Below are 248,359 nucleotides of genomic sequence, written 5' to 3' on the forward strand. Positions count from 1 at the left end.
CATTGTGGTCTATGAATGTCATACAGAGGGCAGTGCTGCCTCTTCACAGGCTGTCCTGCCTCCAACGTTACATGGCTCCTAATGATATATTTTAGCAGGATTTGTTACTTTTTAAGCCAAAGAGGGATCCACTGCAGGAATGAATTTACACTGGCCTTGTGCCACCTAGTCTTGAGAACTGAGACACTGAGTTTAACATTTCTGAGACAAACTGTAATGTGTTATAGGAAACATGTAACTCAACTTCTAAGGAGTGAGAGAAGGTGTTTGAATGAGGATGGTTTAATAGAAGCAGTATTTTCAAAAAAGATCCAGGCCAACTGAAACAAAACCACCCCCTCCTAGAAAGCAGTGGCATAGATTTGCTTTTTACCTTTCAGAAAAGGTTTTTTTCAAATGACTAACTGTGCCAAATTCTGCTTCTCACTCACAAAGCCCATGATTTGTACCATGATTTGGTGCTCAGTGCATAAATATCTGTGAAGTAATGACTGAGCAGGCACAGCACTAAGTTCCCATACTTCTCTTAATGTCATATAGTGGAGTTTCTCCAAGGGAAATAAGAATTTACACTATAAGAGATCCCCCAGCCACTTAAAGTACAGGTCTCTGGAGACCCCAATAAATTGCCATTATGATGAACCTTGGGCTGTGCTGCTTTTTCTCCCAGTTTTCATGTGTTTTATGGCTCCTCAGCAGGCTCCCTCATTATTTTGGAGGGAAATCCAGTCAACAGATAGAAGATCAAAAAGAGTTGAAAGCAAGATGTGAAATATCAACCTGGTCAGAACTGAACAAATGCCATTTGATTTTCTCTGCTGAGGAAGCAGTCTAGTGACAAACAGACAGCTGTGCCTACTGTTTGGCACATATCGGGAGGTGTTTGATCACTTCGGTCACCTACTTGACCATCAGCTGTTAGATTTGTTTTCAGGGCAGTGGCAGGGGAGGGTGAGGGGGCAGTCAGCATCACCCTGAGCTGTTCCAGAGAAAGTGCAATAGATGGACCGAGAGAATTCCCTGTCTGCTGACTGTAATTGGTTTCCTCTCTTCAAAGTTAGAGTCACTACTCTCCTTCCTTGTATTTCTAATTGCTATGACATTATGTTCTTGTGTGCCATTCTTTCAGTGGAGTGTAAAATAGATGTTCTGGCCTGAAATTGGGCAAACAAGAGAAGTGCAGCGTGCCCCACAGTTTCAGACACAGCAAAACTGGCTCTGAACAAGTCTTCAAGGGCTGTGCAGTGATGGTAAGCAAGCCCTGTCCCCAAGCTTTTGGTCCAAGTGACACCACTGGTAAGGCTGTACAGGAAACCCTTATCTGCACTGACAGGATTTTCTGATAGATAGACATGACCCCACTACAGAGCTGCAGTGACAGGACAAGATGATCTCCAGAGGTGCCTTCCAGCCTCTGCCGTTCTGTCAGTCTGTATCCCACAAGAAAAGCCAGACTTCGTGGGATTTACTGTTCTCAACACCCCTGAACAGACACCCAGTTTTGATAAGAGGAGCTAGCAACATTTTTATAGGAACAAGTAAACAAAAACTAACTGCAGAAATAACAGCTCAGGAGTTTTAAATGCTTAAATTACTAAATGGGAAAGCCTGTTAATTTTTCTGCTTGGCAGCTTTGTGTAAACAGGTGGAGCGGAAAGCTCTGGGCTGGCTTAACTTGTGTTTTTTGACACAGCCAAATGTTGTATTCAGAAGTGTGTTGTGCAAATCAAAGCCTCAGATGTGAATGGCTCCAGTCTCGAGGAAGTTTGCACAGACATCCGTATTTTACAGATGGCTTCTATCTTTACAATGATCTGGCAAAGGCCTTGGGGCTGAACTTCATCATACTCTAGAGCTGCACACTGCAGACTGAACTCATCTGAAAAATTATGTACCAGCAAAGTAAACAGTTGTTGCTCTCAAATATAAAAATAGCCTTTCCTTGCACTGAAAGCTGGTGTTGTCCTAGTAGCCAACTGTTCACACAACAAAGTATGTATTAAAATGGCTGGCAGAGCAGAAGAAAGCCATTCAGGTGTGCCTAGGACGACGTACAATAAAGAAAAGAGAAGATTCCATTCCAACTTCAAGCTAGTAAAGGTTCATTGAACACTACTGATGCATTTTGAGACATTTGGATAGGGTCACGAGCAGTCCAAGTGAAAAACAATCATGGCAATAACAAAAGAAAGTTCTCCCTGAACAGTCTTGTAAGCAACACTGAAAGCAAAAGCAAGAATATGAACTACATCAGAGGCAACTCAGAAGTTGAAACAAAAAGCTTGTAACCAGAATCTACTACAGTTTCCTGTGAAACACTTCCCATTCATCTACACGAACCTTTTACACAGCAGTCAAATGTGAATAAACCTTTGAGGAGCTCCTAGTGCCCTAAGGCCAAGCACATTAACAGCAGGCTTTGGATATGCCAAAGGAAAAAAAAAAAAAAAAGGTTTTATCTGCATTACTAAGGTATGCTTCTGCACTAAAGACTCATTCAAACACAAGGTTAGTTTCATTCCAGTTCATAGGTTTTGAAATGGATAGAGGTAAAGTAACACAAGTGCATACTAGGACACATATGCCTATAAACAAATGATAAGGCTGCAGTTACAAGCCTAGGTTAATAACAGCTTTTCATAAATTCTCTCAGGCTAGGTGGTGCACTGACTTTACAGTCGGTAAATAAACTCATCTCCTCTACTAACATGAAACACGTGTTCCCCTCTAAGGAGGTTAATACTAAGATGCTGGAAATAATCAACTAGGGAGAAAGGCTGGATCTCCAGTTAGAGCACATAATTGGGTCCAGTTCTCCTGATTCCATAAGCTCCTGTGGTACCCCTAGACAAACTGTTTTAACAAAATCTTTGGGGATATAAAGGTGTCTGTGTCCTACTGATTTATTTTTTTTCAGATGGGGTTAGTTGGAATTAAGTATCTAAATTTGTAGACTTTAGCCGCCTACTACATAATTTCTCCCCTAATAAATAAGAGTAGTGGCATTTCATGTCCTCACAGCACAGCTAGTGAGTAATTGCATTAAAGCTTATGAGGTTCTGAGGTGGAGGTAGTAGGCACTGCACAGATATCCCACACTGAAAAGGTAATGGTGTATATTGCAACCACTTCCTATCCACACCCTGAGGGGACTTTGCACAGAGGCAGCATGGAAATTATGTCCAATCAATTGTAAACGTCTGGCCAGGCAAATTAATCTATTTCCTCTTGGTGTCCAAGGAGATAGGTACAGGAATTGTTATTCTTTAATTTTGTGCGTTGAAAATCACAACAGTGAAGAGACGATTCTTTGGCAAAATCTGGTCCCTGATGCCCATCGTCACTATCCTTGGTGTCTGGGAGGAGCATGGGGGAGCAATCCTCCCCCGTTTTTCCAGCTGTGGAAGTCTGTGTGGCTACAGTCACACCAAGAGTTCTCTTTCCCATCTTTCCTGCAAGTTATTTTAGCATCTTAGAAAACATCTTGGCTGTGTCCATTCCTGCTCAGTAATGCCCATTTAATTATTGCATTGCCCTGCCTCCAGGCCATCCTGCTTCTATGATGAGAAAGCCAGAACGTGAACACTCCCTTGGTGTCTTGGCAGAGTTTCCAGTGTTTCATCATTTGGGATCCTGTGTCATTGACCTATTCATGCACACAGATTTTAAATAAATCCAAATTGAACATTTTAGAAGAGCATACATTAGCTTTTAGTCATCCTGGCTACACTGTGTACAATCAATGTCAGAGGGAAAAAAAATCTAGTGGTTATAAACTGTGAGGTGTGACAAGCTCTTGTATGTGTCAACGACTAAAAAAATTATTTCTGTAATGAGCAAATACAGAAAGTTAAAGAAACAGGGAGATTATCCTTCTGAACAGTTTCTAATACTAATTTCATTTTAGTCAGCATATCTGACCTCTCTATTTTCCATCAATCTCATTCATTCATTTGATCATTTCTCATAGATTGAGTTCATGAAAGGAAAATCCTCAGTACAGTTAATGGGGGCAGAGAGCATTTAAAAGCGAGGGCAATGGTATAGAAAGCCTGAGAAACCTTTGTTCCTAGCTTTGATACTGTTGTGTATCTTCCCTCACTCTCTATTGCTACATTATATTTACAAATAAAGTAAACTGATTCTTGCTATGATGAATAGATGCATTTTCTTTGTAACTAACCTACTTCCTTATTCTATAATGAAAATGGATCAGTATATATATGTTAATGGCCTTACCTGAGGCAGGCATTTCAAGAAAAGATAACTGATGTACAGTTTGAGTTCAGAGCTTCCTATTTCAAAGCATGCATAGATTTATATTTTTGTATAACAAAGAAAAAACTAATGAGCTTTAGACATAAAACGTTTGGTACTGTCAGGCAGCTGCTGTACGCCAGAAATGCTGACAAACCTGTTTGTAAATCTGCAAGAACCGTATGACACAGTATGATTCACATTCATATTGACCTTTGTCTTGTTTGTTATTAAAAACAATTAAAATTACCAGAGTCAACAGAGTGCAAACTATGTAGAGTAATTGGGTTTGGTTATCTATGCCTTTAACTGTATTTCTGTGTTTCATCATTCTGGCTTTCATGTGCACAGAAGCTACTGAACCATTCATGCATGCTCATGTGGAGATGTAGATTCAGTGTGTTTGACAGCTCAGGAAAGTCATAAAGCAATGTTGTCAAACAATTGCACAGAAGATGCAAAAGACATTAGCTAATCCGTCAATAAGCAACAACATTAATGTAAATTTTCAAATCAAATTTGTCAAGCTAAACCTTGTGTAAACATGCATTTGGATATTTAATGGAACAGCATTTGCATATTTGACGATTAAGTTCTCTTCCAAGACAACAGGCTAGAAGTGCAAATTGTATTACTATTTCCCTTATTAACACAGTGTCTTTAAGTATTTATTTAGGAATTATTTGTCTAGGATACCTTATGTTTAAGGAACACTGGGATCACACAGTTATTTCTTCCTTGTTCACATGATTTCCTTCCATTGGGTGTCTAACAGAAATACACTCTGAGGACTCCCAGTGCTGGTGGAAGGTGATGACAGCCCCTAAGTGGGATTCAAACACTGATATTTTTGCTAATGCATAATGAGAATGTCTAGGTAAACATCAATGTGCATGAAATAGAAGAAGTTGTTTGAAGAAGGCATTCTGGTGACCCTAGTCATTCTTGGTGCATCCTTTCCTTCCCTGTTTGCAAGATACTAAGAAGATCCAGAGACCTATTTCATAACTAGGGAATCACAAGCTATCATAGTGCGGTATATTAATAAGAATAATCATATTCCTTCAAGTGGGAGTTTATATTTTTTCTATCAGCAATGCTTTCAGGATTCAGAGTCTCTGTTCAGGTAGTGTTTCTTTAAAGGAGAGCTCAAAGACCTTTTCTTAATTGTGGCTATTACATAATATGAAAAAATGCAAGAAACAACATGTCTGAAGTCTTGTATTTCCCTGAGCGGGGACACTGCATTTTCCTGAGGTGAGTTCAGTGCTAGAGCTTGCTGCTGTGAGTAAGCAGACAGGCAGCCTGGAGTCTTCAGATATTGTACCTCAGAATGTCATCTTACAGTGTCAGGAATCCCAAAAGCAAAATGAGATGCTATTGTAATTATCTAGAAAACAAATAACACTGGCAGCACTAATTTATTTCATAGAATCCTATAATAGTTTGGATTGGAAGGGACCTTGGAAAGGTCACCTAGTTCAACCCCCTTGCCATGAGCAGGGACATCTTCAACTAGATCAGGTTGCTCAGAGTCTCATCCAGCCTAGCATCAAATGTTTCCAAGGATGGGGCATCTACCACTTCTTCTGGCAACCTGTGCCAGTACTTTACCACCCTCATTGTAAAAAATTTCTTCCTCATGCCTAACCTGAATCTCCTCTCTTCTAGTTTAAAACCATTAGTCCTTGTCCTGTTGTAACACTCCCTTCTAAAAACTCTGTCCCTATCTTATAGGCTCCTTTTAAGTACTGAAAGGCTGCAATAAGGTCTCCTCAGAGTCTTCTCCAGGCTGAAGGGGTTTTATTACCACTTCTTCACAGCAGATTATCAGATTGTATGGCATCGTCAAATATAAGACCTCTAGCTCAGAAAGTCCCTAAGCTTTTCTTTTCTTAATGGTGTAACCCTCCCAACAACATCATACATGGCTAGGTTACACACGTGTTCATCAAACAAGGTTAGAAACTTCATGTTAGGAAAACCTATAATAAAATATGTCTGAGGAAGATTATTGACAAGAGAAATCTCAAGAGCCCTCAGCACTTCTGAAAGTACTGTTAAGGAAAGTAGCCTTACAGATATTCAATTATTTGCTACTGCTTTGTTTTCATTGTTCTATGCAAAGATATTTCTTCATGCTTGAGCACTTTTTAAAAGGGAGTAAATTTGCACTTACTGTTTTATATCTCTCTAGTTTCTATTAGTTGATACTACAGTGAGTGGATTAAGAGATATAATTACATTCTTCTCATAAAAATGTTTTTAAATAGATGTTTTTAGCTTTAACTTAGAATACTTTTTCATAGAAAACCTGCCTTTTATCATTTTGTTATGTCCTTTTCTTTCAAGAATGTCTCCACATATGCTAACATTTTTCATTTGCCATCTCTTAAGCCCTCCTAATTTGCTTCCTAGTGCCACAGAGTTCATTCATACAACCATTTCTTTTTATTGCTGTATACTCTCAGGCTTCTCTATCACACTTCTCCCTGTAGCATTCCATTCATTTACAAAAAAAAAAAAGGTAAAATCTTTGTTTTTACGAGAGTGTCTGAGCCATCATTGCCTTGGGTACTTTTCTCATTTTCTGCAGGGACTAGCAAAGACTATTCATGTTACGAGTATAGTTTTACTGAGCTTATCCAGGTTAATATCACTGTCTTTTTGCCATTACTCCTACTACTTTGTTGGTAACTGATGTCCATTTTATTTCCTAATCACTGTTCCAAAGTCACTGACTGTTTCTGTTCTTTGCTTTTTCCTAATGACAGGGGATAGAGAAAAACAATGAAATGTATAACAAAGAGTATTTTTCTGCTTTTTTTTCTTTAGTTATCCCTCACTCTAATATCTCCAAAGCCAGAATTATAGCCATACATACAGTAATTTACAGGAAGGATTGTTTTTCTTTTGAGAAAATGACTACTTTTAGACCTTCATGCTTCAGGATATAAGTCTGTGATGAACTGATAGGATTAAACAATCTTTCTATCATATTTTTTACATAATTTTCATCTACAGAGTTTTTTCTAATCTTCCCCTGAAGCAACTGGCAGTTTTTATAGAGCACGACAAACTGAAGTCTGATGTGGAGAAGGGTTTCCTTGGGCGTATAAAATAGAAATGTTCAATGGGAAGCCCCAGCACAAAATTCAATCCTGCTACTTCCTTATGGCTTTATCATGAAAATGCCCTTAAACATATTCTTTCCCAATTCAAGTTTCTAAAATCCTGTTTATCTATCTGATTCAAGGGTAGAGACCTACTCACAGGGAATATGTGTTACTATTCAGAATATTGTAGCACATAGCTGCTTTATACATGGATGAAAACCCATTGTCCTTGGCACTGTGGAAATAGGGACCACAAGACATCCTCTGCCTCTTGGAGTGCTTAGGCTAAGTGAGAAGACTGATAAAAGAGTAAAGAAATAGTATTTATTGATCAACATATGTTCTGAGCATGCAGTTGTCAACAGTTTATAGGCATCAGGCAAAAGAAAATTGTAAGAAAGACAGGGAAGAAAAATAATGAGGTAGCTTTGGGAGTAGTCATGGATCTTTCTTTCAGGATATGAAGACTGCCTGAGAGAAACATGAAGACAATGTGCTTGAAGGTTAACAAGAGAAGAGGAGACTGGCGTTACAGCTGGCCAGAGATCAGGATTTTTGTAAGAAATTAGAATAAGTGCACATGGCCAGGGTGGGCATCAGCAGTCTTACAGAAGGAAATCAAGCAACTTGGTCAGTGAAACAGAGAATGGAAGCCCAGGGATGGGTTGCATAGGGAAATCTTGACAGTCAACGTGGCACAGTAGAAAAAAGGCCTTTGCAACAGGCAGGGTAGGTGGGAGTAAGGTTGAGACTGCATTTCACAAAGAAAGAGAAAAAGATGCTGTGGTAACTGACATGTGAGATAAAGGTGCTACTATAGGGAGGATGAGAAAGGCATTGTCTTAGAAGTATAGTGTAGGAAGAACTTCTAACATTTTTATGCAGATGAGTGTGAATATTTTGAGAGAGCCAAGTTGAAGATGACATATTCTTCATAGGTCTAGAAGACAGGATTTTAGCCATATTGAAAAAATTAAGCAAGAAGTGGCAATTTTATATCATGACCTGTTATAATAACATGGACTTTTGTTGCCTGCTTTGGCTTATTTTATCTTCTATAATGTAAATTATTTCAGCATAGTGCAAGCTGAAGACAAAGAATTGATAATCTATTCTTTAAGGATCATACTTAGGAAGAATTGTTCCAGAGATTATTATCTATGCATAGATTTAATTGTTTTGGTGCCTCATAGCTGATGTTAGGCATATCTTCACATCAATGCTGTTACTTTACTTCTATTAACATCATAGATTTTTTCATTGTAAGAGTTTTATATTAAAGAGCTGTCTTCTTATGAATAGGCATTAATCAGCACCTCTGCCTAAAATGGGAATATATCATGCCAGTATGTACTTTAGCTGCACATCACTAATGCTATAAGAACATACATGAGAATATAAATATATATATTACATATTTTTAAATATATTTAAATTGTTAATCGTTTCCAAGCCAAAGTACATGAACAAATACTTGTTAGAGATTCCCACTACCTAGAGTACATCTGTACTGTCATCCAGCTGCAATTCTCTTACCAGGTCTTAAGAGTTATCAGGTTATCTTTGTTTGAGTCCAGATTTATAACAAAAGGCTATCTTGAGTTTTCCCATTTGTGCAAATGCAAGGATCAATGAATGACAGATTCTGGTGACTGTGCAGATACAGGAAAAAGACCAGGAAAAAATTTGATAAAAAGCAGATATCTCTTGGAAATGGTCTCATTAACAGATAACAGATTTTCTTATTCTCCCTGCTTAATTCTTTTTTATATAAGAAAAACAAAGGGGCATTTAGGAGCTTGCAGGGTTAAAAAAGGGTGAGTTTTTTTGTAAGTCTTTTAAGGTACATCTGTTCAAAGGACAAATAACAAATCGAAATACTTCATATCCAGTGTTCTGTACAAAATTATAATACAAATGAAATATGTAGTATTTCTTCTTAGGCATTAATAGAAGCCATCAAAAAATAATAAGAGGGGAAAAAAAGACTCCTTGGGCAGCATTTACTGGCATGGCATTTTTGTTTATAGAAAGGTATGAAAAACCATAAACTAGTACCAGTTTTCAGGAGTGATGATTTGCTGAATGTATCAGCATCTGAATCTAGTTTTTCAGTTCAGAAAGGAGGTCTTGTTTTTTACAATATTTTGTAAATGGAGCAACAGATAGGACTTATTTTCATAGTCAAAGAAAAAAATCCTTTTCATGTTTTATTAACTAAAACTTGGCAAGGAATACTGAGGTCTAGAAGTCCACAGAGACAAATTTAGAGGAAGATAATTTTCAGCTTTGATTATGCATTATTCTAAGCTTAACAAAGTCTCTGAAATATGATACTTAAGAAAACATAGCCCTCAAACTGCAAAATATTATTTCATTTCTAGACTTGCAAAAATTGCCAGATCTTGCAAGGGACTAGAAGAACTCTGTTAAACTTAGAAAATATTTATCTGTACTTTAAGACTGGAAGGGTAAATTACACTCCAGATCCTGCAAGCTCTTATCTTCATTGTTAACTCTAAAATTATGATCAGTTTTAGAGAACTTGAGGAGACTATTCAGAGGAGTGAAGTTAAATATAAGCACAAACACTGACAGCACAGAAGTGAAGGAGATACAGCATTCCCTAGAGCAAAATTGCATGAATGCAAGAAAATTGGAATTTGCCATTTTCAGTGGTGTTTCCCATCAGCTTTATTTTTTGCCTTGCTTTCAGAACATCCCAGGGAAATGCAGGCTTAAGAAACTCTGGTATAATCTCTTCGTTTTACAATGCTAGTATGACTGTTAAGACATATGTTTAGACATATTTTGACAAATTCAGAACTGTCTTTTTGAAGGATTAATCTTTGGCTGTCATTTAAAATAACAATTTTATTTAGCCTGAATCTCTGATCCAGCTGCTTACCAAAAGTTTGTGTGCTTTTATTGCTGCCTCTATTTTGTATCAGTTTATTGTAGAATACTAAGCAGTTTAATCTTTCAAAAAGTATAACACACTCAAAGCTTTTACTATAAAGTACTAATAAAATAAAAAGAACGTACCAATAAAATACAATGAATAATGGTAATGCAATAAACCACAAAGTACTTTTTTACTTGCTTGCATTAAGATGCAAGAACCTTAGCTAATCTTTAAATATTCACATATACACAAAATTATTTTCTGAAATACTGAGCCACGTGACAAAGAATTAATGATGTCTTCTAAACAGGAGTTATCAGGATGAAGTATTTTTGTTCTGACATGGCTCATTTTCTTTACAGTCTTCATAAAAAGTTATTAGCCCTTTTCATTTCTCAGAGTGCGTATACAAATACATATTTCCTACATCTGTTCAATAATTTTGTTCTGAAATCTTTAAGAGGCAAAACACTAACCACTTTTGTCTTTCTCATGCTGTTTCTCTGGTGGCATACATATTGTTCTCAGAAAATATGAAGTCATCAATTGCTACGTGAAGTGTCCATAAAAGCTGGAGAAATTCTGCAAAAAGATCCTCACAGACACTCTTTCTGCAGCACTGTATTTCCTGGAAATAAAAGTTGTTAGCCTCAACATGAGTGAGGTATGTATAACAGCGTGCCCTTGCTGACTTCAGTGGGGACACTGAGCCTTGCCCTGGGTAATGAACTGACCAATTCTAGCCCTGTTTAGCTGGGAAAAAAATAATGGAAAGAATGGAGAAGAAATACATTTTTTTAAGTGTGGTTGTGGATGGGAAGAGGAGTATTGCCACAAGGAATAGGTACTAAGTCAAACCTTAATGGTATCCGTTCAGTTTTCTTCTATGTAAGCCCAGCAAACCAGTTTCCTCAGCTCTACGTCTTTGTTATGGTAACACTTTCCCTCCATCCATCCATCCTTCTTGCCTGTTTTAACCGTATGTCCTTCAGTGCAGAGGCTCTCTTAGGCGTTCAAGCAGCTTCCAGCTCAATGGGGGCTGGTGCTTCCCCAGGTACTGTCTAATGAGCTGTTTACATACAACTTGCCATGTAAATTGAGCTTTGTCCACCCCTGCTCTGAAATAGGCAGTGAATTGGAGATTATAGTTTTAAGAAAACTGTAACTGAAAATTACAGTTGACAAAACAAAGATGATCAGCCAGGTCTCTTCTTTGCCACTGGAGGATGTCAGGAGTAACTCAATTAAGCATAACTGAATTACACCAAAGCAGAGGAATGGAAAATCTGAACTGATGCACAAAAAAAGTAATGTTTGGCAAAGAAGCATGGACCCAGACTGTATCTGAACTTAAGTTTTCTGGTGAGGTTGCAGTAAAGTTGGTTGAGAGCAGATGTTAAGTGTGAGATGAAGGTCAAGCTGAATCAGCATATTTGTAGGGAGAACATTAAATACCAGTGAAGTGGTAAGATAAAGACAATGCAGATTAGCCTGTGGATACAGAAATGGTTATGCTGTTTTATCTGACTTGAAATTATGGTACTGGGAGATTATAACATTGGATGGTTTCTTCACACTACCAAAAAAATCTAACGCATCAATGCCAAGTAACACACAGGTGCTCGTAGTATATTTGCTTTATAGCCTCACATTATAGAGTTCATTTTCATGGCATTACCTCTAGCTTATAGGCTTTTTTTTTTTAACAGAATATGCTTCTGGTATAGATGTGCATATGCTTTCCCCTTTCAAAAGGTTTTTGAAAGGCAAGCTTTCACCTAGCTCTGAGTTCATGCATTGTCATAAAAAGCTTAGTTTTAAAATATATTTCCAAAGCCATCAATGCTTCATAGGTATGTGAAAAGCAGCCACTTCAGAAGCATTATGTATCTTGTATCAGCCTGTCTCTGCTCAGAGGGTGATGCATCAATGTCCTTTGGCAGTGGTACCCAGGGTGAGCTGTGCCCACATGACAAAATGCAGTATCTCAGACACCCAAATGCAGCTTCTTATGCAGACGCATTTCTTCTTGTATGAGAGCCCAAGGAAAGGAGAAGGGAGTTTGCTGAGGGACCTCAGTCATGGGTTGTCAAGGTCAAGAGCAAGCAAAGCTGCTGAGAGGCATAACCTTCCCTGCTTCTTCCCTCTCAGCCCAGGAGATATTGGGCTTGCTCTGGGCACCGTTAGGGATGGACTGATGCTCTTACAGGTCTCACTACATTGTGGAAGAAAGGCTGTCTTTTCATTTATGAAACAGGTTTATTTGAAAAGCAACCATCTGCCGTGTAAAGTTTGTTCATTTGCTTTTCTCCTTCCCTTTCCACCTAGAAGCACTCCTTAATGCAGAGCTGTTGTCTCAAGGGTATCTATACAACCTGCAATCTCTCATCCCATCCCAAACACACACAGTATGTAACGCTACATGTGTCAAACACCATGAAGTACTGCTTCATCAATAGCTTCCTTCTGACTCTCTCCATTAGGGCTGCCCTTCATATCTATGTTTGAAGTATGTTTTAAAATAAAACAGGAATTTATTTGGTGTCAGCTATTTTTATGCAAATGATGACGGCTGTCAAAGGTGACAAGTAGACTGGCAAACCTATAGGTGCAGGTCTCACTCTCTACAACTGAGGTAGTAACATATTATTTCCTTTATTGTATTGAGACAGCTGGCAGAAACTAATCCAACATGTGGACCTCATCCTACAAGATAGAGTACATACCTTATTCAGGAATTTAAAACCTAAGTGTAAGTAATGAAAAATGTCTGCTGAAGAAACAGGGGGATCAGAGAGATAATGATGACTCAATACTAGGTAGCCTGCTATGAAGTAACCCCAGCTTTTCTGCTGAGTTTTAACAAGCATATGCTTTCTGTCAGCATTAAGAAAGAGTTTTGCAGGAGGGGAACCATTGGAGACCTCTTCTTACATGAGAGGAAAACACAAGATGACTTGTATTATTGGCAAAGCCAAGGAAGAGGTCAACAGCAGAATCAAGGGGATAGTCTAGGCAGGTATTTCACAGCAGAGAAAGGGAGAAAAGTTTTGTAGACTATCATAGCTGAAGTGACAAGTAGTGGGGTGATTTTTTTTTTTTTTTTAGATTAATAGCTCATTCTACTAGTGAATGCAACCTTTCTGCCCTCCTCAAGACAGTACTGACAAGCCAAGAAAAGCATTGTTGCAGCAGTCTTCTGGTTATGGCAGGGGAATAAGAAATCTGTGAAGGCAGACAAGAGAGGTAGCCAATTTTTGGAAGGTTATGGAGGGAATAAGGGAAAAGCTTTAGCTCTGAGACAGCTTTAGGATCAAGGTGAGAACTGTTGTGAAGAACAAACTGGCAAGGAAGATGGAATGGTTTTTGCCAAAGAAAAAATAGGCTTGTCAGGGGAAGATTGGAAGCTTTGTTTTGTGCCTGTGCTGGCAGGATATCCATGAAGAAACTCAGAAACTCTGGCCAACATTAAGACATAATGAAAGAAGGAGTAACTTAAGTTAATCAAGGTAAGCAGAAGAAATTACACGACCTAGCTATGTGTCCAGTTTCAAGGCTGCAAGTGAGTTGAAGTAACATAAACAAGAATATTGCTGTGGTTAGCCTGTTCCATGCCTAATTTGTCAACTACAGTCATTACTCTCCATGGCATCATCACAACTTCCACAAGAAATGACTGCAGTATTACAGACTGAGGTGTATATGAGGAATAAGCATCAGAAAAAGATTAAGCTGTTGTCAGCAACTTTTTCCTCTTAGAGTGCGTATGCTGTGAGAGGAAAAAAGTTCTACCCAGTGAATACATATAACAAATGGACTTGTCTTTATATGCTGTATATTTTATATTTTCAGGAAGGTTTTATTAATTTTTTTCCAGATGTTAGTGAAGTTTTTCCAGATGTTAGTGAAGTTTTTAACTTTTCAGTCTCTCAGAGACTTCTGTTTGACTGTATTCTGTCAGCCCACCAAACCTAAGCTCTAGAGCAAAATAAGCTGCATACCCCGCAGTAGCAAGGACCGTCAGTAGAAGTGTAACTCTTATACATGAATCACAGTATAGCTCAGCTCACTTTCACATTGTTGCGGTGGTTTTACAAATGAGAATGTTAGTAAGAGCTTTTTAGGCAGAAAAAATATGCTAATGGGGACAACTCCTTTGGCAAGAATTACATACAAATTGTATCAATTGCTTTTGGGACAATAAACAGACTCTGCTGTACACATGATCAGTGCAAACACACAAAAAAAGAAAGTGCAAACTATATGGAGACTTCTGCCATAAAGGACTTCAAATGCCACACTAATTCCACCATCTGAGCAGGCAGTGAAGGAAGTATGATATTTTTCAGGAGAAATTTCATAACTCTGAAAAGTAGCTTTTGATTTTCTGTAGGAAGTTAATTTCCTTAGAAATATTTTATGTTCGTGACTTTTTTTATGCATCTCAGTTTTCATCCAACTATCATGTTATGAAAGAGGAAATGAACCAAAATATCTTACAATTAGCAAATAAATTATTCTAAAAGACCTAAAAAGTGTTTTTTCTTCTGCATATTCTCTATTTAGTGAAGTAGACTACTTTCAAACTTAGGTATACATTTCTGCAGACGAGCTACTGATTAAGATGTGTGCAACTCTCCTACAGTAACTCAATGATTTCTACGTCCTTGAAACAAATCATTTGGCAGCTGTTTGCGATCTGGCAAATGTGTCAGCAAAAGTGATCCATATGTCAACCTTTCACTTTGCAACCCTCTGCTGATTGTGAAAGAAGCACGAAAAATTCTAAAATGTTCCAGTTCCCTCATTTTAAGTACTACCACATGTGGGTGTTTCCGATCTACAAGTTCTTGAGTTACTAAAAATAATTAAAAGGTGGAAATTTTCATAAGGACAAATATTTGCAAGATTTTGTATAGTTAGAAATGATCTCTCTGAGGAGATCATTTCACATCAGTAACCTTACCTAAGGTACAGTGGGCATCTGTTAAAGTGTATATCGCCTGTCGTCTTCATTACTTAAAAAGTTTTAGGATCCTTTCAACTAACAAATAACACTGACAATTGTGATTTGCAAAGGGACCCCTTGTACTTCAGTGCTCAGCTCCAGTTGAAACAGGATTTGAGTGCCTAATATCTTTTTGATGGTTGTGCTGGCATTTCTAATTCTATTTCCAAGTATCACCAAGTGAAAAGATACACAGGAGCTAAGGGGGAAAAGACAAAACAAACAGATTTTGTTTCTCAAAGTCCAGGACCAATTCACTTAGATTCTTTTACATACTTCTTCAAAAGTAGATGGTAAACTTTTTAAACCTTTTCTGCCCTTTGATAATAAACTATTTTGTGGTTGTAAGTAGGTAACATGGCTACTGTCACACTAAAGTCAACCTCTTGAAATAAAACTGCCAAAAGTTAACAGAGATCATGTAAGAGCTACTTTTCTGTCAAGTAAGACAGTTTTGCAGTGTTAGTTTTCTTGAGTAATTACTGTGTTATCTTTCATTTTGAAGGCTGCAATTCCGAAAGTTTTCAAAATCTTGCTCTGCCAATTTGAATGAAATTATTAAAGGCCTTGTTCTAAATCCTTAAAAACCCAGTGAAACTAATAGAATCCTCTCCATTTCTGTGTTTCTTTTTTGGTCTATGCAGGTTTTTCTTTGCAGACGGCATTGTAGACACTACATAATTTCTTTACAGAAAGCACATTCAGGGCACTGCATCCTGTCAGCAATGTTACACTGACTCACCAGGTTAGATGGTGACATGCTGGCTTCCACACATGCCCATATCGGACCAACATTGCAGGCAGGGCACCTCAAGACAGAAACCAGACCACTGACCTGAGTAATGAGAGGTCACTAAAATGATACAAAGAGGTATTCCAATCCACCTGATACACACAGCCAATTCAACATAATAATGTGCCCCCATGATAAGACACTGCCAGTGAAGTGGCACATCAAGGAGTCACAGTAACAGGATTAAGTATAACTAGCATTTTGGCAGTTTTGTCAAAGATATTACTAGGACGGCATGTACGTTCTGTTGCCTCACTTTATGCATGGCACTTTCAGGGACTGCATGTTATTTCTCACAGCATGAGAAAATGTGATCCTTACAAGCAAATGGAAGATTATTGTCTGCCAGCATGCTGATAAGCGTAACTTCTCCTCCATGAATTTTGGATTCTTTCTGTGAAGCTGTGTTCTTACTAAGGATAATCCTGGACATGGCAAGACTAACCACAAAGCTGCTGCCATAACGTATATAAAGCTGAAAAGTTACTCTGTCCCTTTTGGGTCTTTTCTACAGCAGATAGGAGAAGCTTGATTTTTTTCCAAGAGATTTTATCATTTTTTTATCCTTTTTTTTTTTTTTTTCCCTGGAGCGCCTTCTCCAGGAGCATTTATTTCCTCTGGCTGTATGATAGTAATCATTCTGCATGGATACATCTGTGACCCTATGAGAAAGGTGAATGCAAAATGGACAACCATAAATTCTATTTAAGGATCAGTGGCAATGAATAAAATGAAAGTAATGAAACTGGCCAGAAGGCACTGACATCAGAAGAAAGTCTTAATGTTCCTCCTTCCCCATCTCACTGAAGTTTTAAAGTCTTGGAAATTGCCCTTCAGGGTAAGTTTAATGCACAGCAAATAAAGACTTATCCACATGACCCTCATTAGCATTTATAGGGAGTTGTTTTGGCTCTCATTCTGGGAACCTTGGTGCTGGAGCCTGCAAAGCATAGCAGTGGAACACAATTTATGAGTTACAAGCACAAGTTATAAATGCAAGGATGGTAGAAGCTTCTTGTTGTCTTTCACAGGAGAGAATGCTGATGGACAGACCTGTAGGAGAAAGCTTTCCTGGAGTCACTACCAAAGGAGCCACCATTTAGGCATTGTACCTCTAGACTAAACTTTTTTTTAAGAGCAGATTACAAAGCACCTGCCATTCAGAAGGCAATAGGTATTTCCTACTAGCTACTCCTGCTGAAGGTGCAGCTGCAGATCATGTAAACTATATTTGAGGTAACTAAAACAAAAATGCTAACAATAATAATGAACAAAAAGTAGGATGCAGAGATCTGCTGGGTAAGTACTTGGGGGTGAGGCTTGCTCTGAGCCCCACTCCATCTGGGTAGCACTGCTACTTTCTAGACTGTCCAGTTTAGTCTGAGGGACAAGAGCAGGGAGAGAAAACTGCAAGGTCAGTTCAGGGCAAACCCTGGCAAGAGAAAGCAAAAAGAGCCAGCAGAAACAGTGTCTTCTAGTGGGAAGGTAGAGGTGTCTGGTCTCTGAGATGCGTAAAGAAAAAGTTGTCTGAATGCTGTCCCAATTCCCTTTCTCCCTGGCAGGTGCTGTGCAGATGCAAATTTCATCAACTAATGCCACTGCCACCAAGGTCTCACTGAGACAGCCTGCCCCAAAGCCCTGATGCCCATCCAGGAAGGTGATCCCTGTGCACCTGCATAACATGGAAGGGCACTCATTCAGCATCGCCACTCATTGCACCTTTTAACTTGATTCCTTTACTCTTAAGGATCATTTTTTACGAGCTGAGTACAGGATTAGGAATACAAGTGGACCTGAGGTTTGTAAGGGTCAGTACAGAGATACAGACTACCTACTTTATCTGCATTCTGCTGTAGCAACAGTGTCTCACTATGCACGTGATAAGAACAGAAGATCAAAAGTCTACTTTGAGGCTGGAATTCACTCTACATATGTTGCTTTTAACATACTGCTTTTAATATATGTTTGCTTTTTTTTTTTTTTTTTAAGTTTTACACCCATACTACCTCGCTTCTAGAGCTTGCAAGTCACGATTCCAGCTGAACAAAAGAAACAATGTTATATCTAGGAAAATAAACCTTGGTTAACTTACGTTTAAAAAAGTGGATCCTTTACAACAAACTCCTTACAGCCCAAATACCTCTATTTTTCTGTATAAACCCAGCTAACACACACACACGCTCACCTGGTGAGAATTTATTTTGCAAGCCACAACCAGGATAAAACTTCCCAGACTGGTTCCCTGAACTATATAGTTCCAAATTTTTTTGCGAGTCCCCATGAACATTCAAACCTTACCAACATTTTTATGCATGAAAACAAGTGACACTTTGAAATTTTTGTTTCTGATTGTTTGCTGGTTTGGGGTATATAGCTCTCAATGGATGTAAATTAATTTAAAATTTCATGGCATTTAGGGGATTTTTGTTTTTAAATTTGTCTATTAAAGCCAACAAATAGCCACCTGCTTTGTAGACTCTTCATTTTTAGTGTCCTGTGTGCTTGTGACTCCTCAAAACTCCAGCTTTTTTTACCCAGGTATTTAAATATTTGTTTATTTAATCTTGACTCATTCCACTTAACACACTGAAGAAAATATTGCAAAGTCACCTTCACATAAAATGCAAATAAAAAATATTCCAAGAGACTGGAAGTTGCCTCGCTAGTTGCCCCTTAGGACTTGAGCAGTTGAGTGGGATGCGAACCCCTTGGATGTCATATTTTGCCGTTCTGCCGGAGAAAAGGATTATTGGCAGTTTGGTATGTGACACTACAGGATATGTTACTTAGCTGCCAGGTGGCAGAGAAGGAGGAAAATTGAGGACTTTGTGAGCAGCCATGCGGTGGGAGCAGGTCCCAACACTGGGGCTGGCAGGGGGGGACTTGCCTGCACCCTCACATGGAAGCAGCAGCTCCTGTCAGGCAAAGGAGGTTGTTGGCTGGCTCACTGGCCAGGCTGCCCTGGGCGAGTGGGAGAGCCTTCAAAGGCAGTGCTGGCATTTTTACCAGTTGCTGCTGGGTATATAACTGGTTGGAAAATTTCTGACAGAATAATGTTTCCATTTAAGAGACAGTTCTATTAAAATTGACACATTTCAGAGAAAGATGACAGCACTGATTCCTTTGGACGCTTCCCATTTGAAAAATGAGCCTTTTCATTTCAATTCTACGCTATGAAAACAGTTCATCTCAACTTTTACCACTTTGATTTATGGTACATTTAAATACTAAATGAGCTGTTACATACACATAACACAGATAGTATTCTGACATTAAAGCAACCTAGTTGTTTAACTTTATGAAAAAGGTTTGACAGTATCAAACGCAAATATTTTGATAGCAGTTCCACACTGTAGTTTCCACAGTGTCCATTCACAGAAAGTGTGAAAGATGAGGCTTTACAGAACAAAAGAAATCAGATTTGCCTATGCGATGAAGCTAGTCAGGTTTCTGAACACTTCTGCATGGGAACCACTGACTGAAGCTGTCATGCTCTGCCAGGCAGATGCTTGGAGGAGGCTCCTGATTTGCACGGGCTTAATCATTGCCCACAGCTAAGCTAAGGAGCCAGCATGACTATTGCTTTTTTTCCTCTCCACTTGAATCTACTGTCAGTATACTCGGCTCTGCTAGAAACCCAGGGAGATGCAAGACTGACCACAGCTGCTCATCAACCAGCCCTCGTGTCTCTTCTCCCTCCATTGCCTTTCAAATTGGGATGCAGTCTTTTAGTTAGTGGCTGGCCAAACACAGCTGTTAGAAATGTGATGGCACAGCAAGGCTGCAGGACTCAGCGATGTGGGTGTAATTGAACAATAATGATTGAGGTGTAGGACATTTCACGGAGAACCGATAAGCAGCTAGGAGGAGTTAATGGCCCACATTGTGCTTTGGCTCATTAACCTTTAGCAGATATTAATCCCCAGAGAACATTCCGGATGGAAGCTGGTGTTGCTGTTTGGAAGCAGGTGAGGCTGTATTTTGTTTTCTTTGTGCCTACCTGTTTGTTGCCAACTGTGTTATGAGTTTGATGGTGATCTCTTTCTCTTTGTCAGAGAGAGCCGTAGGGGTCCTAAATCTCCTTCATATGCCCTAGAGTAAAGGTCTTGAAGTCACCAGGCGATAACTGGCTGTTCCTGCAGAGCAGTGCCTATTTGTGCTAACTCCTGGCCCATGGGCCAACCCCATATTCCCTTACAGTGGCTCAGTTCCACAGTTGTATGGGAGTTTTCTCCTTTTCCATAGGCGATGCAATACAAATATGAGAAAGGAAAATGAAGAGAGTATTACTTATGATGACTTTAACTTACTCAGGGAAACTTCTAGGTGTCTCATAATTTATAAGATAAAATTAATTATTCTTTAAAGGGAGCTGTCCCACAAACTGCTTCTGAGAAGAAAAAAATGTAAAGCAAATAAACAGCTATTTTTAGAGGACATAAAAATACAATAACAGAAGTTATTGATGGGTGTACCTTTGTCAGAGAAGCTCAATAACATTTATCAACTAAATCATATCCCAAGTCTTCTACAGCTTCCCAACAGTAATGGAAGCTAGCCTCTTATTTTTAGTTAGTCCAATAAAAGAGATTGCATACAGTTTTATATCACTTTTTGTACATTTTAAAGTTATTTTATTTTCTACTCAGAAGGGAAATGCTCACTGGAAACATCATACTGAAAAAAAAATCAAAACTTCTCTTTCTAGCCTCTCTCTAAAAAATATCAGGGACAGCTCTGGGAATTGGCATCAATGTAAAGATCTCCTGCTGGGCTATCCACTGGGAATTACCTGAAAGTCATTTATTGTGGAACTATGTTTTCCATGATAAAATGACACCAAAACTGTAACTGGTCCTGGTTACAAGGAAGAGGAACAGAATCACTGTAGATACTGTAGTACTTGCATCTGAATATTTGGCTTACTAGTGGGTTTGGAATTATTCTCTTTGTATCTGCACTGGGAATATGATGGAAAATCATTAATGGCAGGAGGAATTAAAAAGACAGAGGCTAAGGGCAGCAATCCGGTGAGATGCAGCCATTATCTACATGCCCAAGGCTCTTGCTGTGAACTCATTTTAAAGACTGCACTGTTTTATAGCTGGTGCTTGAAAGAAATGCTCATTTGAATTACTTTGAAGCAACAGTGCTTTTTTATGTTAAAGGTCAGATACACTTAGGCTCCTGTTGTAGAAATAATGGGACTGTCTCTGAAAGACAAAAGGTTTGAGAAGGGTTTTTTTTTGTTTAGTTTCCTTGTACTGGTAGCCTTGGCAAGAAAAGAGAAATTAAGCAGGGTCAGCCTTATTCAACAAGAGCAAGGTGGTTGTGGAAAGACTGAGTCAACTTCAGTCACCTGAGTTGCATCAGACTGGAGGGGTATGAGCACAGAGGACAACAAGAAGCCAATCTGAGTCCAACCGATTTCACGAGGGAAGCTCCAGGTGCACAAGGAATGTTTTATGGGTAGAGTTTTGACCCTCAATAAACCAAGCAGGTATTAAGACTGGGACTGTGGGCCACTCTACTGATGCAATGGGTTTTGTTCACTTTCATGTATATGACTATCTTGTATATTTTCCAAATAAAGTTGTTTGCCATTTTGTCTTCTAAAAGACCCTCCTGTCATCTTGAAAGGTTGAAGAATACCTGGAGAGCAACTAAGAGGGTCACAGCTTCAATAATTGAACTATGAGAATAGACACCTTTTTGGACAGTGAAGATTTAAAGCAAGGCCACTGAGAAAACTGAGTCTGACTGTGACAGTAAGCACTGACATCTGCTACAGACTCATAAAATAAAGACGGAGAGAGACTGAAACATATGACCTCAATGAAATAACTGTTCCTGTGGCTGGGTGGAATAGTATGAGATAAATGTAGTAAGAATCACAGAATGGTTAGGGTTGGAAGGGACCTCTGGAGATCATCTAGTCCAACCCATCTAGTCCAACTTGCATCTGAATATTTGGCTTACTAGTGGGTTTGGAATTATTCTCTTTGTATCTGCACTGGGAATATGATGGAAAATCATTAATGGCAGGAGGAATTAAAAAGACAGAGGCTAAGGGCAGCAATCCGGTGAGATGCAGCCATTATCTACATGCCCAAGGCTCTTGCTGTGAACTCATTTTAAAGACTGCACTGTTTTATAGCTGGTGCTTGAAAGAAATGCTCATTTGAATTACTTTGAAGCAACAGTGCTTTTTTATGTTAAAGGTCAGATACACTTAGGCTCCTGTTGTAGAAATAATGGGACTGTCTCTGAAAGACAAAAGGTTTGAGAAGGGTTTTTTTTTGTTTAGTTTCCTTGTACTGGTAGCCTTGGCAAGAAAAGAGAAATTAAGCAGGGTCAGCCTTATTCAACAAGAGTTTTGTGCTTAGCTCTTTGAGAAAGTTAAAAAAAAAAAGAAAAAAAAGATATTTTACTTTTTCACTAAGTTTCCCGAAGTTCTGCTTCTGCTTAACTCCAGAGCAAGTTCTCCATCTCACAGGCTCAGCAAATTCACTTAACTCCCAAAACTGGAAAGGCTCCTCAGTTCATATGTTTCTTGGCCATAGTGAACCAGATCTAGCAGCTATCCTCAACACACTCTTGAGAAAACATACGCATAAAGAGATCTGATCCCCAGTCAGAACACTGCTGTAAGCTGTATTCTTTCAAAACTACACAAAGAGAAAGAAGAGAATGACATTGAGTATCCCTTTCTTGTGTCTGAAGCATTTCTTATTTACAAGTTCAATGCTCAAGCTATTTGAAAGATCCCACCAAAGCGCCATCTTCCCTAGAGTAGAGGGAGGATCAAAGGTTATTACTACGTGAGCACTTGATTCAAGGCTGTGGGTTCAAATTGTGAACTGGAGTCACAGAAACCCGGAAGGTGAGTCCTTTTGCAGGTTTAGCCCTATACAACTTTTCAACTGTCCCAAGTGGGTATGGAACTGAATTACAAGCTATGTAAATGACTACTTTAAGATGGATCAGGGTCATTTACACTAAGGAAGAACCCCTAATTTGTGGTTAGCCATGTTAAAGTTAGATATCTGCTATTGGCATGTACATATCTCCTTAGCTGGTAGGAAGAGATAAAGGCTGAACAAATTATTCTTAAGAAGTGCCTGCATGGTTTATGGTAAGAGCCTAGGTGAATGACCTGGAATAGCTTTTCGATGGTTACAGCTAGAAAAGACAGATCCCATTTCATCACGATTAACATTATCAAGAGGAGATGCTAAAGCAATACTTTCAAACACCTGGTTTTCATCAAGAAGAAATTTACCATTGACACATCAGTCATACATATGCTTATTTAGGCCAACAGCCAAATGACGTGGCCATAAAATCAGAGATATCTCCCTAGTAAGAAAACAGTCTTAGTTTAGAGGTGGTGATAGGTTAGGTAATTGCACCTGCTCTAGTTGAAATCTCACTGTTTTTTTGTTTGGTTTTGTTGTTGTTGGGGTTGTTTTGTTTTGGTTTTTGTTTTGTTTTGGGTTTTTTGTTTGTTTGTGTTTGTTTGTTTGTTTTTAATTAGAGGACATAAAAGTGTTTCTTTGATAAAAATCAGAAACCTGCTTTATGGAGTTAAAGAAGATGTTAAAAAACCCCTTGTCTTGAAATATGTGCAATTCTTCCCATGAGCCTTCACCAGACAAAAGGAGAGGCAAGGGGGCTTATGTTATGCTTTCACACATGGTTTGCATATAATGTGAGGGTAACTGTCAATGACAGCATTTAGCTGGGTGAAAGAATATGTTTTTCCAGTGTCTTCTTGCAAATTTCTGTTTCCCAGCAAACTCCTTAGATACTAAGTGTCTCAGAATAGAGCAAATGGATTGCCAAAAAACCATGAAAACAAAATGACTGTCACCATTGATTAATGAAAATAATATGCATGCCGGTAGGCGCACACTCACTAATCACACTTTCCATATACAAGTCCTAATCTTATATTTACATTCAAAACCACTTATTTTGCATAAAAGGGAACAACAAATGAAGCTGAAAGTAAATACGCTGTGGGAGAACACAGTCTGCATCTCCTCTGCAACAGCCTGCGTCTGAACTGAAGATGTAACAGTAGCAGTCTCCAGCTGACACCAGATTCCTAGTGACTGAATGGGGTTATACGGAGAAAAGATCCTGATATCTCCTACACATCATCAGAGTCTTGAATTTTCCAGACTAGGAAAATATTGCTTTGATAAAAGTGACATATAACAAATTGATGAAAGTTAAGCATGAAGAAGTAGCTTTTTCTTTGATCTTTTCGCAACATTAAACCCTCCAACTCTCTAAAATAAACACAGTCTGAAAGACAGGACTAATGTAATTCACTGCATCATGCATGTTGAGACACTACAAGTTGTACCCTAGACAATTTTCAGCCACATGCTTCCAGGACCAGGTTCTCCACCTTTCTTATTTCCTAGCAGTCTCAGCAACTTCCAAATGCTGGGCATGTCCCATCTGTAGCTAGGAAAACAACAAAAGCAGCCAGCCATGCACACAGCAGAGTGGTCATCCTCTCCCCTTCTCCATCCTTTAGCCCTGGGCTCACTTGGCACCAGCCACCTCACTGTGCAGATGGTGGCCTGCGCGCTCCTCCTGCGGTCCCTTCTCTTTCTTGGCACTGTCTGCCAGCTTTCTGGTGAGAATCTAAATTAATTTATCTAGTGGAGTGATGTCACCCCTTTGCTCCTATCGTGAAGCCCTGGTGAATGGAAAACAAAAGGAAAAGAGTCAAGGCTTGAGGAACACGTTTTGGCTTTTTTGTTCATTCTCCAATTTCTGCTACAAGGCTGCAGGCGTAACAGCCTTAGCTAATTGGATTAGGTCTAATGAGAACCCAGCCTGCACCCAGACCTCTATTTGTATGGCACATAGCAAATAGCCTCTTTTGTCTCTTCAGTATTTGGCTAAAACTCAGAGCATATGGAAATGACAAGCACTAATAGCTAAGCAGCCAGCACTTCCATAGCTGGCTGGACCACTCTTACATTAAAAATCTTCTGACTTCCTTTCTCACAGCACATCTGAACCAAAATGTCAGATCTAAACTTCCTCTTGAACTTTAAAAAGTTAAAACCTGGTGCTGAACAGCGCAGTGACAGACCAATGTGAGCAAACACATTGGACAACCTTGTCCTGTCCTGAACAGCTAAAAAAAGAGCCTTATGCTGTTTACACACCTGCAACCAGGGAAGGCATTCAAAATACCTCTAGGTGAGGGCCCTGTTTTTCCTGTCTATTATAAAGTAACCTTATCTCTTGATTACATCTAGATAACCAGCTCTGTGAGTTCAAAAGGAATGCAAACAGCCCTCCTGCAAAGGAGGCACAACATCTTCCCTTCTGTGTCCTGCCGCACAAGCCGGGGGACACGGCTGATGGCTCAGCTGGCCATGGCCCCACTAGGGCACCCCCCCATGACTGCAGATGTAACATAGGAATATTGTCCTTTCCTCTGCCTTTGCAACACGAGCCAAGAAATGGCTAGCTAGCAAGCAGGTTATTCTCTATCCTTATAATAAACCTATTTTCACGTTTAGTGGGTTTTTTGCCATTTGAGGAAATTATTCTTTCTCTTTGGCCCCCAGACCAGTATGGTACAGACTGCAGGTTATACCCAATCATAAACTTGATCTAAAAGAAACTCTGAGAGTACATGACTCCTAGAAAGGTTGGTGTATTCATCCTCTGCTAGCAAGTACAGCAAACCCAAGGTTTTCAAAGGGAAAGTATCCAGTTTGGCATGGACACAATGGGAGTGCTATGTGGTAAATTCAGGTGTCTTTTAGCCATACAGCTGAGGAATGTACTCTCACTTCACATTATATACGTATACAGTCATTGACTTACCTTTCCCAGCACCCAGATTGTCTGAAATCAAACTACTGAGGAAAGACTTGCATTTTTGCTCTTGCTCAGCACCCGTCAGTCATTTATAGGTTCTCACTGCAAACAGAAAACAAGAGTCTGCTTTGTTGTAAATATCTCCCTGAGGTGTGAAGCATCAGAGTAACAGGCTCTGTTTACATTGTCAGCTATTCAGCCATACAAAATATCAGCTTTGTGAGAAATTATACAATTAAACCTATTTTAAAATTTTTACAGAAGAACTTCAAAGTCCTCTGGTTTTAGTTTTTCAAAAAAATATATATATTTTGCACAGTGGTACTTTAGGATGTATTTTCTGATTTCCTTTTTGTAGAGAGACACATTTTCTCCATTTCTTTGAGCTCTTCTAAGATAAATGTGCATGGATTTACATTTCAAGTGGCAATTTTTCTTTACAATGTTTTTGACCCAAACACAAAGAGCAGGACTATTAAAGGTCTAAAGTTATTGCTAGAATTTTCCATAGGTGAGTTTCTCAAGGAAAGCCAATATCAAGTAAAGATTCTTTATTTCTAATAAAGCACGATTTTGGAGCTGGACTCCTGATGGAAGTTGTACTGAAGAAATAGTAGGGATATTGGAAAGCACAGGCCGTAAGCAAAGGGAATAATTCACTTTTGAATAGGAAGGAGCTGGAACGACCAGATTCATCCAGTGAGATTAGGGTAGAAAACCCACGAAATACAGTGAAATGATCCATAACCTGTCATTTTCTCTTTTTGCAAAGAGTCAACCATTATCCGTTCATTAAAAAATCTCATCAAGTACAAGCCAGCATTTTAAGGGCTGTACATGTTTTACTTGACAGCCATTTTTGACACAAATACTGAAGTCCTATTTTCCTCTACCTTTTGGTAAGAACTATAATTTTCCCAGAACTTAAGGTTAATGCATTTAAATGAGAATCCAGGATCCTATATGTACACATACCATGAGAGAGCACAGGTGGGAAAGGAGTGTGAATAGGATATGGACGATAATTAATGGCCTGGACTACACGTGGTCATTACTGCTTCAAGGAAGGGTAACCAGGAGCAACCTTTACCCAGATTGGGAAGTGGGGTTTTTGGTTTATTTGTTTGGTTGCCCATATGGCAAAACAGAAAACATAATGTCAAAATTTGATTTGGTTACTATAAGTAAGAACCTCCTCTTCCTGCACAAGAAGCACAAGAAGCAGGGTGGGGTTTTTTGTTGTCGTTTTATTTTTTTTTATTCCCTGCCTTTTTTGTCAAGAATTATTCATTTTTTTAGCTTTAGATTACATAATCCTTTAATGTTTTGCTGCTCTTTTAATTAGTCTGTTATCACTATCTTTCAAGTAGCATTTCTGAGTAATCTTGCATGCCCTTTAATCCTGTCTGTTCAGTGTTGTCCCTGTGATTTCTTTTCTATACAAGTATTTTCCAAATGAAAACCTTTCACTATCCTTTGTGTCTTAAATCATCCCCTCTGCAGCAGAAAGGCGGCATCGGCCAGTAAGTATGGCAACTCTAACCTTCTCAGGTATTTGTAGTCCATGAAATATTGCAAAACATCAAAAGCACTCGAGCAGAAATTTTAAAAGCATGCAGAGAACACAAGCTAGTTTAAAAAGTTTGCAGTGATCAGTACATCTAACAAGTAATACCCTACCGTGACCTTTTAAAAGAATCAAACCCCTCCTGAAAAATACCAAGCAATAAGGATGCCAATTTTTTCATGTTTTGTGAAAAGGAAGGAAAAAGAGAAATTGTTACCTTAAAAGCACTCTGTTAAGAGGCACTCTGCAACTGCAGTTGTGCCGTGATGTCTCTGCCTAAATTAAACAGCAAATTTCTCTAATTGCCTAACATGGTAAATGCTGAATTTTAAACCTTAGGTGTTTTGTAAACTACTTCTTTTTCTCTGCTTTCAGGGAACTCTAGCTTCTCTGTAACCACAAGAGCATGGAAAGAAAAACATAGTATAAGGGTGAATTCATTAGTTTCAGCCCCAACAGCAAAGCAGTACTAGAGCTGCAACTTTTGGAGAATGGACACAGATACAAGACAAAGGGTGGGCTTAAGCCAGGGCTTTTTCCAGGAACCTGTTTCTAGCCTTTCCATTTGAGATGGAGCATTTTTTTAGTTGTGTTATTTTGGGCTCAGTTACAACTGTTCTAAAGATCCAGACTTTCAGAAACCATTTGCACCAGGCACAGACATCCTGAAAAAGAAAGTCCCTGCAGGAGGCACAAATGGTATAAAGATTGTCTGTTACACAGAGTTTGGCGCAACGCAGAATGATAACTCTCGCAGCAACTAATGTACACATATAACTTATCAAAGCTTGCATGTGACCCTGGGCTTATCTGTGGAAGTCTTCTGCCCCACTCTACACACACTCTGAGCCCCAGGGACCATGCTTGCTGCAGGGCATCCATAGATATGCAGGCTTTAGGGGCTGTCCTCCGGCTGTGGCTGCTACCCTGAGGCTGAGCTGTCCTTCTGCAAGAACAGGAGACCAGAGCCAGAAGTGGGCATGGCTGTGAGGCACAGGCCTCGCTTCTATGCAGGCTGGCAACTATCCTCATCAGTATAAGGATAGCTTCCACTTACTGGTTGCTGGCCCCTTCCCACATGCTACTCCAGTGCAGAAGAATCAAACTGGTTCCTTTGCAGCTACAGAAAAAAAAGCACTCTATTCCAGCAACAGTCATGGAGCTAGACTGTGCTTTTAGCGGCTTGCACTTTGTTTACACAGTTCTTTTGCTTGCATATATTTTTTAAACTTCAATACTCAATGATTTTTTTTTTTTTTTTTACTGTTTTATTGAAGTAGGTTCCTGGTCTACTACTTCTCTATCAGCTGTACAGTCAGCAGTCCTTCACCATGTGAGCCACATACACGGCTCACCATGAGTTTGTGGCCTGGGAACTAGTCTGCCTCTGATACTCTGTAAGACAACTCTAGTAAGACTTTGACGGTTCAAACTGGTGTAAAGCACTGTAGTCTGACTTGCTCCAGGTTAGTACATTCTTCCTGTTTTGAAGTCCATAGCTTCTTTGTCCTGTATTATGCATGACATGAGCACCACTGGCTTCCCCTCCAGGCAGTGCACCAGCTCAGCAGACTGCTGGCTTGGCTTATGTCCTACGTCACGTTTGATTTGCTGCCTCAGGTCTCATCTGATCTTAAAGTTCAGGTCCCATGGGTTTAAGGCATGTTATTATTGTTCGTCAAGTCTGAAATATTTTCCTTCCTGATACTCATGAACTGACTTCTTGTCAAAGAGTTCTCTATTTAATCCTTTGCTAAAGCCAGTGAGAACTGTTTTTAAACACTGCTAATTTTTTTTCAGACATATGCTGTATTTTAATCTAGATCTTAGTACATAGTGAAACTTCATGAAAGAAACCAATGATTTTGGATGCCTTCAATTCCACATTCATGACTTGTCACATTAAGGAAGCTTGCTTTTCCCCAGTGTAAACACTCAGAACTTTTTGAGAAGGTAGGCATCCAGAAATCTTCAAAATACATTTTGAAAATTTGAAACTAGTTTCGACTAAGATTGCAGTCCTGCAGTTCTTTATCATAGCTTCATTTAGTTTCAGCCAACATCTCATATCAAGCCCATTTTCACTCCCCTCCTTCTACTTTCTGCATCTATAACAATTCTAAGCGCTTTTGCACAGAACCTTTCTATACCGCCATGCTGTCTGTAACGCACTCTGAATGCTGTGGTTGAAAACAGGACACAGGAACAGAAGTGTTGGTCTTAAAGTTGTGTCCATGTCCAGCCTTCACTGTACCACTCCCAATACCAGCACCATGGTACAAGGTTCAGTGCTGAAGACACAGCTCTAATGTTGCAGGTGAACTAAGAGTTTGGTAGGAGAACTACCAGCTGGAGCAAATACAAACTCCAAAAAGGTGAATTATTCTCTCTCCAGACTCTTTTTCTCTGCCTACTCTACACAGATACGGTTGTGCAGCATAGTTCCTTCCCTGGTAAACCTGTCATGTGCTGTTGTGACTGACAGCAATATCAAGTGAGCAGCCAGCTTTTCCACAGTACTGCTCCTTTCTCTCCTGCTATGTGAATGTTCTATAGCTTCAATAGACATGCTGGCACTGACTACCTGCAATATTGCAGCAGTACAGCTCCCAAAACCCCACCCCAGCTGCAGAGACAAAACTTGCTGTAAGAGGTATCAAGTGGAAGAAGATATATTGCGTGCTTGTTTTACAGGATTACACACAAGTAGACTTTTTGACAGATTTTCTTTGGGGAATCAGTGACTCTTAAAACGGTATTCCTTTCTTAGGCGCTTCATTAACACTGACCTCCAGGCTTGTTAATTTGTCATCCTGTGCTGCCTATGCATTGAGACATGAAGCAGTTTTCCTCTTCAGCTGTTCCACCTCTACGTGTGGAAGAGCAGCAGGACCTGGAAGGTGTGATGTCCCTTGCTGACTGCCACAAACCAGCTCTCAGGTGCCACTGGTGCTGGGGCAGCATCACTGCCCAGAGAAATGCTTTTTTTCTGCAGAGTCAGCCCAACAGAGCAGGGCCCAGGGAGCCAGTCGTCCAGAAACAGTAGAAACAATTGTTGCAAAACCATTTTAAAAGTCATTTGAAACTTGTGAAGCTGGACGATGCCAAAATAAGACAGAATAGACTAGTACCTGGAGAAGACTACTTAGAGAAAGCCTGTACCTCTCCAGAGATTAATCCCCGATTCAGAACTCATTATTTCTCTTCTTTTCCCCTCAACACCTTCACAATCCCTCCCCTTTTGGCAAGGTTGTGGAGATAGAGCATGACCTGTGAACAAGAGACAGCAGAAATCCTGTCCCCTTGGTAATATTGTGAGACAAATAGCAGTAAGCCTTCGCTGGGTATTTGCCACCCACAAACCCTCCCGCAGGTTTCAGGCATGGGGGTGTGACAGACCCACAACATCTGGGAATTAAAGCAGCCAGAGCTGATGAGGCCACTCCTGTTCATGAGTGTCAGTTTGGGGACCAGAGGAAAAATCTGCACTATCCTTAGCCGTACAAACCTTTTTTCCCTGCTGTACCTTACAATTCACAGTGTCAGAGAAACCAAACTGTCGTTTACTCCCATCATCAGCCTGCTTGCGCAGAGCAGCTTTGCAGTGGCCGCTACATCCCCAGGAGGCTGAAAGAACAGGAGGTCATCTGTACTTGCTGAGGCACACACAAATCCCCAGGAACCAGTGAGAAGGAAGGTGTGGTGCCTGTTTAAGGAGAATCTCCTATTTGAGTAACTAATACTTTTTTGTAGAGAGCACTTAAAGACTTAAGCCAACCAAAAACTGAGTGGAATTTTCCCACTGAAGCTAGGAGAAATAGTCAATAGGAAATGAGTTAATTTTATGAAAACCACAGCTCCTTATGGGATAGGAGAGGATTATTTCAGTTTAGCTACTATTAAGAAACATCCCTTCTCTCATTTGTGTCAGATGCAGAGTGGAGACGTAGGAACTCTGAGACACAGCTGGTGGTCCTGCCTCTGAAAAGAAAAAGCCACCTGCTATGAAGCTCCTGGTGAAACAGTAGTTATCGAGAATGATCTGAACATAGCTTCTTTTCCAAGTTTTTTCGTTGTTCTTGTTATCTGGGAAGCGTGTCCTTCTAAGATAGCAAAAACTTATTCTTTTAAGCATTAAAGTGGAACTGAATGTGAGTCAGAGCAGGGATGTTACTGGTCTGAGACAATTCAAAAACAATAGTAGAGTTTTTGCTGAGAAAAGACTTTTTTTTTTTTTCTTACGGAATGCTCTTTTTTTCAAGGATGAGAAAAATCCTTGTTAGGAAATCCAGTCTTTTCACTAGATATCATGTTTGTGGTCTGTTACCGGTTATGTGCTGCTTTGACTGATTTATATCGACAACACCTTGCTAAATGGCACTTGAGGAGGAAGAACGGCCGCTTTCTTCCAGCTCGCCCGTGTGACACTGAGCCAACGCGAGGCAGGAGAAGCCCTCACCAGGGAGCAGCAGGCACTGACGCTCCCAGCACAGTGATGGGCACCCTGATCAGTTCTTAGCCCTCGAGCCCTGAAGGCAAAGCAGATTACATCTGTGACTAAGGGGCCTTTGGGCCACAGTTCAATGATCTTTTAAGTAATTCTGAATGACTCTCAATCATGCTGGATACTCATCTGTGGCCTTGAACATATTTAAATAAGCATTTACCTGTTCCCACAAAAATAATAATATTTTTCAAGTGTTTAACTATGCATATATGCATGGATCTACTTTATATTCCCAGCTTCTTTTTTTTTTTTTTTTTTCCTATTTTAGTGTCACCACACTGGATGTCTGTGGATGCATTCAGAAAGTTTGCTAGAGAACAGTCAATTACAGTCAATTCTGAATAAAAAAATGATTCTCCTTTTGTTTGAAATGGAAAATAACCTGAAAGCCTTTCCCTGATAATAAACCAAGCTCCATAAAACACATTTTTTAAAAGAAAAAAAAAAAGAAATTATGATTTGGAGTATTCACAAAGAAATGATATAAAAAATACTCCTAAGCACAGAGTATAACAGGATTCTCCTTGATAAAGAAGAATTGCTCTATTTTTAAGCAGAAAGCGCTAATGAGAGGACACAGGCTGGCAAAGCAAACTCTCAGAGTATTTGCATCCCAGCCTCAAGTTGCTAGCAGGTTTTACCCACAGTACGTCAATACACACTCATGACTAATAATTAGATCAAATTTCTCTCCTTGACGAGCATTTTCCCCTTGTTCTTCTGTATTTGTTGCCTTATGTAATTAATAGATCTTAGTTTTATTCTTAAGTTGCAGTACTTAGCAGGGGGAGGAGAATTTTGGTTTTGAGAAATCAAGTGTTTTCTAACAAATTATGGCATGTTAAGAATACCTGCCTGCAGCTTAATTATTTTCATCCATGCATCCTATCATCTCTTCCAGCTTGGGAATATTTCGTTTAAATTTAATCACAAAAAACCCCAAACGAAACAAAAACTAAACAAACAACCAACAACAAAAAACCAAACTAGAAAACATATTTTGTTAGAAAGCCACTAAAAAAAAAAGTGGCCATTTAGAAGAGACTTCACTTGTGTGTCAGGAATTCAGGACTCCACACAAGTGGAAGAGTCCAGAGGTGTCACACAACCTGCATCCTGCTAATTTCAGGATTACCTTTGCTTTAGAAAATTGTCTGTTCCCTTCATATAGCATCATCAAGTTGGCTTTGCTTTCATTACTTATTCTATGAACTGCTAGTCTCCCTTAAGTGACTGGCAGTAACATGATTACAGCAGTCCACGGGGCTTGAGATGGGGTAGGGGAAGAGAGCTTTAGAAAGCAAATCTAGACTAATTAAAAAGCTGAAACAAAAATATCTTTGCTAATTAAACATGTCTAATTTTACTTAGTTAATGAAACTGTCTGGGAAACCTTAACAAAACCAAACAAAAACTTACTTTGTCAGATGGCAAGGTTCTAATGAAAATGGGAAAACCAATTTTCAAATTACAAGACTTACATTTTCCATAAAACCTTTGTTAAAGGCAGAACTATTAAAAAATAAATGCAAAATTTTCTATAACAACAACGGCCCTTGGGGTGTTTCCCTTTTCACAGCATGAGCTCAAATTCATGGCACAGTACAATTACACTAGTTAGAAAACATTCAGAATGTCACTCCATCAGGCATGTTGTATCTATTATTCCTTACTTTTTACACTTTTCAAGTTCCCACCTGTATCTGTTTTTTAAGGCTGTAAAAGTCCTGATTCAATTTATGTGTCTGTAAAGACTTCACTGTCATACCTAATTGACACAGAGTCAGCTCACAGGCCTTTTACAGATTGTGACACCTTGAAAGGGAACTTGCCAGTAATAACACTGGAGGTCTGATTCATTCTTCAAAATGAGATTAATTTTTTTTTTTTCCTCTCCTGACCAGCTATACCAGGAGCCTGTTTCCTAACCCAGGCTGTTGTTTAGTGGACATGATTCTGCAGTTTGTCTTTTTCCCAGGCTATCAGGAAGCACCAACCTCGTGAGAGAGCCCACCCTCACATATGCTTGATTCAGTTGTGCAGCCAGACACACTATCTGGAGAGTGGAGACTTTGTTCTTGATGCAGATTATCTTCCTTACTCCACTATGCTTTAATTATACACTCAGTTCACCAATCCCAAGATGATAAGAACAGCTGACACCAATGGCATTTTCAAGTGAGTGTGATATTTGTAAGGGACGGAGACTATTAGTCTTTCAAAAAATAAGTTAGACAGAACTATAGATACAAAAGAGCAAGGTAAGAATGAAAAGCCTGGGCCTAAACTTCTGTTTGAGATAAGCCTGCAAGTATTTGTACACATATCCAAGATATTCTAAAGTTATGCTCATTTTTAACTCCCACTATAAACAGAGAGGGATGTAACTGTCTGACATTCTTTCATGGACTGGAATTACTAAAGCATTAGTGCAGCCTTAGGCCAGGTTAAAATATGAGCCCTGCAGGCCATGCAAGTAAATTAAATTCATTTCTGGATAATATTAAACTGGTTTTTTACAGAGTTCAACTTATTTTGATTCACTGGGAACTTCTGATGTTCTCTCTCTTTTTGTTGCCAACAGACCAGAAAACATGTTTTCCTTGTCATTATAGGTAGATGTCTTGGCTAAGGTAAAATGAAAGCAGTAGTCTTTTTGTTTACTTGTGAAGGTTAACTAGGACAGGATCCCATAACTTGCCAGTAATAAAGAATAGGATTTGTTCTTCTTCTCTAAGACTATCACTCATCGCCCTGCTTCAATGTACAGCAGTTTTTATCAGCGTCATTTGAGCTTCAAAACCTATGCAAAGACGACCACTACAAAAAGTTTATACCCAGTTCCAATACAGGCTCTTATCAGCTTCAAGAGCACATTGCCTTTGTCAACTTTTAGAAATAAAGGTGTGTGAAATATAGGTCAATTATTATCTGGCTTTAACAAAAAAGCTATGCTTCTATTTTGCACTGAATGAAAAAGAGGGCTTCTAAACTCTTTTGAAATCCTAATATTGTCAAGGAGAATATTTTATAAAACTTCATGTTTATGAAAATGTTTTATAATGCAGCCCCAGTGTCAGGCTTTTGGAAACAGCACCACATTAGGGTCAATGTGCTTTTTGCAGATACCAATACTCAGAGATAAAAGAGATGTCATTTTAATGCCAGGACTATAGACATCCCAATGACACTGAGCAACTTGCAGACAGCAGAGAAAAATGCCATGCTTCTTTTTAAGTGCATAGCCTCAAAAGTAACATGCAAATGTGAATAACAAACAGTATCTTCCCCCTCAAGCACTCATCAACTAATTTGCATTGTCAGATCCACATCTCCTACACATACACACACAAAGTGTTACAGGGGCCCTGTGCACACTCACCCACTTTGTAGATGTGGTCTGGGTTAGTGAAAAGTCAAGGAAACTGATCCAGTCGTAATTCCCCTGTGAATGTCAAGCCAGATGGTTTACGTCTCCACAGCTGTGAAAATCTGCCTTTAAGGGAGAAGCACCTACATGTACATTATTTTCCAGATAGTGCTCAAACAGGGCTCAGTGACTAAAGCAGCAGTAGATCGTGAATGACACCATGCTGCCATCTGTATCTGTTGAGGGCTTGCAAACCCCACTCCACATCTGTGCCCAAATGGGACTCCTTGGGACAAATCTTATCAGAAATTACCCCTGATCTTACTCATAGTAGCTTTTGAGGCAGCTTCCTTTAACCTATTTGACAAGAACATTTTTCTAATTAACTTTTAAAGTTAATTGCAGCACATGCTCAGTAACACTCAAATAAAACATTGCACCTCCAAATGTCCCTTGACTCTGCTTGACAGTCCCAGCACAGCTCCACAATTCAGCTATGATTCACCAGTAGCCACAGCTTGATAAGACTGGGCTAAATTTCAATGAACCTTGAGCAAATTGCCTGCAATATGCTTCCAGGAACTGCTATGGTTTATGACTGAGAAAAACCGGTGGTCATGGCTGAGTTTTGATGCAAGTTTGAGTTTTCATACTGGGCCCTGAAAACAAAATACAGACTAAAACGCTCAGTCCTTCCTGAAAGCCAAAATAGTAATGTTTCTACTAGAGCTGCTCTTTCTTGTGGCACGTGAAAGAGACCTCATGTCAGCAGGGTCACTTCTCAGGCACTGTGGATTAGAATTAACCAAGTGCCCATCTCATCATACAATGAAAACAACAACAAACCCCAAAAAACACCAAAGAAACAAAAAAAAAAAGCCAACCAAACAAACAAAAAAACCAAACCACAGACATTTTCTATACATATCCACAAAACGTTTCTACCTTACTTGATCGCCATTCAACAGAAACAGTGATGACAGCTTAAAATAAAGTTGTCTTTCTCCACCTAAGGCCTCAGAAAGAATGAACCACACAGAACATTAGGAGAAGAAATAGTAAGTAAACATATCAGACAGGGAAAAGTCAAGATGTTTAAGATTTTGAATGCTGCAATATTATGATTTAAAAGTAACAGTGAAGTAGCTTTATCTTATCAGGGGCAAACTTTCTTCTGGACAAGTCAGATTGTCAGCATGCATCTTGCTCACCTCTCCTGCTCTGTACTTGTGTAGCTGCTGTGGCACAAATCTTGCATTTACACCTAAAGTATTACCTCTTGGGGATTATTTTACTTTCACAGTCAAAGAGAAGATCAGATGGCTCACAGTGTGAGGTTTGTTGGCTTGTTAAGCACTGATATATTAAACCCTTACAGAAGAATAGCAAACCAATTTTTCTCTGTCACATCAGAGTTGAATTTGGCCTAGAATTTTCAAGTAATTTAAAGTCTACTGAACATGTTTCCTCCAAATTCAGAAAGCTCCTAACAATTTTATATCACTGATCACTCCTTTGTAAATTTGTTCTTAGGCACCTACTCAATGTAGGAATGCAGCCTTTAGCCAATTCCATTAAATTTTTCATTCCAATTTTCTACAGTGAAAGAGTATTCTGACTGTCCAGTCTGCTCAGTCAAGCAGAGTAAGCTCTCATAACTGCTGACAAAAAGGTCACTTTGCTAGCATTTTGTTATTCAGTGTCTATTCTAAGGCTTGATTTTTAACTCAACACTAAAATAAGTCATTTTGTGTTCTGCAAGCCTCGAAGGTTGCCAAACTGCTTTTGGAGTGATTAGAATAATTTATTTTGAAGGTGATGGCTGAGACGCTTTGCATGTCCTGAAAATACTGAACTGTTGCTATTCTGATGTCTGCCCATGGAAAAATGTGCTCTTCCTCTCAGGTTGTAGATACAGGTTAAGATAAAAATAAAATGTAAGGGGCTAGTTTTATTAAGTAAAATCAAAGCTCCCTATAGGAAACCAGAGTTAATTCAGAACTGTAGTCTTATAAAGCAACCTCACAGTATTTTTTCACAGAAGTAAGGTGCTACCCCTCCACCACTATGGCAAACTTCCTGGTATTGTTGCTAATGTTTTTTTCCAATCTGTTTCTTAAAGCACTTTCTATGATAAAGTCAGCCTTCACTGCCCATCTCAAACTACGTTATAGTATTGCAATTAGGCTGTTAAACACTTGCAACATTATCTCCTCAGGCAAGATGCACAGAAGATCAACAGTGCAATCTGTAGATTCAAGTAGATCACAGGGTAGGCTGGAAGCTCAATTTCTCTCAGATTATTCAAACTGAAGTAGGTTTTACAGTTTCTCAGTGTACTACACCAATACTCACATACGGCTTTTCACTGTGAAGCACTGCAGACTTCTGCCCAGAACTCTGCCTGCATGAGTGGGACTTCAGAGCACTAGGAAAGATACAGTCTCTACTGGTTCTATGCTGGAACAGATTCCAGCTTCTGCTTATGCAATTGTAGAAAGAGAGTGAACTGCAGACTTATTTTTAGTGGCACAGATGCACCAACTGCCTCTCATTGAGACCGGGACAAAGATACAATGGCACATTCCCAAACTGAGACAGCATCTGTCCTCAAGTGGTTTTTTCCTCTTCAAAAATAAGGGGAGTCTTTCCTTTTTTTTCACCCTCTGTCCTTCTTATTTTTAAGGCTGGGAAAGGTCAGCACATGGGCTCTTCCTGCCTGCCAATCTAAGCGACGTTTGCCACAGAGATTTCTCTAAAACTGGGTAAAAGCAGCAGCCAATGCCAGGTTTCAGGTTGGATACCTTTCTTCAGCTTGGAGTCGAGAAAGAGAACCTCCTCCAGCTCTAAAGGCTTTAGCTGCATTCAGTTTCCTCTGGGAATCTCCCCCAAGAGACATGCTATTTAAATCCACCAGCTGGGAGTCCTCCCTTCTGCTGACTCGGTGCCCGCAGGCAGTAGCTGCTTTCCTGAGCCCTGACAGGGCCCATGCACTCTGCCCCAGAGGGACATTTAGAGTAAAGGCATTTCAGCTATGATCCCAAAACACTAACATTTTGGTTTAGACCTGCATTAAGAAAAAGCAAGAATGGGACACTATTAGTCAGTATAGAGAAGCATCCACAAGCTAAGTACAGGCAAAATACTTAAAGTAACTGATGCATTTGAAATGAAGGTACAGGTCAATTTACTCCCCAGAGTTTCAGAGAAAGTAACCAGCAGTCTGCCAGGTTTAAAATGGGAGCTGGGGGTCAGCATTGCTATCTGACTGAAGAACAGCAAACACAGTGCCTTTATCTATGAAGGAGCCATAAATTATGTTGGCAGAAATGAAGACTTTTTTTAGCTTTGCTTTTACTATAACTTAAGGGAATTTTAAATGGAAGAACAGTTACAGACATGGAAGGAAAGAGAAAATAGCAAATGGGACAAGATACAATGTGAATTTGCCAGTGTTAGATCAGATTAGACTGATTTCTTTCTCTTGTGAGATAATTAGTATTCACACAGGGAATTACATGGCTGATCTAACCTATCTGAACATCAGAAAATTATTTGAATTGCTACCACATAGAAAATTATTAATTAAACTGGAGAACATGGGGGATGCTTGTGAGAATTGTAACCTGCAAGAAACAGGCTAAAAGAGGGTGCGTTGGAAAGGAGTATCAAGCGGGAAGGAAACAAGGCAGGCAGTTCCTCAGCTACTGGTCTTCTGGTCTCATCTTACATAACATTCTTGTTAGAATTTGGAGCATGCTGGTGACGTTTGCTGACCCTGTGAAGTTGGGTGGCATTACTGAGATGTAATAGGGTTAGACAATTGTATTGGAAGAAATAGATGACCTTGCAGACCAGAGTAATAGAAATCATGAGTGAATGTCATTCCATATAGAAAGCTTATTCATTTCAGGACAGACAGCAAAAACTTCTGCTTGAAGGGATGGATATCAACCAGAAATGACGGGAGAGAAGAAAGATCTGGCTGTTTCCCAGTTTGGGTAGTCACTGTCCTCTCTGATAATTAGGAAAAGCATTTCTGTAACACTGCCACAGTCAACCACCTTTGCAGTAGGACAGATTTTATCCTGCCAGGCCTTTTCTGTAGGCTCAGAGGAGCAGCACGTTAGGAGACTGGCTTTCAAAATATTGTGACAGGGCACTGTGATGAATGGAGCAGTTCATACCTTTGCAAAGCCATTCTCTCAGGTTCCTGAAGAGGCAAACAGAGGACCCCAGTACTGCCACTATACCAGCACCACCCAGCTTTTAGACTTTTCTCAGTGACCATGTTAGTAAATATTTAAAAATAAAAGAATCTTAGATGCTTGGGAACAAGATGTCAGTGAGAAAGAAATGCCAATATGCCATTCCATGTTAAATCAGCTGAAGGTGAGCCTGTAATGAAATCACATCCGAACATCTTATATGTCTGACTAATATGCTTACCTTGGAACTAGTTATTCCTGTGCTCCTAGTTTGGTTTTTTTTTTTCTTTTTAAATTTGTCCTGCTTAGACTCAGCTTAAATAATAGCACAGAATACCAAAGAAAGAAAAACTGCAAGATATTTTATAAATTTTTAAAAATAAGGGATGTAAGAGCTGAAATTCTGGCTCTGTACTTTATAAGACTGTCACATGAAACTTTATGAAGGGCCAGTCTGAAATTGGGGAACATATTTATTCTGAAATGAACCTAAAACCAAACAAACAACAAAAAGACAACCCCCCAAAATTGCTGCTTCCAAGCTAAATGGAAGACACGTCTCTTGAATTTGGTCTTCTGTAGCATAATCACATGGTAATGCAAGTATTAATTCAAGTATAATAAATCTGAAATATCCCCCTAAAATGGAGAACTTTTTCCTTCAAACCAGAGCAGGACCTGCCTTTCCAAAATAAAAAGCTTCCTAAACACATTTGTGTCTCAAGGGATGAGATGAAAAAAACTGGACACTAGATAGGTATGATCATATTGCTTAATACATTATTAAAAGGGTGCTCAAAGTGAAAACTATAGAATAAAACACATCCAGAGACTGTGTTGCCACCTAGCAGAATATGTAAAAACTGTTAAGATCGACTAAAATATCTGTTAAAGATTACTGAGTAAAAGCTCTTGATTTCTTAACAGAAGGAAAAACCTGAATTATTAAGGAAGTTGGGGTACTGACTGCTGTTGAAACTGAAAGGCAGCCTCCAAACTCGGACATCTGGCCCTGAGCATGGCTACGCTCCAAGTTTGGGAGAAGACAAGAAGCAGCAAGCTTTGGCAAACAGACAAACACACCTTTCATTGGAAAAACTTCCACCACAGCAGAGGATCAAAAGTTCCCCAGTTCCGTCTACCCCAGGGACACCCTATAATGAAAGTCCCATGAATTACTGTAGGTTTCAAAACACTTGAAGGGACAGAGTCTGGTGAACTGATCAAACTTCTGATCAGAATGAGGTTAAAACTAAACACAAAATTTGTGCATAAACTTCATGGAGTGTTGTTGAAAACTAAAAAGTACTGAAATGGCTCCTTTCCACCTATAACTGAAAATATTCTTTTCATATACAGACACGTAAATGATCATCAACATGCATGCAGGACAAAACATTGCAGTCAAGGTGAGCAAAAGCTGATTTTAGGAAACCAAGCTTCCCAGATGCTGCTGAAAATCCCAATTAGCACCTACCTTCCTGTCTACACAGCATCATGACTTTGAAAAACCTGACTCCAAGCCTCACTTGAGACTGAAGTACTTTGAATTTGATACATCCTGCTGAGAGGTAAAATTTTTCAAACTTTCCTTCTAATCCTATTGTTGCAATTTTCATAGAAATCCTAGTATCCCTGCCATTTATCATCACATTTGGCTTGAACTGAGCTTTTGAGCTTCACTGTGGCTTGGCAGCAGAGCTCTGGACTGCGAAGTTGATACCTGTGAAGAGAGGTTTTTAGAAAAGGGATAAGAATACTTTACGATTCAACAGCACACTCACCTGGATCTGGGGTTTTGATTATACGGAGATGCCAAGTGATGCAAAACATGATTTGTGTCTGTTCTTTCCCTTCGGAGACCTGAAGAGTATGAGTGAGATTATAGCAAAAGGCTTGGTATATGAATCATTTATTTGAAGGATATCATTAGTAACTTGCTGTATTCTCAGTCAACTGCCTGTTCCTATCCACCTCAGTATTTGTTAAGGATTGCATATTAGTTTCATTTTATAGTATTCCTTTATGTATTTGTCTGTAGGAGACAAATTTGCCATGCATATTAGGCAGATTCTTCAGCATTAATATACATTAGTTCCAAATTCTTTTTATAAGTGGACTTTGACAAGTCTTCTCCTCCATACTCTTTCTGGGAGGCTAGACATTTCTTCAGTTTAATTGTATGTAATCTGTTCTTTATGATAGTTCTAATGAACGAGAAAGAACTTATATTATGCACAGCAGGTGCAAGAGTGCTCAGCATTGTTATTGTTGTAGTAACACAGTAGAAATATCCAAGCTCTTTATGGGCAAGTTCAAACATAAACCAGTTCTTTTTAAAAACAGGTTTCCACACACCCCACACCACTTGCTGTTCTTGAGCAGATGCAAAGTCCTAACACCTTCACATTTTGGTTGCTGACACATAGAGAAGCCCCTTGGTAGTACATGCCTATATTACATAGAAAAAGAGGTAGAAATTCTTTGAACAGATTGCTATTCTTCTGCCTCGATTTTTTTTTTTTTTCCTTAAAAAGAAACCCCAGAAACTATAAAATCTGAGGTAAAAGCAGTGTATAGTGGTAGCAAGACCTTGCATATTTGCTCATGGTTCATTTCTAGGTGTTTTGCTACAGTGAGAACTGCAACAAAAACATCACCATAAACCCTAAAAAAAAGTATATGGCAATAGCATGATAGCACCCAGCTCCCTCAAAGCAACGTACCTTTCAGAATCAGAAAAAGATCATGATAAGGGAATATCTAAGTCCTGAATATACAACTGCTCTGAAGCCACACCAGCCATGTAGGCTCATATAACTGAGGGTGCTACCCAGCTCATACTTGGAGAGTTTACTACCAGCAGACCTTAGCAGTAGAGATGACAGGTGAGATGGCAACTGAGTTTAGCTAAGCAGGTTTGAAATTCTGATGTATCACCTCATCAGGATGTGTATTAGTACAACACAAATGTGCCTAGAAGTATTGCAAAAGTTTCTCTGCTGCTGGAGAAAGTCAAACTTGTATACAGGCACCTACGTAGCCATTTGAATACTTGCAATATACAAATAGAGCTCCAACTTTATTTCATACTAAGAGTTATTTAAACGTAGGACAGTTTAGCTGGCCTTGTACCAATACAAATGCACATAGTCTTATAAAGAATATGGTTTCTGCACACAGATCACAATGAACTTCATAGATGGTGAAGGAGTTTAGCAAGGGTGTGATAAATGTGATACCATTACAGTGCCATTCATATAGTATTGCCTCTATCAGTTACAATGCACATGTTTCTAAAACTACACAGATATTGCATGGTTATGTTTAACATTAAATTATCTGAGCATATTTTTCCTCTATTTATAAAGAAAGGTGGGAGGAGAACAGACTGCTTTAGAGGAAGAGAAATACAAATTTTCTGGAAATGCTTATGAAAGATTTTGTATCTTCATCTTCTTCATAAAGCAGTGAGATGAACAAAGGACACTGTTCACATGTTTCCTTAATGACTGCAGAGACAGTTGTTTAGCTTTAAACAAGTCTCTCCAAAAACAATAAATGGATTTCAGTTTATCCAATTGTAAACAACATTAGCTTTTAGAAACATGTTATTTTCCTGAATTATTATTGTATTGGATTGGAAAAAAAAGGAAACCAAATAGCTGTGTCATGCAGTACAGAAAGAAGGAAATAACACTCTAGAGCAGCAGTGTCCAACTCGTTTTCACCAGGGGCCACATCAGCCTCACAGTCGCCTTCAAAGGGCTGAATGTAATTTTAGGACTGGATAAATGTAACTACTCCTACGTTTATCCAGTTTTTCCAGAGGAAAATGCTGTTTGTCAATGTCAGTAGCAAAACAACCATTATATTCATCTGGAGCAGGATTTCACCAGCTGTCTGCATCTTGACGTTAACTAGCAAAGCCAAGGTCACCTCAAAATTTCAACTAGCCTTTGAATGAATAAATTTATCATATAGCGTTTTGTATAAAATGATGGTTACAAAGACACAATGCCTAAGAGAAGGGGGAACAGAAATTCAACTCAGGTAGACACCTTGCATGGAAAAGACACTCATCTCCACTGCGCTGGTGAATATGGAGTCTGAAGTTGTGTTGAACCTTAGCTCCAAATGTTAAGGTTTTTTGGCTTTGTGTGGCAGTGTTTAAGGTATTTCCAAGTCTAAGAGCAGCTTTCTCATCAAGTGTAAGTGCCAAAAGCCACACCAGCCTGAAGTGTGACCACTTGGAACAAATCCTGGTAGGAACCTCTGGGAATCCTAATTGGTCTTCTGACTGTTGATGCAAAAGAAATGAACAGCAAGTTTTGCAGAAAACTGCACAAGGTGTCTGCCCATGTGCACGCATATCTGCATGGATGTGTATATATGTAGTCCTTTAGAGTACAGTTTGCCTTATTGATGACATACCTGTTTAAAAGTGATACCTACATTTTTGTATTTCTTGATGATTGGGCTAATTTATCAGATATGTAAACAATCTGCAAAACAAGTCAACTTGGGGACTCACGGTCCTTGTGCTAATCCCAGCAAGCTCCCAGATTGCTCCCAATTAGGAAAAATGTTGTTAGTAAGGGAACACAGGATCTAAAAGGCTCAAATATGAGAGGAACTGAACACTGCCTCTCATTAAGTGATCAGAAGCAAGCGCTTGCCAACTGAAAGAAGTCTGACTCTGTATGTCCTGAGCCATCCGAGCAAAAAAAATCTTGAGCCATAAAAGCAGCTTTATCGAGTTCCACATTAAAACATTATAATTCCACCTCATTTTTCACTTTTTTTTTGGTAGTGAGATCAGTATATATATATATATATATATATCTGGTTTTAATTAATTTGAAAGAAATACCTGAAAGAAGCTTTTTAAAAATGACATTAAATTGTACATAATTTAATAAGCACAACAGATAACAGGGTGATTGCATTACCTGTTGACCAGAAGTGAGAATCAAAGAGATTCAGTTATTATTCTTACACAGTTCGCTAGTTATATATGCCATATTTGTGTTACACTAAGAAAGGAAGTTAAATCAAGAACAATTAGGAGCTTAATATGCTACCAAAAAATTCCCTTTTCCCTCAACAGTGAGGAAAGTAATATGTACACATTCTTGTATTATGTATATATTAATAATGTAAATAAGCAAACTTCAAAACATTACTGAAAAAACTAACTCGTTCATCAACTTGATTTTTTTCCCCATGAATCTCCTAATACCATTTGTTTTGTTTCAGTTCCTTGCCTCCCACAAACTGGGCACCAGCGCTGAGCTGTGGCAACCTGCAAAAGTTTTCAGTCACAAAAATCAAAGAAAGTTGTTCATTAGGCAATATAAAACCTGCTGTTTGAAATCAGTGATGTGCACTTCACCAGATCATATAGCCAGTAACAGCTAGAACATCTATGCCTCTCTCTGTACAGAGTTATTTTCAGCAGCTTTGAGGCCCTCTTGCCTTTGTCACAGAGCAGCTCTGCCAGGGTTTTCCAGGTCCATAAAGTTGTTATTTAGTAGGGACTCTAAGCTGGCCAAAGCATGAATGCAAGTGCTATAACTTACAGCAAGGTGAAGTTTCCAAGAAAGTCTTCCTAATAAGCAAAGAGCCTGGGAGCAAATGGATGCTCTGTACAACTAAATTATTAATACGTTGCCTTGGAGTGAATGGTTTTGTCCGGCCTGTCTCTCAGGCTATGCTGCGATGCCACATCAGTTTGCCAGGCAGTGCTGCTGCCCTGCGATGGAGCACACAGCAATGTATCGCTGGAGCAATCAGTCCCATGCTAAATGCAGCAATGTTTTACATTAACTGTGGGGCAAGCGATCCCCTAATGGAGGCAAACATGGGAAACAAACCTGTGTGCCAGGCTGTTTCAATAGGTAAATTCAGGCAGAAGGAGCAAAGATGCTATTTTAGTTACTAATTTAAAAGACATCTGGGGGGGGAAAAAAAGAAAAGAAAATAATCTGGCTGAGGGGGATATATTTCCCTTATACTTAGGCTGGAAATGTTTCCATTACACTCTAAATCCAGAAGACTGGTTATTTCTTGTTTTATTAGAGTGATCAAAAAGCAGCCCAAAACTCTAAAAGTGTATTTTTCCCCTCCCCCTTCATTATTCTCAGACTGCATATCTCCAGTACACATATTTAATACAAAATGCATTTAGATGCTGATATAAAAGCTATTTTGTGGGTGGTTGTTCTGTGAAGTTAATTAGCTGTATACTATGTCTGGACTCAGACCAGCCAAATCTTGTTCACCTTTTTCAAGCAAGACCCTCTGAATTTGACATGAATTAACTTGTGAAAAGTGACTAAATAAACCAGATGTTATTCACATCAAATATATCAAGCAGAGCGTGGAAAATTAAAGGACTATATTACAAACCTTCTTCTGCCTTCTCAACTGTCTTGCACTTGTGACACCAATTATTTAGTTAAAATTGAAATTTTGAAATGTAATTCAGAATTTTATTGTCAGTTCATAAAGTGCACTCTCTTTTCAGGTCTGACTCATTCTTCCCACTTAGCAATAATCTTGCAAGAGTGACTTGAGTCACAACCAAAATACAATTTAATTTACATATAAATTAAATTAAGTATAATTATGCTTCATAATTATCACTTGTAACTCAAAAATGTCTCCTTCAGAAACTCAATAGAAATAATTTCTCAGCAATTTCTTCATAATTAAGAGAGACTTGGTTAAAAAAATAATCCTACTAGCTAGACATGCCTTGCAGACAGTACTTGAGTATGGAATTATATCATCTGCTGCACAGCAATTTGATTCACACAATTTTACACTTGCCTTTCTGCTTTTGAGGTTTCTCACCAGTTAATTTGCCTCAATTTTGAGGTGGCTGCATACAGGAGGAGACTACAGACTCACTGGCATTGCACTCAAATGTACCAGCACCTACCCAACAGAACTACTTGGAAATTATCTTTTGTTCCATTGCTGGGATTACTAAAATGAAGAAGAGAAAGATTAAAAAAAAAAAAGGAAAAAAAAGGCATTTTCTACTAATGACTCCTCACTTCTGTTACCACTTCAGACCACAGCGAGCAATAATCCCCAGAGGTGGCAGGTGCTAGAAGCCATTAGATTTTTATTGCTGGAAAAGGAAGACTTCCTTCATCTTTCAGGTGTTCACAGTCCTTCCTAAAGGATGTATTAGTGCCACATCAAGGTGGGGAGCAAAAATTAGTTTGAGCACTGCAATCCCTGCTGGGCAGAGGTGAAAATGTTTTCAGCTTTCTGCACAACCAGGTGTAAGCGACAAGACAGATATATTCTGTCTCCTCCCTTTCCAACCTCCAAGCTTATTTACTCCATTTTAACTTTACAACACTCAAATTGATGGTTTCACCAATAAATAACGTGAGTACTACAGGAATCAGAGGCAAAGTATAATTGTAGAAGCAAACTATCAGGTGCTAACACTGCACTGTCATTCAATACAAAAATATGTTTGTTTGGGAAGCTTACGTGGCAGAGACAATCAAGGTGGGAGTGTAACTCCCTCAGATCCGTTTTGTGTTTTTTCCATCAGTATGTCTCCAAGATGACATAAAATGTCTTTGACCTCTTTTCCCAAGAAACAGCCTCTAGCCATATATTTAACTTACTGGTCCACACTGAGATATTGTTTCAGTTTATAAAAGGCTTGGGATGTCTCCCATGATTTTCCATTGCAACATCTGAACATTTACAGTCCCTTTGCTTTGGAAGAGAGAAGTTTTTCCTAGTAATTCTAGTAGATACATGCTCAAACCTTATGTCACCACCTCAGAAAGGCCACTCACTTGGAAAGCAAAACCTTTTTCCAGAAGAAATTTAGCATTTTATGAAGAGAAAAATGGTGCAGTCATACCTCAGGAAAGCTCAGACATGATGGGTTTAAAGAAGCCAGGCATATTAACACGCGTGGATATTTTATACTCAGCAAATAATAACTCTTTGCCTGTTGATAAGGCTGACACAACAAGATGCAGCTTGTATGGAAGTGTTTTGTGGATTATACATTGAGAGCAGTGAATAATACAGTTTTTGCACAGATCAAAAGCAAAATGATTGCATAGCGTTACCTCATGCCTCACCAAAGAACATGGGTTAGCTAACAAGTGAAAGAAGACTTAGTTGCATAGACTAATCCTATCAGAGGATTGCTGAAGTCCTAGTCCTTCAACTACACCCTTTATTTTATGGACCCAGCTAAAAGTCATTTATGAGCTGGACATGTAGCCAACAAAAAAAGAAAGCCTGCTCCACAGGACAATCTGTCACATCCAAATGGGAGACATCCTCAGTGCACGGGAGGAATCAAACACTGGAAGTACTTTCATCTCTACCTCAACTACAAATGTCCAAAACAACTTGCCTAGACTAGATTCAGAGAACAAAGTTTGGGCAAAATAAATCCTATTTCACCATATGTAGTACATCTTGTATACGAGCAGGCAAATTTCACTTCACTAAAGGTCATATTCAAGTGGCTGAAAATATAATCAGTTTCTCATTGTTCTATCAACAGCTGCAAGCCATTAAGACATAACAGAAAATTAAATAATCTCACTGAAAAACAAACTATTACTTGCAACAGCATTTATGCTGCTATTAGAATTAGAGCCCAGAAGAAATGTTAAGTTATGATCCTACCACCACTGAAGGAAATCAAAGTCCTTGTAAGTCAACATCTGATCAAGGAGAAGAAAATGAGAATAAGTCAGTGATTGCGAAGTTTTCTGTGAATGCCCACACACGGTATTATATAATACAGTGCATGCACATGGAAGTGCTGGTCATATTATGTCAAGACTTATTTACAGGGAACAATCATATTCCCTCTTCTCAGATGACAGCAGTAGCTGCAGGGACTCAGTCATATTTACTTTGGTTTGGCACTGCTCTCAGAGGGGTGCCCACTGTGGGTGTCCTCTGCATGACACCTCGCCTGCTATTCTGGTCACGGCACAACACAGCATTAAAAGCTGGTTCAAATACTCAGTGTTAGAAATTCTATTTTAGTGTAAAAGAAGAGCTCACTGGATAAAGTTGAAATAAAATGCCTCAACCTTATCACAACTAAATTGTGTTTTGACCTTCCCAAGATTAAGGTTTTCAACAGAATTCAAACAAATACATTGGTTTTGGCAAATGAACTTTTTTGGACTTGTTTTGTGACACATTCTGACCACTTTAAATGTGCAGGCAGGGCACAAAGCTTGCTGCTAATGGGCCAGTAGGATCAAACCATTACATGTACTCCCTGTCATCGGTAGGAAGATAACAGCATGTCTTCCTTTTCTCATCTCATTACAAGGCATTTTTTTCATCTTTCACAGAAAGACAAGAGGATGTATATGTAGCACACAAGATTGTGCCCACAAGTCAGCTGGACTAGTAGCATTAGGAAAGCAGATATAGAGTGAGGGGTTTTTAATTACTTTTAATAAATACATTTAAAACTCCAATGCAACTCTTCTGGTGTTTTAATCAGCCTTAAAGATATAACTTCACAGGACAGTTCTGGTTCAAGTAGATTGCAATATGTCAGGATACCCATATGCAGAGATCTGCTACCAGCAGATAATATTGCCTGTGTTTCTTAGTAATTGATAAAATTGTTAATTTATAAGCAGGATGCCTAACTGAGTAGCCTTAGCTTTATGTTAAGATTCCCATAAAGATATGCTCCCAGACATGCCATACATAACCAGACGAAGGAAAGCTCAGGTTAGACCACTGCTCTCCCTAATTACCTGCTTCAGAATGACAAAATGAAATAATTTCAAAGAAAATGATACAGTTAGGGATTTTTTTAATATATGACTTTTATTCTCCACTTTTCCTTTTTACTGAAGGCCTACTTGGTGCTTAGCAACTAATACAAGCTATCTGAACTGTTCATTGCAGTCACTGCCATCCAATTAAGGAGACTTATAGAAAAACAAAAACATCAAAAGGTTATCGAACAAGCTCATCAAGAACTCATTTATTATGTCAAGTCATAAAAATGATCCAGAATTACCCAGTTCATCCCATGTGGTGCTACTGGTTCAGAACACAACACAATTTCCCTTTTATTAATGTGTATGTGTATTTTATATATACATAAAATATATGTGTATATATGTTGGGGGTTTTTTTGTTTTGTTTTTTGTACTCACCTAAGAGAGTACATAACTGTCGTTATCTAGAACAAGTTTCAAGGTAAAAAAAAGCAAAGAATCTCTGACACTCAGAGCTGAAATAACTAACACTCATTCCTCACAGAAGAAAAATTACTCGCAAAAAGTCAGTACTCTATGTAAAATTAAATAAAAACTTGTTAAAGACAAGATATAGGTAAAAGAACTATAACCAGACACTCAAAGCTGTGTAAAGCCATCATATTCAAAGCACGGGGCCAATAAATATCATCTACTGAAAAATCTTTTAGAAAGGGAGCAAAAGGAGTTCAATATCGCTACATTGTACATTAACAGAGGCAGCCCTCAGAAAGCTAAAGAGCTGTGTCCAAATGAGCTGAATAAGAAGGATCATGAATTCCTGCAGATTAAAACCGAAATATACAGTGAAGCAGGCAAAAGTACTTTGAGGCACAATTGATAAAAGGTATCGGTAATAAATCTACTTTTAAGTATATGAAGAGCAGAAAATCTGTCAAAGATTACAGAGTCAATTGATCATAATATAAAAGTAAAAACATATGAAGACACATTTATTTTCTTGCATTGCTGTTCATTCTGGGAAAAGCTGAGAAGACTCCCATGTCAAAACAAACAAAAAAATGGTGGGGGTCTTTTTTGGGATTTTTTTTGTTGTTGTTTAAATTAGCAACTCAGAGGAGCTCTCTGAAATTGAAGTGAATGTAGGATAAGTTATGGAACAAATTGACAAAATGAACTTAAATTGCCAAGACCAGATGGTATTCACCCAGGAGCTCTAAACAAACTCAAGGATGAAATAACTGAATTACCAAGGATAGTGTGCAGCCTCTCATTGCATTCATACCTGGGGAACACTATAAATGTGACATCAATTTTTAATCAACAGTTTCAAGGGAATCCCATGCGTCTTGGTCTGGTGTTTGTAGTGGGCAAGTAAGTGGCAACTTCAATTAAAACAAACAAAACACACAAACCCAAACCAAACCAACACAAAACCCCCACCAAAAATATGAAAAAAATAATCCAAAGCAAAACAACACAACACAAAACCAAACAAAGAATTAATAAGCAGCTGAATGATCAACTTCAGGAGTCAACATGGCTCTGAAGCAAGTTATGTCTTGAAAAACTGTATTTTGAAAGGAGCAAGAAACTCTATGAGTAAGAGTAATAAAGCAGATATCTACTTAGATTTCCAAAAGGCTATCTCATCAAAGTGGTAGAAACAAGCAACTACCGCATAAAAGGTGTTAGCATAAACAATCAGTTGAAAGGAGTAGAAACAGTGGTTGGAAATAAATGGTCATTACTTGCTGAATACTGGTTCAACCTTCACTCATGCTGGTTCTCACCCTGGTGAAGGACCTGAAAGAGGCTGAACAATGCAGTGAGAAAGTTTTCTTATTTTGTAAATATTAAGTCTTATTAAGGATGAGGAACAACAAAAAAATAGCAGGGCCAGAGAGCTCAATGGACAATAACGAGCAGGGGAAATTCAGTGTAGGTGGTAATAAAGGACGCACAGAAGAAAAAGCACTATCCCAGCTTCACATAATGATGGCCCTTACCACTGAGCTGACCACTACGACTCAGAAGTGGTATCTTGAGACTCTAACAGAAATAGGTACATAATATATAATTGTATAAATGTAATAGGAGGCTCCATGAAAACACCAGCTCAATACTCTGCAATGCTTAAAAACTTAAAGCTTAGGCATTATTAGGTGATAAACAGAACAAAATGAGACCATCATTATGCCATGGTTCTTTTGGATCATGAATATTATATGCAGTCTCTTCATCTCTTGGGGGAGTCTGGAACAGATTCAGAGGTGGGAAGCAACAAAGAGTAAGCATACAGGATTGGACTGCTCAGTAAGAAAGAGAGGTGACCAAATGGGCATATGATAGCGGTCTACAAAATAATGAAGTTCATGAATAATTTAAGAAATTTACTGGCCCTCTTTGCCAGTAAAATAAATGAGGCATCAAAGAAAGCCATTTGGAGCCAGGTTCAGAGCAAACAAAATTATAAGGTTCATTATACAGCATGCCCTAAGACAATAATAGCTGTATCCAGGAGAATATTAGAGGTTACCGATGTTTGCACTGTTTTCACTTTTCCACACGCCCCTATTTGTGGCCACTGTAGTAACCAAGATAGTAAGCTAGATGGATCCTTAGTCTGACCTGTCTCTTCTTTATTATTGTATTAAGTTGACGAAGCATACCACCTCACTTCTAGATTAATTCAGACACATCTGAACTACAGATCCAGAACAGCAGCTTATCTGGATTTCAGGATAAATATGGACACTTTTTACCACAACCCACAGCTTTTCAAGAAGGAGTTATCACAAATCTTAATATCATTCTCTACAAAAGCATGCATATAACAGATGAAGAGATTTTTAAAAGGAGAGGGAAGTCTTGAAATCAAAGAGATAATTGTTTCACTGTGCTTTCCTCTTGGCAATTAACTATCAGATTTTCAGCAGCTAAATATCAGTAGAGCTTCTGTCACTTCACTGCAGCTCCCCAGGAACACCCAAAGAGTCTCAGAATGGGAATACTGGTGCTGTCTGTCCTCATCAATTAAATAATGCTTGACATTGTTCCTAAAAATGAGAATGTCATGATCTATACTGTTAAGTTGCTAGCATGGTCCTATGAAATAGCACCACACCAAAACCTCATAGGCACACTTAAAAACCTAAGATATTCCAGGGATCCTTCCAGGTCGGTTTGCAAATGGACATCCTTTGAGATCAAGGAAGAAGATGGGTCTTTTCCACTGAAGAAAAGAGCTGGGGCGGGGGGAGGAGAGGGAACAAGGTAAAGAGCTTCTTTATTCTTTCATAGCCATAAATCTGTACTCAAATTTCCTGCTACTGTTGCATTTCCCATTCCATACATTTTTTTCTTGCCTTCCTGCCTTAGTGTCCTGGCAAGTCCTGTTCCTCAAACCCTTTGGTCTTTCCCCTCAATTGGTCTAATGGCAGGAGCCCTTCACTCTTGTATTGCTCTGCTCGAAGCCCCAGAATCCCCCTTTTTTTCCCTTTGCCACATCATCTCCAGCCCCCCAGTGCAGGAGAAGCTATGGGTTTATGAAACAGGACCTACTTTGTTTCATTGGTGTTGCCTGTACAAAGGCTAGAAAAAACAGCAAATTTCAGGAATATTCCAGTATTTGTAGACATGAAGTGCCAGGAAGGCATGTTTCTAGGATCAACATCTGATGTTTTCAATTTCCTGCTGTCTCTTGCATTTGAGGCAGTACATATAGCAGAACTGTATAGTGACCTATAGATATTAATAGTATGCAGCCTACTCACCTTTTCAGCTGAGTAAATTTCTGAGTTGTCTTTTTCTGTCAACTCCCAAAATAGCCAGCGGCTTACCTGAGACTATGTGCTGCATAACACATGTTATGTGCCCAAAGCTCATGTGGGCAAGGAAAGGCTGGGTGCACAACCGTCACTCACTCCAGGAGACAGCTATGTGGCTATGAATGGTATGTCACTGGTATGTAGTAAAGACATGAGAGATCAGCAGTCTGAACAGCCTGAAGTACATTCCCTTTTGTCGCAGATGAGCATTACATGATCTGTTGATATAAAGGAGCTGTCTAGTATCCCCACCACCCTCCACAATCTTCTAGAAATCCCATTTATGAAACAAATGATTCCTCCAAAGCCAGTGAGAAGGTGTGGATGAGGGCAAGTGTGGTTGTCTCAGATTTACACTTTCCAGTGGTCTTGGCAACAGATTTGATCCTACTGAAATCCTGACTGTGATGGAGATTGAAGTCTTTATACTATTTAACATCACTTACTTTGCAATGAAACAAGAATACACTAACTTTTATAAATGGATCAAAGGGCAGCAAGGTGGGTTTAGTCCAAACCAGTCAAGTAAACTTCAGGGATAACATCATACACGACCACATTAAATAGCTTAAGTAAAGAAATACATTTTGTCTTCAGATATAAACTGTGACAAATATCATTAGAGGACACAAGAAATCTTTCCCTCATTTCAACCATATTTATCTCAGTGCCTATTTGAGCCTCTTGGACACTGACTAGCCCAGCTGAGCGTTCTTTCCAGCTCTCCTGTTCTCTGCTCTTTGGAAACTCAATCCAACTGATATAGCCCAGTTATAAGCATATGAGGCCATTAAGAGTATTAAGCTTTTTGTAGTTCTTATGCTACGTAGTCTGGCATTTACTTGTATATGATGAAAGGCCCTTTTACACACTACTTGAATACAAACATTCTAGCCAGGTGATGCAGAAAAAACATACTTTTTGAGGTAGTTCAGAAATAGTATCAATTACTGGTTCACTCCTAACTTGTAAGGCTCTAGGCACTTGTAGGAGTTGCACTAGCCTCAGCAAAAGTGATTTACCCTATTTCCACATATTCCAGTATATAAAAATAATATAATCCCACATGCACACAAGACCTCACTCCAGTCACTCCCTGCACTGCTTCCTGCATCAAACTGCTCTGAGCAAGTCTGTTCCCTCCCTTATTCCCAGCAGGACAGAATAGCACCTAGACTTTGAGAAGTCTGGAGGTCTACATCTAAAACAGAATTCAGGGACTCATGGCAAGGTAGCCACTCAAAGCCCAAGGGAATTGTCTTGCTGCCAGAGCTATTGCTTTGCAGATATGCAAGTATACACCCTGGATTATATTTTTTTTTTCCCTGGTCGAGAGGTGAAAAATCCACCTTATATCCACCTCTTCCCACCCCAGAGACAGCCTGGCTCATCTCAGGGCAGTCTTCACACTATCCTACATCTACTGTTCTTGAATAGAAAGGGGACCTCTTCATTGGTACAGCTCTCAGTCTATCAGTTTAATGGAAAAAAAAAACTCAAAACAACCAAAAAAACCACAACAAACCAGAAACTTATGCTTTACCTTCTCAACAATCAAATAAATATTTTTTCTGCCAGTTTGATTATATTAAGTAGAAACACTGAAACGGAATTGATTCAAATACAATTGACAGTATTATATTAGACCTCAAAATCTGTTAGCTCTGCTGTAAGCATAAGAACCTATATATTTACCTTCCAAAGTTTTATTTTTTGCAAAGTAAACAACACTTGGGTGATTTAATTTCAAGGGAAGTGACATTTGTTGTTAAGTTTCTTTATATAGATTCCTGCAACAAATCGAAATTTAAAGACAACATTTGCTTCTTGGCAAAATGGCCCTGGATAAAGATGAAGAAAATATGAGATAAGAATAAAATTGAGATCTACATGGAAAAGATAATACCATTCCCTCTTAAAGATTCCCAAATCAGAAGCAGCCTATATGTAAACAGAGATTTAGATAGGAGGGCCTAGTATCTACGCTATTCAGGGACAAGGTTGTAAATCTCTTGTTAACCAGAGACTTGATGCCGGAAAAATACATTGTCAGTGGTAGGACTGAGAAAGGAGAGAAAAAAATTGCTTTGAGTACAAGTAAAGACTAGGTCTTTCTAAAAATACTCCTACAGAAAAGCAACTCACCTCCACATCAGCTAGATGAGTCTTGAAATGATTGAGCATCCCTTTTCTTTTGAGAGAAAAATGTTTTGTTTTGTGGTTTTGACCATGTTTGGGGTTGTTTTTTTTTTTTCTTTTTAATAAAACATGTTGAGAGATTCTGGCACGAAGTCATTCCACCGTATTAACTTTACAGTAAAGTTAATGTGAAGGGACTATAAAACCACAGAACTATGCTGAACACTAAGACAGGTCAGGGAAACCATAATTTTGCAAAAAGCAGCTCCTTCAGTAAATAAAACAATTTAAGCATAGTCAGGGAAAAAAGCCATTCACTTAGCATCCTCTGTGGCAAATGAAGTTTAGCTAGATCCAAACCTTTCTGCCTGTGGAGGAAACGTCTTGGGGCAGCATAACTTAGCCCTCTGAATAATATAAAAAAATATAAAGAGCTTCCTCATTGCACCATAATTTTTGCAGCAGCGCACCACTTTGCTTCTTGTACATGTCAGAATTTCTCTCCTTATTACCTCTTCCTGGCACTTGCCAAGTGTTTAAAAACCAGAAACCTATTCCTGGCCTGTCTGCTCCCCATGGCTTGCATGGCTGCGTCCCCAATGGGGTAATCACTGCACCACCCACCTGAATCATGAGGGTTTTCACAGGGAGCCTAGGGTTTCCAGCTCATATTCATGGACACAGAGAAAAGCTTGAGAGAATTTTGGGAAGAAGTTTAAGAATTAACCCCACTGCAGTGCCTTCTTGGCAAGGTGATAATATCGGGTGTGATAATTGTTCACCATTTCAAAGAAAACAACCCCCACTCCCTGCCCCAAACCTACAATCATATCCAAGTTGCTTAGCTGTATTAGAGAGCCTGGGCTTTATCTTCCAAAAGCCTTCCGGGCACAGCAGCACACATTTAGGTGCCTTTTTATTAAAACACCAAAGGTCTCTTAGCATATCTGTCCCACTGAGATTTTCTTTTTGCCAGAGAACAATTATACCCCGTATCTCTGAACTGTCATCCAACCTTACAAAAACAGCCTGCCGCTTGTGTCTCGCTGAGTTTTCCAAGGGAATAATTCAGTGTGGGGAGGTCAAGTCATCACTCTAGTAGAGGATCAATTTACCAGAATAGTTATTTTCAGACAAAGCACAGAGTTCATATTCATGTCAGCAAAGATCATAGTCAATATTACAACAGCTCCTCCTAGGATTTGCAGTCCCACTGTGAGGGATGAGGTACAGAACAAGCAACCCAGGAAGAACACAATATAAATTGAGTAGCTGGAAGGTGCAAGAAGCAGGGGATGGAAAATAAACAGTGCATTTTTGTTTCTGCTGTCTAGGAACTAACTCTTAAGTTTCAGGTATTAATAAAGTATGTGATTTTGAAATGTCATACTATTTGGGTTATACTCACTGAAACAGAAAGCCAGAAGATATTAATGAGAGAGGTCACCTGCCTACACAAACAGGAATTCTGCCTGGTTTGGCCCAGTGTTATTAATGAAATCAAGACAGGAAAGACTGGAATGGCATATGGCTGGCAGATGCAAGCATATAATTTGATGGTGCAGTGGAAAGAATTACTCAGTACCTCATTATCAATTCAGTATTTTCCAATTTCTTAGGAGAAAAAGACCTCACTTCTGGTTCAGTCATTTAGAAGTTAACCTTTCCACGAAGGCAATACGTGTCTGTTGCTTTTCAAATGTAAGCTTTATGCAGAAGTTACAGCACTATACAAGATGCTTAGAAAGGACTTTATGCAGTCACATAGTGCGTGCCCAGGTCCAGCTTCAGTTTTGTCATTTCTGATTGATGTTTGTCCAACATCTTCTTAAAGACCTCCACAGCTTCCCAAGGCTAAGAAAATATTACCTTTACTTTCAGATTGTGGCTTTTTTTTTCCCTAACACCTGATCTCTACCTCTGCTGTTGCAATTAAAGCTCACTGAGCAAAATGCTCAATGAACTCAGAGGTCTTTGCTCTGCTTTTGAAAGATTGAGATCAGATTGTTCCTTCATGCTTCGTAAAAACAAAAAAACCCCTAAAACAGCCTTTCATGCAAAGAATCCAAATCGATATCTCCTATTTTGAAGCTGAAACATTGATAGCAACATCCAGAGAGCAGCTTATCTGGAGATAATCCATTTTTCACTCAATCCAGTTTCCTAAAGACCATATTTCCCTAGCTAATTCACAAGAATTTAATGTGAAATAATTCCAAAATATCTCTTTCCTTTTAGGTCATCATCATGCTATCCAGACAGAACTCTTAAGTTCACAGGTAAATACTTAATGCTCTAGCTAAGTTAACTGCATACTATGGAAGATGACCAACAGACCATTCAAAGTATTTTTCATTGTTAAAAATTGTAGGCAGTGATCCTGCATGTCTTCCCTTTCCTGCTCCATCATTGTTTTTTTGTTTGTGGGGGTTTTTTTGTTTGTTTGTTTGTTTTTACAGGATGCATCTCTTGGAGGAAAGCCCAGAAAGATTATGGGATGGTGGTATACAACTAAACAGGTCCACCTCACTTTTTGGCCAGTGTACTTCAGTCCAATTCAGTTTACTTTTTCACATGACTGAAGTTGGTACGTGACTTTCACTTGGCATTGTGTAGTGAGCAGCAGCTTGAATTCCAAGTCATGTGGCAGCGATACTCTCTCCAAAACACTAAGTTCAAAGTTCATTCTCTCCACCTTTTCTGTCTACTTTTTCATCCTTTTATCCTTTTAAACATAGGTGGTTATGAAAGAGTGAAAAAGGCATTCTGTTCAGAAGTGAATATATGGCATACATTTTGTTTTCAGAAGAGCATGAACTGTACCCTACATTAACAGCTTAGATATCAACCTCAAAAACAGGTATAGGTTTTCTTGCTTGGTAAATCACGCACACCATGGAACATTAAATTACAACAACCTGAAAGCACAGAGAAATGGGACTTGATACCTGGAGCCAAGGTGCAGTCTTACATTGCTTAAATTTAAATTACCTTAATCAATTGTTTTCCAGAGACATATTTATCATATTTAGCTGGTTTAGCTGCAAGTATTTGCCTCACTGGTAGCTAACATACACATTTAACAATTAGAAGAGCACTCTACTAGATGTTAACTATTTTTTTCTCTGCTCCAAAACATAGCTCTTAATCGGATATTTAGCTATGTTTAGACTGAGTGGTTGGTGCATCCATCTACAAGCTTACCTGTAAGCAGTTAAGAAGTGGTTCTGCAAGTTCTCTGCTTTTTTGTAATTTTGCAGCTCACATATCCTTCATAACCTGAGGGAACCAGCTGGCTCTTTACACATTTTTCTAGAGTGAAGTGAAATTCAAACAGAAGCAAAAGGCCACATCTCCTGAGAACTCTTTCTTCTTAGCTGAACCTTTTCTCATGCAAGCAACCCCCATACACGTGCACAGGCATTAGCTTGGACACTCCTATGTCTACGGTAACTTGCCCACCTTACGTTTCTACTGCATCCCACACCTGTTTTTTAATCTGATTTCAGAAACACAGCTTCTGTACCATGATCTCCTCTGCAGCTACACAATACCATGCTACTGTATGCCAAGTCCAGTGATGAGAGACTGTTTCAGCAGCAATGCATCCAGCCCTTTTCAAGTAGGGCATACAACTGTGTGACATGCAGTGAAGTTCCCCTGTATGACTCACAGGCTTAATTTCCACTCACCCCTTCTCCCCCTCCCCATTAGCAAACTGCCTCAGAGGGAAAAAAGTAGAGAGGGAGAAGTGGCAATGTTTGTCTCACTGAATTCTGCCCATGCCAGGGACACAAAAGCATTAATGGAGAAGGAGAGAGTCTGGAAAGTGCTCTAGCAAAGCTGCCTTTGCCCCCTGGTTTAGACTGCAGAGGGATGGGTCAGGTGTTGCTCTTGTTAGCTGTTACACTCCCACGCTGAAGCACAACATTTTCTGACCACTCCTCACATATTGGCAACTACAGAAAGAGCCTATGACTGGAGCTAATGTCTGAATCTAAGGAACAGCCTTGAAGGAATTTCCTTGTTTTGCCTTCCATAAAGCAAATCAGATTAACTCTAGCTTAAGCCTGATGATTTACATTAACATATGATTTGTCTATATACCATTAAAAAAAAAGTTCCTCAAGCTAGAAAAGGGCCATATTTGGGGTCATTAGTTTCAAAGTCTGGAAATGAATCAGCAGTTTCGAAATTACACAGACAGACCAGCCAAGTACTGCAGCAAAACATGGCGTGTGACCACTCTTCTGCTTGTCTCTACTGTAAAAACCACCATGAGCCAAGGCTCTCATCTAAAACCAATCTTTGGACATTTCAGTAGAAAAGAAGTGATTCAGGATCACATGCTCTTCGGCTGAGGTTTGCAAAAAATCTCATGTTACAAGGCTGTGCCAAACAGAACGGCTGTGAACAAACCTTCCTCAGGAAGGGAAGGGGCTGAATCACAAAACATGAACAGGAGGAAAGCCCCATGCCTTTACCCTAAATTTACAGAATACCTCTGTGAGAGATCTGGGATGTTATTCAGAAAGGCTCTTCCCGAGCCATCTACTTTGTCTGGTTCCAAATAATGACAACTTTTACATCCTGATCAGAGATGTTCACAGAAGGAGACAAATCCCATGCCAGCCCTGTAAAAGGGCTATTAGTGCTTAAACAGATGTCTGTGCCATCAAAGCTTTGATGAAGACAGTCTCTGGAGGCCCACAAGGCTTTTTATGCCCCTGGCTTTTACACACCCTAGACCTGGTCTCCACACTTCACAGAGGGAGCTCCCTCCTTCAGTTTTGCGGTGTCCCAGGGCCTCGCCAGAAAGGACCTCCTGGCTACTCCACTAGGAGACAAGTCCTGGCAGTGCGTGACACTTCAGCTCCAGCCAGCTACAGTGTGCTGTCCAGGGACACTGGTGGAGAACAGCAAAATCAAGTTCAAAAGCACCAGCCCTGTTCATCCTCCTAATCGGGACTGCTCAGGCAGGGAGGTGTTCCTCGGTGCGGAGATAACTCTTGCAGCTGAAGAACTGGATTCTAATTCATCTCATCCAAAAGCTTGGTCTTGAGCTCTTATATAATCATTTTAACATGTATTGTTTCTTACTCTCTTTAAATGTAAGGAGGGAGGAGAAGGCAGGATAATTTAAGGACTCCCTTTTAAATTGCAAGTTGGCTTTGGCCATGAACCATTCACATAAACCCAGAGATATCTGATACACATCCAGACAAAGCCTTGCTGATAATTTGTCCCAACTCTTTATTGCCCAGCAAATAACAATCCAGAAATGAGTACTTTCTCACTGAAGCAATGCAGCCATTCCTCTTGTTCTGCATGCAGATATTCCCCCCAAGGTATTGCTCCATAAGCTGGCAGCTATAATCAAAGACCAAATAACTAGTTGGGCTGGGTGCTACCAATGAAACCCTCTTAAGGCTTAAACAATCAAGGCCAAAACCAAAACACAATAAGAAGCGTGGTATACACTCTATTGTCTCCAAATTCATAAAACTCCAGGTGATATCAAATAGCTACTAGACAAAAGCTCATGCTTTTTTTATCTGTTCCAAAACATAGATTGAAAGGTTTAAGCATTATGACCTTGCAATTCTCATCCAAATGAATACAGAATAATCATTATCTATAACAGTCCTTCACTGTAAAAATGTGCGTTCCCCCACCCACCCCTCCATATTGTGGCTTCTTCCTTTATGCACAGGAAGACTGCATTTCTTTCAACAAAAATTAATGAAGCTACCAAAATCAGGAATACAAACCCAGAACTGGACAGGGATTTAATACGATTTTAAAAGGACGTTTTTAGCTCTTTGTTTACTGAAAGAGAAGATATTGATGCTGGGAGTTTAAATATGTAATTGCCTAAAGGCATATGAAGGAAGCCACGCAAGTGACTTGTTTCCAAATTATTTTAGCAGGTCTTCAACCTTGCAGCTCCTATTAAACATATGTACAGCAGCGCTCCTCATATAATTTAGTAGTCTGTAAACAGAGATCTCTCTAGCATTAAGTTCCCACTCCTTAATGCCTTGGTTATAGTTTTCTCTCATTAAATCAGCTAACAGTTAAACAAAACTTTACACAGGAGCTAATGTAAGAAGATACTAGTTTGGGTGCAGAAATCCATAAACAAATATAGAAATCTATTACACAGTTGTGTTTTTCTACCCTTTTCTGTATTGCAGCTCATTCCGTGTTACCAGTTTCCCTTATTGTCCACCCCTGCCCTAGATAGAACAAATATTGATTAGCACAGGCAAACCTAGGACAGATGACAAGCAAGCAACAGTTTTTTTACAAGCAGACTGAGAATATAGCCTGTGCTCCTCCTGTAATTTTAAAGGTCTTTTTTTACTCCTTTTGATTTAATAAATTTCATAGCTGATGAACAATTTGGCTGCAGAATCTAAGAAAACCAAGAGCCTAAAGCATAACATAACAATTACAGCAGTCCTTATTTACTTTTGACTTTTAAACACAAAAAATCTGCAACATATCTTGCAAACTAGAGAAAACTGTGACCACTACAGTAGCAACACAGTAGATTATAAACAGACTATAAATAGACTGTTATTTTTAGAGCTCTGTGTTTCTTAATTGCCAATAAACTTACCCAGTTGTGAGCACTTTGTGAGGACTCAGATGAAAGAATGCACTCTCCAAATTTCCACAGGGCATAAAGACTCTACATTATATCTTGTGGATGGGATGCTGACATTAACTGACAGAAGCAGAAACATAGCAAAACAGATATTTTTAAAAGAGAGGAGAGGAAGAAGGAGACCCATTAGCTCTGCCCCTGGCCCCAGCTCTGCTTTACCTTGCTCAGCTGTGGCTCACAGGTGTGACGAGCTGGGGATGACCATCAGACCTCAGCCCTGGATGGAGCTTAAATCACCTCTGGGGGGACGTGAATCTCTATGGATTTGTATGCACCAAAGATAATTGAAGCCAAATGGCAACATCCTAGTGAAAATTTGTAGAAACCAGCTTTTGTCCTCACCAGGCATAGACTGATGATTTATGCAGCATGTAGCCTCAGTCAAATAGTAAAATCCTTTTTACCTTAGGAACTGCCATTCTGAGACAAAAAGTGTCTGTGTGTCTGTATTGGTGTGCCTATTCATTTTTAACAGTCAGATTGAAGTGACTGATGTCACAATTTTAATAACCAAAGCCAGAAACACCAGCAAAACATTGACAAGTGGAATTTGTTCACAGAGGTTTTACAAGCTCCTTAGGAGAAAGATCTACCTTAACAAAGACACATGCAATTATTGAGAAAATTACTGGGTGTTATGTGCTGTTTCTTTCAGTCCATGGCACCAGCGAGGTAAATACTTCAGACCAGACCAGACCAGCAGTCTTCTGAGAGGTGCTGCTCCTTCCCAGGGAATGAATAACCACTGCTGAGCGCCTCATGGCCTTCCTTTGCTGGCCTCCTCTTGGCACACTTCCCTGCCACCCTGCTGTACCTGTCACATCCCTTGTCATTTTTCTCCAGTCTTGCTGTCCCCTCAATGCTCCACATGTGTTTCTACCTGGGTTTTTCAAGTCCTTCCACCATTTTTGTGCTGGTGAATCCCCTTTTGTTTCCAAGTCCTTCTCCCTATCTTCTGAAGTTCTTCTGCTTTACATCAGCTGCCTTCTTCACCCTGTTTTTGTGACCTGATAACCATGTATTTTCAAAAAGATTTTTTTTCTTTTTTGTACTAGAACTGCAGCACTCCCTTTATTTACATGGTTCTGGTTGCTCTGCACACATTTGGTCTTGAAGTGCTCATCTAGCCTTTCCATCAGCGTTCATGGGCTCTGACATGGACTCCATACGGCCCATGCATCAGTATCCTTGAAAGTATCAGCTTCCCAGCAGAGGACAAGTCACTGACAAAAAGTATGGCTATTTGCTTTAAAGTATTCAATTACTCCTTTTTGTTTGCACCAGAGGTACTCAGCCATCATGCAAACAACCCCCTTTCTCAGGAATTCGAACAGTTCTCTAAGGCCAAATCTGTCTCAAGTATTTTCTTTGGTTTGATAGGTGTGGCAGGGGAGCCAAAGCCTAGTTTTTGGCCAAGGACATTTCACTAGAAAATGAGCAGCAATGAAGAGTTTATTCAAAGACGTAGCAAGCTTTGCACAGCTGTAAAAAGAAGTTTTATCACTATGAGTAACAGTGCCATCTGCTGACTCCCGCTACAACCATATTGGGATGGTTCCATAATAGATAATTAAGCAATAAATTTTTCCAAAATCCAATATCTTTTCACAGAAAACAGCTGCTGTTAGGGGTTTTTTAAGTCATCTTATAGGGTTTTGGGGTAAAATTAATTTTCAGTATGACTTCTGAAGTCAAGAAATCCTCAGCTATTTTCCTACAGACCAGAGAGACAGCAGAGTCTTTTATTAAATATTGCTCTGACAGCTATAGGATATTTGAATTACTGTTCTTTATTACACAAAGCACAGGAAAGCTTTGCATAGCTCTCCCCAATTTGCTACCTAAGTGATTTTCTGGGCCTGAAGAAATGAGCACCTACCTCTCCAGATGGAAGCAGGACTCTTGAAGTTTACAGACAAACTCAAAGCAGCAGTGTCAGAGCTCAGCTACTTGGAAGAGAAGCTGCTGCTTTTCAGAAAATTAAAAAAAAAAAACAACAAACAACTTAGTTGTTATCTACAGTGAGCCTGCCAGTCTTGGAGGCTAAACCCCAACCATTTGTCCCAAGGGATCTGACACTATGGGGACTGATGCTCATGAGATCTCCGCAGTCCTGATCACAGCCTTCTTCACATTCAGGCACATTAGCGATTTTAATTACTATTTTTAAGCTAGCGATCAGTTATTTTTCAATTAAAATGTGCTTGATGGAGCATTCCTTTCTAAGTAAGGAAGATTACTTGTATCATCCTTGTTCTTGACAGAGGAAAGCTTCTTGTCTGCCATTCACTTTGTCACAATTAGTTTCATGCAAAAGATTTTAAAGCTGAACCCCTAAGAAAAACGGTAAAAATACCCAAAAAAGATCCTGGCGTGGGGAAGCAGAGTAACTGCAAGACCTGCTGAGTCAACACAAATCCTCATGCATATGATCCTTTATCACGTATTTCTTAGCAGTCTGGAAGAATTTGCCTTTCAGCCCGCTATTGCCAGGCTGATGTGGGCTGGCTGCAAACAGGAGATGCAATTTGCTGCTTCTTCAGATGTTCCTTTCCTGCCACCCCAGATGGCTGAGTAGCATCTACAGCTTACACACTATAGAAACCTTTGCTGTGGGGCTGGCATCGCTATATAATACTTTGACCAGTTCTAAAACATTATCATATCATCATACCAAGTTTCCTAGGCCCAAACTGGCAGAAAATGAAGCACGGCAGATTTACTTATCTAATCTTTATTCTGTGTTAATATGAAAAAGCCTGGATGGATTAAGCATATGTAAATTAAAAGGCAAAGACAAAAAGTGCAGAAAATAAAGAACAGAAACTGCATATACAGTCTACCTTAAAGACTAAGGGTAAGTTTTGGGCTTGTACAGTGTTGGACTTCGTGTGATACAGCCAAATTCTGAGATTATGAGGACCACAGCAGTAGCTAGGGGTGAGTGTAGGAAGGTAGATAGCAAATAAATTTCTGAGAGCTGTGGCTGCCAAGGAGGGATTTCACTGAAGGCTTTGGCAGAGGTTTTTGGAGCCTTGACTGAGAGGCTGTTAGAGAGTTTATATGAAATAATTAAATAAGAGAAGACTGAAATTAATAATCCTGTTGAAGAGGGGCCTTTGACTATGTAGCCATGCACACTAGCTTGCAAATACACTAAAATGTTTATGCAGTAACCTCCTCTTCTGGGTCTGCTCCACTTGAGTCAACGAGCGTTCTGCAATTCCTTCCAGCAGGTGTAGGGCAAAACTGACACTGAGCCAGTGTTCGTATGTGTATATTTTTGCTTCCATCTGGTAATGTGAAAGGAGGCTGTCTGCTTTTCCTTCCAAACTGCAAAAGGGAACTTGGGAAGTAGATTGAACTGTCATAATCAGTTTGATGGTAAATGAGGAAATAAGTCTATGCCTGGCTTCACTTTCTCCCTTTTCAGTACTATTCAGTGTGCACAGAATTCTTATCTATTTATCAGTTTTTCCTTTCATCTGGCTTGCTCTCTCAAACAGAAGAGGAGGGAGGGGTTTGATGCTTAAAGAGGCCCAGCTGAGTAAATTCTACTTGAATATGCACTGCCCATCCAGCCAAGGGTTGCTTCATATGTCTTCCAGGCTGTGCTCCGGCAAGTACACCCCAGCATGAAATACACTATTTTCTTTTCAGTGTGATGTTTCTGATTTCTGGTCAGCTTGCTGCCCTCTGAAATCACTAGCAGAATTCATCTCCGGAAAGCTGTTACTTATGCAATTCATATGTATTCCTGTATTTCTGCCTCAGCCCATCTTACTCTTCCGTATCTCATGTTGTTGTGAAGATGGTCTTCAATTCATCACATTTTTCAAACTAAGTTTGATTTCTAATTCTGCTCTCCAGCATATCCAGAGTCCTTCCCAGCCTGGTGCAACCTGCAAATTTAATGATGATATCACCTGTGACAAGCATGCTTTTCAGGACGTCATCCATACTGGCACTTCAGAGATCCAGGCTGGACTGCCAGCCCATGAAATCACTTACAGGGCTGGGAAAAAACACACTAATAATTCTGGAGTTTATACCCAGGCTTACTGGATAACAGGGTCAGTTCAAGCACGATGTATTAATAGTTCTGCCCACGCAACCACATGATAGATACTGGTCATGCTTGGAACTGTGGCAAGGCACCTCAGCTGGTCCATGAGAAATCCAGGAGAATGGTTCTGGAGTTCTTCCCAGGAACGCAGGAAATGCTACATACCTGGACTTTGAAAAAATCCAGCCTGGACTTAGGAACAAGACATATATACATCATTCTGCTGTGTATTATTCAGCAGTGAGCCTAGGACTATGTAGAAGTATGTGTGTACCAGGTGTGGGGTGGCTCTTCCAGCTATATTTGCACATGTAAGATCCAGCGCATGCCCCAGAGGTTGGCCAGGTACCCACAGAGGTTTCCAAGGACTCTCAGTGGCATGGGGACACCTGTCTCCTGCCCTACCTTAATGAGAAGGGATGGGGCATCATCCCTGGCAGGAGAACCCATAGTGTCTGTTCTACAGGGGTGCAGTGCTCCACAACCATGCCTCTAGATTTGGAGAGTACAGGTGATTGATCTGGATTCTCCCTAGTGGATTTTCTGTGTCATTACAAAAATCAGGAGCTCTTCTGTCTTCTTTTTACCTTCATTTTTTCTTGTCTCCCTATTTTCCTCTCTCTTAACACTTCTCTCTTTATTTTGACAATTTTGGATTTGATTTAGCTCCAGGTTAAAATACTTTAGTGTAGCTCCATGAACAGTATAGAAAGATATTTCAGCTCATCTTAAAATAGACAACTGCATTTGGTCAGCTGTGCATTTCTTCAGGATCCACTGCCTGAATTGACAAGCTTTCTATTGACTATATTTGGAAATTAGAGACCCAGTTTACATGTAGATGTCTACACTGAGGTATTTTATTCTGAAAATTAATCCTACCCCTTTTGTCATGAGTCTGTGCTGCAGCTCTCTGCCAGGTCACCGTGCAAACTGACAGCTTTGAAGTTCACCAATATCTTTTCCAGGTAAAATAAATCCATCTTATCCAGATTAGTCTGTTGGTGTCCAGCTGCCCAGACAATCTTGTCCAGGTGTGATCTTTTAATTATACCTTTGTTTTCTTCTCCCCCCATCATCACAAACAATTCTTTCCAGGGGATACCCATGCCAACAGGGACACGTTGCACAGTTTGTTTCTAATTGCCTTCCCAACTTTATTTCAGTTTTTATCAGGAGAGTTTATCTTAAAATCTTAATTTCTGTGATGGAGCATATGATGCTTCTCATTCGTAATTATCATTTTTTATGTATTTTAATAGGATGAAAGACAGGGTTAAATGCTAATTGAACTGCCCCCTTTTAACTCCTTACAGAAAAATCCTTCCTGCTAGAGGCACTTTCATACCGAGCAGCTTCAGTGCCATCTTAAACATGACAGAGCCATCCTCAACAACTCCTGAACCAAAGCATTTGAATCCTTTTCAGAACCTCGTGGTCTATGGTAACTGCCACAGATGCACCCCAAAAATCAGTTCAGGTGGGTGGTAAGCTCCGAACAGACTTTATTCTAATAAAACTGTTTTGCTGACAACCAACTGTAAAAAGGGTTTATAAAAAATGATTCAGCACTCCGACAAAGTTCAGATACCGGTTATGAGTTCAATTACTACAAAGCCAATTCAAACTCAAGGAATCACAAAACTCTAGAAAGATGGTTCCAAATGCACATCTTTCCACTCATAGAAAATGCAGACTCTAAAGGGTACCCAGAGGATCGCTTACCAATAAGACATGGTGTCTCAAACCTCGAGGAACTTTCCTTAGATAGCCACTCTAAGAAGGAGAGTCTTTGACTCCAAACCCACTGCTCCAAGGAAGACCAAAACAATAGGGGTCTCTAGCAGGGTCCATTTATACCATAATTGAATCTGGGTGGTTGTCATTTATGGTAGTGGTCCAGAAACTTCTCTCAGCTGAGCTGCTTCATTGGTCAAGGGCACTGTCTGTTGACCAAGGGGTGTGTGCATGACCACTGTGGTCCATTGGCCTAGAAGTTTCTGGTGCTTTCAGTGGAGGGGAGGAAAGGGGAAGAAAGAAGAGGGGTGGGGAAAGTGCATCTGCCACAGTAACATTTATAGTGGTCCGCCTACCTGGTTGTAGTGGTAAGATGTGTTCATGTCTCCTGCCTTACCAATATTCACTTCCGTCAATCCAGTCTGTTTAAAGTTGGCTTGCAGAACATCATTGCATGCTGATTTACATTAACAAGAAACTGGTGAGCAATCACAATGGTTTAGGTACTGGGAAAGATTTTTACTCATTGAAAGAGTTCCTTTTTATTGAATGAATTATAGCTGGGATTTTAGCATGATCATTATCACTTGAAAACTAATAATCCTTTTTAACCAGAAACAGAACTCCCTGTGGACCTCCTGCTAATCTGATGACGGGACTGCTACTGACTGCTTTGCATGAGGAGTGAAATCAGTGTAGTCATGGTACAGTGAGTTCTACTACTGTAATACAAAATAGGCTCTTGTGCAGATACGTATCTGCAACGTGTGGCAATATTCCATATTGTCTGTACACAGTGGGATTTTTTTCTGTGGAACCCATATAGCAGAATTACTTCTCTAATTTCTATGCCAATACATTTCTCTGTATAGAGGTGAAAAGGTGCTCGGTGAACAGGTCAGTCCTAATATCTATTGCCTAACAAAATATCCATACGATGGCTTTTGATCTTCAAAGCAGACAAAGCCTATTAAACATACAACACATCCTCACCTGAAAGTCTCACCTGTACCCAGGAGTGGGTCATGGAATTTCCTTCCACAGTTATGGTCACAGTAGAATAACAGTATATAGAAAAGCTAAGGCCTGGGGGGCTGAAGAGGTTCAGATGTGGGGTTCCAGTGACATCACACATTAGTACTTTGATACCGGATCATAATTTTGCCCTCCATGGAGATAAAGGAATTTGGAGCTTGACCTACAGTTTTTGTTTATGATATCTATTTTGATGACTGACTATGAAGTTTATCAGCCTGAAGGACCATAGATTCTGATTTATGCCCCTGTACTATTAACTGGAATTGCCTAGTTTTTTAACAGAATATTGCAGTGGAGAGAATACAAAAGACAAGGCAGCAGTCAGTATGCTGCAGAGGTGATACTGTTCTGGCACAAGTTTTTGTTTTATTTTTGGATGTTCACTGAATTAATCCTTTTGCACTTCAGATTACACAACACAGAAAGAATCAGCAAACTGACATTCTTCTCCTCTAATACCTGTGTGTGATTTTAATCCCCAAATTTCTATTTATAAAACTGAACACAATTTAATCAAAAAGAAGAGGCTGCATCTACAAAGATTAATAAATCATGAAAAGCTATTTCAGCTACTTTGACTAAGAAACTACTCAATCTAGGAACTACTCAACACTTAAAACTGAATCCAATGTATTCACTGCATGCACAATACACATTTGAGACTATAAAAACTAACTGCTTATTCTGGAGATTTTTTAAAAAACATAAAGTGAGTCAGAAATATTTGCAATCCTCCACTGGCTCATTACAACCCACAAGTTTGGGATTTTTTGTTTATTGGTTCCTGTTTCTTCATGTCATCTTCTGTAGCAGCGCTTAGCTGCAGTGCAGGCAGCACTTGGCACTTTACAATACCTCCCCCAGGTACAGGGGTACTACATCCCCCAACCCTGGTGGCCCCATCCATTTGCCATGGTAGCGACCATCTGTGGAGCTGGTACTGCTCCTTTATAAGTCAAACCTCCCAGCTGAGAACTGTGGGCTGATGGGGGACACCACGATGGGAAGACATGAAGGCAATGCCTCTAGCTACCAAACCGACCCTGTTGTTTCAGTGCACTTCCTGCACTGAAAGTCAGCAGCATTGTCCATGTGGGGATGTTGTCCAGATTCTTAGGGCCAGTGCTGCACACAGAAGGGCTCAGGCTCAGAGCAGGACTGCATCTGAAGTCATCCACACCATGCTTGCCAGTTTCTTCCTGCAGACGACTTCAGATGGGGCCCCGCTGAGGCAGCTTGGGCCTCTGTTTTTGTCCTTTTTCATTTGCTAGCAAAGTCATGAGCACAAGATTTTTCTTCAGATGTCAGCAGTACCCAGTGATTATTCCCCTGCTCACTTATAACTGTTTAGTAGCTGAATCACTTCCCAGCCAGCAATTGTGAACTCAGAGATGGAGGCATCTGTTCACACAAGCTGAGGTGTGGGAACAAATTAACTCTAGGTTTGGAAAGGAGCGAGGGGAAAGGGGGAGATCATTTTACATAAAAGTATCTCAAGCCCTAAGGCAGGCAAGACAGTCCAGGAAAATGCCCCACACTGCTCAGCAATGCTATATGAAAGAGATTTCTCAAAATCACCCAGAAGCAGTTTTTGAATTTACTAATAAAATATCATGAACAGCAGTAAAGCTGCAGGGTTGCACCTTATTATTGTCTGTTCCCATTCTGATTCAGATCCTCATTTTGTAGCTTGGCCTAAATGGTTTACCAGATTCTCTCATTATGCATGGCAATATGATTTGATATTTGTTCTGGTGCAGAAAAGCTTTCACCAGTGCGAGGTGATTAAGAACTCATCAGTCTGGAATTGTTGGGTTCTGCTGGCTGAAGTGCCCCTAAGCCTTTGAGCCACTAAACAGAGAGCCCCATTGTTTTTTCCAATTTCTTTTGCTCTCTTATATGGCTGTTCACTGTATTTCCTAAATGCAACAGACTGTCTCTCAGCATCCGAGCTGGTTTCCCACCCCTCCTTCTCTGATGGAAGCCTATTCAAGAACAGTCCTCACAAGCTTTCTCCAAAGCTGTTATGTGGTCTGATAAAAGCTTCATGGACAAACACGCAATCAGCCACTTAAAAGCATCTTTACCAGAGGAATTCTCTGCTTTCCTGATGGCAATTTTCCTGAGGTTAATTAGAATATGTCCAATTTTCATTGTATTTCCATCATCACAGCTTCCCTGCAAGCTGCTATAAAGCAGCACAGACTTTTACAGCTCTTACCTCTCACAGTGACAGCTCTAGACTTGGCAAAGCGTGAGCAGGGAGGGGAAAGGAGGAGGGAAGGGGTGAGAGGAACGTGGTCAAGCCTGAGACAGAAGCAACAGTAAGAGTTTGTAACCTTGCAGAATTCACCCAGGAGCCCTTCACACAAAATCCTTCCCCTATGGACTAATGCACACTTCCTTGTGAACCCTGCAGCCAGTGTTAGATAACAAAAAACACCAAACCTCCAAACAAACAAACCCCCTGAGGTCTGGCATAACTTCAAAATTAAAGAATGGGCCCTCAGAAACAGATTTTGCAACCTATTTCTTGCAAGAGGCCTGATCTGGACAGCTTCAGGCTCTTTTTGGAAGAATTGCCACATGTAAGCCTTCAGTGTGTGATTGCCCTCACCAGTGAATATACGTCAGCATTCCTGTGATCTTGTATATCTGTGTGCATTAGCATCAGGAGCTCTGAGGGATGGTTAGTGATTTCTTGCTTCCAAATCCACAGGAACAATAAATACAGACATTTTGCAGTATAGTTTGGGCTTAGGTTTGTACAGGTAGTGCTTTGGGTCTGTGTTTGGTTAGGTTTGCTGGTCCCTGGACACCAAGAGTCAGAGCAAACTGCTGTGCCCTTGAGCACGCACATGCTGTGATGCAATTAAAAGTCACCACCTTTTTCCTTTGAGTCAAGAAGCAGAAGCAGCAAATTAAGTGCTGCTCCACTGCCGCCATTTCTAAAACCACAAAAGGACTTGTACATGCAGCTGACTCTGAATGAATTTTCATAGCAGCTCCTGAAAAAGGAGAAGAGCTGGGAGCTCTGTTTGTCCTGGTAAGGGCTCAGGAAACAGGAGAGTTAAGCAAAGGCACAAGCCATAACGCTGCACTTCGTGGGGCAAGCAATAGGGCCGGAGGCCCCTTAGATCTGAAGGAAACACATAACAGTGGTGCTGAGGACCTTCTTAGCAGTACAGACACCTCTTTCTCTGGCTGACAACTTTTAAAAGCACAGGGTAACTATAATTTGGCCAAAAAGTAAATTTGGCCAAAAAGTAAAAAGGCAACGAGCAGAATCACTGGCCAACCGGCAGGCATCCAGGCCTCATCTCCACAGAAAACTAGTCTAAATAGTTCTTCTGCCCAATGTGGGTGTTCAGGTGAGCTCCAAACTGATTCAGAGCATCTGTGAGATCACACTCAATTGTCAGCCCTGTCCTCTGCTTGTGTTCAGTACTGTAGACGGACAATTTCAGACACCCTGATGCAGGGTGACTCTTGAGTTTTGTGAACTAGGTGGGCTTGAAATGACAACTTAAAGAAGACGACTTTGCAAACAGGCAGCTCCAAATTCCCATCAGCTCTTGCATGTCTGCTCAAAGGTCAGGCACCAGGGCAAAGTCAAGCCACAAACACAAAACTCTTACGAGGCTTTTCTTCAGAGTCAGAAATGTAGGTAGAGATTCATAGAGGGTTGGTATTATTATAAGCGAAAATTATTATCTTACTGGCACCTAGATATTTAGGTGTTTATTCATCTTCCACTCTTGATAAAGTTAATTAACAGATCTCAGGATAAATGGTTTAGTTATTTACTGGAGAGCTGGCTATTTATGTGGTAATCACCCTCACCATTCATATTCAGTTGATTAATCTCTAAAATAAGCTGAGGCCCTGTGTGAATTGATAACAGCAGATCCTCATTTTGGGCGGAATTCCTGTCAGCCCCAAATGTCAGCCACTCTCCAACATGCCAGTAATCACCAGGTGAAAAAAAGAAAAAGGGTTTAGAGAATGAGAAAGTCAAGGCTTTGTTAGACCTCACAAATCTTTTTCATCAGGAAAAGAAAAATTATCATCTCCCCTTGTTATCTTCGGAAAGGTTAGCAGTTAATGAAGTCAAGCAAATTTGCATTGATAAGCTGAGCTGGAACAGTACAGCACTACTACAGTCAAAAGAGCAAGAAAATCTTTATCAGTTCTCAGGAAGCCTGTTGTTTGTGAGATTGCTTTAAAACAAAATTATATCAGAAAAGTGAACTGGAGAATTTGAAAGTTAATGCCAAAACAGAATATCAGACAACTTCCTGGCACTTGCCTGCTCTGCAAAAATGCTGTGGTTTCCTTTGCCCAGACATAGCACAACTGCTTCAGCTGCACCTAAAATAAAAAAACAAAAAGGACCACAGAATAAAGCCATTCTGAAATGTTCTGACATTTTGAGTGTGCAGTTGGAATTGCAAGACATGATCACTGGGCATTTTCAACAGTTTCTGGAGGAGCTGTTTAAAGAGCATTCCTCATCCAGCATCTTAGCAGCGCAGAGCTGGGCTGTAAAGTTTAATGCTGAAATATCCCATCACAAAGAAAAGTCTCAGATGATAATAAACTGGCAAGCAAATTTGTATTGGTGAAATTCATACTGGATCACATGTACATTACATATTGATCTTCAGAGAACAATAGCGATGAAGGGATTTAAGTCAACTTTGTCAATGTATTGTATTTCTGCATTTAACAATATTGTATATTTCAATATATTGAACAAAATTATAAGAACATACCAGGAAAACTCCTCAGTTAAGAATTTATTTTAGTTGTTTCCCACTGTCTTCCATTAGTCCTTGAGGGGAAACGAAGGCACTCTGGGCACTATACAACTGAACGGAGCAGTCACCATGCCAGCAAACTTTGCTAGAACAAGGAATTCCACCAGTATGGATCTAGGAAAGCCTAGGTTCCCATAAATAGGTGTCAGATAACCCCTGATTCCTCTGGCCATGATAATTCTTGCTTCCTATTCTTCCCAGTATTCCCATCATGGACTGTAAATATTTTCCAGGGCCATATATATTTTCCCACTCCTTTCATGCCTGGAGATAGTTGTTTGCATCTGCCCCTAAGACATTCCTGTCTGCTAACTTGACATCAGATATCATGAGCTCTGAAAATTGCCCCAGCAGCTAAGAGGAAACAATACTCTCCTATTCTCACTAAGTCAAAAATTCAAGTTACGTAGTAGCTACTGGAAGTCCACCTTATCATGGAATCACTGCAGAGCACAAAGCATCTCTTAACTGACTCTGGGATCACCTTTCACTGTTATGAAGAAAAAAAAAATGCCAACTAGCCAAGTGCGTTTTATCAAACCAAATCGTTAAGTAGTTGAATAAAGAACTGGAAAGAAAGAACATTTTTAAAGTAGATATTTATCCTTCCATGGTTTTGAGAATCAATTTTTTCCTCTCTCTCTCTTGTTTCTCTTAAAATATATTTCCATTCCATTCCTTAGAAACAATTTGTTATAGGAAACATAAATTGTGAAACATCTCATTCGACTCATTGCTTTTAATTCACTCTAAGTTCTACAAAGAAAATAGACAAAATGAGTTCATATCATAGGCAGAGTTTTGTTTTCTAGATTCCCTCTTCTCCTCGTCACTAACTTCAGGGGCCCTGCGCTCACACATACTGCAGTATCCTCAGTCCCATCTGCAGTGCTTCCAGTTCCTAAGCTCCATTTCTGCCCCTGCTGCAGATTTCTGTCTCCTGCACCCAGCACCCCTGCAATCCCCCATGTGCTGTTCCTGTGTCCCCCCCCATCCCACTGCCACGTGTAGCCTCATTCCATCCCACCACCTCACCTATGTTTGGCCTCTAGACTGAACAAAAAGCAGCAAATAATAGGACAAAAAGCAGCAAATAACTGAAGCAACTGGGAGCTGTGTATGTAATGACTGGCCAGCAAGCGGTTGCCTCAGGACTGCAAGGCAATGACCAAAGTCTGCTTCTCCCTTAGTGCAGGCACTAGCAGGGTCTCTCCTCTGTTTTTGGCAAAGACTGTAGGAACTTGGTATGTCTGAGATATTACCCCTCAATTCCTTTGCCAAATTTAACTGAGGTGACACAGCTCGTGCAAAAGGACAAGGGGAAGGAAGGAGAAGATTGGACAAAAAGAGGCAGGCAGAGCTGTCACATCATTGCTTTGATAAGAAAACAGACTACTGCTCCCAGCCAGCTCTGAAAACACTATGTCCTCAGATGATGTGCTGTGTTTGGTTTGTCTTCTCCTTCCCAGCAGTCTTACTGAGAGTAAACAACAAGAGGAGAGGCTGTTCAGTTAGCCACACTGAAGGGTGCAAAGACAAGCCTCTCTGAAACAGAATGTCCATATGCTTTTCCATCCACCCAACATCCATCCTGGCAGTATTTGAACAAGATGCAATGAGTGGACCTTAAAGTATCGTTCATACATACAAATTATCACAGTCTGATTCCATTCACCACACAAGCATTTTATTATTAGAAAACAAGCTATTTGGTGCCATGACAAATACAAGATGTCAGATTCTGGTTGCACAGATATTCATTGTTCTGTTGCCAGTAATACTCCCAATCTATGCCAGTGGAAACAATGTACTTGCCTTAACAACACATGAATGAGACAACTGCAAGGATTACTTCTAGCAAGGCACCTGCTCCCCGCCTCTGCAGAGACTTCTCCTGGGAAGGACATGCTTCCAGAAAGGAAGGACATGCTTCCAGAAATGTCCTTCAAGTGTGCCTGGAGGAGCTCTAACTGCGGTGTGATCTGAGGCAGCGCAGAGAGAGAGCTTGGAAACACGAACTATCCCAGCACATTGCTCTGGTGTGTGTATGTGATTTTATTTTATTTTATATTGTTTTATTTTGTTGGTGGTGGTTGGTTGGGTTTTGGTTTTTGGTGGTGGTTTTTTTTGTTTGTTCTGTTGTTGTTTTGGTTTGGTTTTCATTATAGGGAGGGATAGGTAAAGACGAAGGGAACCAGCTAAGTTACTCGCAGGCACATGGGATGGGAAGGGCCTCATTGCCCTGCCCAGTTTCTGCTCTAAGGGCAACAGGCACCGTGGCCTGTGCAAAACAGTTCTGTACGGCTTTTCTCTCTTGTTACGGCTGCTTTTCTGTGCTTGTCCTTTGAACTTCTTCCTATCACCCCTGGTCTGGTTCTCACTGACGTGAATCACACACTTTTACATACTGCATATCCCCAGGCAAAATATCTAATGGAAATGCAACCACAGTTTAGTCACAGTTTGAATTAGATCCACTCAGGCACACACTATAGGGGGGTTTTGTTGATTTGTTTGTTGTGTATGTACTGGCTGTTAATTTTTATTGCTTGTAAACTTTCTCTCTATAAAATCTGTGTTAAAGCTGGACTACCATGTTAAAGGAAAGTTACCAGATGGGGAAAATATGGTTGATTAAAGTGGCTGTTTCCATGTTTGCTCAGTGTTGTGACACATCTTCACATTGGGTAAGGTGATTGGCAGAGAAACAACAGCAGTGAGCACTGATGAGTGTATGCATCATGTATAAATGCCTGGAGCTGAATAAAGCTTGGATTTGCAAACTTCACAGAGCTCCTGAGTATGATTTATTGCAGGTTTCGCTGTAAAAAAAAAAAAAAAATGTTTCACAGTTCCTGCTCTAGACTGAACAACTGAATGCAAAATGAAGAAAATGCATGGAGACTGTCTCAGGGAGGGAATTAAGGTTATTTTAATACTACAAGTACTCTACAGAAGGTACAATCCTATTTATTCCTGTGTGTATTAGCTTCTTTCTTGCCATTCCAGGCAGGAAGGGTGGTTTTCTTTTTAAACCTGAGTTTCCAGATCTATCACAGACCTTGAGTGTGGTCTGGAACTTATGTCATCTCCTGTTCCTTCAGCATCCCATCTATAAAATGTGGATAACAGTTCTTCCTCCTTAGTCTTGAACCTTGCAAATTTTGAGTGCAGCTTATTCATGTATGTGTGTGTGTGTAGGCATATACTGAGATATGGACAGAAATATACAGACTCTGATTTTGCTGGCCTCTAGCTGGTATAATAAAGTGAGAATAAATAGCTTTCAGTAAGGAGCAAGCATGGTGGACAATTCATTAACTCACCTACTAGTCTACAAATGGACACCAGTTAGACCTGTAAGCACTGGTTCTAATGATGTGCTGCAGGTAGCAAACAGAGATGCAATGGACAGGTTTCAAGAAGATTTGCACCTCAGGATATTTAAACATCTAAAAAGGGCTTGTTTCTTTAGAGAGGGACAGCACTATTAGCCATCCCTAGCCACTGGGGTGGAAAGCCCAAAGGCAACCCTGCCTAAACTGTTCCCTGGGTGCAGACGCCGCTGCGCTGGTTGCCCACATGCTGTTGGACATCTTGGCTCTGTGACACAGGACACTGGCAGCTGGTCCCATCCTCACTGCATTGCTTATGGCAGGCATTGCTTCAGTCCTTGTGGATGCTGTACCAGCTGCTGCTTGTCTCATCTCACACCCATCCTGAAAAAGCCTGTTTTTCACGCTTTCAGCCTATACTTGGCCAATTTTCCCTTCAACAATAGCCTCTCATTGTTTCACTCTGCTCTCAATTCCATTATTTACAGCAGCTAACCTAGAGCTGACTTTTCTTTAGCCCAAAATATACCTTGCTGTCAAGGCAGAAGTCCCTGATGTCCGCTTTGTATTTGTTGCTGGCCTGAGGCGAAGCTTGTTCTTGTGTGGTCCCTTCACCAGGGATCGTTCATTTTCTCCATTCAGCTTTCTTCCACTAAGGGCCAGGTTTCACGGAGGGCCCTAACTTGTCCAAGGATTGGGCTTTTTCTGAGATAATGTCAGGACAGAGGACCCAGAGAGGTTTCCCCTCCTGGCCGGCACTTCGCCGCGTGGGGCAGAGCAGGGATGCAGCAGCACTTGGGAAACAGAGCTAGGGCAGAGCAGGAAATTAAGAAAGTGTTTAGACAAGAGTTTCTTCTGAGCCAAATGGACCCCAGATTTGTATGGAGGAGGAATAAGGTCACCATTAAGCCTCATCTGGCTCTCTGAGGCTTGGGACCAGCCTACTATGAAATTAACTCCTGCAGAACCAAGGCCTGCTCCATCTGTGAGGTGCTGGTTACAGCTTCTCCAGGAGCACCTGTGCATTGCTGAATTCACTGAAGGGAATTAGTTAGGTTGTTATATGGAGAACTGAGTGCCGGATAACCCTGTGGGGCCTTGCTCCCTCAGTCCTGCTTTTGCATCCATTTATTGCAAGTGTAGCTTGCAAAGCCTTATGGGGAAAAATCTCAGCTCAAATGAAAGAAGAAGAAAATTGTTTGTAGCTCTGGCAGGGAACACCTGCAGAGAGGGAAGCTGCTCTCCAGTTACATCAAAAGCTGTTCCGAACACGTATGCACTGTGCAACAAAAAGCTCTTCACTTGGGCAGAATGGGGGAATAAGGTAAATCTGGGTGGTGATGAGATGCGTTTCAGAAGATTTCCCACAATGAGGTGGCTGAAAGGTTATGGAGGTGTGGGACTGGCTTTTGAATTTCCCAAACAAAAACCAAAGTGAAATAAGGACAAACAACCCAGAGTTTATGATAATGTTAAGCTGACATGATTATTTGTAGACCTCACTGTATAATAAGAGACACTTTTGCTGTTTGGGGACAACCCTCGTGGTTGGGTGACAGTCTCTTGCTCCCAGACCCTAGAGGCAGCAGAAACACCAAACAGCTGGAGGCCAAAAGCAAGTGCTGAGGATGGCACTAGTGCAAAAGACATTTCTGATGATCACAACTTTCTTCCCATTTCTGTCAGCGATGGTTTTTTCCCTAAACCCTGCTTGATACCCAAAGAGCTACATTACCTGGTGAAAGCCTTTGCAGTGCATAATTGTTATTTATAGAGGACTAACCAACAACGTGCAAACCTTGGTGATTAATTTTATTTTAAGTATTCTTATAAACGGAAAAATAATCAGAGTTGCTCTGGCATGGTAATTTATGGGCTAGCTGACAGATGATAGCTTATGATCTTCCTTTGGAGGGCATGAAGTGATTTCTGCCAAAATTATCAGTCCTTCAGACATTTTTTAACTTGTGTAATCTAGGCTTTTCCTCTCAGCCTTGTTAGCAAAGGATGCCTGCCTACTCCATGCACGTTCCAAAAGGAAAAACACAGTATGGGATAATTTCTGTGCAAAAATATGAAATTCAATTTAACTTGGCAGCATGGTGTCAGGCAAAATAATTCATTTCAAAGGAGACTTTGCCATCACAGCAGTTGAATATTCAAATGTAGCCACTGGCCAAAAATTCAATCACCAAGGTGTCCTCCTTTTGGGCTTACTTTCTGGTGCCTGATATGCAGAGGACAGACACCTTTCCCTTGACATTTCTCCCTGAGTCACTCTGAAAATCTTAGATAAATCTTTTGTGTTCAGCATCACTCTAATAGTGCTTCTCTTATTGGTGGCCAGTTATCAAGAAGAAAAGGAAAAAAAAGGTGAGGAAGCAATTTTTTTGATTGGTAAATAATAATTTCCTGCTGAACTTCACAGAAAACATGGAGATACGGAAAATATATGTCCAAAATGAAACATATGTCCAAAAAAGCAAAACGTGGCCAGAAATTATTACAGTATTTGGCTCCAGATGCACAGACATGCAAAACACTCATAAAAACAAAATAAAATTTTAAAAAAGCTCATTCTGCCCTGTCATACTTTTTCCTTCCCTGGTATCCATGAAAGACAGCTTTCTAAGCTGACATTTCTGGACTGAATCTCTGCGGTCAGCCTGGCGCCAGCACTCTGGACATGCAACTTTTCTCCAAGGGTCACTTTGTGACATGTGGAAGAGCCAAGTGGCTGCGTGGTGCACACGACGGGACAATGCAGGCACTGCGACTCTAGGTGCCACCTATCTGGAGGTCAGTGCAGCATTTGGAGATGGACAATCAGCCAGAATTTGCTCCCACATACAAAAAGCAGAACTGATGGGGATGAGTTATTTCACCTTTTTTCCCCAAGTTCAGAGCACAATCTCTTCTGTTGCCAGGTCCATTTAGGCTGCACAGATAAAGATTTTGCAAAACATCTTTGACCTTGCCACAGTGTTTTCAAAATGTTTGCTGAATTTCAGTGAAGAGAGATGCATTCTGCTGGGAAATAACTGGGAGAAGGAGAATAATGCCATTCTGGTGCTAGCAGTGAGTAAAACACTGAAGCAGATTTAAAAAATTCAAATTAAATTTGAGTTTTACGGCACCACAGGAATTGATTAAATGTCTGCCTTCTTTTGATATAGTACTCTGTTTGCTCACTCTGCTGACGAAGGAGGTACCAGGGACTGGACTTCATTTGGCTGCCGCACAGTGAGTAACGCTGCTTGCATTACTGGGACCTCCCTGGGTTTCAGTCAGACTGACTGTGGCATGGCCTCTCCTCATTAGCGCTGTCCTCATGGGGAAACAGTGCTTCACATCTCAGCCAAAACATGTGTCACTGGGCACCTGTGACAAGCAAAGTTTTCCGCTTTTGCTCAGAAAAGGGAAAGCTTGCACAGTACCTGTGCAGACCTGACAGCATCTGCAAGCCCTCCTCTGCCTCTTGCCACATCTCATCTGTGGACAAGGGGACAACTCAGCTCGCCCATTCAGCCTTTCTGCAGCACAGCTGAATGCCAGTTGCCTTGTGGCAACTCACTCACTGCAGCCTTGAGCCAAATCCTGCTGAAATCCCAGGGAGACTTGTTGCTGATCCCATGGCTCCCCACAGCTGGGATTGAGACAGCCCCATCCAGCTAAAAATATATTCCCTTCTACCATGAGAATGCCTTGTTTGAGATTTTTTTTTTTCCTGATCTTGTTTATTTCCCATCACGGTGCCTGTGATTATTCTCCCTCAAACCCTCTCTCTCCCTCTTACCAGCATGCCTTGCCTAATTCCTCCTGAGACGTTATCAGCTGGGATGATGAGCAGCTGAGCTCCCTGTATTACTGCTGACGCAGTTGGGCTGACAAATGAAAGAGTAAGAGTGAGCCCTGCTGGGTCAGCTCTTCTGGGGAACATGAGAGAGAGGCTGACCAGTTCACAAATAGCAGGAGCTGGCGGCTCTTGATTCCCCTTCCTTTTGTGGCTCTGGGCACTGGGTGATGCAGGGAAAGGACCCATATGCTTCACTGCCCTGGGCTTGCCAAGAGCCTCTGACTACCTGGCTGATCCCAGCGCTGCCCAATACACTGTTACACAACCAGCTGGCATATTTGCAAAGGGATTCAGTGCTTTTTATTGGGTGGTTTGTTGGGGCTTATTTGCATCTTTGCCTGCACCCCTAGGATAAAGAAATGTGCATGGCATGCCTGCCCAAAGCCTGCTCTAGCAGAAAATGCTGTGAGGCAGTGACAGAAGAAGCATCATTTGAAGAACGATCAAGTATGCCCTTAGTCTCCCTCCCTAGAAGAGGAACTGGATCCTCAAATTTTCACAACATGCTCCCTGTGACCACAGGGGCTTTGGGGTAAGGAGCTAATCGGCGAGCAGCCAGGGGTACAGTTTGATTTGGCTCATTCAAAAACCTCACTGCAAGCTGGTGTGTCCTGTATTGCACAATATAAGATGCATCAGTGAATAGGGCAAATCTAGGATGAGTGGTGTTCATTTTTGCACAGCACACAGAGGGAGCAGCATAGTTCGGACAGTGACAATCAGGGAGCCCAGGTTCTCAGGTTCATGCACCTTTTTCACTGTCATCAGGGTCCTGGCAGGGGCTTTAGCACTGCCACAGCTCCCAGGCTGAGCAACAGGGCAGGAGGCAGCAGGTCAGCCTCTGACAGATGCAGTCACACGGAGAGATGTAGTTAATGGGAAAAGATCTGACATCAAAGAAAGGAAACAGCACAGAGCCAGGAGACAGGCTGGGGACAATTGTAATAGGCGATGAATTGCGGGAAAGGAGGATTTCTGCTTGGGAGAGGAAATTATAGCACCCTTCCTCTGTGCTGCTAGAGCATCCTTTTCCAATAGAGCATCCTTTCCCCTCACCTTCAAGGGAAGAACTAGAAATGTGCCTTTTCTTAAAAACAGGAGCAATTCTCTGTCACTGAACTGGTGGCAAGACACAGATGAAATAACATTGTCCCAGGGATTGGCTGGACCAGCCACACTTCTTCCTGTGCCAGTTCCAAAAAGCCAGCAGAGTGTGATTCCTCCTCAGAGAAACAGTTCAGTTAGAAGGGGACCAGAGGTCTTTTCTCCATTGGCATAGCTCACAGACCTTGTTCCAGAAGGAAGGAAGAGTGATAAGATGTTGCACTGCCCATGGTGGGAGCAGGGCTACGAGGACATGTTGCTCCCCTTCCTCCATCCACCAGCCCCTGCTCAACTCTCCTGATTTTAGCACTTGTGATTTTCCTTAAGCTCAGTCCTTTGCATCAGCTGAAAACATGGGAAGTTCTTTTTTGTCCTAAAAAAGGTGAGTTTCCAGCTCTTCACTTGGAAATGTGCATGGAGTACACTTAAGTGGATCCCAACTGTGCGAGTATTTCTAAAATATGAGGATTTCTAGGTAACTTGTGGGTATTCGAAGCCTACTTTTCCTAAGAAGACCAGCACAACACCTTGAGCTGGGCTTGTTACATTGAAATAACTGTGGATGAAATGCCAGAAAGTCAATTCAGGCAAATTATACATAAACAGCCAGTATTTCTCCACTCTGTTACCTGCCAACCACCTTTCCCTGTGTGTTCCTCTGCTAGTGATGCTTCTGATGAGAAGGTCTTTCTTCTTTTGTATTTGACTGATTAAAAGAGAATTACTATGTTTATGCTCTGCTTCACTAATCAGTCTGGATTTATGTGTGAAAGAAGGCAAAAGAGTCTGGGAGAAAATCTACTCTAAAATGCAAAGATCTTGAATGTCCATTCCTGCAATAGACATATGAAACAATATAACAAGTAAATACAGCTTTAAATGGCCCTTTATCCTGTAAAATTCTTGCTTAACTCCTGGGCAGCAAGGCTGATGCTGGTGGTCATTGTAGCCAGGCAGACAGATCCTTTCTGTAGCTCATTGCAGGGAGAGAAAAACCTCCAGCAGTGACCCATTAGCGTCTGCTGCCTGCTTAACCGTGGTTGGCTCATATTATTTTCCACTAGCCTGCGTAAAATAAATCCCACAAGGACAAAAGCTAGAATAAGCGTTACTACATACATTCTGCATTAGGTTGCTAAAATGCAGCAGAAGCAAAATGTGTCACCCAATGCTCTGTATGGAAACCAGTGGGCAGATGGTGGCCCTTTGGGTGTGATCGAGTGGGTTTGTTTCACCACTAGATGACACTCGTGTCTCTTGAAAAGGATCCTGCCGCCCCCGCCGCAGGCTGCAGGTAGCAGAAATGTTGAAATCTGGGATGAACTTGGTGTCCCCTCTCCAGGTTGGAGCTCCTTGAGTGCCTCTCAGACACAGTCACTGCCTGATTAATGCAAGTGGTTGCATGTTAGGAAGCCTCACTTTTAGTTTTGCAGAAGTAAGGTGAGAAAAAATGATGAGCTGACTTTTCAAATTTTGGTTTCCCTCCCAACAGGAGGAAGGTAATGTTCCCTCAGCAAGAGGATTTCTCCTGCCAAGTCGTGCAGCGTGGCTATGAATTAATGAGAGAAGGCATTGATTAGGTTGTCAAAAGCATGGCAGGCCCAGGTCCTGCAAGACCACAGACTCGCAATGAAACCATAGCCATGCTGTGCCTCCCATCTAACACCACTTTCAAAAGGCCACAATGCTCATGTGGTATTACTGCTAATATCCAAATTACTCTGCAAAACTAGGACAACGCCTTGCCACCCAGTGTTCTCAGGAGACAGAAACTGTTCCTGTACGCAAGTGTTGAAATACCTTAGGGTAACACACTGTAGCCACCACTGCAATGGAAAACTTTTTGAGTGATAGTCTCTGTTCTGTTTCAGTGCTTGATTAAAAGTGTTTGATACTGGAAATTTTGGAAAGAGGAGTCAGTAAAAAAAAAGCTTGAGATTAAAATGCTGGTATAGCTCTAGGTTAACTCAGTGATCATGTAGCAGAGAACTATGAAGGACATAGGAAACTTTAGAACATAGTGTTCAAGGACAGTTGTAATGCATTTGCTGAAACCTCTCCACGAAGAAATGTCCATGTGCTTCTGATTGTGGATATGTGCTCATTGACACCCTGACAAATACTGAAGGGGTGAAGACGCCATTTCTCCTGAAAACAAGAGAATGCAACAACATTCAAACAACCCGAGATGGCAGCCCTAACCCCATCCTCTGACTTGAACAGGCTGGCAGGGCCAAGCAGAATCCCACAGGATTGTACTTCCACAGATCTGTTTGCAAGATGGGAGATTTATGTTTTTTACAGCTTAGCAAATGATTATGGAGATAATGGGGGCAATTTGTCAGCAAGCTAACCTTTACAGAAATTTCCTAATATGAAGATCTTCCTCTCACATTGTGCATCTCAAGATGAATAATGATAGTCTCATGAATTTTGCTGTTTCAGGTTTTCCACAGCTTATGGTCTTTGTTTCCTCTTTTTCTACAAAACCAGAAAGCTGCTTCCCAAATGTGTTTCCTCGCTTGCAGTGCTGGCCAGGCAATTAACAGCTTCACCCACAATCAATACTCAGAGTTTTCCTGAGTGTATAATGCAGTAGGTAAGGAGATGAAGATAGATTTTTCCCGTATAAGCCTTCTACAATAAACCTGAGTATTTACTCCTCTTGCAGTAAATCTACTTGTCTTCTTTTAATCATGACAATGAAATCAATTAAAGATATTTTACTTGTCTGTCCAAAACCTAATAAGGAGAAGATGTACAGGCAAACAGGGTGTTCTTGATAGTGAATTATCGGACAGTGACTCAAGTGACTCGGGCTAGCTCCTGAATCTGCCAGCCTGAAATGTCTAGCTAAGACTTTTACAGTGCTGGGCAAGTATGAAAACACTCCAGACCACTAATCCCTTAGGCCTTACTTTCCTGTGGCAGAACAAAGCAGAAACTGTATGTTTGATTAGAGTTATTACCATACAAAGGGGAAACCAGTCCATATTAGGGAGCCAATTTACAGGAACAGCTTGTTTACTTTTGGACAAACAGTACCGCCTATGAGAGCCCCGTCTCAAGCACAACTCCTGCTGACTTCAGTGGGAATCTGGTATGAGTCAAAAGTGGAGGCTCAGTAGTGCTCTACAGAGAAGCATAATCATCATTATAGCAAGGATTATAATTGGAGACTTTCAAAGTCAATCAGACTGCTTCTGTTAATATCAATAGCTGTCTGGCGGCTAAATTGCCTAGACTAATTCTTTTTTAACACCTCAGCCATAAGACTCATCATTAGACAAATGCCATATCCTAATATATACTGCAGCTTAAACACAATGAGAGCTTCAATCTGTTTTTTAATCTCTGTGATATTCTGTCTTGTTGCCCACATACTGGGAAAAAAAGAGTTTATTGTAGGCAGAAAACTGCACGGACTGTTCCCCATCAGAAGGTTCTTGCAGTCTTCTTGTCCCTGAGAAGTGATGGGCTCCTGCAGACCTTTGGTGTATGTATGCTGACATTTGAAAAATAAGTAATAAGCGAAACTTAAATTTAAGTGGTTTGCAGCAGCTCTCAATGCTTCAACTCAAAAATTTGCTGAAAGAAAATAGCATACTAATATGTATCTGATTCATAAATGGAAGGAAAATGTCGATCAGCTGTTTTTTGAAGCAGTCCCTGGTATGATCCAACTTACTTTTACAGTTAGCTACTCAGTCCATGCAAGAGTACTTGGACGGGAGAAAACAGACCCTCCCTTACCCCAATCCCCCATTTTCCTCTTGTATAACATGCAGAGCATGGATTTGGTGTCCCTGCTCAAGTACCTATCCAGGGTCAAGCAAACACACATGCAGTGGAGATGGCACTTGTACTGTGTCTTCATTTAAGGTGAGGGCCTTCAGGTCATGCTCCTCATTGGCGCAGGCATGGTCAGTGCCACTGGCCAGTACCCTGAAGATGTCTAGAATATTTTTGTGCTTGTTCATTCCTTGGATCTGTTTCAAAAGACAAGCCTTGAACTCAGAGATGGCAGCCCATGTTTTCAGAGCTAGACTCCACGAGCAGTTAATTCAAACTGGCCTGATTTTCAGTGCCCCAATTTGAAGTAAGTTCCTCAGCTCCTCGTGAAATCAAGTCATTTTTAGTTAGAGACCTACCTTTTGGTAACTGATTTGGAACATTATGACCTGCCTTTAAACTGTAATGTGTTACAAAACCAGAGGGACAATTTATGGGACAGCGAATACTTCTCTTTGCCAGTTACCAACTCCCCAGTGCATTATATCCTTATAATGAGTCAATAAAACAAGTCACAGCTGCAGCACAACGAATGTCAAGAGGCACAATGGACAGCAGGTGTTTTTAATGATTTACTCTATCAGCCTCCTGAACAAGCACTTGTACTTTTAGGAAGTTCACTGTATTACACTGCACAAGGTATTGGTATTTCGGCTGTACCTCTTGTACTGCAGTGAGATCAATACTATGCACCGCTGTCAACCTTGCTGAAAGAGAAAGGCCAGCTGAGATGTTGTATGGCCTGAGGACAAGGACTGAAGACAAAAAGTAGAAAAGTATTCTAAGACTCAAAGGCTTGAGGCAACTGAAGCTAGACTCAGAATCTGCATCCATGGGGGTTTGCAGCAGTGAAGATTCACACACTGGTCAGCTGAGCTGTGTTGGAGATTTATCATGGTGCAGTTACACATACAGTCTTTGAAGGGGCAGAGGGATTGAAAGCCACACAGAATCCTTCCAGTTCACACAGACTCATTCTCCTTCAGAAGTAGAATAGGGTGAGACGGCACAGCTTTGAAGACCTAGCTGAAAGCACTAAGCTTTTGTTACTTTGCAGATCAGTGCCTTTCAGTTATTATTTTTTACTTTGTATATTTATAGTGCTACTCAAATCTGAGTACATATTTTGCTGTGGGGTAAATAAAAGCCAAAAAATACGGATAGATATCCTTGCCTGTAGTCTAAGAAATAATCCTGCGTCAGCTAGAAATTCAGCATTTCTCTTTTGTCACTGCGAATTGCTCTGAGACGTGGCTTGGTGGAGCCCGCCCAGGACACAGCTCTGAGCAGGAACTCCCCCGGGCTTCTCCCGTCCGCCCTCCCCACCCGCCCCCGACTTGCAGCGCAGCGGCTGGACAAGCACGGCAGCGGCCCCTGGGGTGAAAGCGGGGGGAGCAGAACCGCAGGCGGCGGGCACCGAAACACCTCCCTCTAGTGAGCGGCTCCGGCAGGCTCTGCCGTCCTGTCGCCGCTGGTTGAGCCGCTTGCCGCTCTGCCTCACCCCTTCGCTGCCGGGCGCGGCGTTTGGGCTCGGTTTAGGCGCGGGCCGGGGAAGGCGCTTTGCCCGGTGCTCCCGGTGGCTGCGCGGGTGCTGCCCGCTGCTGCCTGAGGCCAGAGCATCAGCGAGCTGAGCGCCGCAGGGAAAACAGCCCTTATGGGCGAGGGGGTCTTAACAAACAACACATTCGGGAGAAGAGACCAGTGCACCTGGCCCAGGATTTTGGGGAACCTTAGGCTTGTGCTGGAATCTAAGCTGCTCTTTGCAGCCTCTCTGAAAAACAATACATGGATCTTCAGTTTGGCAAAGGAGCGCTGAGAGTGCACTCAGGCGTTTGCCTGGTTTGTATTTGATGAGACTTGGAAACACCTGATACAGGTAGGGGTTAGACTCTTCAGGTTGCCTGTAAAGCTGTCACATTTTAATAAATAAAACATTATAGATTTTTACAAGACAAAACAGCAGCATTAGAACTACATAAAAAAATTACAAGCCATTTAGTAAGCTAAATACTCTCTTAATTACCTTATTCACAGTGTATATTACCTGTTGGCATTGACACAACTCACATCTCATTTTAGAAATTCCTCCAGGCAACAATCATCATTATTAATTTTTTAAAAGTGGCTGAATGACTCAGCCTCCAGATTTAGTTGGCCAGCATTGTGCATTGCCTTTATATTATCTGTAAGATCTTTGATTAAAAAAATGACTGTGGCAAAACCTTTCTGTAGGTGTCTATTTAAAGTAATTTCCACTTTATCCGTATTACTTCCTCATCTAGCCACACTGCTACCAGGGTGACAGTATGAAAGCAGCAATGAATCCAGTGGAACGTGTTAAAAAAGCATTGTACAAGGAGACTTTGAGCCCTGTAGTATCTGAAAGCAAAGTACTTACCTGGACTGTCAGGGGTGGTATCTCACAATGTCTTATCCTGTGTATCCCACCGGTGGAGTCCTGGCCTCTAGCAAAACTCTAGCTGAATTTCACAGAGCACAGACTTTATCTTATAAAATGTCTCACACCTGATTTGCAGTTCTGCACTGCACACTGACACTGTTGTACCACTGCTGACTGTGTGTTAAATTATATAAATTATATACTCAGCACACATGCTGATAGATATGTGGGAGAAGACAGTAGACCTCTAGCTCTTGCTAAGGTCAGTGAGAAGACTGGAACCAGAATGATACTTCATCTTGACTTGCTTTTCTGTGCATCCAATTTGTAAATGCTCTGACAGGGAAATACATTCTTCCCAGCCAGCTTTCCAGATTTTTTTTGTTTGTTTTGTGGTGAATAATTCAGAGCCTTCAAGAGACAGCAGATATGGATACAGACAGACAAACACCCTACACAGCACTTGAATATCTCAGTCTATGCATAAATGGTATTTCAGAGCATCAATTATCAAAACAGTTTCCATCTGCAACATCGCAGCTGCAATGTGTTAAGCCAGTAATATATACAGGAGAAAAAAGAAAATACTCAAAAAAGCCAAGATGCCAACGAAATCTTTGGAACTGTTAACACTGAATAGTTTAGGTGAAAACCACTTCAGCAACTCTGAGAAATGTGCTTTTGGGAAACCCACCTTTTGCACTGGAACAGTAGAAAAGTATTCCTTTGCTGTTCCTAATGCTTTTGATGATGACGAGGAAGTGCTCTGGAACACATTCTATCAAGAGTAAGGACAAGGTGAGAGGAAGCAGCTTCTCATTCCTTCATTAGCTGAACCTCACATCCCCTCACCCCACAGTTCTGTGGTGTAAGAGAGAAAACTAAAAGTGTGCAGAGAGCTTTGGCTGCCTCTGTACTCTGTAGCCGATGTCTTCTGGTTTTTGCCACCTGTAGAATGCCCAGCCATGAGCTGGAAATTAAATCTGGGACACTCCAGGCCGCGGAACAGTGCTCTGTTTTTAGGAGGGAAGACACTTCATTTATATGACTTACTAGCAAGTTAAACCTTATCCACACCCCTGAACATGCACCTGCTATATTCCTCCTTCTGACATATTCCAGTTTTGCAAGGAGCTAGCATACACAGAGTCAGGCTCCCTCTTGCTGTGCTCTATACCTGGTCTTGTGAGCATTGCATGGTGGTCCCAGCTCAAGGGTAGCTGGGAAAAATGTCTGTGATGCCATGCTGAGTTGGGCACACACCCGCGGGGTTTATTTCAGCTTTCTCAGGCTGAGGGTACACAAGCCTGGGTATTGTTTTCCATAGATTGTGCTGTACCCACTGGGCTACCATGTGCATGATGCTTGCCCTTAGGGAGAAGTTAAGATGTTGGGCAGTGTAGCCCAGGTTTCAGAGAGGACCGTGTATCCAGATCTGACCCCAAGTGATGTGTTCTTGGGTTCATACAGTATCTCGTGGTCAGATTAGCCTGCCAGTCTTGGAACCACTGTCCCTAACCACATTCTTCTTGCCACAGAAATCAAAGGTCCAGAGTCTCACCTGGCCACCCTCCCATTTTTTTACTTTATTTTGTCTAGTAACATCTTCAGTGCACCTTTCTCTTGTGCTATTGTCTCACTTCATATGATGCAGGCTGTTTCTTCTCCTTCCCTGATTTTCTACTTCTTTCCTGTCTTTGCCCTCCTTTGAGATGGAGGACAACAGCATCTTGTTTTTCTGTAAATAACAAGAATATTTATATCATTGAAACATTACCTGGGCTGTGAATCTATTAGGGCTGGTTCAAGAAATCAATGAGAGGAAAAAAGGCCTCTGAAAGTGAGATTTCTTCCATTCTGCAAACTGCTGTGTGATTATGCAAAGCTGTTCTCTTATGTTTTCTGCCAGACAAAATATGTAGACACTTTTCTTGGCTTTTGGAGGGGAAATGCTGTGCATGTGCATAAACGCTCTGTCTCATCCTTGAATTAAAATGAGACCTTATATAGCTGGTTAACTACACATTGTCGGGGTGCGCAGACTGGCAGCTCAGAACTGAGCCTGATTTCACAGCACATTACTTGTCTCAGCATCCTGGAACGGGCTTTATCTGGTTTTTGGTCTGTAGCTCATTGTGTAAATGCCAGCCAAATTAACACAAAGCAGATGGGACAAGTCATTTGAAGATTAATGAAGCTACTTGCGTTGAAAAGTAACCTTAGATATGTATTTTCATGAAAAAGATCCTTTCTAGTTCATAATAGCTGGTCAAAAGGAAGGGATCAAGCAGTGAAAACCGCTAAAGCTTAGCAGAACACACCTACAAAGAATTATTAGAAGTGATTAACTCTTTACAGAGTTAATCCCCATTAAGTCAGTGACTTAATTTCTTTCTTGGTTACCTGCATCGCTTTGTGAATGCTACCATTTTTCCTGAATTGTAGAAGTAAAGCAAGCAAACTAAGAAATTCCTGAGGGGTTATTCACAATGCAGTCTAACATGTTGAAAAGTTTTCATTCTCCTCTGGCATTTGCAGTTTCCATCAAAACTTTTCAAAACTTCTGCTGAACAGTGACAGTTTCCTTTGCTGCTTTGATGCAGCCAGTCCTCTATTGCATCTCCAGTACGACTGTCATCTTAAAATATCAAGCAATCATGTCTTGACTCAGAAAAGCTTTCCCTATCCTGTTCTGTAAAGGGCTTTACCCCATGTTTCAATCCTTTGCTGAGGTTCTTTACCAAATAAGAAAGTACATAATTGAAAATTGTCCTTATACCTCTACTGAATCTGGGTCTGAATGACCAGGCTGAGTATAGCAGGAATGATGACTACCCTAATACTAGAACTTTTATTACAGGAAACCTTCAGAAAATATGAATACTTGATGTAATATGGCATATTTCTGAAACATACAATCTGTAAAAACAGAATTTGAGCAATTTCTTGCACTCAATACAGACAGTAAATTCATTTGATATAAAGGCTGATTAAATTTCATAAAATTATGGTGCATAAAAGCTCTTTGACTCCCAAAAGGAAAAAGAATAAAAGTACTTTATCCACGTGAACACATAATTCGACTATTGAACAACTTGGTTTACAATCTAGAGGCAACAATCCTACCAATGAAAACACAATATATAGTCTTACTTGTTTGTTTTTCTTACAGTAAAGTGCTAAACATGATGGCTCCTTAAATTACTGCAAATATCTGTTTTGAAATACGGTTACATTTTTGGTTTAGTTTTTGTACTTCTTTCCCCGCTAACGTAGCCTGTAATATAGTGCACCACGTAAAAGGCTGTTGTGTTGATGTAAAACTGCTGCATATGAATTTTCATCAGTCATCTGTTTCTGGGTCCAATGTATGTAAATTCTTCGGCAAAATCCAAAATAGGTTTTCTCTCCCAGGCTCCATTATGAGGTAAGTGGATATTTTGTTTTTCTGGAATATGCACAGGGATTTAATAAAACTGCTGCTGTGTTTCTCTTAAAACAGTACGTACTCCAAAGTACATGCAATTAAACAGTGTGACAGTAATTCACTCCCTCATATCTCCATTGTTGAAGTGATAAATGAGCCACTAGAGACATTACAAACCACACAGCAGATTTTGACGATGCCACATTACTCTTTGAAATGAGGAAATCATGAAACTTAGAATTGTGTATAATATCAGAGCTAGATTTGATAATGTACAACTGAGTACACTGCGGCTGAGTTTAAGCCAGTTTATAGCTGACTCCATGCAGGGATGGGTTGTGATCATGCAGGTTATTAGCTGAATTTTTGACATTTAGATGTCGATTATGCTGCCTTTTGGAATTGGATTGATTTTTACAACAGAATGTCATTATACCACTTGCAGTGACATCAAGAACAGAACTTTAGCTTAATCTTCCTCTACAGAAGCTCATTAGAGATTCACATAAGAAGACAACCAACACGTGCTATTGCCATGGAAACAAGATGGAATATTATGAAGCGGTATAGCCCATATTCCAAAATAGAGAGGACAAAGTCAGAGCAATTATAGCACAAGACTGACAGGCTTTTTATTTGCAGCCTGTATGGGTCAAAGGAAAACTTAGCTCCTGCTCTTTGAAATGAAAATCACCAGTGCAGTTTTAGGACCCTAGTTTCAATTCCTCCATTTCAAACATGAAAACTCAAGCCAGTTAGTTTAGTTTATGTTGTATGGGAGGAAGGGGGCCAAATGGAGTCAGAGGCATCACAGCAGGTGTGTAGGTGTGATGATGTACAAAGAACAGACATCACAGAACTGATAGAGGAGTGAGTCAAGTTCAAGCCAGGCAGCGAGGTACTGATAAAACAGAGGTGAGCAAAACCAGCAGAAGCTGAACATCTGGTACATCATTAAGACACAGAAGAAAGGCTTGTTTCAAATGCAATGGCTAGCCAGCACCAGCAACCAGAATGCAAAGGATGAAATTTCTTGTGATTTGCATTAAGTAGGTAGAGTCTGATGGTTTCTGACGTTGCCTTGATAATTACATGCTTTTGGATATCCTGGGCATATTGTATGTACACAATATGTAGGCAGTCTGACTTCCAAAGCTTCTAGTTGTGACTACACACACAGAAAACTCTTTAAGCCATTTAAAACAGCTCTGTCTGATCTAGAGAGAGTTTTCAACATTGCTAGAGTTTTGACCATTGTCTCTGAGTACAGCATGCTAGCTAGTGAGTATGAATGCACTTATTTTTTGTGTTTTATGACAATATCAAAAAATACAGGAATTCTATGCTAATAGAAGCAGGAGCTTAGAGAAAATATTTTACCCTTCATGTAGAAAGCCTGTGATTGCCACTTCATTCACACACTAGTTCTACCTTTAAGAAACATTTTTAAATTCCAGCTGAAGGTCTAGGAACTAAGGAACTATTGTAATCACTTTGAGCACCAGAGGCAAAATATAGCTTAGGAAAGATAAACAAAGAGAGTAATAGAGTTTTAAGGAGTATTCAACAAGCCATGGAAGGTCGTACCATGACTTTGCAACTACAGAGAGTTACTGTGAAGATTCAAAACCACTTAAGAGAATGATGAAAGCAAAAAAATGCTACAGTACACAGAAAGTTTGTGAACACCTACTGAACCAGGCTTTGGGAAGCCTTCCAATGCCTGCATATGAAAAGTGCAGTATGCCACTATTTAATTCTTATAAACTCCAAAAATTGTCATCCACTTAAGGAGCTCATGTTTCTGCCAAGTTAAATGACTTCAAAACTGATAGGTTACTGATTAATTTTTGACTGGTTCTGATTTGTTTGGAAAAAGAAGACAAAGACACTGCGATTTTAGGAGAAGAATCTGAATGGAATAAGAATTTTTATTGCAAAATTTTGTTCCAGTAAAACATACAAACTTTAATAGTAGGGAGTACCTTTATGAGAAGCAAAATACCATGCACTTTGTTAAAAATAAGAATACTAGATCATTTTTTTCACTAGCACCAGGCAAAGAGATAAAATGTGATATAGTTGACAAAAATACTGGAAAATAACGTTCTTTCTCTTGTTTGCGTATAAACTTTCTTTCCCAAACTCTTAAATGTAATTCAGTAGTGCTAGCAACTACTTTTTTTTCACTAAACTTTTTCTCTTTTTTGGGCTTTTCTTGTCTTGCTCTGCTCTCAGGGCTGCCTCTTGAGCTGCCAGCTCTTCTTGTTTCATGCGCTCAGCCTCTAGCAGCTTATTTCTGTATGCTTCCCGAATGCTGTGAACTCTGCCTCGGGTCTCATCTAAGGATGCCTAGCCAAAAGCAAACAGCAATACCCGCCCAACACATTAATCTTGATTTCATCACAAGGAACTGCATCCTTCCTGTTATGTTTCACATTGTGACTCTGTAAGTACAGGGAGAGCATCTCTCCTTGTCTCTTTACATGTGTTTTTATTGATTTGTCACAGTGACACAGCTGTCAATCTTGTTACCATGAAGAAAAAGAGAAACTTCAGGATTTTTTTTTTTTTAAATTACCAACATAATAAGCTAATTGTCTGAAAGGAGGATAGGGCAACAGACTAGTTACCCATCCGGGTCTAGTCCCTTTTCAGTTACTGGCTTGCTTTGTTGTGTTAAACAAGTCCCTCAAAACCTATTTTTCAGAAATGCCAAAATGGCCTAGGAAATCTAGTCTTTTCAGAGACTAAAGGAGCCTAAATCACATTGACCTTCAAGAAGACTTAGGGCAAGTGGGACTTGGACACTTCTGAAAACTTTTTCCTTTACATTTCCACCCTGGAAAATGGGGATACCTGGATACTTTCATATAGTTATCTGTGGCCTACAGACGAGAAAACTGTAAAAGTGCTAATCAGCACAGTATGCATATTGACAAGTAACTCTCATATTAAATTCATACTGTGAAGTGTCTTTAAGGGACATACTTTATAGAAAGAGCTGAGGAACTACTCTTAATAAAAATTTGCCGTTCTAATATGTGATACATTAGGCATTCAAAATCACAGCAACATCTGAAAACACAGACGTGTTCTTATTAGGATCAATCAGTCACCGGTGGAGAAATACGGCCCCTTGCAGACTTGTAGTTAAGTAATATAAATCAGGCTGTGTGGGAACTTGCTAAGGAGGTGTTTTCAAGTGATGTTTGTAAACTGGTTGTTTTGATGTAGAATTATTTTTATTGTTTCTTACCCACTTTTAAGAGCTCTGAATAGTCACCAGCTGATTGCTAGTGGTTATTCTATCATCACTGTGTAACAAACATTTTGTTCCTGTTGATGCTCAATGGTTAAACTGATTTTATTAAAATATTTGTATCAATTTCATGTGCAAATGCACTGGCTGAGTTAATCCTAACAATGGATCTTCCACTAATACTACCACATTTATTATTTATACACATAGTTTTTTACAGATTAATAATTCAATTTTTTTGTTTGCTGGCATCATGCATATTCCAGGAAAACTGTGTTCTCTAACTTTGCTGTAAGACATGTTAGGAGCAACTGGCCCTCATATGTAAATTATCTTGTTCTTTATTAGTTTCCAAAAAGCCCTATACAATTCTATTGCCAAAAAAACCAGCCAAGCCAGAGATACTTTATCTAAAATACATCTGGTCATGTATGTCAAATGCTCAATTTATTCTCACTTATAACTATCCTTTTATGGTGGTAGTCTTAAAATAGTGCTTTTGCAAAGAGCTGTATCAAGAAAGTACTAAAAATATATTAAGGATGTTGTGTAGTACTATTTTTTTTCCCTAGGACCTTTAGTTTTAACCTTTACCCAAGCAAAATTTCAAGCTTGTTCACTATTTCTAATTATTGGTACTCAATACAAAAGTCCTGAGAATGATTGATCAAGATATTCATACCAGTGGTGGATATCGCAGTAATAGTTACTGGAAAGTTATCTTGAAAACCTACCTGCAGATTCTCATACATTTCCATTATATTTTGCTTCAATAAAGCTCTGTCATTTTGTTCTTTTTCTCTTTCTTGCAAAGCCAAATCTCGAAGTTCCCTAAAATGGTTGATTTTTTCCACTTTACGTATCTCTTGCTGTTGAATGATAGACTCATTTCTTAGCACAGACTCAGACCTTGTTTTCCTGAAGGAAATACAAAGATATTTATCTCATTTCAAATACTGTTTTGGGTGGTGTATATTTTGCTTAACACCTATATGCATATATTTGGCTTCTATACTGCATTGTCACCACTGTATGGTTAGATATGGTTAAGGAGTCACTTCTCTGCTTATATATTACACTGATGAGAAAGTACATTGCTGAAGCCAGGTCTTCTTACACTAGAGCATCTATTTCAAAAATATTTGTAAAATCATGCTCATCTTTGAGCATTTCCAAAAGTCCTACATGTAACACTTATTTTTAATTTGCAAGAAATATCATTTTTCCAGAAGTTTTTGATATTATAATTCAGCATTGAGACAAATGTAGATTTGCCTGGTTTTGGTTTGTTTTGTTTTTCCGCTGGCATAATGGCAGCTAAGTGGATAATATCTTTTTATAAGTTGACTTAACTGACTAGTGTAAAAGTCAAGGAGTTGAATAAAATGAACTGCTTACAAGACTTAAGCCCGTGGAAGAGATTTTGCCATATTTTCTACTGTTTAAATATTATTCACGTCAATATACCACCACTTTCCCTTTCAATTTAAAATTAAATTGGGCAATTTTTTCAGCATGTTCTAAGGTCTTCTGAAAATCAGTGAGCTGCATAAATGCCACACAAATAGAAATGGACTTAAGCATGAACTGGGTTCTAGCTGCAGCTGAGCAAACATGCAGGTGCATGTGTATCAGCTAGATAGGTTCATATCAACACATAATATAGTTTTGAATAAATAATATGATGAATAAAATTATTTCAGCTATTAACTATTATTAATAGAACAGCATTTATTAAATGTTATTTGAAGCTAGCATCACATCCTGACAAATTTCATATATGCTTCTTTCAAGATGACCACTGAAATAAACTTATTTGCCTGCACATGGATTTTCTTCAAATTTTTGTATCACATTCTCATTACATGCAATACAGAGGTTCAGCTCCTTTGATATGTATTATGGTAAGGAAAGGACACGAATTATAAATAGATGAAGGAAAGAACAGATTTTAAAACACATTCATGCCAGGAAAACTGTATCTTGATGCCGTCTACTCTTCTGCCATCACTACTGAGTGATTTTGTTTACACAACACGAAGGACAGACAAAAACATGGACCAGGATTTTCACAGCAACTTTAACAAGTGTGTTGCAGAATTGTAGCTTACTTCAATGACATGTGAAGGATAAAGTCTAAATTCATATCTATTATGCTGCATCCAGTTACAGATATGATACAAATGCATAAAATATATTTCATTTACTACTTTCTCTATATGAAAATCTTTAGCCATTCTTTTCATTTTGGTGTTTAACTGGGACTTTGTTGTTCTTGCTGCATTTTACCTCATGTAAGGATTAAGGTCTATAGGCTCCCACTTTTTTTGCTGCATTTGTAAGCTTGAGTCAATAGTTGCTTGAGATGCTTTCTTTCCTGTGGAAGGAGAATCTACAATAGAACAGATTAAACTGGTTATTCAGTTATGCTAGGAGGCTCCATCTAAATTCTTACATAGTTTTCTTCTTTTAGCTCAGCAGAATACATTATTAAATGAGAATATGGGTAGGAGAGGATATAATATTTCTGTCTTTTTATTTCCAACGCTCATGATAGAATCAAAGATGGTGCAAAAAACTCACATATGCTAGACTGAAATTAATATATGTATTTTAGCTAAATCCATAGTATAGTACTCATGAAGGTTTGCAAATCTAAGGAAGAACATTTAATTTAAAGTGCCTAAAGAATATAAGAACAACTTATAATCAGCAAGGAATCACATTCTTTTATTAAAAAAAAATCAATAAAAATCTGATTGTTCAGTCCTTGCTGTAGTTTAAAAAATATATATTCCCTTTTGGGCAGAGATTTAGTTTAGGAAATACCAGTCTAAAGAAAAAAAGTCCCATGACAACTTAAAATTGTCATTTTTTTAACCACATGGATAGTAACCATGTTATGCTTTAATGTAGCATGCTCACAATACAACAATGTAGCTGATATGAAACAGGCCACTGGGCTGAGCTGCGTTGTGATTTTTTCAACACTTCCTTCTTTCTTTGTCTGGATGTGCTAAAAATGTTTGTGAAATTTGATGAGACTTAACAAGTTACCTACTGGTCACAGGTTCTCGTTCCATGCACATGAGCCATGACCAGATATTGTCACAATCAGACTGGGTATTATACTTTCCTTTTTGTGAAGGCCTGATCTCAGCATTATTCTTAGAAGAAAAGAAAGAAGAAACAGCCTTGCACACAGTTCAAATTTTCATCAGAATCCAGTAATTGCCAGGGAATAAAAAATAAGTCTCCACAGAAGTTGTAACCACTGAATAAAACTGAATGACACTTATGGAAGCTGCCAGGAAGCTGATGCTACTCAGTATGCACTTTTTGACACTTCACTTCCAGAGCCGCATCCATGGACAGTTTCCATGAACATTAACATAAAAAAATGTGCATTAGAAGTATTAGTGTCTTACTGACACACTATTTCAACTGTTAAACAATTATTTAAATATTTCTACACTAATGGCCTCTAGTACTCTACTTGGAATTGAAGGAGAAGGTGTTTATCACTGAACTTCCAAAAAATTCAGGTTAATTTAGGGTTAGAATTCTAGTACAGAAGGACTGCCTAAAGTTTGCCTAAGGGTAACGTGACAACCTCTAAGAGGCTGAGTCTGAAAATAAAGAAATGCAACAATTAAAACCAAGAGGGGGTAGAGAAGATGGAGACTAAGAATGCCATTGTGCATTTAGACATCTTTATTGGGGCTGTTCTATACATTTACTACCGGTACTTAACACAGAAGTATTTTCTAAGGACCTGAACATGATAACCACAGTGAACCAAAGACATGCTTGCCAGAAAGTTATACCTTTACCTATTTCTTCTGAACGAGGCATTAAACTGGCAGTCATAGTCCCAGCTGTGGGCTCCTCTGAATCTCTCACAGCACACTTATTAATAAACCGCATGCGTTCCTGAAAAGCCTAGAGATCAAAGTTTTAATCCAGATAAGAAAACTTCTACTGCATACTTTAAATCCCAAAGCATTTTTAAAAGTAAGAATCTATATGTGTTCAATAAGACAGTAAATTTTCAAGTCCAGTGCATGTGAGATATGATGCTACTTCATATTACCGGTAAGTATATTTCACTGGTTTGATCTATGAAAACATCACATCTAACTACAGGAATACCATTAGTGAGTCATTGGGGAGAAAAAAAGATGAACATAAGAGGACGACATTTCATGTCAGAGTCATATTCAAGCCATATCTCCAACAGATATTTTTTCTGAAGTAACAGCCTGTCAACATTAAACATCCAATTTTTCTAGTAATATTTTGGAACTTAAATTTGTTGTGCGGAGGAGAAATCAATTAGCATTAGCACTTGAATTTCATCTTTAATTTCTATCAAGTATGTCTTGAATATATGAATAAGAACTCCTAAGAAAATCTTTGTGAGATGGTAGTTCAGTAAAATAAAGAGTAGGCAGTACAATGTGAATGGTTTCACTTCACTCAATGCATACTGGCTATATTTAGTACTTATCCCAAATGAGAAAACAATGCTGTCAATAACAAAGCTAATGCCAGAGAGCAGTATGCAACTCTGCCTGGGGCTGGAATCAGAAAAGATGCTAGGGTTCCCATGGAATCAATCCTGAGACATTGAATACTTACAGTAAAGATCATCATGCAAGGAAATACTGGAAAATCACTGATCTCTGGGCAGTTTAAAATAATCTTCAGATTTAAAACAAAAACAAATAAAACACCCTGAAAAGCAAGGTTCCCTCATAGCTGAATGTATGGTCAGAATACATTCAGCTACTGCGTCTCTGTAGGGAAAGATCACTTCCCCCTAGGAGCTCCTATAGCCTGGGGGTTTAGACTTCTGAGAAATGAGAGCTATGGGTGCAAGCCTTTCAGACTCAGTTACCTTTGATGCCAGAACCAGGCATCACCACTTCTGTCTGTCTTTTCAGAAGGTGATTTTGGCTCTCTGGCTTTCTCTTAAGGGATCAGATTGCCAGAATGGATGGAGAAGCCAAAGGCCAGCCTGGAGTCAAGCACCTAATTCCCAAAGACAGAAGGTATGTGACTCCTGGAACAGGCAGATGCAGGGTGATCAGGAAGAAGTGAAGCTACTTTGTCTGGGTAGCAGACCCCCAGTTTAGACCTTTTTTTAGTGTATTACATGAAGTTGCTTCAATTTTCTTAATGATAGCTGCTGTAGAAAAATGTCGCAGACTTAAAGGGACTTTTTAAATGCAATGCTTTACCTGTAATTCAGATGATTTTCTGATCAAAAAAGGCAATGATTATAGAACCAGCATTCTGAAGAGACTCTACGCATCAAAGGGGATTCATTTCCAACTAATCTTTAGTAGGCTGCACTTGCATTTTCAGCCTCAGCACAGCCAATCAAAGCTGCAGAGTAATGCATCTCTCCTTAGATCAGAATTTAATAAAGTAGTGTTAGAAAAAATTGTGAGCCTTGGATACCCTGAAGAGAACTGAGAAAATCTGAAAGTGTAGCTGGGAAGACCCATGTTTGAGTTTCATTTCTGAAAGGTAATATAAAAAAGGCACAATGTTTCTGTGCTGGGGTTTCTGGATGAGTATCCCTCAATGGTCGTGGTGGTGATAGGGGATGATAGTCAGGTAAGTTTAAAGACTGCATTTTATTGTTTTATTTTCCTTTTTTTTTTTTTTTGTAATGATGTTTCCAGTTCTCAATCAGTCAGCAGTGTAATTCTTTGCTTTGCTAGAAAAGAACTCGTATTACTTTTCCATCTTAAGCATACGTAATGTCAAAAGAGCCCAGCTGCAGCTGATATCTGAATTAGTTTTTCTTCTCCAAAACAGTTAATTTGTACAGAGCAGCATGTACAGGCTAATGGGTAACCTGCACCCTGGAATGAATTTGGGAATCCTGGCTGCAGGGGACAATTTGAGTGATGATATGGCCAGATGCCAGTTCTCCAAGAAAAATCTTTTTGACATGTTTATAACAGTGTATTTCTCACTATAATCTGCCCATGCTAAACTTGTCACAAGTAGCAGCTTTGTAATTGTATAGAGGCAGAGGGCTTTCTGAGGAAAAGCTTTTCTCTATTTTGTAAAGCAGCATCTAAAGTTTCCATGACCTACAGGAGCCTAAAGTGGATAATCTGGATTCCCACCCAGAATTCATGCACATAATCACTTTTGATCCTTTAAGCTTTAAGGACAGGCATATGAAGTCAGGTGTCTTGTTGCGGCAACTGCTCTACTGTCACAGCAGCTCCTGGAACTTGTGAAGAAACATTACTGCAAGGATTGCAGTCTGATACTACCTTGATAGCTCTTCCTGGCTCTGCAGACTCCCATGCTCGTTTCATGGCTTTGATCTCATCTACTCGCTCCGTATCTCTCTTCATGTCCAGAACATCTGCCTCTCTTTGCTCAGTAACTAGACGTAAAGTCCAGTATGCTTTATCTGAAACAGGTGGCTGAAAGCGAAGTATCATAATGTATTCATGGGTATACATCTAGTACCACTATTTAGGATGAAGTTATATTTCTGTATCCTGGTAATTTTCCTGACTGATATGCATAATATATTGATAGTCTTTGACATGCATTACTATAGAAAGTGTCTGCCAAAGGAAAGGAAAATTGCTTTGCAATGTCTAGAAGCAATTTGAGGTGTATTGTTTACATGCTTCCCCCCAGTCCCATACACTCTGTCTGAACAAGAGTATTTTGTAGTGTTTTTCCATGCAACTATCTTATCTCCCTGCTTTTTGCCTGCCTTCCTTCCTTCCCTCCTTCCTTCCTTCCTTCCGTCCTTCCTCTTTTTTTGCTCAAAGTCATATTATATTTAAATAGGCTTTTTGTGTAGAAATACATCATGCTCTGTCTTATGAGGCATCAGGTTCTTTCTAATCACTTCCCAAATTCTCTAACCCACCTTAACACATGGCTTCTCCACAACTGTAGGGTACAAGTGGTACCTGAAATGTAGGAGACTATTCCACCATCTGACTGATGAATGAGATATTGTGTTGCATATATTTCTGGAAACCATACCATCTGCAGAAGCTTTAAGCCCAAGATTTAGAAGTAGAGAGAGGAGGTCAGCTTTTATTTGAAACTAAAGATGGGCATCTTCTTTATCTGCAAGCAGTCTCATCACAAAACTTGCATCTGTTTCAGCGGCAGACTGAAGACCTCCCAAGAACCATCATCCCAGCACCCCTAGCATACTCCATGATTGGAGCTGAAGGCAGAAATCTGACACAGCCTGAAACTGCACTGCATTTCTGCGGCCAACAATCTCAACTGCTCTGAAAGAAAAGTTAACGCACTATTTTGGAACTTCGTATAACTATTCATGGATATGAATGATAGGGAAGTTTGCTGTGCAGCAGGTTTAGTCAACAAAACAATTTAGTAGAGATTTCTTCATGAAAAAATCTATGGAGATGCCCTTCCCCTGAGCTACCTGCCATGAGGCAGCAAAGTTCTTAGCAAAAGCAATACCATTAAAGGAGGAACTGTCACTTTCTTCTTTGCCTTCCATTAATCTGTTTGCAATCCATAAAGTGAATTATTCTTTTTAGGGCATACAGGCTGGCAGTAGCCTTTCTGTCAGCCACAGAACACTCAGATTATCCCACCACAGAGGAGAAGAATTTGCAAGTAGGCAAGTAGGTACCAATTTTTCTGTCATTTTAAGTCAGCAAGTTAATGACATACAAGACAGGAACTGACAATAGGGGACTTATTTCATCTCTCTGGGAAACCATGAAAACTACTACAATGAGAGATTAATGGGACATGAATATGGTGAATTCACAGAGTCTAATAAACCTTCAGTGGAGACAGAAAGTAGATCAACAAAAGGAACAACCAGGAGTTGCTTTATAAATAAACGAAGAAAAAGCACATTACATCTCTAAATGCAGGATGTATGTCTTTTACATGTACAGTTCAATCTCTTTCAGGTGTAAAGCTAAAAAGGTGGCAAAGCAGGGCATAGAGAAATGCAAGGGATACACTAGTGTTAGTAATACTGATCTGCAGACTTGAAAATATCTTTATACTCAGTACAGTGATGGCACATTCAACAAATCCAGTTTTTGGCTTTATTCTCACCTGAGATTCAGGTCGAGATACAACAGATGAAAGTGATCCTCTTTCTTTATTGGACTTCTCTTTTTCTGTCTTCTCAGATGCTTTATCTTTTCCTTTTTTGGTTGATTTAGGAATACTTACAGACTTCCGTTCTTCAACATAATTGAGCATTTGGGAAAAGCTGTTATCCTCATGCTTTTCCCCATATACTATTCAGATGTAGTTACGATGCATGATGAATTAGAGGATACCATTGTCATCCATAAATATATTTCCCCATATAATATCCAGTGTGGAATAACAGCACAAAACAGCCATACAGAAAGAAAAAGAAAAGCCAGCTAATTAGTTGACACTTTCTAGTACTACACTAACAATTATTGTTGGGTCAAGAAAGAATCTGGGGACAAAACAACTTTTAAAAACAGACTTACGAGGTGGACATATTGTGACAGCCTTATCTGTCCTAAATAGTACTTTACCCAGGGCTTAACTGCAAGTTTGCCATGGTCCCTGCACATCAGTCACTGCATTGTTGCCTTGTGTATGGGTCAGTCCAAAGGTTGTAATCTACAGAATCACAGTCTGACTCTTATTTCTCTATAGTCTCATGCAATCTTTGTCAGTGCTATGCACCAGGCAGGTGAGAAGCTCAAAGTAGGTAAAGTCAATTTTCTCACTGTCTCATATCCTTGTAAGTGTGAAGAGCAGAAGTGAAGATACACCCCACCAAAAATACAAGGAAGTTAAGACAAAGAAACATATTTGAGATTTGATTCATATTTAAGAAATTCAAAATTATCCTTCTCAGAAGGAGAGAACATTTTAGATGAATTATTTTATCAGTACACATGTATGCTATATGTATGCTGTATGTTTGAATTACAGATATGGAGAATTGACATTTGTAACACTTATTCTGCACTGTCTTAGTTGGTGGGAGCTGTTAACAAGACATTTTGCATGTCATATCCTTGTTAAAATAAATAAACAAATAAATAAATAAATAAAGCCTGTAATAGTGTATCGCTTTAATAGCACAAGGAAAATGTCAGTTCAAACAACCTGGAATGAACCCACAACACTTTGAGAAAGAATGAAGATCTGAATCTGAAATCTCCCTTTCCCTCCCTTGAGACATTAAAACAAATGTTGAAATCCTAAATTTAGTCAATACAATAAACCAGGGGATTTCTCTTACAAAAAAGAGGAAATGAGTGACTGTTTACAATCTGACAATAACAACAAGGTATCTTTCACTTAATCCTATGCTTTTCTGATTTCTTTCCACTGAGAACAAACCACTGGGCTGCATTATTTGATCCAAAGTCCACTGAATATATTCCACTGGCTTTAATGTACTTTGGATCAGATCTGCAGTGTCATGGCTGAGGTTATATGGATATATAAAATCGTAAATATTAAATATATAGAAACATAATGCACATATAACTACACATAAAAATATATATTATATGATATATATGTGTATTACATCAGACATTATATGTGTTTAAATATGAATTGCATTATTTTTATCTCCTCATGCTACTTAAATAATGTACAATGGCACCAAAGTGCTAAGCTTAAATTGATTCAATGCTACCAAAGCATACATGAAATAATGAAAGCAAACATTAAAGTGGTCTCTACAAATATTGAAGATACTAAAGCAACTCTGCAGGAAATGTAAATACAAAATAAATAGTGATGGCAGTATTTGAAGTTATAATATCATTACATAAATGGCTTTCCAATTAATTTCACATTATCATAACATATTAGCACCATAAATCAGGCTGGTGTACATGCATTATTCAGTTAATTATTAAATTTTAAAGATAAATTATTTATTGTTTATACAAACACTCAAGAGACATTCAGTGTCATTAGCTAAATGATATCAGACAAAGACTTTCTATGTTGTGGGATACCACAAACTTTGTCTGGCTTTTATAATTATTTTACAACTCTGAATATTAACACTTTGATGCTCTGGACTTCTTGCATACACCGAGAAGTTAGTACATAACAAACAAGCCTATGAAATGACAGGGCTAAAAGGAGGTACCGTGCTTTAACTCCAGGGATGAAGACCTAGGGCAGGACTGAGCCGAGCTCTCCTGGCTAACAGCACACTGCACTGCCCAGATATACCCAGGTATCCTCCCTCCTGCATGGCCTCCCTGGTTTGGGGATCATCCTGCAGTTATACCTGGAGGGGGCACAGGCTACAGTTTGGCCCCATAGCATATGGCCCACTCTAACTTTGAAGGACATGTGAGTAATTCCTCAGGGCTTTTCCAAGGCCAAAGCCAGGCAAATGCTTTGTATGGGATGTGATAAGAAGAAAGGCAGGGAGATGATACAGAAAGTAAAAGACCATTCCAGTTCACAGCTTATGCATAAATCATCACAAACCCTCAGTGGGAGTTACTGCACATGTATGGTACCAAGAAAAGCTTGGGCAGCACACCAACTGACAGTGATGACAAGCAGCTGACAGCAACTCTTAAAATTAGCTCCTCTACTACTTTTCAATTATTTACTCAGATTCATGTAGTCCAATGCCAGAAGGGACCATAGTAGTCATCCAGTTGGATGTCCTGTCTCTGACAAGGTTAGTAATTATATCAAATGCTTCCTATCTGAAACTTATAACATCAGATTGAGGTACAACAATTGTATTTTTTTAGGCAAGATAGGCAGATACTCCTGATTTTTGAAATTCAAATTACAGATATGATCTCTTATTCAAAGGTAAAACTCAGAGAAGTCTTCTGAAGTTTTCTTGAGAAGGTATCATGCTCCCAGTACCTGAAATAGGTTCTGAGCATTTAGTGGGATTACTAAGTAGTTGGCAGAAATGGCTCTTACTTGCCCCACAAGAGACTTTCAGATTTGGTTCAGAAACGACCAAGAACTTTGGATGTTGCTTTTCCTGCCTCTGACTGGACCCTAAGAAGGATTCTTGACAGATAGCAATGTCAAAAATCTTTCCAATGTTGGGTTAATCAAGACACTAAAGTGGCGGTAAAAATACATGCGGATAGAAGAAAATCACCACTATGGCTGCAGTAGTCAGGTGGGGTCAGAGCATGGCTTAGAGCTCTACAGGTCTTTAGCACCATCGTGTATCAGTGACCTATTTTTCACTGAATACCGGGCAAGCGATTAATCACTACAGACAGGCAAGATGGGAAAAAGATAAAGAGAGGGAGAACTGAACATCCTGTTAAACATCTCATGAAATTCTGTCCTTGGCACAAGCCAGCAAATTCTCCTGTGGGCAAGAGAAAACCTATGGGGGAAACTCCCAGCTCTGGAGAAAAAAAAAGGAATATTCCAAAGGATATTGCCTCTCTTGCCTTTTCAAACCAACCTCTACTGTCCAGGATGCGTGCCCCGTCTCTCCCTGCTCCCCCAGCTGGACAGACAGCATTCTCTCATCAACAGCTAATACTCCTGAGCCAACTTAAGGCAAGATGTAAAATAAACACTGCAGTCAGCATTCAGCGCACACTGATGGTTCAACTTGGGGTTGTGACAGTTGCACAAAAACCTACTGATCTTATTAGAGTAAAAGTAAAACCGAAGAACCCCAAAAGGCAATAGCTGAAAATCATATCTGCAAAACAAATCTTAAAATAATTTTGTTCACACAGTTAAGCACCTAAAAATGTTATCAGCAGTTGCAAGACTACCTGCTAATATTTACCCTTTTACAGAAGAATTAGGATCCTGACCTTTTTTTTTTTTTTTTTTACTATTTTTGCATTGAAGACTTGCCCCATTAACAGTTCCCAATGGAAGGGAAAAAAAAAAGAAAAAACAGAGGGAAGAATGAAGACTGTATAAATAATTAACTATCTGGCACTTTCTAATTTCTGTATACTTGGGTTTTCCTGGTTAATGCCTTTTTAATGTTTTGTTTGTGCAATGTGCTCTTTAATAAAACATTTAATGAGATTTCATATATAATAAATATGTCTAAATATTAGTCATGAAATAAATTTTGCTAACACAGTTCTTTTTACAAGTACTGCCAAACTGCAGTATTAAGGATTTTGAAGAAAGAAAAGTATAACAAACATCAACAAATACAAAATATAAAATTATCGTAGCATCTGAATGCCGGAGAACTTACTTTCTTCAAAAATTTTCTTAAGAAATACTTATAGCGATAGTATAATAGTACTGGTTTTCATTTAAAGGGAGACTAGTTAAAAAGACTTTAGTAAATGCTAATACAAAGCCAAAATATGCTTTTCCCATGATAAATTAGCTTTAATACAAAAGTAACTCCAGATGGCACTGTTGTCTCACATGAAAAAGGGATACCTGAAATGGTGAAAATTTGTTGCAGGAATTTTCCACCTGGGTCACTGCAGCTTTCTTAAAAATCACATGGTGAGAGGTGCCTTTTTGATTACACATCAACATTGCTATTATATGAATTGTGTGTTTGACAATTGGTGCTGGCAGCTTTAAATGGGAAAGCTCAGTTTTCAAATTGCTTTAAGACTAGTTCACAATCAGAAAAAGATTTGAAGATTGAATGTTGTTTTTTCCAAAATAGTTACCTATAGTAAGCACTCCAGATAAATATTGCTGTTAATAGCAGTACCTAAAATAAATGCTAAGTAATAAATACAGTAAGTGTTAGTGTTTAAACTTTTTGATATATGTTGTTTTTAAACTCTGTTGGTGGCCTGGGCAACGTATTGGTATCCTGGTACAGAGACGTCCAGTTAATATAAACTGTGAAATGGATTTCGGTTACTTTAAAAGGCGACAATTATGAGAGGACACAGAAATCACAACACTTAAAGAGAATTCTAAGAGAAAAGTGCTCGTTATTGTTGACTGTGGCTTGAGTACGATTGACTGCAAATGACCTAAAGCATCAGTATACATGGAGAAGGGAAGCCATGAATGAGGATGCTTCTACCATGATCTAAAACGTGAGAATACTCATGACATTGACAAGCTTCAGTAATAACAGTTGAGAACTAGTGAAGAAACTCAAGAAATTAAATTACTTCCTTTGACCTGCAGTTTTACAGACCATGGGGAAGCTGTATGAAACGACACATACCAGTAGCATGACCGGTGTGCTGAGTGCAAGCTGCTACTACGTAGATGACTCGGGTAAGACAATGTAATAGGATGTCTACTGTAACAAGCAGTCGATCATTAAAGGGAAAAAAAAAAAGGAGAATAAATGGAGTAATCTAGGAAGAAAATATGATATTGTGAAGAATGGAACAAATTAAAAGCAGGTGAAATCACCACTAAAAAAAGCTGTGTACAAGCCTGTAAGGCTACATGGCATAGCTCCTCAAATATTATTAAATCTGACTAGGGACTATAGTAAATCAACAAGATATATCTTTGCAAACTTCTGTAATGCTAGCTGAAAAAAGACTGTAAGAATCTCAAATGTTGCACTCAAAACCAAGAAATGAAATAATATATGTCAGCAATTACTGCTGATGAATCTAACTTCAGTCCAGGGTAACAGAAATTAAAAAACAAAATATGACCAGACATTTAAAAAGAAGTATGTAACCAGAGTTACTTCTTAAAGTGAGAAATACCACTAATAAATAAAGATCAAATCTTCCTAGGAAATTTAAGGGTATTAGCAAGTGTCTATATACGAGGAAGGATAATGTAAATTATTTCTCCTTATCTCATATTTTAACAGTTGAGTTATAGAACTTTAATGTTAATGATACAGGAAATTTACTGAATCGTGGAAAGTAGTATTTTAGGTTCTGCAGGAATCTAGGGGTGAGAGAACAGGGGAGTCAGCTGCATGTGTGTGTGTATGTGATGGTCTGCACCACCAGCTGGAGTAGGGCTGCAAGCTCAGGAGCTCATATGGGATCCAGGGGCCAGCTACTCGGTAGACTAGGTGTCTAAATCCAGCTGTGATCTGTGATCTGTATGGCTGGCTATGTATATGTAGCGTGTATGTGTGTTCTGTGTGCGTGTGCCTGATGGGGCTACATCTTCAGCCTTGCTAACGGTTGGATCTGGGGACGTGGAGTGGCAGCAGCTTCGCCTCTCTTGAGCTGTTGGATACAGCATGATAAATTTTCCTCTAACGTAATTAAGATCTAAATCATTCTGTGACAGCCCCAATGGTAAAAGGAGAAGCAAATATGAGACATTTATCTAATTTCTAGGATACTGACTAGTATTCTAACTGCTTTTGATATGTGTTGGGTTTTTTCTGTCCCTTCTGTAATTTCTTTGTTTCTTCCTGGCCTGAATACACAGCCTGTACTCAGGACCTTTCCTAGTCTTGCCTCTTGTCTATATTGTTCTCTTAGCAGTACAGAGGTAATACATATCTCAAAACAGGCCTTTTTTCCCCCTCTCATGAATGCGTTTTCTTAAATTATCCACAGGCATGTTTCTCTAGTTTCGGTAGAAACTTCTATGTTTGGATGTACTTTGTCAGGGCACTGTGCTTTTATATTATTACTCATCGGTCTCTGACTGTAGAAGCAGTCATACTTCTACAACTGTTCCAGAACCCTACCTAAAGTTGAGCTCTAAGAAGCTCAGGTAAATTTTGCAGAGTATTCTCTGTTTTCTTTATAATTTGTGAGCTGAAGGTATAGAATGATGCAATCAAACTGCATTTCTATGAACCACAGAACAAAGAGCTTTGTTGTGTAATTATTTCAATCAAGCAGTGAATCAAACTAAAACTGTTGTATGGTCTTGGCTTGTAGCAATACAACTTTTTTTTTTTTTTTAAAAAACAGTAACATGATGCATTTGACTAAATACATACTTAGATTGACCTACCTTTGATTTCATTTTTCTCCATTTCTTTCAGTTCCTGAACAAACAGAGACTGACTCTCAGTAAGTGGCCAACTATTATACAACACCAATGCTTGTATGATATACTTGTGAGACTGCGAAAGAAAATGCAGTATGTTAACATGCTGAAGACTTAACTACAGTAAGTACTCAAAAGCCCTGAAGTTAGTAAATGGCCAGCTACTGAACTCAGCAAATAAAACATATAATTAATTTACAAGCTGGCATGTTACAGTATTCACAAGAAGCTTTTAAAAATAGTGTTAATTCCACCGATTTTATTTTAATTCCTGTGAAATTAAACAACTGCTCATGTGTTTATCACGTGAAACTAAACTGGGTTACACAATAAAGAACTACATTCCTTTTAGATTTCCATGTAACTTTCCTATGTATGCCATGTGCTAAACCAAAGACTTTTGTCTTTGATTTTAAGACCTACTACAGGGCTTTGAACCCTAATACTATCACCCAATAATGTCTTAATTTGAGGTAGAGGTGACAGGGTCCATGGGTTCTTTTAAACACTGTCCACACTGAACAGGAAATTATTGTTTTTAAAAATTGTTATCCAAATTCTAAAGCCAGTTCTGAGTCAAAGGAATTTATTTCTCTCTTTTTTTTTTTTTTCTTGGAATACTTTGTTGCAGTTGAACTCAATTGTCAGGAAAAATCACAGTGAGAAACACTTGGACTCAGAGAAACAAGAACTACTTTAGAAAATAAATGTTATTTTTTCTAAGACAGACAAATAATACTAGGTAAAGTCATGAAAACTCCAAGTTTTTGACATCTCTCTCCAAGAAACTTGGCTAAGTAGCAGCTATTGTGTGCGTGTTTCTAAAGCTTTCAGCTGACTGGCAATAGGTGTTTCTCTGGTAAAACTATTAAAGATAGCCTTATTTTACAGCATATTTCAAAGAAAACTCATACTGAAGCATCAGAAGTTTAACCTCGTTACCAGTGGTGTTTGTCCCTTAGCTGATAATTATGCTATACTTGAATTGAATTTCGCAAATGATGAACATTTAAAGACTGAATATATCACCTTGATGTGAAAACAAAAAATGACCCCTTGTTATTTGGTTATTCATATATGTACATTGTCCTTTCTCCATAGCCTCATCCAGAAGCTACAAACAATCTTAATTTTAGATTCCTGTTCTTGCCTCAGGATATCAGATCTCCACACATACCAAAAGAATTACCAATACCCCTTCCCCCCCACCTTTTTATTTCCTGATATCCAAATGTTTTAGAATCTCTTACTTGCTGTGGACTTCCATCATTATTTTGAAAGTTTTCCAAGAGGAAAGATTCATCTTCTAATACAGATAGATGTCCTGGCTTGAGAGAAGTTTTGGACTCCTTTGAAACTGAAGTATGACTTTTTTTTTTTGATCCTACAGTGTCTGATTCCTTCTTTGTACTATGACTAATCTGGGTTTTACTTGCTGCAAGATGATAAAAAATGTCAGTGTTAATTCCCAGAAGTTCTATGAATTATTGGTATGAGGTAAACAGATGCCCCTAGAAACTGTAAGAATTACCATAGTCAATTTTCTCATGCTGTATTATGCTCACAGGGTTCCAATTAAAATTATGCTTATTCCAAATACTGTCTTGATTTCATTCTGCATGCAAATCACAAATCTCTTCCAAGTAAATAATGAGAAAATTGAAAGACTGTATATACACCTGTTGTTACTGTTTATAAAGCCTGTAACTTTTTTTCCCCCAAACCCCATACTTCTTTCCTGCACTAACCACCACAGCACTACATATATAGTATACATTACACAATACAGACAGCCTCGTACTACTACTTCTTGTAGTCAACAGAGAGGTGAGCTCCTCTCCAGGAGGTCTGGTTTCTGGGCTTTGGGAGTTTTGCACTGCCCTCTGAAGGAGTCTTCCTCTATCTATGAAGGTAGGTGGGCTTCAAGGGAGGTTGTTTTCTTCAAGCCATAATTAGTTTTCATGAATGCCTTACTATCTTCCTCTTTCTCCTAAATCTGTAAAGCATAAGTACTGAAGAATTCTACAATGGTTTGCCCAGAGGATGATTCTGCCATGAAGATAACTCAGCTCACAGTGGTGGAATCTTCCATAAGATTCATTACACCGCCGGTGGAAGGGTGACTTGGATAAGTTCCCAAAAAGTCATACACATCGAACATAGTAGTTCTAGCAATGGTCACCAGGTGGTGCTGTGACACCAAATTTCTTTTCCTACTGCAGACATGACTATACAATCTTGGTTTTTCCTAAGCAAAGCTCCGCCTAGAAGGAACTCGTAACTACCTGGGTTCAGATTCAAACAAATTTCTAAATGAGATTTTGATACTTTGAGACTGGATTTTATCAGATTGCTACTATGGAAAATAAAAGGATTATGAGCATTCACTTGCCCATTTGTGCTACAGGAGTGTTGCGCTCGTATCAACAAAACAAGCTGCACTTTCAACTTGTCAATAAGTAACTCCTTTATTGGCAAGTGACTGTTCAAGGTCCAAGTCATTTGCAACATCTCAGAAGAGGTAAATATATTCAAAATCAATTGACTGAATGTAGTTTTTGAGCTATAAAAGACATTAATAAAACAGCTGTGACTGGAGATGAATTAACATATTGTGGGTGGGAAAGTGGGATAATGATTTATTGGTGATGCTTGCACAATAATTTCACTTAAGAATACTTCTGTCAACACAGTGATCAATCCTATGAGAGGCAGAACATGTGCAATACTTTAATAGGTCTCAAATCTGAGGATTGTGTCTTGCTTAACTGACAAGTTTGGTGCTGATGGTACAGCTGTGGTTTCTATCATTCCTGTTCTGTGAAAACACACTTTTTAAGAGAACAATTAGATACCGACAGTATGAATCTTGTATTGAATGTTGATTGTACAAATCCCCACCTCAATTTGGCATTAATATTTCTGGAATTTCCTATATAGTTATTGTACAGGCCATAATTTCCTAAAACTTTTGACAATAGCAAAGAAACATCGTATTATAATGCCACAAATTGTACCTATAGACACTTGGCAGGTTGGGTAATACAATACCATCAGATTGGTTATACTGAGTACATTTCATAATCTTTTCATTTAGTTTGGATGCTTGGAAAGATCTGGAACACTTACACAAAATGTCTTTGTGATATACAGGCTACATATAGATAGGAGAAAAATTTCGATGTTAAGGCCACTTGGTCTAGTATTGTAAAAATAATAGTAATAGTAAAAAAAAACCAAACAGGGACAGCTTCTCAGTAATTCCTTCCAAGTGACAGCTCTCTGTACAGTCACACACACTTGAATGGCATCAGAATATTCATTTCACTTTCAAATACAGTCTAAAATAATCTAAAGTCAGTTTGCCAGGTCTAGAAACTCTTTCAGATTCCTTTGAAATAAAGTACCATTCATCACCACTTTTTCCAGTTAGAATCCACTGGCTCCACTGCTGAATAGGAACCTGATATGACAACCTTCCTATTTTCAATCAGGTTGATATAACAGATATTTCATTGAATGATTCACAATGGATTAAAAATAATTTTAAATTAGCATAAGTTATTTGTATCACAGCATGTAGGAATAACAGATAAAAGCCTGATGTGTGTGTCTGATTTCTGAGGATATCTTGAAAAGTTCTTCTCACCTATGTCCCTTGCTAGTCCAGCGAAGACAAAATGTCCCTCTTATTCTGCCCCATCCTGTCCCTTCCAGCACCTGCTGGAACCAATTTCTCTTCTCTTTCACCTAACTGTGCCTTTTAAGTTATTTCAGTCTTCAGACTATGATCTTTGTCAACAAGCCAGTTTCCTGAAAGTTTAATCTTACACTTTACTGAAGGTAACTTGGGAATTTATTTCAAGTATTTGTGGTGCTTACCTTAATCTCAGCTATTTTACAGCTTTCCTGCTTCTATTTCCACGAGTCTACCATTAAGTTTACTAATCCATTCCCACATTCCAAAAGCAGTAACCAAAAATAGCTACTGATTATCTTGGCAACTCAGTCACAGAATCATGACAGCTTCTCCACGTCTTCCTTTAAACCACAACATTGTCAACTGATGAATCACACTTTGAGAGCATGGTCCCCACAGTGTTTATTTTTACATTTCTGGTAATAACAAGGTGCAGTTGAGACAGAAATCAAAATGTTTCACAACCATGATTAAATTAGTTATTTTTCCCACAGAGCAATGGAAATGTAGATAAAACAGTTTTTCTAAAAGATCATGTTAGAAAACTACACTGTTCAAAATAGTGGAGGTGAGCACATGAAATACGATGCTATTTTGGGCTTTAGCGAAGCAATAATCCAGTATTTGAACAATTTGTCTTTGCCTCAGGTTCTGTATATGCTCAAACAGGCAGAAACTGGTTGATTTACAGAAGATTTATTGTTTTAAAGTCTTCATAAAAGGGCTGAAGACTTCAATATCTTACAACATTGATGTATAGTGGTGTCCAAGGAGAGTACAGGAGCTGACTTGTTTGCTTATAAACAGCTGCTTTATTTAAGCAAACTTGTAATGCTTATGAGGAATATACATTTTCAAAATGAAACCCATGAAACACAAAATGAAGAATTCAAAATAGTCTTACAAATAAAAAAGAAATCGCTTAAGAAGTGAAGTGTATAGAAAACAAGGAAACGAATGAAGATTATGAAAGAAGTTAAGATAGCATGGCAGCAGCATCTAAAATCTATTACATATAAGAAGTATAGTGGAAGAAGGTAGCAGGTACTTCATTTTTGTCAAAAATGACCTGAGCACTACAGGGGAAAATTGTTGAAAATACACCTAAGAATTATGTACCTCATTAAGCTGCATTTCTTGCTTCTGAACAGTAAAATTAAACACTACTTCAAAATCAAATGTCAATCAACTGGCTGAGTATACTTTCAGATGACAAAATTTTCATTCCAGTTTTGTTTTAGCTTCATTAGTAGCCAAGTTCCAATGTTGTCAAACAATAAAAATGCCAGTAACAAACAGCTGATGTCTGACTGGAGCTCTAGAATACAGAGTTTGGCAGAACTCTAGCTTCTGAAAGCCTGGAAGTGAAGCAGGGAAGAGGATGTCCAGATAACCTAACTCTACTCTCTAGAGTGTGCAGGAAGTTACCTCACTACATCACAGGTGGATGATGGCAGAGCATTGTCACAATTACAAGCTAAAGGCTCTCTCTGTTAGGTCCAGTTGTAAATGAATACCTGTTTAGTTGGACAGCACATCCAAGGAAACTGGATTGTGTATCATTAAGAAAAAAAAAGCTTGTAAGACTTAACTATGAACTGATATCACAGGATCACAGGAGGCTGAGTGATCCTGCCAGAGGCTGGAAGACACCTCTGAAGATCATTTAGTTCAACCCCATTGGTAAAAGCAGGGTCAGCTAAGGCAGGTTGCTCTCGGCCATGTCCAGTTGGGTTTTGATTATCTTCAAGGACGAAAGCTCCAATATCTGCCTGGGCAACCTGTTTCAATGTCTGACATCCTGAGAGTAAAAAGGAAACAAAACCAAACAACTCCCCTTCCAAATCACCTTTTCTAATACTTAAACTGTATTTTCTACATTTCAGTTTGTGCCTATCGCCTCTTGTCTTGTCACTGGGTGCCACTGAAAAGAGTTTGGCTTCGTTTTCTTTACCTCCCTGCCCCTTTATTTATACACTGCCAGGCTTGGGCATACGGTGGTTTCAGAGCGCTGGTTTGGTGGACTGCAGAGAGTCAGTTTTAACTGATGACAGCTGGATTTTTGTTTGGTGCAATTACTAGTTTCAAAGTACTTTGAGAAAATACATGAAATTTAGCATACTTATGAAGGGTGACCTTTGAATACACACTGGTTCTCACCTTTAACACGAGCTGAGTTGACAAGACTGCACTGTAATGAATGGCAATACAATTAAAAAAAAAAAAAAAAGAATTTTGAGCAAACTTAGCAGATTCAACCATTCAACCAAAAATTAGTGAGGTGTTTGCTGTCACTTTCAAAAAAATTTGTCTCAAAATAAAATTTGTTCAAATTCAAGTATCCCCATAAGGGATAACTTTTTCTCAGTATTTCAGTTGCTATCATAAAGAATTGCAATAGTATAATGGACATTTATGAGCTTTGTGAGTCTGGGGCAAGTAGCTCCTCCTTCAGTGTCTTCTATTTCTGTGAATATCATTGTGAATCTGTAGCAGAAGTAGAGTGAAAAATTGTGAGTAGCAATACAAAGCACAGCACTGTAAGGGGTCCATCTCAGCCAGACCCAATACAGTTACAAAACAAGACTGAAAGGCAAAGGAAGAAAATAAGGCTGGACAGTAAGTTTCAATCAATCCTTTTGGTATCTTTCCTCATTGCTGAGGACCAAGGACTCCTGTTCATTGCTCAAAAATATAGCTGATTTCACTTAATCATAAAGCAATTCTGTAAATCACAGAAAAAGTAGGAATAAAATAATATTTTATGTGTTTACCTAAAGTTACTGTATATCCCTCAGTGAATAAAATTATCAAATACAGAATACAATACTTACAGTGGGAACTCAAAATGGTTTCATTACTCAAGAAATTAAAAGCAGGGATGACTGCATGGCCCTTTCCAGTGACGCTCACAATTTCTTCCTCATTATCTAAGACTTGTACTTTAATGAACACATCCGGTTTAGAGGTTTGTACTTGTACTGTAGCAATATGTGATGCTCTGACTTTTACTGAATACCTAAAGAGGAAGAAAAAAATTATAGCAATATAAGTAACTATACTAGATCATTCTTTTCCTGCAAGTACCTAAACATTGTGCTGACCTGAAAGTGAACACTTAAAATTGAGTTTGTAGTCAATTGTCTTCCCACAATCTGATGGGCTAAGCTTCCTGTAATGAATTTTAGTGCAGTCAAGCCATGATCAAAGTAAGTGCTACTGCAAAAAAAATGCATGGTCTTCTCATTTCTTTTTTTTCACTGCCTTAGAGAATGTCCAGATATACATTTTCACTCATGTTGTACTAGTATTTGTTGAAAAACATGATTAACCAAATGACTGAACTGTTTCAATTAAAAAGTAACCAAGCAAAAGAAAAAAAAGAAAGATTTGCTTTCAAAAGGGTAGAGCTATCTCATTTGGTGGCAGCTGCTACTCTGGGCAACCAAAACCACGGTGGAATCAAAAGATTCTAGAATTAGCGTCTTATGATGAAATTTAAATCACATTTTTGTTGTGACTCATAACTTTATATATTACTTGCTTTTTGTCCATAAATTCAAATTGTTAGACTAATCTCAGCAAGCAAGCAAACAAACACCACCAACCATCATCCTGAATTCAGCACATTTGGAGTAAAAAGTATATACAAGTATCTAAAAATATTTTTTTTAAAAGATGGTCAAAATCAGAGGGGAAAAAAGAAAATAAAATCATCAAGGAAGAGAAAGTTTATAGAATTTGACTGCACTTGCTATATTTCCACTACGTGTTTTTTTCATTTATATTGAACCCAATTCCTCTTGTTGAGTAGACCTCTATCCCAAAAATAACATATTGATTTGAAATATTGATACGAATTGTCAGGAATCAAGGCAAAATGTTGTAAATTAACCTTCAAATACATACATGTAATCAGCTCTAAGCATGGGGCCTGTTTTAGTGCAGTGTATATAGCCCTTTGTGTAAAAACTTAAGCATACTAATTTAGTCAGGGTCAGTTTTGAACTCAAATTCAGCTCAGATAAACTAATCTCAATAAAATTAAATACATTTTAAAAGTATTAATAGCCATCATTGTGCTTTTATTAAATATGTTGTCCTAAGTGAATCTGCACGCAAAAATAAAATGTATATAGATTTTTCTGCCAACACTGCAAGATGGAAATTGGTGTGATATGTCAGAAAATAAATTGCTATATTTCTGGATTTTATTTAAACCTTTATCTGAAGAGTTGAAAAAATAGATCGAACTTTATGTCTCCTCCTCACCTGTAAAATCTCAATTTTAATACATATTTAATCCCCAAAAGTACTACGGAATTTCAGTAATTGGCTTACGGATAAGATTTCAAGACACTGATAGTCCATAAAATTTAGATATTTGCTTTAATACTTTCCCCTTTGAAGAAAGAGAATAGAATATACTTTTCTGTCAGGGATGATTCATATAAAAAGCAGAATTTTATCATTTTTCTCTCAATATTTACCTGAACATTACATGCTTGTCATTGGGTAGGTAATACTCTTTAATTTCTTTAGTAGAATAGACATTATTTACAGCCTCACGAGAGAGGAATGGGAGTGGCTTATGAGAACCGATGAGCCGGAGCCTCCATCTTCCAGCTGCCACAGGAAAGTCGCCAGTACGTGCTTCAGCCATAAACGTGTATCCTTTCTGAAAGGAGAAAACAAGTCAATTTTACTTGGAAATACCACTACTCAAAATGCACTCTATGACAACATACAATGCACTTTTTGTCCATGTTACACTTATTAACATAGTAAGATGTTCTTCAAAGGCAAGAATCTTCTATAATAATCTAACTTCTGAAGCATCTCTTATTACAGAAATTTGTATCTGGCAAGAACTTACATAGTAGGTCAAACCCAATCTCATCTAACTTCAAAGTTGGCCTTACTTTTAGTGGCAAACTCCTGAAGTCACTTTCTAACCAAATTATTTGATAACTCTAAATTGTTTATTTAATAAAGTCTAATTTAACAAATACGAATGAGTTCTTACTCTGTTATTTAAGCATGTGAAGTACTCTGTTCTGAAAAAGTCTTCTTACAATAAAACTAAAGTCCACTAAAACATATTTACTCAATGTATTTTCTTGCTTTGCACATTATACTATTACAGAAGTAGCTCTCAGTTAAAACACATCTATACATCTCTGGGTTCTGTAATATTACTATTCTTTTTCTTGTAAAACCAATAGTATCAAACTAGAGATTTAAAAATGTCCCTTCATGCTGTAGGTAGTGTGGTAGTATGGGTGAATGCAATTTGGTGCATGGAAGTTCAGAGATCTGATTCATTCTGTCTTCAAATCTGAGGTTAAGTTAATATTACCCCTACTTTTAATGATGTCATTGCAAGTATAGTGTTAATTATCAGGTTATTAATCTTATTTTTACGAACATGTTGATTTAAGAAAAAATATTTCTAGTATTAGAAAAATAAAATTAAAAATTAATAAAAAATTCAACTTAATTGATAAGCCTGATGCAGATTTATCTGCTCTTTATTAATCCTAATAAGAGGAATATGGAAAACAAGAATATAATTTAAAATGTTTCAAAGTTTGATTTTGCATTTGAAAAAAAGAAGGCAATATGAATATGATTACTTGAAAGGAAAGGGCAAAAAAAGGGGATATAATGACTGCAATGGCCAACTGCAGTGTAACAGGAAAGGTCAGGATCAAGTCTCTTCTTCAAATTCTCCAAATTAGACCTGCCAACTTGCTATTTCAAACACTAAAATTTCATTTTCAACCCAATAAATACTCCAGATGAAAATTCTTTGAAATATTTTCTCTCTTGGCAGTCTTTTGCTAAATTTCAGGGTTTTTTAAAAAATCAGTATTTACCAGTAAAAAAACATCATTGAAAAATTCTTGTAATAAATAGGGTTTTAGATTTCAGAACTATCCAATAATGCAGGGTTGCAATTTCGGGACTACTGAATAATTAGAATGGAAGTAAAATAAATGATTCATGATTCTAATTTGTGCAATTCTAACTGTAAGGCACTTCATACCCTTTAATAACTACAAGGTAATAGCAACCATTCAACGTGATGATTCAGGAGAACTCACTTATTTAAATAGCTGTTTAAGCATATTGTTATGGTTCCCCCTGTTCTTAACAAGTACACTTGGAAACTGAGAGGGATTTAGCCAGATATTCAAGTGCTTTCTGACAGCATGGTGTGCGTGAGAAAAACACTAATACCTATATAAAAAGATAAGGTTCTGCAATCTTAAGGTTCACTATAAACAGGCAGAAAATTTATACTTAATATTAAAAAAGAATCATATGACTGGGCACTTTCTGAACACTATAAGGGTTTAGAAAGCATAACTACATTTTGTGGCTGATAGGGACACAGAGTAATCATCGGTCACTACTGAGAAATAAGCAAATAAATCTAGGCAACCCCATCAGATTTACGTCTCTTTCTTAAAAACCTTTGAGAGGTTTCATTGCCTTCTTAGATATCTCGTTACAATTTGCTGTCTCTAGAATCCAAAAGAGTGGTTTCCTAATATACCGCCTAAACTACCTTTTTGGTAAAGTAGGATGACTTCCTTATGTTCTTCTATGACTAGTCAAGAAAAATAACTGATCAGTGTCCTTGCTCAAATAGACTTCCATTTTCTAGAATAAATATGTTGTTAGTGATGATTTCTTAACCTCTTATCTTCATTGGTCAGATGCAGCTTGAGGAATGCTTACCTCTATCATTTTCTGCAATATGTTCAAAAGACTTGTGAATAATAGAGTAGAATTAAAAACCAAACAAATAAAAACCCCCAAACAAAACAAAACCCAACCAAACCAAACAAATGAACAAAACCACCAAACAACAATGATACAGCAAACATAAAACTAAAACGAACTGTATCCAGCAGTAGGAATAATTACCATGGAAAAAGAAAATTTAATGGAAAAAAAATCCAAATAATGCAAAGCAAGTAGCTAGTATCTATCTAGATTGTAATGTCTGCAGAAAGACGACAGACATTACTGCTACTGTGCAGATTTTATCGTTATTGTTGATCATTCTGAAACGAACTTTAGTGTGTTCCAGGAGTGTCTCTGCAGCAGAATAACAATATCTGTAGAGAGGACTTCTTTTTAGCTCTGTTGTAAATTGCTGATTCATAGCTTTGAAGCAGAACAACTAACTGGTAGTTTTATTAAAAAATATATAAATAAATAAAAAAAAGGAAAGTAAAAGAAAGGATTCTTTTATTGCAATAATGTTGACATTTTGGAATTCAGGCATACTGTATAAATTCTTGCTTGACATATTGCATAATTGACTATTTTTTACAAAATACTGTGAAAAAGAAATAATACCACTGTATTCTGTTTCATAATAATTGCGTAATGTCTGTCAAAACATCAATAGAGCTTTCAATAGCTTTTGCATGTCCACTGAAACATTAACAAACCATTTACAAAGAAAACAAGCTAAATTGTACAGTATAAGGTTATATTCTTACCAAGAAACACAGTAGCAGTGATTAAGAAATGTAATAAGAATATGTAGATAAATACAACATACCTGCACTTGTAAACCAAAATCACTCTTCACTGATATTAACCACATTTAATATTATAAAATGTGAGTCATAAGATGAGAGAATAATAACAAAAATATCTGCTTTAAATTGGGACTTCTTCAATAAGGAAGGACCAGAATAAAATAAAAAGGGTCATTTTCATTAGTTAATGACAAAATCACTGAGGCTATCATGCTGTACCCATGAAAAAAAATTATTATGGAATGTTCCAGGTAAGTTAGCGCATAGCAAAACAAGCATTTCAATATTAAAACCACTGTACTGCACGAAATGTTGGTAAGATCTTATTTGGAATACTGTGTACAATTTTGGACATCTTTATTCAAGAAATATATTTTAAATGGGAGGAGGTCTGAGACAGAGTTAGTAAAATCAGGGAAATAGAAAACTGCCTTACAAGACAGAACTAGACAGCTGTATCCCACTAGGCAGGACAAATGCTGAGATGAAATCTGAAATAAATCTGAACTGGCGATTGTTCTTTTCATAACCTGTCACTTTCCTGAAAAGCAGTAAGTAATGTTCACCACTGAGATTTCTTTTTGCGTCCTGCCACTTGCCACTGTCAGACTCCAAACTGAATTTTTCCATCTGGTGGAATCCACACCCAATCTCTGAGGATCCCAAATTATTTTTGAGAGTTTGAAGAGCTTGTCTTCAACGCTTATTTTTAAAGCATATTCCTCCAGCAGTAGGCAGTCCTTGCCTGTCACATTCAGCTAATATTCACTATAGACACTAGATAAGGAAAGTTTATTCCAGTGAAAAAAAAAAAAGTATGATGAAATTGGAAGTAAAGTTACAAAAGAAAGAAAACTAGTCCTAGTGTTAGACCGTAACTGACATCAACTCCTTGTTATTGACAGAAGAGACTGAGAAGGCTAAAATGTAAACCTGTCTTCACTAAAAGGTCAACTGTAAACATGTGGCTAGAATAGTGAATATTAGCAGTAATATTAAAGAGGTAAGAGGCAGGCCAGAATATGAAAAGAAGTAGTAAATTATTATACAGATAAATTAAGGTTTTGGACAGGTAAGGTACTGAAGACTACAGAACTGCAATGCTGTGGTTTTTTTAGATGGACAAAGATGTCTAGAAAATTACCAGTCAGCATAACTCCAATGGCTGAAAACATCATGAAATAACCCATAAAATGAACTCTTTGCAACTCTCACAACGTAGCAAAAAGGACTGCAAAACCCAAGCCTTATCAAACCGATCAAGCTTCCTTCTGTAGGAAAGCACACTACGGGAAGGAAAGAGACACATGACACTGTCTTTGATCATTCTTCTAAGTCTAAGGAAATGCTGTCATAATGAAGAAACTAGGGTGACTGTTAAACAATCACCTCCAGAAAGCACATATTGATGTCTCCTTTTGGAAGAGCAGGATGCAATCAGTGAGATTTCAAAGATCTAACCCGAACCTGATTCCATTCGGTATTTTTATTAGTAATGTGGATGGTGGAATGGAGAACATATATGTTTAATTAGCTGTTACCACAAGCTAAGAAGGATTGCAACTTTAGAGGAAAAGAAAATAAGTATTCAAGATTGTTTTAAACTAGGGAAATGGTCCGAAAAAAAAGCATTAAAATAAGTAGTGAAACACACTATATTTAGTCAAGAATAATAAATTACATGCTTCAGTTATTCAGGAAAGCACCTAGGGTTACAGAAGTACCAAAGTTAACAATGGTGTTGCAAAAGAGGGCAAGCATCACAGCTAGATATCTAAGCAGAATTAAAGCCCAGAAGACATATAGTCTAATCATTCTCTGCCCATCATTTTTATGGCCTTAGTCCTTATGTCCTTAGTGCAAAGTTTACTGTGCTCAGTGTTGTGCATGATAAACAAGAAAAAAGCAACAGCAATTGGAAAGAGTCCAGAAAACAGAGTGATCAAGAGTGTAAAACATGTAACTTCCATGGAAAGACTGAGCAAACTGTCTTCTTTAGCCTGAAAGTAAAAAGGCAGGAGGAGGCCAAGCTGTGATAATTATTTAACAACATAGTTATTTCTTTAGAAGCAATTTCCAACAATGCTTCCGAGGTAACACACAGGCTTTGAGGGGGAGCATATCTAAAGCTACATTTGGCATCAGTGCTGCAATTATCATTAGCACTTGAAGATGCATGTTAATTTAACTTTTGTAAGCATGACTTAAAAAAGGCTATTCAGACCTCATTCTTAGTTTGGTCCCTGACTCTTGAAGGTTGCTCTGTCAGATGGACAGCATCAGCAGCAACCATATGGCCATTGAGCAGCACAGCCCAGGGAAGTTGGATGATATTCCTTCATTTAGTGATACTAACAAATATCAAAGAAAATTAAGGGTATTCCTTCACCGTAAAAGCTTCAGCACAGAAGCGGATCAGTGACAGTCTCTTTTCAAACTTGCTACTAAATAAGGGCACATTGCTGAACAGAACATTATGACATAGCTGAAAACATTCACAGAATTTGGGAAATTGTTACTATTATTAAAATTATACTTTTCACAAAAACTCTTAGCATTTACCTTATTTTTGGGATAAACATGAGGTGCCACTTCGAAGAAGACATGTGGGATTTCCTCCAGTGTGTCATTATCGACGACATGAAGTCTACAGGAAGGGATAGTGGTATACACCTTCGGTACTACAAGCATGTCTTCTGGAACAATAAATATTTCTCTAAAAAAATATATATATTAAAATTATTTTCATGAACAAAGTGAGTCGTAGAACACAAAGTAAAAGTATCCATTAGAATTTAAGGAAAGTAGACTTATGTAAAAAAGGTTAGTGAAAAACCACAGTGTATCAATATTACTTCCTCATAAGAGTTATATAGGGCTGTATGAAGCTCACCTAAAAACCATAAACCATGCATTTGGTGACTGATCGGCATATGTTACAGCATAGTCAGCGAAAGAGATTTTACACCACTCATCTTCATAGCAAGGATACTTTTCAATTGACTCACAGTTTCTTTTAAACATTTCTCTGGAAAGCAGAAAACAATATAAATATTTAAATCTAATCAGGAAGGCACATATATCTTTAATTTATGCTAATCACGAAGAACACTGCTTTCTGCATGAATGTAAAACAATGATATAAACTGTGTTACTAATATTTCTCTAACAGCTGTTCACTCTCAAAAAATAATAAATCAGGTAGGGACTAGCTCTTTTAGAGCTAATGGCCCATAAAGGCCAATACTTCCATACAAATATTCCTGTCCATGAGTAGAACTGCTTCTATAAGCTAAAAATATTATGGCATCTATGAAACACTTTTTTAAAAAATATCAGTTAGCATAACTTCCATTTATTTATATTAAGCTGTCATCTTAAAGCTGTGGCATCATTAGGAGATTGAAACCCCCTTTATTTCCTTTTAAACCTTTTTTGAACAGGAAGGGAATAAAAGCAAAACCAAATAAATTTAAAATGATATGAAAGACATTCACACAGGAAGGAACCTACGACTGTAAATTCAGAAGTTATTTGTAAGGCAAATAAGCTTGCAGGTGTTATGAAATTCTGAGAAATTAGAGCTAACCTCACTGGCACCTACGAATTTTTATTTATCCTATGCAGTATCAAAAATTAATCTTCCTTTGGACAAAGCAATGTGAAGACCAGCATATAAAATTCACTGTTACGTGAACAGGTTGTCAGGTGAAGGGCAGAAGAAAGATAACAGGTCTCATTCCATCTTTTGGACCCTTGCAATGATTTTCCCTGAGGATTATGCGTGAAAATAAGCCTACACAGCAGTAATGGAAAGGATATCCTTCTCTCTGCTACTCTCTCTGTCTTGCATTATTCTTTAACTACCTGCTTTCTGCAGTAAGTTGGGATAGTAAGGATAGTCTAAAGGAACCTCACAACATCCATTTTCAGTGACAGTTGTCTTCTGCGTCAAATATGAACAAGTTCAAGTTGTTCAGCTGCAAAAGTTTTGCCCACAAAATTTGGACAATGCTACTCTGATGTTCTGTTATTCCTATATAGCAATTGGAATTACAGAAACAATCTCCACATTCATGTTTTTAGCAATTATAATAGCCGACCTTGACATTTAATTAAGGTGAGTCACAGAATGGATGCAAATATTACCAGAAGTAATTTTAAACAGAACAGTTTGAAATCTTAGCCCATGCAGCTTTGCACAGTTTCCTTCCACCACAGCCCACACAGACAGAAAAAGCCCTTCAGAAACCTCAAATTTTTAATTCACTGAAAATTATACTAGGGACAAACATAGATGAGCTTACATGGGATGTATAATGAGAAACAGGTGGCAACTCTAGCACAAACTGAGAGGTTTTAGGGCATGTTAAACTTGTGCTTGTGTCGTGAAATGGTACTGCTTCTGGCAAGTCTGGGGTTAGAGAATGGGAAAATTTTTACTGTAATACTGAACTTCCAGAATTCCTGCATGTTACTTTATTGGCCAAGGCTCTAGCTTGTTACATTAAATTCAAGACTGTCAACTGGTGTTTTTTTGTTTTTGTTTTTTTTTTTTTTAAAGAAAAAAAAAAAATCACATTAGCATGATTTTAACACCCAAATGTATCCCCTGGGACACTGCCTAAGAATCAGTCTCATAAGTTTTCGAAGTCTGAAAGTAGACTGAAAACTGCATCTGATCTTTGCTGATTTAGAGATGCAGCAAATCTAAAACTAAGGTCTGGTATTTGGAACAGGGCCGTGGTTGCAAAGTCCTGATCCCATCAACATACAAAGGTTTTACAGGATTAGAAACACTAAAAAGTGAAATAAAATTATAGCCCTTAGGAGTGTTCCTCGAACTGCTGGTTATAAGGAGAGAGGATTTATACTTACAGCCAGTAATTATTGCTGGTTCTCACTGTTCACCCCTGGCAGAGCTGACCTACTGATACATCAGTTGTGTGAACACTTACAGAAAGGTTTTTGATGGACTTGACAAAAATATGTGATCATCAAGGAGCATCATGCTTGCAAATGACTTAAAGAACACAGTTGAAACTAGAGTAGCTAACACTGCAAAAAGTGTAATTAAAAACCAGGGAAAGCATCTATCTAGAAACACATCTACTTTCCTTCAAGCAAGTGTAACAAACAAATCATCTGATGATATAACTGTATTATTTCATTGTATCACAGTTTATCTCCTTTCTAATGTCAACCAGGATTCCTTAACAGGTAGCAAGAATCAAAATGCTTCTTAAATCAACTGGTTAGCTGTTTAACTAAGGAATCAGTATCAGATTTATACTTATGAAACAGCCTACAGGATATTAAAAAATTAAATAAAGGAGAAAGGTAATATTCTAGCTCAAGCTGTAGGAAAAAAACTTGTAACACACATACCCAAAAATGAGATTTGCTGTACTTTCACTCATGTAGGGTACACAAAATAAAGCATAGCATATCTTCACCAAAAACATCTCATCCCTTCCAACAGAATTTTGTGATTTTAAAACTACTAATGCTCTTACCATATTTATTTTGTGAGCCAGCAACTTATGGCAAGTCTATGGCACTGACTGCAATAAAATAGTTTATTACATGATTACCTTAACAGCATTACAGCATACTGTTCAAAATTTAACTCAATCGCAGTCCACAATTTTTGCAAGGTTTCTTTGACATCGGTGTTTTCTTTAGTACCTGGAAATAATAAAAGTTAGAAAATATAATATCAAACTTTTGTATTGTTCTAAATTTACACCCACCAAATACTTGTGAAAAATGCCACTTGCACAAGTAAATTGTCTTATGAATCACTAGGTTTTATTTGGAATTTTACAGAAGTCTCACTGAGCTGAAAACCAGGTTCTATTTTGACAGAGGAAATTCCCTTCATCATCATCACCGTTGTACTTTTCAGCACTCCTATAACTGCAAAAATGATGTGATCAATATTTTCTCTGATTTCCAGTTTTTTCATTGTAATGTGATAGTGATATGAGGTGATCTCTGACCTTGGAGAATACGCTGTTTAGCTCCCAACAGCTTTTATTTGCAGATACCATGAAGGGGTAAGCATGTGCCCAGGCAATCTGTGTAGCTAAAAAGAAAAGAATCGGGAAGCTCCAGCAGGTAATTAATCCCACTCATGTTTGATATCTCTCGGATAACAGGACGTGTTGTCATCTCAAGGTGTCTACTTCTATTCACAGAATACAGATGAAGACTAGACAACTAGTTTAGACCTGGTGTCTAACTTTTGAAGACTACAGTTAAATGAAATCCTTTATTGCATAAGGAATTAGTGACAGAAATTGAGGGGTAAAACTAAAACAAACAAAAAAACCAACAAAAAACTGGGGGGAGTAATAAAACTTTACTGTAATGAGAAGAGAGAAAAAAATCATAGATAATGGGGAAAAGGAGGAAAAGAATAATATAACTAAAAAAACACAGTAAAGCACCAAAAGATGATATCAGAATTAAAGGTAACAGAGTATTGATAAATCAGAATAATTCAAAACATCATAGACAATGGAAGAAAAGAGTTGGTATACATTGTGCTCAAGTGACAAAAATCTAAAATCTAAATTTGAAAAGAACAGCTTCTGAGCTCTGGAATTCGTAGGAATTAATAATACTGGTGAAAGTTTATGGTAATTCCTAATGCCCATGACACTTCATAAACAAAGATAGAGGGGCACTGGACTACTTAGCAGGAAAGCTTAAGCAAGACTGGGCTACAGGTGATAGTTTGGGAGAGAGGCAGCACCTGATTTACTGATGAGGAGATGAAGGTACAAAAGACAGCTTGAAGAAATCATCTGATGCAGGTAAATATACAGTCAAAAGAACCTCAGGAATGATGGTAATTCAAGAAGGAGCTTGCAGCAGAATGGCCATGACTTACTAAAGAGGGAATGTATATCTCACAATGGAGAAGTTTTCTTTGTCACAGTCCTCAGGTATTCACATACTGTGAGGCTAGGAGGAGTCACTGTGATCGAACTTTCAGCGTAACAGTCCTGTTAACATATTAATTGCTATTTCATCATATATAAATGAATAATCATTTTTTAATTTGATGAGTATCTGTTTGATTTTAGAGTTTTCAGTAGTGCAAAACAAATCTTGGTTTATTCCAACAAATGCCTTGTCCTTTTAAAAATAAGTGTCGCTTTTTCTAGTTTGAGTGCGTCTGGATTCAACTCATGATCTTTGAATCTCAGACTAAAGATCTTCTAGATAACCCTTCGGATCTCAAATTAAAGATCTTGTTGCTATCGAATTCCTTTTCTCATATAGGTACTGAAAGATTATAATGAAGTCATTCTTAATTTTCTCTTAAATTACAAAAAGCCTGCAAGTACAAGGCCCTTCTTTAATCCTGATCCTTACAACTCTACCCAGAATTTCTCAGTTGATACCTATCTTTCTTCTTGGACTGTGGACACAGCACTTGGACACAATATTCCAGCTGAGATAACAGAATTGCTGAATATGAAATGTAACACAAGTTTTCAACTGCTATGTAAGATTCCTCTATTTATATACATAAGAATGAAGGATAGTGTCGGCACGGTATCTTTGGAGCACAGTATCAGCCTTTGATTCTGTGTTCTGCTGATTATCCATTATGATACTTAAGTTCTTGTACAGACTTCCCTTACCTTTCCAGAAAACAAAAAAAAAGTGTAGCTCAGCTCTGAGCTAAATCTACATTAACATAAATTCTGGTTTAATATCTACAAAAAATCTAGGGTATTGTCTTTCCTCTACTTTTTAGTACCATACCTGCTAATTGAGTGGTTAGGCTGACCACTATTCTTGGTTTTTTTAAGAGATCAGAGATTCAACTATAATGTTTTATTGCATTTCAGTTCATTTTAACTAGATATTTATTAGTAACAAAACCTTTAGAGTAAATATTTGAATAAGGTGAAGTATGAAAAATTTTTAAAAGGCATTTTTAAAGGACACACCCGGTTTTCTGCTGTTCAGTACTTTCCTAACATAGGCCCCTCTCCAGATGGCTTGAAGTTTAAGAGCTGCTGCTTCTTCTTCAGATGTGGGAGTTTGGCTCAGCCAACTACCAAGGGAATTCTTATCACAACTCTCTAAAAGAAGAAGAGGAGAATTAGCAACATCAATAAAGCTGGAAGTCCTGTAGCTGCCTGCAAAGAAGTTAAAAAGAAATAAGCAAACAAACAAACAACATAAAAAAATGAGAGCTTTGAATTCCAGAAACAGAGTGGTTTCAGCATAAAACTTCCACTTATGACAAAAATATCCCTCTTAAAATTTTGCTCTTACGATGAAAATATTAGACAAAACATACTGTGTAATTACACAAAGTCAGAATGCAACTATTATGCAAATTCCAAATACCAAATAATTGAATTCTTACTTCTCTTTACAGACAGCTATTGCAGTGCATTTTTTAAAATCAAGTGTCTTTCTGTAATTTCAAAATATCCTTCCAAACATGAACAGGATCTGAATACAGCTTAAAAGAGCTTCACAAGATTTTAAGTGTTTCTGTCTCTCAGTCTGGTCATCTTATTAAGTAATAGTTTAAACATGTTGTTCAAAACATTATATTCAGCCTTCACTAAGGAGTCATAGAATAAGGATAAGATTTACGATAAAGCAAGAGTTCATTTATCTGACTGTGACTTTCTGCTACCAAGGAGTTTTGGAACAGAAATCAGTAGATTCTGACAGGTTAGTAATGAGCTCTTTGAAGGCATGCCTGCCTAGAATTAGCATCCTGGGAGCCATCAGCACCAAGGTTTAGGGGGGAGGGTGTGGGGAGCTGCACTACCAGCAGCCAGTGCTAGGGGACCAGTTTGGAACTGCACATACACAGAACGAGGGCAGTGAGACAGCCTGAGGGGAAGGAAACAGTGCTCCAAAAGGAAGTACCAACAAATAAAAAAGGAGAAAAGAGAGAAATCTGCCTGGAAAATGCAGGCAACATTTCAGACAAACAAACTAGTTTAAGAAAAAATATTGCTGTCATCAGTGAGGAGATCACACATTTCAATCTAATCTCTTTTATGGAATATTGTTAAATGTGGCTGCATTCCCAACCATCATTCCTTATTATTGCCTCATTTCCAAACCCCAGAAAGCCTCTTTCATATTTAGTGACTATGAAAGGTTACAAAAGCCCACTTCAACAGACAACAGATTAGAGCTCAACAATATGAATGGCACAACCACTTGTATAAAATAGAAGCATACAATCACAGAATAATATAGGCCGGAGGGGACTACTGAAGATCATACGATACCGTAGGCTATAATTCTGTGAAAAATACAATGAGTTTTTCAGTCATTCTAGCTGATCCTTCATCTCTGATGTCTCACAGAATAATAACTTTCAGAGGAAAGGAGATCTGGATGGAAGTCCCCATTAAAGAGTGAGAGAAGTATAGAGAGAAGTATATGTGCTTTCTTAAAGAACAAGAATATGACATCATTTTGTCAGTAAACGTATTTGTATATATCTTAATGAAGTTTGTTTGTAGTGATTTTCCAAAATAAGCTAACTAATAAAAGGAAGTTAATATCATTTTGATTGACCAAGGAGAAAGACTTTACACTGTAAATTCATAATAGCAGAAGGAAAAACTAAGTCACTCTGAAAGAATGGCCTTCAAATGGTGATGATGTATCTTCCTGCCAATTTTTCAGATAAATTATTTTTCTATCTTAATATGAAACCATATATATAAAGCTTCTACTAAATATTTATATGAATAGATTAAAAGTTACAAAGACTGCAAAATAAGTCTCTTAAAATGGAAAAGAAATATATATTGGGTTGCCAGGCAAACTTAGAAATTCTAACTCCTTATGCCTCCAGCTTGCATCCAAAATGAGGCAAAGAACTTGTCAGAAGAGAATTATCCCTGCTTGTAATAAATCTGTTTGGCTTCCAATGGCTCCTCCCACAGTACCTTCAGGTATCAGGCAGACGCCATCACCAAGAAATAGTTGAACTTTCAATGAAGGTACTAGCTTGAGTCTTCCTTCACTCTCCTTTAGTGAACAATGCATGCATTTAAGGTCTTTTCAGCTGGTAATTTGAAAAATAAGTATGATCTGCAGTACATCAGGTAAAAAAAGCATCTGTTAATGCTTGTCAATACTGACAAATGCAAGTCCAGGAAGACAAAGGGCTATCTTATAAGTTATATAAATTAACAAAACACGAACAAAGAAAAGGATCCTTTATATTCTGAGACAAAAAGTCTCAGACGTGGTGTCAACAGGAGAAGGCTTAGGCATCTCATAAGAAAGAAACCATGCTTACTTAGGCAGAAAATACAAGATTAGAAAAGAATTGGCTTCCTAAAAACTAAGAATGGTCAGATATATTTGAAGCAATTAGCAATACCAGTACAGTACCTGAAGACACAGTGTCATCCTCAGGAACATCAGTATCTTTAAAATCCAAAGTGAAGGATCTGAAGGCAAATTTATAGCTGCAAGAAGCCTTTTTGTCTAATACACATTTGATCAAATACCACAATGCACCATTGAATACCTAAAATCAAAAAGTGGAAAAGCATTCAAAGAATGAATAATTTTTGGACATTGATTTAAATTGATTTTCATTACTATTTCAAAAGCTGTTTAGCTCTTTTATTTTTTCATGTAAAAATGAAGTCTTTAACTTCCTCTAACAAATACACTACCTAAAAATTAGTCCCAACTGTAGGACTACAATGTTTCAAGCCAACAATCGAGACAAAACTTGTTTCATGCCTGGCTTATTAAATACATAATGCAGCATAAGTTTTTAGCACCCAAAATTATGTTAGTAGTTTATCTGAAGTGAGTCGATGGTCTCATACCAGAGGAGAGAAGAACACATAATAATCATCATCATGACAACTGTCATTCTTACTGAATTAGGAGGTAACACAGCAAGGAAACACAGGACTATATTGACAGGCAAGAGGGGAAGATTTGGTATCCTACTTATATGACTAAACTGATGGCTCTATTTTTATTCTTCACATATTGATGCTCTTTAAAGACCAGAAATCCAGTCTCTTTTTCCTTCTTCCAACACATGGAAATCTTAGTGTGTTTTTTCAGAGCTTGTTTCTTAATTTGAATTGAAGAACATAGCAATAACTTCTTGGAAAAGGCATAATTTTTCTCTTCCATTGTCTTTATTTTCAGATTTTCCGGCTGTCTGGAAATTTTTATCCTAAGTTATGTATTTCAATATTAATAAACACTTCCATTATTTTGAAAGATTTAAGACTGGTGAAGAAAGAATCTACTTTACCGCATTCTTATGTTCAGAATAATTTTCAACTGTTCGTATTAAAGGTAGATAATGTCCACATTTTCATTCTTGAATCAATGTCAGCTCAGTGCCTCTCATTTATCTCATTTCTGGTTTTTTTTTTTTATTCCAACTATAGACTGGTCTTCTTAGAGAGGGAAAGAGGAAGAGATATCTATGTTCATGCTTACTGAATCTTTCTTAAGGTCCTTAAGTTTTACATATATTTCATATGAGCATATACATTTAAAATTTGTATTTTCCATTCCAGAGAGGTCAAACCAATTTTTTCTGTTGGAATTGGCATTAAAACTACCTCTTTCATGAATGCTGCATCTGGAATAGTTAATTTTTAATTCTGCTGTTTTGCTGAACTTGAGCCTGGCATCAAGCCCATGTATGAAAGCACTGGCTTAGGTGTTCTATTTTATAGTATCAGCAGTTACAAAAATATTAATCCCTTTCTTCTATTCAGTCTTCTGTTATCAATTACACAGTCTAAACCGCATGAACGTTCTAGTACTTTGATGAAAGTAATTGAATCTGGAATATATAAAGTACTGACTGTAGAAAAATCAAGTTATAGCAGTATTATCAACATTTGCATATACATAAAAATTAGTATATTTTTACACAACCTTTTTCTTGCAATCTTTTTATAATGTTGAAAAGCTACAGTATAGAGATCTACTGAAAAGTGTAATGTTTTCATCATGCATCCAAAGACCCTTTAATTTATCACGCACATAGAGCAGAAAAGTTGAACAGGAATGTTGTAGTTTCAAAAACAAAAACAACTCAGAAATACTGTGAATGAAAAAACCTAATTCCTGTCTTCAGTAATATAAGCTGTAATAATGTTTTCCTACACCATCAACATTAGGCACAGAAAGGAATCATTCTGGCTTTTCTGCATTTCAGGTAGTGTCTTTTAAATCCAAAATTAAGTCATAAAAGAAGAAAAGCTGATGCTCTCTTCCCCAAAGGATGCTAAACTAAACTGACAAATTTAGAAACTCAAATTTACAATGTGCTATTCTGTGCATATTGAAATTTGTTCATATCGAAAGAAGATAATTTTAGTACACAGTTGGAAGTTATGTTATTTGAGCTTACACTTAATAACAACTGCCACATTTGGAGCACTCAGGAGGTCCTTTTTAAAAACATAGTCATTGGTTTGAAAGGGTAACGACAATGTTAAGCTGTTATCCAGCTTCTGTAGCCTTCAGAGACATGCTTATTAAAATTTTTTGTTCACCTTGAAGTGTTCTTCAACCATTCCAGTACCACAAAGGCCAGGAGGACAATGAGTTAGTTCCAACTCCTTCAAGGCTTTAGAGAGTTCAGGCTCACTAGTGAAATTATTTATCACATTTCCAACAGCTTTCAGGATAGCCGTAGCCTTTTCTATAAACCGGCAGCTGTCCTGGAGAGAGAAGAAAAACAACCATTGTTAGAAAGATTGCTTTAAAATTTTCTTTTGTTTTCTTTTGGGTCTGTTACAGCATACAAGCATCTTTTCTGTGCTAAAGTACAAAACTGTTCTTAAATTAAGTAATTGTGATTGATTTTATAAACTGTAAAATCAGTTAGGTCTCTGGTATTCAAAAGTGTACAAAATTTTCACTGATTTTGGCTACTGAAATAAAAATGTTACAACACTATAACAGGCAGCATAACATGTATTTATTAAGGATATTTTTCCTGTGTCATTTGTTCTAGAACATTTAATCAGAAATAAGATGCACATAAAAGACTTTCTACTGCAGTGATAATAAGACTCTTGTTAGCTGAAATGCACAGCATCTCTTCTATTATAAAAGGACAGATGAGTATTTGTATCCCGCTGAAAACAATGTACAAATACATGCTGCCTGAAGCATCATTAATTTTCATCAGGATTTCTGTGCAAGAATGTGGACACTTTCCTGCAAATGACATCCTGCAGGGAAATTGCTGTCTTCAAAAAACAAGTGCAAAGATGATCCCAGGATATAATTCTGCTTTATTTTCTTGATGAGGAATAGCTTTTCATCCACAATCTGAAGACATAGTACAGCCACAAGACATTTTTAATGGCCCAACTTCTTATGTTTAAACTTCTTTGCTACAATAAATGTAATAAATTTGCATAAGCTGCTTTAATGTCCTATACTTAGGACCCGGAATCTACATTGCTACTAATTATTAAATTAGCTACAGCTAAATTAAAAATATTTTTGCACAACTGTGCTCTAGAAGCTCCATTCCCTCCTCCCAGTGCCCATGATAAATATTTGGGCCTACTGCTTGCCAAAGAAATCTTGAAAATATGGATGGCAGTGATATCCATCTGGCCTGTAGGCAATGAAGAACAAAAGCTGTAATAATTACTCCCCTGGGCTTCTTATCTCAACTCTGAGAAGCTGTTTGAATCAATTGTTCATTTTAGGTATAAAAGCTACTCTGGGATTCACTGAGTAATATGTGATCGCATGGGACAAAACAAACTTTACTCATGTGACAGTTTATTTTACTAGGCAGCTATTTTTGAATATTAGTTAATGTCTGTACATGTATTTTATCACATGCCTCAAAAGGAGAACTTATACACTACCTCTGACATGTATTTCAACAAGAGTACTTTTAACATTCCATTTTGTGCTGCTGTTTTATGTAAACCACAATACTACCCAATGCTTAGATACATGTATATATGACAATTATTGCAATATCCATCTCAGTGCCTGCTGCTTTGTAAAACGCATTTCTTTTATGCTCTCATCCATTTCATATTGAAATTAACATTATACCATTAGATAGAATAACTCTGAATGAAGATCCAACAGTGCTTCACTGTAAATATAGTCAGAAACACCTTTATCACAATGCTTGACTAGTTCCGGTTATGCATACCTTTTCAAGAACTGGCATCACGGTATCCTCTTCTCCAAAGATACATGGCACCATGCTGCACAGATGAATATGGTGCCCTATGGGAGAACTTACTGTGAAGAGCAATATGTGTCGCCTACATTTAAAAAAAAAAAATAAATCAAAAAGCACTTTAAAAAAAACCAACCAAAACCAACCAACCAACAAAAACCAAAAAAACAAAACCAAAACCACCCACAACACAGCAATTCTTCAGCTTTTCCTTTTTCCTTTCACATATATGGCAAAAATGAAATTCACTTCTAGATATACTGGCTCTTCAAATCCTGCATTTCTATCTTCTTCCTTCTCAAGAACCTCCAAACATAGGTAGGAGGTAAAATCAGAGAAGTCACTATTATTTACTTTATTTCTTTAGGTTTTATTTCAGTTTTCTTTAGCAAAATAGGTAGTTTCACTATTTCAGATGGATACAAACCTGAAGTTTTTTAGTCAGGATTGTAGCTAGCTACACCTAACACATTTGCTCCAGAAAGCTTAGGGCAGAAGTCAAGTTTTCAAGTCACGTGTTACTTAGATCATAATTTCCATGTTTGCATTCACAAAATCAGAAAAGATTAACACATATTTGTGTCAGACTAGATGAACACTACAGAGTGATCCTTTTATGGAGCAACTGTGAGCCAAACAACTCAATTGTAACCTCCTAAGTTGGCAAACCACAAAAATTCATCAGGTCTTATTGGGATACACTCATCTCACCTCATTCTTGTTTGCCTGATTGTATCCTATAACAGATTCCAATCATAAAAGAAAACATTCATATCTGTAGTTATACAACACAAGGGATTGATGCTCTTCTCTCCAGTCAACATTCTGCACTCCCACTGAAATACTTGAGGAGATTGCCAATATCAAACAGTGAAGCTTCATGGTCTTATATCATTGCCAGAATAGCATTTAGCTGTAGAAGTTCATTCAGGCCATGGCTTCAAAGTGTTAACCAGAGATCCGGCAGTGAGAGTAAGAAAGGAGAGTTACACATCCCACCCTTGTATTTTTTTTTTTTAATTGCATCTTCTTGTGTGTGAAATTTGAAAAGCCCCCTGGACACCAAGAGACAGGCAGAAGAAAGTGCCTTCCTGGCTTAGCAAGTAATTTCTAATTTGGAATGACATGGGGAGCAGTCAATAAGCCTATTTGTCTCCCACACCTGCTGCAAATCAAAGCTTCCTGGAAGCCTGCTGGCTCTGCCTGAACCAGAGAGAACCAAAGGTAAGAAGCTTATCAATTTGAGCCACCTGTATCTCTGGTAGCTTTGAAATTTGCAGGTGCAAAAAGATACACGTTTTTGACATCCTTACAGGAGATATACAACTTTTGGAAACTACACTAAGAGTGTGGTGACAGGACTAGCCTATAAACCAGATAATTACTTTTCATTTCTAATCTAAACCAAAACAAATAGAGGGCACTATTAAAGATCTTTGATTTAATATTAATGTGCTATTGTTGTGGTATTTTCTTTGCCTCTTTATTTGAAACCTAACTTGATTGTTTTAAACTACATTCTGTCTCATGTCTTTGAGGTTAAACTGCTGATTATTTTTGGAATGGTAGAAGGCCTCAATGAATTAGTCTGCAACTTTATATTTATAGCAACATATGAAGATAGCATCTTCCCTGTTTCACTGGAAGTGTTTTCAGAAACTAGTATCAAAGGCTTTTGCCTTTTATCTATCTTAAACAAACAATGCTCTGTACTGAATATCTAGAGTTAAGTACAAAGAGAAATAAATCATTTTAAGCACTATGTAAATGTGAAGTAAAATATAGAAGGCTTCACGGATAACCTTAGAATTTCTCCTGTCATGTTTCATGAATCCTGTTTCAAGAAAAGCTATGAAACCTCCTATGATATCATCACTCTTTCACAGTTCCACTAAAAATCCTAATTCTTTAATTTTTGTTGGTACTCCATGAAACATCTCAAAATCATTCTAGTGTGAAACACTTTTAAGTAGGAAATTGTATTCTAGAGGTTTTTTTTTTAAAAAAAACCAGCGTGGGTTTTTTAAATTGATAAATGCTCTTAAGTAAGAGTAAGGATTTCAAAATCCTTATAACAGCTTTGGTAATTATTTTAAATTCATAGTTATTTTGCATTCTTACCAAATCTTAGCTATCAACCAATTTGATATTCCAAAAACTTATGTTTTAGGAAATAAACTCTTAGTTACTGTGTAAAGTAAGGCTCATCTCAAGCCTTAAGACTAAAGTAAAGACAGAAATGAAACCTCACACATACCCAGCAGGAAGACTTAACACAGTAGCTTTGGTTGCGGATGTATGCATCTTTAACACAAGCTCACCAGGAGCCACACATTTCCAAGAGAAATGTTCAACCATTAGCACACCCTTTGAAATACTGGAACATTCTTGTTTTGTACCTAGAAAAAGAAAGAAAAAACCACTCACAATTGGTGTGAGTGGAATAATAGTAAAATGAAGACAAATACACTTATGCAGAATCTGTATCTACTTCACAGTCACTGACAACTCCATTTAGGCATTGATAATTCAGAGAAAAGAGCCAGTCATTCAAAAGGCATAGTTGGTACAGAATATGGCTTATTCGTACAGTTTCCTAGAAAACAATGGTTAAAATAATGTGTTAGGAGGATGTGTAGATCAGACCTGTTCCAAGTCACTTAAAGCTGCTCTAAAACTCCATAAGAATCCATTCTGTCCACTGCAAAGGAAGCAAACAGTCATGCAAATATATATTTCTATTACAGTTTAATTATTTTAACAGAATGGTCAGTTTGGTTTTTATAAGCTGTCCTTTGGTTCTATCTACTTTGTTCTAGATGCACTAAAATTACGTCCATATGAAATGTTTAAATGACTGATTAACTTAAGCTGATTGTCATAACATGCATTAACTTTTATGAATGCCATTCTATGACTTCTATAAAATACAAGTAATTTTTATTCAAACCATCCGAGCTGTTGGATCTTGAAATAAACTAGCTGTAAATATAATTCTGAGCTCACGGTGCATGAGTTTAAAAATCACTTCAAAAATAAACTGCTGATTTTACTGTATTTTGATCAGCTAAGGCATAAAGTAGCTTGAAAGAATGGAATTTGTAGAAAAAAAAACCCTAAGGTTTGCTAAACTCTCAAATTGTGCCAAAATACACCACAGCCAAAAAAAATGGCACAGACATATTCAAGTATGGGAAAACACAACATTAACATGCACTGTTCTGCGTTGGCCTTACCTCCAGTATCACCCCAGCGTACTAATGCAGAAAAACTAACCAGGATTTCAATGGGTGTCAGACTGTCCACAAGTAAATAATAGAAGACTCGGTCATTGGTACACTGCATAGAAAAACAGACATTTGTTCATCTTTCATTTTCACTGAATGCTATCTGCCTGGGCTTGTACAAATTATGACTTAAGATTTTGGATATTGTGACCCTAGATATGGTATGGGAAGTAACTAATTAACTGTCACTACTTCTTCCAAATTTCAGACATGTCATTTAAGCCCAGAGCCTCATGCTGCATGTATAAACCATGGTGTTCATTTAAGAGATAAGGGGATACAGAAAAGCTTCTTAAATGAGAATATATCTACTTTTATATTATATTCTTAATATCTACCTCAATTTAGTAGATCTTGCCAAATGATCAATGGAAAACCAAAATATTTTTTGTGCTGAAACCTTCTGATTCTAATCAATTACAGTAAGCTTGAAAGAAATAAGCACTCTTAATTTGTAACACAGGACTGATTCTGCCTCATTATGTTTTTCTCTACAAAAATATATGGAGGCAGCATTTTTCACTCTCAACATTAATACATAATTCCTATGTCAATATTAGAAACTATAGTATGTTTCAACTGTTCCTAGAAATTCTTCAACATCTGAAGGTGAATGAGCTTTTTTGCCATTTTAATATGTCTTCCTACATTCTCCAGAATCATATCAGTACATTTTTTGTATTTGATCCTGGAATACCACTACTATTATCTTCATAACATAATATAAAAGAGTTCTTTTGTAAGTCTGGTACAGAATTTACCTAATAGTGTAAACACCTCACCTGTATCGATGTAAAAAAAAAAAATTGAATGGTTTTACAGCAAAGGGTTAGTTTTTCAGCACAATAGCACGCAGGCTTACATAATCTTTATGCTGATTATGGCTTGTGAAATATATTGTGCAGTGACTGGGAAAATTTATTGTGATGTGATTATAAATACAAAGAGGTGTGAAATTGCAGATATACTACAATTCTGAAGCATAATCCATGTAGTTAACCTTCTCAGTACAGGATTTACCATAAAGTTCACGCCTGGAGTTTACATGTCAGTACTCTACAACTACACTTCAGTTACAGAATAAAACTAGAGCTGGAACAGGATATTCAAGTAGGTTGAATAACCTTCTGATACTATGAGCTATTGACAGGTTTAAAGAAATACTGTAATTTCAGTGCAACTAAGGGGTATTTCTAATCCCTGCAACAGATTTTTGTAAGGAGAAAATGGATGGTGATGCTATACAGACTCCTGACTTGAGTTTTAGGTGACAGGTGAAGATGAAGGAGAATTGAATGACAGATTCTGCAGCTGAATCATCATTAAATTTAATTTAGTCTGTAAATTGTTACAGGGCAGATATAGATTAAGAGAGGATAGAGATCTGATTCGCTGTAATATTTACCCACACTAGCAGGGTTCATGATTTACATACTCAGTTTTTTAATTATTGTGCAATAACATTCCATAACATTTTTTCGTGTCTTAAACACAGCAAAATACTTCTGGATATTTGCTAGGAAACATTATCTTTGTATTTACTACAGTAATCTAAAAGCGTTATTAGTTTTTCAGTAATAGCAGTTCTATGTGATCTACCAATGTCATTTAGGATATATGTATTATATAATTAATTGACAAAAATTTTAAAAAACACGAAAAACCTCAATACAGTAATATACCTTAAAATCTGTCTTCTGATAGTTACAGGCATATGTATGTGGCTTGTGGAAAACATACAGGTTCCTAGAAAGAAAATAAAACAAAAATACACATAGGAAAAAAATCTTAGTAGAAATTATATATTTCAGGTAAATGTCTACTTCATAGCATAAGATACTAATTTTACTCTCACAAATCAGACTTCCAGCTGTTTCACAAAAATGGTTCAAAATTTTTAGTTTCATAAAAGGTGAATAGAAGTCATCTCCAGAGAAAGCAGCTGACGTTAATTTCTACCTTTGCCGTACTTCCACAGTTTTCAATTGGAGGTCAGGCCACTAATTCATCCAATTTGAATCTATAAATGGTAATAAGCTAATATCACTCTAAAACTTCCATGCCTACCTGAAAATTACTGTAATAAAGTTATCTATAAAGTCTCACTGTAAGGAAGAACTATTTTATATAGCTTAGTAATGTGCTTTTTCAATTTTGTGGTGTTTGCACACCATCAAAAAGCTACTTAGTTCCTGACAACAATTGTTTCTGACCTTGGTTTAACCAAGGGCAACATTAATGAGTTCAACTTTAATTGAGGATGGAATCAGTTATGAAGTCCAGTGTTTTATGTAAAAGAAATGTTTTGAATACTCAGAAACTTAACAGGGATCCTGATCCATTGCTGACATATCAGTTCCTACAACAACTAAAATTTTCCTTGTTTCTCAAAGTTGATATGAACTCTGAACATTCATCTTATTTTCACTCTATCTGAGATATAGGCATGTCAGACAACAAAAATGCTTTCAATAGAATTGACTGGTAAAATTAAAATCCTAGGTGCCTAGTATCTTCTGAGCGATAAATTCTTCAAAGGTCAATCAGGATGCTTTGTTAACAGCCACTTTATCAGTTCACTGTGAAAATAAGTAAAAACTCCCATTTAGGGACAGGAATAAGAAACTGAGAAATGCTCTCTTTATTAATTAGTATTACAGTGGTCTACAAAAGGTCAACAGTACTTTAATGTTTGGCTAGCAAGCTAAAAAGGTCATATTTTATATTCTCTGTGTATGACACAGTGAGCAAGACTTCGAAAGGAAAGGGAATTACTTTGTGATGCTTTTTTTTCTGAAGGCCATATCTTTCTGGACCCGGGGTTCTCTAATATTGAACAGGCAAACCTTAACAAGGTCCAAAGTGATCGACGATCTTTTATTCCTAAAGTTCCTGTAGTGCTGCTGGTATAAAAATTATACATTCTCCCTCAGAGATGGAACAGAGTTTAATGTCTGCTCAAGAAGACATTAATTTATGAAAATAAAAGCTTCAAAAAGAAATCACAGTTACAAATTCAAACGAGGAAAAACAAAAAGAAACAAACAAAAACCCAAAAAAACAAACAAAAAACAAACCAAACCAAAAACCTCGGGTGACTTTTCTCCGATATAATTACTCCCCTCAGCAATATCAGATTCTCTAGAGAATCTATATTATACAAGGCCTCTTAAATCTGAAAGACAAAAGCTAAAGATACTATGCTACAGTTACATGAGCTTTTTTTTATGTCTGCAGAGGTATAAATGCCTTAGAATTATATTGAAGAGGGAAATAAAGAAAGTGCCTAGTCAACCAAGCCGAGCTATGCTGATGGCAACAGAAGATTTCAACAATGGTTTTTGCCTTAGAATTGTATTGTTCAGATGCAGACTGTGTCTGCCCAGTGGCTGATGGGCCGGGTCTCTGAGCACCCTATTGGCTGCATGCTTCATGACCTACTACCAGTTTGATGTATGCTTTATGAAACTGGTGGTTGTGTTCTCCACTGTCCTCTGGAGGACATACTCAAGCCACAGTGTGGGGCTGCACTTGCAGACTCACTGTCAACTGGGACAGTAAGTCTGGTCAGAAGAGTAGCCTTGGGGCTACCCTGAAATGCAGGATAGTTATACAAAGATCTGTTGAGAAGATAGTTTTTATATTGTCACATTTCACATTTTACCATTGTTATACTGCAAATTTTATGCAATAAAACCCAAACCCTCTGTTCCTTACTGGAAACAAACACAGAAGTCTTCCAAGCTAATCCAGGTTTCCCTGGAAACAGAAGTCCTTTCTGACTCTATTTCTTCCTTTGATTTATCCCCTGTCTGGATGTTCATACCAGTACCAGCTGTTGACATTCGTTTTGCATTAAGTCTGATATTTTCATGTAATTCTTCTGTGGAGATAAGAAAACAGAGTCAATACAGTGACATTATGCACGTTAAAGTAATATCAACTTCTATTGAAAAATTATCCTAAAATTACCAGGATATTTTCCATACATCTCCGAGTTTAAAAATAAAAGCTAAAACACTAACCTGAAAAGCTCAAAAGGTGACTAAAATAACTCTGTATAGATATTTGTTGCTTACATCTGCAACTGCTTAAGTATTCTGCCTCAATCTACTATCATATTGAACTGTGCATTAGAACCTTTAATAGAAGCATGTCAGGCGAACATACATACGAATTCTGCAAACCTGAAGTCATCTATATAAAGAAAAATGCAACCCCTTGTCTAAAGCTCCTATCCAGTGAAATGCTGATGGGGCAATATAATAAAATTTTTACAACTCACAGAAAATAAAAAATACCCAGAATTGTGGAGGACCCAAAGACCTATTTTTGCCTCTAGTACTTAGAGAGTATCCTCTACTCACACTAGTCAGTCTAACTACCTGTAAACAGAAATAGATTTGTGCTACATTACGTGAATCTTCTTGTAGGAAAATCAGAACTACTGTCAGATTCGTACCAAAATATAAACACAGAAATGTCACGTACACACACTTTACAATCGTTTAATAACTTTTTAACTTGTGTTGTAGTGCCACTTTCTCTGCCTTTCCTCTGTGCGATTCATATGAATAGCTCCTGAAGATGATTAATCTGTGCCAAAAAGAAGTCTTGAGAATAGCTCAGAACAGCTGAGAACAGTAGAAGAGAACAGTACAAACATGAACAGCTATTAGTTCCGAATGTTTGCTGAGGAAAAAGATGAAGTAATATCCAAACAGGTGAGGTAAAATAAATGAGAAAGCTAATCAGGAAAATACATTATTATATTTAAATTTGCTTTGTAACATTTCATGATCAGTGAGGCAGATAGTGACGTGCTGGATAACTAATGAGTTTCTAAGATGTAGGTGGCTCTAAATCAGTTTGCAACTAATTTCTCAAGAATTGAAAGGAAATAAATGTAATGTAAGAAAATGCACCCAAGACCTTTTTGTCTTTCTCACACTATGGAAAAACTACCTGAAAGCTCTAAATTCTAGGTTTTTTCTTAGATTTAAGTTAACATAGGTTTAGGCCTCTGGTGAAATAACAACAGTGTTTGGCTTACAGATGTGCATATCACAGCGAGTATGATGAAGGGGTCACCAGAGTAGAACTATGCCTAATATCATCTTCCTGTGGCCCTGTGTTGCTTTTCCTTGTTCATTCTGAACACGAGTACTAGAGTACTATCCATTGACCTTCTTCAGGATCAATAGAGTCAGTAGCTCCCTGCAGCCTTCAAAGAGAAGATACGTTCCGCCCTATCTAAAAGTCAATACATAAACTTTTCTGTTGACTACATATGCAGACTGGGGTCAGAGGGAAGACAGCTCTTCCAGTGCAGCTAAAGGAACGCAAAAATGCTGCCAACAAAATGGCTCCAGTTTCCCCACTTCTTTTTGAGGAGGTAACCAGAATCTTGTGAGAATGTCATCAAAAAGCACATCTTGTCCTTTTTGAACTATGCATTCTAAAGACATTGCTGTTCAGAGCTTCCTGGTATCATACAGAAACACGATTATAAGCAAAAAGTAAATCAAACTGCTAACTATGGTTTACCTTGTGTGCAAGAAGTAACATTTCTAGCTATGAGAAACTGCAAACCCTAGGTGATATAATGGGGATATAATTTATGGAATAAAGCTATAAATAAATCTGAAGCAAATCTTAAGACATGTTCAATATAAAATAGTATTTAAAAACTGACATATGGGAGATAATGTCAGCAAATAATTGTCCATAATTATAATTTATTCCTTGAACAAATGCAAATACTAATCAAACACAAAGGGATGTAATATGAGCTTAGCAAAGTTAAACACTGCGGAGATGTTCAGAAAAGGGAAAAGCATATTTGAATTTAAGAATTGTATGCTACTTAGAACTCAAGCAACAAAGATTAATGTAACAATCAAGCTTAAGAGAAAAAAGGAAACTTGATGAATAAGGGAAAACATTCAAGTACAGAACTAATATCAAAACATGCATTTTAACAAAAAAACAGAAGACAAAACCAGATCAATAACTAAGAGCAGAGCAGCATACAAACTAGAGTAATTAATCCAAAAAGGGAAAAAAGGAAGAGTAGCAAATGAGCAGCAAAATTCCTGTCAAATAACAGATAATCATAGGAATAATGTGATACTACAAAAAATTTCCATCAGATCCAGTACAGACAGTGATGTACTATAATTTTTCAAAATATTTGATTGCATTTCGTGAACCTCAATAGCACAAAATTAGCAGCCTAAGTAGTGCAATGAAAATATTTTAAACTATTTTTTTAAAAAAACAAATATAGAAGGACAGAGATTCCTAAACCAAAAAATATTGAAATACTGAAAAGCAGTTACTTAACTAGGAAAGGATTTGTTTATAAGTTACTTGTAAAATATCACTGTTCTCAATAAGAATGTGTTTCATATCTGTTTCAAGTGAACAGAAAGAACTTTCCTGACATTAGACTGTTCATATACTTAGCTGTCTAATGACCTGTAACCGAACTCTGAAGAGATAAATTTATCATTCACATACTTCGCAAAATCTGAGCAATTTTTAGCCCTGTTAAAAACTGTATTTAAACCCTCATACTCATAAATAAAACATTTTTAAAAGAGCTATCTGTTTCTCTCACTTTTGGTTCATGATTCATGCTCTCAGATATTCTGTGGAGTTGAAAGACTCATAATGAATCGTTTTGAAGTAACAGCAATATGAAGTAACCTTCATAAACTACAGTGCATGACACAATGCAAAACATTAAACATAGATACATTACTAAGCCTCCTTTCCCTATGATTTTTTCTTTTAAAAATAATTATTTGAAGATGAATTTAGTTAATAATTAAGATATTAAAAAGAATTGTATTATTTAAAGAAAAGCAATCATATCTGTAATACCTAATAGGAGCGTAGAGCTCCAGTCTTTGAATCCTGTAATGATTAGTAATATTTCCCATGTAAAGTTGGAATAAATGGATCTTGCATAGAGAAATGACAACATATGTGTTGAGATGGCCTGGAGATTGTGACGAGAACCTGAACACAAAGGATTTAGTTACAGTAGTAATGCGAATTATTAGTATTATAGGGCAGAGGATGGAAACACGTCCACTTTTTCCTTTTCCTTAGTTGTACTATGGGAGCTTTTCTTCAATGGGAATTTCTTGAGTAGACTTCTGAGTAAGCAGAAAAGATGGAAATCTGGCTATTGAGAATCAGTTAATAGTGAGAGCTACAAAAATACTCCAAGATCCCAGTATATTCATGGCAGGTTTAGAGTAATCTGCTGCAAACTACTCTATTTCTATTAGGTTTTGGCATTGAGCTGTGAGAGGATAACTGAAGGATATATTTCCAGCTCATTAACTTGTAGCATTTAGATACAGTGAGATTCCTCTAGTGTGGTTCTTTTTTTTTTTTTTTACTGGGATGATATTGATAAAAATAAGATTTCATAAGAAAAGACATTCAAGCACTAGAGTACTTGAAATCATTATCAGTTCTTAAACGTATAGCCTCCAAACAGCCTTTGCCTGTTCTGAACATATGTTTACCAAATTTGTTTTTGATTTATTAGTATAGGTTTTGGAGAAGTATGATTTACACTTGCTTCAAGACATTTAAAAATCCTAAATGTATTCTCACTCTTCATTATACTTATAGTATGATCCAGGGGTTTGGTTGTGTTTTGTTTGTTTGTTTGTTTTTTCCCTCCTGTATTTATGACCTTATCTTGTATTACACTATTTGGGGGTAACTAGAGATGACTGATAAGTTGCTCATTTTTCCAGAATGAAAATAGTGTTAAAAGCTGTGAATATATCTAAACATCTTGGGTAAAATTACTGGGTTTAATCACTGTAGAAGTTAAGAAGTTGTGCACATGCTTTAACTGAGAGAATATTTATTATATTTCTCAATTACTGGAAGAGGGGATCATAGATATTTTTCAGAGAACAAACAAAACAAAACAAACAAACAAACGAAGTTTAAAAAAATGGCATTCTATGCCTTTTCTGCAAATGAGAATCAATCTTCAGAAATGCTAAAAAAGCAAAGGTGCATTGCACAGGCTTCCACACGGACTGAAGAGTTGAAAACTAAACCCAAGTTGAGCATCACATAGATGAAACATGGTGTGAATAAAGCACGAATCCTATTCATGTGTTTCACATGCTCTTCTGCTCCGAGATCACTTTCAGAACTCTGGTAAAAAGGGAAGGTGTTTTCTAGCAGTCAGTTTTAGAAGAGGTTCATTGTGTACCAAGCAAATCTGGTCACTTGTTTTAAAAAAAGGCTCTTACTAACTTCTGATCAAATCCTTAAAACATTCACTTAAACAAAGAAGTGCTAATTTTGAAAAAAATTACTCAGGCTGAATACTCTTCAAATACTAATCTCAAACACACTAAAAAAGTAATATTTATTAAAATGGAAGTTGTCCTTTTTTCTTGTCTTTTATTTCAGAAAAAGAAGTATAATTCAGAGTGCTTAGAAAAAGAGCTCCGTGTACAAAGCTCAGTATATGTTACTGGAGAATAACTCATGAGAAATGTTATTTTTTTCAAAATACTATTGTAAATTAGAGATTTTTTTAATACCAATCTGAAGGTTTTACTCTATGTAATTATACATGCTACTACCAGTTTGTTGAAATCTTCTCCTGTAAAACCAACACCTATAAATAACACTGTTGATATATATGCACTGAAGCCAAACAACATGGGAACGGCAGAAGCCTGCATATAAACTTCAAACACACTTACCTTTACTGGGTCTCTCTGCATTTTGCTGGTGAAAGAGGGTGGTCTCCTATATGGTGAAAAACAAAAACTAGCAATAGTAATTATAATCTTATATTATTTTGTTAAATAAAATATCTGGGTTTGGCACAGTTCTTCCTGAGATGGAGAAACAAACTAGTAAGTTATCACTGTAGTATATTTTAAAAAAACCCAAAAAACCAAAAAACCACCATAATACCTACATATACATTACCAATAGAAAGACCGATGTTTTTCCAGAGAAGTACATGTGATCTGGAGTCTGGGAAAAAAAGCTCTTCCACCTGCCTACTCCTCTGCTGTTAACAAAATGTTCTTTGATATTGCTTCTATATTTGACAATAAAATAAAGTTCTATTCTAAGAACTAATGAGTCTTATTCTAGAACCAACCCTGTTCTTTTCCATTCTGTTTCCATTCTTGGAAAATATATGGAGGGCTCCTTTTCCAACAAACATTTCTTGCTATGTGACTGTATAAAACTGTCATTGGCAACAGAGTGCCTGCTTACCACAGCATCTTTTGTTTTCTATCAGCTGCATAAATAAAAAGTAGCCTGCTCTTTTCTAATGTTTTTGGCAAACAACTTTATCCTGGTCAATCCCATTTCCAAGCTAAAGCTGCTGACCTAACATGAATGCAATATCCACTTATGTTTAAAGTCGAAATCAAGTTAGCCAGCCTTTCAGAAAGTCTACTCATTAAATTTGCAAAGACAGGGTCCTATTCTTTGAGAGATTAATATCTTTGATACTGTTAAAAATGTGTGCCCAGTCATCTTTCCTTCTGACTGCCCTCTTAACTGCAATATGATATACCCTGCACAAGGCTCGCTTCCACTTCTTTTTTTTTCTTCCGAGGGAGGGTAAGCAGGAGAAAGAGTTTTGACAGTTCCCAGCTTATTTTGTATTTGAATGTGGTACTGTTAATGAGTTAACTGGACTAGCTTCGCCTTTGCAAAGATAACTATTAAAGCCTAAAAAGGCTACTGTGAACAATTTTGCAAGCTTCTTTTCATCCCAGGTCTCCCTTTAACAAAATTTCTCATCCTCCCTCCCACCAAATCTCCTCACATATACCCAGCTTTACTTGTGTCAAAGGCACTAATGCTGAAACTGATAGCACTGAGCTGGCCAGCATCTGGACACACGTGACGATTTTCTCAAAGAGGAGTTGTAGGAGCCATACTGAATTGGAGCTGCTTTTGCGCTTTCTCAATACAATCTAGAAACATTTTTTGAGGGGCAAACTGACATAATTTAGAGAGTTTGAGTAAGTCAGACTGCGTGGCAGGTCACAGCAGTACCTAAAGATTGCACAAGGTCGTTGTGCTATAACTCCAGCTCTGCCTCAAACCTATCACAGACCACACTGCATACACAATATGAAGGGATCTGTGAATGTTTCCTCGAAGGAAAGCCTTATGGCTTTCTGCTTTAATTCCTAGCTGCAGTAAAAGTCTTCCTGCAGCATTTTGCAGCACTTCCACAGGCCTTGAAGACGCCCAGGAATCTCACCTGTTTCGAAATTTTAGGTGTTTGATCTTTTCTGAAATAACTAAAAGAAAGAGTTGAGAGAAAAAAAGTGCAGATTTAAGAGCCTCTGTCCCAAAGTAGGAAGTACCAAATAATTTAATACTTATTACTTAACTGCAGTATTGTTTATTGAGAGAATTTGAAAGTCCCATTTTTGCATGGCACGAATCCTAAATTCTATTCCAAATCTGTTGTGGGCTTTTTGAAGAATGTTCATGAATCAAAGCTGGGGATAGATCTAATATAAGGAGGAATTAAGAGAAAAATACATACATTGCCGAAATTGTTAACGGTTGAACAATTTGGTAGCTGAAATATATTGTGTCTTACACCTGCCTTTTTTCTTTAATTTACTGCTTTTCTAGAGCAAATGAGCTGAAAAGGACACAACAGGATTTTGCAATTGCCCATGTACTGAAGTACTGTTCCTGTTTCCAGACTTCTGTACATATATCTGTGCAAAACAAAAGGGTATCATTTGTCACGTGACATTGACATTCATGATTCAATATTTGGCTCTGAAAAATCTCTAGTAAAACCTGGACCATCTCTCTCATTTAAACTGTGACTTCAGAAGTACGCATGTGCTGAGCTGTCATATTTCTGCGTGGGAGTCTACAACTTGGAAGATTCCAATATCACCAAATTTCTCATAGGGGTCACTGGATTCATCAAAGAGGTACATGCCAACTGTACAATTTATCAAGTTTCTCATCAGAAATCCTGGGCATGTCCAAAGTATATAAAGTATCAGACATACTGTACAAGCCTTAGAGGCTGCAATGTGTGCACCATAACTCCAGCACTTTCTGCCAGACTTACTGTTCATGGACAGTACACATGATCCATGCCTCCAGTATGAACATGTGGCAGCTTATTATACAGCTACTTTGTTGGTATTATGAGCTGGCAGCAGGAAGACCTCGAGAGATACAGAAAAATCCTCAAAAACTGCTTCAATAGAATTTCCAGTATAGAAAGAGAAACATACCCTGGAAAATCTGGATGCTTAGTAATGTTTCTTAAGCCAGTTTGAGCTGTGAAAGCAATCTAACCACAGCTATGTAGAGTCCCCTGTAGGCTCATTTACTCAGTTTTTGGAGCACAAACATAACAGAGCTGAAAGTTGCCTGCTTCTCTAGTAGTATGGGATGTGTCCATCTACCTAAACCTCACTGATTCTGAGGTAATTGCGAGTGTCAACGAAATTCTCTTAATATGCTATTGCCTCAGCTACAGCAACTAAGATATTGGCACAGAAAGAGAAACTCAAGGCATTTTTCCTCCTTAATGAACACACATTGTGTGAAAGGTCGGCTCTGCTGCCACAGTATCTGATAATGAAAGAAATTTTAAAAAGAGTTGTATCGAACCGTGAAACATGAAAGGATGCACACAGATTCATACTTCTTGTTCTTCCTGCAATGAGTGGGAAATCCGAATGCAAAATGTGAGGAAAATTTCCTGGTTAACTTAAAAACCTAATTTATCTCCTATTATATTTTTTTAATCGTTAACACATAATTGTTAAATAATGGTAATTCATAAATTTATAGCTATCTTGTTACTTTCAAGGATCCATTTGTATTGTTCAGCCTCCTAACATTAGCTATATTGTTATTTTATTCAAATCCACTACATACTATGTTTTAAAACCTATCTGATATTTTTATAAAATCAGTGTCTTTTTCTGATGTAGAAATTATGTCTGGCAAAACTTTTCACACCAGCTTTTCTGTAAAAAACACCAGTCTTCTTCCAAAATTAAACTCTCTGGATATAATTGCAGGTGAAGGAATAAACCTTCAAATATATCATTTTTAAGATTAAAAATCTATTTTAAATGATGAAGACAACCAAATTATTTCTTAAGATCCGCCCTTGTATTAAATTTCTAGGTTTGATGTTGACCTGAGAGTTACTTGAGCTCTAGTTTTAGCTGTGATGTGGGAGAAGGTAACAGAGGTGACTTTTGAAAAAAGGCAGTGGTACAAAAGAACAAACAGCTGCAAAGTTGTGCACAGACTGAGGTATTGGAATGGCTTAAAAATACTGGATTACCAACTCGGCTTCTGTTTTATTCAATCTCTAATGTTGGAGCTGGCCCATTCTGTATAAGCAAGTAGACACTTGCAGGCCTAACAAAGATTCTCTACACCACAAATGTCTCAACTGAGACTTGAGTCTCTCTTCTAATTCATGTGCCTCATAGCTCATGTATCCTTTTTTTTTTTTTTCTGAAAAAATAAGCAGGAAATTTTCATTTTGTGCAAATTGAAGTAATTTTCAAAACTATAAAATCTCTAAAGAAAATATAATTTTGTTTTTTCTACCTAGCCTTCCTGTTGAGTCAATATCAATTCACTGGGCTTATGAAATATGTCATAAGAAGGATTAGAACGAGAAGAAAAAGCTTGTTATCACACAACAAACTGGAACATTTATGGGGAATATGAAAAAAGCACACAACAGAGCATGCAAACTAAATAGACATATCAGTTGTGAAGCAGGAGGTAAGACTGAGCTTGCATATATAAAGGGATGGCAGTCAAGTAAGAGAAATGAGGTAAAAATGAAAACTAAAGAACAAGTGTGTTGTGTCTGTGTCACTGAGAGTGACAATTTTAACGCTTCTGCTCTAGAAAGTACCATTGCCAGGGTGCTTGACACTGAAGAAGCCACAAAGAGAAATCTGAGTGTTCTGCTTAAGATCAGGTCAAGCTAGTAGCTATTGCAAATTCTGATGGTAAACATATTTGGATTAGATTTTCCTTGCCTTGTTCAACATTTCCTCAAACAAAAGGCAAAGAGCTTTATTCTCAATGAAATTGGAGTTATGTATCAAAGAATTCATCACAATGAAGAACATTCAAGTAGGATTTGAATGGCAGAGCTACAAGGAAACACTTCTCCAGGATAATCTTTTTCCCAAAAGAGTTTGCCAAAATTACTATTCCAAAAAACTGCAAGACACTGTGCAGCTTACATATGATGATTTTTTTTTCTGCCTTTTTCCTGACCACAAAAGTGGATACGGGATAAAAATGAAAGGAAAAATCAAATTCGGAAAGCCTTCTAATTCAGTAAGGCATTATTCCATAAATAATTTTTCCCAGCCAAATGCAATAAGCCAAAAATCTACTTTCATATGCATTTCAATGCATCTTACACATATAAATTTACCTTCCTATTGAAGAAGAATAAAAGCGAGCCGCTTCATTAAAGAACTGGGCCCTATTTTATGAAGTTTTTAAACAAAAAACCCATAAACTGTATTTTCTTAAGAACAGTGTGAATCAAGATCTATTTAACTACCAAAAAGAGATATTTAATTTTTTTTCCTAATGCAAATCAGCAAAGCTTTCAGAACTGTAAAATCAGAGGGAATGGGAAATTCAGCATTTAAAAAGTTTGAAAAAATCAATAATAAATCATTTCTATTATTTGGCATGAGTACTTGGCAGACACAAGGGATAATGCTATTTTTCAACTTGATATTCTTCAAAGAAGCTACATCCAGCTCCTAAAATTTTATCTTTCATTCATCACTAGTCACTGTTTCTGTGACAACAGACCTCAGGTACAGTGAATCAGATATTCAGTGATGTATCTTCATACAGTTTACACTGTAGTGAATTGAGATATGCCAGTTTAAACTTGCTGAGGACCTGGCACAGCAGCTGACTGAATTTCAGTCAGCTTGAAGCATAACACTGCTGCATGCCAAAGATTTACCGAATCTGTATCAAAGGTTTTAAAGCAGAGATCTCCTGAATAGAAATCGCACAGGTTAAAATGGAGACAATGTTATTTACACTAAGTATACTACAATACAAAATTCTACAAATTAGCCATAACCTACAGAGGTTGGGATAGCAAAGTTTCTCTTTTACTGCTTGGGGTTTTTTGTTTGTTTGTTTGAGGTTTTTTTAATCACTAGTTGATTTTAAAAAAGAAAACATACATAGATGTATGTTGTTGTTCCAAGTTTTAAAACTATGGAAAGAAAGCTCTCCCATAATTAATCTCCCAGAGGTATCCACATAATTTTGTTGATTAAAAGATTTAATACATAAAATGAAGAAGATTGTTCTATAGGTTAAAAACATTATTTTCTCTTGCAATCCTACTTCCATACTGCAGCTATTAATAGCCATAGCATTTTTCAGCTGAGAACTGAATTGAGGCAAAAGTAAGGTTCAAGTCAATTAGCTGTCAATGACTTCTTATACTTCGTGGCTGAATCAGGTTGCCCTCAGACTAAGTCGCACTCATGTTTTCTTCCAGTTATTCTGGTCTTATCAGTGTCTCTCTCTCTTATGTTTTCGTACTTGCCCTTGCCTCTCCTTGACTGTGACAGACCAGCTTTCTACAAACACGTGGTTTTTACACTCTTGGACTAGTGGAGAAAATCAAAGTGATGTTCCAAACTACTTCTGTGCTTCCAGCACATAAACATCTATTAACTCGTAATTAACTAAATCTATATTTGTACAACTAGGGAGACAGAAGTTATGCAACCAATAATTATTATATATTGTAAGATGCTGCTTATATCTCCTTTTTACCTTGCTGATTTTGTAATGATTTTCTTCAGTTGCAATATTAAAAAGACTTTGAAAAGGTCATGAAGTACTAATTAAACTATTTTTTATAAATATACACAAAATACAGAATAGCTAAATATATATTCTATTGCGAAGAATTTTCCTTCACTACAGAACTACCTTATTTTAAACTAATAAATACCCAATAACTATACCGACACACATAGTTTTTCTATAGATACAATAGATATAGAACAGTTTATAACAATTGCTTTTCAGATCCAAAATATAAAAATGGTATTACAGTATACTCTGAAGAGGAAACATATAAATAGGCCCTCCAAAAATTACATAGAAAATTATTTCCCCTTTATTTCAAAATTTACCAAACTAAATTATGCCTTCTTTGTTCATGAAGATGCCTAATACTATCCTTAACAGTATGTCTTCAAACAGCTTTTGTAACTCACAGGCAGTCACTATACATCAGCCAAATGCCACAAATGTTATCCTCAAGTATCTTTATCAGTTTCTCCCAGAAAAGAACAGTAGAAATTTTAAAATAATTGGGTCATCCTTGCTACAGGATAGTGTGGATAAGGACTTTGTTGCTGCTTTTCCTTTATGCAGCACAATCTGTGAATACATTTTATAGGTTCTTTTAAATTATTTTCTATATCATATTCATATTGGATGTAACAGATACAGAAGAAGTACTCATTCTTCGCTTGGAATAGAAAATAAATGTAGAGGGGAGAACTGTAGTAAACATTTACAAGGGGAGACTACATCTTCCGCAAAGTATAAGTGGTTTACTGAGTTGGATCCAGATTTTGAGTGTAACTTCATTGAAAGCATTTGCATATTGCTTAGACTGCTTTATGCCTCAGTTTTCTTAAAGTGAGAAAGAGAAATGCTTTCAGATGCTCTTATGAGCAGTGTTTGCTGCAATAAGGATGAAACTGAAGAGATATTGGCACTGCCAAGTTGGGTTCTTTTGTAGATGTTGAGCAAATAAAACAACTTCAGTGGAGTTCTGTTTGTTTGTTTTAATATTTAAGTCTTTATTTCTCTATGTTGCAAATTATTTCCCTATATAAAATATTCTGCTCAGGAAGCTTGAGCATTTAATTCGTGACTGAGGATTACCTTCGAAGGCAAAGCTTCTGAAATTTAAGAGCAAGCAAACTCAGCAATGAAGCGTTAACTCTTTTTCTAGATCTAGCCTGAACTCCTTCAATTAAGAACAAAATGAGGATACCATTTCTAAGGCACAAGTTCATAAAATTTACATTTTTCAAGTAGCCACATGCCTTGGTACATCCTTCACTGTAGATGAAATACACTAACCGTAACATGAAGTAAACATTTATTTATAAAGATCCCTGAGTATCTTCTTAAGACTCTCCCATGAAATTGATTTTAAAGAGAAAAAAACCAAAATATTTTATAGTGTTAGCAATAGCACTTTTAAAATCTGAGGAATAAATAATAAAAAATAAGATTAAAATGAAAAGCATTATGAGAGATTTCCTACCTGGTACACATCAATATAACTATGAAGTGTTAAGAGCAGGAAAATTACTTAAATACCCAGGGAGGGGGTATTTAAAGTAAAGCTTCCTGAAAACTCTTTGAAAACCTATATTTATGTATTAAGTAAAACTCATATTTACGTATTAAGTATTTTCTATTTTGCCTTTCACTAGCCTTTGGAATATCAAGGTAAAAAAAATCAGGAAAATTGTTACCTGAGAATAATCTTCTTCATTTGGGTGTATTCCACTTTGATTCATATCCACATTACTGTCACTTACATTTTCATCACTTTCAGTAAGAGAAGGGAGACAGGATACAGAATGAAATCCTTTTTTGATGGTAGACTGTGGAAAGTGGCTAAATAACAAAGAAATTTCAAACGCCTTAATACGTACATTTACTTTCAAACGACAATCTTCATAACTACTATTCTTAACAGAATTTTCTCAAAATAATTTGTGCCTCCTTTATTTTGACATCTTAATAGGGCAGCACAAGATCTATATACATATATATTCCTTATCATTACTGGTTTGGCACTACACACAAATCTATGCTGAAAAGATATGAAGTTTTGCCCTCTTAACTGACTCTCAAAAATATAAATCCCAAGTCTGCTGAGGACAACTAGATGATGAAACCAGAAGTGAATAAATTTCTATGGCCCCTAGACAAGAAAAACACTCATAATGTGCACTACTTAAATAGAGGCAGGGCAAAGAAAAGTGGTTTTTGTCAGAAGAGTTTTTTGTCTTTTCCCTCAAAATGGGTCTCCATAGCTACCAGACAGCTAAAACACACAATAACCAAGGAAACCTGGGCCAGGTCTGTTCTGGCTGTAGTAAAAGAAAGCTTTGTCACTGGCTTCAGTGGAAGCAGAAGTAAAAACTGATTGAAATATAAATAATTCTTTGCTTGTTAAGCAAACTGGGAGAACAAGATGAAAACAGTATCACACACATGCCAATTAGACATAAATACCTAATTGTGTTATTGCAGCAATAAAGAACAGAGAAAAATCTAAGCATGTGTTATCTAAGCCTCTTCTCAAGGATTGAGATAACGAAATATCAAGATCTTTAGCAGTAACGCAGTCACAATTACCTTCTCTTTGAATGTTTAAAAAGATTTTATTAGAATAAAAGCAAGAGATTAAAAACAGTTTCAGTTCCAATTGCGTATCTAAGTTCCTTATCTTATTTCAGCAGCTCTATTACTTTAAGGAAATGCTAGTATTTGTTATATATTTTTGGTTACTACCTGTTAATTAAATCACAAGAGATTAAATTAGCTGATTGTTATGGAAACTTAGCACATTAAATAAATTGTCCTTGACAAAATGGGCTAAGTTGACTATGAAGCCATTTATTAAATATGAAAAAACAATGTAGAATATGTTAACATGCAAATACGGCAACATCTTAATTATTATTCTCTCATTCTTTTAATAACCTATTAATGGATATTGCTTAGAGCATTTTTATATATTTCTACTCCTACTACTTGGAAACAAACAATAAGTAACTTAATGTATTTTTAACCACTAAAATGCAACTGTTTCAGCAAAACAATTATATTCCCAGAATATTCCAAGGTCATTTCTTTCATGGACAAAGGCAGCTATTAAAAAAAACCACCAACCTAACTGGTTTATCATCAACCCATCCTATCATGATGATCAAAATGAAGAACCTGTCAAGTATGCAATTTATGCAGTTTACTTAGAACTGTACTTAACAAAAGATGTACACATCTTAAAAATGTACACACACCTCCAACAATTTACAAACTGTTGTTGGACTCAGGCTTCAGAAAATTCATATCTTCCAAAATAAAATAAACCTTTTGGTGCTTACTTGGGATGTGATACAGTCAATGCTTCCTCTGTCAGAAGTTCAGTCAGAATAAAATAAAGGAGATTACTAATTCTCGCAGTTGCCTACCGAATGTTCATATAATAAAATGAAGCCTGACAGTAATGTATTATGCCATAGAAAAAAAAAAAGACCCTGATACACTTAATGTTAAGCCTTCTTTTCTTGTCAGTGAGCAAGTATTATGCTGAATATGGAATACTGATTCAAAGTGGTGTATACATCAATTTCTGAAACTTCTCTAAGACACCCTGTTTAAAGACCCCAGTTTTTAAGGGTTTATAGGACTTCCAACAGTCTTTAATACGAGGCTTTTATACAAAGTTGTGTTTTGAACATGAGCTGCTTCACCTACACTCTCAGGCTTATTGTAACGACTATAACCAACAAAAAATAGCCTGTTTTATTCATAAACATTAACATTAATTGTTCCATGCCAGATATGTGATGTCCATGAAAGTACTGACTGGCCTGTCAATGACTTCCTTATTAAGTGCAAGAATTGAAAAAGACCAGTAGTTGAAGAAAAATTTGAAAGATATCAAAGAGTATTTCTAGTGAACTCTTGAATATTCTGCCTTTTTGGGCCCACCGAGTAGAGAAACTAGCCAAGTGTTTTTGCTTGGCAGAGCTCCCTGCCCTTTGATGTCAGATGCCCTGACAAGTGTGCACCCACCGAGGGGACTGTGCACACAGGGTGTGACAAGTAGTGACCCACCCCTCAGGTGTGTGCATGCCTACTTCCCAGGGGCTTTCTCACCAGCGTGTAGATGAGCAGGTTGTAGGGAGAAGCATAAAAAGCTTAGAGCATCCCAACTTGCATCTGTAATAGGAGGTGTGTGCAAGTAGAAGAACCTGCACTCCCAAAGGAGAAGGTGTGTGTGTAACCCAAAATGCCAGAATGCGTATAACTGCATCTGCATGTCTCTGTGCACATGGTTAGAAATTCCTTGGATTAGTTACAGAAAGGTATTCTGAAGTTTGTAGGTGTTCATTAACATTTTCTAAGTGTCTAGTAGAGAGGTTTATCTGCTATATTGCTGAATATTGATCTTAAATGCACTGATTGCCAATTACGTGACATCAATAAAACAGTACAGTGCTCTGATCCTGATGTGCTTTAAACTACATGAACTGAGCAATTTTTCCCCGTGACACAAGTAAGCATAAGCCCTTGCACTTTCACAGTGAAATGGACTAATAATAGGATGTTAAGGCAGAAACTACATTGAATACTTACATGTCTGTGGGTATTGTGATAAGATGCAATTTGTAATTCAAAAATAGGCTAGCAATCTCAACATGTTCTTCAGGTTTCTTTACCACAGGCTCTGGAAAAAAACAACTTGTTAAATATATATTAATGAGAGATATTTAATACTACAATTTTGACAAATGATTTCCATGGGGGATTCATCACCCCTAAATAATATTTTCCAAGTATCACAGCATACATGTGAATGGAAGAGAACAACCACGAGTGGCTTTGGGTGACATATCTTGAAAAAACAAGTGCTTAACACTCGGATCCTTAGTCTGCAAGGTATTAAAAGTGTGCTTAGCCTATATGTAAGGTTATCCAAGGTAGCTCAGAGCAGCTACAGCAGCACATTCTGCTTTGCGAATTTCCTGTTTCTGATCCCAGTGTATTTTGCTAGCATTCCTGTAACACTTTCATATTCAAGCTATCTCATATCATGCATTTAACTCCATTATGAAGTATAGACAAGCCCTAGAACAAGTTTACTCCTATAACTATGAGCTGTTGCACCAGGACTAGTCACATACTTTAAAGGTTTAAAAGGTGTTCAGAAGCTTTCATGGCTTGGCATCAGAGAGATTCTGTGTTGCTTTGATAACACTCCCTCTTCATTTTCTTCAGTAGAGTGCTTTTTTACAGATAAATTAAGACACTTCTCAAAGCATTTAAGAAATAATAGGGCTAAGGGGAAGTAATGCAAAATAGGAAAAAAAAAAAAAAGAAAGAGTAATCCCTAAGGAAGTTCTATTGAAATTAAGCTAACAGATGATGAGTATGGCTCTGAAAATGTTTATAATAATTAAAATATAATTACAAATTTCTTTTGGAGGTTTGAGTAGACAAACCTTGAGGTTCAGATGTCACAACAGTTTCCTTTTTCTGACGGAAAAGCTTCCAACGAGGAACTGGTGGTGGTTGTGGTGGTGCTACCAGAGGACAGGATCTAGTTCTGGTAATCAGGACAGGATGGCTATATACGTGGGAAAGCCCATATTGCCTCAGCTTCTCTGAAGAATCAGCCTAGGAAACATGGAAAGATAATCTGACTGGGGTCAGCTCTCATTTCTCCGCGTATCTCTCAAAAAATAAACAGTATGCACACAAAAGCATCTAATGGCTTGGATAACAAATGAAACAAAAAATCATTCACCTGACAAGGCTATCCAAAATATTCTAATTAGGACTTGATATTCAGCATTAAAAGTATAATTGAATACTTAGGAGTGTTTACGTATGTTTTACTTTTCATAAAAACCCCTTCTTTTAACTTATTTATATAACCATATTGTTTCACTTGCTACAGAAAACGCATGGAGAATGAAGATATAAGAAAACAACAGTGATAAGGTTTTGTTTTAAATTATCATATTTAATAATACTTTTTCTGAGGAAAATGTCCTTACTTCATGCTGAATTTATAAAGCGGTAGAATTCTAAAAGCAGCTGGTCTTTTAGATAACTTGTGAAATCTCCAGAATATAATATCGCTTTGAACCAATATATCATGAAAGTTAATCTTTTTATCTGCTGGCTGATTTAGAAGACACATTAAAGGCACTACAGTTGACTCACATATCAAAGCCTTTAGCACTACACTTAAGAGCAATTTTAGATGTGGACATTGAGTGGTGCTCTTCCCATTAAAATCATAATGGTCTAGTACTTAACACTTTTCACCACTGAAAGTTCCGTTACAAGATTTGTACATCCTTTTTATTTTAAAAATACACCTTCTTTTGCTTGCTAAATAATTCATCTGTAACTTATTTCCTTAACATGTTAGTCAGCAAATCTCTGATTGCCGTTGCTCACTGTCAAATGTTCCTGAGGTTCTGTAACTACAAACTGCAGAGAATAAAGTACCTGTGGTTATTTAAAGGGAGAGGATCAAATTAAACACATTAAGGCACATAAGCAATTTATCAGCCTCATTTGATCTCTGAATTTATAAATATATATTACAGGAGTGGTAACTGGGTACGCCCATATTCAAACAACTTAAAAATGCAAGTTAAAACTTCTGAGATTATAGAGGATTTTGAAGACAAACAGCTAGGTGTCATAAAGGAGAACTTGTCAGGTGCTGAGTAGGAAACACACTTGAATGGCTCAACTATTGATTTTTTTTCCATTTTATTTGAGCAAACTTAAGATAATTAAATGGAAGCCACGTCAATCTTACGACATATACACCAGAAAGCACAGCAAAAATTCTGGAGGGAAATTCTGATGCAACTGCAGTCAGTGACAAAATTTCCTCCAAATTTAGGAAGCAACTTGTATCCCAAACAATGAATCCACTCTTCCAAACTTTTTTCTGTTGTTGTAGTACTTCTCAGTTCCCAAACAAACCTTGAAAATGGGCTTTTTAAACTGAAGCCCACAATAAATCCACTACACGTCTATATTTGATTTCTGGCAACTTCCATTTTTCTATCATTCTTTATTAAAATACTGGTTTAAACATACAGATTTCATCTGCCTAATTCTGTTTGGCCTGCAATGCCCCTTTTTCAGTAATCTTTGTACCTTAACAGGCTAAAGCCAAGTTTGAGACTCAAGGCCTTAGGTGGCAGGAAAGATAAAACCCTATGTCACTGTTTCCAGTTTGCTTTTTGTTGACTAGTATTACTTATTGTTAGCAAATAGACAGTATGGCTGAGACCTTATATGAATATAAAAGAAAATAAAATCACAGAGAACAAGCTAGTTTTCAAAACAGCATAAAATGCATAGCACCATTTTTAAAAAGAAAATAGTCTAAGAATTAAGAGCAGTAAAGCATAACACCTGCAAACCATTTCTGGAAATTTATTTATTTTATGAAGCCTATCAGTTTCATGAGAAGGCAGCCTACATTTTAATCGGCTAATTATGAAAAAAATGATTTAAATGTATAAACCAGTAAATCTAATTAATAATCCACTCAAGAAAGCCTGCTCTGGCATTATAAATAGCTTGCTGTAGAGTGTGAGTGACTAAGTAGAAATTTAAGTGTTGTTTTTACTTCAGCTGTATGAAGTGCTACACTCTCTCCAGCTGCTTTCACCAGTTACAACACTAATGACAGAAATGGATATAAACATGGTATTTCTTATAGAAAAACATGTAGGATAATGTATATCAGAGACGTCATTAATTGCAATCTGAAAAAAAAAAAGTAATTCATGTTTTTCAAGTAGCCCTTAAAATAATTAGTCTTTCCATTCAGAAGTATCTCATCATGATGCATTTTCTAGTCCATATCTAGCCTCTCCCAGAAGAATTCAGCTCCTGGGATCCAGAAGAAAGTGGAGTAAAATTGAAAAAAAGAGCAGTGCTATGGCAGGAAAATGCATGATCAAAATACAGAAATACCGAAATATAAATTTAACTGATAGTCATTACCTGCTGACTGTTTCACTATGCTAATTTTATTTTTTTTATAATGCAGTTATTACAAAATGAATCATCCTGATAATAAAATACATAATACTTTCTTGCCCTGAGAGCATAGAATCTTACCATCTGCCCTAATGAAAAAAAGTCCTCTTCAAACAAATGTAGTGGTATACAGCCAGCATACACGACCATTTCTGGCTGAGGTGGCACAGAAGACTCTACAGAGAAAACAATATGCTTTAGAACAGTGTAAACAGTAAATAAATGTTGTAGTACCTCATTCTAAATTATTCTGCTTTCTCTGCCTTACTTATATTATCCTTTCCTTTGTCTGACTCTGTCATTTCATTCAAAACAAGAAATCATGGTAAAATACTCAGAAGAGAAGCCATGGACGGAAAAAACACAACACGCTGATTGTTCAGTGCTAGCTAAACGCATCTTACTAGTGAAAATGAAATTTGATCTTGCCAGCGAAAGGATCAAAAACCAAAGCTCTGGTCACTCCTGCCAATGGATGTAAAGATTGAGATAGTTTGAGAGACAGAGTGCTCGTAAACCAGGGTTACTGCTCTTCTGCCAAGGGGATGGAGAAATGCAGGTAATGATGCCTGCTTCAGAAAGTGTGAAGGGGTGACCCTGTAGATCTTACCCCACATGCCTTACGGAAGCTTGTTTTCCTCTAATTCTGCTATAGGCAAGGCATAAAGGCAGGGGCACGTTCACTTTGTCACCCCTAGAAATCTTTTGCACTAGGCAATCATGCAATCTTCTCATACCTGTATGTGTGAAAGAAGCTGTTTTAGTTCTTGAATGATGAAGAGGAACCAAGGCTGTCTGGCTGACAGCCAGTTCACTCATGCTGAAGGGAAATTAAGAATCCAAAAATTATAAAACTAGAAATATAGGTCTGTGGTTTGTCAGCTCAAAAAGAAGGATATCTATTTCTATTTTTCCTTAGTCATCTAATACAGCATGTGAAGACAGGATTTCAGTACACAGGTTGTGACACCTGTTTTTGATCAGAATGATTTGTCTTTGTTGCCTTCAGCTCCACCTGAAATATAGGATAATTCTTTCCTATGTTTAGTAAGTATTCAACTGGAAGCTGCTCTAAGAATAGGTATTTTCTGTGAAATGGAATAAAACAATGCTGTCTGCATACAAAGAAAAAAGAGAAAGAAAACAGAAAAGGAAAAGGAAAGATAGGGAAGAGGACAATATAATTCATCAGACTTAAAATCCATCTATTTAAAAGGTATGCAATATTTTTTCTTAAAATATTATTCTAGAAATTCAATTACTCAATCACTTTCCAGCAGATTCTTAATATTTCTTACTATATGCTTGTGATTTCTGTATTAATCACAGCTCTTGTGTTAGCTGTGGGTTTCAACTTATTCAAAAGCAAGGCTAGATCAAAAGCAAGATTTGATCTCAGTCCCTACTGACACTTCTGATCTGTTACAAATGCAGCAGTAGTAGCTACGATGTACTACTCGTTACAGAAGAGTACAGGTCACTAGGCACACCAATCTCATTGCATGTGAGAAGTGTTTCTCAAATAAAAGTATTTAATCAAATACCAGGTGAAATGTAAAGCTGTCATACTCAGTCCAGATGGGTTGTGAAATAAAATGTCTGCAGCGCAGACAATAAACAATGATGAACAAATTATTAGAGCATGCAAATGATTAACCAGACACACCATGTTCACTTTAATACTACCATTAAAATAGTAGATTTTAACATTATGCCAGTACCTTTTAAAAATAATAAATTATTTGATCTTTTTTCACTGTACAAAAAATGAGGAGGATGTATGCAAATTATTTGCCACCAAGTATAGTCTGTTAATAAGGGAAACTAATTAAAACTGATAGCTTTGATAAAATTGTATTATTAGATGAATAATGTTATAACATATGGTACAACAAAAGAGATTCAGCAAAGCCTATTATTTATACCCATCGGTGTGGATTTAAGAATTCTGCAGTGCTTTGTTAAAGGGTTTTGAACGCTTGTAGCTGCTTATGTTTCACATTTGTGGCTTTGTAAATTCATTTACAAAGAGTGAGTACTACAAAATCTGAATAAATGTTTCAGTCCGTGGGAAAAAGGAAAGTATTGTTTGAATTGATCCATGCAATATATATACGTATGTGTGTGTGTATATATCTATCTCCATAGACTTAAAAAGCCAAGAATGAAACTTGTTTGTTTTAATAGTTCTTAACCATTTTTATTTTTTAAAAAAGCATAGGTTTGGAAGACTTACAGAAAATTTCATACTGTATGTTAAAGTTTTTCTTAAATATTTATTTGTCAAACAAGAGCGATGTTGAGTTTTAACTTTCAGAACCACTTCAGTTGGCTTTCAATATCCTTCTTACCAGGTATGCAGCTCGTATTTTAACCTCTGTTGTTGTGTTAGGCATGTATTATCTCTGACTATTGGAGGGTACTTTTTTAGTCTTCAGAAAAATGACCTACGTGCTTTTTAGAATTGACAAAAATATTGCAAAATGATAATATGCACTTGAAAAACAGAACAAAATATTAGGTTCTGGTCCCTACTTATACATGAAAACTCTTTTGAATAAGCAAAAGGAAACACTGGTATCAAGGCACAAGGAGACTTAGCAAAAATAAATGGTTGGTTTGGAGAACAAACTTACAAATTCCTGCCTAGTGCCATCTCCAGTAGAATAGTAGTCCCCTTCCAGTAGTTCAGAAATTATTTGGAAAATCATTAGTCTAGACACATAAATGAAAAGTGGAGTGGTGTCTCTTTACAGGAACAAGGGGCCTAAGTAGCTCATATCATATAATCATAAAAACCCTTTATGCAATGAATGGACTCCCTAGGTATAAAAGGGGAAATAGTTACTAGAAGAAAAGGCTGATGAGTGGAAAACTGCAGATTGTGTGCTAAAATGGGCTGGTAGGAATATATTAATTGTCTACAAAAGCTTCCCAAGGACTGGCTGGCTGAGAAGCCACAGGACCAAAGAGCTGGTTGCTCTCAGGAAGAGCCCTGGCTGGTCAGGTTGTGGATCCATGAAGTAGGATGAATAGAGGAAAGAGGTTCAATGCTTCAAGGATCCTGCAACTCACATTGTATTTGGGGGTGCAGCAGGCATTGGTCTGAGTGCGTGAGTGATTCAGAACTGTATGTATGCATTTGCATTGGGTCTGGCTGAGACAGAGTGAACTTTCTTCAGAGCAGCTCGTATGGTGCTGTGCTTCAGATACATGACCAAAGCAGTGTTGGTGACACATCGGTGTGTCAGCTACTGCAGAGCAGAGGTCACATCATAGCATCAAATCCTTCTGTTTCCCACTCTGCTGCCCCAGTGAGTAGGTTGGGCGTGAGCGAGAGGTTCAGTCCTTCTGAATCTCTCCCCTGTCCCACTGGTGGTGAGTGAGCAAGAGACTGGGTGGGGGGACTCAACTGTCAGACAGAATCAACCCACCACAACATCGACACACACAAAATCAAAAGCCTGTAAGAGAAGTTTCTGAATACTTAGAAGTAACAGGTATATAAATCTGTATCAAACTAAACAATGTAATGAATACGCAGGGCAATGAATAAAAAGGTTTTGCCATTTTAGAAGTAGTGAAATTTATTGCAGAAAGAAGAACAGTTCCCTTAAAGTCCTCGCACTCAATAGGTAGAGTGAAAACTTGCAGTAGGAAAATAAGCACTTTTATGGTCCTGGAAATACGTTTCAAGCCACTTTCATTAAAAAAAAAAAAAAAAAAAAAAAAAAAAAGTAAAAGCTGTTGCATTAAGTAAAGTCATTGTTGCAAAATTCCCAAGAACAATTCAGAAACTTTTTACAACCACTGCTTCTGGAGTCTGACTTGGAACCTAGCCCTACTTTCAAATATTCTTTTATGCACAAAAATAGTTCTGCTATCCTGGGCTGCTCTCTGCAGACCATCTGCCTTGCAAAGCCTACAAGTTTTTTTCTGTTGTGGCTACAATCTCACAATAAAAATGCATTTTAATTCAATATTTTTTCAAATTACAGGCTTGGGGTTTTGTTTGTTTGGGGTTTTTTTGTTTGGTTTTGGTTTTGTTTCTTTTTGTTTCTTTGTAGTCTAATAATCTTAAATGTGCTCCATATCTTATACCCTCTGACTTTACGATCTCCACATTTACTTCTGTTCAAGTTCTCCTCAAGTTTATTAGTGAGATATCTACCTCTTATTATTTTTCAAAAGTCTCTTCTGTTTCAGATCTAGAATAAAAGAGTTCTCTGACCATCTGAATTAATAACCTTTCTAAATAACCTCTTCACAGGCCACTGTCTTTCACAAAACAGCATAAACTGTGCATTAAATGGCAGAATAAAGATCAAAATGTCATGTGGTTCTTCATACAGAAACACTGTGATGATTTTTAGCGCTCTTTCACTCATTTCACACAATTTCTAGAATTCATCACTTGGATCCTTCTGATTTTCCTTTGCTTTCTTTTCCCCACAACATGCTTGAGTATTGGGCACGTTCCTTATATTCATGTGAAATGCCTCAGTTCTTGTTCCACAAGTACTACCACTAAAGCAAACTATGTTCCTGCAATACTTTTTAAAATTTACTGCTGTTTAACTCAGTAGTATCTAAGGTAGGAATTCAAATGAATATATCTGCTGATGACAAACAGCAATACTGGTTTGATAAAAACCAAAATGACTTAAACCACTGATTTTAATAAGGATTTAAATTGAGATGCAGGAATCCAATTGACATAGTTAGTTTAATTCTTGTTATACATTTTTACTTTGTAGTTACTTCCCCAAAGAAAGATGCTCTACCTATTGTTACCTATTGATCTGCAACTAGATAATATTCCACTTAATAAATGTTTCCTTCTGCTAGCCCTATGGAAATGCTACATGTATGTGAATATAAGCAATGACAAAAGGAAATCAGCTTAATGTACATTTATGAACACTTTCTATAATTTATGATAGTAAATATGACATTTCTTTTTGACTGATTAGTTGAAAAGTTAGTATTTACTTGTGGTTTGTTTAAATTGCTTTTGTTGTTTTTGTTGTTTTGTTGGTTTTTTAATAATTAAATTTAAATGCATAAAGCAAGAATTTACTTAATTTTTAAGCTATCGTAAATGTATCAATACAAAAAATAAAGTCATCAAAATATATTTCCAGAATAAAATAATTTATTAAATGATTAAATCATGAAGTGAATTCTAATGAATATATCTGGCCACTCTGCCCCCCTGCCCTTCAGCAAAGAAGCATTCCTACTTTTTACAATCACGATTTACTGAATAAAGTAGATATTGAACAAATAAATGATTAGAAAGGAAGCTCTTGGCCCTACATGACTCGCCAACAACATCAAAATATTCTGCGTATCATTACTCTACATTTTGACATCAAACAGAAATTACTGCAATACTGTTCTTAATATAAGTTATAGGATTTTAATAGGTCATAATGACTTCAGTCTGTAATGCAACCTGTAAAGAACTGCAATTTTTATACTAGTTTTTACATTTAACTTCCCCCGAATTAAGTTCAAAACCAAATAAAAGCAAAGCCCTTTGCTTTCCATGTATCTCCTGTTTGTATTTTTAGCTTCAAAAGAATAAGACTTACTTTCAGTTAAGGCCTGTTGGGCTTCTGCCATTTGTGAAGACTGAACTGCTAACTTGCTTTTTTCTTTTTCTCCTTCTTTGCCTTTCTTCTTTCCAGTTTCTCTCTGCTCTGCTTTTTCTATTAAGCAAAATATAGATTAAATATTTTTTTTCAGACACAAACTTTCAGTCATAAGGTCTTATACTCATTTACACAGTAAATGCTTTAATGACATTTTAGATATTTTTTTAAAAGAATCAACCACTAACTACTCCAGTCAGAAGATTTGAAATGTAGTAAGAATTAACATCATTCAGTTTAAAAAAAAAAAAAAAAATTAAGATGTAAATGCAGGTTTATGCAGCAAGGGCCAGGAAAGCTTCAATTCCACCTTCCAGTTAATCCAAAAATCTCATGTCCCTACTATAATGTTAGGTATTCCTGAATTCCTGGCAATGTGTCAAATATTTTCTTCATGTCCCCACTCACATGCATCAGTAATTTCCAAAGTAATCTAACATAGATGAGGCATTGGTTCCCAAAGAACATGGAAGAAAAAAGTCTCCCACAGTCAGAACCTTCTTCCAAGCCTTAAAATTTAAACTATAGGAAAATACATTTCTAGTTCAAAAAATCCCAAACATTAATAGAGCATCAGAACACAGCTTGTAACCTCAAAGTTGGAGATTACAGAGCTGTACCATAACATAACACTTCCCTAATTCTTAGCTGCTTCAGTTACTGATAGTATTTCTAAATCTTAAACAGGATTAAATTTACTAAGTTTCCTGGGAATACACTGCAGCACCCTATTGGGTGTATGACAGTGCTGCTCCCAGTGGCTGCATCCCTGTGCATGTCCATTCCAAACTCTGAAATATCTACTATGCTCGTGGGTAGGTCATAAAATGATAGCAAGTATTCCTAAGAACAGATAACACCCCCTCAGTGAGGTCTCTTCTAATATTTTTATAATAGTTTTGACATTTGGACTAAATATTTGGGATTCAAAGCAGGGAAGGCAGGGATTTTTTTTTCTTTTAAATCTAGGAAGAAATAGAAGTTTTACTACATGATTTCTACCTTCCAAAGACATTAGATGTGTTGTGAAATTGCAAGTTAAAAACAGCAACAGAGAAAACTCAGTCTCAAATATCAACAGCAAAGAATGAGATACTGGAACAAATAAGTTTCTAAACCTAAGCTTTTCATTTAAATGTAAATAGAATTAGCAGTTCTTGAAGAAAATTAATACCTATACCTAGTAGAATAAACAGGAAACTTGCTATAAATAAAAATGCAGATAGACATTAGAATGCACTTGTCAGAACCCTCTGTAGGTAATCATGCTTTGTAACATCCATTATGAAATGTACAATTTATTGATAGTCAGAGAAGTGTTGCCTTTGGGGAAACGGTAACCCCTCTGATTGTTATCCCTCTGCAAGGAACCAGTCTTTAGAAAGATGGCTGTGACACGGAGCCAAACAAATCTCTGCCTTATAATGAAGCTGTTTTCATAAAACAAGAGACTACTGCTGCTTCTAATGAGATCTATAGACAAAACAAAACTTTTTGAATTTACACCATTGCAATATGTTCAGTGAAACAACAACAAACCCACAGAGTTGCATGTGGCACAATAAAGACATTTAAATTTGAAGCCAGAGCTTACATTAACTTTATTTATGCTTGGCCTACAAAGATAACACTACCTAAAATTACAGACCTTTGCCAATTTTATCAGCTTTCTCAGGTTTATCTGACTGCTTATTCACAGATGAAACTTCATGTTTTAACTCTGAGACTGTGGTGTCTTTTGGTTTTGTATCTGACTGAGGAATATCAAGTTCTGGAGTTTTTTCATTTGGCAACTTGAATTCTGGCACAATGTCTTTCAAAAAGCCCCAGACTTTGTCCAAGCATCCAGGCCTTTAAAAACAAACACATGTATATGTCAATGGTATTTGCAATAAGAAAAAAAAAGTGTGATTTTCATTTAGACAACACTATGCTACAACTGACAGTGCAATTCTTAGAAAAGTTACTGGGTTATTTTAGTAAATAAAACACACCTGTCTGGTTTTGTGTATCAGCCAATTTGTTAAGAAACAGATTATGGACAGATCCATAAAAAAAGATATAGTGGTTAGAGAAGCACGTAAATAAAGCATCCTTTCTAAAGCTTTTTTGTAGATAAACATTGCAGCAGGGAAATTTGTAGACCACTTTGCAACTATACCATATAATAACTTGATTCATTAAAAACCTTCCAAAATATGTTTCCCTAACTGTTACAAAACAGGTCGTTCCTGCCTTTTCTACTGATTCCACCAGCCACAACAGCTTTTGGATATAACAGTTGCAGCCATACTGGTTCTCCACAGAAACTCAGTGATTCCAGAAACAACCTAAAACCGAATGAATAGTTCAGAGCCATGAAAAAGTTTCATGCAAGGTAACTGCATGCAACCTTAAAATAAACAAACAAACAAACAAGTAAATAGATTGATTGATGAGCTAAAGCCATCTTATACTACTATTGCAAAGTTCCCCTGGTATTCACATTTACTTATTCCAGAATGTAATATATTTGCAGTAAGTACCAGATTCATAAATACTATTTTTTGCTGTTGTAAATGTAAAACTAACTACATAAAGGAAATTTAGGTTACTTCAATTTCTAAGTCTGTGGGCTACATACACACTACTATAAGACACAAATTTATCAAAACTCTAAATTGCAAGCACAGCTTGGGACATAAAAATCGCTGAAATAAGGGCTAAAATAGTCCTTGATGGAACTTATTTAATACTGAAACACTGTCATAAATAAACAATTATGCCTAAATAAATTATATATAAACCAAAACTACATGTTATCTATGTATTCATTAGAATGTATCCATGAAAAAGTAAAAAATTGTCATTTAAAAAAAACTCTAGATATTTAGAGCTTGTATCCCAGCCACTCATTCAGTAAAAGGAATGACAAGCTGGAAAAATAGTATGTCTGATCTTTAAAACTGCAAAATGGACTTAGACACAGAGGAAACAAGAAAAATGTTATTATATATGTGTTATACATATATATATTTTATATATATACATATATATATACATATATATACATATATATACACATATATAATACATATATATATATTATATATATGTTCACAATACTGGTTTTGCTTGGAAATAGAAATACATCAACTGTTTCAATTTGAAAGGTGAAAACATCATAGTAGTGAAGTTGATTACTTCCAAGTTCATTACTTATACTTTCTATAGTACATTCAGATATAAAGTTATTATTATTACTTTCAGACATTTTGTATCTGTATACTAGATGAAACATAGATATCTCTAACCTTGTATTCACCATAGTGTTTAATATTAATTTAAAATAAATTAATTTTGTAAAGAATAGGCATCAGCTGAACATGATAAAGAGCTTACAAGCAACTGTATGACCTACAAAGAAAACACAATAAAATTGCATTCCTTGAAGGCACATTTCTCAAGTGCCATAAATATAAAATGTACACTTCCCAAAACTGATACTGAAGGAGTTTTAGGGCTCAGCTTTATTTTTCATAATGTCTTAGATAATTAGATAGTAAACAACTAATATGTGAATTGTTTAATAGAAGAACTTACTGGAGAGGAATAACTTCTGGTATCCATCCAGTCAGTGTGTGTAGAACAGTAAATTCCTCCAACTCTCTTTTTCCAGTCTCGTTTACACTGTAAGACAAAACCAAACATTATACAGAATTATAATATAACCAACTCACAGTAAACTCTGTAGTCTAAGGAGCAAGACCATACACAAACAGAATGCCTTGCTGAAAAACCAGTTGTTACTTGCAATTTTAGGAGCTTCCTTATCCACTGGTGACAACTAGCCTACAAAGACAAATTTGCTTTTATGCCTTTCCATGAGGCCTGTTATTTTAGTGTTCCCTCTAGCGCAATGGTACAGTATCAACATTGTTACCAAGCATACTACATATACTTGCACACAGTGAAGCCTCTTTTTGCAGAGATGAAGATGAGGGTTTGAAATCCCTCACTCTAGAAAAGGGATGTGAATCTAGAACTTCATTTCCTGAGTACTTGCTCTAACTCCCAGGTTTTTGTGCATGAGCTGGCTGTATTTCCAGTGTACCACACTTCACTAGTTCAAATTGATACAGTCTCCTACAGTGTGAGAGAGATTTCTGCCTGTAGATCCTGAGAGGACCAAGACTAAAGATGCCAGGACTTGGCCATGACAAACCCTGGAGAAATACAGTGTTTCAAGCACATTCCTGCAAGCAGAGTTTCCCAATGGGCAGCTCTAGGCAACTCCCTGCCCTGTGTAGAAGTACTTTAGATCACTCTTCCAACAAACATAACTTGATACAATGAGAATAGGGAAGCTTGACGATCCAGATCAGTGTTTTTAATTATTTTCTGAAGCTTAGTCATTTTAACTCTTGCCATTCATTGCTCAACTCATAGGAAACCGCAGCCACAATCGCCAATAATTTGCACGATGGGCCACCTTCTACTTTCTAACTTACAATATTCTATTTTCAATACTGGTTAAGACTGACAATTAAAACTTCTTGGACATTTCCATTTGTCAGAAAAACACGTTTTCTGTTTAGGAATAATGGTAAACAGATGAAGCAAACAGGGAGAGTACTCCAGTTTCTTTAAAAAGGTTTTTTTGTACATCAGTGTACAAACGCACACCTAAAAAGGAAACACTGCACATTCTGTACCTACAGAGGACTTTGCTTTACTGATTTACTATGTCACCTTCCAGAAAAGTGTATATTTGTCATTATAAAATGTTTAGAAAAGTATATTTCCCATTATACTAAAACAATGTTTTGCAAATTCCATGTGACTTCACAAACAAACTGAACTGACTAAACATACCTAGTATTTGCCAGCTTAATGATAGCTTTGGACAGCAACATTGGCCAGAGTTCAATTCGACAAGTTGTAGCTGGAAGTAACAAATTATCCTCTTCATTGAAAGGCATAGTGTCATCCACAACGATCTTTCTCCAGCACCCCTGTGACAGACGGAGGGGCAGGAAAGAAGAAAGAAAACACTGAGTTTGTAGGCTAGAAACAGAACATGTATATAAGAGAACTCTCAACGCTTTCCCAAGAACTCAGTTCTACCGTAATTTGATTTACATTACAGCTGGATTTAAAAGAAGTTCTCATATAATATCCGAGAAGCATGGAAACAGTATTCATAGCATTTTATTACTGCTCTGATTTATTTATTTCAGAGGTTACTCTCATTGCAGCTATTTCCAAACATATTTCCCCTCATACGTGTAGTCCATCACATGCATGCATTCACTGCTCTTTCTTCAGCTGCCATGACACACCTAAGAAACAGTAATGGTTAAAAAAAAGTCTTGACTAAGCTAGCAGTTTTGCAAATGCCTCTTTAAGCTCATGGTAGAAATAAGCTCAAGTAGAAATAAACAAATTCAATAAACCTCAGGAATGCAAAGTGAAAGCAGTACATGGGGTAGAACTGAAATAGTATTGTGCCAATGTGAAAAAGGATTATCCACAAGTTTGATCTGGTGGATGACAATCCCCTCAGGACTCAATACAGTATTTTACTTCAACCAGTTCATTATTCTTCCACTGTGCTTCCTCTCTCTTTTCATTTAATTTCCCACTTTCTCCTGTGAAATCCGTTTCTCCTCTGTCTCTACTGATATTTGCCTTTTCTCATTTGCAATTTTTCTTTAATCTTCCACCATTTGACCTTCTTTTTTTCCCCTCTTTTTCTTTCGGTGAAATACAGCTGTACAACCAGAAGAAATTAAATAAACCCAAAGGCCCAAAACAAAACCAAACCAAAAGTGACGAAGAAACTAAAACACCCTGATAACTCTTACAGTTGCTTTAAAATATAGTCTTTTATCACATGCATACGCAATCCCTGCAGCATTAAATTCACATGGAAAATAATGTCCTCTGCCGAGGAACCTGAGCAACATAATTTCTGCTTTCTCAAACTTATGCAACTCTTATTTGCTATATGAATATAAGTTATTCCTTATGTGGAGGAAGTAGTAAGGGATGAGGAAAGCACGGGCATGTAAATCAGCTAAGTGCTCCCCTTACAGGAGAGTTGAGAGATTGTTCCAGTTTTAACTGCTTTCCTATTTCTTCCTCAGTGCTGGCTTACTGACATGTATCAATAGCAAACTGCATGAAAATTCATTTTAAAATATCATATTTGACCTATAATGTATTAGAACTGTAATTTTTTTCTTAATACAAATATATGGTGTAGGATTGTTTAAAAATAAAAATAATATGCTCAGGGCTTTATTTCGTCTCAAGAGACACATATCAAACTGCAACACACATAAGTGCAGCCATTCAAAAGCTCTCCCCTGCTTTGTTTACATGTATGTTCACTCCAAAAGATGGATGAAATTATGAACAATTTAACAGTGTGATGGAAATGTAAAATAAATTCCTCCTTACTGTTAATCACAGGAAGTTTTTATACTATGATCACTAGAATAATGGTTTCCAGCATAGACATAGAATATGAGCAATTTTCCAAGGGTCATGGAAGTGTTTGAGTAATTATTTTGTACTCGTTAACTGTAGAGGTTTCTGAAAGAACTCTGTGCTGAGGTGTTTCTAAGTGACGTGTTGCATACAACTGCGAGGTGCTCTCCATATCTCCAACACAAAACTTCGCCAGCTTATCCATCTGAGGCACTGACGTGCTGCTGTCCCTCTCCAGGAACATCATCTGTGCCAAGTGTGATGCAAGTTCCTTTACTCTGAAGTTCTAAAAACATTGTGAGATGGGAAGTTTGTGCTCTCTCCTTTCACAGAGCAACAGTGATTCTCTCAAATAATGGTAAAACGGAGACTTGTCATGAAGAATATCAGGAAAACAAAATCTGTTTACTCTTTACTGAATTATATATATATTCTCTTCCTCTCTTCTGATATATTTTTCTGTCTTCTGTTGTTATGCATTTAAGAGTGTCGTCCTTGAGTATTCTGACCTGCACTCTTGCATTGCATTTTCCAAATCCTTTCATTAACAACATCAGCCCTTTTCACAAACACAGCCCTCATAAAACCTCTTTCTCCCCCACATTTGAGTTTCGTTCTTATACTTATTGTTGCTCTTTCTTTTGATGGCCTCCTATTGGCTGAGAACATCTTCTCAAGACACCTCTATTTTTTATTTTATTTTTTTACTATGGGCTAAAAACCCTCTGGGTTGTTCTTTCTCAATTCTCCTCTTTTCTTCTTGCATTTCCTTCAGTCTTTGGTGGTTCCTTTTTGCCATATGAGGTTTGTTGTTTGTTTGTTTGTTTTTTTCCATGCATATGCATTAATAACATACTATCCCAGAAAGCAAATTGAGCTTTCTTTTTTTTTTAATTACTTCATCACATTTTAAGGATATGAAATAATGCTGAATATATCATTTCCTTCAACAGTTCTTTTAATATTTAATTGCCTTTCCTTCTAATTAATTATGCCATATTTTGGGTTGAATTTATCTAAAGTCAAATTCTAGCTATTGGATCTTTTTGTATATCACTAAGAAGCTCTCCACCAGGATTATCTTCTTTTCCATTTGTAATCAACTATACGCAATGCCTTCGTAACCTCTAGTAAGCTGGAAGAGACCCAAATTAAACACATGACAGTCTGAGGTCCAAATGGTGCTGAAACTTTGGAAAATAATCCAGGTGTTACCCTATGGGTTTTGGTCCTATGATGAACATTTCTGCAGACTAGTCAAAGCTGTAGTCATAGAGCATTCCCTGCAGAAACTGGGAGCTTTGGTTAACAGTTGAGAAGGGAATATTGAGTCCTTCCACTCCTTCACCAGTGTTCTAACCATCACATTTTATGCAAAAGAAGAGATGGCAGCCATCTGATAAAAGATATGAGCTCTCTTTAACTTTTCAAGCGCTCTCACAGAATCATCTACTGCTTGGTATCTGCCCAGAGAGATGTACCTAATACAAAGCCCTAAGTAAGCTGCTTGATCCAGGAAAACCCTCAGAAACTCTGAATGTTTGTTTGACTAAATCCAATAGCTCCTCACTCAGTATGTGAGAAAACTTAATCACCCTTGGAAAAAACCCACACCTATTCCCATTGACAACAACAGACCACTACCTAAATTAATCTACTCCAATTCTCCTGCTAGAGACAGTTGGTATGGTGATGCCTAAAGCAGGTACCTCAAGCAGGCACTCTGGATATGTCCATAGCTTACCTGGCTCTACTGATACGAAAATCTTTAACTTGAGCAGCTGAAGCCTCTAAACCTACTTTTCTAGAGATTGTTATGTTTGCTCAATTCACAGTGTGCCAAGGAACAGATATATCTCTTTCAGCCTGCCAAGGCACAGAAGAAATATTCACTGAATAACTGCTTCTTGGTTTTTTGTTTGCTTGGGTTTTTGGTGGCTTTTGTTGTTGTTTGTGGGGTTTGGTTTGGTTTGTTTGTTTTTGTTTTCTGTTGTTTTGGTTTGGTTTTTTTGTTCTTAACATTGCTGTTTATGTTTTTATTATCAGCAACTTGTAATAGCCTTGTTTTAAATAATGTATATCAATACTGTTAGCAACTTAATTAGTACCTTTGGCCTGCTTAATCAGCTATCTGCATTGTCTTAGCTGTTCATTTGTATTTGTGAGCATTGATTTTTTTTTAAAAAAAAAGCTTCTACACATTATTTTTTTAGGTTTTGTTTCCTTTTTTAAGTATAACTTCTTCTGTCTTCATGAATTCAATCTGTTTAGAAGTCCAATGGGATGCCTTGAAGTTTTCATTAACACTTCCAACTTCATGTTTCCAACTGACTGTGTAAAAAAATATTTTCAAGTTTGGGCAACTGGAAGTTTAATAGGGTCATTTATATGTCTTAGCGTTTCATGACATACTCTGTTTGCAAAAGACAAATGCAACCAGAATAACCCTAACAACATAGACAACTTCTGACTTTTGGGTCAGTGATTATTTCTCTGTTCATTAGTATGAGGTTCAATATTAAATTAAGTGTTCCCTGTTGACTGTAAAATGAGTTATTGTCTGTTATCTTTAGAAATTCCATGGGATGTTTTGGTTTTACCAGTACACCTTCAGTAAATGGTCCCCTCACTGGAAGTCTTTAATCACCTTTAAATACAATTGGATAAAAATAGTTCTGTAAAGTCAGCCAACTGAATTACTTAAACAATAAAAAACATTCTTAATCCTAATACACCAGAGGTGTGGGCCATTTGTCTGACTCCACTAAACATCTGCATCAACCTCCATATTCTATCATTCACTACACAGGAACAGAAATATTTTGCATATTATCTCAAATCAATTAATGCATGCACAGAAAAAAAAAAAATCAGCAGATTAAGAGTCCAACAAAAAAAGGCTAAAACTTAATGAGCGAGAATTTAAATCGTATCGTTTATAGTGCACTGCAAACCTCACAATCAGTCTTCATGTTTTTCTCTCTGGCAAAAATGAAATGAAACATCTCTTCTTATTTAGTGAAAGCCAACAAACACTGAGCATTCAATTGGTATAGGGGAATTTCCATTCAGGTAGCACACACACGTTGATTAGTGTCATCATAACATTTTGAGACACAGAGTAAAAAAAACACCAAATACATCAACAAGAAGAACTTTCATAAAACAAAAAGGTATAAGGAAGAAACAAAAGAAATAAAATTTCTGTAAGTGTGCCAAATTAAAAACAGTTTACATTGGACTATAAGCTGACCTGTGATTTAGAAATAGGATGCCGAGTATCACTTGCAGCTCAAAGAAACTACAAATGGTGAAAATTAATCTCTTCTTAAAACAACATTATCTTAACCACTCACTATATCATACAGAATGAAGCAATTATTTTCTGCCAAATTTATTAAAATCGTGTTCCAGGCTAAGGCATGACATTGAAAACTGCTGTTGGCACACACACAAAAATGTCACAAATATCAGAAAAATTGTTTCAATAGATAGTTTGAACATGTGCCACATTAGCAACTGGCATTACTGAATCTTCTTTATACAATGTAATAAACAAATGAACTCAGAAGTAGTACCTTCTTACAGTGTCCAGAGAAAAAACAAATCCTAACAATCAGCAAAATTCTACATAATCTATAAAAACAGATTATTGCCTTTTCAAAAAACAGCTTTAAGTTGTACAAAAATCACACAAACTGTAAAAGGTATTTTTATTAACATGCATCGACAATTTGTCAACACTTCTACAAATGCATGTCTTTTCAATAAAAATTAATACTTACTCTAACCATTAAAATTTGCCATGCTAGTGGCATAATATTTATATATTGTTGGAAGAAAGTACTCACCATCCAATAAAGTTTCACTACGTATTTTCCATAGCTATTGTATAGTGGCATGTGTCCCTTGGTAGCTTTACATAAGGCATAAATGTGTTCCCATGGTTTCCAAAAAAGTGTGGATGTTTCATTAGTTAAAGCTGTTTCATTATATATCCTGCAGACTGCATAAATTTCACTTATAATCCATCTCATCAGCTGAAAACAGTGAAAAAATAAAGAAAAAACCAAATAAATAACTTTTTGGACATCTTTTAGAAAAATAAAATCAAGTTATATTACAATGACCGAAGAATAAATAAGCTCCTGTTTTAAATGAAGAAGTGATGTAAAACTATAGTTTCATGTATAAATGTATAAATGTAGAAATTAATTGCACTGGTACAACTTTTCTGAAAATCACCATAATATCTACAGTAACACAAAATGTCACAAAACTAAGTAAAGGTACAACATAAATTATGCTGTTCATCATTTACCAAAGAAAAATGAGGACATGTGGTTTCAAAACAAATTATGTCACAGGACTTGTGAACTGCCACTTGTTTAATTGCTTATTACTAAATAGAGATGCTAACCATCAATATTGGCTTTAATACTTGTTATTTGCACTGAGTAAAACCCAATCTTAATGCATTATAAGTATTTAATAATTTTAAAAATTTAAAATAGAAGCTTTAACTAATCATGCTTTAATGCATGTGTTTTTCTAACACGCGGATTTCTGATGTATGCTATAGTTTCACAAGAATTACCAGACTGTTACAGTGAAAAAAAAATTTTACTACAAGAAACCTGCCCTAAAATTAAGAAGTTATTCTATGGACAGCAAAATTTATATCATCTGTTTTCTGGTGGCTTCTTCCCACACAGTTTCTCCAGCACTGAATTTTGAATTTGCATTGAAGTATTGAATGAAATGGAAATTATAAAGTAATACTAAATTCAGTAAGGCACTCAGATGCCTTCTTTCTACCTGCTTTATAGTTTTCCCTGATTTGTATACATTCAGTAACTGTTTATTCAACTCTGGTGAGAAGGAAAAGACTGGCTAGATTACAGAGATTTGCACATACATGCAGGCACACTAAGAACATTATTTCAAGAAAGCTTGAATGAAAAATATCAATCCTTTCTAATATAGCTTTTATTTGCTCTTATTATCTTTAGATAATATTATCCAGTAATAATCTTTGTAGTGCATAAACTGTACGTTTTATTAAAAAAAAAAAAGTTTGGAACATCTCTTACCATCGATTTAACTTTTCGAATTCTAAAAAAGGTAAACACTACTTATACAAATCTAGATGATTTATTGCCTCTTTATTCTCATCATTCTCCTTTCACTTTAAAAATTTGTCACAACTGTTTGGAGTGAAATTTAAAAAATTAAAAAGAGTTTAAAAGAATGAAAGATTTTTTTTTAAGGGACATTAATGTACTTCTACTTACCTCACTACAAAATATATGTTCATTTGCTGAAAAAAGGTCAAATGAGGTTTCATTTTTGACAACCACGGGAATCTAGGAGAAAGTAAATTTTTTAGTCCATTGCTAAACTATCTGGAAGCAATTAAATGAGCACTAATCATCAACAGTAGCGACATACAAATGTTAGACATTTAGCAAACACTTGTTAGGCATTTGCAAACTAAGGGCTGTCAGTTTGCATATCATGTAGCTGCTTTTCTATTTCTTAATAAAAATGTCTCAGCAGGCAGATGTTCAGAATTTAAAATAAATCCGTATTTTTACCAGATCTAAAGAGTACCAAATGAAATAATTACATAATTAAACTGAGATTCCCTCAATTTATTCATAATATTTGCAGTTCTGCATTTAAATAATGATCATAACAATGTCTCATACTTTGAGATTTCCTTGTTCCCCCACCAAGATTCAAAGAGATTTGTTTCCTCGTGGTCAAGTAGTGGTACTGTCGGTATGAATGCTGACTTTATCAAACCTTTGACTGCATTACATAATTTTGATGACTATCATTTGTTGATGCAGCTTGTTTTCTTTTTTGTAACCAGTTTAGCAATAACATACTAGGATTGTAGTTTATTGAACTAAATATATCTGTGCCTCTCATCACTTACTGGTGATCATTGCTTGATTCTTTGCTTACCACACTAAATAGTCTTGTTTACGCTTTCTTTTATAGTTACTAACAGATTAGGTAGCAACATGTATCATATTAATAGACTTTTGTCACTTGACATTTAAATCAGTTTTTAACAACTTATAAAATGTGTAGCAATCATAGCTTCTTGATTCAAAATACATTGGACCGAAACAAGCACCGCAGTTTTAATCAGGTCTTAAAGAAAACGAATGCTTTCTTCATAGTGTGCTAAACATAAATTTTAAATATTTTTAAGACAGATACATGTTTCCATGGCTTTCTGGGCTGCCAGCTCTCTTGCCTTCATATTTCAAATACCTCAACTTGGTTTATGCATTTTGGCAGCATTTCTCATCCAATCTTTTGGACTTGTCAATTACTCCCCTGACCTCCCCCTCTCCTTCTTCCATTAAAAATTAAACTTGGACCTGTTTAGTGTCTAGTTAATAAAAAATAGAACTGACAATCTGACAAAAGGAAAACTGACAAGCCTGAAAATGTTGGAAGGGTGGTCAAAGTGTTTTACAACTTCAGCATTTCATCTGAAGAAAAAACAGTTTAAAACTCAGATTAGCAACAGCATTAGAGAACACTACCCCTTGACATGGTAGGCTCTTTATTTTCTTTGCAATTAATTTTAAATATAAACTGAGCAAGAGCCTTGCACAATTTAAAAAATTTATGGTTACCTTCCAGACAAGTACTGCCAAAGATGTGGACATGTTCTGTATGCAGACAACAACAGCTTAAGTGCAAAAAAGTACTATACTTCTGGTAAAGCTAATGTATGGTTTCAGCACAGATATTTACCTCAGGTACCCACTCAAGGGAAGCCTTAGCTGGCACAAACAGAACTTGTTTGGCCATGACACTTATTTCTAAGTGAGAAAACAGGAACACAAATAAAAACAGGAAGGCACCTCTCTGTCCAGGTGTCTTCTAAATGAATGCAGAGTCAAAGAGCAGAGCTGACTTGGGAGGACATACTACCATGATGTTTTGCACCAGGAGGTGCTGGTCCATGGTGATCTCAGTAAGAAAGGCACTCAAGATTCCATACAGTATCATTTAAAATGCTATTATTAGAGCTAACTATAAAGGAAGGGATTAACATAGATAATCTTATGTCCTTTTAGACACTGGCAACCCCAAGTCCAACAGCGCCAAACAGGCTTCTAATCCACACACAGAATTCTGTGCAGACCCCATCTATCAAAAGAGTTACCCCATTTTGCTGTTATTGAGGTATGATAGTATCTGAGCTATTACAGAATTTTCTTACAAGAAAACATCTCTTCACTATTTCTGCTGTAAAACAGAAAGGATGTTCACATAAGAACTCCCTCCTGCGTTTAGGTAAAGGCAAGGAGATGCACATGGTGTCATTGCAGGTAACAAGAGGGAGCTTCCTGCAGGCTCCCCCCTTACCAAACACTGGTTGCATTCCTCCAGTGGCCAGGGATGACGCTGGCACCACGCTGGCCTGAGGGACAAGTGGTGTGTACAGCACAGGTTCACTGCTACGTGCATCACTAACTCCTCGGTGTACGACTGTCTCCCAGACAGGACGACTATGCATAGTCAAGAGAGTTTTATCTGTTGAACTAATCTCTACTAATTTTCCTCTATTTATGACACAGTTAGGTGAGTAGCAATTTTTCATTATGACCCTGCTTGTTTCTTACCTTATTTGTTAAAAACTCATGTGGACGTTTCCATGAATGCACTTTTAAGGATGCTGGCAATTCTATTTTCCCTTCAGGATCCTCAAAGAGATGCTACATAAAACATGCATGAACAAAAATGGAACATTTTTTATTAATTACAGTATTGTCTCTTCCACAAGATTTAAAATAATATATTGTTCACATGATAATTTACTTGAGGGAGAAATAGCATAAAAAGGAATTAATGGTATCTGTAACTGAACTAAATGAGTGCAAAGCCCAAACTGAAGATTCAGCACAAAAACTGCTTGTATTGTTCTGAGAAGTCTATGTGGTGGCACTGTCTAAGTAGGTCTATATATAATGTTTTCTTTTTTCCCACCTTTCAGAGAAACTTCCCAAAAAAACATTTAAGCTTTTAATTCAGGTACTTTTCTACCGAGTTGTTTCTAAGTACTTTTACTAACTCATTTCTAAAGCTTTGCAAATTGAAGACTGAAAGTAAATGTCTAAACCTATATTTAGACACAAACAAACCAGTTCCACGCATTTAAAACTGCTATAGAAAGCAGAGAGCTATAATTACACAGCATCATTCATTAGCCCATTAAAGAGAGAGTCTCATATAATTTTCAAACTTTCATTTCCAAAGTGATACTTATTCTCCATGTGAACAGAAGGTGTCAGGATATATATCTGTTTACTTAATAGTAGAATGTAGGATGAGGAGATGCCTCTGATACTGCTCGTACTGACTGAGAAACTAACCAGTTCTATGGTCAGTACCTTTTATTTGTGTCTGGAATTTTAAATAGCTTTTAGACATATTATACATTTCAGTGTGTTTCACAGGCCGCAATGTACTCTGTCTTCTACAGACCAACCAAGAGAAAGAGTTTCTGGGAAGGAAAAACTATGATGCTTTGAGTGCTTACTGATTAAAGGAAAGCAAAAGAAAATATATTACAAAGGCATGAAAACCAAATGCAAACCCAAAGACTCCAAGATAGCATTTTCGTCGCATTTTTTTCTTATTTGTTTTATTGTGTAAGTTCCTTCAACATACCAATCTGCAACAAAGTATTTCAAGTACCTGAAGAAAAGTGGGGGGGAAGCACCTTTTAGGAATAATTATGTAAGAATAATTATTTTTCTGAAAGCTTAAAGGAAGCCTTGTAGACTGGACCATACAGAACTGTATTTACAGAGTTTATACTCTTCTTTCAGAGACATCCAACCCTGACTATATGGTATAACAGGAAAGTTTAGCACTTAAACACCAGATAAACGAGAAAAAGGAGGCAGGTGAGAATGACACAACATTACACCAGAAAAAGCCAGAGCTATACACCATTCTTTAGCTTACAAGTGCAAAAAGACTTTGAAGAAGGATATTATAGGTTCAGCTGAACTTGGCTCACAAAATCAGGTTTAACATACCTTTTATTTAAGGTGGCTATAAAGAGGCAACTGCCAGGTCTCAGGAGTTCATGCTCTACGGACAGAAGCCTCAACCGCAAGTTCTACAGGCAGGACAGGCAAGAAACAGGCACAAGAGAAACAGAGAAGGTCAAATGCCCAAACTCAGCAGCACACGGCGCTGCTCTAAGAGAGGCTGGTGAGTAGGGGAGCTTGAAAAAAGAGCTTGTCTTACAAAGACAGAGATCACTTCTGATAGATTCCTTCTCTTACACAAGAAAATAGGATTATTTATATTCATGTTCTAAGTGTATTCAAAGGTACTGGATGTCATCACTAGTTCTGTTTCTAACTGAAATGCCCTATATGATGCTGAATTCTGGCTAGCTGCTTGGATCAAAAGAGGTCACATTTGAAAATTCTTTAGATCTGTAAATTCATCTGCTGTGACTGACATACTGAACAATTCCTTTAAATGTGTAAAAAGAGCAATATTTCATACAGCTTGTGGCTGAAGAACTGAATGGTCCAGTAAACACCTCAGAATGCCTCTTATGCTAAAAAAAAAGAAAGATTTTCAGTTACAATAAATTTTATCTATTATACTAATGTCTGGCAAACCTCACAGGTTAGTGCTAGGTTCAGAGTACAGCCCAAAGACATCAAATGTGGTAATGGAACAGAAGAAACACACAGAGGAAAATTATTTGCATGTCAAGTTAATGGCAGCATTCGGTACAGAACCTATAATTTCTCTCAGGAGTACTTTGACCCCATAGGGCTACAATATATTTAAGCTTGGGACAAAGAAAAAAAAAAGTACAAACACATAGGCTAACCTATATTATTAATAATACATAGCACACCAGAATATATACAGAACAAACATTCAAACAATGCAGAATTTGCATATAAAATAGATGAATAATCATAGTATTAAATGGATTTTAAACATCACTTTAAAATGCTAAGTTTCAGACGCTCTTTAAGAAATAATTTTACTACTATTCTGCATAAAATGCACATACAATCTGTAATGATAACCAGTTTGAAGGAGTAAAATGATGAGATTTAAAAGTCATTCCAAAGTTGAAAATACTGAGGATTTTTTTCCGCATATGGTAGGTGCTTCCTTTCTGCAAAATAAGTATATCCCCTCAGACCACTCTCTGCACACTAGAATTGCAGACAATGTTTCTCATGTCCAGAAACTGAGGTGTTTAAAAGAAAGACTTCAACATCCATTTTTCCCATAACAAAGATGGGTGCATTTAACCTTCTGAGCCCACAGAAACTGCAGTGCCCAGAGAAGGGATTGCTCTGACATACTATGACAGTTCAGCTATTCCCACACCCCCAGTTTTAATTATGTTATGGAACAGATTTTGGGGTTTCATATTTTTTTAACCACTAGTGTGCACACAGTAACAGTTCATTTAAGAAGCAACAAATAAACGATCCACAATACTTTTAGTTTATTATATTAATTTAGTAGGGAAGTAATTAAACTTATTGAAAAGATATGAATGATAATTAGTATATTTATCAGTAACAAATTAATTTTAGTTATGATAAATACTCTATTAAATACAGGTGCAAAAAATGAACTGGAAATAATATATATGTGTCACACAACTTACTGAAATGGGACTTTTTCCAGTTTTTTCTTTATCTTTTCCAGCTTTTCCAGCATCCCATTTTTCTGCATTGATATCTGATTCATTCCATTCTGGCCAAATAGGAAATCTCCACTTCTCATTTAAAGTACTTCCATGGGAAGACATAGTTGACCTGGGAAACAAACAGAAGCATGAATAAAAATGAACAATACATAAGCAATAGTATTAGGAAGATTTTTATCTCATAAGATAATATTTTTTAATGTACTGTAATAAAAATGTTAGTGTCAGTTACTGCAATAACTTTTTGTCACAAGACTAATACACAATATGTTCATAGCTAACAACTAGCACTAGTAGTACCCATGCATATCATTTTTCTAGTGAGTACAAAGGGCTGAAAAACTGAATTAGTCAGAATGAGAACGTAGCAGCTCCTTTCCCTTCAACTACCGTATCCGGAAGCAGACAAAGTATGTTCAGGTCACATATTAATTAGATTCTCCCAGACCCACTTGCAATAAACTGTAGATGTTGTCCACTCTAAAGAACGAAGGGAAGAAGCTGCAGGGACCTGAGAAGCAACCTGGCATCAAAACCTGAGCAAAAGAGTTCAAATAAATCTTATTGCAGAAAAAACACATGGACTTCAACTAGTTGGAAAAAAAGACTAAGGTCAGAATTTCCTTTTTGATACTTAGCAGTGTTCTGCAGCAGAAATACAATATTAGACCAATACTTTTTTACTACTGGAGCCTTCACAATATACTTTCATGATACTTCTATTTCATTAGGTATATCAGCTTTAAAAAGCTAAAGATACTGTAATTTTCTCTTTCTTTTCCTTATACCACACACTTCTTCATTTTTTTTAATCCCTACTGAGAAACTGCAGAATTCCTACAAATATGCCCAAGAGATCGGAAAGAAAACAGTGTTTTGAGTTACAGCTGGAGTGCTGTTTTTACAAACTGGTGCCAAGAAATATTTATTTTAAAAATAAAAGCTTAATTTCTTTAGATATTGACATCTCCAGGAGATTTGAAAGGGAAAGCTTCCTTTTTTATATATTTGAGAACAGTTATTTTTTAAACTCCTGGCTATATATTGCATATAATATCATGTGGCGATACTGATATCATCAGTGATATATAAAACCATATTCACATTTTGAATTTCAAAATTATAACTTCCTCTTGAGACTTTAGTGACTCCACAGAGAAAATATGAACCCTGATTATGATTTACAGCATCACTCACATTGGCCAAAGCATTTGACATTTCAGATAAAATTATCAGTGTCATAGTTCACATATGCTCTTTTAAAGTTGTTTTGCACAATATTCATTCATTGTTCCAATATAGATGCAGCATTATTTATAACTACATTCTAAAGACAAATACAGACTATATAAATCAGTAATCTGGCTAGGGAAAAAGGGCATGTAGCAGATGGCACCTGAAAATACTGTTAAGCCCTGTCTCCCAGAAGGTGGAAGCAGGGGCAAGTCACTTGTGGGAACAGAGACATTGGTCAAGTGTAGGGAAAGGAAATTACAAAAGCAAAAGCTCAGCTGGAGTTGAAATAATCAAAGGACATTAAGGGCAAGGAAAAAAGCTTCTGTAGGTACACTGGCAGCAAAAGGAAGACTAAGTAAGGAAAGTACATGTCCACTGCTTAAAAGGGCAGAGAATTTAATGATAAAGGACATAGGTAACGCCAAGATACTCAGTGCCTTTTTGCGTCTTGGATTTCATTGGCAAATTTTGGCTTCCAGGCCTCCCAGTCCGTGAGCTTACTGTCACAGTTTGTGAGACTGTGGCATTATCTACAACAGAGGAAAGCAGCTAGGAGGCATTTAAGCCAACTGGACACACACAGGTCCATGAGACGAGTGAGGATGTGAGCAAAGGTACCGAGGGAGCTGACTGGAGTCACTCCAAGGCTCCTGACAATCATAGCCAAAGACCATGGCAATCAGGCAAAGTTCCACATGACTAGAAAAAGGCAAACGTCACATCCATCTTCAAAAATGGTAAGAAGTAGGATCTGGGGAACTACAGTGCTTGGAGGTACTTTAAACTCCAATGGACAAGGACCTAAGCCACCTGATCTAAGCTGGCCCTGCTTTGAGCAGGGGGTTGGACTAGATGGCTTCCAGAGGCACCTTTCAATCACCATTTGTCTGTGATTCCATAATACTTTGTTGTTAGCAAAAATGAGGACAAAGACAGGAGTAAAAATAAAGATTTCTCACTGTCTAAACAATAATGACATTCATCCACAATACCAGTAACTTATTGGAAGACAGCTGTGAAAATTCAATACCATCTGTGCCTTCTGCTGTGCAAATAAAAATATAACTTCTACCACTCTAACTGGAAGGAAGATGTATTCTCTGGAGTGATACCTTGCTTTGATTTTCCATTCTTTGTCATCTCAATCATCTGTAAATGGCCTTCAGCCTGTCTCTATTATGTTTGATTGGTCATTAATGGTATCATCTTGTCTCCAGCATTTTCTTGATGACTCAAATGATGCTTCATTCTATATTCAATAATACTTAACAAGCAATTGAAAACCCTGAAGTGTTGATCAGTTCCTTTGGATTACTAGGAATGTCTATATCTGTTCTACTCTTTTCAAAGAATCTGCTGTATCTGCATTAAATGCATGCATGCAGAACAAAGAAAAACAGAATGCTAGCTGTATCAACAGCTTCAAAGCTTGCAATATTTTGAAACTTTGCCCCTTTTAACATTGATTTAAATACAACTCCTGGCAGCTTCTTAGGTATATTTACAAGCAAAAACTGCCAAGTTAGAATTGTTATTTTTCCTATTTTTTTCTTATTTCAGATGAAATATCAATGACATATACAGCGATCTTAAATATTCAAGGATTACTTCTAATTTTTTGTACCTTTTTTCTCAATCTAAGTCTGTATTTTCTCTTTTAAATTTTTATAGAGAAGCATAGAAGTTTCACTCAATAATAATAGTGATAATAATAATAATGATAAAGACGTTCTGAAGCTATTCCCAAAGACAATTAAATAATAATTGCAATAATTGCTATAAGATTTCTGACTGCTTTGGGACAATAATGGAAAAATAAAAAAGCATATTTTTAAAAAACTAAGAGATATGAAAAGACTTGCCTAGCTTACTATCACACTAAGACAGAAAATTAATTTACTTTGACATAATAGAATACCCTCAACGTTAACAATATAGAAGACATGGAAACAGTGCTCTCTATGACTGAGACGTCTAAACTAAGTTAGGGAAGCCCAATCGATCTGTTTCTCAAAAAGGATGATTCAATAAGATTTTGGAAAAATTCATAAAGAACTGCAATTTACTTGGACTCCAAATATAAATTAATAAGTGAAAAAAAGACAGCTGAATCAATTAAAATATTGTATTTTAGTAATGTTATTAAGAAGTTCCTTTATTATAATAGAAGAATTGAATAATGTAATTCATTTAGAATTCTTAGAAACAAACTAACAGATACAAGGACAATGAAAAGCATTACTGGTATTTTATGCTCAAGCTGGATGGCTTCATAGTGCAACAGTATTTTAAACACTAACTTACTGGCAGACTTCTTTTTAATCCCATGCTAAACCCTAAAGGAGAAAAAGGAAGAATAAATTGCCAAATGAGGGAAACACTATGAAGCTGGCACTAATTCACCTCTGACCCTCTAAGCAGCTTCGCCAAGAATACTGGTATAATTCATATAGTGCCAAGAGAGGAAATAGGGAACGGCAGGATAGACAAACACAACAGGAAAAAAAAAAATGCAGACAGATTACGACCTAAGTTTTTCAGAGACTTAAGGTTTAACAGAGAGACAGGAGACAGGCCCACAAGGTACTGGAAGTGCGCTTTCTAAGACTAAACATAGTCGTTTAGTTGGCAGACACATACACTTTGGCCGCTTACCCACTCTGTAAGCAAGATCTTGTCAATATGGTCAATGGAGCCTTGGGAGAATGTATTTTATTCTTTTTTTTTCTTTCTGCGATCCTTGTCATTCCTTATGACACAGGTTGCAAAGATGATATTTTTTGCAGCTGAATCCTTTTCAATTTCTATTTTCATTAAGGTTTTATTCGTTTATTTCTATTAAACCTACTTAAGTGTCAAAGTTTAAGATCTGCTTTATATTATCATTCTAAGAAACCAATACAGAGGTTACAATGGACTTAGGACAGTACTGAGATCTTGGAGGACTGAGATGCAAAATTGAAAGCTAAGTTTTGCTTAACTTAGTGAATTGCTACTCAATAGCTGAGCTACGGTTATTGTCAATGCATCCGTTCTTTGCTAACTTCAACTATGGACTAAAATATGTCTTTGCTTAAAGCACATTTTGGAGAATCAAATGACTGAGTGCTAGTATCTGTAACAGAACTGTTTAAACAAACCAGCAGTATGACACATTTAGGTGGTCCAGTATGATTAGGTATTTATATGCTAGCCTTTCTGTAGATGCAATGATTGTGAGTTTGGCCTTAATTTGATTCACTCTATTAAGAATTTGTTTATCTATCTGTCTCCACAGTAGGGCATTTGTTGCTAAGTAACTGCCAACAAGCCATCACTTCATCGCATCTTAGTGCTCCCTGTAGGTGTTTTAAATGGTCACCAACATTACCCATAGCATGTTCTAAAGATTAAAAAATAAACTGTGAATTTGATCATAACAATACCTCAACAGAAGACAAAATCTATTTGATGCTCATCATTTTCACCTTGTTCCCTGGAAAGTGTTGCCAATCTTTTATCTTTCATTAAATACTATCTATTCTTTCCATTAGATGTCTGCAACCATTACACTGTACAGCTTAGCTTCATTCAAAGCCCAGAATACACTATTAACATACAACTGATGTCACTCTGGATACAGTTCTTGGGATGGCCAATAATTAACGGAAATTATTCAGTAACAGGACATGATATTTAGGTAATTAGTATCTGGCAAGTGAGTTAATGAGGCTCAGAGCTGAAACTTTATTTCCTTCTTCCACTCCTCCAGATGCTCTGAACCCCTCTATATGTACACAAAAAAGAACAATCTGAAGTGAGAAATCCCACATCTCATATTCCCCATTGGATACCAATGTTGGGACATGAGAATTTTGAGCTTTTTATACTTACCAGGAACTAATAACGAGAAATGTGCCTCTTTCCTTGGGTTGTTTGAGCAGTCATAAGAAACAATTTCTGGCCTTAGTAAAGGCTTTTATATTAGGTAAAAGAGGGCAGACAACAGAAGGTTCACCTTCTCCTCTAAACATGTCCTGGGGAAGCTACTTAACTTTTTCCCTAATCTCTTCAGAACTCAAAGACAAAAGGCCCCTTTGAAGACTATTTCTGGCAGAAAGTTCTTTTAAACTCTAATCATTGAAACAGGTTTTCAAAAGTAGCATCTGAATACATTAGAAACCCACAGCAGAAACCATGGCAACACTCAAGTTCATAAGAATCTGTAAAGGATATGGGAATGTTTGACCAAGTATCAGTAACTCTGTTGCAAAACCCTGTGCTCTTTTTCTTCATACCTAGTGCCATTCTTCAGAAGAGGAATGACCAGAAGAAGTCATGATCAGACAATCTAATAAGCAGCTAAGGCAATATAGTCTTCTCTTTATCATTAACAGTTGGTAGCAATTCCAAAATAAAACCAAAATACTTAAGTGTTGTTTACAGTAACCTACCATTGTTCTTATCTCAGACGCTGGTGCGGAAACTTAAAGGACTCTCTGTGGAAGAAACACACGCCAGTGTAAATGCTCATAGCTCTCATGTTTGGGGAGAGACTCAAGCCACGGATGCCGTAAGCTCGTGTATAGTGTCAGAATTTTGGACTTCTTTAGCCTTCTATTTTTGCATTCCAGGAAGGAGAACAGTTTTTATTGCATAAACTATAATTAGTAAGTGGCTGAAAGACAGAAGCAAAATCAGATGAAGTTACAAACTTCATAAGGAACAGTGTGGACACTGTCACTTTCAATGGCAGCACAAATCAAACTCTGTAACCTGTGAGAGCAATGCTAAAAAAGCTCAGCTTGTCATTTTCGGTGGCAAGTGCCAGCTGTAGTAAAAAATTCTTTCCCCCTGATTCCATGGAGACAAAGGACTGCTCTGAAAAACCTTTTAATGTGGAATGGAAAAAAATACTACTTTACATATTTGAAAAACACTCTTGATAATGTAAGGTATCAGATGGCCTGGAAGTCATTCATTTGCCAGCCTTTCATGTTCTACCATACTGGAGGTCACTCAGACTTTTAAAAGATACCCTTAAAAAATACATATTTTTAATTTATGTTTCCATGTGTGGAAGATTAATCACAAGAGATGCCTGCCCAAGCAGAAATCTTGTAATATTTAGCTCTTAAATGTGTATTTTTAATCTATAGAAAAAAATAGTTTACCAAGGAGGGCTTTATATCCAGTTTTACAGGTAGAAATATGATTTACCAAGACCTGGCAAGAGTCATAGCAAGGGCCTGGAAAGAGGAGTGCGTTTTCTGGTGATCTTCAGGTGCCAATATCAGCCAAGAGAAGTGATCTCTGACTGATTCTTCCAAGGTGGTTGACTCTGGGTTATGCTCCAGATGGGACTGTTGTCAGCTGGCCTAAATCCTTTATGGTTGCCTGGTTACAAAAGATGCAGGTGCCAGGTCAAGTGAACACAGGCACCAAGGGGTCCCAGCTGTACCTCGCAGTCTTTCAACAAGTCACAGGTTTGAGGGCAAGTAACATCTGCATCCAATTTGTAGACCAAATTTCTGTTTGATCAATGCACTGTCTTTCCAACTAGCAGCAAATGACTACAGGTTATATAGTTCTGACTTAATGATAACACTTCAAAATCAGATGCTGTTTGTCTTTATGTTAGATCAATTAAGATCTCTGTTCAAGTACAGTCAAGGCAAGCAAATAAAACACCAGGACACATTAGAAGCAGGATGTCCAATATATATGAAATCAGTACAATGCCATTCAGTATAATCATTATTATGTCCTTTGAATGAAATACTCTGTTTGGTTCCAGGTGCCCTAGCAATGTAACAATAACTTTGGAAATTCAGTAATAGGCAATAGTTTAGAGCATGGAGGCATAACAAAGCGTAAATGTACAAAATACTGAGCAGTACAGATAAGAGTGTGTTATTTATCTGTTCCCATAACACAAGAAAAATAATGCACCTGACACAAAACATAGTAAATTTAATACCAATAAAAGGAAACATCTGACTGCTTAGCACATAGTTAGCTAGCAGAACTTCTTTACATTAGATGCCACTCAGATGAGAATAATGATCTATAGCTACTGGAACAGCCTGTCTCAAGCAGCACATACTTCTGTCAAACTCAAGACAAAAAAAGAAAAGGAATGTGCCACTCGGAGGATCTTAGTTCCATTCCACCAAGCTCTGTGTGAGAAACCACTAACAGCAGAGTCACAGAGCATCCACTTGTCCTGGTTACCTTCCAAGGCAGGAAGCTGAGGATCTCTTTCCAAATCCTTCTTTACTGTACCTGATTCAAAGAGGGAAACAGAAGTCTTGTTTCCCATATAGTTGTACAGCACCTTAGAAATTATGGAACCAGTAACTTTTCTGAGTTTGTTTCTCCCAGTGTTTCCTGCTAAAAAGATTGAGCTGGACTTAGATTCATCTATAAGAACGTTGAGAATATTGGAGCATCTCTTTCCACACTGGGCTTTGGTACTCAAGTATCTTTTAAGAACACAGCTTGTGCTTTGCTCTTTTCCTTGGCATTAATTCCTTTTTGGCTTCTGTAAAATCCTTTTGTGCCTTCTGTGTAGCACCTGGGTAATTAAGAATTAAAAATCTCTGCATGGCAGAGCACCTCAGTACTTCTGTGGATTTAGGTCAACTCATTTACAAAGCACTTCACATGCATTGATAAGAAAACCAGGAAATCCCATTTCTTCTGTGTTGGTTACACAGAGCTCTCAGAAGAAGCTAAAGACTATTCTGCTTAAGTAGATGAATAATCCATGGCAAACAGAGCCTCTAACGATATTTTAAGAATGCTTTCCTGTTTCAAAGCACAATTATTACTATTTTTACTTTGACGGTGCTTTTTCTGCTAGATAGTTCTGCTGAAAGCTGCTTTTCTCCATTACACTGTTGATTGCAATAGAAGTCTAGACTTCTGTTGCACAGTCTGGTTGCACCATCTCCAACCAAAGGCTCATGGACAGTGTTTGCCTGCAAGATCCCCTGATATTGCTTTCAATTACGGGGAAAGAAAAACCTAAAACTAAGACCAGTAGGGAGCACGACATTCAGTGTGATATTGCCACTGGTACATTACTTAATGTTTTCATGCCCATGAGTCCATGAAGTTTGAAATCTACCGATCAGGGTAGGCTGAGCTCTCAAGGGTTCATTGTTTTAATTAGAATTAACTAGGAAAACTAATTTGGATACATTATTTCCTAATTAAAATGTAATCTGGTTAATCAAAAAGTCAATTTACTCGTTAGCTTATATGCTATTTTAGTATGTTTATCATATTTACTTGGGGAAGAACCCATTGTCTCACTACAAAGCATGAAACTAAAAACAAGTTAAAGGCAGAAGTAAAGGAAAAAAAAAAGTAGTAACAAATTGGCAATATAGCTTAAAGTTGTACTGTGTTTACTCACTGAAACATTTCAATGAATGAAACACGGGTGCTGAAAGCAAGATCTTGATCCTTCTGGCTAGAAAATGCTAACACTTAGAATTCTAGGTGTACTTAATTTCTGAGACTTGAGCATCATGTTTCTTATAAACCTAACCTCGAAACTAACTGTATTTTTAAAGAAAGTCCAGTTTCCAATAAATGGGGGAGAATTAACCAAAAAATAGATATGCCTAATCCAAAAATTGCAAGTTTAGGGCATCAGCAATAATTGGGAGTAGTATTCCTCAGTGTCTTTTGTCCAAAATTGTAACTGTTTCAAGCCTCTAGCAGAACCACCAAGCCATACTCATCTCATCCTCATCTTGTTCATGCAAGATCAAAAAAATGCATACGTATCTACATACAAATCTCCCTAGCTTTTACAATAATACAGCAACCCCTTATCTTAGTAACACCTATGTTTCAACATGAGTTCAAAGACAGATACACCATTGAGCTACTCTCTTGAAAAACAAACATAAGAACAGGAGTACTGACTCAGGGCAAGGGTGAGCTATAGCCCAACATCTTGTCTCAAACAATACTAGCAATTGAAAGCTTACAAAGAGAATAAAAGCATATATAGTATATTTCTCTAATACTACGATAGTCTCCAATCATTGTCAGCTCAAGCACTTTCTAAGCTTCATGTGGTTGCTATTCATTTATATAATCTTCAACGGATTTCTTTCCTGCAGACTTGTTCCATGACACCACGTAAATTTTTAGTGCCCATTAAAACTTAAACTAACCAACATGAGTACTCCAGCACAGCACTAAAAGCAGCTTCAAGTTCAAACACTGTGCTGTTATCCACAAAACATTCTTGCCATTCCCAAACTTCAGTCAACCTAGCAAGCCCCACTCAAAACATTAAAAAAAAAATTCTGTTCAGTCTATATCGTCTATATTCTCTAAACCTCTAAAACACAGCTATAGCCTAAACCTTAAGAATATTTACCTGAGGAACATGTGCCAGCAATGGATAAAACCTCAGTCACAAGCCTTGGCTTACTCCTTATCATAGGCATATGAGAATTCAAGCATGAATTAGCAATGCATCTATTTTTTTTTCCATTCTTACTATCCTAGTTTTCAACCTCAAGAACAAACATTAGGTAATCCTAGGCTTTGGTGCAGCAACCCACTGTACAACAGCACTGCAGCAACTTGCTACTCATTGCAATCATCAGGCTCATAGCTAAACTTAAATCATTTCTTTCAGCCAGCCCAGGCTTCAGCCTGCCTCTGCAGGTCCTTAAGGGCCCATCAGCAGTAAATATTGCTCTTGGTTACTCTTCTCCCTGATAAGAACTCCAACACCACTCTGACCTTCTGCTTTACGTCGATGACCTCTGCCTCTGCCACAATTATATCTAAATCACTTGCCTCTCTTGGCATTGACCATTAACTCCTCACTTTCGTCCCTAATAACCCAAACCCTAATTCAGATTTCTCCTTGGGCTGACAGATGCTGATGACCCAAGTTTAATTGGGAAGATTTGGCCTGATGGCACAGAATTTCACCAAATTCATTTAAAAAGCATTTTAATTCATTATTCTTTCTTATACTAGCCAGAATCTCTTTCAGTGCCAACACAGACATCAGTTCCTATTCACTATAGCTGCTGAAACCTGGGAGAGATCAGATTCTCAGTAGCCTCTAATGGTGCAATTAAGGAAATCTATAACGACTGCAGCTCTTTTGAGCTCTTCAGCCTGTCATCTCTAGCAACTGCCTAGCTCCAGAAGGGAATTGCTATCTAATTAGAAAGCTGTAATGAAGAGAGACCCAATGGAGCATCCTGCAGAGACCCATGTGAAGTCTGGCTTAGTGAGTCCAAAGGAATTTTCCTGCCTTCTCCGTATGCTTCGGAGGTCCCACTCCAGCACTGTGATATATCCACCAATAATCCCCATTGATTTTCCACAGTACAGATGTCCTATGCTGACTGTTGTATGCAGTTCTGGGGAAAAAGAATCCCAATCTCACTAGAAATCAAGCAAAGTAATTTTAAGGTCATCAAAATATATTTTCCAGCTGTTTGTACACATTGGTCTCAGATGGTTTCTGCACTAATGTTATCCACAAGATTTGAAAAATGTAACACTGCAATTATTTTTGGCAAACATTGACAGCTCTCAGGATTTAAAAAACCAAAAAATCTAAAAACTATTAGCCTTTTTTTCCTTTTTTATACTACTGATATTTCTATTCAGTATTTCAATCATTGCAGACATATAAAAACAAGTAGCATTTACTATCAGGAAGACATTATTAGAGAAAATACAAAATATTTTTGACATTTTTATCCCTGCAACTAAAAGTTGTGTCCAAAAATAAAGCAGAGATCCTCAGGGAAAGCCTACGTTGCAATTACCACAGAATACTAAACTGACAGGACAACGTTTTCTCAGGCAGCCTGCAAACATCCATTCCTCTTTCTGATACAGGGATAGTAACACTGCTTAAGTTCTCATAGACATGCAAAATTCATACACTGCAAGCTGTCTCTGTCTCAAACACACTGAACAAGCTGGGTAACAGAATGAATGTAAAGAGGAATATCTAATAAGTAATTGTCACAACTCCAATGAACACAGCTCCAATCTTAGAGTGCATATGTAAGATTTACTTCTAGTCTCCACATCCCACTAAAAAACCCAGACTTGCTAAACTGTCTTTGATAACACATTTATGATCACTACTAACACTTGCCTACTATTAGGAGAAAATCATTATATGAGAAAACATAGAGCAATCTCTCCAACACAGGGATTGCCAACCAGAACGAGCAATTTTTCTCAACAATTATAAATAGGAAGAGCAGCAGTATTAATCATTTTGTCCCAGAGTAGACTCCTGAGAAATCAGCTTGGTACTCTGCTGATTTTTCTTGACAACAATGATACAGATCTAGCCTTAAATCAGAAAGCTGAACATTCTCTACATTTGGGGCTAGAATTGTATTTTCTAGTAAATGAATGAGATTTGCATCTTCTTCTCATGGACCTGCAAACACAGAATATCTTTACTGTAACACAGATATTGCTTATTAGACAGAATCTTTCCCTTTCCGAATACAGAAATAACATGTCGATCTCTCTGCTGTCAATTACCTTCCAACCATTCTGACATCACAAATCCTATGACAAAGGGGAAAGTGCTCTAGAAGCAATGTTGGAAATTGAGAAAATGAAACATAGCCTCCATTTTGCATAAATCACAGTCCGTAGTTCTACATTTTGACCATAAGCCTGACACAAATAAAAGCTCTCTGTAGACTTTAGCAGACTGTAGTTCAAAACTTGAAACAGCCTAGTTGCTTGTTCTCTCCATAGAAATTCTGTGGCTTATAGTAGTGGTCCCCAAAGTGGGGTGTGCACACAAGGAAGAAAATATTAGAACTTCAGTAGTGCATGTATATAATTTATTCGTGAATAAACATACATATATTGGAGGGTGTGCTCAAGTCTTTTAGCTATAGGGTTGCACGACCAAAAAAGCTTGGAGACCACTTGCATATAGCATGACTAAAGAAAAGAAATATGTTGCAATGTTTCAGTCCTTTCAGAGGGACTAAGAATGTTAAAATATCTTTTTGATATTGGGTTTGGGATACAAATTCTAATTCATCTAGGAAACAAGGGCAAGCAAGAAGAAAGTCCATTCAAGGTGTCAAAAGTGTTCTCAAGCATAAGCTTCTACCCCCAACTGTTCAGTTCCCTACTATCAACAGTTTTCACTGATTTCAGCAAAAGCAGATTTTCACCGAGATCTTTGAGTAGAGGGCACTAAGATGTGTGTTAGTTTTCAGCAGGATAAAGATCTTACTAAGACTAAACACAGTAGCAGAATAGAGCCTTTAATCAACACAGAATGCACTTCCAACTTACAGAACAAAACAATATGATTGAAAGTGTAGTAAGTGCTGAATTTGAATTTTCAAATATTTTACAGCACCATTCTCTACTGTTTCACGAGAAAGTTGAGCTACTTTTTCTGTAAAATTTGTTCCAAGACAAAAATTTATTTACACAAAGGTTTAGAATAAGCTGTTATTAGCTTTCTGTGACTTAAATTAATTACCAACAACTCAACATATGGTAAAATTCTTCCTGACAGCTTAAACAAGAAGGTTTATCAGGTCAGTTGCTGAACTTGGTAAGACGTGCATTGACCTAAACCAATATTTTTTCATCAATCCATCCAAAAGGCTTTAGTAGTATTTCAGAATGATAAAAAGTGAGCAGGGGTAAGTTAGTCAGGAAATTAGTATCTGAGTTGCTGTAACTTTAGGGTTTTTGTGTCACAGATTTCCTGGTTTCTTCTTTTACATAACCAACATTTCTGGTGATATATATATTAATATAAACATTAATTGATACAAACAGAGGTAGTTCTATAAACTAAAAGTTGTTCTATCAAATAAGATTTTTTTTAAAAAAAAGGTCACTTCAGCTCTTCATATGCCTGAATATTGTTCAGGACGATAAGATGTCATTTGGAAATATATACAGCACATACACTGAAACACCTAGATACTTAGTGCTGAGACTTCTTCCTGCTTCCAACAAGGACACTCTATATCACAATGGCAGAGCAGATAAACCCAAAAGACATGTTACAGTTTAAAAAGACGTTACAGGCTTAATGAGAAAAAATATAAACCAAGCTATATATTCTGTGTTATGAAGGTTCTGCATTACAATCAGGCTATTGTAACAGTTTATTCCATAGTCTAGTAAGTCCCTAAGCCATCACTAGGACATCTTCGAGCTACTACACTTCATGTAAAATAGCCTTAGTGAAGTGAGTAAATATTCCTGTGCTCTGATTCTTAGCTAACATTGAATTAACATTGGCATATGCTAGGCATTAGTTCCATTGCAATCAGTTGATAATTGCAGAGTCAGAGATAAATGATGTCTCCTGTCCTTTAGGTCCAACATGGGATTTCAAATATAATGTGAACATATCCCCTAGATTGCATTTCAGAGGTGTTTCAGTAGAATTTAATATCATTCAAATAATTTGTAACTAAATATTCTCATTTTGACTTGGCACTGGCAAAACAATTGACTAATCAGATTTATCCATCGTGGTCTCATTTAATAAAGTCTAAAGTAACAATGTAATAAAGAAAAAGACAGATACCATTCTAGATGATCTGATATAAATAACTCATTTCATAAGAATGATTCTTTTACAACTTATTATGTATAAGGAAAGAATTAACAATTTCACTATATAAAAAGTAAATATTTTCAGACTCTCCAAAACAAGATATATCTTAATTTAACAGAACAGCTAAAAAATTCTTGCACTGTAAGAATGCCTATTGGGGGGATGAAACCTGGAATACTAGACAAAATCTTTTGGATGATAGCCCACTCAATTCCACATACACTTGAAAGTAAGAAAATTCTTCTTTTTCTTTAACAGTGCTGAAAAAAAAAAAAAGTGTTCCTTGACATTTCAGATATCATCTGAAAAATTTTGATAAACTGCTTGAAGCAGTAAATATGTAGGGCTGCAAGGCTGTGGCCAAAACAAGAAAGAGTTACTAAGCAAATAGATGCAGTGAGGAGAAGGGAGGAATTTAGTGATATTGGCTGACCGCAACAACACCAAAGTTTTCAAAATGGGAATCAAGAGGCAAAATAGGAAACAGAAGTATGAAAATATGAAAAAAAGAAAATACTTCATAGAAAGGCTGGGTAACTGTATATGAAATAAGAACAAAGGAGAATTTGAAGATGTGTTTCAAGACAGAAGTGATACGACTGAAATCTTTAGTTAGGGCAAGAAGAAAAAGAAAAGGGCATGAGCACATACATCTTTTTAACCCAAATCTTGGCAGTGCCATGCATGCAGGTTTACATACTTCAGGATGAGAAAGCTGTTCAAAACATTGAAATAGAACTTGCAGGTTGGAATAGTAACAGTGAAAGAAAGTCAATGTTTTCTATTTATTTATTTGTCTTTGCAGGAAGAAATCTACATTTTCACAGAAATATACAAGCTCACAATAAATACTTAGCAAATAGTGAATCATTTAAAAATATCTCAAGAGACGCTACTTACATAGAAATATTTAAGAAATTAATAGGAAGAATGACTTTTTAATATACTTAATCTCCTCAGATTCATTCTAACATAAAGCAAACATTCCAGTCATTGGGAATTGTTTTTCCCTTCTGTAAACAAAATTCATGTGCTGTAAGAGTCATTAACAATTTTGCGCTGAAAACTTCAGCAAGCTTAGCCCCTCTACCTGATGAAAATGGAGGCTATGTATTGTCCTGATTCACAGCTTCAAGCTTCTTTTAAACTCAAACAACATTTCAGTGAACACTTCTGTCTGCTCCTGACCATAAGTAGAACGCTTTGTACCATGCGCTGGGGCCAGCACGTTATGTCCCTCACATACAGAAACAGCCAGGTGGCAAAGCCACCCACCCGTGTACCACATGTGCCGCAATCTTCTCGTTCCTCCTGCTCTCCTCCAGGTCTGAGGCACCTTGTCTGCCAGACCAGCTATGGGACACGACGCACACAACATCGCTTCGGCAGGGTGACACTACCGGAAGGGTGCATAAGAAATACCATAGGAGGAAGAGAGCACCAGTTTCACACCGAGTTGAGCCTCCAGTTTAAACAAAAGCAAACCAAAACCAACCAAACCCCACCTTGTCTATTGAAACCACTTTTAATTAACTATCCACTTGAACATATAAACTTTCTTTGCATAAGTTATTCGCACGCACAGGACTGCGGACAAGCACCTCCCCTGCCCGCGCCCAGCCTGTGACCGTGGCGACAAGACCGCGGCACCGCCGCCGCGGGCAGCGCAGCCCAGCGCAGCCCAGCCCATTCCAGCGCAGCCCAGCGCAGCCCATTCCAGCCCAGCCCCGCCGCGGGCAGCGCAGCCCAGCGCAGCCCAGCCCATTCCAGCGCAGCCCCGCCGCGGGCAGCGCAGCCCAGCGCAGCCCAGCGCAGCCCAGCCCCGCCGCGGGCAGCGCAGCCCAGCGCAGCCCAGCCCATTCCAGCGCAGCCCCGCCGCGGGCAGCGCAGCCCCGAACGGCCGCCCGGGCCCGAGGAAGAGCAGGCGCGCGGCCGAGAAGCCCCGGGGAAAGTTTCCAGACCCCCGCGGGGGCGGCCGAGCCCCCTCCCCGGCAGCGGCAGCGGCAGCCCCGGCCGGGCACCCCAGTGCCTCACCCGGCGCGCCCGCCTGGCACCCCGTGGCCGGTCGGCGGGCGGGAACCCTTATGCCGCACCCTCCCTTCTTCCCTCCAGAGGCTCTTACTCTTTGGCGGAGACGCCCAGCAGGACGGAGCTGGTACGGCTGCCGAGCTCCTTCTTCTTGCTCCCCTTGGTGGACATGGCCGCGGGTCCCGACGCGTCCGTCGCGTTGCCTGGCGACCTGTCCCGCCGAAGGTTGCGGGTCCAGCGCCGCCCCGCGGCCCAAGGGCTCTTCGCCCAGTCCCGCCCCGGCATTGTCCCTGTCCCCGTCTCCCGCGGGAGGAAGAACCGGCAGGAGAGGCCCCGTCGGGTGGCACCCGCGACGGCAGGAGGGGCCGGCGCAGCCGCCTCAGGGCAGCGGTTGTCGGGTGAGGGGGCGCCCCGCGCAGCCCCCACCCGCGCACCGTGTCCACCCGGGGCGGCGGGCGAGGCGGGGGAAGCACGGACACGGTCCTCGCCGCCGTTTTCACGTTCAAGGAAACAAAAACCTGATACAAAGTGCCCCTGCGGAATGAAGCTTAGCTTGGAAGTTGATGACATACCGCTTTCTGAGCTTACGCAGCGGCTTCGGGGGTTTTTCTAAATACAGCAATTCGAAAAAAGCTAGAGACAATGTGCATTTTAGTTATAAGCACGACTAAGTGTATCTTGAACAAGTAAAGAGCAAGAGCAAAAAGTACCGATTTAAAATGGTAGCTTTTTTTTTTTTTTTTGCCCTTTTTTACACCAGTACATGTAAACCGACCTGGAAAGAAGAAAGAAAGAAAAAAAAAAAATAAGTCCTGGGGCCTGGAGAGATTTTAGACCTGGAATGTGCAAGTATTTATTTTCTTTTTAAATTTCAAAATGATGCAACTAATTGATTCCTGATACGAAGCCTATGATTACCAAAGTCAATGGAGGTCCACCAAGGTAAGGTAAAACTAACATGAATCAGCTATTATACTTTCGAATTCAGTGAATAGTTGACTTCAGCCAAACTAAGCATATTTATTTCAAATACATTCCAGAGATTACATTATTGCCCACAATTCTTATTTCTAACTCTTAACCTATTTGCTAATTCCCAGTCTGTAGTGCATGATGAACACTCCATGATAAAACAGAACACACTTGTTCACTTATTCGAGCTAAGTCTTTTTAAACTATAAAAAACAAAATGAAAATTTATTTGTGAAGTTGCAGAGGGCATGAATAGATCAAAAGATACAGGGAAAAATATGCAGATGTTGCTACATCTAGAGGCTTATTTTGGACAAATGTCAGATCTTGATTTATATCAAGATGACAGAAGGCCAGACACATACTTTTAAATACCAAAGTGGAAAATTCTTCCACGGCTTTGCATTTCCTTCAGCATTATGTCCAACAGCATCAATTTTAAATAAGGTACCTTGGGACATTCTCACTTCAGAACCACATAAACACTTGAGGTTTGTTTATTTCTTTTCAGACTGAGCAGCTGGTATCTCTTTGGAAAATTATGCTGTCAAATATTGACCAGGGCATACAGACAAATAATAGCAGAGACAGAGGTGAGTTCAAACATCTGGCTACTGCTTTGGTACCAGTGCAAGGCTGTTAATTTCCAAACCATGCTGGAGGATGATGCATGCGTGCAGACCGAGGCTGGAACTCACAGGACTGAGTTTGTGACTCAGAACATGGATAAAACCACTGAGTTGATTTCAGCCTATTCCTCTGAATCCCTTTTCCTTTCCTATGCTCACTGGGCAGAGAAACTACTACAGAGAAGTATCTATGAAAGATAGTGGCAAAAGTCACTGGTGTAAGTTTTCCTAGTAGGAAAACTTCCTTCCTAATCCCATCCTAGATGACCAGTGATATTTCCAGCATTCCAGCAAATATAATTATTGTAATACAATTATGTGAAAGATAACAAAAAAAGTAACTGAAATTTGACTGCATCTCTCTTTAAACATTTTTGGGTGGTGATGGAGGAAGGACAGAAATCAGAAGAGAATGTATGTAAGCTACAGAGCCCTTCATTCTTTGCTCTTAAATGATAGCTGCTACTTATGAAGTTCAAAATGCACCTTTTCCAATAAAATTCTACAATGTATTTTTTTGCAAAGAGGGCTGGTATTAAAAGCACATATCCAGGTGCTTTGTGAAGGAAAAAAACCCCTCAAGTTTTGCAACCAAGAAGTTACATCTTTTTATTTATTCAATAACTTGATTTAGAATTCCATAACCTCAGAGCAATGACAAGGGCAGCTTGTTTGGAAAGAGATGTTAATCTGAATTTTTTAAAAGCTAGTTTTCTAACTGGCAAAGAATCCGTAAGGTCAAATCATCTGTTTCACTAGCCTCATGTCTCAAGCCATGAAGTATATCTGACAGATGCTCCCCGAGGGGAAAAGTTGTTAGGGTAGAGGCAGTCTTACAGTTAAAAAATGTGAAATAAATATACAAGACAATAGAACAAGAAGAACAGTGCAGTTGTATGTGAGAAATCCATTAGGATGTAGCTAAATAGATACTAAGATAACAGGTACTGGTTAGTGATGGATGAGTGGCATTCTGGTCACTATTCTTCTAAGACACCATTGAAAATATGGGATTTTTTTTTTGGTTCTCCTTAAACCATGACATCATCAACCACTATATTACACACCAAGTCACTTACAGGAAAACTGCCTTTTAGTCCTAAATATTCTGCACATTTTTGTAGGTACAAATACCAGATGGGGAGAACAGAAAAAACACTAAGAGGAACACTATCAAAGCTCCTCTTGGGTTCTTAGAGCTCAGACTTTACTCTGATTTTACACAAGGCACACATATTTCAGATGAACACAGGAAAAAGTTGTCACCTTAAGAAGGCTTGGGAATATGGCAGGGCGTGAATTTTAATGTATAGAAATACCTGATGGGGAGACTAAAGACCCTGCAGTGTGTGACAAAGCTTGGGACATGTCATGATACAGTCTCATTTTGGAGAAACATAGCCCCAAAATATTAAGTAAAATATATTCCACAGCACCACTGTGTCCCATGGGCACATATTTAACTTTAAGCCAAGGTGCTTTTGTGAACTGGGTCCCACTACAACTCTGTCCACTTAAATATGGAGGGAAGAGAGTGTAGGCAGCAGAAGAAAACTCAGTAACTCAGAGCAGTGCCATTGCCTTTCTTTTGTAAACTGGTGATTCATAACAGGACTATCTGTGTCAAAAAGAAAACCTTCCCAGTTTTGATACTGTGTGAAAACCCCTATCTGAAGTGTGGAGTTGAGGGCAACTGCAGTACTCTAGCTACTGGAGTTCGTAAGAAGTGGGGATCCTGACAGAGACAGTAGTATCACTTAAATTTCAAAATGTTTGGCTAAAAGATACGATGAATTTTGATAGTAGCCTGAGGGAAGGAATGATATTTCTGTTTTTAAAATGAGAATACACAATCAATGCAGAGTTAACAACTGAGCTGTAGAGACTATTAAATATCTTAGTACAGCATTTTACTACAGTGTTTTGTTATTTACAATTAAGGATGCAACTTTTTTGCAGGAGACTGAAAAAGTCTTTTTCTAAGTAGGGCATGCTGCAGATCATAGCAAATCCTGCTTAATCGTGATTAACTTCAGTGCAGTTTTAAGTGCAGTTCCAGTTGTGTATACAGGCTAAAAGGAAAAAGTTACACGTTTAAAAATGTAAAAACATGTTTGAGGCACACTAATTTAAAGTTAAGACAATGTGTCTTGCTGGGGCAGACATCAATGCTGGGATAGCAGTGTCTATTAAAATCCACTCAAAGATGCCTTAACATAGTATGAACAATGGACATGGATAATGCAGGCCAAGTACTATACTAGAGAGTAACTTTCAATATTACAGTCTACAAGACACTTGAAATACAAAAATTAAGAACCAAACCCATCTGAATGTGAGGTGTTGAAAGTCCATTATTCTGGATGAATACTATGTATTATTTCAATATATACCAGGAAGGGCCAAGCAGTTTAGAAACAGAGTTAGCAGAATGGCCATGCTACCTTTAACCTCTAGGGAGCCCAGAGCTGATAATTATTAGCCTAACTTCAGCTTTCAGAAGGGTCATGATAATAAACAGGTTTAAAGCTCCTGAACTACAAAAAAAAAAAAAAAGGCAAAACAGAAGCCTGTATGTTTTATCAAAAGACTGAACACTCTTTCATTTCTAGAACCTGTAAAAGATAACTTTAAAATGCCACACGACATGTAGCAAATATTTTTACTCCCAGTTACAAACTAAGGGCAATAAGGCCAGGTATCCTGCATATTTTAACTTCACTTAGAGTTCAGGCCAAATGATGATTTATCCAGTGATAAAAAGGTGCAATTCACTATACTCACCTCTTATTATCTTTGCAAAAGGATGAAGGAACCACTGTTGAGATGCTGGCCCTCTGCTGTATACCTCCCAAGCCAAAGCTATCTCAAACATCATCTCTACCTAAAAGGGAAGTTTTTCATAAGGTAATTGGGTAGGAAGCATTTTGTATGTACACCAACTGAAATGATATAACCATCTCAAAGAATTTATTCATTGAGTATGTAAGCTAGAAATTTTCACCAAATGAAAACTATTTTAGGTGGTGATAAAGGAGCCCATAATCATGTATTTAAAAATCCACCAAGAATTTCTTTCCTGTTTAGACACAAATTGAAACAGAGAAGTGAGCTTACAAACACATCTTTACAATGGTCATGTACAATTTATTTCAAATAAACTTCACTACATAGTCAGATCTGCATCTATTATGTCCCTTATTTTCAATACTATTCTGCCACGGGACAAAGAACTCTGTCTGAAATAACCTTTTGCATACTGCCAAGTAAATGATGTATTTCAATTCAGAATAATTTATCTCACTGGCATTTTGCTAATCTATTTTTGTTCCTGAAAGTATATCACTACCCCCATTTCTTCAAGTCTTTAGTTACTCATTATAGGAAGGATGAAGGCATACATACACTTGGAGAACTCTGTTTCTGCACCAAATACAGTGTTTCTGTAAAGGGAAAAAAAGACACAGCAAGTTCTATTTTGGAACAAAGGTCGCTAGCAAGATGTTAAGACTAGAAAAGTAAGGGAGCAACAGTTTTAAGAGCAAAATGTTTCGCCATTCAATAGCATAGTTTTACTGCACATATTTCTTTTATAATGATTTCCTCTTATCACCATATATCAAATAGTTACTCAGGCACCAAGTCTGTAAGAATGACTTGAACTACTTCCCAGTGATTAATCACTACAGATAAACAAGGACTTGTTCAGTTTAAGGAAACTGAATACTATTACAACTCAACAGGTCTGACACAAAGATTAAACAAACAAAATCCTGGAGCATGGAACAGCTCATTTTTCTGCTACTGTAGTTAAGATACACCTAGAAAATCCCATGCTGAAAGATCACTAATTGCTTTAACTCCTTTCCAGTTTTGTCAGCAATTGTAATGCCTCATTAAGCTTTTTAAATGAATAGGCTGACTTTGCATTAGCTGCAAAGACACCACACAGCTACAATCCAGGAAGACTACATGCCACCTCCAGCCTTTAGGAAATTAGTCGATGGAAACATGCCAGGAGAGACATTTTACTGGGGCAGTGATTCAGAACTTTACTTACATTTTTCATCTCAAAACTGTTCCTTAAATACAGGGACTCGGAAGTCAGGTACTTGCTCATTTAAGATTGATGTATTCCAGATTGCAAGAGATAATGAAATAAAATAGCATGGGACCTATGTTCATCTGACTGAGATGAATCATCATTTTACTATGTATCCTGTACAAGTAAAACAAATGATGTTTGGCACTTTTTGCTCATTTATTAGCCTGAAGTTAAATTGGTTCTGTCTAAACTTCCATATATCTTTCCAAATCAAAGTTCTTGGGTTAATTAGGACAAGGCTTCATGACTAGTTTAATTGACCTAAAAACTTCTCCACAAACTACAGTCTTATCCTTCTCTATGAGGAAGATGCTCCCATTCCCTTTCTCAGGCTAGAATGCCAGCCTTTTGTTATAGTTTTCCACTGCCTGGCTGGATCAGATTTCCTGAACTACTCTACCAGTCTTAAAGTAATGCTCCCTCCAAGGAACAGGAGTGAAAATGCAGTTTGTAGCATGAAGGAAGACTGGCCATCTCTTGAAGCTCAATTCTTTTACACCAGAAAGGTGAAGAAAAAAAAAAAAAGACTCCATCATACAGGTAGAAGTCAAACTGGTTTTTATACTACTAGACTTAAGAAATACCAGAGTCTGGTCTGTAATACAGTCTGCACAGTCACTTTAAACCTTAAGGTTTTTGGTTTTTATAGATGATAGTTCCTGAACCTCACCATCTCAAGTTTTCCTGTCAGTGATAACCTGTATCAAAACTAGTATACTCCACCACAGTTTGAGTCATGGCTATTCCACATTCATGTAGAGCTTTGGAAGAACACAAGCTACATGCAGAATAAGGAAAGTTCTTAAACAGCAGAAATAGCTCTTAAAACAGAAATTTAGACATTCTTGAAATGTAATCCTATGAAGATAAGTTGTCACCAACAGGACCCAGATGAGAGTTATGCATTCAGGTAGAGTTCCAAAGCTTCAGAGTTTGGTTTTCATTCTGCTGTTGAATTTGAAAAGTAAAAACAAGAAAAAGTACAACCACTGTTTGGAAAAAAGTCTACCTCCACTGGCAGTCTCCTCAGTACAGCAGGAACTAGCAATTGAATGTAGATCAACCTATGCCATACTAGACACACTCAAGAGTTCACCTTTTTTGCCCATTAGTGACAAGCTTCATGCTACATGACATAGGCTCAGTAAACTTACAGTTGAAGCAAAGTGAACATGAAAATGCATTTTGTTTGGTCATCAAGATTTATCATGTTTTAATCTAGTCAAAAAGCAAATACAAATGCTACACACGTTGCACTGGCTAGTTACTGAATTTGCACAGCTATGATTAAAGCTGAAAAAAAGAGTACACTGGAGATTAAATAGCTTATTAAGAGTGAGTTTACAGTCTAAATGAAGTTGTTCTGCAAGTGACTAAATTGGAAGATTATGGTATCTCCAGGTTAGCTAGAAAGGTTAACAACTCAAACAAGCCAGCAAGCGAGGAACATGGATGGGGTGCAGCTTCCCTTCTGAAGTGCTACAGGCTTTCAAAACACATTTATAGTATCAACCAACCTTTAAGTGTCCAATATACCTGCACAAGACTAACGGACATTCTTCACAGTGGTGATGGTTGGACAATGAAAGACCATGGACATAAGTTGAGGCTGGAGAGGTTCAGATATGATAAACTCCCATGAGTACAGTCAGGCATTGAAACAACTTTCCCAGGGCCAGTCTCCATTGAAGTTTTAAGACCAGACCACATGAAAGCCTGAGCAACCTAGTATGACCTTGCTTGGAGAAGGATGTTGGCTTAAAAAGTTCTTAGGAAGTCTTCTAAGTTATCCTATGATCCTAAGCTAGTTAAACCCACTTTTAGCTTATGCCAACACTTACTGTGACAATTTTTAAAAAGCCTTTAACATAGCAGCTGCTAGAAGTTGTTTCCAGATGTCAATGAAAGCATTTGTGTACAGGGTGGGACACACGATGTGGAGATTCATGTTCTCAAAAGCATACACAAACAACATACATAAGATGCCCAATATATTTATTTGTCTCTTAAAAAGTACATTACTCTTTAGAAAAAAAAAGCCTAGGAAATCTCAATACAGATTAAAGTATATCCAATATGGCACATACTTCATGCTGATGTTTAAGTAAACATCAACACCATCAGAACAAGCAACATAAGACTTTTAAAGTCAGTAGCAATGAGGTATCAGGACAGAAGAAATCCTTAAAATAAAGAAGAGCTTCAAAGCCTTTCAGCCAAGCAGAGCTAGAGTTCCAGAATGTATTCAAGAACTGTGAAATCTCTCTAATCCTTTTGATCTTCATTTGCTGCCAGAAATGCATGAGTTATAACAAGGAACCATAAGCATTGCAGTATACAGAATTACAAACTGGTAAGCCAGTTTACCAGCTCCAAGTAGTCAGAAGAGTGCAGCACTGTTCTAAGATTGAAGAACTTAGAGCTTGAGGTTTCTTTTTGATAGGTTAGCAAGAACCAGTTAAACTATTTCCTTCAAGACCTCTATCCTTTATGATATGCAGAACCATCTCAAGACAGAAGGAAAAAGCAGCAAGTTAATCATCACAGGACAGCACGATATTTACTTCTTGCACTCTTGGTGAAGTTTTCAGTGTTAGTGCATGAAAAAGTTATTGGATGTCTATTTCTGGATGTGAATATGGGTGAGGTTGCTATGACTATGTGCCAGCAGCACAACTGTATTCATTAACAGGTCTCATGTGTAAAGTATTAGCTGAAAATATTCTGCCTTCAAAGGCTGGAGATGCATTTTTGTTAGTATTTCTATAACCTTGCCTCTACCCTGTTAAGTACAGTCATTTACCCATCATGTTCTTATTCAGTGGTAAAAAGCCATCTACTTCACTCAGTCCTAGTGAACTCACTAGGAAAGATACCTTCTCATTTGTCATTGGCCCCCTCAAGATTTCTGGAATGTCTTGATCCAGGAGAACTAGCAGTGAGACAGACCCTCATGATAGGGAATAATAAATAGGGACAAGTGTGTGGGTAAGACATCAACCTCAAGTGGGACACTACTGGTGACAAAGTAAAAGCTTACTGTAAAGGTGCAAGTGTCTATTCAGCTAAAACCATGATAAGTGGAATTTGGAATGTAGCATATGTCCCAGAAGCAAACTAGACATTGAATGCCATCTATGTTCCTATTTAGAGTGTAAACACTACCTTATGTTCTCAAGTAAGAAGACACTAATCAGACTTAGAAGCAGCCACTCAAGCAAGCAGAGTGATAACTCACAAGATACTCAGTTTTATGCTAAACAAGAATACGTAAACACCCACAAGAATCACCTATTCAGATAACACCAGACACCCCATACGCATGGTCACAACACAGCACCATAGCAGCAATTTGATTTAAGGAACAGTCTTGCCGCTCATCTCATCACATTTACTGAACAGTGGTAGCATCAGCAGCATTGTGATTTGCTTTCTGCTTTCAATGGGTCAAGGTCCAGTTTTGGTTTCCCCACATCATTCTCTTCATTAGGAAAGGTTTTATAGTTGGCAAGGATGTTTTCCACCAAAAATCGGGCAGCTTCGTCTATGTTGATGTTGTCCTAAAAATGTTGAAAGTAAAGAAGTTAGTGATATTTTTTTTGAAATAGTCACACATTCCTATTAGAAGCTGGCCCAATACAAAAATTCTACAGTCTCATCAGCATGACAAACAGCTTAGATGCATCAGGTTATCACTCATACACTTGCTTGTCAAAAAAGTTACCAGAAAGGTTTGAGACAAAAAGTTATTCGCCCATATTACAATAGGTTACTTCAACTCTAATGTAGCATGCAGTTGGGGGTTAAATGTCACCAGCATTTAGAAGACTCACAAATGCTAAAGTGCATTTCTCCAGCAGGAAAGATAATAGGCAATTACACTGTCCAAACTAGTGTTCTACCTTTTGGGGCTTTTTTTTGTTCTTTTGCTGCAGTTCGGATGCATGTACTTATGTAAAAGGACCTGTTCTGTCAGCCTTAAAACCCCAGCTAAATCAGAGTGCCTCATCTAGGCACTCTACATTTTCTTGTGCATGCTTTGACAAGTACTTTAACATACACCCTAAAGCAGGTGTGCATGTAGGATACCTAGAGCTGTATTTCATCAGCATATCTTAGTTACTAAGGGGCCAAGCTGGCCTTTGGCCACAGCTTTTAGCTGGCTGGGCCACCTGTTAGCTTGCCACAGGGCTGCCACATCTGGAATCACTTGCCTTTGGTTCTGAAGGAAATACCACCCCAGTGCACTCTTCTGTCTCCATAATTGTAGCTCTAAATTCTGCGTGAGCAAGGTTAGATTATGAGAACATTTGTCCCGTTGCTACTGCACTTTACAAGCCTGTGGCTGTCAGGCACAAACTGTTTCTGGCAGTTTGAAGATAGGCACTTTTCCCTGCCCAGAGAAGGATTCTCCTCATTTTGGTATATGGATATTAACAAGGTATTTCTATTAATATTTATACTCTCTGCAGTTCTTTTGCCTATTATGCCTAATCCACAGGGAGTGGGACCTCTATTACTGCTTACTAGACTGAAGATTCAAGGATCAGTTCCAGCAGAAAGGCAAAAGATTATCAGGATATTTAAGTGGGCAGGACTTAAAACCATAAACTGATTTCTTATGCTTAGAAAACAAGAAAGCTGTCCTGAGTTTTTCCTAAGCTATTTCAGCAACCTCTTCAGAGTCTTAAACAAGCCAATTTGTAACTGAACTAGGACTAATATTGCCTAGACTTTTCTCTGCACCAGGAACCTCAATTTACATTGTCATGTCTTAAATGCTACTTAAAATGCAAGCTGTCACTACATTTCCACATTAGGTTTTGTTCCAATGTTACTTGCTTTTATTTATAACCCATGTTGAAGTTTATGTATAACAGTGTTATGGACAGTAAAGCTTCAGAGAAGACCTAAACCAAAGCAGAATCTTGGTGTTCTTTTTGAGTATACGGAGCCTTAAAATGTGAGCTTCTAGTAACAGATGGGTGGGTTTGGGAATTATTTTCGAAATGCAAACAAATTAGCTAATTTAACTAATTCCTGCCACTGTGTACCTTTCTTCCTTATTTTAAAGTAATCAGGAAGAGGCTTGTTACTTTATTTCTTATTATTCCTACAGACTTTTTTCTTCGACAGTTGTCTAAGCATCACTTTGTGCCAGTTCATCAGCAACACTTAACGGAAGCAGGCAAGCCAAGGGAAAAGGGGGACTTTGAGGTTTAGCTTACCATATAAAAGAGTTATAAACCAGACCAGTGATTTGGTCTGTCAGACACATGGTCTTCATCTGGAAGAATCTTTCATTTTAAAGATCAATTGGGTTTTAAGGAGCTGTTGGATTCCACTTTCGACTAAGTTACCACAAGCTTATCTGTGCAGACCAAGTCTGTAGACTAAAACTGTACAATAGATGAAGTTGCTCATAGTTATGTTTGAACAAAGTAGCTATTTGTTTTAGCTTTAGCTGACATGTGCAAGGAAAAAAAGTTTATAGAACTCAGTTAACCAAGTTTTCCTATCAGCTTTAAGGTTCTCTGAATTTAAGATGCAGTTCTAATCTAAATCAAGCCACAAGTCTTCAGGCTTTTGCTGAACACTGGAGATTGACTGTCACTTTGTATACATGAGGATTTTCTTCCCCACATGACTATATTAATCCATTCTTATGCCAATACTTACAGTTAAAATATGTTTCCTCTTTATGCTCACCTTAGCAGAGGTTTCAAACCATCCAACAAAGCCACCTTCTCTGCAGAACTGGTCCATTTGAGAGGGATTCTGGCTGCCATCTTTCTTCTGGTCACACTTGTTTGCAAGAAGAACAGCAGGGATGGGGCTGCCATTAGGAAGTAGTACTTTACTGTCCAAATCATGCTTCCATTTTGAAACAGCCTCAAAAGTGGAGCCTCTTGTGACATCGAAGACCACAAAAGCACCAACTGCCTCTTTGTAGTATACTCTAGTCATATTTCCAAAGCGCTCCTGGCCTGAAAGAGAGGACAGTAAGTGTGTACACTTACATTTAAACATGAATTGTAGTCAGTGTAAATGGGTTTCTGTACCAGATTAATACATACTAATTTAGCATTTATGTCTAGTCATCTAGTTCACACAACGTTCTCTATCCTATGATATCTCATTGTAACAGCCATTACATGTATCATATAATTCAGATGCTAAAAGCAGTTTGCAATCCCAACCACCACTTTGATTATTTTAAACTTATTTGTTGAGTAGTGCTCTTTGAGAAGTCATGCCTTAAAACACTACCAACATAGCTATACACAAATTCCTTCCTCAGAAAACCTTCTGTAAGATTTAAACCTAATCATGTCAGCTAGAGACTTAAGCATACTTAGATACTTTTTTTTTTCTGGAGGGTGAGCAACAAGGGTTCCCTTGAAAACAGTTCTACAAGCTCCAGGGCTAAAAGTCATCATAGCATCTTCAGAAGTCACCTATATTACAGATTTTTTTTTTTTTCCTCCTCAGGGACGAGCTCAAAAGGAGCTAGTTTAACAGTTCTAGCTAAACCTGTTATCTTTGACTTCATCTTTTAAGTCCAAGATGAAACAAACAAAAATCAGGAGGAAAACCAATGGCCAGTGAGTATAGTCAACTAAAGCCTTTTTCTTATTAAGTACAACTACTGTAGTCAGTATACTTGAAATGTAGAATTAGAGTGCCAGTTCATTTATTCTTCTGTTTGGAAGGTCAGACCATTGTGCTGTGTTTGTATTGGAGTAGACATAGCAGCATCGAATGCAAGCATGCTGCTTGGGAAGTTTCAGCTACTAAAATAGCTTTCTGCTTTGTTCAGAAGTCTTCATTGGGAAAAGCAGCCCCTGTACTTTATCGTTCAGTTTTACAGTGTTACATCCCTTCAGCTTTTAGCATTTAGTGCATACGCAGGTTTAAAATAGATAAAGTAAGAATTTTAATTGGAAGATACAATCACAGAATCATTTCAGTTGGAAGACACCCTCAAGATCATCAAATCCAACCATAACCTAACTCTAGCACTAAACCATGTCCCTAAGAACCTCATTTATATACCTTTTGAACACCTTCAGGGATGGTGATTCCAGAACTTCCCTGGGCACCTGTTCCAATGCTCAACAACCCTTTCTGTGAACAATTTTTTCCTAATATCCAATCAGAACCTTGCCTGGTACAACTTGAGGCCACTTCCTCTCATCCTATCACTTGTTACTTAGAAGAGACCAACACCCTCCGTGCCACAACCTCCTTTCAGGTAGTTGCAGACAGCGACCAGGTCTCCCCTCAGCCTCCTTTTCTCTAGGCTGAACAGCCCCAGCTCCCTCAGCCGCTCCTCATCAGACTTGTTCTGAAGAACCCCCATAACATAGCTATCCTCTGTTTATAAACAGTCAAGTCTGTCTTTGATAAGCAAGGACAGTTACAGGAACTGTAACAGAAATTCATCAGGTGAACTAACACAGGATCCTGTTCAGCAGCATGCTTTTCTAGCTCAGTTGCCTCATTTTAATGTCAGTACTTCAGTGTACCAATTAGCTCACTCCCAATAGACATTTTCAGAAAAGGTTAACTAAGCAGCTAGTAGAATTGCTGGAAAGCAGCAGCAGCTACAGTGAAGTTCCAGAGAACTATAAAGCTCTATAAAGTGGACTTTTCTGTCTGTTCAACTTTAAAGTATAACACTGCATAAACCAGCATCACTAGCCAGCACACTCTGAGGAATGGAAATTATACATTAGTTTCTTCACTACCAGCTCATTAACCCCTGTGTGAGAACAGGCAACTTGTAAGAGGAAAGCTCTTTCCTCCGTATTCAAAACGGAAGCTCTAAAGCAGCATTTATGCTGTGGACTCTAAGGCCAACAAGCCAGACACTAACCTGTACCTCAGTGACTATGTCACTAGAAGAGGCTGACACAAGTCAGCCACAAGTCTCCTAATTGTGCACAGAACTTGTATACAAGTAACTCACATTGTCTCCCTAGGCTTTTCCGGGCTGAATTCTTATGCCTAAAAGGTGTGCTTGTACAGCCTTTCTGTAAATTGTGGTACCAGGTGCCCACTGTTTTCATTAATCAAATACCAGCAGGAAAACATTTGGCCAGAAGGCTTTTACTACTCCTGCAGATCAAGTGTACTGCATCTAAAAAGATTTACCTTTAGATTGTGTTTTTTGTTGGGTTTTTGTTGTTGTTGTTTTTTAATTTGTTTTGTGTTTGTTTGTTTTAAAGGAGCTGCACAGGACCAAATTTAGCTATATGAAGCCAGTCACTGCGTAAGGCGCCACACGAGCTATGATGAGCTCCTTCTCAGCTTCCCCATTTGTTTAGCTGTCAGTCTCACCAACCAATTCCTGTTACACAGGAACACCTCCAACTGAGCTAAAAGCCTGAGTCTTGCATCCAGCTCAGGCAGTATATCCCTTCACATCATAGGGCAGGCCCACAAAACGTAAAATCAAGGTCGCACAGAACTGTACTTTACAGGAGTCACTTAGAAAGCATGGGCTTCAGCTGTCCAGAACAACCATTTTAGTATTATTTCTAGCTGGCTTTATTGACAGAATTCAAAATTTTTGCCCTTATAGTACAAGTTTCGGAATTGAAAAAACCTTAATACATATTCTGTAATTAAAATTTGGGTAAAAGTAGACAACTGATGTGCATATCAGCATAAAAGCTTCTACCTTTACTTATTAGATTTAAGTTTCACATTTGGAAGATTTGATACTCCTTACTGTTAAAAAACACACATAAGCTCAACACCACTATAGTATTACAGATTAATGCCTTTTAATAGGTCAAATATACTCCAGTACAATTGCTGCCCTTTTCTAAAGCAGCCCAAATGCCAAAAAGATTTTATTACAAAGCTGCTTTCACCTCTAGAATTCACATCCACCAACAACAGACCTGATGTGCACACCAGCTTATTACTGCTTTTCTATTCCGTCTGGAGCAATAACAAGGATGGGTATATGCTTTTTATTCCACAGAAGAAAGAAGCAATAACACATGGCCTGCCTAAGTGGTAAGAGCTTTATTGTGATAAAATATAAACTGAATAGACTTTCAGTACAATCCTCTTATTACTGATAATGCACATGTTTTAGGCTGAGATTCTTGTAGGGGATGCAGAGCATTCTAGACAGCCTTTTGAAAATTTAACAGGAGTTTCAGGCAAAGCTTTTGCAAGTGCTTTAGTGCTTGCAAAAAAATCTCATGCAGAAGCAGCAAAGTGTAGAACACACCATGCCTCCAAAGTTCGGAGTGTGAACATCATTATTTATTTAGATTATTGAAACTAAATTGACTCAATTTTTGCCATACTCAGTTTAGCCAGAGATTTGTAATTCTCTTTCCTATGTCCAGCAGTATTTTTGCTGTAGTCATTTCATCATGTGCGATAATAGTGTTGAGCCATACCAAAAGTAGATCATACCTCCAGAGGGTAAAAAGGCTAAAAATGATCAGATGAAACTAGACTTAAAGTCTCCAGTGTGTATAATCATAGAAGGAAGAAGACAGGAAAATTACTTGCTTACTACAATAATATGGAAAAGGACAGAGGATTAATCATCCTGGTCATTCTAGTGCCTTGACATAAACCTGATGGTACCATGACATTATCCTTTCTCTGTGCTTTAGGGGTTCAGGTGTAGATGAGGAGCTAAGCTATGGGGCACACATGGGGATGAGTGGTCTTGTTTGGGGCTAAGAGAGTGGCTGCATGCAATCCAAAGTTCTGCATTCTCTAACCACAAAGTTTTCACACCTACATGACTAAGCACATATTGTCACCATATTTTCCAGTAATTGCAACAACATTAAGTGAAATACTTGCATAATGTCATGCATCAGGACCTAATACAGTTCCCTACAGCAGCACCACAGGAATTTTAGTTTAAAACTGTATCAGAGCTTGCAAGCTACTATTGCTTCCCATTTACAGTGTAAAAGGAGTAAACTATAAATTAAAGACAACATGAAAAAAATTATAGCCAGGTCTGATGTTAGAAGCTTTATCTTTTGCAGTGAAGTAAGAACAAAGATAAGTTATCATAAGATTCAGACACTGCCAGACTTGCCTTGAAGTGCATTCTAAAGAGTTTCTCTAGCAATCCTTCACAGTGCAAGGAATGAACAAGAGTGTCCTGTTTATCAAAGCAGTGTGACTTATCATTGTGGTAGCTCTTGCTTTTAGTTAGCAGGAGTTACCCTACACACATACATTATTTTTTGCTCTTATTTGGCCATACATTATGGGAACTGAAGCTAGAAAAAAGCAAGTTAAATGTACAAATGACTGCTGGATATGCATGATATTGAGTTAGTCAAGGTTCCATCTCCCAGACTACTTACCATACCTAGAAGTCTTAACATGTAGTTTATATGATCCAACAGAAACCTACTTGAGGAGATTAAAATGAAGAAGCTTCCCCAACTATGCTTTTTTTGCTGTGAAGGTAAATTCTGTCAATACTAATAGTAAGCATGAGTTCCCCTACTTTGTAAAAAAAAAAAAAAGTCTAAGCTTAGTCTATTCTGAAGCTACACAACTCAGAAGCCAGAGTTGTGTTTGTTGCATTTAAACCCTTAACATCTCATTAGGAGTACTGATGGACAACTGGACAAACCCTAGCTTCTTTCAGATGAGACTAGCAGTTTTGACATCCTTCAAAAATTGTCATTAACAAGGAAGAGAAAGATGACCAAGAGTTATAAAAGCCTGACAACTGGAAGAATGATGGAACAAATAGTTTCTTCTGTTGGTCTTAGTTCAAGTCATCTTTGACAGGTTAATCAGCTTAATGGTTGTCCAGAGCTCAAAATTTGATTTTTAACAAGTTGGGCAGTTCCACATCAAATAATCTTAAATTAGAGATGCGTAGTTTAGGCTCAAGTCATCCAAAAGTGAATGCACGACTAGCAGAAGAGTTTTATTCCAAAGTTGTTTGCTGCTAACTAGAAGACCACTGTGATGAATTTTTGCAGTTTTTCCCTGAACCAAATAATACAGAGTTGTCAAGTCTGATAAATAGCAGAAGTCCTCAGTTTGTTAATAAACCTAAGAAGCTCTTGCTAACACTGTCCTTCAGAATGCTGAAACTCAGTGCTCATTTAGTTTAAAAGGCAGTTTAAGTTCAACAGAAAAGAAATACACTACACGGGTTGAGTCTAATCTATAAAACCAAGCCAAAAAGCTATCCAGCAATACTCTAGTAGTAAAGAAAATTATCAAGAGACCTAGTGAATCAAATGAAAAGAGTTCAAAATGCATAGAAGTAGCATCCTGCTAATGTGTTTGTTATTCTGCTTTTCTACAAGTACTATACATTGTAGTGAACTCATGCATCACAGGATGCTTCTTAAGCTACAGTGAATGATTATAATAAGTCAGTTTTAGTCTGGGAATACTTGAATATTCCCCTTCCATCATGAGAAGGGTTCTCAGATGAACTACTTACCATGACCACTAATAGTCAATATTAGTCATATCAAAATTCAAGAAGGGTCATTAATGACAGCCAGACTAACTTAACTGCCAACACCATGGCTCTTAGGTCTCTGCTATTAACTACCCTATTAGCCACACAGTGTGCAAGCAATGCCACTATTTAGACTTCAGTGCAAAACTCCACAAATTACTTGTTTCAGATAATTTCCTGGACCATGAGACATTTGTGCTTTTATTCACCTAGACAGGAAAAAGACAATTCAACTGTGAAACCCCTTCTTCCCAATCTTCCTTCTGCCCAGGGAAGGCCTAACCTAATGAGCACTCTCTTCCCTGCTCCAGCTGTGCTGCTTTACAACAAAAGTTTCTAACTCCCTGAATTTCTAGGATCAGGTTTTCTAACATCAAGGAGCATCTGAGTGGCAGCTCCTTATTTACAATTCAATCTCTTAAAGTTCATGTCATTCAGTGTGATATATTTAAGCTAAAGCACCATCCAAAACGGCTGGGCATGCAGCCCAGTTCTCTCACTGAGTTAGAATCACTGTCCCTGTCAAAACACCTAAGCCCTTTAGGAGCCACCGGCAGGAATGGACTACACTTTGGATGCCTGTTGGCCCTACAGCTGGATGTTTGGCACAATACAGCAAATGTCCAGAATTGCCCTGAGGATGCATCTCCCAGTTCTCCAGACATATAATATACATTTTAGCACTACTTGGGTCAGGTGTGAACCAACTCAGGCTCCTTTTTAGACAGATGCAAGAATATGCCACTGGTAAGCTACCACTGCTGAAGGCATTCCCCCCCCTCGCCAAACTAGCACAGCTTGTCCCAGAACTGTCTTACCCAATTAGATTGAATCTGTTATTCAGCAAGAAGTAGGTTAACCAAACCACTATCAATATTACAGGACATGCTCAAGTGTGCCTACCTGCTTTTTCACATGGGTAGCAGCTGTAGAATGAGAGTAGACAGACCCCAAGATGGTCAGTGCCAGGTGTCTCTCCACTCCTCATTCCTCATTCTCAAGGTTGCCAAGTGTTTAAACCAGAGGTGTTAGACTATACTAGCAGCTCTAGCAGATATTAGAAACCCGTAAGAGTTTTAAAAAAGCACATCTAGCCTGACTTTTACTTTCCACCATAGTGGAAGTAATATTTGGTATTCGTGGTTCTGGTGACAAACACAGAGGTTAAAAAGCAAGAACTACAGGAACATTCTTTCTTCCTGTGTTAGACAGTACTAGAAACTGTTTCACTGACTGCAGCTCTTACAGTTTCTAACAGACAACAGCAGCCTCAGATGATTAAGTGAATTGCTAGTGTCCCTTCTTACTAAGCATAGTGTGGGAGAGTTAACCGACCACTGGACAGACCTGTTCCCAACCCCTTCAGAAGAATAGTCTTTAGGGGAAAAGTAACAAGCCAGTTAATCCCTATACAACTGACTCCCACTTTACCATCGGAGATAACACCTTTGGTCCTCTGGTTATGTCAACATTGAGCAGTGGTAGGGTACAGTTGAAGCAGTTCTGCTGAGTGAAACTGTCATGAGACCTGACATCTATAGTATACTATATATACAGTCTGTACAAGATACTCTGTAGTCATTGAAGAGTCACGGAAGAATATCAATTCAGGTGCAGCAGTACTTTTACTGTTTAGATCATAACAAAGTGTTTTCACATGTTCTTAGAAGTCACTATTTCATTCTGAAATGGTAGGAAGTAGTTCACTCTAAAGTTTCATTGCACAAAGCCAGTTTCTAACATAGTAATTTGTTAGCTACCTGAATTTTCAACATCAGTGAATAGTCTTTGCATTCACCGTTTGCTATCATTATACTTTATTCTAAAGCAGGACAGTCCTGTTCATTACCAGTGAAACTGCAAAAGCTCAGAAGTTAGACACCTGATTTCCATCAGGAACACTGACCACATCCATTATCCTAGTAGACTGAAAAACCACACCGTTCTCTTTTGCAAAGATAGAAAGCCTTCCTCAAACAACTGCACAGCTCTCACGAGGAATATTACAGCAAGACTGAAGCTTTTCATTGCTGCCTGTAGCCTTGGGCTAATCTAATGATTTAAGATTGTCCAAACTTACTTTAACAGCATACTATCTTCTCTTTAATAAATAGAAAGGCAATACCATGCACTTGGGATTCAACTGGCTTTGTCCAGCATCAAATGTATCCTGTGTAGAACTAAGATTGTCATGTTTGTATAAGAAAGTTTCATGTTTTGCTTGTATCTTTGATAAACAGCAAATTAACAAGAGAGGAAGTCCCTGACTAAGCACTAGATTCCCATCCCCCAAGAAGTAGAGTTCAACCAAGCTAAATGATTTCTAATTAGCTGTCAAATACAGCATACCTGGAAAAAACTCTCCTTGCATTAGTATTCAGAAAAAGTTGACATAGTCCAATTAGTGCCAGCAACAGCATAAACTAGTATTTCCTACATTGCTTTAACTAGACTTTAACAAGTCATCTGTCAGAGTTAAGCCATTTTTGTGCTTGACACCCTCTAATCCATCTCCTTTGGTGCATTGTCATGCAGCCAAAGCTGTACTGTGCACTCCGTGATGCTGCATGGCACTACAGCATCGCACAGCACACAGGAGAACAATTCTAAAGTCAGTTTGTCTCAAGAACAACTTTATCACGAGACTGAAAAAATGTTAATCTCTAAAATGGCCAATGTGTCATGGCACATTGTGTGGTTGGAATTTTGCATCAAATAGCTGCCACTTCGCTCTACCCAGGACTCTAGTCTGGGAGCATTTAAAGAATAAGTTCCCATAAGTTGTTTGTAGCAACACTCAGAAGTTGCATTTTAATCTGTTATTTGAAAAGCTGCTAAAATCCATACAATAAGGAATATTGGCTTTCATTTGCTACTAATCTAGAAGCCAATGCTATTGAAAGTTTGCTGTGCTTTCTCTATTTGGAGTCAAGATATTTATTTCTAAGCAAGCTCTATAAACCCCTGAAATCCCATCATTTTTCAAAGCATAATCCTACCACCTCATCTACCTTTGTTTTGTGTCTCCATAGCCAGAGGAGAACTTTGAACATCTAGCATTCTACCACAAGTAGCTTGAGAATTATGTTGTGCTTTGCAGTCACTGCTTGCTGCTGGTCATGCCAGCTTTAGTACCTGCAAGAATATCACAAGAGTTATTCCTATGCTTTCATATGAAAATATAAATAGAAATTCCCTTACTGCAGATCGCTTCCTCTGACATGGCATATCACACTTCAGAACTTCTGAAGTGAGTATTTGGAGGGAACAGTTTACAAAGGCAAGGCAATGGTTACCACTGGAATTCAAGGAAGTTATTTCCAACTGCTGTGAGACTGAATCCCAGTGGCCTTGCTCACTACTGAAGGGAAGAATCTATTTTATACAGCATGTTGGAGCCCTTTGTGGAACCAGGCAGATAAGATTATTTTCTTTCTTGCATTTCTGTCCTGGTTTTGTTAAAAACAAGTTTATCTTTTAGTGAATTTCCCTGTTGGCTAAAGCCTTCTAAATAACTGCAGTTTTCCTGAAAGCTAGATACATGTTTTCGTAGACATAGCAATGGAATGCGAGGTCATTGATAAGGATGGATGCACATCCCACAAGAGCAGTGAACTGAAACAGGTGACCAAAAAACTGACCAACTAAAGTATTCCATCCCATTCACATGATACTTCATATAAAAGTGGGGGATCACAAGGATCTCGTCCCTTTTCCTTATGGCCAACATTGGGAAAGGACCTTGCGAGTCGTCCCTGCGAACTGAGGCCTAGTGACAGACTGAATCCAGTTCCAGTTGGCTGCATAGTCCAGTCCAGGACTTCGGGTGCTGGCCCCACATCTGCCGGAGCAGTTGCCGGGACTTTCAAGACTGGTTTTTTATATTTTGTATTATTTTCTCTATTTTTATTGGTAGCATTAGTAAAACATTTTTAATTTTTTCAACTCTCTTCCCTCTGTCCTGCTTTCCCTCCCAATCACTTGTCCTTAGTGGGAAGGGGGGAGAGGGAGGGGCTGAAGGGGGAAGAGGAGGGTAGGAGGGTTAACAATACATCTGCCACGGTTTTATTGTCACCCCGCAATCAAACCTCGACAATTTCATAAGACAGGTAACCAGTTTAGAACAACTACCTTACACCACTTGCCAACTCATATTGTACTTGTGTAGATGCACTTCAGTCACCCCTTGTCCTTGTGTGCATATAAAGAAAACCAAACTGATAAGAGGCAAAGTGGAGATGCAAATAAGGTAAAGACACCAAGACTCTGCAACACTGATGCAAGTAGAGTTGATAAGGGTCAATTTACGCTCATGTAAACTCCATACATTCAGATAAAAGCATATATGTAATATTGCCTGCACCAGTTTGTCTCTGAAGGGTAATGTGCTTATCAAACCAGCTTACTTTCTAACTGCTTGAGTCAGAATTACCTGAAGGGCAAGAATTCAGCCAACAGTTGCCTCAAAAAAGCTTATGATCAATGCAAGTTAATGGATTACTGCACAGGCTTCTAGTTTACATTATAATTTGACCCAAAATTTAGTTATGCTGTGTGATACATACTACTTTTCCTCCTGTCTGCTGTATTACACATAAGAACTTAAATATCTTAGGTAGCTCCCACACACACCCATGTGATGGATACTCATCCACCCTTCATGCTTTGTATCAGAGCGCTACAGAATTATTTTTATTGTGATCTTGTAAACAAAGCAGCTTCCGAGCAACTGCTATATATGAACCTTATCTATCTGAAAATAAGGCTGAAGCTCCATCTATTCCATAGTGATTAGAAGCTCAAACACAAAGTGGTTCCCATTGTTGAGAGAAACTAGGAGTACCTTCAAGATCAATACAGCAAACTTTAACTGTGTACCAGATCAGATGTTCTTCTAAGATCACATCTTCAACCTCATTTCTTGTAGGACACCTAGAAATGCCTATGGATAAATTCTAAGCTTACTTCCAAAATACTCAGCGCATATGTCTCAACTCTACCATTTAACCGAAACTTAACTGAACAGCCCATTCTTGCGTAATCAAAATTACCATACTAAACTGCCTTACAACACCAGATTAAAGACAGTAACATTTCCCATATCCTTACGGAATTCCATCAGCACACAGGCTTTAAAAAGTTTATCATATACAGTACTTGGAGTTGCTACACAGTACTCAGCACAAGAGCCTCCACCAATATGAATGATTCAGCACGCCACTGGTAAGACAAGGAAACTGCTACATCAGCAACACCGATAGCCATACCTTACTTGATAGCATTTAATTAAAAGTGACTTAAATAGAATTCCAAAAAAAGCAAGCATACTGACAACCAGAGATGTCTGGAGACACACAAAAAAGAAACCAGTTTAACATGTTCAGCGCTCATTTGGATGCTTAGCTGTAGAGCTCCAGGTACAGCAAGTCATTCTCAACTGAAAGCTCACAACCCTAACTCAGCAGTTCCAGAAGAGTCACAAGAACACCCACACAAGGTTTCCCACAGAAGGGTGGTTTCTAGAAGGAGACAGACAGCACACTTTCAGTTCTTTCTTGCCTCTACTGCAGTGTTCAAAGCCCTTCGACACGAGCAGGCCTTGTACTTCCCTCAAGCTTTATCTGTTAGTCTTGCATGTTTCCGGCCAACTCCATCCTTAAGTAATTTCTTACATGAGATTTATGCTTTAATGTGTGAGAGCAGGAAACATTCCTAAATCTGACACAGGTCTTTTAAAACTTTGTCATCAGTCTGAATTTAACATAGAAGATTCTCTATCCCTGACTGGGAGTTTTCTGACCTTCCTCAGCTGTTACCAGAATGATAGTGCCCCCATCTCCACAGGAAGGCAGCTGCAGCTGGAACCTCCATCACCACAAACTGCGAGATAATCGCAGATCACTTGCCAGTTTCTGAAATAAAGCTCTAAACTCCAAGTTCTCCATCCGTCTGATGCAGTTATTCATGTGCACATTTTTCATTCCTCCTTCCTAATTGCACTCATTAGATATAACAGTGAGGAAAAACACAGTTGGGGGCAGGTTATGCCTGGATTCTCTAGCCTCCATCTTATGCTCACTTGTACTAGCCACACAGCTAAGCAATTTCTTCATAGTTTCTTTACAGGAGTTGTCATTTTAATCCCTACAATGATCTTCAAAATGCATTGTGGTTAAGGGGAAGTTGTTACAAGACTACCTTGACTACCTCTAAAGACTACTATCTCCAGGCTTGCCATACTTAAGAGGAACCCCTCTGAAAAGCTATTTAAGTGTGTGCCACTATGGCACAGAAATATGTATGTATAGAAAATGGAGGAAGTTTTCTGCTTGCCCCCTACAGACTTTCAGGGATGCATTAACATCACATAAGGCTTGCTTTAAACCCTATTAAAAAAAAAATCTATAATGCAAGAAACAAGCTAAATGACCTGGTACATAGAAACAACTCGGCAGTCTATCAGTAGCAAAAATGCAGACTGAGAAAAATCTAAAATACACAGCTGCTTGAAGCTGTAAGGTTTTTCACATGGAAGGACACTATCTCGCATACTGGAACAGCCTGAATGCCTTTGAAACTCAGCCACCAAAATAGCAACAGTACAGAGCTATGTTCCACAGAAGGTGCATAGCCATTAAGCACTCTACCTTTCCAGAGGAGATATTGCACTGGAACAAGAAAGGTTAAGATTTATTAGGTGCAGCATCACACTTGCATATCTAAGTGAGAAGGTTTGCATTTTGCCTTCATTTGCTTGCTTTGCCTGTGCTCATTTCAGTTGAAATCCTCCTCTTCCCCCATCCATGGTTTCCTGCACACACTTATTATAATTTCTTGTGGCTTCCTATAGATAAGAGAAAGTTAAATTCCTAAAAATGTCAAAAGCTTAAGTTGATATCAACTCACATATCTAAGACTGATTTGTCTTCATAGAAAAGATGGGATATTCCAGCTCTTCCCCAACTTCGTATTTGAGCAAAGTCCTTCATCTGATTTCACTGTTCTCTTCAGGACTGGTATACTTTTTAACAAGTTAGAGTTCAGATCTTTTCAAGGAGACAGACAGGAGTTTAACAACAAATTTGCATGCTACAGGTCTTACCATTCGACTCCTGAAAGCTCGTATAGAACATGTTTGGAGCACTGAAGTACAATGGTTCCTCTTCTGTTTGGCCAATTTTATAGCTATGCTCTTACAGTTAAAGCAGTGCTCCAGTTTTAATAATCACTTTTACAAAGAAATTGCAATTTCTAAGTCCTGGAAGAAAGGTGCTCTTATACTAAAGCTAATGCACGGTCTCTCAGTCAAAGCTTTGAAACTAAATTTGTCTACCAGTTGTCATCAGTGACATGCTTCAGGAGAAGCCAAGCTCAAGTGGTCATCTGTGACTTTCACCACCCCTGCCCTCCAGAGACTGACATGTTCATACAGGCTGATGTGATTGACAGCGATGGCCAACATGATCATAATGCAGCAGCTAACACGACTCAGTTGCTGGTCTTATTAGATCAGATCAAAAGTTTTTATGATACAGAAAGTCCTTAAAGTGTTCTTTCGATGACAGTTGACTGAGTTTCATCAATATGCAACATTCACCTCCTACATTATGCTGTGGTCAGTGCAGTATACTCTAAAACAGCATGCTTGTCAAGTAGCAATCCCTAGCTTATTGAAATAGACTTTAAAAGCACTTCTCTATCATTAAGATTCCTTTGTTTTGTATCTCTTTACCACAATGACTCATTCCTATCTCCTATTTATTTCACCAGTTATTTATGTCCTTTGATGAAGGGGGTTAACCCGGTTCTAACACTTTCAGAACTTATCCAGGAAGAGAGATTTATCAGAACTCCACATGTCAAGATAAAAAACAAGAGTAATGCCTAAGGGTAGCTAAGGTTTAGAAGGTTTGCTCCTGTATGAACATGCACGTAACCTGTTCAGCTTCTTTCAGAATACTTGATGCTGCAACCAAGCTAATTTGACAGTGACTGATCTTTCTTATTCCCAAGCTTTTTCATCTCCAGTACTCAAGAAGCTACAACATGTGTCTAAAAAGTAAAATTCCTGAGTATTTCTGGAATATACAAGTCTGGGCACAACAGTATCCTTCTTCCCCCTTCACTATTTCACATCTCCTTCCCTTTTGATTCTGCTGCAGGAATTTGCATTACTTTGTACCTTACAACACAAAGGTTATTTTTGCCAGAAAAATAGTATAGACAGTGTAACGTTGTCATGCTTTATTCTATAGAATTATCTAATCACTAGAAAAAAAATAGTCAGCTAGCTCAAGAAATTGAACACACTCAGGAACCTGTTACACTGCAATACACAGTATTCATCATTTTGGCTACAATCACACCAAAAGCCAGCACAGTATCTGCATTACAATCTTTAGCTGATGACTGAACTACATGGTTAGTTCTTATCATTGATTTAGGTACAGAATCCTAGATTGCAGCATGCTCTTTGAGGAAAGCTTTTTATGATGAACTATTAAGTACAAGCTTTGATCCAGTGAAAAATAACATGCCTTACTATGCTTAAGGGTTAGGCTTTAATTCAGAAGCCTTTTAAAATGAATCAAAATCAATTCAGAATGCCAGCACCATATTGCTTGCAGGGAAGTCACATGTAACATTACTTACCATAAGATTTAGATCTCTTCAAGAGATCTAAAGCTGTTTGTCTGCATGCACCAGCAGACAAAATTATCTACATGAGCCAGAAGACAGTTGGACTGATGAGTTAAAAGGGAATGACTATCACATGCTCAGATACTTTGTTACACACTTTAATAATGCCTTTAGGCAATATGTGCTATGATTATATTGAAGCCATCTTCAACCTGGGTCTCCAAGTAATAATTTATATATAAACCTATTAATATCCTCAGATATTTAGAAATTTTCATGAGTATGGACACAGCTGCAGAACACATTCTCAGGTCGAAGACATGAGCAGTTTTAAGACCATGCAACAACACTTATGGATACCAAAACCCCTTTTATTTTCATGATTAATGCTTAACTAAGATGTCAAGTTCTATAGGAGCCCTGAACTGTTACTCTCACACAGGCTAAGCACAGCCCAATCAAAAAAATCACTAAGATTACATCTGGTTTTGGTCTTGTTTTTCAACTGGGGAAGGAACTCTACCCCCTTGGAAACAGAATAGCCTAAACTATCAGATTAGACATAAGAGTCTGGAGTAGAAATTGCAAAATAGTTGTATCTTCCTTTTTTCAATTTTGCTAGGGAAAAACTAGTCAGGAGTTTCACAGAAAAGTACACACCACACTGTAAAACAGGAAAAATACTCCGGTGACAGGAAAAATGTTATTCTTTACTCTATCAGCAATATTAGCACAAGCCTCTGGGATTTATCAGCAGCTCTTAAGTCAGTTTTCACCTAGCAATGTCCAACATACACTAAGGGCAACAATTAAGAGTGAAAAATACTTCTGGATCTTGAAATTAAGGCATGGGTATATTGACAGGACTTCCCATAATGTAAGCAGGTTCTGTCCAAACTTTCTTACAAGGTACAGATAAGTTTCTTCACAGCTTGTTGAAGCCTGTGTGCTTTGCCAAAGCAATGCTACCCCAGTCTCAGACACCAAGGGCTGAGAAGCTGCAGCCTGCCAAACCCTAGGATCCTGATAGTCTCACCTGTTTAACCTTTGGAAGCCCAGACTTGCTAAAATACATCCAGAGTATTGTAGCAGCTTGCACTGATACTGCCAATTGATTTAAAGGAAGTTAAAGCTGAGCTGTAAAAGGAATGCATCAGAAGAGAAAGCTTGACAATATTTTACTTCTCTCCAGAAAAGCAATTAGAAAATATTTTAGTTTGCCCTACAGGCCAGCAGCAGAAAGATCTATGGTGTGTTTCAGCATAAGGCAGTAAGAAGCAGGCTCTTCAGTTTGGGGAATTGCATTTTAAGTGTTTTAGGATAACCTTTAGAGCAGGAAGACGAGAAGCTCATGCACAGCTGATCTGTCACAGGGTTACAGCAGCCACATGTTACGCTTCCTCTTTTCTGAGCTTCCACTTGATAAAGTGTAGAATGCATGGAAACAGTAATTACCAAGTGTTATCCTAGTATCTTCCACCAGTATAAGTTTAAACATAAGCATTTGAAATTAACTCTACATTTTCATATTCAAGAAGATATTCTGAACATGGTGGAGAGCAATGAAGAGAGCTGCAGGTTGATATTGGGGCTTCGCACAGAACTAGAAATGCAACACTAACTTGAGATGATTAAGGAGTTGAGGACACAGACTTCTTATAAGACCATAGCAAAACAGCAGCATAAGCAAAGTTAACCATGATAGGTATACAGTTGGAGTCTAAGACAGAGGTGTTAAAGATTAGCTTTGAATTATATGAAGGAAAGGAGTGACATGCAGTTCGGACATGCGAACAAGGCTTTTCTGCTTCCATGTGCTCGAAGTATCTTTTTGATACACAAACCCATGATTTAAATGTAGAACTAAGCGTAACAGAAGTCTCATTCCATTGCTCCACATTGCATGGACACAAGTTACTTTTAAATTGAGTGACTCCAAAAATACAAAGTCTGACCATACTTCAAGGACAATTTTAGCTGAGTTACCTTTAACTTGTAAAGCGGGCTTACTAAACACAACGTGCTTGGAAAAAATATTTATTTTCTCTAGAAGCATTATGGAGCCATAACCATGAATGAATTTAACCTATAGTCATAACCAAAGCCACAAGCTCCCAGGCAAACAGGTCAGGAGGCACAGTATGAGCAAGAACCCTCTAGGAGCCCTGGAGCCAGCAAGCACAGCAGCTTTTTGAGGACTGCTGTAAAATCCTGGGCCAAGCCAAGAGCCCCACAACATCAGCTAACAGGAGCACACACAGAGCCTATAAAAAGTCAAAAGCTTCACTCCTACATCTAGAACTCCCTAAACTTATGCTTCAAACACAGACAAGAAGGGTTACAGGTAACAGGGGGAAGAAGAAAAACACGGAGATAGACTTCACGGTCAAAATACACTCTCCTCCGCAGAGGCCGGGCCTCAGGACTCCAGGCAACCGGGTTCACGGGTCTCTGCCCCTCGGGGCTCACCCTGCAGAGACGCCCGGCCCCGGCCCTTACCTGCTATATCCCAGAGCTGCAGCCGCACCAGGGTCTTGCTGTCCCAGTTGATAACTTTGAGCGCGAAATCCACCCCGATGGTGGCCCGGTAGTGCTGGGAGAAGAGCTGGTGCACGTACCGCTTGATAATACTGGTTTTACCCACGCCCAGCTCCCCGATCACCAGCACCTTGAACAGATGCTCCCGGCACTCCAGCACGCCGGAGCCCGCTCCTTCCCCGCCGGCCATGCTCGGCCCTCCCGCGGAGCGGAGCGGAGCGCTGCGGGGCCCGGCGGGGAGGCCGGGCTGCCGGGGCCGCGGCTCTCCCGCCTCTAAACTTTCCCAGCTGGAAACTTTGCCTCCAACTTTCCCCAGCCGACTCCCCGCTGGGCCGGGCCACGCCGAGCGGAGAAGCGAGCGGGGGAAGACGGAACGGGACGGGGAGAAAGAGGGAGGGAGGGAGAAGGGAAACCCCGCAACCACCTGACTGCAGTCACAGGACGCGGAAACTCCGCAGCCTTATAAACCCCCCGGGGAGGGGCAGGAGGAGGGACCTGGCCCGCCCCGCTGCTCCGGGATACTGGGGGGCGGGCGGCAGGAGGGGGTCCCTGGCGCCCCTTCGGCTTTTTCGGTTCCTCGCCCGGCCGGGATGGGCTGTCCGTGGGGCAGCCGGCGGCGGCCGTAGCGGGAGCCGAACGTCAAAAGCAGGCTCATGCCGAGGAAGTTTCAGCTTTATGCCGGTGGCATCCTCTGCCCCGTTTTGCTGGTGATGGCAGCAAAGTTTTCCCTTGGCAAAGCCTCGGAAGCAATGTAATGTCTGAAAACATTAGAGTTTTCTCCTCTCTGTTTGGCAAAGCATGTTATGGCAAAGAAGTTCATGAGACAAACAGAGCTTGATCTGTTTGGTCTGCTAATAGGAGCACTTCAGTAATGCACACACGCATCCACAGTCTCCTACCCATTACTGGGCTTGCTGGCTTGCCCACCTGGAGCCAGCCTGGGGCTCTGTGAGCGCAGGATGTTTGCGCCCAGGCTGCCTCCCTGCACTTGCACGCCGTGCAGTAAGGCCTGGAACTGCCCAGCGGGGAAGGGCGGTGCTGAGCTCACCCTCTGCAAACATGCCAAGGGCAGAGGCAAGAGCAGTGACGCAGCGCAGGCCGTCATGCATGCAAGGCTCAGGTAACCAAGGAAGAAATCACTTCCTCATCTGGAGCATTTCCCATCAAACACCTACAACTAAATTTGGTTCCCTCCTGTTCCTAAATTAATCTAGCAAAATATTTTTTATCACCCTCTGGTTGTTTTAAAAAATACATCAGACAATGAACAGATACATTGTTAAAACCCAACATAACATAAAACCCAACATGTTTCCTGGCCCTGGGACCACATAGTACCATGTATGCAGATTTTAGGTGCTGGGGAAAAAAAAAAAATCAAAAAACATATTTGCTAACATGCTCTCCAAATGGAACAACCCCAGATGGATGGATTTGTGCAGCTAAGTGGTACAGTCTTAGTGCTGTAGTGTTCAGTTATGGTGTAAATTCCTTAACAGCTATTTGGTGCTGGAGATGCATGAGGACTGCTCTGGAAGTGAAATGTTACGTGACTGTCTAGACAGCGTGTGTGTGTCCAAGTCATGAGCCCAAGCGAAGATCCAATTAGGAGTGAAGGGATGCCTCCAGTGGGAAACAAAGTAGTGGTTAAAACATCTGGTACCTGATCTCGCAAACAATCATCAGTTGCTCCTGATTTTATAATACTTTATTGCTTACACTAATTCCTTTGTTACGCTTTAAATTAGTGGCTTCAGTAAAACAATCCAGACTTCCTCAGTTGGCTTGGAGTGTGCTTACTTCCATGTCACACAAAGATGATGCATGCAGTGTAGATGGGAGTGGGTAAAGAGAACAGCTGTTTGGGAAAATAAGGTAAATAAAAAAAAAAAGCTAGAGTTGTTGGAGAAAAGTTGTATTTAGAGATCTAGGGTTAAATTTATTAATTTAAGGTATCATGCTGTACTAAGACAATTATTCTACTCATTATTTACTTTCCAGCAGAAGTAACAACATCAGAATATAAGCTAAGGGAAGACTGTTGCTCGAAAATTAGGGTTTTTTTTGGGGGGGGTGCAGGGCGGCACAAGGTAGCACAGGCTCTCAAGAGATGAGATAAACAAAGAATGCCATTAATTGGGAGGCTGAAGATGGATGTGAGACACCTTATTTCAGTTATATGCACTTTGGTGACTATGGGTTCTGGTAAACCACTCTAACTGTACCTAGACTGATGTCTGTCTGTGTGCACAGCTATGGTCCATTCAGATTGGGGATTTGGCTGGTGTGCACTGAAGATCTCTCCCCACATAGGTGCTGAAGTTTGTCTCCTTGCAAAAATCAAGGTGGGATGACAGTGAATCCATGCTCCGGTAGGGATGTGGCTGGGATCTAACATGAATGCAGAAGGCCAGTTCTTCAGCCTTAGATGTAGTCTTCGTGTCTTCATTCCTTACCTGTTAGATGGTGATTATAGTACTTCCCTACCCTACAGGAGAGTTGTGTTAATTGATTGCCAGGCACATTCTGACATTATATTGTATATGGTGGAATGCTTGCTTGTTCTAATTGCAGGCTTCTCATATCATTAGATAATTGTTTTTCCTTGCATAGACGGAGTAGAAATTTTAGGCATTTCCTACCATTTGTTAGGCCAGCCTACTACCCTCTTTATCTCACGTGCCATAGAAATTCATTACTCCCATTACTTTCTTCATTCCTCCTCCTCATCTTGTAACAGTAGGGAACATATACCAGATCAGATAACTAAGTGAGCAAATATACTAGTGATAGTAAACTGAATATGAGTACTTCAGTATACTTGAAATTTGGTAGCAACAGCACAAAAGAAGCCTGTAGATTAATTTTTTCCTCATTTATTGATTTTGAGCAATTAGGACCAACATCAAAACCAAAGAAGTCTATAAAAGTCATGATCTGTTCACAGAAGAGTCACTAACAGAAACAAGGGCAAAATGTGACTGATAATTTTTCCATGATTAATAGTTTGATCACTTCTAATTACCTTACAGCATGCCAAACATATGGATCTTGCCTGAACTAATAATTTGCCTTAATTTTATTATTATTCATTTTGTTCAGGCTGGCTGATATCTGTGTGGAACAGCTTGTCAAAATTCAGTCATTTGCAGTCCTGTTATTACTGTTCTGTCTCTCTCTGGTGCAGTATAATCAACCATGCACGAGGTTACAAAATAATGTATAATCACCACCTGCCTAGTGCAGGATAGATAATCTTTATACTGTGTGCTAAATTTTGCTGTCACTTGGTCTTTTGCTTGTAATTCTATTTATGAACCGACTCTTTTTTACCAAGTTGAATGTTGGCAAAAGTCCTCTATTGAACAAGGATTGCTGGCATCATGGTATGATAAGTGAGATTACATTATTAAACTTTACCTTCAGTTACCTACACTGGGAGACCAAAAAAAGGTTATTATTGTGCTATTTTAACTAGCTTATCTGGGTGGTTGCCTTTAAATAATATGTCTGCTTCATATTTCAAATAGCAACTGTAAAAGTTTTTGTTTGTTTGTTTATGTTTTTTTGTTGTTTTGTTTTGGGGGTTTTTGTTTTGTTTTGCCTTCCCCCCCGCTCCTCCTGCATTGGAGATGTCAGGAATGAGGAAGACAAAATGTAAATCTTACCAAACAGGCTTTTGGCAACCTCTCAGCCTGAAGGCTGGAGGCTGGTCTGAATGAAAACTAGCTATTTTTTTATAGTTGCTCTTTGCTGTTATTAGCCTTCCCATCCACTGGGGTTCTTTGTTAAATTAGCGGTTTATCAACATGCAGTTTATCCCCTCTCCCTCCCCCTCCCCTGGGTTCGAGGAACTCGTTACTCACTGGAAATGCTTCAGAACTTTTGGTGGCCTAGTGGCCATTACACAATGAATACCAAAGGACTGGTAAAATAGCTTTGCCAGTAAGATGACATTGTAGCTTCCTTTTTGCTGATCCTTAATGACTTTTTGTATCTCTCTTCCTTCAAGACTGCTTCTTCTAATCTTTCCCATGTTAGTCTATCCTCCACTTCCTCTACAACATTATTTTGCCTTATCTCCCTTCTATTTTCATCATACCAACTGTTATTCTTTAATACCTTCCCTATTTGTCTTTTTTTTGGTTTCTATTTTTATTTCCTCTTCCCTTGAAAGCTGTTTACCTCACCTCAGTTTAGGCCTTCTGGTTTTTGGTTTTTTTTCATGATTTCTCCTTTTCATATTCATCTTTCCATTCATATGAGCTTTTTCTTTTCTGAAGCAAATAAGGAATTCTTCATGTTTCTTCTTGTCAGCCCTTCAGCAAGGAAGGGACAGCAGCAGGTTCAGCCAGTTAGTCAGGCCTGGAAAGCTGCAGGAGGCATATTATTGCCTGAAGCGCAGGGGTGTGGTTTTTTTTACTCTCCCCAGTAGTTGCAATAGAATTGAAATTCATAGCTGAAGGGGTGCTGTGAGCAGCTGGAAAAGTGGATGAAGTATGGCACATGGAAGATTTCTCCGTATCCATATGAGGGAGCGCAGCTGCTTGGCCCCCATGACTGAGGAGATTTGCATGCTGTGTTACCTCTCTCCATGTGCTTTTCTGATCAGGTGGAGGATGGCCAGAACACTTGCTCTGCTCCATATAGCATTTCCCGACAGTCAAAGGGTAAAAAAAAAATCTGTGTTGTGAAAGAGTATTGTTATAACAGACAGATTGTACTGCCTGGAGCAGTGCTGGTGACTGAATGCTTTCTTTTACCAGTGTTTTTCTGGGGAAATGTCCCAAAGTACTACTTTTAGTGATAGTAACATACAAAAAGTAGAGACCAAGGTAAGCATGCAAGGCTGAGGGTCTGTTGGAAAAATACTGCTATGGCCGAGTAAAACACTGGACAACAAAGCATATAGACAAGAGGACTGAATTAAAGTTACACAAAACTTATATATGAGTTTACGGTCTACAAATGCATGCTTAGTTTTCGCCCACTGAAAATATTCTCCATCAATTGTATGAGAACACCCATGCACAGAAAGCTAAGATTATATTTATTAGCTTGTGTGGGGCTTCACTTCCTACAAGGCGATATGATATACTGTTGTCTCCTGACCATGAATTTAACGGTATTATGTGGATTTGAACTTGTAACATACACACAGCCTCCATATAGGACAATTCTACTGATACTTGAAAGATGTAGTTGTGGAAATACAGATACTGTGTCTGTGTCAGTTGTAAAATGTATCCTGGATGCCTGCAAGCAAAACTATTATTAGACAACCACAAATATATATTAGAAAATCTAGAAAAAGGAATGTTAAGATTTTATTAAAACCCATAAAATAATGGTCTATACAATGAAGTAATGGACGAATGCTTCTGTCTAGAAGAGGAACAGAAACAAGCCATAAGGAAGTCACATCAAACAGTGACATTTGCCAGTCTTTGGCAAATGTCTGGAGTGAGCCCTGATGATCCCAGACAGAGACATTTTTCACGAGGCCTGATGGTCTTGCAGAGAGGATAAGATATTCCCCCTCAGATGAACTCATCTGTAATCTATGCAAATAAATGTTGCAGAGCTTGGACTTCCATCTTCACATGGCAATCAAGTGTACTTGTTCCTCTTCTACAGGCTTCCTGTTAGCCAAATTCCGGGCTATGCTTGTTTTGTTGTTAATTCTGTTCTTTTGAAAAGTTTTCTGTGCCTTTGTGTTAGTCAGGAGGTGAGTGGATACAATACTGCTTGGGCTAGAAGAGGGCCTCAGAGACTCTCTTGTCTTCTGGCTGTGACTGCAACACATGACATGAGGGCAGGCGGTAGTGAAAATGCTGAAGATCTGCTGAATTCTTCCTTGCCTTCTTTTGGTACATCTATATCTAGTTAGACAACAGAATGAGAGAAACAGCATTTGAATTCTCTCCACTGCAAATATTTATTTTTTTCCTCTTTGCACATGAGAATGGTAAATCTTTTGCCTTCATTATCAGCACTCCGAAGAAGATAATTGTTCAGTACTCTAGTATTGAACCAGTGCAGTGCTCCTCAAGAGGGTCATTGGCAAGCATATTTGTGGCAAAATAGGAGTACTTGTAGAACATCATTGTAGGTCTGAAGACTGAGGGCCAGGAGGGAGGACAGTGGTTGACTGCAGTTCAGTGAAGGAAGACAGAGAGGGAAGGATTATTGTACACTATTTCTTCCCTTACTAGCTGTTCACTCTAGTTTGTTAGGGGTCCTTATTTCCTCAGATTTCCCCAACACCTTTTCCAACATTCACTAGTCATCCCCTTATTGTCCTCAGTACTCCCAAGCCATGTGCTAGGAAGGGAACACCCGCCCTTACTTTCCATCCACAGTGCCTCCACCTGATCTCTTCCGCAAAGTCAGGGTTATTTTGATATCAATATAGAAGACCAGGGAATGGCCTACCTGATGGTGATTAACTAATGGCACCTCCAGTCAAATATGAAGACTGTGAGCAGCTGAAGGAAGGGGTGAGGTGAGAGAGTTTACTATAGCAGCAACTGGTGGCATCTCCAGCTGGACAAGGGCGGACTGTAGTACGTGTCGATGAGGCAATATAATGTTTTGTATCATTCTTATATAAAATCCTTATTGTTCTTAGCTTATCTTGGTTGACAAGTGTACTGTTCCTGTACCACAATTAACAATATCTGCAGCTACAGAAGTATGACTAAAGATGTAACTTGGAAACATAGATACCAAATTACATAGAGTGACAAGAGTGAAAACTGGATGCTAATGTAAAGAAATCCACATTGATCCCCACATTTCATTTTAATTAGTTAAAATTTATTTCATTTATAACAACTCTTCCAAGCAGCATCATTTGTTGTATCTTACACATGGAGCAAAGTAGAAAAACTGAAATGAAAAGTGTTCTGTGACATTCTTTAAACTACGTAATACTAAGTCCCCATTCTGCTTACACACCTGAACAAGTGCAGAACTTCAGACATCGTGAGTCATCCCATCCACCTCACTTTCTAGAGGTTATTCATGTGCACAAGCTTTCTCACATGCATCCAGCTTCTTAGTTTTTGTGGTGGGACACAGAATGGAAAAAAACAGTATTACATCACACCGGAAAATATAGACTATATGCATGTAAACATAAATATACATCATACTTGTTCGGTCATCGCAGGTTCAACTGAAAATGTAGATACTTTCCATTGCATTCTTTGCTACACAGTTTCACAGCTATGACAGGAGAGATGAAGATGCCCTTTCTTTTCTATATTCCAATTCAAAAAGGCAAGCTTATCTGACAGAGATTTTGAATTAAACTAATCGTACTTACTGTATTTTGTGTTGGCCTCACTGCTATTCTGTGCCTTAAGCAGACCATGAGCTCATGCAATGCAGCACATCATATTACAAACAAAGTAAATAGTAGCTTCAGTCTAATTTATGTGGAGATCATGATGGAATTTAGGTTGTAACTGTGTGTCTTTCTTACAGCTGATTTTAACTGACAGTTGCTAAAAGTAATGTTTGAACTGAGGTGTCTAAGAGGCCCCTGACCAATTTTAAGAGTTTTTTGTGGGTATGTGAAGTTTGATTTGTGCTACCCCTGCGCTTCTCCTGTGTCAGTTTTCAAGATCCTGCTGACAAGCATGGGAGTTCAAACCTTTCCAGACAAAAAAAAGCTTTTCCCCTTGACCTGGTACAATCATATTTTCCCCTCTAATTTATTATTGAGAAATGGCTGAACGGCTCTTGCTGACAAATTTTAGAGGTTTTCAGCCTGAGCCAGATACCTGGCATGAATAAGGTTTCCTTAAGTTTCAATCAGGCTAAAGAACAATAATGGATATTCCCAGCCTTCATTACTGGGAAAGCTATTAGCTCCTGCTGCAATACTATATCATCCTATCCCCACTGCTCCTCATTTCTGTATGTATTTGAATAACAGTTTTATAGGTTCGCCACCATTTTCAACCATTAAAAAAAAAAAAGTCCTATCTGTTTCCACATTGGTGTATTCTCTTCATCTGAATGTTCTATCTGAGATTCTTACATCTTTAAAGACCTTCAGGCTTGATGTATCTACATAAGCAAAATGTATTTTGCTAATCACATTAGCTTTTTTTTTCAATCAGTGGTCTTTAACGGAAAGTGTGGAAATAACGTATTTAGAATGCAAATATAGTGTGTGACTACTATGATTGTGTGAGAATGAAGCTGGGTTTAATTCTGCAATTGCTTTACCTGTATTTGCAGACAGAACAGTCTTCAGGTTCATCATTCACTGAGAAAAGCACTTTTTGTGTGTGTGTGTGTGTGTGTGTGTGTGTGTACAGGATTAGAGTGTCCTTGAAGCCATTTTCTTCCTTGAATGTGCACTCCATCACAATGCTCCAGTTCTTGACCTGGCCCAGGCTGTATGTGCCTTGTTTGCCAGATCCTGCCTGAGGAGCAGCACCGCTCAGTCCGTGCAGAGCTGGCAGCCGGCGAAGGGGGGCCGAGCACTTTTGCCAGCTGGCTGATCAGCTGAGGGACAAGGACAATCACTTATCTATCCTTGCTCTGGTCAGCTCCCAAGACATTCTTGTCCTTCAGACTGGCATGACTCTTGGGTCAGTGCCAATTTTCATCACTGTACTGCTGAACTATGCACATTTTGCTCCTTTTAGCTATGGTCGTTTATCATTTTTCCATAATTTTATTTTTGTTTGTGGGCTCATCTAAAACACCGGTGCCTATTTTCTGCATTGTTAGCAATAGACAGTTAAACATAAGCTACTGTCAGTTTGGTCTACTTAAGCTGCAGCATTATTTTCTCACTCTCTATTTATTCTATAGATACCTCATGGCCTACACATCTCTAACATGTCTGAACAAAAAAGAAAACAAAGAGCTCTCTCTAGGCAGAAGTCCTGGCAACTGAATATTGCAGAATCACAGAATATTAAGGATTGGGAGGGACCTCAAAAGATCATCTAGTCCAATCCCGTGTTTAATGCTTATGATATACTCTTCTAAAAGATAGATGCAGGATTTTTTTCAAAAAATTATTGCACATTTACCCATACATAATGTCTCAAAAGCCCAGGTTCTCTGTGGGGTTTTTTTTGTTGGTTTGTTTTGTTCATTAATTTCCATAGCTAGTGAGAGAGGTGAATTAATTAAACAAATTAATAAGCCCTGACCCATATCAGATCAGGATATTTGGAATTTCTTTTCAAGCTGAATAACAATCAAGCTGAACATTAGGATGTAATTGTTGCTAATTCCATGAGCAGCAATGAGCAAGGAAAAGGGCATCTGGCTTATTGTCTGTTATCAAGTTATACTGGAGATTATTAATGACTGATTATAATTTGCTGGCTTGCAAACTACTCCCAAGAGAGAACATAAAACTGCCACTGGGTTACATATTTAGGTTTTAGGATTGTTCCTCCGATTGGACAACTTAGAATGAAATTATAATTTTTATCTCACTTTCCATCTCACCACAGTAACACGAGTTACGTTGCAAATCTCTCTACTTCCAAATACTTTGCTTTGTGAGCACAGTCTGTTTATGTCAGACATAATATTCATAATATTCTCAGACTTTACACTTCATATCATTCACAAGCAATTAATTCAGCACAAACAGCCTATGAACAAGCTTTTGATTTGATCCAAGGTTTTCAGGAGACATTTGTCTCTAAGCTTCCTAGAGGTGACTAATCACTTGATTAGAGGACAGCAATTGCCTTCTAGTGTAGGAATCTGGAAGACAGCAAGTGTTTTCCTAGGGTTCTTTGGACGAGGGAAGAAGCTTTCATTCCAGAGTACTTCAGCTCAGCATAACTGATTTTGCTTGGGCAGCTTAGAGATGCCAGTGAAATTTAAAAAGATGGCAAGTATGGTGAATTCTTAAAATTGGACTGAGCAATGCTGCAAGGAAATCTGGAAGAAATAGGATCTATTAAATTACTACCAATTTTCAAGAAATTAAAGAGAAGACAGACAGACAAAATAGGGAGAAAGAGAAGACAATGTGCAGAGTTGTGCCTGATTTCAGAACCTTCAGTTTCAGAAAGTCATCACATCATAAAGAGAGCCCCAAAACACACAAATCAAACTAGGCAGAACCACAAAAGAGACACAGACAATTGTAGCACATTCACAACGAAAGCAGGAAGGCAAAAAGAAAAGGCAAAAAGAAAACTTCATCACAGATTCCTCAAAAAACTTACTATGTGTGTCTGGCCCTCAGTCCTAAGTCATCTCTCATTTCTAGGAAGGCACCATGGTGTGAAATGTCAAACCAATATCCCAGAATCTCTGTTTTTGTTTTATTTCCAGCTGCTACTAACATGCTGCACAATGCCAGAAAAGTCATACACTCTTTCTGGTCAAGGTTCATCATCTACAAAATAAGAATAATTACATTAACTTTGGAAAACTTGAGATGAAAACCTATCAGTTAAGTATACTTTTATAATTATTAGTCTGATGCATGACTGATGACGAAGAGTCCTTAAGTTCATATGTAATTTTTATAAAAGAGAAAAAAAATTTTGTAGCTTAAAATTAAGTATTTCTACTGATTTTTCTATCAGTACCTATTTATCTTACTTCAATTCCTCTTTGAATTCTTTTCTGCTATTTTCTCCTGCTAAAATATTCTACTAAAGAAACTTAACTTCTCTAAGTATCTTCCTAAGATACTGTCTAAAGTTTACGAACCAGGCACAATCAATCTGTCATTTAATTTATAGGAACAAAAAGTTCCTGACTACTTCAGAAATGCTGCAGTCTGTGGTTTGTTCCCTCGTTTGTTTAATCTAATCCTCTAACTACTGGTAGTGATGTCAACAATTTTAATGCTGTCTAACCACTTTTGTCGTAGAGATAGTTCTTACATGTTAACTTGGTCTGAAACATGCACACAGAAAATTCAGTGGGATAAAGTATGGTGGACCACAGAGCGCAAACCCACTCCTTTCCATGCTGTTGCATCTCTGTGTCTGTGACTTGTGTCTGTGATGGAGATACTAAGTTCTTCACACATGGCTTCCAGATGATGGACATTTTCTTCCCAACAACAAGCTGGCTGGTTGTAGAGCTCAGGTATCAGCTCTTTGGAGCTACTGTTGCATTTTCCTACTGCAATAGATGCAAAACACCAAAGAATTCAAAAGAACCCAGTTCTTGGCAGAAGGAAACGCACTTAAAGAACTGAGTTACAGATTGCATAGATAGAAATGCCTTTTAGAACTGAAGGTGTTTATTTAAAATGTCTCATATAACATGTTCTTGTATGTGTCCTGCAGATCAGAGAGCTTTTCTCCCAAAATTGGTTCTCAAATGTGAAGTTTTAAGAACCACAAACAGTCTTTTCAAATAGCAGCTTGTCACATGACATATCATAGACACCAAGGGAGGGTTTTTTTCTTTTTCTCCTAATTGAAAACATTTCTTCTGGCAGCTTCTTATAAACTACTTCAAAGAAGTCTTTTTTTTTTTTTTTTTCCAGTTGACCTACTGTTATTCTTCTTCCCTCCAGAAAATTACCCAAGATGTTTGAAATTTGAAGAGTTTGACCTAATAGCAATTTTGATTTTTGAAAAAAGTAATGTATTTCAAGAGTTCTGATTTTAGTTTCAATGATTCTTTAGTTTATATCTCTCAACTACAGCAAAGATCTATTTATAAAGGGCTGAGGACTGGAGTAAATTTAGTAGTTTTTGAAAACTACAAGACTAACAAAACCCAGTCTCAGTCCAACAGAGTACTTAGGATATGCTTAGTTTCAAACATATGAGTTGGTGTAGGAAAGCCGAGGTGATAAATTAGACTCATGCCTCACAGCTAATGTGTTTAAGTGCTTTATTAAATGACTACTGAGAGAGCAAAGTCTACAGGTTTCCTACACAGGTTGGCCACATGCAGCAATAGGAGTTTCTCCCATGCAACTCAACTCCTGGATTGAAGAACCCATCATCCAGTGATCTCTTAACCTCTTTGTTTAATATACCAACAACTGCTGCCCATTGTACATAATGCAAATTCTAACCCCGTTGTGTCATTTTGGTGGATATTTTTCAGTGGACTTTTTTTTGCACAGTACAATTGACTGAAACTACATTTTTAGATATTTAAGAAATAATATTCTGTTTGAAAAGCCAAGCATTCAAAGTTATGAAATGCCAGAAGTGGGGCTGCCCATCCAGCCTTAATTTGGCACCATATATGTGCCAGTCCTTGATAACACAACCATATTCTTCCCCTGTTCCCAGCTTCATTCAGTGTAGTGGAGTAAGCTTACAGAATCCAACATCTGTTCACTGTTTTTATCCTTGCTACTTAACTAATGGTTACAATATGGAATGAATGCAGAATTATTCCTTTCCTCATGATCCTTTCTTGAGCATTTCTCACAACAGCACCCAAATGAATTGTAAACTTTATTGATTATATCTCTGTTATGAGACAAAATGCATCTTACCTCCATTTACTGTCCATGGAAGTGGAAAAAAATCTCTCTCTGGAGGCCATGAGAGGAATCAATGGCAGAACTGGAGCTGGAATTCAGGGCTCAATCCAGTGCTTGTTCTGCTAGATCAACCCACTTTCCTCTGGGAACTGCCAAGCAGCCTTGGCTGTCATCGATTTTATACCTTCGAGCATTCATTATGCTTGTTCACACTCACTAAAAAAGCACAACCAGAAAATAGAAACCCAAACAGGCAAAAAAGGTTCTGTCCCTGAAGGAACAAAACCAAATACCTAAATTAAACAAGCTTTTCAATGAACCAATGGAACTGAATGAAGTTGCATCTTTTCATTGTCCTAATGCTTCTGCCTTCTCACTTCAGAAAACTCAGAACATGCTGAGGAAGACACCACTCATGCTAGGGATGGCATGGAGCTGTGCTTGTCCTGATGTCAGGCCAGAGCTGGTGTGACCACTGATGGACTGGTGCACTGCTGCCCAACTGGATGCAGGGTGGACAAATTTCACGTGCTTTCCTGTGGTGAGATTTGGGCATGTACCATAAATCCAGTTCCTGACTTTTTTGAAACATAATATTACTTAAGACTGTAATGTTGCTTCCCCTTTCTCCATCTGTGCATGACTGAAATGAACCAGTTTCTTCAACACCTGGTATGGAAGGGACTGATGGGCAAATGAACATGCAGACCATGTAAACACCTAGGCCATCTTTCCTTGGCAAACCAGAAGCAGTATCCATTTCCTACAAAACATCCTCAACAAGAGGAGGGTTTCTAGCTCTGAGAAGACAAAAATACCTTCAGTTACATAAAGAGGATTTGCTCTTTCAGCCACCTTTACATGAATGCTGTTCAGATACTTGCAGGGATAATGACAGTATAAAATCTTTGAGTAAGTAAATAAAAGTAAAGAGTTTTCTTTCACCTCTTATGATATTAAACTAGACAATAGAGTGCTAATGTTTTTCAGACACAAAAAAATGACATAAATCAGTTTTTAAAAAATCAATCTAGAAACTAAAAGCTCTACACTTTAATACCCATCCTTGGTGTCATGTAGTTTCTTTAGATGCTCTGAGAAAATATGACTGGTGTTTATTATGATTTAGTTCAGGTAAGCTTGTTAAAGAATAAAGGTAAAATCTCCTATGGTAATCTCTGTATGATAATCATAGAATCATAGAATGTCCTGAGTTGGAAGGGACCCACGAGTCTCATCAAGTCCAACTCCTGTCCCTGCATATGACAACCCCACAATAAATGTATGGTGATCCTTCATTTTTTTGCTAAAAGGTCTTCCTCAGTATGTCTGGAATGCATAGTTTTTGAAGGAATTTCAGAAAATTGAGCCATTTCCTGGATTTGTCTAGAATGCACGTGTTTATGGCATAACAGATCAGCTGCATAATTAGTAAACCCTTCATCTTTTTTGGAAGCAGATAATTGGGTTTGATGTGGTATGTGCCTCAGAGATTTTTCAAATGAGACTTTAAAACTTAAAACTAGATCATATATGCTTTGATTTGCAGGCATTTTGAGCAACCCTAATGTCTGCATACAAGGAAACTTGGGCCTTTAGCAGAGATTCGCAACACATCAGAACAATTCAGTGTGAAAGACATCACAAGAAGTGAAGTCATCTGCACTTTCTCCTGGTTCATCATTGACTAGCAGGTCCGTTTGCTGTGTATCTCAGGCTGTGCTCACTGTTCTTCCAAATAGTTCGCCATGATTAAAAATGCCACTGAATTATCATAGAATTGGTTTCTGAATTTAAGTGCTCTTGTGCCATTAGATTTTGCCCAAAGTTTGGATGAAAACTCATCATCTCTGCCTGCCTTAAGCTATCACCACATTACACCTCTGTTTTCCATTTACATCCTCATTCCATGAGAACTCTAAACAGCTGTGAGAATGATTTGGGGGCTTCTGGTATCTACTACAGTATTCTGAACAGCCCAAAAATGAAATACTTAAATCATTGGTTTTTTAAGTTAGTGTAGCCCGTGTATAAAGACGGTAAGTAGAGATTGTGGCATACAATTAAACCTCTTTAATGACATCCACAGAGGTCTCAATGGAGAAGCACCTCATAGAGGTGGAAATATTTGTAGTTACAAGGGGAAATTACTGGTGTTGTAACTGCTGAGAACTTGCACATAGAGGAGAGACCAAGGAAGGCACTTCCCCTATGCTACCAGGTTCACAATCTAAACAAGGCCAATGGACAAGTCGAGCAGAATTATATAGTGATTCTAACATAAAGCATGTTGTCTATTAATGTATTTTGCTTTGTTTTGTATTTCACAAATGAATAAAAACTCACTCTTAAGTGAATTTGGCTCATGGATATAATATTAAAAAGGGAGTTCTAAAGAGGAAACGCTCCCAAAGATTTAAGGAGCATATTATTGAGAGAGAGATTGTACAATAGTTGTGGAAGCATTTAGAAACATTCCCACACAGCATGACATGCTGCTAGGTTGTTATTCCGTGACAACTCTCCCTATTTGCTCTGAAACAAATCCTTTCTACAGCTAATGAACAAGTTGTGGCTGTCCTTTATTTTTGCCTCTCCTTTCTGCTAGGAAGGACTAACGGGACTACGAATTACTTCTGTTGTTGAATTACGGACCTTGCTTGATGTATTCTTTCTTACTTGACAATGAGCTTCTTGAATTGTAAGGTTGCTGTGAAATGTAATGAGCAGATATGAAACTTCACGCCAGAGGATCTAATTTCTTTCTGTAATCATTCATTTCTACTCTGCAAGCTTTTGCTTGTACACCATGGTTCTCAGTTTGTTACCCTTAAATTAAAAACAAGCCTGCAGGGACCTGTTTCTGTTTAATAACGATCTGAGTAAGATGAGTCTTATAAGGTGTAAGAAGTCTGTAAAGAGTGTAAATATTTCTCACATTCCAGTTCTTCTCTGTAAACTAATCACATTTCCTTATTTTACTTGTTAGAAGATGTAGTTCTTTGAATGAATCAATTACTCCCTCTGTTCTAAAGTGATGAACCTTGTTCTTAATTTAAAACCACTTACACTACAATTTCCACCAAACGATGTGGGACAGTAAAGATATCACATCTAATTGCAGAGGCACAAACCATTACTTATATGGCTCAGGGCCCCTGATTTCACAAGCTTCTTTTCCACCCTTTTTGAAGTTCACTGCAAGACATTCACAGTGTCTCAGTTTTTTTCTGGTATTCTGACATCTTCTCACTATGACCTGACTTACAGAAGACTGAAGTGCCAATGACATATCTAATTATCATGTTATATCACACATTATAATTTTATTACCTGTGTTCAAAGTTCCTGTGCACACATCCAACTGTTGAGTTGTAGTCGAGAGCCAGGTGAGGAGAGGCGTAATATTGTTAACTATTTTCCATATTAGAACTGTCAGGCAATGGTAATTCTTCAAACATCAAAACAGGTGAAAGTAGACTTGTGCCTAAGCATTATGAAATACAGGAAATTATAATGCATTTTCATTCTAACACCACTTACATACCTCCTTTTCTTTTTTTCCCCAAGAACCAAATGATGTTCCTGCAAAAAGCAATTGCAATGGTAATGAGGCACCAGTTTTCTCCCATCTTTCTCATCTTTTCTCCTGAAAGTATTATGACAACTTTTGGTTTTTTTAGACTATTTTGAGATATCTTGAGTCTGGAGTTCAGATTCTTTTTCCTACTTATTGACAGTGTACACAAAAGGGTATTCTCACCCGCATTAAAAAAAAAAAGACACAGAATCTCCAGATAGGAGCCAGGTTCTGCTTTTATGATCAACTGTAGCAAACCCAACACATTTATAATTTCTTTTTACACATTAGACAAAAAGTGCTCTTTGTCGTTTATTTTTTCACCATTGGTTTTATGACTTTATTTGCACAGCTGTATTGGTTTTGGCTAAAGGGAGGATGTCTGATTAATAAAGATCTTTTCTAAACTACTATTCTGCCTCCCTGACCTCACCACATCTCTTGCTATTGGCCAAAAAATCACAAGGATCTGCTGTTGTGAGTTCAGCCATTGCTTTGCTAGACAGCTCTCAATGTAGAAATACTTGAACAGAGCATTTGAAGAAAGCATTTGACTTCTTAACGGGATAAGTTATAGTTTCACAGAGATCAGGTAAAATACTTGACAGTTTTTCTGAGAATGACTAATCAATTTTGGTTGCTCTTTTTACAGGCTGACTTAACTCTTTTACTGTGAACTACCAAGGTTAAGGACAGATTCTGTGGATGTGTCCAGGCTGAACGCTGCTCCTTTGGAGGGTAGGTCTAGTGTGAACTGCACAGAGGACCACTGTCACTTGGTGCTGCAAATTGTTATGTCACCTTACTGGATGACACTATGCAACCAGGCCCCTTGGCAGATCTAGCTGTACAGAAGGAAGACAACTTTTGTCAGCTCTACTTATGTTGTGTGTGTAGCTGATGTAACCAGACCAGCAGGGAAGCTATTCATATATGCTAAGTTTCCACTCAGGGGCTTTGCAGAAAAAGCCTTGTTCACAATTCAGAATTTTTGGTATTGCTTCTCCCATAAAAATCTGGGTGCGTGAAATAATGACTGTCATGTATAATCAGATATTCACAAAATAATGTTTGTATACATCAAGCCATCTGTTCTGATAAGATTTTTCCACCTATGTGTCAATGCAGAACAAGACAAAGTTATGATTATAATTATTTATAATATTGCCCCAGTTCTCCCTAGCATGCTCACATCAAGTTGTTGTGATATGACTTCCTGCAATGTAAATTAGCTACAGGAGTAGAATCTCTGGAGTGCAAGCACAAGATCCTTGCCACATGGCTCCCAAGGGACAAGCGGTGTGCAAGACCAGCTCAGCTGCCCCTGCCCCACACACCGAGAGGGAAGCTTTGAGGAGCTGAGGCAGCAGCCCCTGGGCAGCCTGTGGGAATGAGACAGGAGCTGGACTCAGTCTGGCAAGGAGCTCTGAGCCTCAGAAAGGTATTTCTCAAGTGGTGCTGAGCCACACAAAGGTGAGAATCAGTCATCTAGATCAGGTCATCGCCATTGTTCTTGGCTCTATTACTGCTTAAACTTAGTGAATAAAATTGCATATCTCTTAATCTGAGAATAAATATTTGAACTTGTTTATTTTTGAATTTCTCCTGGTCTCAGAGAATACAACATAAGTATTTTTCGAAGAGAATAAGGAGACAATGTGCCACAGGCACTCCAAAAAAAAAGGGAGGGCTAAGACATGGCAAGAAACAAGTGCTAGATAAATGAAGCTGAGATTGTCTGAAAGAGGGGAGTGATTGAAAGATTTCAACAGAGACGCAGAGTATAATTTAAAACCCATGTATTCACTCTTTGCACTGAGCACTGAGCTAAATAAGCTTTGGATCATGCTCTAAGAGACAAATTGTGTACCAAGTCACCCTCATCAAAAGGTTTTACACAGGCATTTTGATCCACTTAGGGAATAAGGTTACTCAGCAACATCCTTTCAATTTCTGGAACTTAGTTTGCAACATACTGTGCATATCTTACTGAGAATTCACAAAATCTGTTATAGTCTACAGATAGTCGGGAAATTGCAAGGGACACCTTGAAGAACTGGATCTCAGATACAGTCAACAAATACAGCACTTCACAACTGAGATGTTATCAGTCTTACTCTTTCACAGATGAATAGATTAGTGTTTGAAAAGCTATGATGATGTGTAGCAAATATTGCAGAGCAGGTTAAAAGAAAATTCAGGCACAGGACACAGCCCCGTGTTGTAACCACTGAATGATCACAAGAGTATTTAAGGGCAGCCAGCACTCATGTATCTTTAGCTGAGTATCATGTGTACATGCCTTCTGGTGCTTTTTAATGCTGCTGCTCTTATTTTTGTAAGATTTTTAGTGCTAAAGCTTGTAGGCATGAATGACACTAAGAAACTGGATTTCTTATCACTGGAAAGAATCTTAAAATTATTAAGTAATACAATATTGTTCTAAGCACAAATAAGTCAGGTTAACACGGATATATTCGCATCCATTGTTACTCCTGTATCTCTTAACCTGAGGGAATCGTAGTTTAACAAAGTGCAGGTTCCATGCACTTTACTGAAAACAAATATGATGAAATCTTAAATGCATTATGAAAATAAGGTCAATACAAAGTAGTTTTAATCTGAAATGGCTGCCTCACAAGACTAAAACGAAAGCTTTACTCAGTTTTAAACATACTGAGAACCTCTCTGAAAATACTTGATCTGGAGATCAAGTTTTAGATTCTCATCATTCATGTAATTATTAGACAAGAGAAAGGCTGTTTGGTTCCACTTCAGTAATACTACATTTTTATTATATTAAGTCAAACAGCACTTGGAGGATGGGCATTCCACTATGCCAAGTGTGATTCCTGAGTACAGTGAAGGGGTGTCTCTCCACCAAAGAGACAAAGAGAGAAAAAGTATTAGAAAGGATTGTTCTCATTTAGTAGAAGATAAACAGAACGCCAGATGATGTTACTTGCAGAAAATCAGCTATCAATAGGCTGAACAGTGCTAAACTGAATTTTCAGTTCACTTGCAGATTGGACAAAAGAAAAAATGTTTTCCAGAAAAATAACATTATAAAGAAGATTAAAAAAAAAAAAAAATTTTGCGTATTCTGAACATTTAGAAAATTAAGTAGAGGGAACTTTAGGTAAAAGACCTTTGCATCAGAAAGTCAAACCATTTAACTATCAGAATGTTAAGAAAAGTACTTGGAAAAGATTATCTATATTTTTTCCTAATTATTTCTACCTGTTGTTTCTTAGAACAAATAGCAAAATAATTAAACCTATATGTGTTTATAACATGGTTATATACCCAAATAAAATATATTTGAAGAAAAGGCATGTTTATTTGTGAACAGGAGGTAAACTTCAGAGCTAGGAGCTAAATGTGGCATAAGTGCCTTACTGATCCTGGAGTCCAAGGCTGTCTTACAACCCCGGTCTTTCAGCAAATTCTAAGGCTTATACATGTGTTACCTGGTACTTGATAATATTAATTTTTAGATAACACTGAATGAGAAAGTATTTAAGGAAAGAGCTTTGGTCGGAAATTAATTCGTTGAAACTGTAAGAAATCAATTAAATATGTCAGTTTTAATAAGAAAATAGTTAAGCTTACAGTAATTTTTCTGTTCAAAATCAGGATAATGTCCTTGACATGTAATTGCCAGGGAGTAAGTATAGGCAATGTAATATAATGGAACCTCTTGAC

The 248,359-nt window shown here is 38.0% G+C and overlaps 2 protein-coding genes across 2 annotated transcripts; both read right to left on the bottom strand.

Annotated features, from left to right (window-relative positions):
- Nucleotides 1–93,740: 93,740 nt before the first annotated feature.
- On the bottom strand, nt 93,741–200,524 carry ADGB (androglobin). The gene is made up of 35 exons (XM_065632031.1): nt 200,334–200,524; nt 184,324–184,474; nt 181,283–181,375; nt 178,922–178,993; nt 177,479–177,667; nt 172,008–172,147; nt 170,736–170,822; nt 168,802–169,004; nt 167,094–167,210; nt 161,578–161,672; nt 158,919–159,093; nt 158,053–158,143; nt 155,151–155,295; nt 147,300–147,345; nt 142,261–142,426; nt 140,226–140,289; nt 138,493–138,595; nt 137,514–137,655; nt 135,227–135,341; nt 133,590–133,757; nt 131,437–131,575; nt 129,003–129,137; nt 126,627–126,720; nt 123,926–124,060; nt 123,595–123,748; nt 117,961–118,148; nt 116,305–116,489; nt 111,021–111,205; nt 109,735–109,846; nt 102,931–103,118; nt 101,127–101,282; nt 98,655–98,769; nt 97,117–97,219; nt 95,562–95,745; nt 93,741–93,917 (listed from the first exon to the last, which is right to left on the bottom strand). Exons 1-35 carry the CDS (start codon nt 200,522–200,524, stop codon nt 93,741–93,743), a joined length of 4,803 nt encoding a protein of 1,600 aa, XP_065488103.1.
- Nucleotides 200,525–207,971: 7,447 nt separating this feature from the next.
- RAB32 (RAB32, member RAS oncogene family) lies at nt 207,972–229,016 on the bottom strand. The gene is made up of 3 exons (XM_065631835.1): nt 228,573–229,016; nt 211,655–211,932; nt 207,972–209,505 (listed from the first exon to the last, which is right to left on the bottom strand). Exons 1-3 carry the CDS (start codon nt 228,799–228,801, stop codon nt 209,356–209,358), a joined length of 657 nt encoding a protein of 218 aa, XP_065487907.1. The 5' UTR covers nt 228,802–229,016; the 3' UTR covers nt 207,972–209,355.
- Nucleotides 229,017–248,359: the final 19,343 nt, after the last annotated feature.

This window comes from Caloenas nicobarica, chromosome 3 (genome assembly GCF_036013445.1).
Source record: "Caloenas nicobarica isolate bCalNic1 chromosome 3, bCalNic1.hap1, whole genome shotgun sequence".
Taxonomy (NCBI): Eukaryota; Metazoa; Chordata; class Aves; order Columbiformes; family Columbidae; genus Caloenas; species Caloenas nicobarica.

Bases quoted from the DNA above. Each gene is read 5' to 3' on its own strand.
- ADGB (XM_065632031.1), bottom strand. From the start codon at position 200,524: ATGCCGGGGCGGGACTGGGCGAAGAGCCCTTGGGCCGCGGGGCGGCGC. The intron at 155,296-158,052 runs GTAAGTATTCAA...TTTGTTATTTAG, and splicing joins ATCACAATACCCACAGACAT to CCACTTTCCACAGTCTACCA. The intron at 131,576-133,589 runs GTGAACAAAAAA...TTTTGATTTTAG, and splicing joins TGGTTGAAGAACACTTCAAG to GTATTCAATGGTGCATTGTG.
- RAB32 (XM_065631835.1), bottom strand. From the start codon at position 228,801: ATGGCCGGCGGGGAAGGAGCGGGCTCCGGCGTGCTGGAGTGCCGGGAG. The intron at 211,933-228,572 runs GTAAGGGCCGGG...CCTCTCTTTCAG, and splicing joins GCAGCTCTGGGATATAGCAG to GCCAGGAGCGCTTTGGAAAT. The intron at 209,506-211,654 runs GTGAGCATAAAG...CAACATTTTTAG, and splicing joins GGTTTGAAACCTCTGCTAAG to GACAACATCAACATAGACGA.